The sequence below is a fragment of the Sus scrofa genome, chromosome 6 (assembly GCF_000003025.6).
Source record: "Sus scrofa isolate TJ Tabasco breed Duroc chromosome 6, Sscrofa11.1, whole genome shotgun sequence".
NCBI classification, from domain to species: domain Eukaryota; kingdom Metazoa; phylum Chordata; class Mammalia; order Artiodactyla; family Suidae; genus Sus; species Sus scrofa.
Window position 1 is genome coordinate 29360981 of NC_010448.4, and position 288358 is coordinate 29649338.

At 45.4% G+C, this 288358-nt stretch overlaps 2 protein-coding genes across 4 annotated transcripts; one reads left to right on the forward strand and one right to left on the reverse strand.

Annotated features, from left to right (window-relative positions):
* On the forward strand, positions 5832–56820 carry AMFR (autocrine motility factor receptor). The gene is given in 16 exon segments (XM_021097092.1): positions 5832–6264; positions 16408–16500; positions 21451–21615; positions 23192–23344; positions 26424–26464; positions 26623–26755; positions 28314–28447; positions 29697–29807; positions 38294–38484; positions 40557–40660; positions 46849–46983; positions 48585–48618; positions 48621–48667; positions 50082–50266; positions 51059–54953; positions 56024–56820. Coding segments are annotated over 15 exon segments (1941 nt in total). The 5' UTR covers positions 5832–5997; the 3' UTR covers positions 51207–54953; positions 56024–56820.
* On the reverse strand, positions 55594–231894 carry GNAO1 (G protein subunit alpha o1). Of its 3 annotated transcripts, XM_021097094.1 has the most exons (10): positions 230759–231894; positions 230480–230522; positions 147562–147703; positions 82261–82421; positions 76146–76274; positions 74269–74398; positions 70243–70396; positions 60889–68109; positions 57827–58042; positions 55594–56847 (listed from the first exon to the last, which is right to left on the reverse strand). In XM_021097094.1, exons 1-8 carry the CDS (start codon positions 230874–230876, stop codon positions 67922–67924), a joined length of 1065 nt encoding a protein of 354 aa, XP_020952753.1. In that variant the 5' UTR covers positions 230877–231894; the 3' UTR covers positions 55594–56847; positions 57827–58042; positions 60889–67921. The 3 variants fall into 3 exon arrangements, with proteins under 3 accessions (XP_020952753.1, XP_020952754.1, XP_020952756.1); XM_021097095.1 differs by lacking the exon at positions 70243–70396 and having other exon boundaries at positions 55688–56847; positions 60889–61042; positions 230759–231771; XM_021097097.1 differs by lacking the exons at positions 70243–70396; positions 230480–230522; positions 230759–231894 and adding an exon at positions 211641–213679 and having other exon boundaries at positions 55691–58042; positions 60889–61042.

Genomic DNA, 288358 nt, shown 5'->3' on the forward strand with positions numbered 1-288358 from the left:
GGTTCTATCAAACCTTCACATGGTTGCATATCTAATCATGACTATAAATGTGCCCTTGCTTAGTAGGAGGTGAGCACCAGTCTCCAGGACCAAAAATAACCAGGGATTTCCTTTGAAAAAACTACTGATTCTCTGGATAGTCCTCCTCCTTTAAGCTTAACAGTCTTGACCCTCTGGTTTATATTAGCATATTTCTAACTTACTGTAATTTTACTGGTGAGCTCACTGATGAATCCTGCAAGATTGGAGAAGGCAGAGGTAGAGATGGCTCAATCCAGTCCACCTTCCATGACTGATTCTGGCATCCAAGTGAAAATCTGCTGTGACCACTTTCGAATGTGTTAGCTCTCCATTTAGGGAGAACGAGGAGAGTTGTACTTTTTCTTGATGTGGTTTATAAAGTGCTGTCAGTAAGGAGTGTTAGAGTTGAAGAGTCATCTGATTTCAGGCCATTTGCGTCCTTTTGTAACTTAAGCTTTGACCTAGAAATTCTTCATGTTACTTCCCAGTATAGGTGCTTGACTCAGTCATCCATACCCTAGGGCTTAGGTGAGAAAAACAGTAAGTTAGCTGAGTTACTAACCTTGGAATATAATAAGTCTGGTTTTAAATGTAAAATCTATAACAAACACAAAATTTTAAAATTGTTCTTGAACTGGTTGTAGTTATATCCCAGTACTGTCTTGTTAGGTTTCCTGATGAAAATAGTACAACTAGGAAAATTCAAAATTGATATATTCCTACAGCGTTAGAAGAGGGTACAAAGGTACTGTTTAACACTTGATATGTTGATATATGTAGGTTCTTATCATACTTCTTCAAGAACTAACAGTCTTAAACTGCATTCCAATTCTGTACATAGTAAGTACTGCTTTTTAAATGAGCTGTTGATTAACTGACATATTTTTGAATGCTTTTGTGTTCCCAATTAGTTTATAAATGAAAGCCCTCTTTTGCATTGTACAGTTAAAATATCATGTTCTTTTCTCTGAGTAATCTAGTGCATATTCTGTATAAAACTGCTAAATGGTGTTGGAAAATACTCCAAACATATTTAAGGTTGACATCCTTCTGAAGAAAAGTGAAATTTGTTTTTTTTCTATGTGATGAAGACTATCACGATTTTTTTAAAAAGAATACTTAAAATAGCATGATAATTCTGTGTTTAAATTTGTACTTTTAACAGCAGATCTGGAAGTTTTTTTACTTTTTATTGTCTTAAAATTAGCATTATATGATTCATATTTTAAGGATTCTGTTAAATTAGCATTTTATTTGGATAAAACATAACCAAACTAGCCAGTCTATTTTCTTCCATGCTTAGTTAGAAGTGAGAGGTAGAGGAGTTCCCTTGTGGTGCAGCAGGTTAAGGATCTGGTGTGGTCACTATAGTGTCTTGGGTCGCTGCTGTGGCGTGAGTTTGACCCCTGGCCCGAGAACTTCCATATGCCCTGGGTGCAACCAATTAAAAAAAAAGAAAGAAAGAAAAAGAAGTGGTGGGAGGTAGAGGTCCTTCAAATTCAGCAGGTTAGCAAGCAATCAGCTTAGAATTCCCCTTCTTAGTAGGTGTGATTCTTATTCTCTCAGGTTTTTAATGACTTAGTCACTTGAGATGAAATACTTAAAAAGTAGCTTTTTCACTTTGGAGTTCCTCAAACTCGATGTTTTCACTAGTTCATAGTGTTGGGAACAGTATTGTGTCCATCACTAAGACCCTTACATAGAGTCTGCAATTTTGTATGTCACATTGCCAGAGAAGGCTTAGTGGGTTTTGACTCTAATACAAGTTGGCTTATATCAGCATGAGTTTTGATTTCCCATAATTTCACGTTTTAATCACTCATTATTTGGGTTAAACTGGACTCATTTCAAGTAATTTGCTTTTGTTAAATATGTAATGAGAAGCATAATAATTTGACTTGAGCCATAAAACTCATTTTAATATTAACTTGTATTTATCAAGCTTGTTTTTGTGAAAAAACTAAAACCTACGTCAGTCTAGATTAAGCCAGTTTAGATGTAATTTGTATTTTAGTGATGGATTGTATCCTAAGACTAGAGCTAAATGGGAAAATGTGTTATGTTCTGTTAAAGGAAAGATCAGTGCATTTAAAAACTTAAATTTCCATTATTGTGGTTTCATTTTGTAGTGTACAAGCATCATTTGTAGTTTGGCTTTGACAATTTTTCTGGCATTAAGTTTATAGAAAAATGTATAGAAGAAACTGTTTGAAGTTTTGGTTATATTTTTATATTTGTAAAGTAAAAGTTTGATTAAAATAGTCACTGTTCTTTTTAAATTTAATTTTATTGTCATTTCAATAAAAAAATTAAAACAATGTTTACGGTTGTGTGTGTGGCTACTAAATAACCTCAGTGGGCCATTAGAAATCCTGCACAGTTCTTTTCCAGTGTTATTGGCCAGGAGCCATTGCATTAGGTAAGGGACAGCTAGCACACTAATAACAAGGGCCTGAAGACCTGGAACAACTGTGTTGCCGTCCCCTCACATTCCTCTCTGTGTGTTGGCAGTGGTCTTAGGCAGATTCAGTTTCCTTCAATGTGAAAGGGTCATTGGATTTGCAACCTGAAGACTGGGATTTAGAAGTTATCGCACAATTTTGTTAACCGTGTTCCATCTTTGGGGACTCAGTTTCCAAAGAGACTTTAGTTTTTTTTGTTTGTTTTAATCAAACTTACCTGATCATTATGTTCTGTGACACCATTCTTGCTACTTATATAATATTTTGCAGTTTAATTTCATCATCATAATAGAGTTTACTCAAAGCATGGTAATATATATGTAATAAAACTGTAGCCTTGAGACTTTACGTCTGAACAAAAGTTGAACAAAACCTGCTAAAGTTACTGCAAAGTTTTTCTGAAAAATTTACTACTTGTATGTTTTATAACAAGTACCAAAGAGCTATGAAAAATTACGAAAGAAAAGCTAAAAATTGAAATGTTCCCCCATTAATTACTTTTTTCCCCTCGAACTTGATTTGGTTATTTTTTTACCTTCTGCTAGATTTAGTAATGAAATACATTTGTCTAGCTAATGAAAACACCAGAGTTCCATGGCAACACATTTAGGGCTACTGGATTAGATAATGAAGTTCAGTTCCTAGGCTGCTGAGAAACTTAAACAAGGACAAAACTACTTAGCCTTACATAGGGGTTTGTGAAAATCATGAATATAGAGAGTTTCAGATATTAAAAAAAATGAAAGTAGCAATGTAGCTAGATATGAATCTTCATAACTTAGATTTGTTTGAAGTGTTTATTTCCTTTTAACAAAGTGAAATCAGAACCCCCATCCCACATCAGTCTCAAGTTACTGGGATAGGGAGCCTACCCAAAGTCATTTATGAATGCAGAAGGCATAAATGGTAATCTGAAATGAAGGTTAGCTTCCATCATGGACTCCCTGAATACTTGTCCAAGCTGGACCAGCTTCTTAAAAGTCTGATTCCTTTGTTTCCCTATCACACTTGGGCCTTGGGACTCAATTGACATCAAGGGTCCCTACGCCTAGGGTCTAGCCTTCCTGGGCACACTAGTATTCATCCCTCTTAAGTTTTGTTTCCCTTCCTGCTCCTATCAAGATATAGGATGCAGTACAAAGAACTAGAAGCATTGGTTAACTTTAGAAGGTGGGTTCTGTCTTTGTGAGAAAAATCCTTTAGGGAACATGTGCAAACATGTAGCTACCTTCTTGGAGTGGGTGAGGACAAAATGTTGGTAGAAAAAACACTAATTGTCCTAGAAAAATACCTAGACACAAACCTTAAAAAGCCTTAAAAATGCAAATTAAAAATTACCTTATACAGTTAATGTCACCTATGCTTATATTGAATCTTCAGAAATTTCAGACTTCTAAAAGTTTAATACTAGATTCTATAATCCAAATCAAGTTGAAAGTTGCCATTGAACACAAAATAGGTTTTAACACTTAGAAAGTAGTGATTATCTCAAAATAGAAGAATATAGAACTTTGGATTCAACATGGTGAAATATTGTACCTTACTAAGGACAGATCTATTAACAATAGTCTCTGGTGACAGGACAAATTTGCAACTGTATTGTGGCTTGGAGTGAATTTGGATCATTGGATAATATGGTTTAAAATTAATGGGGAGGCTCAGATAAAGCAGAATTGTTAACATCTGTGGAAAATTACTATCCTTTCAAAACACAGCTTTTCTTTATTTACCAATTAAAAGTTTAGCATTTTGATAAAATGGCTACAGGTCAAGAACTGAAGGGAATTGAAAGTCTATAATCATACAGACTTTATATAAAAAACTGTGTGTGTGTGTGTGTGTAAACCCTCATCCTCCCTCCCTGCCAAGTGCCGAAGTTGTGTTTCATCACAGGCCTTTTAATTGGATGTTTCTACAAAGTGGGTAGTAATAACATGGAGCTGAGCCATCTTTTATTTTCTAATTCTCAGAATTTTAGAATTAGAATATTAGGCATGAAAGAGACCTTGAACATAATTTTGTCCTTTTCTTTTGAATGTTTGTAAGATTGAACACCTACTCTGCACCAGGTGCTATTACAGGCCTTGGGGATGCAATGAGGAATAAGACCCACAAGGTAACACTTTTTGGTGGTGGTGCCTTTTTTTTTTTTTTTTTTTTTTTTTTTGGTAACAGCCTTAATGAGCTGTAATTCACATTTCACCATACAAATATAGTTAAGTGATTTTTAGTATATTCAGAATTGTGCCACAGTCACAACTGTTGGACATTTTCATCACTTTAAAAAGAAAACCATGTTTAGCTTTTATGCCTCAGTTCCTTCATCTCCCCATCCCTAATTAATTTACTTTCTGTGTCTATGTGTGTTTTGGCCTATTCTGGACATTTCATATAAATGGAATCCACTATGTGGTCATTTGTGTGGCTGCTTTCACTTAGCATGTTTTCAAGGTTTATCTGTGTGGCAGCTGTACCAGCACTTCATTTTCATGGCTGAATAATATTATATGATAGGGATATCCTTTATTTATGCACTCATCACTTGCTGGACATTAAATGGGTTGTTTCTACTTTTGGGTATTAAGAATAATGTTGCTATTGCCATTTGTGTGCACGTTTTGTGCGGAGGAATGTTTTCATTTCTCTTGGGCATATACCTACCTAGGAATGGAGTTGCTAGGTCAAATGGTCACTCTTTTTAAACTTTTTGCGGAGCTGACAGACCACTTTCCAAAGTAGCTGCACCATCTTACATCCCTGCCTGGTGTATGAGAGCACATTTTTACATCCTGCTACCTCAGGTTCATTTTAGACTCTGCTAGAGGTTACTGGTAAACAGCAGAAACTTAGCTTTATTTGCGAGAAATTTAAGACAATTGATTTTCTTTCTATAGGGTCAGGGCTTCTATTCCCTAAGCACCATCATCTCTTTCAGCCACCTGGGAAGCTGCTAGACCCAGAGGTGGGGGCGGTCGAGAAACTAAGGGTCAAGTGGCCAGAGGCGAGTGGCCAGGGTCCCTGCGTCCAGCGGACCTGCGCCACGTGGCCAGGGCTAGACCTCCTGTCGGCGCCGTCAGGCCTGAGTGACGCTTGGGTTCGTCCGGGACCGGTGCCCTGTGCGTCCGCGAAAGAGGCCGAGCTGCGGTGTCGGAGGAGGCTAATGCTGGGTGCTGGGCCTCAGGGCCCGCGCCCAGGGCCTTCGCCAGCCAGGCGGCGGCGCGCCCGCTGGGGGCGGGGGAGTGAGGCCGCGCCCCCGCGACTGTCCCGCCCGCACCCGGCTGGGGGCGGCGGCCCGCCCCGAGCCAGCCGAGGCTCTTCCGCGCCGGCAGGGGCAGCAGCGGGAGCAGCGCGGGGCGGAGCGGCGCGAGCGGCCAGGAGCGGCCCGGCCCGGTCCGGCGCGGCGGCGGCAGCGGCAGCGATAGCGACGCCAGAGCCCGTGGGCACCGTTCGCGAGGCCGCCGGGGCCCGGCCGCACCGCGGGGAGGCCTGGGGGCTGGAGGCCGCCGCTGCCGCCATGCCGCTGCTGTTCCTCGAGCGCTTCCCGTGGCCCAGTCTCCGTACCTACACTGGCCTCAGCGGCCTGGCCCTGCTTGGCACCATCGTCAGCGCCTACCGCGCTCTCAGCCAGCCCGATGCCGGACCCGGGGCTGGGCCCGCGGAGGCGGAGCCGGTAACGGCCCCAGTGCAGCCAGACCCAGCCGCGCTCGTCCGGCCTAGCGTCGGAGGACCCCGGGCCCGCGACGTGGCCCAGTACCTGCTCTCGGACAGCCTTTTCGTGTGGGTGAGCGAGGCTGCCCCGCCCGCCGCGGAGGAGCGGGCCGGAGGGGGGCAGGGGCCGCCATGTCACCCATTATCTGTGGGGGGCGTGGCTGGTGCTAGCGTCCCCTCCCCCCGGACCCCAGAGTGCTAGGCCCGGGGGGGCGGGGCCCGCCGCCGACGAACTGAATGTGGGATTGCGGGGCTGGGGGCTTGGGAGGTGGCGGTACGGTCCTGAGTAGGGGCGGCCCCACGGGAGGGTCGACTTTGAACGCTGGGGAAGGCATTTGGGAACCGGGTTGGGGAGGCTCGGGGAGCGGGGCGCGAGGGGACGTGGACGGCCTGGGAGGGGGCGTAGGGGAGGGGGAGGTGCTGAGGGTGGGGAGTAGAAGTAGTGGCAGAGTTGGGGTTGCTGAGGGGCCGCGGGGAGGGAAACTAGCAGACCTCAAAAGCAGGTTCACCTGGGAGGCTGGATCCGAGTCTGTTACCCCTGCTGTTTTATTAAATTGTGGAGGAAAGGAAGTTGGAAGGCGTTTCCGACTCAGGCACAGAAATGTTGTTAGCGGGTTTTAAATTGAGAGAGGGCAGAAACAATTCAGATGTTGAGCATAGGAGAGTTGTAGGCATCTGGGTGTGTTTGGACGTTCTTGTTTGGGGAGAGGTCGTCTCCCACAACTTTTTTTTCTTTTTTTTGTTATTTAGTGTGTGATTGTCCTTTTTGAGTAGAACAAACACGCAAATACAAGCTGTGCTTCCTTTCCTGCTTCTTGTACCTGGTGATTCATGACACTTTCCTTTGATGTCTGAAGGCAGCGAAACATTTGGAGTCGAGAGGTAGCTCTTCGTTTTAACTGAGGATTTCTCCTTTTAGTGATGCACCTTAAAACAAGGTTTCTAGTTTTTCTGCCAGTGTAAGATAAGCAGCATTTAGGGCATAAATGGTTTCACTTACTAGAACAGATAATTTCAGGCGGGCGGATCAACAGTATTTTGGCTAAAGAACTCCTCTTCCACCTTGGCCTTGAGGGCCTCATAAAAACTCCACGGTGAACAGAAAAGTTCCAGGATTGAAATCTGTCGCTTGGATTTGCTGTGCTGCCTTAGGTCTTGAGTCTTGTCTCTTCTTGTAAATTCCCATTTGGGGTTGAGAGTCGGCTGTAAATGACTGAGATTAATATTCCAAATATACAGAATGATATACAACTCACTTTATTATAATTAATCCCACTGTGCTTCATCAGGAAGCAGTGGGATTTATGAACTCTGTGGGTGTGGATTAAGTTTCTTGGTCCTTCTGATGAAACGATAAGTAGAAGGCAGTGAAGGGTGAAGTTCCATTCCTCCACAGCTGGGTAAAGCTGAACCTTACAGTATGGAAGAAAGAACTCAACCCACATCTCTTGTTTAATTTCTACTAAATATAGATTAAAAAAAATTTTTTTTTTGCATTTCATTTGGCAGGTAAACAACTGAAAGTGATGTGAAGAGTGCTTTTGCTAAATGTTGAGATTATAATGTAGTCTCTTTTTTTTTAATTTTATGGCCACACCTGTGGGATATGGAAGTTCCCAGGCCAGAGATTGAATTAGCAGCAGCTGCAGCAATGTTGGATCTTTTAACCCACTGCACCTGGCTGGGGATCAAACCCGCACCTCTGCAGTGACCAGAGCTGCTGGAGTCAGATTCTTAACCCTCTCGGCCATGGTGGGAGTCCCATAATGTAGTCTTTGACAGTTGCATTTTTTTTTTTAAGTGTAAGCTATAAATAAGCCTCTGAGAAGGAACGATTATTTATATAACAACTACTAGTATTGTTTAATGACTTCCACCCCCTCCCAGGAGTTTCTTTTCATAAAACTCATGTTCAGATTCCAAGGTTAACACCTTTTCATAAAACATTACATAAAGCCTCTTGATTTTCTGTGAAAATTAGTACTTTTAAGAAACTTTCCTTTTCCTCCTACCTTGCCTCATGGGAGTTTGTAATTTCTTCCAATCTGTTGATGATTTTTTTCTTTCTCAGTTGATTTTGCTGTTTTTCTTCCATCTTTCCTCTGTGGTTTTCACATTTTGAGCCTGGCCTTCCTTGGTACTTCAGACTCTCCAAGTGTGCATTGTCAGTTCTCTTCATCACCCATTGCTTAGGCTTCTGCTTTAGTTGCCCACTAGAAGTCTCAATCTCCAAAGCTTTCCTCTGAGGACAGATAGCATTATTAAGTGACTGTATGGTGCAGTCTTTGTCAGAATGGATCCTTTTCGTACTCTGCCCAAGGAGACTCAGATTCAATTTTTTTAAAAACCAAGCAAGGCAAAACAAAAACTGATCTATCTGCCAGTTGGCAAAGCCTGCTAACTGTAATTTTGCACATTGGAATCTCTAAAACTTACCTTCGTAGAGCATAGTTTACATTTATGTGGATATTAATGTCACGCCTTCATTTTTATTAATGTTTTAGGTGATTTTAGGCACGTACTGGCTGAGAAACTGATTAGGGAGAGAATGGGGTGTGGGGCGAAGGTCAGATTATGTAAACCTTGCCTGCTCTGTGTTGGAGTGTGGATGTTATTTCACGGGCTGTAGGCTTTAAGTGGAGTGAAGAGGAGGAGGAGCTGTTATAATGGGATGATGGGTTTTTTTTCAGGGAACCACCTGTAGCAGCAGAGGGGGAGGATGGCATTGTGTAGAGGGGGAAGAGGCTGGGTGATGTAGGGACCTTCGACTCCTCCCCCCAAGGCGAGTTCTCCAGGTGCCTCTGGCGTGGGCATCGAGAACAGGTTAGAGAGAAGCTCCCAGGGTTTTTATACTAACAAATACCCAGATTTGACATGATCATTTGTTTCTTCATGTCTTTCTAGAACTTTCTAAAAAGTTTCATTCCAGATGAGGTTTAATTTTTTATTCATTTCTAGGCTTATTTTACATTGCTCAGATGTCATCTCCATTAAAGTACCTCTTGAGCCATTTTTGAATGGATCATTGTTTTGAATCATTCAGGTGTTTTTGGCTTTTCATCTTTATTCTTACTCATTAGTTTCATTACTTTTGCTTGTTTTTTTTAATGTTCTTTTTTTTTTTTTATGGACTTGCTTTTAAAATTGTGGGAGGAGGCCATGGCAAAATGAAGAAATAGAAATATGAAACAAGTCTTAAGGTTTTGATTTGATTATATGCAAATGAAATAGTTTAAATAGAAATGTCAAGGGAAAGCCACCAAAAGCCAAAAATGGATTAAAGTGAAGTAACCGTTGAAAGTAGGGATTGGCAAACTGCAGTGGCCAATAATGTTTTTACATTTTTTAAAGTTTTTTTGAAAGGAAGAGTATGTGACAGAGAGCATGTGGTCTGCTGAACCTAAAATACTTACCTTTTTTTTTTTTTTTTCCATCAGAGTCACATGGAAGTTGTCAGGCTAGGGGTCGAATCAGAGCTGCAGCTGCCAGCCTATACCACAGCCACAGCAATGTGGGATCTGAGCGGTATCTGCCACCTGCACCACAGTTCATGGCAACACTGGGTCCTTAGTCAACTGGGTGAGGCCAGGGATGGAACCCACACCCTCATGGATACTAGTTGGCTTCTTAACCCACTGAGCCACAATGGAAACTCCAAATATTTACTTTCTGGTAGTCCACTAGAAAAAAAGTTTGTCTTCTGCTTTAAAGAGCCCATCTTCACATAATTATATAATTTGAGAACTGCAAGTAATTAACTAGATTTGAGTCTTTATAAGATGAATATTCCAAAGAAGATTAAAGAAAAATGTTAGCTCCAGAGATGTTGGGGCAGCTGAAGAGAAAAGCTAAACTTGTAAATAATAGGTAGCTAAACAACTTAAAAATGTAGGAAAAATCTTCAAAGTGAGGGGAAAGGAGATTGCTGTTTGATTGCTTGCTAGATGTGTGCCTCGTGCTTTGTGTACATAGTCTCATTTATTTCCCTGATGTAGTGAAATGAGGAGCACAGTCATCAGTGTAGTGAGGAGGAGGGTGTATCTTTGTGTGGTTAGCATTGTATACTCATCACTGGGAGCCTGCAGAAGAGTAGCATTCCAGCTATCCTTTAAAGGGAGGCAGCTGATAAAAGGTGTGTGTGTTGGGGGGGGTGTAATTAGTGCTGGTGTTAAGTAGGACACTGAATAATATCCATATTGATCATATCCTTGGAAAAGGAACAGTTCCTGGTAGTTGAACCACATTTTGTCACAAGGTCATAAATAATGCCCCATTAGTGGCCAGCATTTTATTGGATCAGAAATACCTCCAGGGTCACACAGTGATAACTGTGGCTAGGCTAAGCCTTTTGTTATCGCCCTCTTCTCTTCCTTGCAGGCCAAGTTATGTCATAGCTTAGTTTCTGTTTTCTGGAGTAGAATAGGAGAACCATTCCAGGAGAGAAGGTTTCTTACGGGGCCTTTGAGTAACAGGATTTACTTTAAGCTTGATTAAGTAGGGTTCCTTGGGTCACTACTACGTGGCCTGTTCTGTTAAGGCTGCTCAGGGACAAGCAAAACTTGTTTTTATCTTATGTAGACAAGAGAAAATAAGGCATTTGGCGAAATATTTTTCTATGGTAGAAGTAGTGCATGTTCTCAGAGGCTAAGTTGTGACTCAGGCTACCCACTTTTGGTTTGTTACTCATCCATCTCCCATGTTATGATGAGAAATGTAGTGTGGAGCTTCAGAACTCGTCAGGTTAGTTTAAAAGATTCTAAACTTTACAAAAATTAATTGAAAAATCAATCATGCATGCTTATGTTATAAAAGTCAAAAGGTGCATAAGTGATAAACAATGACAAGTAATCTCCCTCTCGCTGCTACTACTTCTCGCCCCCTAAAGCGGCCGTTACCAGGTTCTCGTAGTCAGTGCTGGCATTAAGTAGAAGACTAAGACATCCCCAGATTGATCAAGTCCCTGACATAGTTCCTATCCTATACATATTATGCAAATGTATGTAGTGTGTATACATATTCTTTTTTGCACGGAAGGTTTTCGCACTGCCTTTTTTTTTTTTCTTCCCCCAGTGAACAAGTTATCTTGAAGGTTCTATATAACACTAGTAAATGTCAAACTGCTGAGTTAGTTTTTCTGGCTTCATTGTATTCCACTGAATGGCTGTTTTACAGTTTATTGAACTAGTCTCTAGGCTGGACATTTAATTGTTTTCCATTTTTCTGCTATTATAAACAGTGCTCTAGTGAACCCCTTATACTTAGATTTACTTACGTTTAAGTTTGGATTCTGCCCACAAGGAAATGCTAGTTGGCTGTGTTCAGCAGGTAAAATGAGGTTTATACTTTTACTGTGGTCTTCAAGGATAAAGTTCAGATTCGGCTTGCTGGAAGTGAGTCTCCTTTTGATTATTGGAGGTGAGGAGGTTCTGTCGATTTAAATATGAGTTGAAGTATTTCTGTAAGAATATCACTAGTGACTTAGTGGGATCTGATTTGGGACTTGCTTCTAAATGAGGAATGCCATGGAGTTCCCGCTGTGGCTCAACAGAAGCGATTCTGACTAGTATCCATGAGGGTGCACATTTGTTCCCCGGCCTCGCTCAGTGGGTTGGGCATCCGGCGTTGCCATGAGCTCTGGTGTAGGTCGCAGACATAGCTCAGATCCTGTGTTGCTACGGCTGTGGCTTAAGCTGGTAGCCGCAGCTCTCAGTAGCCTGGGAACTTCCCAATGCCGTGGGTGAGACCCTAAAGAGAAAAAGAAAGAAGGATGCCACAATTATGTTTCTTTCAGTATTTGCAGTTTTTCAAGCCTTTGTGGGTTTTAAAATTGAGAATTTACCATATCTTTATTGGAACTACAGTATATGTAAATTAAGACAGTTTTAGACTTACGTAAAATATGTAAAATTAAGACAGACTCAAATAGAATAGTTATCAATAATTATTGAGGTGTTTTTAAATACACTTTATTCATGATCCTAAAATGATTTTCGGTTGCTTCCAATCCTGAGCTTTCCCTTTCATAAAAAGTTCACAAAAGGTTCTTTTTACATAAAACCCCGCTGTAATATCAGTTTACTTTTTCGTGCAAAGAAGTAAAAAACTTAGCTGTGCTAATTTTTAAATCTTCCATTTAAATTAAAATAGAAAATGGGGAGTTCCCCTTGTGGCACAGCGGAAACCAATCCAACTAGTATCCATGAGGATGTGGGTTCCATCCCTGGCCTCGTTCAGTGGATTGGGAATCCAGCTGTGGTAGAGACTGCAGATGCAGCTCAGATCCCACGTTACTTTGGCTGTGGTGTAGGCTGGCAGTTGTAATTTCAGTTCAACCCCTAGCCTGGGAACTAGCATGTGCTGGAGTGTGGCCCTAAAAAGCAAAAAAAAGAAAAAAAGAAAGTGGTTATCTATGGGTGATGGGATTATGAAGGGGTTTTGCTTTTTTTTTTTTTTTTTTGGTAAATCAAAGGTACAAAATTTTTATACTTTTTTTTTTTTTTTTTTTTTTTTTTGGTCTTTCTGCTATTTCTTGGGCCGCTCCTGCAGCATATGGAGGTTCCCAGGCTAGGGGTTGAATCAGAGCTGTAGCTGCCGGCCTACGCCAGAGCCACAGCAACGCAGGATCCTTAGCCCACTGAGCAAGGCCAGGGATCGAACCCACAACCTCATGGTTCCTAGTCGGATTTGTTAACCATTGCGCCACGACAGGAACTTCTCTACCTTATTTTTGAACTTAAAAACATTAAAACAATTAACTGAGAAATTAATACTTTTGTAATCCAAGATATATGAGAATGCGGTTTAGATAAATGACTAAATGACCCTAAATTTGATTTCTCTTTTGTTGTACTCACAGCAGCTGGCGTGGTCTGTTAGATGCTTCCCATGTTCTGGGTCCTATAGATTCTAAAAGCTCTTTGAGTGTAGGGTGCAGATCGCACTCATTTCTCTTAACCTCCCACATGCCTTGAACAAATTGATACTAAATGCGTTGAATTGACTTATTTCATATGCCTATCTATACAAACAGGGAATCTTTTTTTTTTTTTTTTTTTTTCCTATTTTAGGCCCACACCTGTGGCATATGGAGGTTCCCAGGCTAGAGGTCCAGTTGGAGCTGTAGCCACCAGCCTATGCCACAGCCACTTCAGATCTGAGCTGCGTCTGCGACCTACACCACAGCTCACAGCAACGCCGGATCCTTAACCCACTGAGTGACACCAGGGATCGAACCCTCATCCTTAGGTCTCCTACTCGGGCTCATTAGCCACTGAGCCACGAAGGGAATTCCAAACAGGGAACATTTAAAAAAAATTGTGTTGTGGCGTTCCCATTGTGTCTCAGCAGGTTAAGAACTCTACTAGTATCTGTGAGGATAAGGGTTTGATCCCTGGCCTCACTCAGTGGGTTAAGGATCCAGTGTTGCTGTGAGTTGTGGCATAGGTTGCAGAGGAGGCTTGGATCTGGCATGGCTGTGGCTGTGGTATAGATTGGCAGCTGCAGTTCTGATTCAGCCCCTAGCCCAGGAACTTCCATACGCTGCAGGTGTGGCCATAAAAAGAAAAAAACAAAACAAAACTGTGTTGTAATTAGTCTGGGGATGTTTGGCTGATTTTAAAAATCCTGTTCAGCCGAGAGAAGTGGAATGAGGGATTGGGATTGTGGTTTTGTTTTATAACTTTTTTTCTTAACATGAGTGGGGTTCCTGTGGACTGGTTTAGAGTACAATGAAAATGAGCCTTTTAAACATCTGTTTCATCTTTAAAATTTAGTTTTCTGTACTGTTTATCGAAATGTTTTGAATAGGGCTGTCCCACAGGTAGTTATAGTTAGGGAAGTAGGATGTTTTAGGTAATTAACTTGGGTTTTTTCCTGGTTATTTGAAGGATTTAATCACCAGAAGAGTTTTGTTTTTCAGCAGAACTAATTTTTTTTTGAATTTTTTTTTTTTTTTTAAATAGGGCAGCACCTGCAGCATATGGAGGGTCTCAGGCTAGGGATCGAATTGTTGCTGCAGCTGTCCGTCTATGCCACAGCAACACCAGATCCGAGCTGGGGGCAATGCAGGATCCTTAACCTGCTGAGTGGGGCCAGATATCGAACCTGCATCCTCATGGATGCTAATCTGGTTTGTTACTGCTGAGCCACAATGGGAACTCCAGTAGAACTATTTACTGTTGTTTCATTTCTTTTAAAAATATATCACAGGAGTTCTCGTCAGTGGCTCAGTGGTTAAAAACCCAACTAGTATCCATGAGGACTTGGGTTTGATCCTGGCCTCGATCAGTGGGTTAAGGATCCCGTGTTGCCGTGAGCTGTGGTGTAGGCCACAGACACGGCTCGGATCTTGCATGGCTGTGGCTGAGGTATAGGTCAGCGGCTGTAGCTCTGATTCAGCGCCTAGCCTGAGAACCTCCATATGCTGTGGGTTCGACCCTGAAAAGACTACTACTACTAATAATAATTATTATTACTTCCTTGTTCCACTAACAAGATGGATATAACTAAACATAATTTAATCTTTTGTAATGAATCAGGGCTGCCATTCATTACCTGTAATACATCAGGGCTGCCAAAGGGCTGGATGGTGTGAAGTACTGAGGGGAACCTGAAGAGATCTTAGGGAGTTTGCTTCTTCTATTACTCTCTTCCATCATCTTCCTTTATTTACTTGTTTTAAAAATATCATTTGCTTCTTTTAAAAGTAGAAGGAAGAATGACCTGGGAAGAGGAATACAGCCTCCTTCCTGTAAACTTAGTGAATAAAAAAATTGAAGCCGCCTTTATGTTGTTGTTCATTTTTATTTGCTTTTAATAAAAGGCCTCTTTACCATCTTCATCAAGATCCTTTTGGCTTTTTTGGGTCGGGGTACTTTAAAAATCACTTGAGCATCAGTAATGTGATGTGCCACACTCATCTTTTGAGTCAGGGGCAGCCCATGTTTTCATTTTGTAAGCACTGGATTTGTTGTTTAGCTGCAAGGAGATTTTTTTTTTTTTTTTGGTCGCCTGGCCTATGGAAGTACCCTGGCCAGGGATCGAACCTGTGCCACAGCAGCAATCCCAGCCGCTGTAGTGACAATGCTGGATCAAAATTTGCTGCTCCATACAGGAACTCCTGAGATGCATTTCTTAATTACTAAGAAAAAGAAAGTTTCCCATTGCCTTGTGAAGAAGGCCCTGCTTTTGCATTGGCGTCTCATGGTTGCCTTTCAGTTCTCAGTCCCTCCTGTCAGTTTTCTTCCTCCTCCTCACTGCTTTCTTGAGTCCACTCCCCTCTAATACCTGAGAACCTTTTCTTTATGACGTTTATGGTTCAATACCAACTGTAGATATCTTTTGTCCCATTGCAGTACATTTGAAAAAAAAATATATTTTTTGGTTGTCAGTTCTTAATGGTTTTTTTTGTGACCATCCATCCTCCTCTCCACATCTCTTTTTTTTTTTTTTTTTTTTTCTTTTTTTTTTGAAAGGGCAAGGCCGGGCAGGATGTTTAGGTGCCGGACATTTACTGTTCATGATAACTTCATTTTCCAGAATAATTTTCTTCTAGACTATCAAAATCTTACTATAGGAAATGATGTACCTAGGTGCTACCTATGGTTTTTTTTTTTTTAAGGTGCATACAGTTTTATACATACAGTACAAAGTTTACACACAATTCAGTTGGACTGAAGGGAAGCTGGCCTGCTGGAGGGTACATGTTTGGACAAAGCTCTGAATTAACTGGTAGGCTGGTACCTCGCTTCCTCACTCCTCATCCTTATCTTACCACCAATAAAAGTGTCCTTTCATATATTTATCTTGTACTGGTAGAAAACTGGAATGGCTCAGTCATTAGAAACAGTGGCTGAGGAGTTCCCATCGTGGCGCAGTGGAAACAAATCCAACTAATATCCATGAGGATGCAGGTTCAATCCCTGGCCTCGATCAGTGGGTTAAGGATCTGGTGTTGCCGTGAGCTGTGGTGTAGGTGGCAGATGCGGCTCGGATCTGGCGTTGCTGTGCCCGTGACGTCGTAGGCCAGTGGCTACAGCTCCGATTTGACCCCTAGCCTGGGAACCTCCATATGCCATGAGTGCGGCCCCAAAAAGACAAAAAAAAAAAAAAAAGAAAGAAAGAAACAGTGGCTGAATTCCTAACATAAACTTTTTTTAGAGTTTCTTTTATTTTTCAACAGGAGGAAATAAACTTCCTTTCTTTGGTTTGTGTGCAGGTTCTGGTAAATACTGCTTGCTGCGTTTTGATGTTGGTGGCTAAGCTAATCCAGTGTATTGTGTTTGGCCCTCTTCGAGTGAGTGAAAGACAGGTAAGTCCAGACAGCAACGATGAATTCTTGCAAACAGATTTTTATTTGTACGAGTTTTGTTTGTTTGTTTTGGGCTATACCGGTGGCATATGGAAGTTCCCAGGCCAGGGATTGAAACTGCACCACAGTTGTAGCAATGCCAGATCCTTAACCTTCTATGCCACAAGGGAACTTCCTCTTGCAAACAGATTTTGTTTTTTAAAGTTTGGTATAATTTCACACTTAAAGAAAACTTGCGCAGGTACTGTGAGGAACTCTTGTATAGACTTTATTCAGATTCAGAGTTGTTAACACTTTTCTCCATTTGCTTTAACATTCACCTTTTACTTACATATACATGTTTTTTTCTGATCCATTTGAGAGTAAACTGTGACCATCATGCTCATTTACCCTCAAATAGTTCAGGATGTATTTTCTAAGAGCAAGGACATTTTCTTACATAACCATAGCACAATGATAAAAATCAGGAAATTCAGCATTGATAAAATACTTTATGTAATCTACAGTGTGTATTCAGTGAAGCTAAGTTGTCCCAATATTGTTCTTTGTAGCCATTTCCCTGTGATTTTATGAGGTAATTTTAAAAGACGCTCTGATTTGTTTTAGTTTGAATAATCATATATGGCATTCTTTAGAACGTGGGTTCATTTCCAAAGGAGTTTACTGAGAGATTTTAGTTTATCCCTTTGGAAAAGTGTATTAAGATTCATCATTCTACAAGCAGTGTTGAGATGAGATAGTCTGACATTTAAACATTCTCAGAATGTATATGTGAGGAAGACATGTTTGCTTGCTTTTTTTTTTTTTTTTTGTCTTTTTGCCATTTCTTGGGCCGCTCCTGTGGCATATGGAGGTCCCCAGACTAGGGGTCCAATTGGAGTATAGCCGCCTGCCTACGCCAGAGCCACAGCCACTCGGGATCCGAGCCGCGTCTGCAACCTACACCACAGCTCACGGCAACGCCGGATCCTTAACCCACTGAGCAAGGCCAGGGATCAAACCTGCAACCTCATGGTTCCTAGTTGGATTCGTTAACCACTGCGCCACGACGGGAACTCCAAGACATGCTTTCATTAAAGAATTATGCCACAAGCATACTGTGCAGATTGGCATTTCCCTGAGGATTTTAGTGGATAGAGTGTGGAATGGTGTTTCAAAGTAAGAATTCTGATTCAGCCTTTAAAACAATAACATACGAACAGAACTGTATTGTACTTTATTTATCTTATCCCAGTGATAAGACACAGGAACCTATTACATTAAAAGTACAACAGTGGCTTCACCCCTTGCCTATCTCAGATCTCTTGAAAATATAAGCTGAGAGTTTTAATCAAATCAGTTTAGAGTTGAAATGCAGTTACTATGTGGTTGCACCCTTGGATGCTGTTATGAGCAGAGCTGTCTTCCCAGAAATTTTTCATTAATGAGTATGGAGCACTTTCTCCAAAATATCAATTCCTGAGGTCGTATGGATGAGATCAGTAGAAAATAGAGGGTGGTTTTTTGTTTTTTGTTTTTGGTAAGTTACGGGTTTTTTGTGCTTCTTTTGTTTTCAAGGAAAACTTTTGACTTGTGGGTCAAGCCTGGCAAGACATCTAATTGCTGGTGGATTGATCTGGCCCCACTTGGCCTTATATACTACTTTCTTTTTCCTAAAATGTTATATTTCAGTTCTAAATTTACAGAAAATATAATCATGGAGTATTACAGAGGTTTTTAAAAATACCTGGAGGTAATCGTAATGGGTACATTTGTTATTCAACTCTACTTTCAGTTTTTTCAGTATATATCAGGTCTTTCATGTTGTTCCGTGATGATAATTTTTGACCAGTGTCACCCAGTAGCATTTATTAAGCACTGTTTTGAGTTAGAACTCTACAGAATTGACACGGGTTTGCTTAAAGTTCAAGAAATACAGTGATACTAGGGGCAAAGACATTGAGTATCTAAAATGGAACAATTATTAAACTGTTAAGGGGTGGTTTAGAACAAGGATTTTTTTTTTTTTTTTTAATGTGCTTAGTGCCCACTATGGCACTTGTCTAACCATTGTATGTATGTTAACTTAGTTCTCCCAGTGGTTATATAAGGTACATGATATTGTTACAAGACCCAACTTGGGAGTTCCCATTGTGACTTAATGGGTTATGAACCTGACTAATATCCATGAGGGTGTGTTTTTGATCCCTGGCCTCACTCAGTGGGTTAAAGATCAAGCGATTTGTGGCATAGGTTGAAAATGTGGCTCAGATCTTGCATTGCTGTGGTGTAGGCTGGCAGCTGTAGCTCAAAAAAAAAAAAAAGAAAAAAAAAAAGACCCATCTTGTAGATGGGGAAACCAAAGCACAGGGAACAGGGATGTTAAGTGACTTGTCCAAAGCCACACAGCAAATAGATGGTGGAGCGAAGGTTCAGAATCAGGGTACAAAATGTTCTAGGTTTACCTCAAGTTTTCTTGCCTGAGATCTGGAAACAGACATTCACCAAGGATTCCTGGTTTGTTCTATTCTCTGAACAAAGGATGTATAGTCAGAGTACAGTGTTTTAAAGTTCTCAAAATAATTCTTTAAGTAGTCATGTTATCAGTTTGTTCCACATGTAGGCTCAATTATTTCTGTTTTTATTCTGCATTTAGGTTCTTTTATTTCTGTTTTTATTCAATTTTGCTTTTCTTTCTGTTTTAAGTTTTCGAATTTGCGAAACATTTACATGGTTCAAAAGTATATATGAAAGTATACCTGGAGTTCCCATTGTAGTACAGTGGGTTAAGATCTGTCTGCAGCAGCTCTCATTGCTGCAGAGACAGTGGTCCCCAGCTTGGCACAGTTCATTAAAGGATCTGGTGTTCCCACAACTGTGGTTCGGATTCAGCCCCTGGTCTGGGAACTTCCATATGCCAAGGGTATGACCATTACAAAATAAAGTATACTTAGGAGCCATGTTTTCATCCTTATCCTCTGCACTCCCACAGATAGCTTGATTATAGTAATATTTTTTTTTTTTTGACTTTTTGCTATTTCTTTGGGCCGCTCCCGCGGCATATGGAGGTTCCCAGGCTAGGGGTCGAATCGGAGCTGCAGCCACTAGCCTACACCAGAGCCACAGCAACGCGGGATCCGAGCCGCATCTGCAACCTACACCACAGCTCACGGCAATGCCGGATCGTTAACCCACTGAGCAAGGGCAGGAACCGAACCCGCAACCTCATGGTTCCTAGTCGGATTCATTAACCACTGCGCCACGACGGGAACTCCTAATATTTTAATATCTATTGGCTTGATGCCCCTCATTGCCCTTTTTTTCTCCCAAGATAGTAAAGATTTTTAAAACTGGCAGGCTCAGTGGGTTAAGGATCCAGCATTGTCACTGCTGTGGTGCAGGTTGGATCCCAGGCCTTGGAACTTCCACATGTCGCAGTCATGGCCAAAAAAACAAGTAAACAAACAAACAAACAAAATAGGAAAAACCCCAAAACCTGGACATTCTCATTGTACAGTGAAGTAGATATGTGATAGTGTACAATTATATAGCTTCTTTGGAAATAAGGTGGGTGTTACGTATTAGAAATCACAACATTTGTAACCTTTGATTCTGTAATGCTGAGAAAAATAGAAACTCCCACAGAGAGATTCATTACAACATTTTCCAAATGGTGAAAAATTAAAAACGTTTCACTGTCCCCCTGTAAATACTAAAGTGGTCTCTTCAGTAAAGTTCTCACAATATAAGTGAAATAAAATTGTGCAAAAATCAATGTTGTACATTTAGGAAGAAAAATGCGTTAAAATGTTAAGGCATCATTTTTGTTTTATTTGTACTTTTTCATATGTTATTGATAATGGCTGGCAAATGAGCATATGTTATTTTTGAATCTTGAAGGATGTTAAAAAAAAAAAAAAAGAGTATCTAATCTTTTGTTTAAGAATCCTGAGAGCAGAAGTATTAAAAGTGATACTTGTAACTCTCACCATTCTTTTTTATTTTGTGTTGGAAGTATATATATTAATAATACGTAAGGTATTAAATTAACATCACTCCCACCCACCTTTTTTATTCCTTTTTGGCCACCCTGTGTCATGTGGAGTTCCTGGGCCAGGGATCATATCTGAAGTGCAGTTGTGACTTATACTGCAGCTGTTGCGACAGTGCTGGATCCTTTAACCCACTGTGTCAGGCTGGGGATCGAACCTGCTTCTTGAGGCTGAAGAGATGCCACTGATCCCGTTGTGCCACAGTGGAAATTCATATCATTCCTCCCCCCCTTTTTTTAGGGCCGCACATGGCATATGGAAGTTCCCAGGCTAGGGGATGAATCAGAGCTGCAGCTTGGGATCCTAACCTACTAAGCGAGGCCAGGGAATGAACCCTTCTCCTCTTGGATACTAGTTGGGTTAGTAACCTGCTGAGCTACAACAGGAATTCCCTATCACTACCCTCCCCCACGCTTTTTTTGTCTTTTTAGGGCTGTACCTGCAGCATATGGAGGTTCTCAGGTTAAGGATCTAATCCAAGCTGTCGCTGTTGGCCTACACCACAGCCACAGCAATGTGGGATATGAGCCGCATCTGCGACCTCCGCTACAGCTCCCGGCAATGCTGGATCCTTAACCCACTGAGCAAGGCCAGGGATTGAGCCTGCGTCCTCATGGATGCCAGTCAGATTCATTTCTCCTGAACCACTATGAGAACTCCCCTATCACTCCCTTTTTAGCGGCTAAAGTTTCATAACTGACTGAGGAATTCAACCCAAAGTCTATATATTACTCTCTAGGTTTTTTACCTTTATTCTTCAGAGGGCTCATTTTATTCTTTGCTTTCTATTTTCTTGTGGACAGTTGTTAGAAAGATGAGTATAGAATATTTTCTCCTTAAAAGCCAGTTTTTGTTATGTTCATCTCTTAAATGAGTTAGGTGTAATGGTACTCACCTTTATAAATATTTTTCTTTTTAGCACCTCAAAGACAAGTTTTGGAATTTTATTTTCTACAAGTTCATTTTCATTTTTGGTGTGCTGAATGTCCAGACAGTGGAAGAAGTGGTCATGTGGTGCCTCTGGTTTGCTGGACTGGTATTTCTGCATCTGATGGTTCAGCTCTGCAAGGACCGGTTTGAATATGTGAGTTTTATAGCCAAGCTCTTTGCCTGCTTAGTCACCCATTTGCCAGGTTTGTATTGTGTAAAATGAGTGAGTCGTGACATGGATGTGCAGGGTAGTTCTCCAGGGCAAGGCTCCTGGACGAGGTACCTACTCCCTGTTCTTAGGCAACTTTAGGCAGCAGCCAAGGAGTGCGGGATCAGTGGCCCCTAGGGAGGTGTCATTCCTCCCCGGAAGTCTTACATCGCCGCCCACCTGGGGCAGTTCACCTACACACACTGTTTTGATCACAGCACAGGGAAACCTTAATATGTAAACTGAAAAACTGCTCTCTTCCAAATGTTTTCTGTTCTGATCTCCTTCCACTTCCCCCCTTATTAGTCTGATTCTTGGAGTTTTTCTTTCTGACTAGTTAACATTATTTCTTTTCTTTTTTTGTCTTTTATCAGGGCCGCACTCTTGGCACATGGAGGTTCCCAGGCTACGCCACAGCCACAGCCACGTGGGATCCGAGCCACATCTGCAACATACATACACCACAGCTCACGGCAATGCCAGATTTTTAACCCACTGAGCGAGGCCAGGGATCGAACCATCCCTCCTCCTCATGGATGCTAGTCAGATTCATTAACCACTGAACCACGATGGGAACTCCAATTAATGTTATTTCCAGCCCTGGGCAAGGACTGCATTAGCCCCCATGGCTTCCTTGGTCCCTCAAGAAGAAGGTCCCTTTTCCACCTGGTACAAGATCTGCCTCAGCTTCAGATCAGAGTTATGCAGGTGAATCTTCATAAGATTAGTTAGTGCTTCCGAATTAAGCTCCTGGTTCCTGGGTAAATGGGCACCTGCAGTCCTCCAGGAGCTCAGTTAAACCCACTCCGCTACCCTGTTTGCCCCTTTTCTTACCCAGTCTTCCTGGACTAGGTGGTCCTTGTACCTCTGTGTGAGTTAACCTCAGTCTCAAAAGGCATAAAGCTGTTTCATCCCCCATCCTGGGTCATGAACTGGAGTTTCTAACCTCCCTAACTGGTGTGGTATCTACACCTTCCTGCTCAGGAGTCACAGCTCCTGGCCTTCTTTTCCATGCTGTTCCCTCTCCTTGCATACTATTAACATAGTATTATGATAGTAGTAAAACCACGCCTAGATTACATTTTAGTTGTCTTACCTGTGAACAGGCAAGGAAAGTCCTCCCAAGTGATTTAAGAGCAAGATTGAGAACGCAACAGAACATGGTGCTGTTCTGAGTCCTGTTGATGCTGGCAGGGAGAATTACCTACTTCTGGTAGATTTCTTTTAGAGGCTTATAATCCCTCTGGGAGGAAGATACTTGAGAATTTAAGATGAAAATATAATGTGTATTGTTTTGTAAATTAAATGATACAGACCTCAAAATATCAGCTTATATTCGTATTTGGGTTAGTTGGAGAATTTTGACCATCTGATAGAGGGATGTTTTCTATCCTTGCATTTGGCCATGCAGCTAAACGTGGACCTCCAAGCAAAGACACCAAGATTAACCTTGAGTTTCCCAGTCGGATTTAACACTCCCATCCAGAGGAATGAGCTTCCTTCTCCTGTTTTGTACTTTCAGCTTTCCTTTTCTCCTACCACACCGATGAGCAGCCATGGTCGAGTTCTGTCTCTGCTGATCGCTATGCTGCTTTCCTGCTGTGGGTTAGCAGTTGTCTGTTGTGTCACAGGCTACACCCACGGGATGCACACATTGGCTTTCATGGCTGCAGAGGTAAGTTGCATACACAGGCTTTTCTGATTATGTTCCTGTATATTTTAAAGGGAGCTAGAGGATTATTTTAACCCATGATGGATATCTGGTCTTTTATTTTATTATTTTATTTTATTTTTATTTTTTTGTCTTTTCTAGGGCTGCACCCATGGCATATGGAGGTTCCCAAGCTAGGGGTCTAATTGGAGCTGCAGCTGCCAGCCTATGCCACAGCCATAGCAACTTGGGGTCCATGCCACGTCTGCGACCTACACCACAGCTCACGGCAACGCCAGATCCTTAACCCACTGAGCGAGGCCAGGAATCAAACCAGAAACCTCATGGTTCCCAGTTGGATTCGTTAACCACCGAGCCATGATGGGAACTCCTGGTCTTTCATTTTAAAAAGCATTTTTTTTTTTAGTTCCTTCGTTTTGATTGGGTATTGATACTCAGTGTGCTTTTATGTATGTTATTTCATGTAGTCCTTGTACAACCTAACAAAAAGTACACTTGACTCTTGAACAGTGTGGGCTTGAACTGTGCAGGTCTACTTATATGTGGATATTTTTCAGTAGTAAATACTACAGTGCTACTCAGTCCCTGGTCAGATGAATCCACGAATGCAAAGAAATTGGATATGGAAGACTGACTATAAATTATATATGGATTAATGCCTGTATTGCCCAAAGGTCAAGTGTACTTATTTTTGCCAACATTTATATAGTGCCTGCTCTATGCTGGGGATTGTTCTAATGCTTTTCTTTTTCTGCTGTTTTTTTGGCTACACCCCCTGTGGCATGAGGAAGTTCCCAGGCCGGGGAACAAACGAGCCACAGCAGTGACAACACCAGATTCTTAGCCTGCTGAGGCACCAGGGAACTCCTGAGGATTGTTGTAAATACCTTTCCTATATAGCCTTATTTTATTATTCCTGTTTATGAATATGGGGAAACAGGCATGGAGGGTGAAGTGAATTGCTTAACGTTCCAAAGTGGCGAAAGTGGCACAATCCAAGTCCTGTGACTTCCAGATGGGAAGGATTTTCTCCTTAAGATATTATAAGCAATGATTGGTGATGGTTAACAAGGAAATACTCTATAACTGATTTTTTTTAGGTCATAAATTAAGATTTTACAGACTAATATAATGTAAACTATATTATTTTGAAAGAATAATCTGAGATATTCATGTATTGTTTTAAAATTTTTAAAACCTTTCTGAAAATGATTTCTGTTTAATAGAAATCATATTTTTTTGTATGTCCTTTATATTCAGTGACAATATTTGCTTTTTTCTACAGGCCAAAGACAGAATACATTTATCTTGCCCATAATTGCTATTAATAAAAAAATGAAGTAACAGCTATCTAATATCAATATCAGTAGGTAGCTCATATCAAAATGCTAGGTTTGAACTACTAATTGGGAATATATTAGAATAGGGTTAAAATTTATTTTGCTTAATAGCATTCACTATAGTAGCATAAGTAAAATTAGTAAAGAACATTTAAGTATTTAATGAAAACATTTGCAATCTTATTTGAATACTTATATGAAAAGCATATAAGTGTATTGCTTCTTGAAAGAATATATTTAAAATTTTATTTGACTTGTTAATTAGCTTGTTTTAGATATATTTTATTATAAATCATTTGAATGATACTATGTTTTCCTTTTTTGTTTTTCTAACTTTTTCATTGCTATTAGGCCAAACGTTGAAAAAGGTATACCTAAAAGTAAAGACATTTAAATAAGGTCTATTGGGTCATAGTACTTTTTTTTTTTTTTTGGTCTTTTTGCCTTTTCTTGAGCTGCTCCCTCGGCATATGGAGGTTCCCAGGCTAGGGGTCGAATCTGGGCTATAGCCACCGGCCTACGCCAGAGCCACAGCAACGCGGGATCCGAGCTGCCTCTGCGACCCACACCACAGCTCACAGCAACGCCAGATCCTTAACCCACTGAGCAAGGGCAGGGATCGAACCCGCAACCTCATGGTTCCTAGTCGGATTCGTTAACCACTGCGCCACGACAGGAACTCCCATAGTACATATTTTTATTTTAGTTCATTAATTTTTTAAGATGATTTATCATTTGACATTTTGAACTAAATCATATTTTTTTATTCATAGTGGTTCTCTTCTATGTAAAATATTTTCCATTTATTTTGGAAGTTCCCTGATCTTAAATATAAAGAATGTAACAATTTTATTCTGCTAGATTAGGAGGAAAATTTTCTTACTGTCAACTTTATAGTATAAAATACCGTGAGAGGCTTATTTTGGGACTGATTTCCTTCATTCTCTTTTGCTCTGCGCGAGTGAAGGGGGTACAGAAAGCATTATGAGAGAGGAGGTGTTCATATCCAGGATAGTAGTACCTAAACTGTACTTTGGGTATAGCCTGACCAAGTATTTAGACACCCTCTTAGGATAATCGGTTATGGTGACTTAATGCTGTATCAAACAGAATGGATTGTCAAAACTACTAGATTGAACTTCAGAATTGTGGAAGGCACCCCCAGAAGATGGACAGGTGTAATTGGTTGTCGCTTGTTAATAAGAAAATGCTCAATAAAAGTTGAATTTCTAGGTTATGAAAATATTCCCTGGAAACTAGAAGCACATAAAATAAAATGATTGGTAACTTGAACACCTTACTTCCCCCCCCCCTTTCAGTTTTAATGAGATATAATTGACATGAAGCATTGTGTAAATTTAAGGTGTCCAGCATAATGACTTGACTGACATTCATTGTGAAATGATTACCACAATAAGTATGATTTCATATTGATACCAAAAAAAAGTTTTTCCTGTGATGAAAGTTTTTAGGATCTCCTCTCTTGACAACTTTAAGATCTGCCATAAAGCACTGCTACCTGAGTCATAATGTTGTACATTCCGTCCCCACTACTAGTTTATCCTAGGATTGGAGGTATGTACCTTTTGACTGCCTTTCTCCAGTTCCCACAACCCCAGACAGTGAACAGCCTGCTTTTTCATTGAACTGAGAAATGTTTGTCTTTCATCATTTTGTAAAAATAAGTTTGGTCTGAGCAATCTTAAATTTTACTAAAAAAAAAAACTCTTTTTTTTTAATAGTCTCTTCTTGTGACAGTGAGGACTGCTCATGTGATTTTACGGTGAGTAGATATTCGAGAAAGAGGTGACTGAGGTTTACTCATACAGTTGATTTTAAATATAACATGTGTAAGATATATAATGTGACTATACTATATCATGTTTAAACCAAATTCAGTTGTAACAGTAAGTCATGAACATTCTTCTCTCTTCACCGCAGATATGTAATTCACCTTTGGGACCTCAACCACGAAGGGACATGGGAAGGAAAGGGAACATATGTCTATTACACAGATTTTGTCATGGAGCTCACTCTCTTATCCCTGGACCTCATGCACCATATTCATATGTTGGTAAGTTTTCCAGAAGGAGCTCTAATAGCTAAGTTTTTTTATAATTAGGAGCCCAGTTTGGTACATTAACAAGTGAAGCATTTATGGGTGACCCACCTAAAGATTATAAAAACAATCCTTCCTGGATTCATAAATTTGCCATCTTTATAATTAAACCAAAATCTTTATACTTAATTCCTCGTACTTCATTGTTTACATTTTACCTTGATGTGTAAGAAATCACCATGCCGAAAACCTGCTTCATTTGTTAGTACTTGAGTGATCTGAGAATGTGAGAATCAACATATTTGGTGGGCACTTCCTTTAAATCGCAAGCCTATCAAAGTAGCATTTAAAAATTATTGGGTTAAACACAGCACGTTTCTAAGTCTCCTTTTTAAAAGTAACTTTGAGGAGTTCCCGTCGTGGCGCAGTGGTTAACAAATCCGACTAGGAACCATGAGGTTGCGGGTTCGGTCCCTGCCCTTGCTCAGTGGGTTAACCATCCGGCATTGCCGTGGGGTGTGATGTAGGTCGCAGATGCGGCTCGGATCCCGCGTTGCTGTGGTGCTGTGGCTCTGGCGTACGCCAGTGGCTATAGCTCCGATTCGACCCCTAGCCTGGGAACCTCCATATGCCACTGGAGTGGCCCAAGAAGTAGCAAAAAGACAAAAAAAAAAAAAAAAAGTAATTTTGAAAACATGCTTTTAAAAAGAAGGCCCCCCCAAACAGATGTCAAAGATAACTGTTGATGTTTTTATTTACTGCTTCTTAAAATATTCAAATTCATACATTTATAAATTAAGGTCACGTAGTGGGCATATAGTTTAATTTTTTGTAGCTAATGTATTAAGTACATCTTTCTATGCTAGCAACAATCCTTCTAAATCATTTTGACACCTTTAAGATAAAAATTCCATGACATAGAGGTACAATGGTTTCATTAACCAACCCTCATAATGAAGTGTTTACATTGTATTCAGGTTGCTACTTCACATCTTTACATAATTTTTTGGGGTCGCATAATAGCTTTTTTAAAGTTTTATTGAAGTATGGCTGATTTACAAGGTTGTGATAATTTCTGCTGTAACAATAGTAGGTTTTTTAAGTACTTTTATCCTCTTGTTTACTTAAATATTATTTTCGCATGTAATTGATCTTCAAGGTGTTATATGGAAAATGTAATGAGGGATGTAATTATATTTTATAATAAATATAATTAATGACTATATCATATTACGTTATGTGAGTTTACAATATAACTAATCATCTACTGGGCACGTTGTCCATTTCTTGATTTTCTTTTTTAATACTTGCCTGGATGGAGATCATTTTGCATAAAGCTTTTACAATTTCTGATTAGTTCCTCGGGAAAGATTGCTGGTGATGGAATGACTAGGCCAGAGAGCATGTACATCATTTAGGGTCGTGAGATGAATATGTGCATTTGCTTCCTGAAAGATTGCTCCAGTTCACTTTGATCAACAATTGAGAACTTCCGTTGCATACCTTACCCTCAGCTCCAGCAAGTTCACATTTATTTTTATTGTGTGTTTTTTTCTCTTTCTCTCTTATTAAGTTATTTGGCAACATCTGGTTATCTATGGCCAGCTTGGTCATCTTTATGCAGCTGCGTTACCTATTTCATGAAGTACAGCGTCGAATCCGCCGGCATAAGAACTACTTGCGAGTAGTTGGGAACATGGAAGCCAGGTAAGTAAGCACAAGTTCATGTGCCCACATGGACCCATTATTGATCTTTCATCACAAATCCCAGGTTATTTGAGAACCTCTCGTAAACTGTTGATAAGGGTGAAGAGTATAGGCTCTGGAGTGAGACTGTCTAGCTGTGAATCCCCGCTTAGTTGCTGTGTGATTTGGGGCAATTAACTTACCTCTCTGTGCCTCAGTTGCTTAAGTCTAGGGATGATAGTAGAACCTACTTCCTGAAACTGTTGGGAGGATTCAATGAGATAATAAACATAAGGTACTTAGATTGGTACTGGGTACATAGGACATACTCGGTTAATATTAGGTTCTTTTATTAGGTCATTATTTTTATCATCGTTATTATAAAATGAAACTTACCTTGGGCTTCTGCCCTTTTTGTTCCTTACACATGGACACACACACACTCTCTCTCACACTCTTAACCTCGTTGTAGGAGGCCACTCACTTGCTGTCCTGAGGTTAAACCAAGCCTGAAGGTGTGAGATTAACAGATATCCTATTTGTGTCCAGGGAACAGTTTGTTTTCTGAGGGGATCTTAACTCCTCTGATTACCCAGAAATGTTTGTTTGTTTTTTTTTCTTTTATCTCTGTTTTATTTGTTTTGTTATTATTATTTTTTTAATAGTTATTTCTCCAATACATTTTCTACTGTACAGCATGGTGACCCAGTTACACATACATGTACACATTCTATTTTCACACATTATCATGCTCCATCAGAAGTGACCAGACATAGTTCCCAGCGCTACACAGCAGGATCTCATTGCTAATCCATTCCAAAGGCAATAGTTTGCATCTATTAACCCCAAGCTCCCCAACCACCCCACTCCCACCCCCTCCCCCTTGGCAACCAGAAATCTGTTCTCTAAGTCCATGATTTTTCTTTGCCATGGAAAGGTTCATTTGTGCCATGTATTAGATTCCAGATATAAGTGATACCATATGGTATTTGTCGTTCTCTTTCTGACTCACTTCAGAAATATTTGCTTAAATCATCGCTAATAGGAGCCATTGTTAAGACCAAGTCAGTTTCTGTATAAGGTTTCTTACTTGCTCTTTGGGCTCTGAAGAGAACGGAGGTGTAATGTTGGGTGGAGATTTTTTACTGAACATGGTTCCTCTGTGTTGTTGGAAAGGTCAAGTCTATGAAGTGGTGCTCGGTATTTGTGTGTGTAATTGACAAATATCCCTGCCAGGCATGTTTTTTTTTTTTTCTTTTTTTTTTTACAGGTTTGCAGTTGCAACTCCAGAGGAGCTGGCTGTCAATAACGATGACTGTGCCATTTGCTGGGACTCAATGCAGGCTGCAAGGAAACTGCCTTGTGGACATCTTTTCCACAAGTAGGAGCTTCATATAGGGCCACATGGGACTGGTGTTCTGTCCAGGGCACATGGGTGCTTTTTGCACCCGGGCTTAAGACCAGCCTTAGTCAAGGAGGTGGGGACATGCCCTCAGACTGGCCATGGTGCTGGCACTGAGTGGAATGGAGAGCTTGGGGGTGTCTTCCTTATTCCTCAGTCTCTTCCCTACATAGCAGGACTGTACCGCACTCACAGCTCACCATCTTAATTTCCAGGCGCGTCAGCTGTCTTCATGTCCTTCTCCATTTAAGCTCTGAGATACATAGGCGATACGCCTGTAAGACTTAAAGGGGTTGGGGAATCCTTGCTTTCAAATAGCTTATTCGCTAATTGGGATGAGAATATATAGTTTTGCATTTTACACATGCCCCAAAGCAGCATTAAAAACACATATCAGGGAAATGTGCTGAGATGGGGACCAGACCAGAAACTAGTATTGAACAGTCCAGAACTATGACTGTTATCAGAGGTTGTTACGAAGTGAGATCTTCTGGAAACCTTCACGACTGGACTAGATCTGTATGTGGTGCGGGGAGTCCCGTTGTCTCTGAGTTGTAGTCCTCAGTGTCTTACCTCATGCATTTTTAGAGCTCTCACAGGAACTGTGTCTCTTTAACCCCAGTCATTCTCTGTATAGATTGGAGATTTTGGGTGTTGATGAACCCTTCTGGCCTTTTGCATCTGTGGTCAATTTCACACGATGAGAAAGTTAAAATCTTTACAGCTTTAATCTTCCTTTCCTTATTTAATATGCTCAAATAAATTTTATTCTCCTTTTTAATATTAGAAGGGCTTTAGAACTGAAGTATCAGTAATTCAGTAAATTTATTATTCTAATGTGCTAGGTGCTGGGTAACCCGAACCAGGGAATAAAATCAAAATGACAGATACAGTCTTTGCTTTCACGAAGCTTTCAGCCTAATGAAAGAGACAGACATGAATTAGCCAGGCACGTTTATGAGAGTATGTGGATAAATTGAGATGAGTGCTCTAGAGAAAAGGAACATGGTCCTTCAGAGCTTGTAACAAAGGAATTGGACCCACACCTGGAGAAAGTGACTCTGGCTGATGAATAGGAGTTGAGTCAGCAAAAGAAGGGATCGGGTGGAAGAGTGAGACGGGGAATATTTTCGTAGCAGGAGGGCATGTGCTGTATTGAAGGAGTTAAAGAGAGCTTGAGGCTGGAACTCAGATGTCAGAGGGGGTGTGGTGTTTGCTGAGGCAGGAGAAGCAGGCAGGAGCGATCCTGCAGGGACGTGAGGGCCATTGAAGGTTTTAAAGTTGGGGTTCAGGGTCAGGTCTGCAGTTTGAAAAGATGAAGGGGGCAAGTTAGTAACAGCTGCAGGAGTTCAGATGTGCGCTAAAGGGGTGTGGACTGTTTGTAGAAGTGGAGCTGGAGAGGAGTGCACAGATTTCGTGAGAAGGGTTAGAAAGCGTGTGGGGCTCAGCTGGCCGTGGGAAAGCTGAGGCACAAAAGTCAGGGATTCTCCTCGTTGTGCGGCTGTGCGTCTAGGTGGATCGTGCTGCTGGTTGATGAGCTTGGAGGACCAGGAACCCACAATCTCATGGTTCCTAATCAGATTCGTTTCAGCTGTGCCACAATGGGAACTCCTCAAATGTAATTTTATTATGGTAAAAAATATATACATAAAATTTAGCACTAACCGTTTTTTAGTGTACAGTTCAGTGGCATTAAATGCATTGACATTGTTATGCAACCATCACCGCCATACATCTCCAGAACTTTTTCATCTTCCCAAACTGAAACTCTATACTCATTAAACAGTAACTTCCCATTTTCCCCTCTCTTCCAGCCCTTGGCAACTACATTCTGTTTTCTGTCTCTGAATTTGACTTCTGTAGTACAGGTATACATCATAACAGGATTTGTCCTTTTTATGTTTGGCTTATTTCACTTAGCAGTATCCCTTTGTGTGTATATATCACGTTTTGTTCATTCATCTGTCAGTGGACATTTGGGTGGTTTCTGCTTTCGGGCTATTGTGAATAATGCTGCTGCAAACATGGGTGTAAAAATATCTTTTCAAGACCCTACCTTGAATTCTTTTGGGTAATACACCTAGAGGTAGAATTTCTCAAATAATATAGTGATTCTGTGTTTAATTTTTTGAGGGACCACCACAGTGTGTTCCACGGTGAGCATACCATTTTACATTCCAACCAGCAGTGCACGAGGCTTTCTTTCAGTTTCTACACATCCTCATCAGTTCCTTGTAACTGCCAGTTTTTTAGATTTCTTTAATGACCAATGATGCTGGCCATTTTTTCACATGTTTGTTGGCCATTTATATGTCATCTTTGGAGAATATTCAAGTCCTTGGCACACTTTTAAATTGGATTGTAGGTCCTTCTGTTGAATTATGAGTTCTTTGGGTTTTCTAGATACTAAACCCTTATCAGATGTATGATTTGCAGAAATTTTCTCCCAGTCTGTACGTAGCTTGTTGTTTGATTTTCTTGGTAATATCCTCTGATCCACACATTTTTTTTTTTTTTTTCTTTTTGGCTGCCCCAAGGCATATGGAGTTCCTGGGCCAGGGGTCAGAGATCCCAGCTGCAGTTGCAACCTATGCCACAGCTGCAGCAATGCCAGATCCTTAACCCACTATGCCAGGTTGGGGATTGACTCTGTGTCCCACCACTCCAGAGATGCTGCTGATCCCTTTGTGTCACAGGGGGAACTCTATCCATGCATGTTTTTAATTTAAAAAAGTGACTTTATTGAAGTTTAGTTGATTTGTAATGTTAATTTCTGCTATATAGTAAAATGATTCAGTTATACATATATGCATTCTTTTTCATTATGGTTTATTGCAGAATATTGAATATAGTTCCCTGTGTTATATAGGAGGACCTTGTTGTTTAATTTTTAATTAAATCTCGTTTACTTTTTTTTTTGTCACATTTTTTAGTGTCACATCTGAGAATCCTTGCTAAATCTGAGGTCATGATGATTGATTTTTTTCCTGTGTTTTTTTCCTAGTGGTTTTATGGTCATTGATCCCTTTTGAGTTAATTTTTGTACATGAAGTGAAGCTAGAGATCCAACTTCCTTCTTTTGCTTGTGATTGTCCAGTTGTCCCAGGACCAGTTATTGAAGAATCTACTTTTTCCCTATTGGTCATGGCACCCTTGTCAAAATCATTTGGCCATGACATTTGGGTTTATTTTTGGATTTTTTTTTTTAAGTTCTATCCCATTGGTCTATATGCCTGTCTTTATGCCTGTACCATGTTGTTTTGATTACTATAGCTTTGTAGTAAGTTGAAATTGGGAAATGGTGAGTCTTTCAACATTTTCTTTCTTTCTTTCTTTTTTTCCTTTTTCTTTTTAGGGCCATGTCCGCAGCATATGGAGGTTCCCACACTAGTGGTCGAATCACAGTTAGAGTGCCACAGCTGTACTGATGCCAGATTTAAGTGAGCTGCCTGTGACCTACACCACAGCTCACAGCAACACTGGATCCCTAACCCAATGAGCCTGGCCAGGGACTGAACCTGCATCCTTCTGGATACTAGTTGGGTTTCATTACTGTTGAGCCACAACAGGAACTCCTCAACATTTTCTTTTTCAAAATTGCTTTAGTTATTTGAGGCTCTGTGCAATTCTATATAAATTTGATTTTTTTTTTTTTTTTTTTTTTTTTTTTTTGGTCTTTTTAGGTCCGTACCTGAGACATAAGGAGGTTTCCAGGCTAGGGGTTGAATTGGGGCTATAGCTGCCAGCCTATGCCACAGCCATAGCAACACCAGATCTGAGCTGCATCTGCCACCTACACCACATTTCACTGCAATGCCAGATCCTTAACCCACTGAGCTGGGCCAGGGATTGAACCCGCATCCTCATGGATGCTAGTTGAATTGGTTACTGCTGAGCCACGATGGGAACTACTCAACATTTTTTTTTTTTTTCAAAATTGTTTTGGTTATTTGAGGCTTCGTGAAATTCTATATAAATTTGAGGAGGCACTTTTCTGTTTCTGCAAAAAAGGCCATTGGGATTGAATAGGGATTGCTTTGAATCTGTAGATTACTTTAGTAGGAGGAGGATTACTGTCTTAACAATATTGTCTTCCAAGTCATGAACATGAGATGCCTTTCCTTTTATGTAGATCTTCTTAAATTTCTTTGAACAATCTTTTACAGTTTTTTATGTTGTCTTTCATCTCCTTGGTTAAATGTATTCCTTGGTATTTTATTGTTTTGGATACTGTTGTACACTTATGACATAATGGAAATTCCCAGGGTAGAGGTTGAATCAGAGCCACAACAGCCCCGGATCTGAGCTGCATCTGTGATCTATGCTGCAGATTGTGGCAACGCTGGTCCTTAACTCACTGAACAAGGCCAGGGATGGAACCTGCATCCTCATGGATGTTGTTGTTTTTGCTTTTTAGGGCTGCACTCACAGCATATGGAGGTTCCCAGGCTAGGAGTCGAATCGGAGCTACAGCTGCAAGCCTGCGCCACAGCCACTGCAACTCGGGATCCTACACCACACACCACAGCTCACGGCAGTGCCAGATCCCCCACCCACTGAGCAAGGCCAGGGATCGAACCCACATCCTTTTTCTTTTTTTTTTTTTTTTTTTTTTTTTGTCTTTTTGCTATTTCTTTGGGCCGCTCCCGCGGCATATGGAGGTTCCCAGGCTAGGGGTCGAATCAGAGCTGTAGCCACCAGCCTACGCCAGAGCCACAGCAACACGGGATCTGAGCCGAGTCTGCAACCTACACCACAGCTCACAGCAACGCCGGATCCTTAACCCACTGAGCAAGGGCAGGGACCGAACCCGCAACCTCATGGTTCCTAGTCGGATTCATTAACCACTGCGCCACGACGGGAACTCCCGAACCCACATCCTATGGATACTGGTTGGATTCGTTTTTGCTGTACCACAGTGGGAATTCTTATGTTGGGTTCTTTTTTTTTTTTTTGTCTTTTTGTCTTTTTGTCTTTTTGCCATTTCTTGGGCCGCTCCCATGGCATATGGAGTTTCCCAGGTTAGGGGTCTAATTGGAGCTGTAGCTGCCAGCCTGCGCCAGAGCCACAGCAACGCAGGATCCAAGCCATGTCTGCGACCTACACTACACCTCACAGCAATGCCAGATCTTAACCCACTGAGCAAGGGCAGGGATCGAACCTAGTCAGATTCGTTAACCACTGCAGCACGACAGGAACTCCTTATGTTGGGTTCTTAACCCACTGAGCCACAACGGGAACTCTGGAATTGTTTTCTTAATTACCTTTTTGGATTGTTTATTGCTAGTGTGTAGAAACATAACTGATTTTTACTGCCTTTTATTGCTCCCTTTTATTATGCAGCTATATTAAATTCATTCATTAGCTCTGCAATAGTTTTATGTATGTATATTCTTTAGAGTTGCTATGTAATATATGTCATTTGCAAATAGAGATAGTTTTATTCTCTTTTTTATTTCTTGCCTAATTTCTCTGTCTAGCACTGCCAGTAAAATGTTGAATAGCATTGGTAAAATGAGCCTCTTTGTCTTGTTCCTGATCTTAGAGGAAGAGCTTTCAGCCTTTTACAAACATTGAGTATGATGTTAACCTGTGAGTTTTTCTTAAGGGCCCTTTATCATCTTAATGAAAGTTCTTTTCTGTTTCTAATTTGCTGGATATTTTTTCCAGAAAAAAGAAATTTTATTAAATGGTTTCTCTGCATCTATTCAGATTATCATATGGCTTGTTTTCTTTGTTATATTAATGTGGTGTGTTACATTGATTCATTTTTTTTATGTTCAACCACATTTGGATTGCTAGGATTAAATCCCACTTACTCATAGAGTAATCTTATTGATGTGGTTTTGGATTCAGTTTCTTGGTATTTTGTCGAGGATTTTTGCATCTATATGCATAAAAAAGATTTGTCTGTAATTGTCCTTTTTTTGTGGTGCCATGTCTGAATTCGTTATCAGGGCAATGTTGACCTCCTCGTATGTGTTAGGACATTTTCCTTCTTATATTTGGGAAAAGTTTGACTAGAATTGAGGTTAATTCTTTAAAATTCACCAGTGAAGCCATCTGGTCCTGGGCTTTTCCTTTTGGGGAGTTTTTTTTTGTTTTTTGTCTTTTGACTGGTTTAAGCTGTTACATAGCTCTGTTGAGATTTTCTGTATTGTCTTGAGTTAATTTTGGTAATTTTTGTGTTGCTGTGAATTTGTCCATTTTATCTACATTATCTAATTTGTTGAAGTACATTATTTCTAGTATTCTGTTATAATCCTTTTAGTTTCCATAAGGTTAGTAGTAATAGTCACACTGTCATTTCTGCATCTTCTTTTTCTTAGTCTTGCTAGAATCTGTCAGTTTTGTTGATCTTTTCAGAGAACCAACTTTTAGTGTCATTAATTTGTTATATTGTTTTTCTACTCTCTGTTTCATTTATCTCTGCTGTGATCTTTATTATTTCTTTCCTTCTGCTGACTTTGGGTTTCATCTGCTCTTTTCCTCCTTCCATAAGTTATAAAATTAAGTTGTTGACTTGAAATCTTTTATCTTTTTAGGCATTTTCTAGCTATAAATTTGCTTCTCAGCATTGCTTTTGCTGTATCCCATAAGTTTTGGTATGTGGTGCTTTTGTTTTCTTTTGTCTCAGAGTGTTTTCTAATTGCTCAAGCGATTTTTTCTTGACCTAGTGGTTGTTTAAGAGTTAAAATTTTAAAACACTCGCCTGCCTGGGAGTGAGTGAGCAAACCATTGTTAAGATTTCTACTTGGTTTGCTTTACTTTATAGCTTTGGTTAGCGGATGGAGCTGGATTGTATGATGGTTATCTATGACAAATTCATATTTGTTGTAAAGCTAAATGTCTAGATTTCACTAGACTACAGCTAGGTAATTTATTGCTGTAGAAGATGTCTTTGCAAGATTTCGGAGTCCAATAAATATTTAATAACATTGAAGTGTTATACCTAGAGGGAGAAGAAGCACAGGCTGTTATTATTATTATATAGAAAAATATCTGAAGTTTGATTTCTTTACCTGTGAAAGTCTAGCCTTTTTAAAATGCAACTGTATCTAACTAGTTATACTCACCTTGCAGTTTTTAGGTTATTGTATTAAGTGTGGGGAACTTGTGCAGAATATGAAGTAAATTTAGATTTGCTTATGAAAAGCAAGCAGCTTTATGGAAGGCAAGGATATTACGGACTTTTGTAGTCCCATGTAATGCTGATTTTTACTAGAGGTGTGATTTAAGGGTGTTCATAAGGGGAAATGAACTTTTAAAAAATAGAAGTATTTGGCTAATGGTTACGTGATCACAAATAGGAATTATAGTTAATTTATTTCAAAATGTGGTAGAGCTGGGTGTACACATTCATTACTTGGGAACATTACTGTCATATACTCTTCTGGCAGAGAGATAATTAACTAGCAGCTTCATCTTGGCCTCTGGGAAATGTTTGGTACTTAAGTTCCATTAAATTGCTAGAGACTCTCCTGTGTCACCTTATAATGTGCACATGTTCCCAGACATTAAAAAAAAGAAAAAGAAATTCCCTCCTGGCTCAGTGGGTTAAGGATCCATTGTTGTCACTCCTGTGACTCAGGTTTGATCCCTGGTCTGCAAACTTCTACATGCCATGGGTGAGGCCAAAAAAAAAAAAAAAAAAAGAAGAAAGGACACAGAGGAAATGAGCACTTTTATTCAGTGTCTCCTTGAGCTCTTAGAAGAACCATAATCTGTTATGGGCTGGAAGGCACCTTGAAATCTTAGAAGGATAACATATTATTACAAGTTGGGAAGAAGACCTTGGAGATGACTTTATTCAATGTTCTCTCTCTCTCTCTCTTTTTTTTTTTTTTTTTTGTATGCTTGCTTTTAAAGGGCAGCACAGTATTTATTGAGAGACTGCCTTAATTAGGACATTGTCATTTCCTGAAAGAGGGTAAAGAAGCATCCAGCTTCATTAGGAAAACGGAATATAAATAAAAGAGGGTTGAAGAAGTTGAGATTGTGGATAAGCCAGGTGAAGAAGCAAGTCAGGCTCTGAGGGGATGTGATCACCTGATAAAAAAGTGATGCTACCAGTGGATGGGGAGGGAGGTCTTATCGAGTAAGGGTCCTTGAGAGGTGAGCTGGAAGGAAAGGAGCTGTAGTTGGAGAGTGAGACTTTGGAAAGAACGCCAAGGATGTGGATTTTAAGTTAGTCAAATAGAATTGGAAAGGAAGATGATGAGCCACGTCTTACTGAAGAAGGGTTGTGACCAGGAGCTTTATAGATGACCACACATGCCGACAAATTAATGTTAAAGCAGGATACGCCAGAAGTGTATTAGAGTGAAGTAGGGCAAAGAGGTAATGTCAGCAGTGTTCCTCAACATTTAAATCTCACCATGGTAAATAGAAAGTAAAACGGCAACCATTTTCAGTAACTTCTCACAGCATATGCTAAGGATATCTTATTTTGGATTTTTTGGTAGCTCCTGTCTTCGTTCCTGGCTAGAACAAGACACCTCCTGCCCAACATGCAGAATGTCTCTTAACATTGCTGACAACAGTCGTGTCAGGGAAGACCATCAAGGAGAGAACTTGGATGAGAATTTGGTTCCCGTAGCTGCAGCCGAAGGCAGACCTCGCCTCAACCAACACAATCACTTCTTCCACTTTGATGGTTAGTTGGTTTCAACTTCTAAAACCATGCCCAAGGGGTTTTCTTGAAGCCCTTAGGAGATGCTGTTTTAATTATAACTTTTTCTGTATGGGCCAGTTTAGTATTATATTCCAGTTTTAATTGAAAATGTTCAATTGATAGCCCTGAGGGGTTATTCTGTGCCAGGCATTTTGCTAGATTTACTGTGAATTTGGTGGTTGCGGGGGCGGGGTAGATGGTAGGGGAGGTGGAAGTAGTTAAAATTGAATCAACCAGGCCTGCAAGGAGCATGTTTAATCAGTTTAGTAGTTGCTAATAATTTATTGCTTTGGCATAATACTTGGGCTTATAATGAAAATTCATTAAGTAGCCTTTCCAGTGAGTACCAGAAGCAGAATTGGAGCCTGTTTCTTTGCCCATAAAATATGAATATTCCACCTTCCAGAATATTGAAAAGAGTTGTAATAAAACGGTACTTAAAATTAAGGACATGGACACCATATCAGAGGCTAGTTGATCATCCTTCTTTAATTCACATTTCGTTGGGCTGTTGTTGATTTTCATCAATTCCAATATCATTAAATTCTCTGAGTTCATATTTCTTATTATATGGTCCCTGGACTATTTGTTAGGAGGAGTGCTCTTCAGATCTCTGATTTGAGTTTCCAAGGGTGGAGCACAGAAGGAGTGATGACACACTGAAATCCCAGTAGAAAGGACCAGAAGAGGGGAGTCGGGTCTCTGAGAGGAGGGGGTGACGGCTGGCTGGGCTGGGCTGGGCTGCTGGACAGGCGCACAGGGGCTGCCTTGTGTCTGCTAATTAAGGGTCTACCATGTAAGACTTCTGAAATAGGTCTTGGATGTGGGTCCTGGCTATGTCATCTTATTCTATGAATTATTACTAAAATCTTAGTCAAAATAAAGGCACCTTTGTTTCTCCCTAGTTAAGTACGTGAAATAAGTATCCAGCTTTTTATCAGGCACAGTCTGTCAGGCAAGACCTTTGGGATGTGAACTTAATTTATGTTCTGGGCCTCAGTGCTTCGTTGTGAAGAAAAGGAAAATTCTCCTTAAATGTGTGATTGATGTGGAGTCGTTTTACTGCCGACACCTGGTGGCGGCGTATCTTAGGATCCCTTTTCCTTGGGAAATGGCAGAAGCAACAGATTTCTTGGTACCAGCAAGCCACAAGCCTGTGTTGTAGAACCTGCTGAAAAGTATTTTGCATTGGAGTTCCCGTTGTGATGCAGCGGAGATGAATCCGACTAGTATCCATGAGGATGTGGGTTCAATCCATGGCTCTGCTCACTGGGTTAAGGATTCGGCATTGCCATGAGCTGTGGTGTAGGTCCCAGATGAAGCTCGGATTCCAAGTTACTGTGGCTATGATGTGGGCTGGCAAGTGTAGCTCCGATTCAGCCCCTAGCCTGGGAGCTTCCATATGCTGTGAGTGTGGCCCTAAAAAGCAGGGGAAAAAAAAAAAAAAGAATTTTGCATCAGGAGTTCCCTGGTGGTGCAGTGTAGCCAAAAAAATTTTGAATCAGAAAACTAAAGTCTTTAAACTAGATTATTAAGTAGAAAATACTTAATGAAAATTATTGTGAAAATGATGTCTCAAAATGAGTAGTATTTGTAGTGTGAAAGAGGGGAGCAAAACCTCATCTACTGCAGCAGCTTCGGAGCCCTGAAAACACTCAGAGGGATTGAGTGTGTGTGGATCCAGGGCCACTGGAAAGCAGGAAAGCCCAGTGGTGCGGTGTTCTGGAACTGACTATCTGGCTTCCAGTTCTGGCCAGCGTGATTAAATGCTTTGATCTTGGCAAGTTGTCTAAATTCTGGGTGCCTTGGGGACTGACAAGAGCTTTAGAGTCAAAACTCTGAGAAGAGTAAAATGGGAAGAAGAAGAAGAATGAACCCATGTGTTTTAACTGGGATTAAAGGAGCTAATCCACATGGGATACTTGGTCAAAAGGCTTGGCGTAAAGTTAAGCCCTCAGTGACTCCTAACTGGTACCAGAGAGCGGCCGACTGCAGAGTATATAACATGGAGAAGGAGGTCTCTGAAACTCGTGCTGGATTCTCGTTTGTTCTAGGGTCCCGGATCGCAAGTTGGCTGCCGAGTTTTTCCGTTGAAGTGATGCACACCACCAACATTCTAGGCATTACGCAGGCCAGCAACTCCCAGCTGAACGCTATGGTAAGCTCCCTGTTTTGGGGGGTGATTGATGGTGGAGAGAGAAGGAAAAGCATGAGAGCCTGTGCAGTGTGTACACATGCAGTACCATCGACTAAGATGCCCCTGAAAACCTGCTGTTCTTCTGCAGCAGAGCGAGGCCAAAGGGGTCATACGTGTGTGTGTGTGTGTGTGTGTTTGTGTATACATGTACTTGCTTATTCCTCTCCAGTTAATCAACCACCTCTACTCTGCCACATATGTATATACATACACACACACGTATACCTATGTGTATTCACAAGGTATTGTGTATTGTGTATATTCACAAGTGCACACATGCGCACTCATCTTGAGATACTGACATGTGCTGTTGCCTCAAGGATATTGTCTAGATATTTTAGTATTCTTTGTTTTTTGTAAAGCTTTGTCATACGCTGTGTATTTTCATCCTGTAGTTTTGGGAAAAGATGGTTCACCACTGTTGATATGTAGTGTTCACTGTGATGGTGAATGCAGGAGTCTTAAAATGCAAACTTCATTAGTTTCCTACTTGCATAGGGCCTCTGCTTGACCTGGGTAAGCCTGGCCAGTGCTTCAGAAAGTCACTGGTTCATTGTTCATCCTCTGATTCATCTTAGTGTATTTATTCAACAAATGTGCACTGAAAGCCTGTTCCTGAGACAGGCACTATGCAGTGTCAACAAATTGCATAGCACCTGTAGTGTCAACGAGGTGGATGTGAGCCCTCCTCCAAAGACGTGTGACTGCTGCGCGCAGGGACTGATGAGGTCATCACAGGGCTCTGCAAGCAAGAAGGTAGGCGAGTCGGGGCTGAAGGCTCTTCTAGAGGAGACATTCAGAGGCATCTTGGGGGTAAGCAGGAGGCAGATCGGGGGAAAGAGGCGGTGGAAACAGTAGGTTCAAAGACCATGAAGTAAGAACTTTCTGCACACAGAGAGGTGATTGTGGTTGGAGCCTGTGAGTCGGAGCCAAGATTGTGACATAAATTGAGGTTGCTGAGAAAGTGGTGCAGGGATTTGTCCGCCACAATCCCATATAGATTCTGGAATGAAAGTAGGGCTTTTTTTCCTCCCCCAGGGGACTGACAGGACAGTTAACATAGAATAATTAGCTTCTGAGAGAATGAATTTTAGAGGGGCGAAAATGGAAGCAGCAAGCCCAATTAGGAGACTGTTGCTGTAGTTCAGGCAAAAAAAAGATGGTGGCTTGGACCATGATGTTGGTAATACAGTTGAGAAGAAGTGGCAGATTTAAGATGCTTGTTGGAGATGAGCTGGTAGGACTTGACAGTACTTTGATTTGGAGGCAGGGTCATGGGGTTAGGGGAGCGTTGGGGTTCAGTTAAGCAGCTGAGCAGACAGTGGTCCCATGTGTTGAGAGGGGCTGGACTTGGGGAGAGCAGGTGGAGGTCAGGGACTCGGCCTTCTGTTTGACTAGGGAAGTTAGGGTGTCTTTGAGATATTCATGCGGAGATGTCGTGTAGGCTGTTCTGGACCTCGGTAAAGAGATCAGCTGGAGAGAGGCATTTGGGAGTTTTAAGTCGGTAGGGGACTGGACCTCTTCTAGAGAGAGAAAGTAGCTCGCCAACAGAAGAGGGCTCAGGGCTGAGATCGGGCAGAGCAGGAGGGGCCATGGCAGCGATGGAGAAGGAAGGAAGCCAGGAGAAGGTGGTGAGTCAAGCATGTGGGAATTCTTAGAAGATGAGGTCAGGAAAGTGCCTGTTGTGTTCATCAGAGTGGAGGTGGTTGATGAGCTAGAGAGCAACAAGCAGTTGCCGTGGCTCGAGGGGTTAAATACTAGATTATTGGACTGGAAAGTGAGTGGGAGCTGGAGACACACAGTATCTGGCGGTGTGTTATAAGCGAGAACAGAGAAGTAGGGGTGGTTCCTTGATGAGGGTGTGCCATCGGGGAGTTTTTGTTAATATTTTTTAAAGATCTCTGAACAGGCCATCCAGCCACAAATTTCACAATCTATAGAGAGGATCCAGTGAGGTCATGTTCCTAACCTTTCCTGCGCCTGCCCAGATACCACTCTTTCCGGCAGTAACCACTTTGATTAGTTTCTTCTGTGTTGTGTTCTTCCAGAGTGTTTACATGCACATATAAGCAAATGCTAAGTACGTATTCTTTTTCTTTTCCCTATGGGTCTTCTTTTTTTCTTTTTTTCTTGTGATAAAATGCATGTACAGTTCAGTGGTATTAAGTACATTCATATTCTCTTGCAACTATCACCACCATCCACTTCCAGAGCTCTTTGCATCTTGCAAAACTGAAGCTTTATACCCAGTAAACAATAACTCCCCATTCTCTCCTCCCCAGCTGCTAGCAGCCACCATTCTCCTTTCTCTGTGAATTTGACTACTTTAAGTATCTCATATAAGCAGAATTATACCTGTTTATCTTTTTGTGACTGGTTTATTTTACTAAGCTTAAGTTCTCAAGGTTCAACTGTGTTACATCATGTGCCAGAATTCCCTTCCTTTTTAAGGCTGAATAATATCCCATTGTATAGCTAGACCACGTTTTGCTTATCCATTCACTTGTGGCTGGACACTTGGGTTGCTTCCATGTTTTAGTGATTGTGAATAATGGGGCTATGAACATGGGTGTACAAATATTTTTTGGAGGTCCTGCTTTCAGTTCTTGTGAGTGCCCGAGAGTCTTTTTAAAAAGATTCTAGGGAGTTCTCTTATGGCTCAGCAGGTTAAGGATCTGGTGTTGTCACTGCAGCAGCTTGGGTTGCTGCTGTGGTGTGGGTTCGATCCCTGGCCCAGGAACTTCTGCATGCCGAGGGTGCAGCCAAAAAAAAAAAAAAAAGATTCTAAAGCATGCTTGGTATGCAGATAGGACTGATCACTCTTGGGGGAAGGGGAAAGATTGACAGTACGGAACAGAACCAGCAGAAAAGTTAGCTGAAGGCAAAGACCTGGAGATGGAGAGTGGGGTTAGGAGAGTTGGGAGCTAGAGAGAGAGAGAGGCCTTCATCTTTGTTGGGAGTTGGGATGGACACAGCTACAGTCTTTTTGTTTTGAGATATGTTTAAAAAGAAGGCATGGCTGGAGCTCCCGCTGAGGCACAGTGGGGTAAGGATATGGCGTTGCCACAGCAGTGCTGTAGGTTGCAGCTGTGGGTCGGATCCTTTGCCTAGGAACTTTTATATGCCATAGGTGTAGCCCCAAACAGACACAAAAAGCGTGGCTCATTAACAGCCAAGAGGTAGAAGCAGCCTAAATGTCCAGGAGAGAGAATGGATTATGAAAACGGTCTCACCACACAATGGAATATTATTCAGCCAAAAAAGAAGAAAATCCGGTCATGCGCTGCAACATTGATGAATTTTGAGAACATTATGCCAAGTGAAATAAGCCAGCCACAAAAAGGCAGATACTACAAATTCCACTTACACGAGGTGTTTAAATACTCAGATGCTTGGAAAGCAGGATGGTGGTGGCTGCTGGGGGCGGTGGGTGGGGCACGAGCGGGGAGTTGGTGTTCAGTGGGTGCAGAGTTTCGGTTTGGCTGATGGAAGCTTTCACAGATCTTTTGCACAACCCTGTGCATGTCGTTCACACTGCTTCACACTTAAAGATGGTTAAGATAGACAGTTTTGTGTTACATGATTTTGACCATTAAAAAGGCAAAAAACCCGAAAACCAGACCTGGCTTCCTTCTGTCTTCTGCTTTCTTGGTGTAGCACAGGTTGTCAGCAGAGCGTGAGGGATGTCAGGAGGGCGGGTGGGCCGGGAAGACGGCCGCCTCTTGTGACCACTGACTGGGTCATGGCGGCCTCTGCAGGGTACGTTGGGGTCAAGCTGCTGCTGAAGCTCTTCAGGTGGATCCCCTTACCTGCCCCTTTAAAAAACTGGATTCATAAGCATATAAGCCTCCCAGGACTGAGAATTAGCTTCGTCGTCTTTTTTTTTTTTTAAAGAATTTTGTCATTTATTTATTTATTTATTTTTGTCTTTTTGCCATTTCTTGGGCCGCTCCTGTGGCATATGGTGGTTCACAGGCTAGGGGTCGAATCCGAGCCTCGTCTGTGACCTACACCACAGCTCATGGCAATGCCGGATCGTTAACCCACTGAGCAAGGGCAGGGACCGAACCTGCAACCTCATGGTTCCTAGTCAGATTCGTTAACCACTGCACCATGACGGGAACTCCCGAGAATTAGCTTCTTGGAGTTGTTGTGCTTAGAATCCTGAGGCAGGCCCTGGTGTTCTTCCCCCGTCTCATGGGGGATTGGAATAGCCTGTCTTTAGCACAGTTAATCGACTGGCACCATACATTTTTAAAATGAAGATCTCATATTTAACTTGCTGGATTTTCTGAGAGAAAGGCTTTGGCCAGCTAAGATAAATCGGGGACTTTATTTGGGAAGGGAAGGGTGGAACTGTTTAAGACTAGAGAAGGATGTTACCTGATTATGGAGGTTGTTTTGGACTCTTGCCCAGTCAGCTTTGACCTCACCTAACTTAAAAAATGATCAGCTCATGGAAGTTTTCATGGTGGCTCAGTGGGTTAAGGATCTGGCATTGTCACCCCTGTGGCTCTGGTTCCTCCTGTGGTGCAGGTTTGATTCTTGGCCTGGGAACTTCTGCAGGCCTGCACCATTCACATTCATAGAAACAGTGAGAGGATGCCAGGCCTGTGGAGCTGTGGGTCCTTCTGCCATGCATGCTTGGCCTGCCCTCCCCACCCCAGCAGCAGCTCTAAGCACACTCTGCGCAGGTCTCACCCAGTCTTCTTTCACAGCCTGACATTGAGACACATCCCTCTCTTCCTATGGTTATAACGACATGTTTCTTGGGACCTACTAGTCCAACAGTAGACTTTGTTGTGCCCCCAAAGCAATTATATTTTTCCTCCTCACTTTTTCTTTTGATCATTGGGACTTTCCCACAGACAAAACCCTGAAAATGAGCATTTGTAAAATAAATGTAATGTATGAAAAGTCTGGAGCTAAAACTCAGCTGAAAGTATGGGTGGTGGCGTGCCAAGATCTGTGCCTGCGCCCCCCTGTACACAGGCCCACCCTAGAGCCCTGGTGGCCTCCAAGATGTTTCTGAGTACACTTTGAAAACCACAGCTCCAGGGAATTCCTGCTGTGGCCCAGTGGGTTGATGATCCATCTTGTCTCTGCGGAGGCACTCCTGTTCAATCCCCGGCCCAGCACAGTGGGTTAAGGATCCGATGTTGCTGTAGCTGTGGCATAGATTGCAGCTCAGGCTGGGATTCCATCCCTGGCCCAGGAACTTCCATGAGCCACGGGGGTGGCCAAAGAAAGGGGAAAAAAAAAAAAAAAAAAGAAAGAAAACTACAACTCCAGAGCAGTATTAGAATTCATATTCTTTCTGATCCTTTTTTGAGGTTGAGGTATAATTTAATCCAATATGTTCACCTTTTTTAGTGTCCATCTCTGAAGTTTTGTCCAATGTGCATAGTTGTGTGACCACCACCAGGATGAAGATAGAGAGCAGTTCCCTTTCGCCTTTGCCAGATTCCATCACGCCCCTTTCTCATCACTTCCTCTCCCACCCCAGCCTCTAGCAACCACTTACCAGTTTTCTGTCCCTATAATTTTGCTTATTCTTGAATGTCATATAAATGGAATCGCATAGTACACAGCCTTTGGAGTTGAGCTTCTTTCACTTAACATAACGTGTTTGAATTTCATCCATCATGTAGTGTGTATCAGAAGTTTGTTCCTTCTAGGAATAATACCTTTAAGGAGAACGTGTCTTGAATGCCAGAGTTTTACTGAGCTTTAAAATGAACACTTTTTTATGATTTAAAAAAAAAAAATCATAGTTGATTTACAATGTTGGGCCAGTTTCCACTGTACAGCAAAGTGCACCGGTCGTGTGTATGTATGTGTGTGTGTGTGTGTGTGTGTGTGTGTGTGTGTGTGTGTATTAAAATGAATACTTTTAAAACTAATATTCTAGTTCAGCCTGTCTTGGGATCCAGTTGAATTTCTGTGCTTTTTTTAATTTGAAGTTGATACTGTCCCCAAATTTTCTGTTTGGCATCCTGGAAAAATAAAAGACTGCAGTCTGGCGGTGACCTGTGGCATAGACGGGCCCCTTACTTGTGTTTCCAAGGCAGGCCTGCCAGAGCCCATGACCTCAGCGACTAACTGTGGAGGGCAAACGTTTCTGTGGCCTCTGTGTTTGTATCCTGTAGGCTCATCAGATTCAAGAAATGTTCCCCCAGGTTCCCTACCACCTCGTACTGCAGGACCTCCAGCTGACACGCTCAGTCGAAATAACAACAGACAACATTTTAGAAGGACGGATTCAAGTACCTTTTCCCACGCAGGTAAATCTGTCTTCACAAAGACTTACTAAATCTTCTAGATTAACTTTTTAGTTACTTAACAGCTGAATATCATGTATGATTTGATGAAGGGTTTCTGTGAATTCCCAAACTTTCCAAATTATGACTGAGAACAGACCCATCCAGGAGGCTTGGATCATGACAAGGACAAGTGTGTTTGGCTAATGGTTTGTGCAGATGGACAACCCCTGCCAGCCTTTTCTTGCCAGTCCAGGAGGTCACAGTATCGGATCCTTTTGGACAAGGGCCAGCAGTCTTTTTCTGTAAAGGGCAGATGGAAATATGTAGGCTTTGTGAGCCATACATTATCTGTTGCAGAGCCTCAGTTTTGTCTTATAGCACTTAAGCAGCCATGGGAGTGTGTAAATGAATGTGTGTTGGTGATGTTCTAGGAAAGCTTTAATTACAAAAACAGGAGGAGTACTTGGCCCACAGGCCCTAGTTTGCCAGCCCCGGCTGTCGGGATAGTGCCCTCTGTCCTTTTGCATGTTGGTGTGGCTTTCTGCTGGGTATAATCCCAGCCTCTGTGTGAGGCTTGGACTTTTTTTTTCTAAAAAGATCCTGTTTCCTGGCCCATCATATAACCTCTTTGATGGGTACAGGAAGTATTAACATTTTAAAGACAAGCTTTCTGGTGGGACCAAGGAATGAAAATATTCATATATATATATATGATGAGGGAATTATATACCAAGCAGTTACTCAGCTTTGGTATGCAGAAACATGGAAGCATGTTAGTAAAATTTTAAAACTTGAGAATCTCTGAAGAGGGAATGAGCCTGGACTTGGGAGTCGGGGGCTGAGGTATGTTGGAGGTGGCTTGGCAGTCTTTACCTGTCTGACCTGGCTTTTGGCTCTGGGTTTTCCCCAGGAGCAGACCCTTAAGACAAGGATTCTAGCACTGGCAGTCACTTTGGGAGGTGTTCAGCAACACAGACAGCATGTGGGGCTGTGGGCTGGATAAAGGGTTTGTTACCCAGCAGGTTACCATCATGGGCTCTGTTGCTAGAGCTTGAGCCCCTTGGGGGCCTCTGGAGTCCAGCGTAGAATGCACTGTCCCTCCTGAGGGTGTATAAACACCCAGCTCCCATCAGTTGTTGGTTGAGGGCTGCCTCGAAGGGGGCAAAATTGCCTCGTGCAGCCGGAGTGTGTCCTCAGGTGGCAAAATACCAGCGCCAAGGGGGGAGACCTGCCGGGATGTGGGCAGGCCCCGAGGTGTCTGCCGTGTGGGCCAGGATCTCAGCCTGGCTGCACGTGAGAACAGTAGAACCTGTTCCATAGGATGTTTAGGAGGTGATGTCGGGCTTTCGGACACAGCCTTCTGTCCGTGTTATCTGCTGTTGTCATTTTGTTGTGGTGTGGTTACTATTAGTGAGAAGGAAATTATGTGTGGAGGTTGTTAATAACTCTCCAACTTAGGTCTCAAGCTCCTTTGTCTTTAATCTTAGTAGCATTCTTGTCTCTTCGATGCTGTGGGGTTGGTCGAGCTTAGACAGTAGCTCCCTTGTGCTTCAGGTTCCCCCACGCCTGTTCTTTGAGTTCAGAATGGCTCTGTACTGTGTGTGGTACCATTTCTCTTTCAGAGGTCAGAGAGCATCAGACCTGCATTGAACAGTCCGCAGAAAGGCCGAACGGCGACCAGGAGGAGGGGGAAGCTTCTGCCCAGGTAAGGCCTGTGTGGTAGAGAGAGCATGCGGGTTGGGGAGCAGTGGGCCACCTGGTGATGGTCTCATCGTGTGCTGATGTCTGTGCATCAGGCATCTTAGCATCTAAGCATCTAAGGTTAACAAACTTTGCTGTGCTGGGGCGTGGCCTGCAGCCCTCTCCCTGGGCACTGCTGCGGTGAGCTTGAGTGGTAGCGCTCAGAAGGGCAGGGTGAGGCTGGGCCCAGGACTCAGGGTGAGTGCTGCACCCCACAGGGCTCCACTCTGTAGAGCTGAAATCATCAGGGTTTTCTGTAGAGCTGAAATCATCAGGATTTCCTCCAGACCTCACTTGTCCAGCTCAGCATATGCAGGAACTTCCATGCACTTCACAAAAATGAGACCCTCTGCATGGGGAAGGGTAGTTACCTTGGGAACCAAATTTGCCAAGATATCCACTCTGGGTGACCTGGGGTTGCTGCCCCCATGCAAAATCAACTCCCCTCCTGGTTTCTAGGGCAGAGGTACCCCCAACCCCACAGCCTGGAGATTCCAGTTCATGTCTCTTTTCTGTAATTTCCATTTGCTTAATCAATTACCATTGTTTCTAGAAACTTTAAGAGACGGGAAAAAAAAAAAAAAATCCAAAAACCCAACAGTCCTATCTTTGTATTTCCTTGTTTGACGACTGGGGCTTCCCACACACGGGCTGGGGTCTGAGGATGGCGCTACCTTCTCTGCCAGAGTCAGTCAGAACTCTTTTGAAGAACTCTTAAATATCAGCCTCTCAGCCTCTTGCTCCTCAATTCTGCTGTTCCCTGGAGGTGGGCTGGGCTGACCCTGGCCAGCTTGGGTCTGGGTCTGGCACAGGAGCAGCACAGATGGCTGGGCACCTGCCTAAGCCTCTGGGGACTCCTGGGCCTTGCCTTAGCCTTCACAGCTACAGCCAAAACAGAGAGTCTTCTTATTGTATCCTGCCACACAAGTAACCACATGATCTTATATCTGTTTGTAAAAAGATAACCTAGAATTTACCCTTTCTATCTGCCTGTTTTCAGAGTTAACTAGGGGTATAAAATTTGTGTAGTAAGTGTGAGGACTTGTTAAAAATTTAGAGCAGTAAATAGCATTGAACAGAAAATTCCCAGAGTGCAAATTAGCAGTTAACTGTATTCTCCAAGAGTACAGTTTTGAGGTGCTTTGTTTTCCATAGTCGTAAGCATTTCCTTGTTCCCTGATGTTGAACGTGCAGTGAGAGTCAGGTCCTGCCCTCCCGGACCCCTCGTCTGCCCTTACCTATGTGCTCGTGGTTCCCTGCCTGGCAGCGTGCCTCCTTTTGGGTCCAGAAGAGCACCGTTGGCGGTGCTCTGGTCAGGTGGGGAATCCGATTAGCAAGGTAGCCTGTGCTCACGGCCACCCCTTGCTCCTCGTGTCCAGACGGAGCGTGTGCCGCTGGACCTCAGTCCTCGGCTGGAGGAGGCGTTGGACTTCAGCGAGCTGGAGGCGGAGCCCAGTGAGGGTGAGGACTTCGAGGCCCGCGGGAGCCGCTTCTCCAAGTCTGCCGACGAGAGGCAGCGCATGTTGGTGCAGCGTAAGGATGACCTCCTGCAGCAAGCTCGGAGGTGAGCACTTCTCCAGCTCCTGCTGTGTGAACCTCGGGTTAAAACCCAGGGCCCGAAGGCCCTTGTCACAGATGCCAACATGGACAAACTATCACATGTCGCCTAAAAATTCAGATTTCAAACCTCTGTTGAAAAACCAGAGGATCTGGTGGCACTGAGCCCAGTTGGTAGCCTCTAGCCACTGCTGCTGGTCGTCTCCTGTGGACGCCTCGGCCACACTCACTTAGATGGCACTTAACATGCCAGCATTTTCTAGACCCTTTATAGGACTTACTCTGATTCGCTGAACTTAAAAGGGAGCATGTTAATTACACCCATTGGACAGATTTAAAGCTGAGGAAACGGAGACTGAGAAGTTGACACAGGCCTGGCATCCAGCTCCTGAGGCCTCTGTCATGGCCACTCTGTGTGCCTCCAGCCTCGCAGTGCAGACCTGCGTCTGTGCACAGCCCCACTCCACCACCCCGGGCAGGTGCGGCCAGAGCAGGGAGTGTTTGTTCTTAAACTCTTGTTCCCGTGGGTGAGTTTGGTGCCCAGCACAGGCCTTGTGATGGGGGGCTTCATGCTGGGTGGCAAGTGGGGAGGGGGGAGCTGGACAGCTGCCTGTAGTTGGGGGGGCGGGGGTCCTTGTGCAGAGAACTTCTGCTCCTCCGTTCAGGGATAGTGTCCCCGGGTGGCACTGAGGGACAGCTTCATGCCAGGGCAATGATTAGAGACACGTGTATGTTTCCGCATGCGTGCTCCAGCGCTCCCCTTTCCCTCCTCCCTCACGCGATCCCTTTTTTTTGGTAGGCGTTTCTTGAACAGAAGTTCTGAGGATGACTCGGCCTCGGAGAGCCCCCTCCCCTCGGAAGGCGCGACCTCTGATCCTGTGACGCTGCGCCGAAGGATGCTGGCTGCCGCCGCGGAACGGAGACTCCAGAAGCAGCAGACGTCCTAGCACTTCCTCAGCTGCCTCCTCCTGAGCTGCGCGCCCACCCAAGAGGCCTGTCCCCAGTTCTGCCTGCTGTTCGAAGACGTGGGCTTGACTGCATTGCCGCTGTATAAAGCATGTGGTCTTAATAGTGTTTGGACAGCTGACAAATTTAATCCTTTTTTGTAATACTTTCTATGTGACGTTTCTCTTCCCTTTAGAAACACCGCACATTTTAACCCTAGGCGTGATCTCTTCTGCATTGACTGGACTTGCTAGGGGTGGGAGAGGATCGAGAGAAAGTGGGCAACCGGAGGCCCTGAAGCAGGCAGCTTCTATGACTGGTTTATGCAGAAATCACAACAAATGCTGGTGTCTTTAGCTCCAAATTTGGCAGAAAGTGTCTGTGTTTGGGGTGGTGGGAGGATCGGGGAGGCTGGCAGGGGGTGGGTGGGGGAAGGATCCATAAAAAGCAGCGTAGAGATGTAGAGCCTGGGCCCGACTTCACACCACTGTGTAATTTCTGTTGTCAGACTGCTGTTCTTAGTGAGGAGGCATTCGGAATGTCACAGAGGCCAGACCTACAGGCTCTTGGACTCCTGGACCGACGGGGCATCTTGGAAAAGCTGTGTTTAGTTTGATACCTGGAGCAGAAGAGGGGAAAGCCCAGGGACAGAGTGTGAGGGGGTGACCTGTTATGTGCAGTACATCCGGGACTGAATTTCTGAGCCCCTGATCCAAAGCTGGCTTCATTTCCGTTAATGCTGGTGCTCCCCAGCATAGAGTACACCCGGTGTGGCCTCTCCTCTCTGCACCTCATTGCCACCACCGCCCCCGCCCCCAACATGGGGAAGGTCAGCATTGAAAGGGTTACGCAGCAAGCTTTAGTTCATGGTTTTAATTCCTTGGTCACGTAAATCGGGCAATGCCAAAGGCTGTGTGTTTGAAAGTGTGGGCCTTATAAGAAGGGAGAGTAAATTTTAGGGGGCTTTATTGAAGAAATAAAAGATACCTTTTGAATCTTTCTTCCCTAGAGCCCTCATTTTCATAACTTTGTTCCTGTTGGTTTAATTCAACATACAAAGGTAAGATGATGAGTCCACCTGCCTTGGAGCAGAACCAGGTCTGAACTTTTTCAAATCCTTGACATATCCAACGTCAAGGATTTGAAACACGCAATCATAGGTTACATAGTTGAGTTTTATGTCCTATTGGATTAAGTTTTTTTTTTAATGTTTGAAAGCATAGTTTTATGGTAGTCTTTTTGGGAAGAATCCAGTATTATCTAAAATTATTTGCAAAGTTAAATGTATTTTACATAACAAAGTTTTTAGACTGTTGAGAAGTAATTGAAGATAGAGTGATGAGTAAATGTTTAGGATGAGGTAATTTATTTCAATAAATCTTTCAAAAGCCTTATCTTGAAATGCTGTTAGTAAATTTCTGTGATTTTTTTTTTTCTTTTTAAAATTTGTTTTGCTGAGAGCATAGCTATTTGTTTTTATTGTAAAACAATAATAATAATAAAAGGCAAACTCTCCTAGTGTGTTGTGTGTGGCTGGGAACTAAGGCAGTTTTTTTCCCAAGGTGTAGAAGTTAGATCCCATTTTGATTTTCTGTGTTCCATTTTGGTTAGAGGGTTTTTCCATCCTCATCCTTTGCATGTTTTCCACGTTTAAAGATGACATCGATGCCATGTGTTCTTATGTTGCAGACGTGTGAAAAGCGAAAATGTTTTGGAATCAATTTAGAAGGACCTGAGACATTGGAATATAGCAGTGTGACAGTGATTGAAGACATGCCTTTAAAATTGACCTACGTCCACCTTTAGCTCTGACAGCTGGATAGTACAGGATTCTGGGCACTCGATATATACTGTCTCTTGGCTGTTGACACTGGGGGCTTCTGGGACAGATGTCAAGGGCACGAGGCTAGATCAGAGTCCTGGCATTTTGAGGGCGGTCCTGCCCCATGGGCTGCTCACTGTGCTGTCTCCAGGAAGGCAGCCTGGAGCGAAAGCCAGGCTGCTGGTTCAGGCCTGTAGATGGAGGCATGCCGGGTATTGTGCATGGTCGTGGAGGTGCCCTTGCCCCCTTTGGGCTCTTTGGAAGTCATCTCTGTTACTCCCTCCATTTGCTTTTGCCCCTTGACCTCTTGGGTTCTCGGTTCTGACACATTCCCTAATTTTGAGGACTTTTATGTCGTGAAGAAACTGATGGTCCTTGTGGATGTTTTACTTGGATTGACATCAATCCTGGGTGCCCAGGTGGCCACTTGGACTGGCTTTCCCACTTGAGCTGTGTAGACGATGTGCTCTTTTATCTTTAGGCAGCAGACACAGACCTTCCCCACCACAGGAGAGGAAGCTGAGCTCTGCCGCAATGGGGCCTCACATGCAGAAGGAGCCACGGCCCCGCTGCCGAACTGGTCCAGGAACCTGTGCCTGCCTGGCTTCCAGCCCTGAAGGCTCTTGTCACCTGGAAGCCTCCATCTCATCACCCTTGCTTTTTGTTAAAAATGGTTCTGAACCTGACTGCATGTTAGTTGCTTATGGAGGTTCTAGAAACCATGATGCACAGGCTCTGCCCCTCCACATCTTGTCTAGTTGGTCATTCCCTGTATCCTTTCCCAACAGAATGCTTCTTGTTTTTTTTTTTTTTTGCTTTTTTAGGGCCACACTTGTGGCATATGGAAATTCCCAGGCTAGAGGTCGAATCGGAGCTGCAGCTGCTGGCCTACGCCATAGCCACAGCGACGTGGAATCCGAGCCAAGCCGTGTCTGCAACCTGGTATCTGAGGTCATGGCAACCCCGGATCCTTAACTCACTGAGCGAGGCCAGTGATCGAACCTGGGTCCTAATGGATAATAGTCGGGTTCATTTCCACTGAGCCATAGTGGGAACTACCTGATTCCCTTTTAAGGAAAAGACAAACTTCTGTTGTTTTTATTTATAAAATTCATGTGCAAGTTGGGAAAGAACACTTTTATTGTAGGACTTTCTTTTTTTTTTTTTTTTTTGTCTTTTTAGGGATGCAGCCTCACCATATGGAAGTTCCCAGGCTAGAGGTCGAATCAGAGCTGCACCTGCTAGCCTACACCACAGCCACTGCAACGCCAGATCTGAGCCGTGTCTGCGACCTACGTCAGGTGTAGCAACACCGGATCCTTAACCCACTGAGGCCAGGGATCGAGCCTGCATCCTCATGGACACTAGCCAGGTTCGTTTCTGCTGAGCCATGGCAGGAACTCCCATAGGGCACATTTTTAGAGAAATTCATGTGCATACATGTGCAAGTCGTGTTCTTCACCCTGCCTCTGCATCCCCCCTGCTCCCCCTCAGCCAGCATCATGATGTCAAGCTCTGGCTAGGAGGGCAGTTTTCCCGTCGGCAGAGATGGTTGTGAGCCTCCCTCTGCAGATAAGCTGGGGCAGGGGGAAGCTGGTAGGAAAAGCGCTGGGTGAGAGGCAGGCCCCGTTAGCTAGCTCAGCAGGCTTGTCACAGCTGAGGAGGGTGTGGATCTGTTCTTGGTAACAGCAGCGGGGACCAGCCTCTTGCTAGTCCATGGTCTCTGCAGCTGTATGAACTCCTACTTTCCATCCTCACTAGATTCGAAAGTCCACAGGAATTGCCCAGGAGAGGCCTCCTTGGGCTCTAAGTGTCTGCAGAGGATTCCGATTAACTGATCTCACTGAGCCCTGCCGTCTCCCAGGTGACAGGATGGAGCACCTGACTGCTTGGCTAAGCAATCCAGGGACATGATGCAAGGATTTGGGTGAGCTGTGTTCCCTCCAGGTCCCAGTCTCAAGTAATTTGCAGGTAGCTGCAGCCAACACCTGGCAACCCAGTGGAGAGGTAGTGAGACCCATCACTTGAGGGAATAGGGAACCAGACTTGGGGCACCAGGCTGGGCTGATCTCTGTTGCCCTATGTGTGTGTATGTGGCCTGCAGGGGACTTCTTGGCATCCAGGCCCAACGGGGGAAGCTTCTGAAGATGTCCAAGTGAGTGCCTGTGACCCCTGCGTGCAGAAGGCCAGGGCCATTCTGCTGTGGAGGATCCTGTATCAGCATGGGGCATGTGGGATTACTGGCCTCCCCCGCTTTCCAGTCCTCAATTCCACCCTGGAAAACAAACCAAGCCAGCTGACAGAAGATGCCAGAGCTGGGAGGAGGAGGGCATCTGTGGGCAGGTGCAGCCCATTCCTCTGCCCACCCTGTTCCCAGGTGGCTGCGCTCAGCAGGCTCCCCTTGCTGGCAGCATGGGGCGGGAATGACGCAGGCCAGGTCCTGGGGAGGGTTCCTTATCCAGCACCTAGAGCCCTGCCCACCAGCCTCCCAGTGTCTGTGCTGTGGCCCAGTCAGATCCCTCCTTCCCTTTCCTGTCAGAATGAAGCCCGAGCGTGAGACTCAGGAATACAGACAAACATTCTCTTTATTGAGCTACACATGAATTTTCCATTAGTCAGAGAAGTAGACTGGCAGTGTGTAAGATATCACAGAAACCTCACCGATTGGGAATAGAAAGGCTTAGAAAGACCCGTGGGCTTCTTTTTTTTTTTTTTTTTCCTTTTTTTTTTTCCAAGTTTTTTTATTTTTCTGCATTTTAAATTTTTTGTGTTTTGTCTTTTTGCCTCTTTATCTGAAATGGCTGTGACTGGTCTTCAGCAAATATTAAGTCTTAAAAGTGAAACCGTGAAGAGGTTTGGGGTTTGATACTAGTCAAAGTAGAAATGACAGTGGGCTGATCATGAGAACTGTGGCTTTCATGTAAACACTACATTCCATCTTTTTTTTTTTTTTTTTCCCATCTTGTGGTATTTAAAAATTTTTGTTTGTATCTGCAGCACAAACATCCCCACATGAGAAAGAGCGAACACAGGTCACTGAAACAAAGGAAAAGGTGGAGGGGTGCGCACACATCCATCTGAGAGACGGAGAAGCGAAATGTCAGCAGGGGGTAAACCACAACCCGGTTCCCAAAGACTGAAAGCTGACCTGGTATGTAATACATAGTTCTTATCAGGACAAAGAAAAACTAAAACAACTGGAAAAAAATGAGAAAGTAACTGTAGAAAGGGGTTGGGGGGAAACTGTTTTCTATAGGGCTCTATTTATATATATGTTCTGTATTCTTTTGGGGGCAGCTACTGGCCAGTGAGAGCTGTGCTTTTTCTATACAAACCTGGAGCGAGCGTGTGGTTGGAGGGGCTCAGGGCTGTGGGTCTGGGTTGGGGGAGGGCTGTGGGCGGTGAGGCCGCATCTGGAAAGTGGGGCCTGGGCCGCTGTGGGGACCAGCGCCCCCGTGCGGACAGGCGGCACCTCTGCAGGTGGGATGGGGAGGGCACGGATGCATGAGTGTACGTACGTTTCTTCAAAAAAGAAAAGAAAGATGGATGAGATGGTGAGTTTTCCTTTTTCCTTTTGTTTTTTGTTTTTTTTTTAAGCTACAAAGCACATGAGAAATGTTCTTCTTTTCCTTTCAAATTCTAAATGTAAAGACTCAACTAAAACCGGATTCTACAGCATTCTACAGAAATACACAGCCGTCAGTCACTCTGGGTCGTAGGTTAGACAGGGGCTTGATACAGAAAGGCTGTGTGTCTTACAAAGGCCAAAAGGTCATGCTACCAGGAGATCAACGTCAACAGCAGAGAGTCCGTGAAGCAGTCTGTAGAGAGAGAGATAAGGGGTCCGGTCTGACCATTTTCCTTGATTTAAACCACAAACCAACCAACCTGAACCCCTCCAACGTGTTGAGTAATGTTGGGTGGGGCAAGATGGGGGCAGCATCACAGTGGGAGTCGGGAACCCAGGGAGCCTAGTCCTGGCCCCGTGGGAGGCCTCACCCTCTAGGGCCCTGACCCAGCCAGGTCTGAAGATGAGCCCTCCCCTTGGCCACATGCCTCCTCTTCTTTCTCCTGCCCTTAGAGAGCTGGTGGCAACTCTGCAGGTGACCTTGAGCCATGGTTTGCACGGCCCCTTCCCTCAGCTGCTCATAGAAAGCAGACCTAGTCTCCCTTTTCTGATTCTTGCCTTGTAGACATGAAAAAAGAAAACTCAGGAGACAGTGGATGGGTCAGAGCAATGATTCTTCTAAATACTTGAAATTAACAACCACCACCATCTGAGAAAGATGTGTCCTTAATTTTTCTGTTATTGGGAGTATAGGGCAGGGTGATGCTTGAGGGTCTTGGCCATTTTCTACAGGGTTTTGGAATTTGCACAAGAGTAGGACACACCTGAGTGTGCAGGTGGAGGCAGAGGAGTGGGCTGGACTGGGGCCAGGCCTTTCCTTGCCTCCCCCCCCCCACAGAAATGGTCTTAGAGAGTGAAACCACGTGGCTGTTCTTAAAACAAGAGACTCCCAAAGGGGATGTTGTATGAGTATGTGTGTGAAAGCGTGCAAGCACACAAGTGGATGCTTTCGTACTGTCCCGGGAAAACCTTGATGATGAATGGAATGGTAGTCAGTTCTGTCTGAAGCTCCTTCTAGTACAAACTAAAAATGTAATATATATTTGTCTATAATATAAGGTTCGTTATGCCTTTTTAAAGTTTATTTGCCAACTTGCATTTGTTAGTAGGGTGTGTGTGTGTGTGTGTGTGTGTGTTTACGCAAGCTTTTCTGTGAGTGCTGGAATCATTACCAAATAGGTTGCTATACAGGACAAGAGGTCAGTACAAGCCGCAGCCCCGGAGGTTGTTGGCAATGATGATGTCGGTGACGGCGTCGAACACCACCTGGATGTTATTCGTGTCTGTGGCACAAGTCATGTGACAATAAATTTCTTTGTTGGGCGAGCGGTTTTTGCTTTCAAATTGTGTTTGGATGTAGGCGGCGGCATCTTCATAGGTGTTGGGGCCTGAAATGACACAGCAGAACAGGGGAGGCCCTGGTGAGGGCTGGGGTCGCCAGCCGTGGCCTCAACGGTGGAGGCGGCCGTGGGGCGCTTCTCCAAGGCGGAGTCCCGTCTTACATTAAAAACCACGTGCACTGAGCGTCCGCCGGGCTTCTGACTTGCCCAGGTGCGTCCCTCTACGTTCCCATGGACTCTCCCCGGGAGCCACAGCCCATCCCTTTCTAGATGAGCGCACCGAGGCGGGCCAGGTCGGCCGTCCACAGCACTCGGCCCTCGTCTAGACCGAGGCAGTGAAGTTTGATGGAAGAGTTCCTGGCAGGCTGGTGGCCCTGGGCACGCGGTGCATAGAGCCTGCACCCCTTCCTGGGTGCCCCCTTTTAATGAGAAGCCACCTGGCAGGGCTGGGACCGTCTCTAAGCAGTCGCCGTTCTTGGGTGGGAGGCCAGGGTCGGGCATTGGTAGCCTCAGGCGGGAGGTTTAAGGGGCCAACAGTGGGTATAATACCAGCTGGGGCCCCACTGCCCCCACAATTCCTGGGATGTTCCCTTGCTCCTGGCTGGGTGAGTTAAGGACAGTTTACCCAACGAGCTCTATCCTGTAGATTTGATTAATTACCATAAAACATGGACCAACATACAACTCTCTGAAAGCCCATCAAAGGAAGTCGCCCCATTTTCCTCAGAGCCACTAGGATCTGGCCTGCACGGAAGCGATAAATCTCACATTAAGGGTGTGGGGTGACCCCTCCTCCTGCCCACTGCCCCATTTTTCAGCTGCTGGGTGTGAGAGGCTGGGGCTGGGGCGACTGGAAGGCGTCTGCAGTCAGATCAGCAAGTAAGGGGTGTGGGGGGCGGGTGAGGGATGGGGGTCAGGGCGGAGACCAGCTCTGGACAGCCCACAGGGCAGAGCCTCCTCACCCCCACTGCCGGCCATCAAGACAGTGAAGCCATTAAGTTGGTGGCAGCTGGCAGACTAGACACAGCCCCAAAATGGACCCAATGAAGCAGCTTCCTGTCCAGAGGGCGCCCAGACAGGGCACCATGAAGGTGAAAAGTGCCTGAGAGTGACTGTGGACTGAGTCCACACCCTTACACAGCCTGTGGTCCCTTGAGCCCCCTGGACAGCCCGACCACCACCTGCACATCCCAGCTCTTGTTCTGTCCCCACAGGCTTTAGCCTTCACAGAACTGCCACACTGGCGACTACTTGTCATCCATCATGTTGTATGAACTCAAACTGGATCCCTCTGAAGCCCTGAAGAACTTAAATGTTTCCCAAATTCAGACCGACTTTCTCTGGATGCATCCAGTGCCCACACCGCATGGCAGTGAGACTGACTCCTCCTCTGGCCAGGTCCCTAGGGACCAAGGGCCAGGCCTGCCCCCCGGAGGGTGGCACTGGTTTGAGAGGGTCTGCTGGGCTTGGGACTGCTGAGCTCCAGCTGGTCACAACTTTCCAAAGACCCGAATTGGTCCCCAAAGATTTTTGCTGAGGCCAGAGAGGTGGCTGCCGAGAGGGGCTACAGCCCAGCGCCACCCACAGGCAAGGCCCTTCCCACCTGGCCCAGGCCCACCTGGACTCGCTCACCCTGCATACGGCACCCTCTCCATGGCCAGTCCCCCAGCCTTGGCTTCCATCCTCTGGGTGGTACAAACAACCGGGATGGCAGCGGTGATGCAGACCTGGCACCAGGCACTGTTCTCTCCATTCATCCCTTCAGCCCCAAGCAGTGGGCACTATTGTCTACCGTGGTGCGCAGATGAAAAACCAGGCACAGGCTAGGAACTTGCCCAAAGTTGCAGAGTCTGGCTCCAGAAGGGGCTTCAGCCTGCCTGCCTGCTGGGGCCTGCGCCCCTGACATCCGTCGGCCCTGAGAGCCTGCCCTCCTTTGAACCCTGGGCGAGGGCAGACTCCCCCACCCCCGGTGGGGAGGGTGGAAGGGCCAGCATCCACCTCTTCTGGAATCTGGCTGGGTTTGGGGACCCTGGGAGCCGAGCCTAAGCCTGATCTCTCACTGGGGCTGTCAGGGAGTGGGTTCCAGTGGTATCCACCTAGGACACACCCTCTCCTGCCACCTCAGGGGCTTCTCGAAGCTTCCCAGTCCCCAGAGGAACTAGGGCTGGGCTCTGGCCTCCTATTAGTCTCTAGCGGCAGCCAGAGCCAGGCTATCCTTCAGCAGCCAGCCTCCCCAAGCTACCACAGACAGCTTCACCCTGGGGCTGTGACACATTCTCCTGGAGCCAGATGGGAAGAAAACACCCCCAGAGAAGGTGGAAGAGCAGGCAGGATGGAGGAGGCCTGCAGAGAGTTGCAGTGGTTTGATCTGGGAAAAAGCCCAGGGGTGGAGGAAGAGGGGGAAGAAACAAGCATGATGCAGGGGGAAGGGGAGCACAGGCCCGACTGGCAGGGGTGGAACCATCTGCTGGGCACAGGTGGGGCCGCGGCGTGGAGGCGCAGCACGTCCCGCTACCAAAGCAGGGAGCAGAGCAAGCAGGCGGAGCCCACAGGCAGCCCAGGCCACACTCACTGGGCACATGTCCACCCTTTCTAGTCCTGCCAAAGGTGCTGTGTGGTTCAGAAGCGGGGCAGGGGCTGAGGGGGGCTGCTGGGGAGGCAGGAGACCAGGAATGCAAGGGGAAAGGGAAACTGGTCCTGTCCTGCCTCCTGATCCCACCCGAGTCATCTGGTTACAACACACACGGCTCAGGAGGGTTCATTTGCCACCAGGCCCAGGGCGACGCCCCGGGAAGGGCCAGACTGGGTCACGCTGTGGCCTCTTCCTCTGCCCCCTGCCTGTTCCCAGAGCCTGCAGGGGAGACACAGGTCCCGGGCAGGGCTGCAACACCCACCTGTGTACTCAGGAAAGCAGATGGTCAGAGGTGACTTCTTGATCTTCTCACCAAAGAGATCTTTCTTGTTGAGGAAGAGAATGATGGAGGTATCGATGAAGAACTTGTTGTTACAGATGGAGTCGAAGAGCATGAGAGACTCGTGCATGCGGTTCTGCAGCCCCAGGCGGGGAGGGAGAGAGCCAGACAGACAGTGAGAGGGACAGACAGGGAGACAGAGAAAGAGAAGATGACAGTTAGGCTGGAGAGGGAGGAATTGAGCTACTTGGCAGCTGAGGTGGGGCTCCTGGCCCCCATGGCCCCCGTCTCAGGGCCAAAGGCGAAGACTGAGGCTGAGGACAGGGGGATCAGGCTGTCAGAGTCCCCAGCCAAGGGAGGGTCTCCCCGAACATGTGTGCATGTGCACTGGGGTGCTGGCCGGGAGCCTGAGAGTTGGGCTTTGGCCCTTCCCGTCCAGACCTTTCCTCTTGGGCCCACCCTATGGGTGGGGGTGTCCTCTGGGAGTGGTGGTCTGAGGGGAGGTCACGCCAGGCTCCTGCCCCCATCCTCGGGGGCTGCACTGGGGGCTGCCTGCAGGAGTGCCTGGGGCACTGGCCATCCTCCCTCCGGCTGGGTCAGACTCAACCACGTCCGGCTGTGTGGGGACTTTTAAACCCTGCAGACATGGAGAACTGCTTTGCACACAGGAGTGCAAATGAGTGTATACGGATGGGCCCTCCAAGTCAAGCAGGATCCCAGAAGGATGGCCTTCTGCCCTGGGCAGGGATGGCTAATTCTACTGCAGGAAGCCAGGCACAGGAACGTGGGCAACCTGGTTCTCTGTGAACGAACCCTTTTCTGCACGGGAAGGTGGCTCCCTCGTGAAATGCCCCTCTGGGGGAAGGAGGAGCAGTTCATGTCTCCCAGAAACCCTGGCCTAGCCCTGGGAACTTGTTCACCCCAGGCCAAGCTCTGTGGGTAATTCCAGGCTACGTGCTCCCTCAGGGGTAAGAAGACTGAAGCACACGGCAGAAAAACACAGAGAAGTGGCACGGGCATCACTGGGTGTTACCCCCTAAGAGGAGCACGAGCCAGCGGTGGGGCTGAGTAAACCTCTGTCACTTGTCTCCCTCCACCTGAGCAGGAGCAGAAGGAAGGGGAAGTGACCACCACCAGTCACAGAGCCCCAGTGCCCGCTCTTCACCTGCCCCGTGTCGTTTAACCTTCCAAGTCCTTTATAACCCGTGAGGGGTGACAGGGCAGGCACTGGGAGGAGCAGAGACCTGTACCCGGCTCTGAGCCAGACCAGAGCTCCTGCAGCGCAATGGGCTTCTCCAGCCAGCGTGAGCAGCGCATGGGCTTTAAAGGAATAAATTATCAGGCCAGCTCCACAAGTGTTCAGTCTGCTCCTCCATGACTGCATTGTCATGCTGGTGACTGGGAAAGTGTATCAGTGCCAAACCTTTGTTCTTACAGCCAAGGCCACCTGGGGGAGGGGCAGCCTGGGTGCTCAGCTGCCCCTTAGGGGTCCCTAGACCACCACACGGTTCTACGCCCTCTGGGATCCATAGCAAACTGCATTGCCCTTTCACTCTGCTGCACCAACTCCTCTGAGCTTATTACCCTCCTAGCCTCAACCAGTCAGTTCCATTCTCAGTCCTCCCCCAATTCTGCTGGTTGGTCACTGCATGGTCACACTCAGGGAGGCGCAAGACACTTCTGCCTGGTGCCATCTCAGTGGAGCCAGTTCAGAAAAGGGCGGGTGGAGGTTTCCTGGGAACCTGGCTGAGAAGACCCAGGCTCCCAGGGCTACCTGGGAGCAGAGCAGAGCTGTCTGACAGCCAAGGATTCAGTAGGAAAAGCCTCACCGCCACACAGCATCTCCTCGTCCCATAGCTGCTCGACCAAGAGCTGGAAGCCCGCAGCCAGAGCCAAGACCCCAGCTTACTGCCCAACTCGCTCCACTTGATCCACAGACACTAGGGGACGCAGTGGAGACATATGCCCAGGGCACTCCCAGGACCAGAAGTGGCCACCAGGATGGCCTGAACTCAGAATGGAGACTGTGCCCATTAGGCATGTGCGGTGGGCTGGGCTGAGAGTCTGGAAGCCACCGAGCTTAGGTCTGAAGGGACAATCCATGCCAGCTGCCCTGGTTCCAGAATTCCACGCTTCCCACCAGTACCAGCCCTGCAGGGCTGTAGGAACCACTAGCCACAGGCTCCTGCTCTTCAAGAGCTCACAGTCTAATTGTGAGAGAAAACGCACACACAGGAAAAGGTCCTGGTCCGAGCGGCACAGAGCAGGGGAGGGGTTTGGGGTGAGGCAGAGCTGCACGCAGCCAGACCTGCTCCCTTGGGGAGGGTGCTGGAGTGAGCCTGGGGATGCAGGGAGGGCAGTGGGAGGGGAGGCGCCGGTGCAGAGACATGCCCCCGTGGCCCGCAGGCCTGAGTGCCATCCCTCCGAACCCACCAGAGCCCATCACCAAGAAGCCAAGAGCCCAGCTTGTCCTTACACGCTTCCCCAGTGAACACAGTTGCCAGAACACACTCAAAATGGGAGCAGTCACGTTTGAGAAAACAAAAGCCAGGGGTCAAAGCCAGCCGACAGCACCGACAGCCCACTGTCACCCTGGGCCCCAGCAGAGCACTGCCGGTGGCCTGGCTGCCGCCCCACCCCCCACCAAGCACGCTGGACGGGTCAGACCGGCCTCCGCCCTCTTGGCAATCCCAGTCATCCAGAATCCTTCTGTCCAGGTGGCCCGTGCCCCGTCCACCAGGCAGCCTGCAGTCTGGCCCCAGGATGTCTGTTATGCAGGGGCACTAACACAACACACCACACTCACACTAGAAAAAGCTGGCACTTTTTATTAATGGTAGGTGACTAATAAATACATTACGGCAGCCAATAAATTATTACAATGACTAGGGATTTATTAAACCAAGGAGTCAGTTGTCTTACAAAATTAGTTAATATGGGGTGGGTGGTGGTGGCGGCGGCGGCAGCGGGGTTGGGAGGTGGGACCACTGCATCTAGAGAGGAGGTTTGCTAAGGAGGGGAGCAGGCCGCCACAGCCAGTGGGAGGAGGCAGGGGGCACCAACGATGCAGGGGCCAAGGCAGAGACCAGGAGGGAAAGGGTCTGGCTGCTCAGGGAGGCAGCAGGAACGGGGGGTGAGGGTGCCCAGGGTGGCGAGGAAAGGATGGGCCATGCGAGAAGGGTTGCATCTCAGCTGCTGGCTCTGCTGAAAAGGGCTGTGGGCTCAGGCTGGTGGTCTGGGCACACTGGACCTCTTCTGCCCCACCAGCCCCACCCTCTTGACAGGGTCTTCGTCTGGTTGGGGTGGGGTCTGGGGCCCCCATGGGAAGGCCCCACTATGCTCCTGGGCAAGAGCGGTCAGGATTCGCCTTCCTGGGGCGGGGAGCGGGGTCCAGCAGCATGCACTGGACCATTCCTGGTCTGCTCTTGAGCCCTGCCTCACTCTCTAGGCTGCTGGGATCCTTCACTCTGCAGGCTTGTGGGTTGACATTGGGGGGCTGTCTGGGGGATGCTGGCCTTTGGCACCCTGGACCGAATCTTTCGAGGCCAAGGAGCCGGAGCCTTGAGCCTCAGTTCCTAAGAACTGCTAGATTGCGCCCAGAGGCTTCCAGAAGGCTCAGGGTAAAGCAGAGGCAGCCCGAAGAGGCCTTGTGCACCAGACTTCTCAAAAAGGGAGCCGGGCAGGCCACTACGTGATCTGGAGAGAAGAGACTTGAGGCCCGGGTTGCAGTGGGTTTACTCACCAAGAGGGCCAAAGAGTGTGCCAAGTCAGACCAAGGGAAGCCAGGGGAGGCAGGAAGAGTGCCTGCAAACTCGCCCACCAGGGCATAAACTGTCCATGCGTTGAGGGAGCAGTGGGGACTCAACCTGGCAGGAGGGAAAGGCTGGGGTGTGCTGCCCTGGGTCTTCTCTGTGAGCCCGCTTAAGGGGCTCTGGGGAGGGAGGGCATCTGTGGGGTCCTGGGCAGTCGTGGAGGGCAGGGTGGCTCCAGTCCCCATCAGTGGAGCTGGACTTGGGGGAGAGGCTGGGAAGCCAAGCTGCCTCCTGGCACCAGATATGCTGGTGGTTTTCCAGCTGAGCTTGGCCCACTGCCCCATGGTAGGGGCATGTGGCTAAGGGCCCTCAGGCTCTCAGGGGAGAGAAAGGGCCAGGGCACCAGGCACTTGGGCCCCATGGAAGGTGGCCATGGGACCAGAGGGTCAAAGCTATTGGCGAGAGGCCCTGAGCTATGCTGTGTGCTCAGGGTTGGGGCAGACCCTATGCCTTCCTCAGGCCAGAGGCCTCAGGCTCAACGGAGCCCTGCCTTAGGCTGCAGGCACTGTCCCCGCCCAGTCAGGGCAGAGTGCCAGGGGCCTCTATGGGTTCTTGGTGGGAAGGTCAAGACCTGGCTCTGGTGAGGGCGGGTTGGTGCAGCAGAGAACTTGCCCACAGGCATCGAGGCGGCAGGCGTAATTTTCAAGGGTTTGGCAAAGGTGCCCCTCCTAGAAATCAGTTTCCCCTTTGGCCTGATAAACTAGAGCCATTCAGAGGGTTGAAGCATGTCCCCTTTGGGGCACACACGTGGCGACTGTCGATAAGAGACCCAACCATGTCTGGTCACTCAAAACACCTCCCCTACACTCACCCCCACGACGGAGCCAAAACTCATCTGCCACCTCAGCTGTCTCTCCCCACGGTGGAGCCACCAGTGATGATGTGGATGGAGACGCAGTGGACAGGGAGGGAGGCTTACTCTGGATGGGAACTGGCTCCTTGGGGGCTTCTACCAGACAGCCGAGGACTCCCCTGGGTGGGCCAGGTCAGAGGGCAAGAACAGCATAAGAAGCTGAATATAGCAGAGCATCTAAGAGAGAAAAGGCCGCCCAGGGGCCAGAAGGGCAGGAGGCCCCAGGCACCCACTCCCCAGCCATGGAACGCTGCCGAGAGAGCAGGCCAGGACCCAGGGTCCTCGTGCCTGCAGGCTGCCTGGACAGCCGATGACTCCCACCTGCAGGGCGACGGCCCAAGAGGTGGGACTTGGCCAGCATCCCTTCTCTTGAGACTGGGGTCAGAGGACAAAGTTAAGGGCACACCTGACCACACCCAGGGTGGTGGTGCCAGGAATAACTGCTCTGCCTTCAGTGTTGGGCGATATGGCCTGACTGGCCCCAGCAGCCCACGCAGGACATTGAGGCAACTGGCTCCAGGGGCCTGTCCCTGCCATGACCCAGCCCCTGGTATGAGGCACAGCACACAACAAGGCAAACAAGATGAAAGTGGACTTGGGTTGGTGGGGTGGCTCCTGCCGCCTGGCTGCCTCATGACCTCCCACAAGGCCAAGAGCAGCAGCAAGAGAGCCAGACCAGGGGTCAGTCCCTGCAGGCATTTGGCACTAGGGAAGGTGCCACGGGTCTCCCGTACAGCCCCCCGGAGCTCTGGGTCTGCTAGCACGAGGCTGCTCCTGGCCACAGGGCAGTTAGGAGCTGTGCTGGGAGTCCAGGGGTCCTGCCTGGCCCAGGACTGAGGATAGCGCGAAGTGGAGGCTGGAGGAGCAGGGCCTTGAGGAGGGAGCCTGAGGCTCCCAAAGGGCAGCCCCTCTCCTCCCATGGCACCTCTGGCTCCCCGTGTGCCAGCCAGAGCCTGCCATCCCAAGCACACATGGTCTGCCTGGGGTGTTGGCTGGTGGCATCAGGTATAAGAGAGAGGAGTGCTCATTTCCTGAGGCCAGCCAGGGCCTGGGTCACCAGGAAGAGCTACCCCACCCTTTTCTGCTCAGGGATTTCTGCAGCAATGTCCTGCCAAGGGGCCCGAGGACTCTGTCCAGAAGAGGGGACTGGGTGTGTATTTGAGCCAGGCTGCGCCCCTCACAGCACATATTCCAGTTGGTGGGCCCGTCCAACTACCCTCCTCCGCCCTAGGGGTGCTGGCAGGACCCCAAGAGCTGCGGCAAACTCCCTGGTTACTTCACCAAGACAAAGAAGCTGGGACACTGGCTACAGGGCCTGTGTCCACACCTCCCCTGGGCTTCCCTGACTACAGAACAGTCCAAAGGCCCCCTGCTGCCCCTGCTGGTTTCCACTGCGTTCACTGTACATTCAGGAAGGAAAAGCATATCTGTTTACATTCCAGAGCAGCCGCCAGAGACCCGGGTGATGGGAGAAGTAGACAGGTCACCTTTGGGGCTGCAAAGACTGGGCACGAGGCCTCCATCCCAGTCAACAGAGGAGCCACTTCTGCTAGGTTTCTGCTCCCCCACAGCCTCCCGCCTCCTTTGCCACCTCTGTTCAGACACCAGGGACCTGATCCCTCCTACCACCTGCCACATGCTTTGGCGAGAAGTCTCAGAAGCATTTCCACACCTGTGAGGAGTCAGGGATGCGGGTTCCCCAGGAGGCACTGGGAAGGCCCAGGAGCTTGAAAGGGAGGAAGGCCCAGAGGAGGACGGGCTTGTGTCCAGGGGCTGAGACCCAAGGGGAGGAGGGAGGCACTTGCCAAGGCCTGAGCCCCAGACCCACACACAGTCGGTGACCTGGTCCCACCCTGGCTTTGGGTGACGGAGCTGACCCAAGAAAAGCTGAGCAGTCCCACTGCCCCAGCCCTGCAGCACCCTGCCCCAGGGCCACCCCCAACACCTGCACAACCTCAGAAGACAGGAAACACTGGGACTTCAAGCATGCGTCACCACATGAAGAGCGCGCACCCGTTCTGGGCTGGATGGCAGCCTTGGCCCCCACACCCCTCGTCCCCGGAAAACACCCAGCGGCGAAGCAGAGGCCAGCGAGCGGCCCAAAGGCAGTGAGCCCCCAATCTTGGCACGGCGCGGGCACTTGGCCCCCCGCCATCCCTGTTACCACGCGTTCTGGTGTCAGGGGCGGGGGCAGCTGTGGAGGGTGCCTCCTCCTCCCCCTCGGTGCCCGCTACCGGTGCTTCTGTCAAGTGCAGAGAATGGTCGGGAAGTGGCGGAGCTCTGGTTCCAGGGCAGGGGTGGGGCAGCGGGCCGGGCAGGGCAGCGGGCGGCTGGGCGGTGAGGCCAGGGCTCAGTAGAGGCCACAGCCCCGAAGGTTTTTGGCGATGATGACGTCCGTCACCGCGTCAAAGACAAACTGGATGTTGTTGGTGTCGGTGGCACAAGTGACGTGGGTGTAGACCTCCTTGTGGGCAGACTTGTTCCTGCTCTCGTACTGGGCCTGGATATACGCCACGGCCTCCGTGAAGGTGCTGGGGCCTGCGGGAGAGACCAAGTTTGGGAGCTGGTGAGGTGAGGCCCCCGCTGGGGGACTGGTCAGGCCACGGGCTGGGGAGCAGACACTGGGGGCCTCTCAGGGACAGCCTTTCGGGAGAAAACTAATGGGGTGCCAAACACTCGACAGCTCAGCTCCATCAGTCATGGGTCAGGAAATAGGTCAGTGGACCACATCCACTTTAAAAGCAATGAAGGGAACGAGAAAGCAAACCTCACCTCACTAGGCCTCAGCAGCGTCAGGACTCCTGTTTCCTTTTACAGTGCATCTAAGGGCTCCTGATACAAGTGTTCTCTCTTCCTGTGGGTCCTGCCCAAAGATGTCTGTGCCAGCCCCTGGCTGACGCATGCCCTGCAGGGCAGGCAGAGATGCCACCTCCCTTGGCCACTGCTGGGCAAGGTGTATGGAAACTGTGTGGCACCTGTGAGCCGCCCTGGCCTCCTCCCTCTCAACCCCCTGCCCTCCTCCTCCACCTCACCTCCAGCCCTCCTGTTCTCCTATTCACCACCCAGGGTTTAGGAACTGTCTGGCTGCTGACTTGCTGCCTTCCTTGCTGCCATATTGCTCTGTCCCGGGTAAGGCCAGGCAGAGGCAGTTTGGGAAGGAACAGAACGGGACTCCTGGCTGTGCCCTGAGGCTTCCCTGGGCTTCAGGAGTCTAGGCACGGGCCCAGGCCCAGCTGCCACAACACACTGAGGGAGGAAGAGGGGAGCTGAACTTCACAGCTATGGCACTAAGCTGGGGTGACTCCTGTGCAAACTGGAGGCCCAGGATGAGCATGGCTGCAGCTCCTCGACACAGGGGTGCAGGCCAGCAGGCCTGGCCTTGAGGGTCTACCAGGCCACAGCTCTTTCCTAAATGTGAGCTGGAGATGAGGGAGTGTGTCCTTGGGAGCACATCAGCCTTGGCAAACTGCCTCACGCTGCTTCTGCTGCCCCATGGGCTACACCCCAGGTCACCTACAGCAGGACCCACAGACCCACACTTTATGTACACCTAAAAGGAGGCTGACTGGTGAGTGTGGGGGAGGTTGAGCCCGGCCCACCTCTGGCTGCATGCTGCTTGGGGTCCTGGCCTCTGGGCAGTCATCCTCTTCTAGAGGAAGGGGGACACTCGTCTGGCTTCAAGTGTAGCCCCATGTCCACTCTGGGGGAACTGGGGCTCAGTCTGGAGTCACCCCCAGCAGGCCCACCTTGCTGGGACTCTGCCTTTGTGCTCTCTAGGCCGGGGGTGCTGCTTGGGCTGAGGAGGCCCACTTCTGCCTCCACTCACCTCTCTGACCAGGCGCTGGCCATCCTAAAGAGCCAGCAGGTACCTGGGCTATTCTAGCCACCCTGCTGCCTGCTGGGGGCCCTGGTCAGGCTGCCTCCATCACCCACCCACCGTCAGGTAAACCCGCGGCAATGTTAACAGAGGTGGCCTTCAGCATCCTCAGAACCCTCCGCAGACGGCCCTGGTCGCTCCTGCTTGTGAAGCTCTCTCACATCCAACAGGCCATTTGAATCCTATAACTACCCGTGTGGGAGGTGCTGTCATGATATTTTTGAGTTATAATCCCAGTTATAAGAGTAACAGCAAATGTTTAGTGAGCACTTACTAAGCACCAGCTGCCATGCTAAGCTCTCTAGGTTCTTGAGCTCACTTTGTCCTCCTGGCAGCTCTGGGAGGGAGGGCTGGATAATCACAGTGATTATCCTCATCTCACAGATGTGAAAACTGACGCTCCGAGAAGTTACATGACCTGCTGTGAGTGGCAGAGTGGGGACATGAGCCTGGGGATGCCTGACTCGAAGCCCCTGATCTTAACCCCCATTACCATCTTGGTGTTGCCACTTGACTGATAATCTCTATCTACAGGTGACCTAGGTCCAAGAGGTTGCAGAGATCAGGATCCCAGCCCTGCCTCCCCTGACTAGGAAGCCCCAGCTGGCTGCCCCGGGCCCGCACTACATACAGGACATGATGGGGAAGGGAGGGGCCCGCCTTTGGTTTTATGTTGGCTTCTCCATGAGAGAACCTGGTGCATCCGCAGGGTATGGTAAGGGGGACTGAGCTCCCTCAGGAACTGGTGTGGCCAGAGTGGCTGTGTGGCCCCTGAGGGGCGTGGCAGTCTCTACCTGTGTACTCAGGAAAGCAGATGGTTAGCGGGGACTTCTTGATCTTCTCTTCGAATATGTCCTTCTTGTTAAGAAACAGGATGATGGACGTGTCCGTGAACCATTTGTTGTTACAGATGCTGTCGAAAAGCTTCAGGGATTCATGCATGCGGTTCTGCAATAGAGTGGAGAGTCCAGTGAGGGCTGGTAGTACCTGGGGCCCTGACCCACCGCGGCCAGTAACACAGCAGGACAAGCAAAGGGAAGGTCCACTAATGCGGCTGAACGCACCACCAGGGATGGAGATGGGAGGACCCACAGGACGAGGATGTGGTCCCTGCTGCATTCCACACGCAGGCAGGTGGGGTGGAGCAGGGCGGCAGGGTGGGGAACGCTGCCCTTCCCCTGAAAAAGGCTGACCCGGGAAGGGGCAGCGAGGTCACTTGGAGGGACTCCAGCCCACGGAGAGGACATGCACCATGCACGCAGGGGAAGGGGCCGCACCACCATCCACATGTCCACATGGGACCGCGGGCATGCAGATTTTTCTACTGGGGTCTCATTTGGTTTCGCCAGCAGAGGTGGGAGGGTGCACGCATTCAGTTGGGAGACATTAACCGAGGACTAAGAGATCCTCGAATTAATCCAGAGTTGGAAGCAGACACCAGGAGGACAGCGTCGGGGGTGTGATCTTGCTGTGGCCTTGGTGTGATTGGGGACTGGGTGGGTTTAGCTGGGTTGTGATTGGGCCGGGGCGGTGGGGGGGCGTTCTGAGTGAGCTGATTATTGGGGCTGGTTTCTCAGCAGAGGGGCTGGATGAACCCCAAGATGAAAGCCAGCAAGAGAGATTAAAACAGAGAGGAAGATAAAAACCCAGCAGAAAACATGAAGGAAAGAGAGAGGGAAAAAAAAACCCAAATGGGTTCAACCAGTCTCGGGCCAGGAAGTCAAAGCCGGCCCCTCTGGAGGCCCCGTGTGGCCTCACAGAGGCAGTGGCCACCCTGGGGCTGTGGCCTGCGTGGCTGGAGCTGGAAGGGGATGGTGGGCAAGACCAGCCTAAGCCGAGCGGCTGGTGAGGAGTGTGGGACGTGGGAGTGGGGAGCAGGCATCACAGCAATGTCACCCGGCGGTGCCCTGGGAATCTGCTGCTTTCAACTCTTAGTTGACGGTTTTGACTGGAAGGAGGCGCTTCATACCTGCCCGGCTTGGAGGGTGTCTCAGAATCTGCTCATGGTTTTGGCCTTGATATGGCAAGTTAAGGCCCTGCAGGCGGTGATGACGGCAGTGGTGCTGAGAAGTTGTGGCAGGTGAGGCCCAGGGCTGCTGGGGTCCGGGCTGTGGCATGTAGGTGGCCAGCCAGTGGGAAGGCAGCCACTAGCCCCAAGTGCCTGGCCGAGCTCCAGGAGCCGCCTCGGGACACCTTTTTCTCAGGCAGCCCCAGTCCTCACCCCAGGCCAGGGAGGGTGCAGGGCTGACCAGAGAGGAAGGAGCTCTTGCCTCCTGGGGGCAGAGCGTCCGTGTCCCACAGCTTGTCCCTTAGCCACGCGCCTGGACACGGCCACCCCACAGCTGCCATCGACTGAGTGCGAAGTCCTGAGGGCAGGCCCTCTTACACCTCCAAGCCTAGAGGTCCTCACAGCCGCCAGAAACTTCTCCACCACCATCTCCATTTTACGAAGGAGCCAGTGGGGTGGCCGTCACACTCACATGGTGACAGGGGCAATGCTGGACCTAGGGCCATAGCCGCCTAGCCCCCTGGTCGCCCAACGCTGGTCCTGGGCACAAAGACTTTTGCTCAGCTCTACAGTAACACAGTAACGGCGCCATTCTTGTTGTCGCTGTGGCCATGAGGTGCCTTTGTGGGCTCTTTCAGTTGCGAAGCCAACTCCTGTGCCCTGGAGGGCCCGCTGCTCCTTCTTGGGCAGAAAGAGCCCGTTCCCGGCTGTAGCCCCACATGCCTTTGTTTCCCCAAGGTCCTTTGCTTCAGCCCTTGTGAAGGGCAGGGAAGTGAGGACGACGGAGGGAGGTGAGGGGAAGGGTGAGAGACAGACAGTAGAGGCAGAAAGATGAGGAAGAAGGCGCCCCAAGACGGGTCCTGCTCAGGAATGAGGGCTGGTGAGGAGTTTGCAGTGGCCTGGCAATGGGCAGATCAGGAAGGCCATCTGGGTGCAAGGCCTGGCACCTGCCTGTGTTCACTGGAGTCCCGATGGCCATGGAGCTTGGGGCTCCGTGGCTGCCAGACCTGACCAAATATCCCTTTGCTTTGCCTTATGTTTCAGAGGCGAGTGCAAGCCCCTCCCCAAGGCTGATGGGCCTGGGACTTGGGATTGAGCTGGGTGGGTCCTCAAGGAGAGGCCTGGGGCCCTCGACCCTCCAGTGTTTTGCTTTCTTCGAAACCCATGGCTGGATCAGCTTCACGCTCACTGCACCAGCTGCCCACTTCCAGGTGTTACAGGGAGAAAGATGAGCCAAGTGGAGCTCAGACCACGAACAGTAGTCACAGAGTCAACAACGGACAAGTGCAGGTGCCTTGTAGGGGCAGCAGGCTTGGGCTTTAGGGTGGTCAGTGGGTCTGGGTCTGGATCTTAGATGCCGGAGCCTGCTCAGGCCACTGAGAATGATGGCGTTACCAGAAAGAATTGCACAGCTAGGGCCCCAGAGACTCACCCTGGAACAAAGCTTGGGGGCTTTGTCGATGCCCAACGTGGGAGTGTACCTGGGACCGAAGGAGAAGGGCAAGGGGGACAAGCCAGCATGTGGTGCGAGTCCGGGTCACACACCCAGCCAGTGGCCCTGGTCCCAATCTGCCCACAGCCTCATGTCTGCATAAGTCTCTCAGGACGGCGGCTCATCCTCCCCACAGCACCACACCCCAAAGCCCAGCAGATCTTTGCACAGCCCCATGGGACCAGCAGGCAAAACTGACGCGGAGACACATCCAACGAGAAGACAGGCCTTGTTTAAGGCCTGAGGTGACTGGCCCATGACCAAGCCCTGAGTTCCAGTTCTAGAAGGCTTGAGGCCAGGGGTCTGTGCATGCTTCAGACAGAAGGAGCTAACCATTGCCAAGGGCATGCCCCCACAGCCCAGGAGCTCCATCCCGGCAGGTGCTTGTCTCCAGAGAACCCTCGGGTGCACCACGCAAACACCTGGCTTCTCCTGCAGGCTCTGTGGAAGGCCCGCTGCTCTGAGGAAGGCCCACTGCTCTGAGGCTACAGCCTGGATGTGGGCTGCTCAGTGGGCCCCCCAGCTCAGGATGATCCCCAGTAACAACACAACCACCAGCTCAGTGCTGCTGTGCCAGAAACGGTTCCAAGTACTTCTCACAGATTCTCACTCCATCGCCAACACCCCACCAGGCAGGTACCATTGTTACACCCCTCAGACAGATAACAGTAACTGAGACAGAGAGGGCTGGCCTGAATTTAGCAGCAAACCAGGCCCAGGCCCAGAGTGAGGCAGCACTCTATCCAGGTGAGGGCCCCCTCTGAAGCCAGACTGACAGTTTTCTGAAGCCCCAAGCAAAGACGCATTGACGGAAGGCGGGAACCTGGGCTGGTGTGCCCCAGATGAGGGGCTCATGCCCTGGCTGTCACCCATGTGCCACATCCCTCTGCCCTTCCCGCTACCAGCCCCGTCCACAGCTAAGCTCCTGGCAGCAGCCTGTCCACTGCTCAGGGAAGACCTTCGGGGCTAGGAGTAGCTATTTCTGTCTTACATCTTCTTGACTGCACCCTGATTTCTTTTAGAATTTGCTTAATTTGGTTCTGGCCTGACGGCCTCTGTGACTCTGCTGTGTTTACTGAAGAGGCACTTACTGCCCGGAGTCCTAGAGTCTGCAGAGATGTTTGTGATCAGTCCGCACAGCCTCTGAGCAGGGCTGCCCGTGGCTGCCTTTGCTGTATTACAAGGCATCACTAGGCATTTGCCTGGTAATGAAGTCAGAAAAGGGAACAGGTACCATCCGCCTAATGTTGCAACCCCTGGTCACCAGAGACGCCCACCCCAGAGCCTCCGTGGGCCACTGAGGCCAGTTAGGCCACTCACCGTGGTCTCGTCTTCATGGAGCACCTGGTCATAGCCGCTGAGCGCGACGCAGAAGATGATGGCCGTGACGTCCTCGAAGCAGTGGATCCACTTCTTGCGTTCAGATCGTTGACCCCCGACGTCGAACAGCCTGCAGGGGAGACAGGGAAGCTGGAAGTGGTGGGCGATGGGGCCTGGCAGGTATGGGGATGCTGGTCAAGCTAAGAGGCGGGAGGAGAAGGGGGACTGAACACCTGCGAGCCTCCCAAGGAGCCTCATTCCAGGGAGGTGCTGATGGATTGACCACTGCCATCCCCAGGATACTGGGCTGTGCCCCACACAGTCACTCAAAGACCTGCTCTTGCATCTTGAGACTTTAACTGAGGGGTGAGCTTGGCTGGCTCCTAAGAAGCACCTCTGCAAGGTCCCCCTCTCAGGGTAAGACACATATACTGTCCCGAGCTTTCTGAGTATGTCTCTTCATATTTGTGGTCTGGAAAAACTCCATACCAGCCTGGGAGGGAGGCAGGTAGGGACTGTCACCTGCTACTATGTGTAGGGACAGTGAGGCACCAAGGGTTGGTTAAGTGCTCAGGGTCCCAGCAGAAGTTGCTGTGGTAGAACTAGGGTGACACTCAGGTCTGTCTGCAGACAGAGCCTCTGCCCTGTGCCATCCCTCCCTCTCCCCCTCTCAGACACCCCCCTCCAGGTGGCATGAAGGCTGTAGGGGAGCACTGTGGGCAGGCTTTGGTTAAGCTCATACTAAGGCCCTGAGTGAAGGTCCACAGTCTCCTAGGCGCACAGCTGAGGGGTGGGCTGGGCCCTGACCCCCTGTGCACAGGGATGTGGGCCCGCCCGACAGAGGAGAGCAACCATGGGCACAGCCCAGAGTGTGCTCAGAGCAGGAAACAGATCGGGTATTCGTCTCATCACTGCCTTCCCTGGTTCCTGTTTCCCCATCCAAGATACGGGGCACTGGCTGACGCATCTGTGGTCCCTCCCAAGGGCTTACGGTAACTCACTCTGTGGGTTGGGCAGTGTAGAGCCTGGCTACCCCCCCCCCTGCCCATGCCCCGTGGGTGAGTGGGAGAGACTGGGGAGGGACACAAGAGGCACTTCACTCGGCCCCTCACTGGGATCCCCAGGTTTAGGGGGCGCCCAGAGGTTCCTGTGCCCGGCGAGGCTGCCTGCTGGGCCCAGGGGCGTGGAAACAGAACTTCAGTCCCCCGTTCTGCGGGGGCACGGGCAGGAGCTGGGCTACAGGATGGCAAGGGGTCCTGGAATCGGCCCTTCCAGGCAGAGCAGGGGGCCAGGAAATGGCCTTATACAGGTCTTCCTAGGTAGCTGCAGCCCTCCAGCAGGGCCTGTTCTGAGGGGCTCAGACCCCCGGGCCTGAGCTGTGTTCTGTGCCTGGGGATGGCCTTGCTTATCCCAGGCCTCGGCATCCCCACATGTCCCTGGGGACGGTTGGTCAGCAGATCTCTGAGCCCTTTCCAGCTCTGAGACAACATGGGTCCTCGGGGTCTCACACATGTTGCCTGGGTTCGCCCACCCTTATTCCTCGCTCCCTCACAAGGTGGGCTTCAAGGGGCCACCTGGGTGACCCACCCTTCTCCTCCTCAGAAGTCACCCAGGGAAAGGGATCCCTTTCTCTGTCCACTTAAAGCCTCCCTGTTCTTCAGAGCTCTGCTCCAGGACCCGTCTTCCAGGAAGCCTCCTTGCTTGTCCCAGCCCCTGAACTTGGTGGAAAAGAGGCACACAGACGAGTCCCTTGTCATGTCTAACTGCCCATCCCGACCTGAAAGCTCCCTGAGGCAGGGTAACACCTGGGTGCTCCAGACGAGCCGAGGCTGAGAGGCTGGCATCACCCAGGGCTCGGGAGCCTCCCTGGGCCTCACCTGAAGTGGAGGTTCTTGAATGTGAAGTGGGTTTCTACGATGCCGGTGGTTTTGACCCTGGTTCGGAGGATGTCCTGCTCGGTGGGCTGGTAGTCGGCGGCCCCGATCCGATCCAGGCTGTCCAGGTAGCTGGGGATGGCAACACATAGGGACCATGGACCCGGAGCTGTGCATGGCCCTCCCCCTCAGAGCCAGTCCCAGCCAGGGCACCTCAGGGGCCCGCTGTGGAATGATGGCACCACCAGCCAGGGCCGGGTGCTGGGCAGCGGCTGAGGAAGAGGAGCTGATGGCCCGGCCTCACATTCTCAGAGCCTCTGACTCAGACCAAGGGCTATGAGCACGACTGCAGACACACACAGACAGGGTCAAACTCTTCAGTGAGACTAAAGTGTGTATAATACTGTTTGTCACTTCTTCCTCTTAAAGAAATAATGGCCAGCAGTTCAGTTCTAGTCTTTTCACGTGTGACCACATTTCATCTTTAATTTCCTGAGTTAAATGTACTATTTCATAGATTAGAAAACTTAGGTTTTCTAATGAAGGTGAGTGCCTCGCCCAGCTGGGAGCTGGGGGCTGGGATTCCACCTCTCAACAGTCCCTCTGAGCCTCTGCCGGCCTTGGCCATGCTCCTTAATGTTGATCAAGGGGGCTGTGGCATCTTTCCATTTGCTGTTCCTGGAAAGGAGGCTGAGAGGTCACACAGCCAAGAAGGGGTGGGGCTTCTGGGACCCCCCAGCTTTGGCAGCCACCACTTGTTCTAGAGACAGACCAGGCCTCTGCACTTCACCTGCCCAGGCCAGGGATCAGGAATAGCTATAGGGGTCTGTATGGGTTAGATTTAAAGCCCAAACCATGTTGGGATCCAGGAAACCAGAAAGGAGCTGGCTCAGGCCAGCACAAAGACTTGGTGACCCACAGGGCCAGCCGGGCCAGACACCTCTGTGCAGGGAGAGCCACACACAGACCACAGGGAGCAGCCCGGAGGGTTTGAGGCATGGCACAATGTGGGGTCCTGGGCTGCACGCAGAGGGGCTGTGCTTTACTGGTACTGCCCTGGGACCTGTTGGGAAGCTGGCTCAGGGCTTGTGGACCATCGGGTGGGGGTAGGGGGGTTGTGGGCTGGGAAGGGCAGACATCTTCACCAAGGAGGGTGTCTACTGGTAAACCAATAATCTATGTCTGCTTCAGATCCTTGTGAGAACTTTCCCTAAGGGAATAAAACCGATGGTGGGTTCCTAGGCTCAGAGAAGGTAAGCTTGAATCTAGCTGGCTAGGACGGGGACACTGCTGGGACTCAAGACTGTACCCTTAAACCAGTCTCTAGGACTCCTTTTCCCTGTGGAAGGAGGGAGGCTGAGGCTGCAGAGCAGACCTGGAAGCTCTGGCCTCTGAAGAGCCTCCTTGCAGGCTGTGACCTCAGCCAGAGGAACCCCCTAAAACCTCTGTGCATGCCCATTCTCCACTCCCAATGCCTCTGCTTAGAGGCTATGCTGGTTTCAGGGCTTCCTCCTATTCTCTCCAGCTGGATCCGGGGGCTGGGAGCCTCCAGTCTTGGCCCCCATCCCAGGTGGGGAACCCTCCTTTAAATAGACAACATGGAGCTCCATCTCTGCTGCCTGAATCTCACGTGGGGAGACAACTGTGGGGGGGAGGGTGAGCAAAGTGGACTGTGCACCTACTCTGTGTTCTGGGTGCTAGGGGGCGCAGGCCCCACTTCCTCAGAGCCTGTATTCCTCAACCTGTGTATGTGTACATGAGATAATTAATGGATAAATAAGTTGTATAATATGTCACAAGAATCAGGCTATTGGTAAGGGTTGGGGGCTGAGGTAGGCAGCACCTGGAGCAGGAGCAGGGAGCGCTGAGACTGGAGGGGGAGATGGAGGTGAGGGGCACGGCACACAGCCCCGTGAGATCACTCTAGGGACCTGGGCTTTCATTCTGGAAGGCTCGGACCAGAAGAGCATTGGGATGATGGCTCTGCGGCTATAAGAAGAGCAGATGCAATGTGGTCGGTGCAATCATCCAACCATCTGGTGAGAGGTGATGGCAGTTGCGCCATGGTGGCAGCTGCGCAGGGAATGAGAAGGGGACTCAGGAGGAAGAGCCAGTTAGAGCTGCACTTGCTGGGGTGGAGGCGGAGTATGTGGTGGGGAGAAGGCAGGAGCCAGGATTTCGGTTGGCATGGATTAATTTAGGACGTCATGGAGATGTCCAAATGGACACTAAGTAGGCAGAACAGGAAGGAAGGCTGGGCTTAGCGATATTAATTTGAGGTTCTTTGGGAATACAAGGAATTTAAGGAGACAAGGCTGGAGACCACAGGGCCCTCTGCATGGACAGGAAGGGATTCAACGATTCCGGACAGGGGATGGGCAGGGAGTGGTGACAGTCTGAGAAAGAGTGGCTGCAAGCAAGGCTGAGGCCCAGGAGCACAGTGGCCAGAGCCTGTGGCCTGCGTGTCCCAGCTATGAGCAGCCTCGGTGGGTGCGGGAGCAGAGGCCTGAGCCAGTGGGTGGGCTCAAGAGACAAGGGGAGGGCAGGATGCCTGGCCAGCCAGCACTGACCTTTAGTGGGGTCCAGGGTCTGGGAAAAAATCCTACTGAATCACAGAACTACCTTTCACAGCCCCCGCTGGGATGTGCTCAGGTTTCTGGATTTCTCAGAACTATCACTCAGAGGGGAGAGGTGAGAGGCAGCTGTGGTCACAGGCTCCGGGCGCATGACACAAGGAGAGCTGGCCGGGAGGGGCAGCACAGTGTCTCCTGGCTCTGAGCCCTACAGCCTCAATGTGAGGTGAGAAGACTGGACAGGGAGCCAGGGAGCCTCCCACCACCTGCCACCCCAGGCAGCACTGTGGTGACTGGGGCCCTGTGAGTGACCCCCCCTGAAGCTGTGCCAGAAGACAGCCCTATAAGGCCTCCCTCTCCCTTCTGTTCCTTCAACTGCTTCACATTTTGGGCCCCAGCTTCTCGCAGAAGATGAGATTTAATGGCTAAAACAACAATAGCAGGGCAACCCTGGACCAGAAAGTGTTTAAGGTCCTTCTGATCCTGACTGCCTGTGGGTCCTGCCCTTGCTGAGCAGCCTGTCCCAGAGAAAGGAGGGGGGTGATTAAAAAATATGCACTCGAGTTGTTCATTTAAAGTGATAAAGGTAACCACTAGAAGACCTAAAAATAACCCGGTAACTAGCCAAAAACTGGGGGTGGAAGTAAGAGAGCAGGAAGGAAGGAAGGAAAGAAGGGAGGGCTGAATGCTCAGCTTTCACAGCTGGAGGTCATTAACTACTCTTTAGAGCTGGAGGACCAGGGTTTTCTGGACACCAGTGAGATGGCTAAATGGAGACAGTTAACAGGGGGAGGAGAACAGGGGGAGTTCACTATTAATTTTTAACCTTTCTGTACTGTTTAAATTTTTTTTTTTTTTGCAGTGGATTCATACTATAATTAGTTAAGTGGTAAAATTTAAGTGGGGGGGGGCGCAATTTGATGCAATGACAATAGTGGGGGCATGGGAAGGGCCTGGGCTCAGGCTGAGCAGGGGCAGGGAGAACTCTCCCCAGGCCTGGGGATAGGGGGGAGACCTGGGTTGAGGTCTGTGATTTGAGTGTCCAGAGGGAGGTGTGGACTTGAACCTTTGGGCTCACACTCCTGCCTACCAAGGTGTCCTGGGGGCTCAGCAGGGGCTGGGGCTGGGTCCCTATCATGTGGGACTCCCAGGATCTCTGCACCTGCCCTGCGGACAATCCAGGTGTGCAGAAATGGGAAGACAAGCCTGTTAGCTGTCGTCACAGTAGCAATGCCCCAGCGTCCACTGGTGAATGCCTTCTTGGCCCCAGCCTCTGCTACATGAGCCTGTGCAGATCAGTGTTTCCTTTTTTCTCTTCTCTCTCTCTCTTCCCCTCCCTTCCCCTTTTTTTTTTTTTTTTTTTTTGGTCATTTTAGGGCTGCACCTGCAGCATATGGAAGTTCTCAGTCTAGGAATCAAAGCTGCAGCTGCCGGCCTACACCACAGCCATAGCATTGGTAGATCCAAGCCCATCTGTGACCTATGCCACAGCTTGTACTAACACCTGATCTTTAACTCACTGAGTAAGGCCAGGGATCAAACCCACATTCTCATGGACACCACGTCAGGTTCTTAACCCTCAGAGCCACAGCAGAACCTCCAGACGAGCGTTTCTTACTCTCAAGCAGTACTGACATTTTGGGTCAGATACTTCTTTGCTATGGAGGACTCTACAATGTATTTGTAGGAAGTTATTTAGCAGCATCCCGGGCCTCTGCTTACTAGATGCCAGCAGCACCACCTAGTCAGGATGATCAAAACACATCTCCAAACACTGCCAATGTCCCCTGGGGGCAAAGTGGCCCTGGCTGAGAAGCCCCGCTGAGAAGGCTGAGCCGAGTGTTGGAGCATGTGAATACTAAGACACTGGGTTTCAGCCAGAGGCTCCTGCTGGAAACCTGAGCAGGAGACTATAAACGGGATGCATTTTCTGAAAGCCAAGGTGCACATCTAAGACAGAGGACATGGCCTCGACCACGGCAGACCACCCCCAGAGCCTGGAGCCTCTGACAAGGGCAGGTCAACTTCCAGACCCTGGAGTAACAACGCTTCAGTGGGGAGTCCTGTGGCCCCGCTGTCACTCCCTCTGCCTCTCCCTCTCCTCCCCCTCCAGCCCTCTCCAGCTTATACAGAACCTCTTTCTGCTGCTTCACTCCCTCTTCTTCCCTGCCCTGCCTTCTCCCATCCTCTCCTTCCCTTTATTTAGTTAGAACACAATATTAAAGGATATGTTTGTGCAAATGAATCAACCGATAAGGGATTAAGCTCCAAAATTTATAAACACCTCCTACAGCTCAATACCAAAAAAACACCCATACACACTCAAAAAATGGGCAGAAGATCTAAACAGACAATTCTCCAAAGAAGACATACAGATGGCCAAAAAACATATGAAAAGCTGTTCAACATCACTAATTATTAGAAATGCAAATCAAAACCACTATGAGGTACCACCTTACACCTGCCAGAATGGCCATCACCAAAAGTCTACAAACAATAAGTGCTGGAGAGGGTGTGGAGAAAAAGGAATCCTATTACACTGTTGGTGAGAATGTAAATTGGTATAACCACTGTGGAAAACAGTATGGATATTCCTCAGAAAACTAAAAATAGAACTACCATTTGACTCATCAATCCCACTCCTGGGCATCTATCCAGAGAAAACCCATGACTTGAAAAGATGTATGCACCCCAATGTTAACTGCAGCACTAATATGCAATAGTCAAGACATGGAAACAACCTAAATGTCCATTGACAGAGGAGTGGATAAAGATGTGGTACATATACACAATGGAATATTACTCAGCCATTAAAAGGAACGAAAAAACGGCATTTGCAGCAATACGGATGGACCCAGAAATTATCATGCTAAGTGAAGTCAGTCAGACGATGAGACACCAGCATCAAATGCTATCACTTACATGTGGAATCTGAAAAAAGGACAGACTGAATTTCTTTGCAGAACAGATGCTGACTCACAAGCATTGAAAAACTCATGGTCTCCGGAGGAGACCGTTTGGGGGTGGGGGGACGCACTGAGGGTTTGGGATGGAAATGCTGTAAAATTTGGTTGTGATGATTGTTGTATACCTATAAATGTAATAAAATTCATCAAGTGAGAGTTAAAAAAGTAAAGTATGATGATTATACTTACCAGATGGATGACATTTTCCTTATTTTTAAAGATAAGGCAACAGAAAGTTTATTATACTTTCAGGAAGAAGACATGTAAGTTATTTTTGGTCTATGTGGTTCTTGATTTGTACTTATGGAGTCTAAAGTACTCCAGGAAAAAAAAAGGTGCTGCCCTGAAAACCTTCCTTCTGGAGGGAGGGCCAGGCCCTCTCCAGAGCAAGCAGGTGGGGCCCCGGCCCTCTGGGAGCCCTGCTGTAGGCTGTCTTTCTCCTCCTCCTTCCTGACACCGAGACAGAACACAGCTCACAGTGGTTCACCTCAGCCCAGGCCGCTTCTGGCCACGCTGGCCCCACCTGCTTCCAAGCCTGCATCCCGCCCCTCGCAGCTTCCCGCCTGCCTGGATACTCACTATTTGGCCGAGTCATTGAGCTGGTACTCCCGGGACCTGTTGAAGCACTCCTGGATCCCTGAGTCGCCCCAGAGGCGCATCATGGCGGAGAGCAGCTCTGCAGAGAAGGGCTCCGTGTCTTCCATCCGACTCACCACGTCACACACCATCTTGGCATCAGCCTGGGAGGAAACATGGATGGTGGCTTTGAGGCTTGATGGGGACAATGCTCAGCCCTAGGCTTAGTCACGAGAAGGGTCACAAGGCCCTGGGGTCAAGGGTTTCAGGGGGTAGAGTGGGGGATGGGTGTGGCTCTCTGTCCTCCACCCTCCAGCCCCACCCAAGCAGCTCTGCTTTCAACTATTTGGAAAACTAGGGTTTTGCATAATGCTTTTTTGGGGAAGAATCAATGTTCTTGGCTAACACTGCAATTTTTTTGGGGTGGGGAGCGCTCACCCATGGCATATGGAAGTTCCAGGCTAGGGGCTGAGTTGGAGCTACAGCTGCCGGCCTACACCACACCTATAGGAACTTGGGATCCAAGCCTGGTCTGCGACCTACACCACAGCTCAGGGAAACACAGGAACCCACAGAGCGAGGCTAGGGATTGAACCCACGTCCTCATGGATACTAGTGGGTTTTTCCGCTAAGACACAACAGGAACTCCTGTAATTTTCTATACTACCTACTCAGGTGGAGCAAAGTCCCTAGAACTGGGCAACATCAGGGAGAAGGGTGTTTCAGTTGTTTGAGAATTCCAGTTAGCTGAGGGGCTCCCCAGGGAAGCTGTACCTCAGCAGTCTGGGAGTGAAGCAGTTGGATCTCCAATTAGTGTACATCATGAAAACGCCTCACATCAATATTAATTCTCCAGAGCTTAGGCCCAAGGTTAAAGCTTAACATTATTAATTTTTAGATACTTATTTACCCTCAACCTGTGGCCCACCTTTCCCTGGGTAAATGGAAAGGGTAAAAGGGGTGATTAATGAGCTGGGAGTTCGCCCTTTCCATGCCTCCTCTGCTTCCTCCTTGTCTGAGGGGGTGTAATTTGCTTAAGGCACACACCCGTAGGCCGACCCCACCTGAACTGCATAGAAAGTACCCTGTAACTAACAGTACCTTCCTCCTTCCCCTCATCCTGGAGCCCAGATGGGGCCACCCCTCCTCCCCAAGGACTACAATTGAATACATGTGCCACCAAGACCAGGGAGACTCGGAGGCCCCTGGAGAAGTCATTGGACCATCACCAGCACCTTGCACACATGTAGCACTTTGCAGCATACAAAGGACGTTCCTGTGTGCACACTATTTCCTCCAAACGTCACAACCACCCCATGAGGAGCAGTGGGAGACTGCACTCATGGGCCCGGGTCTGTGCCCTTTGCCCTGTGTGCCTGCAGTCTTTTCCCCTAGAGGCAGAATCCATCCCCTTTCCTGGACTGTGAGGGCAGTCACTCAATCCTCAGGAAGATGTGGGAGTGGCCATGTGCTGGCACCCAGTCCTCAAGAGACCTGGCATGTCTCCTCACCCTCTTGGGCCTCTACCATTGGTGTGAACATGCCCAGGGGCTCCCATTCATTCTGGGAAAAGGATAAGGGACGCATGGAGCAGAGCTGAGCCCACCCTGGTCCCTGACCCCAGCTGACCTCAGCCCCATGAAAAGAAATCATTGCTGTGAAGTGGCTAGTCAGGGGAGGCTGGTTAGATGGCACTGGTGTAGCTAACTAGTGTAGTGCTCTCTGTGTCACTAATTATCCCCATTTTACAGCTTGGGCAACTGAGGGCTGGAGAGAGGAAGGTACTCGACTAAGCTCATAGGTGGTAGGAGGTAGAGCTGGGACTCAAGATCAGGAGGCTCTGACTCCAAGGCCAGCCTGGGTCCCTGACTACAGCACCTCTGACAGCAAACAATGCCTGATGGAGGGGTCTGCACCAGGGGGACACTCATTCACCAGAGAGGTCTGCTCTCCCTCGGAGACCATCACAGCCTGGGCAAGTGGAAGCAGGTGCTACGAGGGACCCCCATCCGAACCCTGGGACCAACCTTCCAGGCTGCCTCCTGCTGAGGCACTAGCTTCCTGCCTCTGCAGAAGGAGCGTGCTGCTGCTGGCTTCCTGGTTTGGGGGTTAGTGCCCAGGACAGACAGGAGTTGGTGGGCAAAGACCCCGGCTTCCCTGCCCTCACAGGACAGCTCTGAGACGTGTCCGCAGTCTCTCAGAGGATCCTCAGGGGCTAAGCCCCAGCTGCCCGAGGCCAAACCCTCCCAAATAAATTCCTGTCTCATCCCACCCTTGTCTCAGGGTCAGCTTCTACAGGAACCCAAACCAGGATAGCCAGGTGCCTGTCTGCCGAGTCTTCACACGTTTCTCTGGGCGACAGGGCCTTGACCCTCTCCGGACCCCAAAGCACCTGATCTCTTTGGTCTGCAACATCCCAGTGGGCCTGAAGAACACCCCTGCCTCACGGCCACGGCCTGCCCAGGGAACTGTGCCGAGTGCAAGCTCCAGCTGCCGGGCATGGTAGCAATCCCAGCAACAGGGCAAGAGCTGTAGCTGGGAGCACAGAGCCAGGAGTGGGCAGGGGGATAGTCCCGCCGAGCCCTGGCCAGCTGCCAGCCCAGGTCAGGGGCCTGGGGAGGCAGATGCAGAAGCCAAGGAAAGGAAGGCGGTGAGGGGGCTGGTGGACAGGCACGTGACCCATATGAGGCCAGCTGTGGTCTTTCCTGGGGATTTTTCAGTGGGGGTGAGTGTAAGAGGATGTGCCCCGCCCACAGAGAAGCTCCTAAGGATAAAGCTGTCAGGAAGAAGTGGGGAAGTGCCAAGGTGTTCAGGCCCCTCACCCTGTGCGTGGCCCGGCCCCCTGATGAGACAGCACAGGGGGAGGAGATCCAAGGAGCTGGGTGAGTGTGGGTCAGAATAGGCTGCAAGGGGTCCACCTGGGCTGGGCAGTTTGTGCCAGCACTTGTGGGACCCCCCAGCAACCTTCCCTCTAGCTTCTGTTTAGGCTGGAGCCCATGCTGAGACTAAGGCTCTGGAGGGGGCTGGGAGTGGGATGCATCAAGCCCCCCATCTCCCCGACCTCCCATGCCCTCCAGAATCAGTGCACATTATTGCTAAATGGTTACTCCACTCTTAAGCCCTTTCAAACCCCCTGCCCTCCAGCTGAGCCAGAGAGACAGACTCCCCAGCCTGTGGCACATGGCTCAGGAAGTAAGTAGAAAGTACTGCAAATCTGCGGGTATCCTCTGGGGTGGGAGAGACACAAAGGAAGCAAGGTCAACACCTGGAAGACTTGTGGCTGCAAAAGATTCTGTACAAAGGTATGTGAGGCCAAAGCCTTCTGTGCACACTTTTTCAGAACTGAGATGTCCAGCTAAGTAGCCATTTGCATGTCAGAGACTGTCTATGGCAGAAGGTCGATGGGAAAGTCCTGGCAGCTGAGTCCCTTCTCCACTGTCTGGCCTAGGAAGGAAACCACAAGTGGCCATGATGCTAGCCCAGATCCAGCTCCCTGAGGACAGAGTCTCAGAGACCCCAGCCCTCGGACTGCCAAGTCACCCTTAGCGACAGTAGGAGACGCCCACTAGGGCAGCCTGGGTCCTGCCTCATCTTGGAGGTGAGCTTCCTCAGCACCGGAGCCTCCCCTGGGGGCAGCTTCCTGGAAAGCTGGCCATGGGGCCTGGGTGTTGGGTGCCCTAGGCAGGTGCTGACTCAGGGAGGCAGGGATGGGTGAGCAAGGGGGGTGCCCCCACTTGGGGCTAAAAACAGCCTGTGAGTCAGGGTCTACTTGCTGATGCAGCTCCAAGTGCCTGTGTGACCTCAGGAAATCTCCACACACCTTCCTATCTGTGGAAGGAGCATGATAAACCCGGCCAAAGTCCCCCACACTTCCTCCTTGGCACCCCCCTTCAAGGTTTCTGCCAGGTCTGTGAGGAGGCAGTCAGGGCGAGACTTCCTGCTGGGGAAGAGACACCCTCCAATCTGAACATCTAGAGTCCTTGAGTGCATAGTTTACACACCACCCTCCTCCCCCACCTCCATAAAGCCACTTTGTGCCCCTCTGTGTAGGTACCTGGAATCTTGGGACTCCTCCCCCAGTGGGAGGCAGTGCACAGTTTGGGGAAGGCTGGCCTACACGATGTCCTGGGAATTCTCCAGTGGACAGCCCAGGGGCCTGGAGCTGTGTTCCCAGCACCACCTCATCACCCAGGTGTGGCGGTGGCTGGTGGGGGGTGTGAGGCCCTGTGTTGTGCCCGCCCCCGTGGTTTCTCTTCAGTCTTCCCCAGCTGGGTGCAAGGCACTGCCACGGCCCAACTCCTCAGACTCAGAGGCTAGAAGTCATCCTGGATTTTTGCCACATCCCTCCCAATGTCCAATGCCCTGTGGCTTTTCCTCTCAAGTCTGTTTTCAGTCGGTCCACTTCTCCCCATGTCCTCTCACATGTCCCTGAGCCTGAGCCACACCGTCTTTCCCTGGCTGCCCCTACCTAGCCCCTTCTCAAAGGTTCCTTGCCTCCCTCTTGCTTCTCTTCAGTTAGTTTTACACACAGCAGCCTCCAGGAGACTGTAGAAAAAGGAGCCCCAGTTTTTAAACTGGGCACACTGATGATATCCAACCTAAAGACTGCATTTCCCTTTTTTTTTTTTTTTTTTTGTTTTTTTTGTCTTTTTGTCTTTTGAGGGCCACACCTGCAGCATATCGCAGTTCCCGGACTAGGGGTCTAATTGGAGCTGTAGCCGCCAGCCACAGCCACAGCAACGCGGGATCCGAGCCGAGTCTGCAACCTACACCACAGCTCAAGGCAATGCCGGATCCTTCACCCACTAAGCGAGGCCAGGGATTGAATCCGCAACCTCGTGGTTCCTAGTCAGATTCGTTAACCACTGAGCCATGACTGGAACTCCCAAGACTGCATTTCCTAATTTTGCTTGTGGCAAAGATATGACCAGTCCCACCAGTTGAAGGGTAAGCCAAAGTGCAGTGAGGTCCTTGGAAAAGTCTTTTTAAAGGGAGGATGCACCCTTTCCTCTCACTTCCTCCTTCCCGAAGCCTGTAATAGCTGGAGCTCTAGCAGCCAACTTGGATCACGAAGACAAGGTCTACCCCCCTAGGGAGCGTGGACCAGGGAGTTAAAAGCAGTCAGGTCCTTGCCAACTATGTGGCCACTCCATATCTTCTGGACTTTTCTTCCTTCTGCCCTTCCTTCCTTTCTCTCTTTCAAATTAAACTTTCATCTCATTTAAATACTGTTTTCTAGGCCTTTGATACTCAGTCAAAACTAAACCTAAAGGATACAATAACTCCCCTGCTTACACTCTTTCAATAGTTTCCCTTTAGGCCTAAACTCCAAACTCCCGACCTTGGCCTCCAGAGCCCCTGCTTACCTCTGTCCTAACCTCCTCCCACCTTTCTCTCCCCTTTCATGGGCACACAGCCTTTCCTTCTGTTCCCCCAAGTGAGCCAGGGTTACCTCACCTCAATGTGCTCCATCTGCCCAGACTCTCCTTCCTCAGCAATTTCCCGTCTCGAGTGTCAACCTCCTTGAAGCCCCCACATCACAGCTGGTGCTGCACATGCCTGTTCCTCAGGGCAGGGCATCTGGCACCCCGATCTCACACAATGCCTTGTACAGAGTTGGCACTTAGCCATACTTGTATGATGTCTGGGTTCTCGGCATTTCAGGCATGGCTTCAATTTCTCACTCCATGCTATCTCCCAACTCTTCTCATCTTGTCCATTTCAACAACATTTGTGTCTAGTTTAACCATGACAGCACCTCTGCAGGAAGCCATCCTGCTTCACAGATGGAGCAACTGAGGCTCAGAGGTAAGCAACCTTGCTCAAGGTCACATAGCTAGTTTATAGGAGTCTGGACCCAAAGTTAACCTCTATTCTGTTCCACCCAACAGCCCTGGACTTGCATCTCAGACACTAGTGTCCAGCCCAGCCCCCAGGGAATGTGATGGGAAACAGGTAAGAAGCAAGGTAGCCAGGGTCAGGAGTAGCAGGAAGGAGGGACCTTGCCAATATACTATGGAGGACTGTGGTGGGTGCCAGGCTGCACCAGCCCTGTGGGGATCAATTTTAACAAGCAATTAGTAGAGCCAGAGGAGGCCCTTGTCCCTTTGTCTTCCTGCCTTGGGGGCCAGGGGGATGGGGCTCACACTGGTCCTGACCTTCCTGTCAAAGTCCCCTCCTGGGCCAGTGTCAGCTGGCATTTTTAAGCCTCTTTCCCTCTGCAACAGCCCCCATGGCACTGCCACCTCTTGCTGGTGAGAGTACGCCCAGCTGTCCTGGCAACACAGGGTACAACAAAGCAGATGCACGTACTCAGGGCAGACCTGCCAGGTCTCTGTTACACTCAGTGGAGGATGCTGGGGCAAGCTTCTGTAGAAAACACACACTGTGCTCCAGCCCAGGCAGCGCTGCAGGAACAGTAATAACCTGCTCCAAGGTGGCAGCAAAAGGCCCATCCCCTCCACCTATGTGGCTTCCATTCCCTCCTTTTCCAGCACCAGAACCTTACTCCTCTGAAGGAAAGCACTCTTGCCTGACTCATTCTGAGCAATTCAGGTGAGGCTGACTGTCCCATGCTTCCAGTGATGGACACACAGTCTGGGCCTGGCCAATACATCCCACTGCCCTTAGTGAACAGTTTGAAGTGGACAAAGAATCCAAATTTGTCAAATTAGACTAACCCAAGCAGCCCTAGGACACGTGAAAAACTATTAGGAAAAACAGACTCTCAAAGGAAGGGCCCACCTGAATGTGGAGCCATCACTAAGGAAAGCAGAACTGAGAGAGGGAGGTACCCCGAGTCCTGATAACATGGCAACACCTGGATCCAGCCATGCCTGCAGTCACTCACTTCCAGTTACCTGAATCAATCAATCCTCTTTTCCTTAACCCAGTTGAGGACATGTTTTTGTTCATTTGGGTTTTTAAAAAATGTGCACCTCAGAGTCCTAACTATTACACCTCCTGGTGTGTGGAGGTCGACATCAGGCTAACCTCCTCCAGGCAGACCCCTTCCATGGCTGCAGTTACAGTTCCTCTGGCATCCTCCACTCTTCCTGTCTGGACCATGCCCTGGCACATGCACATGCCCAAGTGCTGCACCACGTTCCCTGTGCAGGGGTACCAGATGTGTTGTGGACACTGGCACTCCAGAAGATAGTCTTGCAAGGAGCTGAGGTAGGCTGTTCACTGACATTGTGCCTGGCAGAGCCTTGCACAATTGAGTAGGTGCAGAACATTTGCCATTGTGTGCCACTGTCACACACTGGCCTGCCTGGGCCCCAGACACTAAGAGCCTGTAGAATCCCAATGACTACCACTGCCACAGGCATCTCACAATATCTAAAACGCCGCTGAGGAGCATCATTTCCACTGAGAGTCACAGCTAGGGAGCCACCTGCCAGCCAAGGGTCTGGGAAGCCGGACCACCTGAGGGCTGAGGGAGTGCACCCCTCCTTCCCCCTCTGCCCCAGTGCTGTGAGGCCCAGGGGCAGGGGGGAAGGGAGGGGTGCGCCCAAGTGTGACAGAGGACGTGACTGCTGTGTTCCCTCAGATGCACACGCCTGGGGGGCATAGGACTGGCAGGTATAAAGCGCCCAGTATACCCACCCCTCGCCAGCCACCATTTTGCACCTGCTGGGGCTTCCCATGCTATAACATCCAGTCCCTGTGCCACCCAGACCTTCTCTGGTCTCTCCTGCCTTGGGCTCCAGGCAGCCTTCTGGGGGCTCAGCCATCACCCAGAACTGGGCTCCCCACTTGAGCAGGACCTTAATCTCTCTGAGGCTCAGCAGTCTCCCCTGAGAAATGGGGTGACAGTGTCATCATTTTCTTCTCAGGGCTGTCTGTGAGCTGAGAGCAGTAGCACAGGGATGGCTTCAGGGGTGGGCTGAGCTGCTGCCCCACCTCCCCAGCTGCCTGGGAACAAGCAAGAGGTAAGAAGGCCAACCCACTAGGCTTCAGGATGCTGGGGGTGGAGTCATGGGAAGGGGTGAGACATTTAAGGGCATGGCTGCGACCCTGCATTTCTTTTTTTTTTGTCTTTTGTCTTTTTAGGGTCGCACCCAGGGCATATAGAGATTCCCAGGCTAGGGGCCTAATTGGAGCTGTAGCCACCGGCCTACACCAGAGCTACAGCAACACAGGATCCAAGCTTTGTCTGCAACCTACACCACAGCTCACAGCAACACGAGATCCTTAACCCACTAAGCAAGGCCAGGGATTGAACCCACAACCTCATGGTTCCTAGTTGGATTCGTTTCTGCTGTGCCATGACAGGAACTCCTGACCTTGCATTTCTCAATGTGAACTGCAGGCCAAGATGCCATTCTTACGGGTTTTTTTTGGGGGGTGGGGGGGTGGCCGCACCCACAACATATGGAAGTGTCCGGGCCAAGGACTGAATCTGAGTCACAGCTGGGGACTATGTATGCAGCAACCCCAGATCTTTTAACCCAATGGGCTGGGCTAGTATTGAACTCACATCTCCATAGCTACTGGAGCCACTGTGGTTGGATTCTTAACCCACTGCACCACAGTGGGAACTCCCATTCTTACAGTTTTGGACCAGGAGCTTCCAGAGAGGCTGTGACACTCAGGTACATCGGCGAGATTCTTTTCACTATCTCAATGATTTTATTTATTTATTTTTTTATTTTTTAATTTTTTTTGCTATTTCTTGGGCCGCTCCTGCGGCATATGGAGGTTCCCAGGCTAGGGGTCGAATCGGAGCTGCAGCCACCGGCCTACACCAGAGCCACAGCAAGGCAGGATCCGAGCCGCGTCTGCAACCTACACCACAGCTCACGGCAATGCCGGATCCTTAACCCACTGAGCAAGGGCAGGGACCGAACCCGCAACCTCATGGATCCTAGTCGGATTTGTTAACCATGGCGCCATGACGGGAACTTCACTATCTCAATGATTTTAAATCAGCACTAACATTTCTTTTCAGCATAGCCAAAGTGTCAGCTTTCTGGTTAAATGATGATCTTAATTTTGACATATGAACATCCTGAAGCTGCTCTAGGTAGAGGGGAAAACACTTTTGGAAAACCCCATGACTCTGGAGAACTCCATATGGAAACCATATCCAGGAGCATCTGGAGAAGCGGGGTGGGCATGGAGAGGAAGGGGCATAGGGAGACGGGAGTACCTCCAGCATAGCGGTGGGGAGCTCAGTGCAGGGTACTCCCCAGAAGTGGGCTGCCCTTGGACCAATGTTGGGGAGCAGGGTATCCAGAGTGGTGAAGCAGCATGACCCAGGGGACAGTTAGGGGGTGGGGCCCTGTCTGTTGGCACCCAGGGGTGAGAGGCTCTACTTCCAGAAAGTTATTTCTAGTCAGCCGCTGCTCCTGGAAGCCGAAACCCATGCTCTGTGGAGGGGTGTGGGTTCCCCTGGCCCAGTCATAGCCCTGCCCGCCTGCCTGCCCCAGCTCCCACTTCCCAGGCCACAGACTGTCCCCTGAATCGGTTTCTCCTGCCCAGAGTCTCCTGCTCACTCTTCTCAGTAATATGGCTGGTACCTGCCTGTGCTGTGCCACACCCCAGGTGATGGTGGGGTGAGTGGGGACCAAGGGAAGCTGGCGCTGGCCGGGTTGAACCACTGGCAGGGAACACTGCACATTCCTGCTCACATGCCAGACACTGCAGGGACTCGCAAGAGCCCAGGTGAACTTATCATCTGAAACTGGGACGGCCAAGGGCACTTGGGTCTACAAAACTCTGCCCTTCTCTTCTGAGCGAAGGGACTTGGAGCTAAAGTGTGAGCAAGAGCCTCTTCCCTCTCAAGAGATGAGATGCCCAGGATACAGTGGGGAAGCAAATAGGAATCTTCAGTCAGGTGACCCAGGTTCAAATCCTGCAGCGTTTTAGCCATGTGACCTTGGACAGACAACTTAACCTCTCTAAGCCTCTGCTCTCTTATCAGTTCCCACCTCATGGGGTTGTTTGTGCAGATGAAAGAGGCTAAATCGATGTGACACAGCTTTACAACATAAAGAGCCCTGCAAATGCAAATGCTAGTTATTATAAGTAAAGATGAGGTCCCTGAGACACAAACAACAAGCTGACATAAAATAAGCCTGCTCTGTACAAGATTTCTCAGGCAAGCATGATAATCTTGATAACAATAATCATAGTAATTATAATAATAACCCCTTCCGTTTGAGGAGCTGCTTTGGATCTTTCAGAGTTCTCCTCCTTCTCTAATCTTGAAGTGTGAGTGCGTGCATGTACGTACACACTCTCCCTCTCTCTCTCCCTCCTTCTCTAGTCCTCTAGCTGCAGGGAAATCTACTGCCCTGCCCAGCTCTGTGCACTGCAGTAGCCCTGGATCCCACCAGGGGGCAGGAGTGCACAGGCCAACAGGAGAGGGAGGGTGAGCTGGTCACGCTGAGCAGAAGAGACCAGGCAGGGCAGAGCCAGGCCCATTGGGCACAGCTGCCTTTCATGGGCTGCCAGCTCTGTTCCTCAGGAGAAAGGGGCAGAGAGACCCCTGCAGCCTGAGGCCCAGCCTGGGTTCTGTGATTTCAGATTTCAGCAGATGGATAATGGCAGGGGGCACATTCAGGGCACTTCGTACCTGCAGACCCATGCTCCCCAGGCCTGTGCATCCGAGGAAATGCAGTGGTCACATTCTCATCTCTTTCTCTCTCTCTCATTCTCATCTCTCTCTCTCTCTCTCTCTCTCTCACACACACACACACACACACACACACGAACACAGAAGCACGCCCCTCCCTTCCTCCCTGTCTGGGGGGCAGAGGGGGAAAGAGGGGTGTACTTCCTCAGTCCTGCTTCCCTGGCCCTGGGCTGGCAGATGGCTCCCTAACTGGCACTCTCAGTGGGTGCACCCCCACCTCCATCCCCCATCAACCCTGGATATATCTTAAACATTTGTGAAGTTTTTTTTTGTAGTTTTTTTTTTTTTTTTTAAATAGGAAAATGTGGGGGCACTACAGGCACTTAGCATTTGGGGTAGGGGCATGTTAGGGCTCATTCTTCACTTGGACTTAGGAGTCTGAGCAAGGCCTGTGTCTACAGCACAGGGTCTGCGTGGGGGGTGATGCTGGGGGACCTCCTAGGTCTACCACTTGCCTTAATGAAGGAAACCTTGGCTCCCTAGAAAGATCGATCCTACAGCAAAACCAGGGATCTGGTGCTGTTTCCAAGCCTGCTTCCTTTCCCATGTGCCCGTCTCTTCTCCAGTCAGCCAGCCATCCACAAGTCCCAGCCCACCTGTCTAGGATACCTCCCTACCTGACATCTTGTGCTCACCCACCCATTGCATCATTACCATCAGCCACCCCTGTTCAGCCATTAACTTGCTCCCACACCCCTGCCCATCCCTTCACCTCCCTTCTATCCTTCCACATCGCCTGTTTATCCCTTCGTTCTGCTTTTTGTGCACCAACCCTTTCATTCCTCTCTGATCTCTGTAGCCACCCACCCATTCATTACCTATTTACTCACTGAGCCATGGTACAGCCACTACTGAGTGGGGTCTTGGCCTTAGGGGCTTTCATGTTTGGCAGAAAGAGAATATTTAGGCATGAGGAGAGATTGCCTGTGACTCTTCAGCCCTGAACACATCAGGGGAGACTGTCCCCACTGACATTCCCTCCCTCTGTCCCATGGTCCCATCTTTGCCAGGAGCCTGTGGCCTTGCAAAAGGAAGATTCTGTTAAGACCTTCCAGCTGGGTTCAGAGGATTCCTCTGGGAATTACTGCTCTAAGCCTTTCTGAGAACTTTCTCTGTTCTGGGCCCAGGCTGCCTCCTGAGAAGGTGGAGAAGGCTTGGGATTTTTTTTTTTTTTTTTTTTTTTAAAGAACCTCACCTTCTGAAGGATCACACCCTTTCAGCCTCAAAACCCCTGCATCTTCCAATTGTTTAGAAGCAGCTTTTCCTGCTGGCTTACAATAAATACATCTTCAGAAACCAGGAGTTGTGAGGGTGACTGTGGCCTGGGTTCCAGTGCTCTCTAGTTCTAGCATTCAACACCTAAAAGTTTCCACTCAGAAACCATGTGTCAGGCCCTGCAATTGGTGTGGTTTCCCACTCCTGGCCCTGGCCCAAGTGAAGTAGGAGGAGCCAGTGTGTACAGTGAACATTTGCTCACCGTAGGCTGGCTGAGCCCAGGGCTGGGCACCGGGGACAGGGCAGCCAGGACGACCTGGAAACTGCCCCTCGAGCCTGCTGTCCAGTGGGGGTGTCAGATACGTGAACCACGCTGCGGACTGAGTAAGGGCCGCACTTCAAGGAGAAACTGGTGTGTGGGCGGGGGATGCAAGAGGGATGTGTCTGGGAGATGGGCTGTCGTGGGTCAGCAGTGCCCACAAGGCTAGCACAATCCAGAGACTGCTCTTCCCTAAGGAGGGAATTAAAGGGGAAGCCAAGAGCCTTGCCGGGAAGCAGTCCTGGAGAAGAGCAGATGCCCCTCTAGCTATCAGCAGGGCCTTAGGAGGCCCACAGGGTCCACAGACATTAAATTAAGAACAGTTCCCAGCTTGCACAGACGGTCCAGGAGCTCTCACAGACTGAGTCCAGCACAAAATGTATAACACCCTGGGGGAGAGGGATGGAGCCTTGAAGGGCAGATTTGAACACCCCCTGAGTTGGGGGCCAGGGACATCCTCAGCACCCCACTGCCTCTGCCCTCCTCAGGATGTACAGCTTCTGGCTCTATCGTAGGTGATGCTGCTGTGTGTGTCTCCTAAAACCACCCTGGCAGGGGGTTCAGGGCCAGGGGCAGGTGAGGAGACCGGCAGATCCGGGGTGGCAGTCAGCCCATAGCTTCCATGCAGGGAAACACCGTGGTCCATGTGGAAGACAGTGAGCCGGCTGTGGAGGAGGCCCACCAGAGCACAGAGGGATGTCTGAAGTGGTGACTGGCAAAGACCAAGGCGCAGGTTGGTGGCTGTCCTGGGCCCTCAGTGGCAGTGGTGTGTTTATGTCATCATAGCTTCTGATCTTAGATCCCAAGGACAGAGTAGGGACACTTGCTTGTCCAAAACCCCAATCAGCACCCTCTCTGGGATAGCACGTGGTGGTGCCACTTTCTCTTGGTGCTCTTCTCCCCTTGGTGGGTCCAGACCTGCTAGCTGTACCTTCTGGGCATCTCTTTGAGCCAGGGACATGGTGGACAGCTGAACCACCAAGGAAGGCACTATTCAGTCCAAAACAAACTTTACAGTGAATGGGGCAGAAACTGCTAAACCCTCACCCTCTGGCTCCTTTCTCCTGAGCTCAATGTTCTAGATAGGAGAAAGGAACTAAAATTGGATAGGCTAAATTTCTAAGAAACAAACAAGGGCAGAGTGAAATTACCCACACAGAGCTCAGTCAAAGGGGAAGAAAAGTGATAATGGCCAACCTTGTCTCTTCAGAACACCAAGTGATGATGGTGAATACTTTAATTAGAGCCGCCTTGGTTGGGAGATATTAGCGACACAATTGTGAAAGAGAAAAGATGCAAGCTGGAACACCACACACACGGTGGGGGTGACGGGGAGGAAGGTTGGTCCTGGGGATGACAGGTTTGGCTTATGGTGCCTCTGCTGGGACTTATTTGCTGACACCCCTTCGTGTCTCCCTGTCCCCTCACTAGAGACATCAGTTCCCACACCACCCATTAAAGTGATCGGGTGATGTTTTTGTTTGAAAAGGTGTATGTCACCAAGTTCCAGGACCTCAGGGACACAGCCTGGGGCAGGGCACCAGGTGCCCATGCTCTGCCTGACTGACTCTGGGCAAGTCTCATGTTTTCGGGGTCTCTGTCCCCAAAGGCAAAAGGAAGAGGCTGGCTAGACCAGTTGTTGTCACAAGGTGGACTGCACAGCCCTGGGTGTCTCTGAGGGGCCCACCAGATCAAAACTGTTTTCCTAACTCTATGAAGATGTGACTGGCCTTCCTGACAGTGTTAATGCTTATATAGATGGTGCAAAAGCAACCAGAGACAGGAGTTCCCGTCATGGTGCAGTGGTTAACGAATCTGACTAGGAACAATGAGGTTGCGGGTTTGATCCCTGCCCTTGCTCAGTGGGTTAAGGATCCGGTGTTGCCATGAGCTGTGGTGCAGGTTGAACATGTGGCTCGGATTCCGTGTTGCTGTGGCCCTGGCGTAGGCCAGTGGCTATGGCTCCAATTCGACCCCTAGCCTGGGAACCTCCATATGCCACGGGAGCAGCCCAAGAAATGGCAAAAAGACAAAAAAAAATAATAATAATAATAAAATAAAAATAAAAATAAATAAATAAATAAAAGCAACCGGAGACAGAATTGCAGCCCCACAGCAGGAAGCAATGGCACCAAACTGTACTAGTTGCCATCCATTCTTTGCTGCCATGCAGTCACAGTAAAATCAATGCCAGTCCTACTTTAAAACATCCTTGGTGAGGTAGTAAAAATTATGAATTTAATAAGATCTCTGCTCTGCATGCACGTCCTTTTCATATTCTGTGTGATGAAACAGGAGGTGTGCTGCGAACTGCAGATGATGGTTGTTTGAAGAGAAGACACTGGTAAGACTGCACTGCCAATGGAAATGGTCTCTTTTTTTCATGAGACACTACTTTTCCTTGAAAAAGATTCTGCCTGACAGCCAGACAATGATAGTTCAGCCTTGAATTTGGAAGATATTTTCTAAAAATAAACTAAATAAGCCTATCACATCGAGGAAAATAACAAATTTGCTACCAAAATGAAAAAAATTCCAGCTTTCAAGTGAAAACCCAGAATTTTGGAAAAGCTGCATTCCACACCATAAGCTGGACAGCTTCTCCATACCTAATGACTTTTCTGATAAGACAGATGTTGATGTTAAAAACTTTGAATTTTTTATATTCCGCACTGAAATGTGTTAACATTTGCAAGATCTGCCTCTGAACCAATATTTTCCAAATGATCAAAAGGATGTAAAAAGTTATGCATAGTTGACTCATTCAAAATGCAAAGCAGACCAACGGATTTTTTTTTTTAAAGAACTTAACTGAGAAGAAGATAGATGTTTCCCATGTGACCCCTGACCCACATACTCACAGCCTCCCCCATCAAGGGCATCACTCACCAGAATGCTACATTTTTTGTTTTAACCAAGGATGAACCTACCTGGACACATTATAATCACCCAAAGTCTACAGTTAACCTTACGGTTTACTCTTGCTGCTGTACATCCCATGGGTTTGGACAAAAGTACAACGACATTTTTTAGTAACCATGGTACCACAAAGAATATTTTTACTGCTCTAAAAATCCTGTGCTCTGCCTATTCATCCCTCCCTCCCTTGACCCCTGGCAACCAGTGATTTGTTTTTACTGTCTCCGTAGTTTTGCCTTTTCCAGAATGTCAGAGAGTTGGAATCGTTCAGTGTGCAGACTTTTCAGACTGGCTTCTTTCACTGAAAGACAGACACTGGGGGTTCCTCCATGTCTGTACAAGGCATGATGGCTCACTTTTTTTTAGAGCTGAATAATATTTCACTGTCTGAGTATACCCTAGTTTATTTATCCATTCACCTACTGAAGGACATTTTGGTTGCCTCCAAGTTTTGGAAATTATCACTAAAGCTGTTATAAACATCTGTGTGCAGGTTTCTGTGTGGACATGTTTTCACATCTTTTGCATAAATGCAAAGGAGCATGTATGGCAGGAGTACAATTAAACTCCCCCAAAGTAACTGTACTGTTCTGCATCCTTCCAGCAATGTTTGAAAGCTGCTTATGTGTCATATCCTAACCAGCATCTGATGTTGTCCATCCCTGTTCCAGGTTTTGGCCATTCTCATTAGGTGTGTACTGTTGTTTTCTTGTTGCTCCAATTTGCATTTCCCTGATGACATATCAGGTGGAACATCTTTTCATATACTTATTTGGCAACTGTATATCTTTGGTGAGGTTTTTGGTCTACCTTAAAATCAGATTGCTTGCCTTCTTATTGTTGAATTTTAAGAGTTCTTTGGAGTTCTCATCATGGCTCAGTGGTTTATGAACACGACTAGTATCCAGAGGACGTGGGTTCGATCCCTGGCCTTGCTTGGTGGGTTAAGGATCCAGCGTTGCCGTGAGCTGTGGTGCAGGCCACAGATGTGGCTTATATCCTGTGTTGCTGTGGCTGTGGTGTAGGCCAGCAGCTATGGCTCCAATTCGAACCCTGGCCTATGAACCTCCATATGCTGTGAGTACAGTCTTAAAAAGACAAAAGACAAAAAAAAAAAAAATAGTTCTTTTTATATTTTGGTTGAAAGTGATGTGTTTTTTGTTTGTTTTTGCTTTTTATGGCCGCACCTATGGCATATGGAAGTTCCTAGGCTAGGGGTCGAATTGGAGCTACAGCTGCCGGCCTACACCACAGCCAAGCCACACCATATTGGAGCCACTCTGCGACCTACACCACAGCTCCCGGGAATGCCGAATCCTTAACCCACTGAGGGAGGCCAGGGATCGAACCTGCATCCTCATGGGTTCATTGCCACTGAGCCACAGTGGGAAATTCAGATTAAAGTTCTTTACTGAACATGTTCTTTACAAATATTTTGCCTCAGTCTGAGGCTTGTGGGTTTTTTTTAAAATAAATTTTACTAGAGTATAGGTGACTTACGTGTTAGTTTCAGGTGTACAGCAAAGTAAATCACGATCCTTGTCCTCTTATTCTCTTGACAGACAGTTTTTAATTTTCAGAAAGTCCAGTTTATCAATTCTTTCTTTCACAAATTGTGCCTTTGGTATTATATCTAAAGGGTCATTGTTATACCCAAGGCCATCTAGATTTCCTCCTGTGTTAACTTCCAGGAGTTTTATACTTTTACGTTTAGGTCTATGATCCATTTTGTTTGTTTGTTTGTTTTGGCAGCTCTCACGGCAGGCAGAAGTTCCTGGGCCAGGGATTAAACCTGTGCCACAGCAACAACAAGGCCAGGTCCTTAACTGCTAGGCCACAAGGGAACTCCCCATGATCCACTGTGAGTTAACTTTTGTGAAAAGTATGGTCTGTGTCCAGATCCATGTCTTTGCATGCAGACATCCAGTTGTTCCAGCTCCATTTTTTGAAGAGACCAATGTATTTTAATGTAACAGAATAGGAAATGGTCGATAGTTTCAGATCCGATCCTTTAAGAAACTACCACTTGTCCAGTATTGGTGAAGAAAGGCTAGTAAATATTCCTTCCTTTTCCAACTATGTGTTTGCGTGGGGCCAAATGTGATTCAGATTCTTCAACCAAACAACACATCACAACAAACTGAACACAGACGCACATTATGAGAATGGAGCTGTCTCTCATTAATTAAGCCAGACATTAAAGAGATGTGCAAAAATGTCAAACAATGACATTCTTCTTACTGAAATATTTTTAGAAAATACAATACTTTCCACAAAATGTTATTTATATTAATATGTAATAGTTTAGGACAGTTACTTTTAAATGAATAAATACTAAAAATTTTCCTTGTTTCAGTGGAGATGGAATTAAGATGGTGGAGTACAAAGACTGGAGCTCAGCTTTTTCCATAAAAGCAACAAAATTACAACCAGCTGCTAAGCAACCTTCAACAAAATGGACTGTCAACTACCAAAAAAGATATCCTACTCCAGAAGACAAAGAGGAGGCCACAGAGAGAAGGTAGGAGGAGCGATTATGCAATATAAGCAACCCCATACCCGCCAGGTGGGTAGCCTAGAAAGTAACTAGGCTCACCAACAGGAGAGGCTCACCAACAGGAGAGTTCTGAGCCCATCAGGTTCCCACGCCTGGGATCTGGCATTGGGAGGAGGAGCCCCCAGAGCATTTGGCATTGAGGGCCAGACGGTCTTGTGTGCAGGAGCTCCGTGGCACTGGCAGAAATGAAGACTCTGCTTTTGAAAGGTGCACACAGGCTTTCATGGGCACTGGGTCCCAGGACAAAGTAGATTCTCCACAGGAAGGAATCTGGGTTAGACCTGTCTGCAATTCTTGGAAGATCTCCTGGGAAAACAGAGGGTGACTATGGCTTGTTGTGGGGGAAGGACATTGAAGGCAAAGGTCCCTGGAATAATCATCAGCATGAACTCCTCTAGAGGGGGCCATTTTGGAAAAATATGGCCCCACCCATCAGGGCTGTGAAGCCCCAGGTAAGGAAAAAAAAAGCAGGCGGGAACACAGCCACTCCCATCAGCAAACACGCTGCCTAAAGATCCCCCAGGCACACAGCTGCCTCTAATCCCACCCAGAGACAAAGCCCCACCTACCAGAGGGATGAGAATCAGCTTCATCTACCAGTGGGCAGGCACCAGTCCCTCCCACCAGGAAGCCCCCGTGCTAACCCCCCGTGTACCTCAGTCACAAAGGGGGTGGACATCAGAAGCAAAGAGAGGCTACAACCCTACTTTCTGCAAAAAGAAGATCACATCAAAAATCTATACATAATGAAAAGGCAGAGAATTATGACTCAGGTAAGGGAACAAGAAAAAAACCCCATAAAAACAGCTAAAGTGATTAGAGATTACCAACCTCCATGAAAAAGACTTTAAACTAATGATAGTAAAGATGATTCAAAATCTTGGAAATAAACTGGAAGAAAAGATAATCTTCTCTAACATGGGAAAGGAACCACTCACTCAAATCCAGGAAGTGTAACGAGTACCATATAAAATAAACCCAAGGAGGAACACTCCAAGACACATATTAATCAAACTGACCAAAATTAAAGACAGAAAATACTGAAAGCAACTAGGGAAAAGAAACAAATAACATATAAGGGAACCCTGATAAGGGTATCAGCAGATTTTTCAGCAGAAACTCGGCAGGCCAGAAGGGAATGGCATGATATACTTAAAAGTGATGAAAGGAAAAAAACCTCCAACCAAGATTTCTCTAACCAGCAAGGCTCTCATTCAGATTTGAAAGAGAAATCATAAGCTTTACAGACAGGCAACAGCTAAGAGAATTCAGCAATACTAAACTGGCTTTACAAACAAATACTAAAGGAACTTCTCTAGGTGGAAGAGAAAAGGCCACAACTAGAATAAAAAACATCACAAATGATAAGGCTCACTGGTAAAGGCATATATATATATATATAGTAAGGGTAGGAAATCATCCACCCAAATGTGCTACCAAAATCAGAAATCATGAGAGGAGGGGAATTACAAATGCAGGATACTGGAGATGCACTTGCAATTAAGAGACCAACAACCTAAAACAATCTTACAAATATATAGACTTCTATATCAAAACATCATGGTCACTACAAACCAAAAATCTACAATAGATACACACACAAATAAGAAAAAGCAATCCAAACACAACACTAAAGACAGTCATCAAGCCACAAGAGAACAAAAGAAGGGAAGAAAAAAGACCAACAAAACTAAGTCCAAAACAGTTAATAAAATGGCAATGTGAACACACATATCAATAATTGCTTTCAATGTAAATGTACTAAATGACCCAAACAAAAGACATAGGCTGACTGAATGGATACAAAAACAAGACCCATATATATGCTGTCTTCAAGAGATCCACTTCAAAGGACACATACAAATTCAAAGTGAGAGGAAGAAAATATTCCATGCAAACGGAAATCAAAAGAAAGCTGGAGTAGCAATGCTCACATCAAACAAAATAGACCTTAAAATGAAGAATATTATGAGATGACAAAGGACATTACATAGTGATCAAAGGATCAATCCAAGAAAAACATGTAACAATTGTAAATATATATGTACCCAACATAGGATCACCTCAATATATAATAAGAAATTGACAACAAACTTAAAAGGAGAAATTGACAATAACACAATAATAGCAGGGAACTTTAACACCCTACTTACAGCTATGGACAGATCATCCAGACAGAAAATCAACAAGGAAACACAGTCCTTAAATGATACATTACACCAGAAGGACTTAATAAATATTTATAGAACATTCCATCCCAAAGCAGTGGAATACACATTCTTCTCAAATGAGCACGGGAACATTCTCTAGGATAGATCACATTCTGGGCCACAAATCAAGCTTCAATAAATTAAAAAAAATTGAAATCATACCAAGTATCTTTTCTGACCATAACACTATATGACTAGAAATCAACAACAAGGGAAAAAACTGCCCAAAACACAAACATGTGGAGACTAAACACCATGCTACTGAACAACCAATGGATCATTGAAGAAATCAAAGAGGAAATTTAAAAAATACCTAGAAGCAAAAGACAAAGACCCAACAATTCAAAACCTATGGGATGCAGCAAAAGCAGTTCTGAAGGAAGTTAATAGCAATACAAGCCTACCTCAGGAAACAAGTTCAAGTAAACAACCTAACTTTACACGTAAAGCAACTAGAAAAAGAACACACAAAACCTGAAGTTAGCAGAAGGAAAGAAATCATAAACATCGGAGCAGAAATAAATGAATTAGAAACAAAGAAAACCACAGAAAATATCAATGAAACCAAAAGCTGGTTCTTTGAAAAGAACAACAAAATTGATAAACCCTTAGGCAGACTCATTAAGAAAAAGAGAGGACTCCAATCAATAAAATTAGAAATGAAAAAGAAGTTATAATGGACATCACAGAAATACAAAGGATCATAAGAGACTACTACAAGCAATTATATGCCAATAAAATGGACAAGCTAGAAATAATGGACAAATTCTTAGAAAAGTACAATTTTTCAAGACTAAATCAAAACAAAATAGAAAAGATGAATGGACAAATCACAAGTACTGAAATCAAAACTGTGATTAAAAAAAAAAAAAAACTTCCAACAAACAAAAGTCCAGGAACAGATGGCTTTACAGGCAAATTCTATCGAAAATTTTGAGAAGAGCTAATACCTATCCTTTGGAAACTTTTCTAAAAAATTGCAGAGGAAGGGACACTCCCAAATTCATTCAATGAGGCCACCATCACCCTGATACCAAAACCAAAGATACCACACACAAACAAATTACAGGCAAACATCACTGATGAACACAGATGCAAAAATCCTCAACAAAATACTAGCACACTGAATCCAGCAATACATCAAAAGGATCATATACCATGATCAGGTGGGATTTATCCAAGGGATGCAAGGATATTTCAGTATCTAGCAATCAGTCAGTATGATACACCACATTAACAAACTGAAGAATAAAAACCATATGATCCTCTCAGTAGATGACAGAAAAAGCTTTTGACAAACGCAACACCTATTTCTGATAACCAACCCTCCAGGAAGTGGGCACCTACCTCAACGTAATAAAGACCACATATGACAAACCCATAGCTAACATGATTCTCAACAGGAAAAGCTGAAAGAATTCCTGCTAAGATCAGGAACCAAGATGAGGATATCCACTCTTGCCACTACTACTCAACATAGTTTTGGAAATCCTAGCCATGTCAATCAGAGAACAAAAAGAAATAAAAGGAATCCAAGTAGGAAAAAAAGAAGTAAAACTATCACTGTTTGCAGATGACATGATACAATACCTAGAAAATCCTAAAGACACAACCAAAAAACTGTTACAGCTCATTAATGAATTTGCAGGATACAAAATCATACACAGAAATCAACTGCATCTCTATACACTAACAATGAAAAGAACAGAAAGAGAAATTACAGAATCAATCCCATTTACAACAGAATCAAAAAGAATACAATACCTAAGAATAAACCTACCTAAAGAGACAAAAGACCTGTACTCTGAGAACTATAAGATGCTGATGAAAGCAATCAAAGATGACACAAATATATGGAATGATATAACATGTTCAGAATGACTATACTACCCAAAACAATCTACAGATTCAATGCAAATCAAATCCCTATCAAATTACCAAGGACATTTTTCACAGAACTAGAACAAAATATTTTAAAGTTTGTTTGGAAGCACAAAAGACCCAGAATAGTCAAAGGCATCCTGACAAAGAAAAATGGAACTGGAGGAATCAGGTTCCCTGACTTCAGACTATACCACAAAGTTACTGTCATCAAAACAGTATGGCAATGGCACAAAAACAGAAATATAGGTCAGTGGAACATGACAGAAAGCCCAGAATTAAACCCAGGCACTTACGTTCAACTAATCTATGAGAAAGGAGGCAAGAATGTATAATTGAGAAAAGAACAGTCCCTTCAATAAGTGATACTGGGAAAACTGGATAGCCACATGTAAAAGAATGAAATTAGAACCATCCCTAACATCATGCACAAAAATAAACTCAAAATGGGTTAAAGACCTAAATATAAAACCAGATACTATAAAATTCTCAGAGGAAAAACCTAGGCTGAACACTCTCTGACACATACCACAGCAATTACTTCTCAGATTCACCTCCTAGAGGAATGAGAATAAAAATAATACTAAACAAATGGGACCTAATTAACCTGTAGAAGGTTTTGCACAGCAAAGGAAACCCCAAGCAAAACAAAAAAACAACCCACAGAATCGGAGAAAATACTTGCAAATGAAGCAACTGACAAGGGATTAATCTCCAAAACATATAAACACCTCCTGCAGCTCAATATCAAGAAAACAACCCCATCAAAAAATGGGCAGAAGATCTAAACAGACAGTTCTCCAAAAAAGACATACAGATGGCCGAAAAACACATGAAAAAATGTTCAACATCACAAATTATTAGAGAAATGCAAATCAAAACTACTATGAGGTACTACCTTACACCAGCCAGAATGGCTGTCATCAATAAGTCTACAAACAATAAATGCTGGAGAGGGAGTGGAGGAAAGGGAACCCTTTTACATCATTGGTGGGAATGTAAATTGGTGTAACCACTGTGGAAAACAGTATGGATATTTCTCAGAAAACTAAAAGTGGAATTACCATTTGATCCAGCAATCCCACTCCTGGGTATCTCTCCAGAGAAAACCATGACTTGAAACGATGCATGTACCCCAATGTTCACTGCAGCACTAATACGCAATAGCCGAGACATGGAAGCAACTTAAATGTCCATCGACAGAGGAGTAGATAAAGAAGATGTGGTACATATACACAATGGAATATTACTCAGCCATTAAAAGGAATGAAATAATGGCATTTGCAGCAACATGGATGGGCCTAGAAATTATCGTGCTAAGTGAAGTTAGACAGTGAGACACCAAACGTCATATGCCATCAGTTATATGTGGAATCTTAAAAAAAGGATACAATAAAATTTTCCTTGTTTTTAATCTCTAATGCCATTAAAAATGATAGATATTTATTGGGCTCCTCAATAATTAAAAAATAATATGTAGTGTAGTGTAAAAGGGTTCTCAAATCAAAAAGTTTGAAACTAAACCAGGTCATTCTTTCCCAAATATTATCCCCTAAACATCTTCATAACTTCTGCCTGAGCTCTGTTCCATCTGATGCCTATCACTTACTACTTTTCTTAGCCACATCTCTGCACTTTATAAACTGTACATCTTCATGGTAAACCTGCATGAAGTGATTTAAATAGAAGACACCCATCAGGAAAACCACAAGGAAAGCTGAACATGAATGCGAAATTCTGGCAGGATCCTGTGGCCTCTCTGTTAACCATGGGGACAGTGCAGACAGAGGTGCTGAGGTGCTAGCACCAGCCTGAGACCTTCTTCTTGAGGTACTCAGGCTGAGGGAGACTTGGTGAACCCATGTTGGTCAACAAAACCCTGATCCCCCCATCTTGCCGCAGACTGGAGGGGCCCTCCAGATGGCACATGCAAGAGTCAGCTGATGAGGCCTCCCCCTGCTGAGGTATGCCTGACTCACAGCAGACCTTCTCATGGGCTGAGAGGTGGGGCTTTAAGCTACAGACAACACCTCTCAGGTAGAAAATAAAGAATTATGAGTTTTTGCCAAAGGCTAGTAGTGGTGGAAGGCTGTGGGGGCTGGGATTGAGGAGGGAACCTTGGGTCAGAGGCCGAGGTGGGCCGGGCCAACCTGCCCAGAGGACCAGCAAGCCTAGGGCTATGGTCTCCACAGTGTCTACTGAGAGCCTTGGAGCTGACAACACAGTCACATAAACACACCTGCTCAGAGTTCTGTTGGTCAAGGAGGAGAAGCCCTAGGAGATAACAACAGTAGCTAGTATTTAGTGAGAGCTTCACAGGGGCTTTATTTCACCTAAGCTCACAAGTTTATCACTTCTCCCTTTTTATAATTGGAGAAACCAAAGCTCAGATAGGTTACAGGACAGCCCAAGGTCACTCGGCTGGTAAGAGTCAGAGCTGGGATGTGAGCTCGAGCGTAATCGCTGCTGGATGACCATCCGGAGGCAGTGCTGGGCCTGAGTGTAGGGCCTGGGAAGGTGGCATGTGGGATGTTCTCTTGCTGCCATCACCTACTCTCCTTAGTATTGCTGCTAAGAGGATAGAGCACTCAGGGGGCCTGCCTGGTACCCACCCTGGGGACCAGTGTTAGCGTGTTGATACTGGCAGTGTTTACCTGAGGCAGGTGGGATGGTGACAGGTGTGAAAAACAAGGGTGACAATACTGTCGTTAACCAAAACATGGGCGAGGCAGAGTGGCGTCCGTGGCCATGCACCAGCTGGGCCAGGCAGAGGTCCCAGCAGGCCACCCTGGGTGGGGAGGGCACAGTGGGGTCAGGCTGGATGCCAGCTCCCTGACTCCCAGCACCTGGCCGCAAGAGGATGGTGCTTGGGTCTGAGCGAAGCCTTGGGGGCCTGTCTCTCATGCCATGTCAGCAGGGAAAGGGAAGGAGAGCTGTGTTCTGCAGGCCCAGGTGGGCGGGAGCTGCTGCAGCTTGGGGGCTGTCACCTCGGCAGCTTTCACTGAGGCCTGGGGTCAGGGTGCATGACCTCCCCTCCCCACAAAGCCCCCGCCATCCTCATCTCCCTGACACTGAAAGCAGGTGGCCATGGGCACCTTGGTCAGGACAAGGCCCCAACTGCACAGACCTGGGCATAGGAGGGCAGTCAAATGTCCACTGGACAGTGCCTGAGGCCTTAGCTCTGCCCATGCTGAGGAAGGGCTATACAGGGCTCGCTGAGGAGAGGGGAAGCTGTGGGACCCCCACCCAGATGGGGAGGGGTGGTGCCCTGCTCAGGCTAGTCTCTTTCTCTGAAATACAGTGCCACAAAGGAGGCCACCCAGTGCTACCTGGGCTCAGGCTCCTCTCCCCTCTGAAGCAACCTGGCTGTCCATTGTCCCTCTTCCTCCTGCTCCCCTATTCTTGGCCAGGGTAGAAGCCAGTCCATATAGCACCTTCGCTGGAGCCAGCAAGAGTTTTCCTTGGGCTGCATGGCTTGGTGAGAGGAAGGTGGGCTTCATTTCAGCACCCTCGTGGTCCCTGGGTTAGAGACCCTCCTTGTAGGCCACAACCTGCCATGTAACTGTGCTGGAGTCCATGGTGTGTGAACATGCAGGGTGCCATCCCAGCGCCAAGGCTCTTCAAGGGTAAGTGTGCCCCTCGAACGCAGAGGATGACAAAGTCCTGGGGCGGGGGGGGCATAAGATGGAAAATTCACAGCACCGTGAATCAGCATGTGGAGGAGAGCCACCATTCACCCAGCGCACCTGCTTAGACCATTAGAAGGGCAAAATATAACCTGCTGTTGCATCTGAACCATGAAACACTTGGGGTGTATTTGTTGTAGCAGCTAGGGGTACCCTGACTGATACACCTTGTTAGTGTTGTTCCTCTCCTGGTTTTTGTCCCATGTGTGACATCTGGCCTCTGTTTAGCCCTAGATGATGGATTATCTGGTACCAACCCCCTATTCTACTGCTTCAATAAGCAAGACACTGCCGTCTCCATAAGACTGTAAGCAGGTAAGGGCAGAGGCAAGTTTTCTGGAGTATCAAAGAATCTGTGTGTCTCCCCTCTGCCCTCCTGGACAAAGTAGAAAGTTGTTGTCTCCACCAGTGTTTCCCAAGCCTTAGTCACTTACGCACTGACCACTGGGGTAATTTTTGTCCCACAGAACATGGCATGGCACAGGGTAGGAGCTCAATACATGATAGTAAATTTTTGTTGTGTTTCTGTAACACCTACTGTAATTTACCTCTTTCTTTAGACTTTTATCCACTTAAACTTACTTTAAGAAAAAGTAAATTCAGTGTCACTAACCATAATATCTGCGAAAGGATATCTGATATGTTAGTTTTTATCTTTTTCTTTCTTTTTTTTTTTTTTTTTGTCTTTTTTGCCATTTCTTGGGCTGCTGCCGTGGCATATGGAGGTTCCCAGGCTAGGGGTCTAATAGGAGCTGTAGCCACCAGCCTACGCCAGAGCCACAGCAACGCGGGATCTGAGCCGCGTCTGCAACCTACACCACAGCTCACGGCAACGCCGGATCATTACCCACTGAGCAAGGGCAGGGATCGAACCCGCAACCTCATGGTTCCTAATTGGATTTGTTAACCACTGCGCCACAACGGGAACTCCTAGTTTTTATCTTTTTCTAAAATGCACTAAGGTGAGTTAATAGCTACTGAGATAAAAATCAACATGTGTATCCATCATGCTAGCTAAAATCTACCCACTCCCCGACGTGGGAAGTGCCAACCCATAGTGCCCAGCATAAAGCGGGCACACAGCCAGTACATCTTCAGGACGCGGGGCGGAAGGAGCAGCCCAGGGGCAGTGAGGCTGGCTCTGGGCCCTGGGCATGGGGGCTGAGCACAGCTCGCTTCACTTCCCATTCTGTTCGGCCCTTACCCTCCTCCCACCAGCAGGACCTCAGCTGCAGGTTCTGTGAAGCCCGGAGAACCACCCTGATTTACCAAGCATGTACTCTGTTCGCTGGCGGGCAGCACAGGACTGGGGGCAGGCCACATGCTCCAGCTTTCACGGACCAGAGACCCCCGGTTTCATTCTCTGTCCTTATCTCCTCCTTGGTTCCCTAGTTTTGGTTTCCAGAGGGAATGAGGTCACTGGTGGTTCCAGCTCCCAAGGAACATGTGGTATTCTTATGGGAAAGGAGGGGGCATCTGTGCCTTCCTTGCTCTGGGTAGGTGGGGTGGCAACTCCCCTCAACTCCCCACCCCAGCAGCCAACTTGAAGCCTCACCTTTTTAAAGAGAAAATCACCCCAAACTGCTCGGACACAGATACAGAGGAACCAAGGGCTCTGGCCTAGTAAAGGGCTTTGTTGTCATGGCATCTTCTGGTCTCCTAGCTGCCAACATCATCTTGGAAGGAAGTGGGAAGGCCAGTAGGAATGACCGAAGGAAGGAGGGAGAGACAGCCCTGCCTATCTCCCCAGCAGCCCTGCAGCTGAGGGGGTGCTCGCCCTCCAAGGAGGCCTGCTTGTGGGGAGGCTGCAACAGCCTAGTCCTGGGGGCCACTGAATCCAAACGTAGGACTGCTCCCTCTCAAGCTTCTGGCCCCACCTGGCCACCAAATGAACTTGAGCCAAACCTGAAAGGGAAAGTCCCTGTGCCCTGCATTCCACATCAGACTGACCTACTGAAAAGGTGGGGATGGGGGTCTGGTCCCCACTCCATTTCTGTTGACTCTTCACCCTCACCCCGCCCACACCCCCATCTCACTCCTTCTCGGGGATCTTCTCTCTCCACCTTCTCTCTGCATTCATGCTCTGGCCTCCCCAAACTAAGCCCTTCCTTTAATCCTGCTTCCCCTTCAGGCTACTGTCCTCCCTTACTTCTTTTGTCCTGGCACCTCCATTCCCCTTCTGCCAGGGCTCTCAGGGCCTCTCCCATTGCCGGCCTGCCCTCTGCTCACTTCTCTCTAGGCTCTGGACCCTGCGGATGCTGCTTCCTGGGTGGTGTGTTCCTCTCTCTCTCTCTCTCTCTATGGGCCCTTGTCCCTCCACCCGGCACTGAAGTCCTCAGGGCTGAGTCCTCAAGCTCCTTTTTCTAAAGCCAACTTCTCCCTGGGCTGGATGCCACCAGACCCTCCTCTGTGCATGTTCTCTGGGCAGTGACCCTGGGTTCACGCTCTTCCACTCAACTTAGCACAGTCCCAGTCAGTGCCCAGCTACCCCTGGCTCCAGGTTTCCCACCCCACAGTCTCCATCACAGCCTTCCTCCCTGTCTCAGGCTCATGAATTCCGCCACGCGAGCAAACGACCATTGATGTTTACTTAATTTGTAAAAATGACATTAAATAAACTCATTTATTTTAAATCAGCTTATCCTAAACAATAATATCCATTAAATCAGAGGTCTGTATGCTAATTTTTCTAATATACACTAAAATACATAAAACTACTCAAATGGAAGATGTTAGTCTGTAAGAACCTCTGGGTCAACTTGTATGAGCCCAGGGGTGCCTGCACTCTGGGGACACACTGCCTTTCCAAAGGCAGTTCTGTGTTTCTATCACACAAGCTGGACACCCAAGGCCAGCTCCATTCTCTTTACTTCTGTCTCTGTAGCCAGCTGATTCCCAAGAACTGTCATTTGCCCCCAGAAAGGTCTGAACTCCCCTCCAAGACCACCCCTGCCTCCTGTGGCCCCCAGGCTCATTCTCTCTAATTAATCTACTGCTGAGAGAGTGTTTAATCACCACAGCCAGGAAACCCTCAATGGCTCCCCACTGTGGGGGAACCAAGGCCAAGGGCCTGCCCACCACCTACTAGGACTCCTTCCACCTGTTAGCCCACATGCTTCACCAACCCTCTTGCCTCCCCGTGGAGGAACTGGATAATGACCTTTTCTGAGAGAATGAGACTGAGAACAGAGGGAGGGAGTGGGACAGAGACCCTGGTGGCTGGTCAGGGGCCAGGTGATGGGGAAGAGTCCAGTTGAGCAAGTGGGAAGTGACGTCAGTCCATATGGGATTTTGTGGGAACTCCAAGGATGTGGGCACACCATAACTGTTTGTGACTCAAGTTACAATGACTTATCAGCTCTGAGGACCGGTGTTCTCCATGCTATGTTCCCATCCAAGGGTTTCCGTCAAAACCCAAGGTCTGGGTCAATGTGCTCTCTGAACTGAATGGCTTAGATCATGGTGTGTGTGTATGTGTGTACATGCAGATCAATGTTAGAAGTCTGAGTTATCATCACAAGAACAGAAAATCTGCCGAGTTAATTGGGGTAGACAAAAGGGGGCCAGATATGCAGGAGCCCCTCAGGGCAGCTGGCTCTGCACACACCTAAGGCTACACTGTCCAGAGAGCAGGAGAACAGTACCATGTGCTCTGGGGGTATGGCCAGTCAGCCAACTACCTCCAACTCAGAGACCCATCCCCCTTCCCTCCAAGATGAAGGGGACTGGGGCTGCCTCTCCCAGGATTCTGGGAAGGAGAGAGCAGACCTGCTCCATTGGGTGGGCCCTAGAGGCCGGCAGGAAGAAGTTCCCTGGAAGGAGCAGTCCCCTCCCCAGGAGGGTGCCAGGGACTGTCACTTGAGAACCAGGCCTGTTTCCATGGAAGGAGAGACTGGGATGAGGGGATGTCTGCAGTCAACCCATGTCAGAGCTCTGCCTGGTCAGTGCCCCCAAGATGGCCCAGGCTAGACAAAAGCTCACCCTCCAAGGACATGGCCACTGCCTCAATGAGCTCTCCTCCCAGGAGCGGCTCCACTGATCCCCTAAAAGGCACAGCAGGCTCCCGAGGGCTGCAGCTCCCCCACAGCCCACAATCCTTTGCAGAGTTCTGGCCACATTGTGCCCAGAGGCCCCTGCTGCTCTTTTCACTCCCTTTGCCCAACCAGCGGTAGGCGGTGCCTTTGAAGTCAGGTCCTCTGTTCCAATAGGAAACGCTGCTCAGAACCAAAATTAGAGACTGCACAATCAGCTTCCAATTTAAAATGCCAGCCAGGCATTCCCCTCCCCCCCTTTTAAAATGTCATCTTAATTAGATGGAGCCTGGCTTAGTGTTTTCTGAATTTCAAGGTAATTTCTCTTGGACATTTCCCTCCTTTAAGTTATTTTTATCTTTGGCAGTAGGTGGGGGTAGCTGCCCAAGGCTAATCTGTGGGTCTGCAGACACCTTGATTCTCCAGCAGTTGGGGGTCAGCTGCCCCCTGGCTCTGGAGGCCGAGCACACCCTAACTGGAGGGATCTCCAGGAAGGTAGATTCTGAGGTTGGCTGGGGGTCTCTCCTCCAGTTAATTCAGCACCACACTGTCTGGGGCTCTTTCTGGGTAGGGAGGAAACAAGGAGCCTGGTGGCCTTGGCCTGTACCCAGCTTGTCATTCACTTCTGTGCCTGGCAAGGTTGAAGGAGGGTGTCCCAAATTGTGGGCCATTGGGACCTGCAGTAATAACCACCGAATCACTCAGGTTTTCCAACTCTTTTTCAAGGATTCTGATTAACTGAGGGTAAGAAAGTCTCAGTCTGGTGTCATTAAGTCTCTGACACTCTGGAACATTTGCTAATTATTTCTTTCAACAAAGAGGGAGGGCCTGCTTAGGACCATCACCTCTGGCCTCCAGGGGCATTTGAATATGCTGACCCAAAGCCACAACCCTGTCCTCAAGGAGGATGTCAGGGAAGACCTCATTCATATGTTGGAGCCCTAAACACCCAGTACCTCAGAAAGTGACTTTATTCGGAGATAGGTCGTTAAAGAAGTGGTAAATTGAAATGAGGTCATCAGAGCGGGCCTTAATCCATGATGACTGGTGTCCTTATAAGGAGCTTAGGACACACAGACAGAGGGAAGACCATGTGAGGATACAGGGAGAAGATGGACATCTACGGACAGAGGCCACAGAAGAAACCACCCCTGTGGATACCTTGATTGCAGACTTCTAGCCTCCAGAACTGTGAGAAAAATTCCTGTTGCTTAAGCCACCTAGTCTGTGGTACTTTGTTGTCACAGCCTTAGCAAACAAACACAGCCCCCAAGACAGGGCTCTCCTTGGGGCTGGGAGCCAGGTTCTTGGGCCACCATTCCAAACTCTTACTACAAGGCCATGCAGGCTTTGGGTCCTGCCTCCCCTGGAACCTCATCCCAAGGCTCCCATGCCTACATTTACCTAAATCTGCTGGCCACCATACCCCCTTCTCTAGACTTTGCAACACACCTGCCAGGTTCATTGCCACCTCAGGGCCTTCGCAGGGCTCTGACTGCTGCTTCAAGTCTTCGAGAAACTCTTATTTTCCAGTCTCAGTTTAAGTGTAACACCCCTCCCACCCCCGCACAAACCTTTCCCTGATGCCTCCCCACCCCCATCTAAAGCAGGTGCTTCCTGTTGTCCCACACCAGCATTTTTTTTAACAGAACTTTTTATAGTGTGTAATTAGATACATTTGTTTCCTCACTGAGGATTTATCTTCCTAGGGAGACCATGGGCTGCATATGGGCAGGGCCTGTGTCTGCCTTGTTGACTATTTGGTTCATTTACAAGGTGCTGCTTATGGGATGAAGAAATGAATGAATTCTAGGCCACAAACTGGGGTTAGAAAGCAGAGAAAGGACCGCCCAGTCTCAAGGTCTCTGCTCACCTCAACAGGAAACCCAGGAGAGCCAGGTTATAGGGAAGACCAGTTATGAGGGGAGCCGAAATGTCACAGTTGTGAACAGAACCTCCAGTCCTGGGTGCCTCCAGAGCGACCCTGGAGGGGAGTGTGCTGGCTCTGCTCCAGTGGAGGTAGACCATGTCCCTCCTGGGTGCCCACCTCTGCCAACTGAATTGACACAACCACATACGTGGGGGAGCATGTGCGGGATGGGCCAGCTCGCCAACCCTTGGCCAGGTGGAGATGGGTGGTCGGCGGAGCTCCGAAACTGAGTTGTGCTCGATATAGGGACATTCTTGGGGGAGGGGGAGTGAAGGGATTTGTTTTATTGTCTAAATTTCAAACCATCTAATATTCCCTCCAAGAAGTTGTCTGGCTGGGGATACTGCAAATGAAAACCAAAGAAAGAACACAAACTGCAGCAAAGTGGAGAATGCTAACATTACAAAAAGAGAGAGAAAACCAAAATGGAACCTGTAAATGGACTCTTGGGCCCATCTGTATAATTATGTCCACGTGGGCCCCTTCCCCACCACAAGGGATTGTGAGGAACCAGTCTTCTCTTGTAATACAGATGATGGACATGAAAGCCAGCTCCCCAAAGTTAAGGCATGAGGTTATGTTTGTTGTATATAATAAATCTCTGATTTTGAACAATAAAAAAATGCTCATTAATAGACAATCAGGATCTGCAATGGACCCAATGAATAAATGATAAATGACACCCCAAGAATACTGGCTTGATGGGATCTGCCTGCTGGGATGCCACAGGTCTTGGTCAGCCCTGGAGACAAGACTGGAATTTGGGGCAGGGATTTTAGCAAGACGTGACAGAACCCAGGTGTCCAGCGTAGTGGGCAAAGCCCCTGAACGTCAAGTGGGCCAGAGATGAGAGGCCCACTGAGGCCTGAGGCTGCAGGGTCTCTGCTCCCTCAGTGAGGGTGGCACCAAGTGTGGCTCTCACTACCTTCTAAAGCATGTTTCCAGGCCTCTCCCTGGACCCTGACCTCCTAAGTCAGGCTCTCTCTAGGATTCAGGATCTACCGCAGAGCAGGACACACAGCAGGTGCTCAGTAAACTGCTGAACAAAGAAACTTGGTAGGGAAGGAGCCAACAAGTACTGCACTGGGGTAACAAGACTTGGGGTGCAAGATGGGTGTTCTCCCATGTGGCCTTCCAGCTCTGTCGCCTATGATATGCAGGAACTGCACTGGGCAGAGCAGAGATGGGAAGCTGGCTTCAACTTGAAGGCCAGCTCTGACCAACCCAGGGGCCACTTTGGGAGGACTCGGAGGCCATGCTCAGCTCTGACATTGATGGGCCGGGCACAGGGGTGGTACTCAATGGCAGCACACAAGCTGTATCGGTGCCTCTCCTTGGATGTGATCAACTCTGAGGTGGTCAATACCATCACGCTGTGGGACCCTGCATAAACATGCAACTACTTAAAATGTCTGGCAGTCCTGAGACACTCTCCTGTCCCAGGAGGTGAAACCCCTACCCAAGACCTTGCCACCTAAGATGCCCACTTAAGCTTTGCCTCCTCTAGGCTGGTCTTCCCTACCTTTCCCATGTCAGGTTCCATGGAGAGAATGATGGCATGCAAAGCACCTTCTGTACATATAGGAGAGGCACACAGGAACCCATCTTGTGCTCCAGGACATGCTGATGGAGAGTCTGCTCTGGGAAGGCTCTGCATCGGCGTCCACATCCAGTCTCAGCTCCTACACTGGACTCTGAATTGTAACAGGAGCTGCCAAATGGGCTTCTGTGTAGGTCTTCTTTCTTTTTTCTTTCTTTTTATGGCTGCACCCGTGGCATATGGAAGTTCCAAGGCTAGGGACTGAATCTGAGCCTACACCACAGCACCAGGCCAAGGATCAAACCTACATTTCCATAGTGACCCGAGACACTGCATTTGGATTCTTAACTCACTGGTACCACAGTGGAAACTCCTATGCGTAGGTCTTGAAAACAAGACTGTGATCCCTCTGGGGGCAGTTTCAATGTCTAGAAATGGCAGAATTAGCACCTGAAGTCTGTTTACAACTCCTGTGGCCCGTCTCCACCAACCCCCACCTTGACTAGCCCTGGAGGTCCTGTTTCAGGCTGGGGGTGTTCCAGAGACACCTGGCCCTGTGTGAACTGAGGCTGGGAAGCATGATGGCATGCATCGGATTTGTGCTGGGAGCTTTGTCACAGCATTTCATCCTCCCAGAAAAATTTTAGGTGGAATTATTTATAGACAAAAAAAAAAAGTTTTTTTCCATGACTCATTCAATTAACTTTAAAGCAGTTGTTTTTTTTTAATAATTTGGGACATGCAAGAAAAGGAAAATGTCAGGGAAAGCCATAAATATAAAGCTGAGGACACAGACTGGGTGAAGAATCAATACACCGAGTGATGATATCAGTAAGGTGGGTAATGGAGCCCAACAGCAAGTGGCTGGCATGCTGGCTGCACTCAAGGTACTTTCTGAGTGCAGCTGGTGGGTGAACCCCAGCTCCCATCAGGGCAATGCCAACCATGGAAAGGAGTCTGACTTTTATTCCAAGTGTAGTGGGAAGCCGTGGCAGGGCTTAACGGAGAGGAGAGAAGTGATATTCTGGTTTTGAAAGCTCACTCTGACTACTGTGTGCAGCCATACTGGTTGTGGGGGAGCCGGAACAGTGGCCACAGAGAGAACATAAGGAGGCCACTGCAGTCAGCAGATAAGGGATGACAGAGGTTTGCAAAACTGAAGCTGGAAGGGCCCTTAGAAATGACGCCATCTACAGCCCCTCATCATTCAAGTTGGGAAACTGAGGCACGGAGAGGAGGAAGTTAGTCCAAGGTTACAGGGTTGCTGATGGCTCAGCTGGTGGCTCCTAGCAAGGAGGTAGGACCAAACTCAGGCTGGTTGGGAAGTGGGACTTCTGGGGGGATGGGCGGAAATCCTTTAGGGAGAGGCCACAGTGTGAACTGCCGAGTAGCCAGGGTCTGAGGGACTTTAGTCTGCCTGGTCTGGCACCAGTGTCACTGAGAATTGGATGTCACAGGTGGGAAGAGGGTGTCAGTGGGGCTAGAAGGAGCAGATTCTGAGCTGCAGATCGAGAACACCGCTCACATCAAAGGGAGATGGGACACAGGAGCCACTGTCTGGGTGAGGCTGGCAGGACCCTTGGGGGGTGGGGGCCCTTGACTTTTGGCTACACCCACGTTTCCAGATGGACACACTGCGAGAATAACTGGAATTTGGAACCAGGCCTACTTAGCCTGAGTGTCAGTATCTGCCTCTGTAAAATGGGGGTGATAACGGCATAGGATGCTGGCGGTTTCAATGTCAGTGCATTCAAGCGCTCAGCATGACACAGAGTAAGAATGCAGCATAACGGCCACTCACTGTGGTTTATGAATCACGAAGACCTAGAACTGCTGTGACTGAACCTCTCAATCAAGCAGAGTGGTGGGGCTGTGTCCCACTTGGAAGAAATGCACAGTAAAATGTAAAATAAGTACAAGTCAGGGGGTTGGTTAAAAATAACTCGCCAAAACAAAACGAGAAACCACAAACAAATATATGAAAAACCCCAATCTCCCTGTGCACATAGGCACACAACTAGTAATAATGAAAAAAAATTACCTACTTCTGTAATAAGTGCTTAGAGGGTCAACTGAAAAACAGTCCTACCTCCTCTACCACCTTCATCCCCTGGAAAAATAAGCAGAATAACGCAGAGGAAAATGAAGTCAAGAGGCAAATAAATGGTGCAAGATTCCAGAGCTGGAAGCTAGAGTTAGGGTGTTTTTAGGGCTTGCTCACCCTGAAACCTGTGCTCTTGGCTCTACCACACTCCTTCAAGAGCCTTGATCCTCAAAAGCACATCTGAGTCACCCCAGGGTAGTTAATGAAGTATGATATACTGTACAATGACATTCTCAGGGCATTAACTGCTGGGCTAAAAATGGCATAGATTCCGTTTTCTAGATCACTGTAGCCACCTGCTGCTGTCAGCCTTGTCCAAGCACCAACCATCGGGGTCAGCTGGCCTTTGTGCACACTGGCCACAGAGGCTCACATCAGAGCTCCCAGAGGGCTGAGGGGACAAGGGCCTGGTGCTGGGCTGAGAGATGTGGGCCTGCAACTGCTTGGCAGTGAGCAGGTGGTGAGAATTACCACCTCAGGGACCAGTGGCCACCAGAGTTAGGCTTTTGGAAACAAAGCTGCTGTTCCCTGAAACTCAGACAGGAGAGTGGGAGAAGGCAAACTTTCTAACTAGTAAAATGATGTTTAGGTAAAATTCCTCATGTTGGCAGTTCCCCTGGAAGCCCTAAGGGGGTCTGAGAAAGTTTAGGAACCTCTGTAGTACCACACATGCCATCGGCTCCACCAGGGGCCTCTTCAGGCCTATTTGTATAAATGTTTATAATTTTTTAAACTATTCTTTTTGCTTCTCAGGGATAAGCCAAATATAGAATCATCCCATTTTTATAGATGAGAAAAAGGAATTTTGGAGAGGGAAGCATGTCACCCAGCGAGGCATTTGGAGGTAGGCAACGCTAGATTTTGGTCCTAGCTCTCTGTCTGTGTGATCAAGACTTACCATCCAAATCTCTGAAATAGTCCCAACTTCTCAGGGTGCTGGGAGGATTAAAGGAAATGATATAAGACCTTTAGGATAGAGCTTGGCATGTGGTGAGCTGTCAGTAGATGCTAGCTGTCATGACGTCACATGGCTGGCCACAGGGTGAGCTGAGGCAAGAAGCCAGCTGGTTACCACCTTGACTTCAAGTAGCCACCCTTTCATGGCACCTGCTTACTTAAATCCTCTGCGCTGCTTAACCTCTATCTGGCTTTTCTTGTTTGTTTCTCACCTCTAAAGTCTTAAGTTCAGTGAGAATTACTCTTCTTGGAAGCCTCAGCTAGCAGCGTCCACGCCTGCCACATAGGTCTTCATTTATTTATTTATTTTTTGGCCATGCCCACAGCCTGCAGAAGTTCCCTGGGCCAGGGATCACATTTGAGCCAAAGCAGTGACAATGCTGAATCCTTAACAGCTAGGCCACCAGGGAACTCCCCACACAGGTCTTTAGTAACATTTTTAGTATTGTGGGAGACCCCTTTGAGAGGTAACAAAAGCTACAGGCTCTGGAGTACCCGTTGTGGCGCAGTGGTTAACGAATCCGACTAGGAACCACGAGGTTGCGGGTTTGGTCCCTGGCCTTGTTCAGTGGGTTAAAGGATCCAGTGTTGCCATGAGCTGTGGTGTAGGTTGCAGACGTGGGTGAGATCCCGTGTTGCTGTGGCTCTGGCGTAGGCTGGTGGCTACAGCTCCGATTCGACCCCTAGCCTGGGAACCTCCATATGCCGCGGGAACGGCCCTAGAAAAGGCAAAAAGACAAAAAAAAAAAAAAAGAAAAAAAAAAAAAAAAAAAAGCTACAGGCTCTCTCCTTAGAAAAGGCACACAGCCAAACACACACAAACTATACAAACACACACACACACACACACACATATATCCCAACTGCCTTTTATTTCTGGGGCTGCAAAATCCTGGTTAGGAACCTGGCCAACTATAAAACACAGGGATCCAAATGGTTTCTAAGCCACAAGATTTGTTCTGATTGTCTGACTGCCTGGGGAAACTGGGCTGATTTCTCCCAGCAGAGTAATAAGACAGGCAAAGTTGCTTGTGTGACTATTTTCATCCTGCTGAAGATGCTGTTTGCTCACTGTCTATATTGTGTGGAAGAGGCCAGTTTGTCAGCTCCCCATGCAAATTTAATACTGCTCTGAAATCTTGGCCCCCACATAAATATAAATGTGTTTCCAATTCCTAGGTTTCAGTCCCCAGAAGGAGTCTTTCAGAAATCATTTAGGGAGTTACTTGATATACTGAGTTGATGGCTTATTGGAAAAAGTGATTCAGAAACAAGAAAGAAAGAAGGAAAGGAAGGGCTGGGAGAGGCCAGGGAAGAAAGGAAAGGGAGACCAGGAGGGTGGGGGAGGGTGGAGCTGGGCCAGGCCAGCCGCACAGAGAATCCTGGGCATTGCAGCTCTGCCTGCCAGCCACATGCAGCAGTGCACCAGGAGCTTTCTGAAAAGGCTTTTATTTGATAAAATGAGACACAGCTGACTGGAGGAGGCAAGCCCAGACCCTTCTCCCCAGAGTGGGATTCATCTCTACCAACCCTTCAGTGAGGAGCTAGAAAAGGCTCTAGCTTCTCTCTACAGTGGATGGCCTCAGGAAGGCTGGCTGGGGGCCAGCATTGCAGACTTCACCTGGGCTCTGAGTCTTGCTGGGGCCACTGGCCTGCCTTTGGAGTCAGGCAGGCCTGGGTCTTGGTCCTGGCTCTGCCATCTATCTGCTGTGTGACTATGGGAAAGTCATTCAACCTTTCTGAGCCTCAATCGCCTATGTGTCTGGCTTTCATCATTTCTGGCCTCATGTGTATAATATGTGTAATACCCCTGGCCTTATGTATATAATATGTTTCTTTTACTTGACTCATATTTAAGAAAGGTTAAGTTCCTACACTGGCCTTGTGCTAATACCCGTGGTCAACCACAAACTACATACTTTTTGGATTCATATTAAACATGTTTATATTAAAATGAAGAATGAAAACCAAGAACATCATAAACAGCAGCATTTGGCACAGAGCCTGCCTGCGAGTGCTCCTTACATGGGGTAGCTGTTACTGCCCTGCTGTCGTCACTGACACTCAGAAGTACAAGTGGAGTGGGGGTGATGGTGGGGTTTATCCAGGAACCTGTTCAGGAACCCTTCCCTGACCTGGGGTGCCAATCCCTTCCTGTCAAAGCCTAGACCCCAACCTGGGTTATCCTTCACCTACTCCCCCTGTCCTTCCCATCCTACCTCATATCCGCACATTAAAAAAAAAAAAAAAAAATCATACTACACAAAGATAACTTTTTTTTTTTTTTTATCCATCTAGTTCTACATAAAGGAGGGAGTCCACCCTCCCTGGCCCAGTCCAGCTACACAATTTTTTCCCCCTGCCCCACTAATTTGGCAAAACCTGAATTTCTAAGGAGGGGAAAGAGTACTCCATCCAGCCCTGCCTGGTTATTTGTCAATTCTGCCTAGCTGACTAACCCAGAATTTCCTAATTACGACTCCACCAGGAAGCTGTAACAGTTCCATTAAAAAAAAAAAAAAAAAAAAAAAAAAAAGGAAAAAGAAAAGAAAAAGATCCCAAATTCAAGCTTTACAAAAAATTCTCACCTTGTAAAAATACACACACAAAATAAGCCAATCACACAAAGCAGGTGCACAGTGTGTGTGGCCTCAATAGAGTTGGAGGCTGTGTGTGCAGAGGAAACTGGCTTGAGTTGGATTCAGGGGTCCTAGGGCCAAGTCCAGAATCTGCACTCACCAGCACTACGATGCTGGGCAAGGCACTTGACCCTCTGAGCCCTGGCTGCTTCGGCCAATTGGGGGTCAAGGTGGCCAGCTCGTGAGGCTGCTGTGTGACTGAGGGCAGGGTGTGAGTGCCTTGTGAGGCATGGGGCACCTCGAAGACATCATAGGTGTGAGTGTTTTCTGGTGTGGGGGTCAGCTGGCCTAGACTGAGCAGAGAAGCAGGTGGAGTTTATCTGACCCCAACCCGGATATAGGGAATTCCACATCCTTTTCCCAAAGGGCCATTTTCTCAGCTGATGGCTAGTCCCCACTGGAAGATGCTTCTCCCTCCAGAGGTTATCTGTACTTTAACCAGGGTTCCTAGAGACCTAAAAGCCTTTAAACCCCAAAGGGCTCCATCCCTAATTGAGGCACTTTAGGCAAGAGGAAGGCACTTCTGAATGGGGCCTCATCTTCACCCTTGGTTAACATGCCTCTTGTAGGAAGAGCTCTGGAATAGCTGCAGCTTCCAAACAACAGGGATCCTCTCATTTTATTCCTAGGGAAGGAACCTGGGTGCCGGAACTAACTCAGACTCTGACCTGGAACCCTAGGCAGCTCCCATCACAAGCTCTGTTCAGTTTCCCAGAAGTATCTGAAAAAGCAAGGTGCTTTGGCTAGAGACAAAGGTCTGCTTTCCCACTCCCACCTGCCCTGGGCCCTGGCTATCAGCGCCCAGGAGGTTATCATCGCCAGCCAGTCCTGCAGGTTCTGGGTAGATGTAACCACCTGGGCAGGGGCATCTCAGGGGCTCCAGTCTTCTGACCTTTTGATCCTTGCCCTCAGCATTTGTGTGTTCCCTGGGTCAGGGCTGGAAGTAGTCAGAGCCTAGCCACACTGCTAAAGCTACTCCAAAGTGACCAGTGAGAGAGCTCCTTCTGTGTCCCCATTCGTGCAGGGGACCTTGAACTCAGTCTTGTCCAGGGCCACTATAACCAGACTCTGCATGGGAAACAAATGCTTCAGCCTTCAAAGCTGAAGGACTTTGTTTAGTTGAGCTCAATTCCGAAGACTGTCACCCTGGCAACGGGTCTTTAGGGATTTATATCTCATGCATCACAACAGGGGAAAAGCCATTCGGCAAGTTGGAGCGGTGGTAAAAACTCTGCAATACAAAACCAGTATGCCCCTCTCCTCAAGAGCGCAGCCACAAAACAGAATCAACAAAAAAATTTCCCACAAGCCCATTTGGCCTTGGCTGGCAATCAGCCAAACAGGAATTCAAACTTAATCAAACTTTCATGTCTCCCGTGTAAAGCTCGGGAAATCTGTAATTGGTTTTATAATTGAATTTTCTGATCACGTATCAAAAGAATGGGTCCTGCCAAAGGCCAAGGAATGGCTTGTCTGCAGTAAGGACAGCCAAGGTCCCTGATGGAGGCTTTGGCGGGTGGGGGGCAGGGGGCTAACTGCTGGTGGACTGAGAATAAAGCCTGTTATTTATGACTAGAGAAGCTGGTGACAGCCGAGCCCTGCCCTTACAAAGTGGTCTCCCTCAAACATTCACCCCAGGGCTCCAGGGTTCTGATTCAGAAAAGAAGCCTTTGGGAATGCAAGGTGGAAGATGGGGGAGGCAGAAGGCAGGGAGACCATCTTGGCAAGAAGCTAGTCCAATAGCCCTGCGGAAAGGTCAGGAGGCCTGATGGGGCCAAGGCAAGAGCCATTCTGGAACAGGAAGTGGGACACATGAGGGGAGGAGTCCAAGGTTTTCCACCTGAGTGACTAGGAGGAAGGTGGTGTTTTCAACACAGAGAAGGAAGGTAGAAGCAGCCTGCTCTGTGTGGCCTGGTTTGGTCTAGGCTGGGGCGATGGGGGGCCTTACAACAAGCGTGTTAACAAGTACAGCTCTGCTGTATAACACAGGGAACTACATCTAGTCACTTGTAATGGAACACGATGGAGGATGATGTGAGAAAAAGAATGTATATATATATATATATACATGTATGTATGACTGGGTCACTTTGCTGTACAGTAGAAATTGATAGAGCATTATAAATCAACTACAATAGAAAAAATAAAAAAACATTAAAAGAAAAAAAGTACAGCTCAACTTTCCTGTGCCCTCACTTGGTGCTTTACAATTATCGGCTCATTTAATCTTCACAACAGCCCAAGGAGATGATCCTTTATTGTACCCATTTTACAGAGCAGGAAAGCAAGGCTCAGAGAGCACAGGGGAAGATCTTCCTGCTCCTGAGTCCTGGGGCTAGACTTGGACTGATCCCACAGTCCCTACTTCAACCCTTAATGCCACACCATCTCTTTATCTGCAGATAAAAGTACCTCAGAGCTGAAAAGAAAAAATTAGACAATGGTTTCTAATACTCCAAAGAGAGGTATGAGCTAGAGATGGAAGCTTAAGGGTCAACAAATCAACATACATTAATTAATCCATTTAAAAATATTCGGGGAGTTCCCGTCCTGGCGTAGTGATTAACGAATCCGACTAGAAACCATGAAGTTGCGGATTCAATCCCTGCCCTTGTTCAGTGGGTTAACGATCCGGCGTTGCCGTGAGCTGTGGTGTAAGGTCGCAGACGCGGCTTGGATCCCGTGTTGCTGTGGCTCCGGCGTAGGCCTGCAGCTACAGCTCCGATTCGACCCCTAACCTGGGAACCTCCATATGCCACGGAAGTGGCCCAAGAAACGGCAAAAAGACAAAAAAAAAAAAAAAAAAAAAAAAATTCGGAGTTCCCGTCATGGCGCAGTGATTAACGAATCCGACTAGGAACCATGAGGTTGTGGGTTCGATCCCTGCCCTTGCTCAGTGGGTTAAGGATCTGGTGTTGCCGTGAGCTGTGGTGTAGGTTGCAGACGCGGCTCGGATCCCACGTTGCTGTGGCTCTGGCGTAGGCTGGCAGCTACAGCTCCAATTAGACCCCTAGCCTGGGGACCTCCATATGCCGCAGGAGCGGCCCAAGAAATGGTAAAAAGACAAAAAAAAAAAAAAAAAAAAAAAAAAAAGAAAAAAAAATCAAGGTAAAGGTAAGTCCCAGGCTAGAGAAAATATTCATAATACAGACGTCTGACAAAGAACTTGGATCCAGGATATATTTTTAAAAAACTCTTACAACTTATTAGTAAGAAGACCCCTTTAAAGGGGAAGAATAAAAGGTGTGAACAGATATTTTACAAAGGAAGATATACAAGTGGCCAAAATGGTGCCAAACACCATTAGTCATCAGGAAAACACAAATTAAAAGCACAACAAGATACTACTATGTATGACACTAGAGTAATCAAAATATAAAGGATTGACAATTCCAAGTGTTGGAATAACACAAATGCTCTCATACACTACTGGAGTTTTAAATCGTGCAACCATTTTGGAAATGAGTTTGGAAGTTTCTTTAAAGTTAACATACCCTTACCATACAACCTAGCATTTCTACTCCTAGATACTTATCAAGATAAGTGAAAATATATATCCACACAAGAACATATACATCAATGCTCTAGTGGTATTATTCATATTGGCCCCAGAAAGAAAATAACTCAAATATTCATCAACAGATCATGAAAATGATGGCCTAGACTTGGATTAAATTTGACGCTTGGTCACAATAAAGTCCCCAAGTGTTACAGAGAGAGACAGCAGCAAGAATCCACAGCCAGGCAGGGGATGGAGGAGGGGGCAAAATATGTAGGCATCTAGATCACGTCTGGTCCGATCGTGTTTCTGTTTTTAAGTGAAGGCTTCTGCTGCTCAAGTGAGACTAGCAGCCCTACGTTCTGCACGAAGCACTAAGCTGACCCCTGTCCCATGCACACAGGTGGCTCGGAGGGGATGATGGGGCCGGCCTCACGTGGCCTCCTAATTTAGTGCCAGCACCAGGGCTATAACTGGACTCCTGTCGCAGAGCCCAGCCTGGGGGTCAGGCACACCAAGGTCAGAGCCTGGCTCTTCTGCTAGTTGCTCAGGTGACTTAGCCTTTCTTTGCTCATCTGGAAAATGGCAATAATAACACCTACCACTGGACTGTTGGCACAGTGGAATGACACGATGCGGTGTTTCTAATAAGCTAACACTACTGAGCATGTGACGTGTGCCAGAGACTGCCGTCCATCATTTGACACCCTGACCACCCTATGCTCTATCTATGTTGTGGGAACATGTTGCTGGGTGTGGTGGGGGGAAGCAGGTACAGAGTGTCTCGCAGCTCGCAAGCACAGGAACCATGGTTCCTCAAGGCTCTAGCATCTGAGCCTTTTCATCCCGTGCCATGTTCTCAAACTCAGTCATTCATCTGCCATTTTTTCTCCCATATCAGTAGAGCCCTGACATTAGCCTCATCTTAAATGGTAATTTATGTGAAATTATGAATTTGAGGTGTTAAGTGATTTTTTTCTAATACACATTAGACATAAGAAAAGTAAAAATAAAAAGTTTGTGTATCTCATAACAACCATGTATATGTATCAGGCTAGAGAAATGATGATATAACACAGAAGCTCCTATAACACAGCAAGTGAAATCAAAGTTCTAGGGCTATCACGAATTTCACTGTTGGAAGGCAGTCCATTTTTACAAAGTTGGGATAAAGGAGCTTGAGGGAGGGGTGAGTGCTCTACCACAGCTGCTACAAGCAAGTGAATTCCAGGTCTGCTCCATCATGTCACAGAGGAGTGACACTCTTTCATTGCTCTGCTGGGTCCCCATGAGAAGCAGGAAAGAAACAGGGCCAGAAGAGCCATGAAAATGGACCTCTCGCCACTTTAGAGACAGGGCTTCGAGGAGCTGGAGATGATTTGGCTAAAATCATGTCTGTGCACTGTGCCAGACACTGGCTTCCTATGGACAAGAGCATTTTGACTTTTCTTCATGGGGTCACAGCTAAACATTTCCCAGACCTTCTTCTCCTTTTTTTTTTTTTTTTTTTTTTGGTCTTTTTAAGGCCACACCCACAGCACATATAGACGTTTCCAGGCTAGAGGATGAAATGGAGCTGCAGCTGCCAGCCTATGCCACAGCCGCACAGGATCCAAGCCTCGCCTGTGACCTACACCACAGCTCACGGCAACGTGGGATCCTTAACCCACTGAGCAAGGCCAGGGATTGAACCTGTGTCCTCATGAATGCTAGTCAGATTCATTTCTGCTGAGCCACGACGGGAACTCCAGATTCTCTAGTTTTTGAACAGCACTGGGCCTCTCCCAGAGCAGACATTTACCAAATAGGATAGCAGAGGCAAACTTGCCGTATGTGAGCCATGCATGTGCTGCACAGTCAGGCATCCCGGACAGCAAATCCTGGCTCCATTTTATGCACAGAGAACATATTTCGAGATGTTCTGGGGCAGCAGTGGGATAACACGTGCAAAGCAGTGTGTACTGAATGGATGTTCAGCATATGGTGATCTCCTTTCTACTCTGCCACACTCAGCTGAGGGCACAGCCCATCACACAGACTCAGAAGCCCCAAACCGAGGGATGGCTGCAGTCTGGGTTCAGTTCAGACTGCTGGCTGGACAAGAACCTGTGGCAACCTTGTCCATGGAGCAAGAAAGAGCCAGTTCCTATCAATCCCAGGGAGTGCAAGTCCCCAAGGGAGAGCTGGTGAGAAAGTAGGACCAGAAAAGGAGGAGGCCCAAGTGAAGCTGCAGGGGCACAAGTGGGCCAGACTTCAAGGGACATCAAAGGGAAGGGGAAATATCACCAACAGAAGGGGGAGAAAATATTTGCAAATCATATCTCTGATTTAGGACTGGTGTCCAGAATGTATAAAGAATTCTTATAAATCAACAGTAAAGGCAAAAATGGCCAATTAAAAAAGGGGCAAAGGTTTTGAAGAGATATTTCTCTAAAGGAGATCTACAAATAGCTAATAACACATGAAAAGATGCTCAACATCCTTAGTCATTAGGGAAACACAAACTCAAACCACACCAAGATACAACTTCATACCCACTAGGAGGCCATAATAAAAAAGATGGACAATAACAAATGTAAGCGAGAATGTAGAGAAATTAGAACACTCATACATCACTTATGGCAATGTGAAATGTTATAGCCACTTTGGAAAATAGTTGGACACTTCTTCAGAAAGTTAAAATAGACTTAGCATATGACTCATCAGTTCTACTCGCAGGTACACACCCAAGAGAAATGAAAGCATGAGTCCACAAAAAAACCTACGCATGAATGTTCACAGCAGCATTATTAGGATAGCCAAAATGTGGAAACAATCCAAGTGTCCATCAACAGTCCAACGGCAATATCTGACATAGCCACATTCCAATATAGTGGGGTATCATGTGGCTACAACATGGACGAACCTTGCAAATACCATGCTGGGTGAAGTAGGTTAGATACAAAAGGGTACATGTTGTATGACTGCATTCCTATTAAATGTCCAGAACAGACAAATCCACAGGGACCGAAAGCAGACTGGGGGTAGGGGGAATGGGGAGTGATTGCTGAAGGGTGTGGGGTTTCTTTATGGGGTGCCTTCCTCTGAGTCCTGCCTAAAGAGGGACCACATTCCAGGGGTCATGTGTGTGATCCCGCTCCCCCTCCCGCACAATGCTAGGCCAGGGGGTGTGGTTTACCTTCAGTAGTTGGGAAGACTCAGGCCTGCAAGATAAACAAGATGGCTCTACAATTCAGGGCCCAAACATTCTGGTTTTCCACAATCAATTTTTTTTTTTTTTTTTTTTTTTGTCTTTTTGTCTTTGTTGTTGTTGTTGTTGCTATCTCTTGGGCCGCTTCCGCGGCACATGGAGGTTCCCAGGCTAGGGGTTGAATCGGAGCTGTAGCCACCGGCCTACGCCAGAGCCACAGCAACATGGGATCCGAGCCGCGTCTGCAACCTACACCACAGCTCACGGCAACGCCGGATCCTTAACCCACTGAGCAAGGGCAGGGACCAAACCCGCAACCTCATGGTTCCTAGTAGGATTCGTTAACCACTGCGCCACGACGGGAACTCCCACAATCAATTTTTGATAGATCTCTGCTCTGATCTCACAGGGGGCCATACCAGCGGTAGAATGGGCAGTGGGCCAAGTTTTGAGATATCTGGGTCCAAGAATGGCTCTGCCACTGACTAGCTGCTTGCAGCCACTGACTCGCTGCAGTCATTTGGATTCTCCGAGCCTCAGTGTCCTCATGTGTAAACACCAGTTACACCTGCCCCACAGGTGAGAGGTCCAGCATTTAACAAAAATGGCGGAAGTGAAAGGGATTTACTTTTGTGCCAAACCCAGTGCTCAGAGCTGGCAAACAAAGCATTTCTGCCCTTATGGGGGCTCAACACAGAGCTGTGTAACTCCTAAAGACCTCATACACAGCAGGCAAGTTCATTACAAAGGGCCAAAATAGGGTAATGGATCGTAAAGGCTCAATCTTTTTTTTTTTTTGGTCTTTTTTCCTTTTTTCTAGGGCTGCTTCCCGCGGCATATGGAGCTTACCAGGCTAGGGGTCTGATCAGAGCTGCAGCCACCGGCCTACGCCAGAGCCACAGCAATGTGGGATCCAAGCCGCGTCTGCAACCTACACCAGAGCTCACGGCAACGCCAGATCCTTAACCCACTGAGCAAGGTCAGGGATTGAACCTGCAACCTCATGCTTCCTAGTCAGATTCATTAACCACTGCGCCATGATGGGAACTTCCAAGGCTCAATCTTCTTAATAACAGTATTATAGATTGAATGTGTGGGTCTGACAAAAATTTGTATGTTGAAGCCCTAACCCTCAGTGTGTCTATTTGGAGTAAGGAAGTGATTAAGTTTAAATGAGATCATAAGGGTGGGACCTTGATCTGATAGGATTAGCATCCTTATCAGAGACCTTAGAGAGTTGCCCTCTTCCTCCCTCTCTGCAGGCACAGGCAGGCCTGTCCCTAGGGAAGGCCACATGGAGTCTTAGTGAGAAGGTGGTCATATGCAAGCCAGGAAGAGAGCTCCCCATAGGAACTACATGGGCCAGAACCTGGTTGTGGACTTCCTGCCTCTAGCACTGTGAGAAAATAAACTCCTGTTGTTTAACTTATCCAGTCTATGTTTAGCTAAGGCAGTACGAGCCAACTAATACAAAGCTTACATGTGCTAGTGTGTTAGGCACTATTCAAGCCCTTTACATTGTCCCAAGCACAAGGTAGGTACCATTATTATCCCCATTTTACAGATTAAAAAAAAAAAAAGCAGTACAGAGCAGATCGGTAACTTGACAGAAAGCAGCAGGGGCTCTGCAAGGAGGCAGGCTGGTTGCAGAGTGTGTGAGCCTAAGCACTGCTCAGCACTGGAATAGGGAGACAAGTCTGAGAGCTCCTCATGTGCATGGCCTGTGAGGACCTTGCCCGCTGACAGCCTGGCACCTACCAGGTGCCCCATACACATTGGAGAGAATGTCCAGGCCCAGGACAACGATGGTCAGGGAGTTTCAGGGCCACCAGACCTTCTGGCCTCCACACAGAAACCACAGTCTCCATCCTCTCAACCCCAAATCCTGGAGGTGGTGTAGAAACCCCAACTCAGGACCTGTGGGTGCTAACAGGGAGTCCAGGTCACTGGGCTGCACTTCTCAAGGTCATTCTGGCTGGTTCTCTGGGTGATTCTCTGCTGCAACCACGGGAAGCCATCTCCCCACACTTCTGAGGATGCTGTGTCCCCTGGACCTTGGGATGGACATAGTCAGCTGGCCAAGAGATGCAGGGTTCTCAAAGGACCACATGGCCAGCTATGAGCAAAGCTGGATCTGAAATTCAGGATTCATACCATCAACAGGTTCTTCTCAGGGTAAGGCTTGGGGAAGAGGAAAGAATCTGGCTGGATGTCTAAGACCTTGACTCTGCCAAATCTGCAGGCCTCAAGGTGCAGAGGCGTCCACAGGGATGCTGGAATCCAATGGTAATGGAAGCCCTGCATCTTGCCCTTATGGTCTGGCAGGTACAGACACTGATGGAGTACTCATGAGACAAGGCCCTGAAGTGCTCCAAGGGCTGAGGGCATCAGGACAAAAGGCACAGCCTGGTCTGTGGGGCAGGAGATGTTTCCCAGAGATGTTGACAGTAGAGCCCAGGTCTGTGGGGAGGACAGGGATGGAGAATGCCTCCTGCAGAGGTCATGGCTCACATGAAAGCCCTGGGGCCACAAGGCTGCAGCACTGAAATAGTCAGAAGCAGACACAGAGGCAGGAGCAGAGACACACGGCTGGCAAGACTCTATCCTGAGGGCCACAGGGGCCACTGAGGGCCTCTCAGGAGGGGTAGACGTGCACCTGTAATAGCGCCCGTGGGCTGTTATGGGGGCCAGGAAAGGTGACTGTACGGGGCTTGCCTACTCAGCAGCCGCACCTCCCACTGCTCGGCACTCTCGATGCCCTGGTCCCTGTGCTCTGGATTAGGGGCACAGCTCAGTGAATGAAATGTGTGCAAGATGTCTGTGATGATGCCCAAAGGCGTCCCTGGCCTCATGCCCTCATATGCTATGCCATGTCATTCTCATCAAGGGACTAGCTCCCCAAATCCACCTTCCCCTCCCCACCACCCAGAGAGTCTTCCAGAGTGACCAGACAGAAACTGACAGCTTCACATGGCTGTTCGTGTTCATCTCCCACTGCAGCCCTGCACATGGCACGGTTACCCTTGACATAGATGCAGTGATGCTAACACTTGATGGTGTTTTTCTGCTTGATTTAGTGGCTTTACCCTATGGCTTGATGGCCTACATGTGCCAGTCTGCATCGGAACTCTGGCCAGGCTGGGACAGTGCCCACATCGACAGCCCAGGGCCCCAACCCTGAGCTGCGTGCCCATGGAAGGCTCACCCCTGCACAGTGAGAATCTGCTGGAAACCACATCAACTCCCTACCTGAGAGAAATCAGTCTTTAACGTGCCCTGCCCTTCAAACCCTGGGGATACCAGGGAAGAACCCTGTTCTTGGCAATCGCCTAAGCTTAACAACTGAGTTAGGCCAGGATAACTTAAAGAACTTTTCAGAAGTTATACACTAAATGGGGGGTGGGGTGGAGGAGAGGCTATCTGCTTCCTCTGCAGGACCCTGTAGAACAAGGGACTTGCCTGAGTTCACACAGTAAGCTGGGGACAGCACTCTGAAGAATCAGTGTCCTTCTGCCATGAGCTGAGGCCTGGCACGCCTCCAGTTGAAGATGGACCCTCATCTGACAAGGACCCAGCCCCTCCCTGAGTTCCTGGGGGCTCCAGATGGCCTGGGCTCTTGCCCCACCAGGGGCCAGGGAGTCACGTGAGGGAAGACTCTCCTCCCCATCTGGCTGGATAGCTGATAAGGGCTGGAGGGCTGTGTCTCCCTAGCTCCTCAACTCTTCCCTTGAGGAAAAAGCTTCCTCACAAGGGGCTAGACCTGATTCTCCTCTCCCCTACCAGCATTGAAATATCTATGACTTGGAGCCCAAAGATGTTCTTGGGGCTTGATTCCTGGCAGGCTCCCGATGGTGACATTTAGAGCGGTCTTTCCACCTGCTCATCCCTGTGGCTGGCAAGCCCCCAGGAGCCAGCAAAGGGAGCAGAATCAGCCTTGAAGTAGAGGATGAGGCCTTTATTGCTGCTAGCACCTGGGCCTCAGCTGCCAGTCAGCTGGCAACCACAGCCTGGCATTACAGCTGGGTGGGGCTGGCTCTTTCCTGGTTTCCCAGCACTCATCTTCCCTGCACACACTCAGGGCCTGGTTCCAGAATGGGGCTCCCAGTGATTTCCCAGGTGGGCAAGCTGAGGTGGAGGTCATGGGCCTGTATCATCATTAGACTGGTTAGAAGTCTTGGGTCAGACTGCCTAGGTTTGCAGCGGGTCCTGGTGGTGTGACCTTGGGCTTGTTACTGCCTCTCTTGGAACTTCAGTTTTGTCATCTGTAGAATGATGACAATAATGGAATCTGTGTCAATCAGGGTTCTATCAAGAAAAAGGGTGCCCTGAAACCCTCCTATACTGTTGGTGGGAATGTAAACTGGTATAACCCCTATGGAAAATAGTATGGAAGTTCCTCAGAAAACTCAATACAGAACTACCACATAATCCAACAGTCACACTCTTAGGAATATATTTGGACAAAACTATAATTCAAAAAGATACACGCTCCCCTATGTTCATAGCAGCACTATTCATAATAGCCAAGACATGGAAACAATCTAAATGCCTATCAACAGATGAATGGATTAAGAAGATGTGGTACATATACATAATGGAATAGTATTCAGCCATAAAAAAGAACAAGATAATTCCATTTGCAGCAACATGGATAGAACCAGAGACACTCATACTAAATGAAGTAAGTCAGAAGGAGAAAGGCAAATACCATATGATATCACTTATATCTGGAATCTAATATGTAGCATAAATGAACCTATCTACAGAAAAGTAACAAACTCATGGATGTGGAGAACAGACCTGTGATTGCCAAGAGGGAGGGGAAAGGACTGGGAGTCTGGGGTTAGTAGATGCAAACTACTGTATCTGGAATGGATATGCAATGAAATTCTGCCCAAGGAACTGTATCTTATCACTTGTGATGGAACATGATAGAGGATAATGTGAAAAGAAGAATGTATATATATAACTGGGTTACTTTGCTGTACAGCAGAAATTGATGGAACATTCTAAATCAACTACAATAAAAAGTAAATTTTTAAATAGAGGTAGAAATAAAACAGAAATAAAAAAACAGATGTGGCACATACATACAATGGAATACTATTCGGCCATAAAAAGGACAAAATAATGCCATCTCCAGCAACATGATGAACCTAGAGATTCACATACTAAGTGAAGTAGTAAGTCAGGAAGAGAAAGACAAATATCATAGGATATCGCATATGGGATCTAAAAATGACACAAATGGAAGTTCCCGTCATGGCTCAGCGGTTAATTAATCCGACTAGGAACCATGAGGTTGTGGGTTCGGTCCCTGGCCTTGCTCAGTGGGTTAAGAATCCGGCGTTGCCGTGAGCTGTAGTTGCAGATGTGGCTTGGATCCTGCGTTGCTGTGGCTCTGGCGTAGGCCGGCGGCTACAGCTCTGAATAGACCCCTAGCCTGGGAACCTCCATATGCCACGGGATCGGCCCTAGAAAAGGCAAAAAGACCAAAAAAAAGGACCAAAAAAAAAAAAAAAAAAAAAAAAAAAGGACACAATGAACCTGTCTACAAAACAGAAACAGACAACAGACTTATAGTTGCCAAAGGGGAAGGGGGAGGAGGAGGGACAGACTGGGAGTTCAGGGTTAGTAGATAGAAACTATTGCATTTACTATGGATAGGAAGTAAGTTCCTACTGCATAGCACATGGAGCTACATCCAGTCTCCTGGGATAGACCATGATGGAAAATAATATAAGAAAGGGAATGTGGAGCTCCTGTTGTGGTACAGTGGAAATGATTCTGACTAGGAACCATGAGGTTGCAGGTTCGATCCCTCGCCTTGCTCAGGGGGTTAAGGATCTGGTGTTGCCGTGAGCTGTGGTGTAGGCCAGCGGCTAAAACTTCGATTAGACCCCTAGCCTGGGAAACTCCATTTGCCATGGGTGTGGCCCAAAAAAGAAAAAAAAAGGGAATGTGTGTGTGTGTGAATCATCTTGCTATACAGCAGAAATTGGCATGACAGTGTAAATCAACTATACTTTAATAAAGAAAACAACATAATGAGATAACACCTCAAAAGAAAGAAAGAAAGAAAAGAAATAGGGGCCTCTGAAAGGGAAAAGAGAAGAGAGCAAATTAGCTAACATGTGGACAGTGCTCAGGACAGCAATGGGGCATGGGGGAATATCAGATCACACATAAGCACCCAGGACTGCACTCTTGGAGGCAAACAAGGGAGGGTGAAAGTCTCGGAGGGCTAACCCTGAACCAAATTCATATGCCACCAAAAAGAGAGAGTGGGGGGGGGAGAAAGAGCTTACTGGCCCAATGGTACTTCACCCTTAATCACAGGCTCCACCTATAGGAGCAAGAGAAGCAGAAGGCAGTGGCCCTGCCCTTTGACTATTCAGGGACATCAGATGCTAAGGGTGGGTTGGGGGTGGGAGGGTATGGGCCTAGGACTCTGGAGCAGGAAAGACACACCTTGAACAGTTACTGGAGAATGGGAGTGTGGTTCTCACTTCCTGTGGGGACAGGAGAGAGGAAAACAAGTGGAAAAATCCTCAGTCTAGAAACAGGAGACCTGGGTCTCATACCATCTCTACTGGACCTGAGGTATGACCTTGTGCAAGCCTCTTCTCGCTCGTCCTTCAATATCCTCTTTGGTAAAAGGAAGGACCTGGGCGAGAGCAGCAGGTCCCAGAGGATGGTTATGCAACTTAATAGGATCACTAGAAAAGCAAAGTGTGGGAACCACCATGGAAAACAGTATGGAGGTACCTCAGAAAACTAAATATAGAACTACCACATGATCCAGCAATCCCACTCGCAGGCATATATCAGGACAAAACTTTCCTTGAAAAAGACACAAGCACCCCTATGTTCACTGCAACACTATTCACAATAGCCAAGACATGGAAACAACCTAAATGTCCATCGACAGATGAATGGGTTCAGAAGATGTGGTATACAGACACAATGGAATACTACTCAGCCATAAAAAAGAACAAAATAATGCCATTTACAGTAACATGGATGGAACTAGAGACTCTCCTACCATGTGAAGTAAGTCAGAAAGAGAAAGACAAGGCATTCCCACTGCGCAGCGGAAACAAATCTGACTAGGAATCATGAGGTTGCAGGTTTGATCCCTGGCCTTGCTCAGTGGGTTAAGGATCCAGAGTTGCCGTGAGCTGTGGTGTAGGTTGCAGATTCCGCTTGGATCCAGCATTGCTGCGCCTCTGGTGTAGGCTAGCGGCTATAGCTCTGATTCGACCCCTAGCCTGGGAACCTCCATGTGCCGCAGGTATGGCCCTAAAGACAAAAAGACCAAAAAAAAAAAAAAAAAAAAAGACAGACAAATACCATATAATATTATTTATATCAGGAATCTAATATACAGCACAAATGAACCTTTTCACAGAAAAGAAACTCATGGACTTGGAGAACAGACTTTGTGGTTGCCAAGGGGGAGGGGAAGAGGTGCACTGGGAGTCGGGTTAACAGAAGTAAACTATGGAGTTTGGAATGGATAAGCAATGAAATCCTGCTGTATAGCACAGGGAACTATACCTAGTCACTTATGATGGAACACGATGGAGGAAAAGAATGTATATATATGTGTGTGTGACTGGGTCACTTGACAGAAATTGACAGAACACTGTACACCAACTAAAATGGAAAAAAATAAAAACCATTAAAAAAAAAAAAGAAAAATGTGGAAAACTCTGGATGAGACACACATCAACAGGCTTCCCTTCTGTAGGACTCTGAGTGCCTTGGATACTGTAATGCACACTGTGGGTCCCCAAGAGGAGACAGAGTCCACGTTACCAAACTTAACAAGAAAAGAGAGTGTTGTTCCCACCTAGAAGGACTAATGTCTGAGGAATCTGGAGTTAGAAGAATGTTAAAGATTCTTCCAGCACAAAACGGTATGTTCACAGCAAAGTGCTCATTAAAAGGCTGTGATTAAACTCCACAGGGCTGCTATAGACTATGAGGGACGTGGATGCACCAGGAAGGGGCTTCCAGGGACAAGGATGGCTGTGCAGGTCCAGCAGGAAGTGCTGGGCAAAGCGGGGACACCTGAGTGGCTGGTGGAATGGGGTCTGAGATGCTGATGCTGTGAGCCAGGGAGGACGCACTGGGCCTAGGCTGAGAAGTGGACCTGAAGCACACTGACACGACACAACATGTTCCAGTGGGGGGACTGCAATTCGCCTGCCCACCACGCCATCTCTGTGGAGCACTGCTGGCCACAGGCTCTTCCCCCAACATACACATCCCGGGTCCAGGCCATGAGCATCTACACTTCTGGATCTGACACTCGAGGCCTTCCACAAGCCAATCTCCCTCCCTTCCTCCTGTGCTGCTGGCTAGAATGGGTAACTGGGGCAGGATCTCCAGCCTGGAATGGAAGCAGATATCCTGAGCATGACAGAGCAACAGGACTGGTCAGTGTCACATCTGGGTTGCTCAGGCAGAAGAGAAACACATATTTTAGTTATGCCACTGTTATGGAGGGGTCTTTGTCACAGCAGGGAAGCCTGTGTCCTGACTGACCTACACTGATACTATTACCAAGTATTATTAGGAAACTGAGGTTCAGGGAACTGGAGGAACCTGCCCGAGGTCACAAAGCTAAAGGGTAGAATCCAGTTTCAACCCTGTACCTGCCTGACTCCTGAGTGGGTGCTCTTGGCCCCACCACACACACAGCTTCCCTTCGAGGATATGCACTGTGGTTCCACACAAGAAGATACAAGAGGCCGAGACCTTATCGCCAGGCTTCGTGCTACAGAGGAGAACTCCTGGATGTGGTCCCGGGCAGGGTGGTGTCTAGGAATCAAGGCACTTCACCACTCAGGTAGGTGCACATTGCAGACCCTGAGAACAGCTGTGGAGCCTCTGGTAGCACCCTGGCCTGTGAAGCTGGGCACAGAGAGACATCCTGGTCCGGGAGAGCTACTGCCTTCTCCTTGGCCAGTTGTCATCAGGGAAACCAGCTGGTCTCGGCACCATGCAGGGAAGTGCAGTGGGAAGGAGAAGGGAATGAAGACAGAGAGCTGGGCAAGAAGGGGGAGGGCGCCCACGGAGCTGGAAAAGCGGGACCTAATTTGGCAGTGAGCTATTTCAGGGCTGTGCCCTGGGGACTTTGGACCAGAGGTACTGGGGGAGGGGGAGTCTGGTTGTGCAAATGCTCCTCATCTATGGCCCCTCCAGAGCTAGCTGTCAGCTGTTCCTGGACTCTCTCGGGAGAGAGGAAGGAGAGAAGTTGCCTGCCAGCACTTGTGCTGAGCATCACGGGCTTGCTGTTTGAGTCAGAAGGGTCTGTACATGCAGAGGCAGTAACACGTTCATGCTGTGTCTGGGGGAGCATGCTGTGTTGCTGGGACTCCCTGTCTGTGGTATTTGTTGTCACAAGTATAGAGTCCTCCCTATTGTACAGATGAGGCAACTGAGGCCAGGGGTGGGGGTTGAGGGAGTAGAGGTCAGAATACCCAGAAAGGGCTGCGGTCAAGGGCTGGAGGAGAGGCTGTGGTTCTCTATATGAGGGAGCCTTGAAGAGGTTCTCTCTGAGGACTTCCAGGGCAGAGAGGCCAGGGGCTGCCATTGTGCTGGAGTCCTGTCTGCACCCAATAAGTGGGGACCTCTATCCGCCCTCGGAGGACAGACTACCTTTCCACCCTGAAAGCCTGCAGTAGTCTCTCGGCTCTTCTCTGGTTGCTCTTCTTTCCATTCTCTACACGACAGCCACAGCGGGCCTCTTCAGAGGCCAGCCATGTCCTGACCTTGCTTAACACCTTCCACAACTTCCTGTTGACCTAGGAGCAAAGCCAAAATTCCTTTCATGGCCTTGAGGCTCTCCTTACCTGGCGGGCCCCTGCCTCCCTCTTCAGCCTCATCTCTTGCCACTCTCCCCACTGGATCTTTGGGCTCACCCTAGCCTTCTTTGAGACCCTGACACTCAAGTGGGAGTCTCTACTTCAGAGACTTTGCACATGCTGTTCCACCCACCTGCAACATTCCACCCCCCTTTCTCCTGCTCTTGTTGCCTCACGCATGCCATTCCTTCTGCTCTTTGTCATCCTCAGCACAGGCCAGGCCAGGCCTGCTGTTGGGACACTCACAGCCTCTGCAGTTACTGAGATGTCCCTCCCCAGACTGGGCTCTGTGAAGGCACCAGTCCTTGTTTCTGTCCCCCCACCCCCCACCCCCCCGCCACATGCTCAGTGCCTGCCAAACCCCTAAGTACACAGAAAGCCACAACACATGATCAAATGATCAAGTGAGTGAACAAATGAAAAAGAGAGAGATGCTGTAGGTGCGCAGGAGAAGGAAAAGACACTTTCAGCCGCAGGGACTGGGGGGGGGGGTTATGGCGGGAATGATATTCACGGAGCTAGGGGCAGCCCCAATAAAAAAGAAGGCAGCTGTCATTTAAGGAGCACTCGCTCTGCAATAGGCACCCCACTGATGCTGGGATACCCCACGGGGTTACCCTTCCTACTCTTATGTTTCCCAGGGGACCTCTACCCAGTGCTGTCCACCTCTCTCTCTGATCCTGCTTCCTCTCTCCTTAGGCACCATCTCTTTTGGCTTCTGTCTCAGGCCCTACTGGGCTCTGATTAGGGAGCAGCCTCCTCAGCACCACTCCTGCGAAGCCAGCAAGAATGAGGGCTGGGCACACACCTGCCTCCTGGCCTGGAACCAGAGCCCATAGGTAACTCTGGGGAGGGGCTGAGGCCACCTCTTTGACTTGTGGCAGTTCAGAGGTCTCAGCACTAACTCTTCACCCCAGTTTGAAACAACTGTCACAGCCAGGCTTCTAGTCCTGGCTCTCCCTTCACCAAAAAGGCAGTGAAGTGTGGGGGTGCACTTACAAGGTGCCAGGCCCCATGCTTAGCCCTCAATACATAGTCATCTTTTAATCATAATAACCCTGTGAGTAGGTCATATTATTGTCATCTTCAGTTTTCAGAGGAGGAATCCGAGGTTGCATGAACCAAGTAACCAGCCTGAAGTCCAATGCTGGTGACAGGCAGGGCCAGCATTCAAGGTTGTGTCTCTGGACTTCAAAGTCTCACTCTAAGCCCTGCTGAGCTGCCTCCCTGGGGCACAGCCCTCAGCAGCTACACCTGCCCAGCTCTAAAACGAGGTCTTGACTGGTGTATTGCTAAGGTCTCTGCTGGTTCAGGTAGGCTGGGAAAGCCCCCAAGTCTTCCCAGGAGACACCCTGAAACCTATCCGCCCCCTTCCCTGCACCATCAGCCTCTGCCACAGCCCCAGTGCAAAGGTGAGACAGGAAGGGTAAATGGTGGGCTGGGGGCTGTGTACACGTGCCCCACACCTGGGATCCTGGCTGGCCCACTTAGGGAAAGGCTGCCAAGGGAACAGCAGCTCTAGCTCCAGCCAAACTTGGGTATCTCCTAATTCTGCTGTGCTAACTTCAGCCTGGCAGGCCATCCATGGACACAGTATGAGTCAGGCACGGTTGGCTGTGCTAAAGTCAATGAGAGATTCAGGATGGTTATGATGGTCTCCTCGGTTTCTTCTGCTTCCACCTTCATGAACTCCTGCTTTTTGCTCTGGGGAATTCATTCTGGTCCCAAGAACCCCTCAGGAAATCAGAGTACGGCATTCCCCTTGGTCACAGTGACTGGTCCAGAGATGGGCATGAGATCTAATTGGGACAAGGAGAAAAAGGGACTCCCAGGACCTAAGTGGCTGCTCAGCAAAGGGACTGCAGGGAGGCACCTTGCACTCTGTACGTCCCAGGATACTCTCAGATGAGGCAGGGTGGAAGGATGTGGTGACTTAACTGCTACAGCCATTTTCTTGCAAGGCAAGGAGAGATTCTGTGGAGTGTAAGGTGAAGACTGCAAAGGGGGACAGAGTGGAGAGAGAGGAGCCAGGACTGTATCAGAGCTGCTGAGTCAAGCCTCACCTGCAGCAGGACCTCAGGATGTCTTCATCCTTGGGTGAGGTCATTTTTTTTTTTCCCCACAAGCCAGTTTGATTTTATTTTTTATGTTTTGTGACCAAGGGTGTCCTAACTGATCCAGAGAGGGTCTTCAGCAGTGATGCAAGACCACTGTAGGTTGTGGCCACCAAATAAATAAGAAGGGGGGCGAGAGCTGATTCCAGCAGAAGATGGATGTGGGTGTGGTTGTGGGAAGGGCAGATGGGCTCTGGTTTTCCTAGGGGAGCCATCCCCAACCCCGGTGTGTGTGGTACTATACCACTCACCCCACAAGCACACAGAGCAGGGCCTCCAAGCTGGGGAGGGACACAGAAAGCACATCTTGGCCACCCCCACCGGGTCTGTGACTCATAGTCTCACCTACATGCCTCGGCACACCTGATCACTCTCCCATCCCTGATACCTTGATGACCCCAAGTCCACCTCTTGGTCCCCAGGCTCCTTGGCAGTACATTGGGTCCCCAGGAAAGGATGAGATGTAAGAGATGTCCTCAGGGAGAGACCTCAAGGTCAAAGGCAACAGTGCTCACCACAAAGCTTTAGTCTTTGTCCCCTTACAGGCCCGCATGACCAGCACTGCACTGTGAATGAATTATTTTTACAAATCCCGTAACTACGTTTTGGGTAGCACAGTTTTATTGCACTGCATTTGTGGTGGGTCCAAAGTATTAATCTGTTAAGTATACACATTTAAAATATGCCACAATTTTGTGATCTTATTTTAGGAATTCTTCATTTTTCAATATACCAGGAGCCTCAAAAAGGCGGGGGGCATTGGCTAGACAGGCTTCTCTTAGCTGTTTTCTACATCTTCTAAGGCTAGGAGATCTCCTTGGCAGCTCATCTGCCACTTTAAAGAAATCTTTCAGCCCAAAGGATATATACACAATCTTCCCTCACCAAAGAGGAAGCTCTGGTTTCCCCTGTGGGGCGGCCGGGGGAGAGAGATTGGGCAGGGAGAATGAGGGCTATAATGCTGGGGCCCTCCACATACCTAAGGGAAAAGGCCACTAGTGGGGACCGCCCTCATCCTGATGCTTGGGACTATTTACTTGCATAGTTGTAACATTTTTCCATTAGAGTCAGGTAATTCAGGGCTTACAGGGAAAGTAAGGGGAGTGTAGTACAGGGGATAGAGAGAGGGAGGGAAGGGAGCGGGAGGGAGGAAGGGGATACAAGTGTATCATGGCCTGTGGTTTTCATCACTTACTGTTGGTTGGAGTTTCTGGGTTTCCTTTTCCGTCTTTTAAAAATTTCACATCCCTTTCTACAGGCAGTGAATGTGTGGAGACTGGCAGAGGCCCAGGCTTGGACACCCACTCCACATGGCACACCACAGAAGGGAAGCCCAGAGGGCCCAGATAGAGGCCAGGAGCTGGCCGGGCCCTGGCAGTGACCAAGGAGCCCAGAAAAGCTGGGGCGCCGGGGTATGCAGGTAGTGGTTTGCCTGTGCTTTCCTCAGGGAGCCCTGCTTCAGGTTCACCTGCACAGACTTTCTTTCCAGAGACTCTGCCACAGCTTTTTTGCTGCTAGGGACTTACCTGCCACCAATTGTTTTCTTGTCTCTGGTGCCCTTCAGGGCAACATGCTAGCTTCTGAGACACAGACTGAAAGTTTGTGTTCCCTTGAAATTCATATGTAGAAACCTAATCCCCAATGTCATGACATCAGGAGGAGGAGCCTTGGGGTGCTGATTTATAAGAGCTTTATAAGAGAACCCAGAGATCAATCTTATCCTTTCCATCATGTGAGGACACAGCAAGATGGCTGTCCATGAACAAGGAAGTGGCCCTCACCAGACATCTGATAAGCTGGCACCTTGAACTTGGACTTCCTAGCCTCCAGCATGGTGAGAAATAAATTTCTGTTGTTTAAGCCACCCAGTCTTTGGTATTTTTGTTATATCAGCCAGAAAAGACTAAGACAGTGGGGAAACAAAAGCAAAAACTGCAAAAGAAACTAGGACCCACCTCTGCCTCAGCCTGGAAGAGCATCCATCTGCCAGAGTACCCACCAGTACTTCTGGCTTCTGGTCTGGACTGCCCACTGACACAGCACATCTGCATTCATAGTCTCACTAATTCCCATGACAGTCCTCAGGGAGTGGGCAGGTGAGGACTGGTGCTATTCCTTCTTGCCTCTGTGTCCTAACAGAGTGGCCAAAAAAAGCCACAGTTTTGCTTCCCTCAGTTCCCGTGCTGCTAGGCCAATGTGGAATAAGCTGCCCAGCTTCTTCCTACTGCCTCTGGACTCCTTGTGAGAAGGAGCCGTGAATTCCCAGTGAGCCACTGAGGTGCTGACCTGGGCCGTGATGCTGCACAGATGCAGAGAGGCCCTGGCACTGCCGACTCTTTGGACTCCCTGTCCTGGAAACAAGAGTTGTCCCTACTGTCAAGGACACTATCAGTTGAACAGTTTTTACTTGGAGCTAAATACCTCCTAACTTACAGATGGAAACTCAGAGGAGCTTTGTGAGCTTTGCGCAAGGGAAAGTGCTTACCATTTACAGCTAAAGTAATGACTACCCCCAAACTCAATGCATGGAACGCCTCCATAACCATAATGGCAGCCATCACCTGCTTCTTGAGGAACAAGGCCAGGAGCATGTCTGTGCTTGGGCTGAAGTCTGTGGATCAAAGGCCTCAAGGCAGGAAGGATCTAGGCTCTCTTCTACCTGAACTGTTTTTCCAACAATTTATTCAAAGGTAACATCTTCGGAATGTCCTGGAATAGCATATTAGGCCCAACCTCCTACTGGAGTGTCCTTCATCTCTGGGCCTGGACCACAATGCCCATGTCCACCGAGAGGAGCTAGAGGGCCAGTGTGACACCCCCACCCCCAACCCTGCCATCAACAAGGAAACACCCTAGTGTGTTCTCAGCACTTGACTCACTAAGGCAGGGAATGGCTCAGCATGTTAGCAAGAGTCAGAAAAACATTTAGTTAGCCGTTGGTAAACTCCAACACTCAGTGGAGAAGAACCGTCATCTTCTCATCAGCACCTCTTCATTAATGCCAGTCATGCAAGACGTCCAAGCCTGCTCCGGCTTTCCTGATTCTCTCAGATAGCCAGTGGACAGCAGGACGGAACCCAGGCAAAGGCAAGACTCCTCGCGCAAGTTTTCCAGGCCCCTGACATACATCTTTACTCGGCACAGGCCTGCCTCCCTCCTACCCTTTGTTGTAAGGCCTAATCAACCTTTAGAGTAGTTGTCATTTTGCTTCAAGGCAGGTGATGCTAATAACATCTAAGCTTTCCCAAGCACTTACTGTGTGCCAGACCCTGCTCTAAGAGCTCACACTTATTAGTCATTTAATCCTCAAAACGACCCAGTGAGGGTATGCTGTTATCACTGCACTTTCAGGAGATTAAAAAACCGTATCTACTGAAACACCTGCCGTCCTTGCCAGTGCCCAGGGAGAAGGGGGGGCAGGGACCAGGACTTGCCCACCACTGCAGGAACGCCTACACAGATGAATGAATGGGTGAGCGGAGGCGGCTGCTCCAGCTGTCCCTGCTCTGGATGGTGAGGAGTTGTAGAAGGCATGACAAGAAATGCTGCTGCCCAGAGGAAGCCTCTGCCTGGCCTTAGGTTTGGGCCTTATCTGTCACCCTCCCCAGCCCCCATCGGACCTGACAGTCACTGCTGAGATTTCTCCAGGCCCTAGGAACTCTGACCAGCAGACCAGAAAGCATCCTTGTTTTTGTCTGTTTCAGAATTTGTGCAAACCACAGGGTGAATGCACCACAATATTTCCCTGATTAAAAAGCAGATAATGTTCAGAGCTCCGCCAGGTGACTTAAATGTCAAGATTTATTTTACCAGAGAAGATCCAATGACATTTCTGGGATCTAAGTGTGAAATCTGATTCTGCTTCCCCAAAGAGGGCCATTAACTTGGGTGTGGGGGCCTTCTAATGAAGCCCCTTGGTGGAACCTTGGAGCGCTGGGCAGTAACTTCAGCACCAGCCCTGATCTTTAGTCCCGCCTGGGTCACTCTCCCTGGGCCACCCATTAAGTGCTGTGCTTGTCAGGCACGATCCTAAACCCTTCACATGTATGACCTCATGTAATCTTCCAGCAGATGAATAGAGATGGTATTAGGATTATGCCCATTTTACAGCCAGGGACATCGAGGGTTAAAGAAGTTAAATAATCTACCCAGGGCCATAGAGCAGGTGGTAGACCTGGGATTTGAATACAGTACCCAATACTTCTTGTGTCAGGCACTATACTAGATGGATTAGATCTATATTCTGTCCTCAGAGAGCTTATAATTTAGTGAGAGAAGCAGGCACAGTGAGAAAGTGAAAATGAGAGTATTTTCAACTGAAAAAACTCATACAATTTCAAGGCATTACTTCTTCCCTATTGTTCCATTACAGAGTACTTTACATATGCAAGTATAGGTGTATATGCATATAAATTATACACACACACACACACACACACACACACACGTGTGTGTGATAAAATTTATAACATGGGATTGTTCACTGACTTTCCCCATCCCCCTGCTGGTCCAAGTGAACCTCCTAATCCTGTAAATGTTCTTTTTCTCCCAGACTTTCTTTCAGTGTCTGAGATTAGGCCAGTTCTGCCAGACTAGTTTCTCTGCTTTTGTGATACAGATGCAGGTCCTGAGCTAAAGAGGGAGGAAGGAGGAGGGGCAGGGACTCCACTCAAAGGTTAAGACAATTAACACAATAATGAGCTGGGGGTGAGGAGGGAGGGAAGGTTGGAGGGAGACCCTTAGAGGGAGGGGGCGAAGGAAGGTGGCAGTGAAGACAAGCGAGAGGGGAAGAAGAAAAAAGAGAGAAACTGAGGACCAGCTGGAGAAAGGGAGAGAGGGAGAGGAGGGGCAGAGAGCAGGAGAGGGAACGAGAAGGCAGGAGAGAAAATGTGGGAGAGCGGCAAGGAGGAGAAAGGACAGGAGAGGAAAGGCCTGGCAGGCTGGGAGAAGACAGACCACCTCTGGGGAACCTGAGGGAAAAAGCAACTCAAGAGAGTGGGGCTGGGACAGACAGAGGGAGACAGAAAAGGACATAGGAGAAAACTGGTGGGAATTGCTCTTTGAGTCCCAGACCCAGAAGAAAGAATGGGAGTCTTCTGAAGATTCGTCTTGTCCCATGGTACTGTGCCTGTTTAAAGGCGACTCTGATCTGGACCTGAGTCACACGGATTATAGCTTCCTCAGGGTTATATATCTACACTATATATGCATATTATTTTGTGCTGAGTGACTTTGGGTAAGTCACTTCACCTCTCTGCCTCGTTTCTTTTTTTTTTTTTTTTTTTTTTCATTTATAAAATGAGACTAACAATAGCACCCACTGCACAGGTAGTTGTTAGGATTAAATGATTTAATTAGTGTAAATGGTTTAATACAAGCCCTGGAATCGAAAGTGACTATTATCATCACCCCTTGGAGCTTCGGTTCCCTGAGTCCATCAACTTGCTGATCCCACCTGGAGGCCCATCAGGTTGAAACCACCTTTAGCCCAGCCTAGATAGAACACCTCCTGATTTTCTGCCAGAGGTTTCACACCATTCCTGGACACTAGAGTCCCAGCTTCCTAATCCTTATCCTTTCGCCCCAGTTAATTAATCACTAGGCCCCTTTCCTTCATCATCACACATGGCTTTGCGGGGGTCCGTGCATGCAGCTGCCCAGACACCAAATCCACACTAGCCCACTCCCAGGAAACACCTTCTCCAGCTGCCCTGTCACTTTGGCCTAAGGTGAAATAGCACAGGGGGTGTCCCAGGGCCTGGAGGACTTTACCAGCGAGGTGCGTGTACTTGACAAGCTTGTGCTGCCCTGGTGACAGGTCAGGAGCCTGCCATGTTGCTACTTGTCAGAACAGGACTGGGCTCCAGCTCAGTGGTACTACCATGGAGTCCCTGCTCTGCTCTCGATCTCCCTTCCTACTGGATCCTTTCCCAACTTCCCACTATTTCTGGCTGTCTCTGCCAGGAATCCCACATAAGAGAAAGAGCCACAGAGGCCAAGGGGCCCCACAGTATAGTCCTTAATATATAATATATCATGTTACTAATAACTCCCGAGCAATCATCTCTCTATGCAGGATAATAAAACGGAAAAGAAAATCCCTCCATTTGAAAATGACTGTTTTCCAAAACTGAAGGAGAAAAGTATTCCAAAGTCACACTGACTATTGTGGGTTATCATCAGGGCAGGAGGTTTTGGGGAAGGAAGAGTTGGTTGGGAAGTGGGCATGGCAGTGCCCCACTCTTGAAAGATCTCAGGGGCCATGGTGTGTGTGCTTGTGTGTGTAGGGTGTATGCTATGGACACATGAGCCTTTTGCATTGTCTGCTGTCTGGTTAACTGAGATTCAGGCACCATACTCTTTCTTCGGCCAAAAGGGATACACAGAGACCAAAGGCCTATCGCCTGTCTTACGTCTGAAGATCAGACCTGGCATTTCTTGCTCTGGGTTTTAATGCTCAAGGTGATTTAAGTGGGTTAATACTTAGCACAGTGCCTGACAGCTAGTAGGTGTTCAATATAAGAAAGCTAGTTGTATTACCGCTGTGGTCATTATTATGAAAATGAAGGAGGCCCTGTAACTCCTCTGGCTACTCCTAACCAGCCTTGGCTGCTTCTGATGATCTGAGCTGCTATCTGCTGACTGGTTTCTCCAGCCTCCATGACTAGTGTGCTGGTTCGCGTATCCCTGGCACCCAGCACATGGCACCCTCAGTGGACATTTAGTGGAAATAAAACTGAAGGGCTCATGGTGCCCTTCATTCCAGGGGCCTTGGCTCTATAAGCAAAACCAAAGCCAGTGTCCAGGGAGAAGTGCTTCCTCTGCAGAACTGGCTACTGGACTCAGCCTTGCAGAGGAGCCGCGCCCGGCTCTCCCATTGCAGCCTGGCCTGGACACACTCTTAGTCACCCAATTCCCCTGCTCTGGAGAAGCCAATGCCTGAGCTGGAAGGACTCTGACCCATGGAATTAGGATTTTGTGCCTAAAATAGTGAATTTTACATCTATCTTTCACAGATGATTTATCAGACCCAGAGGGGTGAGGATAGTTTTCCTCAGTGAGGGAGTTGATTTTTAGCAAAGAAAGGATGTGTGTGTGTGTGTGTGTGTGTGTGTGTGTGTATACGACACACAACCAAACCACACAGTAATCAGAGGTTAATGCTCTCTTTCCAGGGGCTCCAATGAGGGACGTAGGCCTTGAAGGCCTCCACCTGCTCCCCTTCTCCAAGCTCTGGGTCACAGGGAGAGGAAGGGTGGGGTTCAGAATCCCACCAGGAGACAAAGAGTCACGTCTGGATAGAAATCTTTGAGGCTGTTTTCCCTCCCTGCACTCTTTCATTTAGCTTTGCTAGTGTAGTTGTGTAAGGTTCAGTCTCACAGTTTATGCAAATGTTTGCGAATAAGAGGCTTTTTATAACTTATTTCTTTCACTACTTATCAGCTACCTGGAAACAACTGAAAACCAGTCCCTGTTCTAGGATATCGACCTCCTACAGGAAGGAGAGCCCCCGAGACCCTGAGACTCACCTCTGGAGAGACAGAAAACACGTCCCTTGGCATAAAGGTGGGAAGAGAGTTGATTCAAACGGCTGCCCCCACCCGCCACAAGGTAAGGAAAGCTTTCCTAAGGAGGGGAGATGAGGCCAAGTGGGGCTTGTCTAAGAAGTATTTTTTCTGTTCAATCACTGTCCAAGGGCATGTTCAAAGTCCCAGAGAGTCCCAGTTTAGGGCAATCACCAATACTTCCTCATTTGAAAAATACACCCTGGAATTCTGTGGCTACTATCTCTGCTGGCGACTTTGCTGCAGAGGTTTGCCCATCACCGGAGCCCGTGTTTGATAGTATTTGCCAGGCTGGCTGGTACAAGGACTTAGGCTGGTGACCCAGCACAGTCTCGTTCTGTTCTAGCATCGGCAGCCCAGCCTTATGAGGAAGATACAGTGGGTAACGGCCAGGCCCTCTCCTGGCTAGGCCCATGTGTGCAGTGGCTTACCTTTCTCTCCTTGTCACCATATTCGATGCCCAAAGTGTCCATGGCCCGGACGATGGCTGCCAGGGACTGGATGGTGTTGCTGTAGACAACAGGCTTATACTGTTTCACGTCTTCTCCAGAGAAGCCATCTTCATGGATGATCCTAGAGAAAAACCACACATCGCACATTTGAGGAGGGTTGCTGTCCTGACCCCGGCACAAAGAGCACCAGGCATGTGAGGCACCCCCCTTTTCCCCCACCCTACCCCCACTCCCTGCCAACCTCCTGACTTAGCTTGCTGAGGGCTAGGTCCAATTTGGAAGAATTATTGAGCTGTTACAATAATACCACAAACTCTGAAAGAAAAATCTGCCTGAATGACTGAAAATTAAACTGAAAAACAGAATAGTGGAAAAAAGTAATGCAGTCTTTTTTTTTTTTTTTAATTTTTTTTTTGTCTTTTTGCTATTTCTTGGGCTGCTCCTGCGGCATATGGAGGTTCCCAGGCTAGGGGTCCAATCGGAGCTGTAGCCACCGGCCTACGCCAGAGCCACAGCAACGCGGGATCCGAGCCGTGTCTGCAACCTACACCACAGCTCACGGCAACGCCGGATCCTTAACCCACTGAGCAAGGGCAGGGATCGAACCCGCAACCTCATGGTTCCTAGTCGGATTCGTTAACCACTGCGCCACGACGGGAACTCCAGTAATGCAGTCTTTATTCATCCCCTAGGTACAGTGAAAGAAAGATCAGTCAAGGTGTTGATAGTACTTAAAAGCACTTAGAACACACACCAAGCACTCAATAAATGTTCGCTATTTGTCTACCTAAGCAAAGCTCAGGGTCTTAACTTAAATATCCACTCAGGAATATACCGCCGAAGACCCTTGGAAGAAGCTGGCAAATCACGATGCATTTTTCCTTCACAGAAAACTCACACTGCTTTTACTGACGGTAAGCGCACTTGAAATGAACTACCTTCATCTTTGACAAGAGAAAAGCCAACAGAAGGAATGTGCCCACTCTCCATGCCCTGCTGGGATTTGACCATTGTGTCACCCTTATTCTTATGGCTCTGAACACGATACGAAGCACATGAAGGTGACACTGCAGTTCTCAGAGACCACGTGACACTCCCTGTCCTCTGGTTCTCAGGTTCCTCTGGGGTCAAGGCTGAGGCTGGGCTTGCCCTAAGGACCTTGCTCCCTGCAGATGCTGGTTGCTCAAGGAATATTCACTGTCAATAAGGGCCAAGTGGGGGAGAGAGAACTAGAAAGGGGGTAAAACCAAGACTTTGCCAGAATCCTCTTACGGTGGAGGTAATTAAGAGAGGACAAACAGATTTCAAGACTAATATCCAACATGCATCATATCCCAGTAAACGGTGTAAACTCTCCTGTGGTCAGGCTTTCCGGCCCATGACCACTACCTGCCACATGCACATCTTCCTTTCCGTCTCCACAGCCCCTTTCAGGCCTTCCTCACAAGAGAAAACTGCTAACAAGTCTTTGTGTAAAGAATTTTACTGAGATGTAATTCACACACATGCAAGCCACCTACTGAAAGCACATGATTCAATATTTCTTAGTATAGTCACAAGGTTGGACAGGGATCACCACAGTCTAATTTTAGAACAGTTTCCTCCCCCAAGGAAATCCTGTACCCTTAGCAGTCACTGTCCACCCCCCACCAAACCCCAGCAATAAATGACCACTCATCTGATCTGCCTGTTGCTTTTATAAATTTGCCTGTTCTGGACATTTCGTACACACGGAATGGTACAAGATGTGTTTTTTTGTGACTAGTTTCATTCACTTGGCATGTTCATCCATGTCCACCTGTGCTGTAGCATGCATCAGTACTCTCTTTTTGTTGCCAAATTATATTCCACTTATGGATAGGCCATGTTTTACTTATCCACTCATCAACTGACAGACACTAATGATTCCTGTTATAAAATGTGACTTGGTGCTGGGTTGTGAGTCTTTATCCTAAGTTTCTCTAAGAAGTAGATCAAAATGACTATATTGCCTTTTCATTGACTTTGATTAGCTCTAAATCCATTTTCAAATACCCTTCTTGAGGGTGTGTACACCTGGTCTGGCTCGCTGGTGCAACAACCCAGAGAGATCTCAAAGGGCATTCTTAGCTCCCAAGTAAACAACTAGAAAGACGAACAAAGCACATGCAACAAGTGGTTTCAGACACTGGAGAATAGGCAGCACAGGATTGTGATCCCAGACAGAAGGGAAGCAGGCGTGGTGAGTCCTATGACTGCCTTGGCTTCTTGCCTGGCCCTGTTTCCCAAACCTTACTGTGGGGAGGGAGGACCCAAGCAGAGCACAGAGGTCTTACTGTACTGATGGGGTCAAGATAAAGGTTCAGGAAGGCTGAGGTGGCTGGGATTTGAGGGGCAGAATACCAGAGAGAAAAGTGCAGAGAAGGAGTGCTCCAGGTGTCAGAACAGGGGTCTCTTTGAGCCTCTGGCTGAACAGAGGGAGACTCTACAGGCTCGATAAGAAACAAGGATAAGGAGGCTTACAAGATGAACACCTCCATGCAAAGCTGGGAGACAAGTGAGTTCCAGTTCCAATAAGCCAGAACGGAGGGCTGAGCACCTAAGGCAGAGACCCCAGAAGGCTCATGCCATGGCAGCAGGGCCAAATGGTCCCTAGAGCAAAGGCTATTTTAAGACATTCCCTGACAAAACTTAAAAATTGGCTTCAAAAAACCCAAACAGACCCACAAGTAACTTAATTGCCTGATGGCAAGAAATCTAATACTCTTCAAATGAGGACAGCAAAATCCAGACCCTTAACAATATAAAATACCCAGCATCCAATGAAAAAATTTCCAGATATGCAAAGGAGGAAGAAAGTATGACCCATTAGCAGGAGAAAAATCAGTCAACAAAGCAGGCTCAGATGTGACAGAGATGATGGAATTAACAAATAAGACCTCAAAAACAGGAGTTCCCATTGTGGTGCAGTGGAAACAAATCTGACTAGTAACCACAAGGTTGTGGGTTTGATCCCTGCCTTTGCTCAGTGGGTTAAGGATCCGGAGTTGCCAAGAGCTGTGGTATAGGTTGTAGGCTCAGCGTGGATCTGGCATTGCTGTGGCTATGGCGTAGGCTAGTGGCTACAGCTCTGATTCAACCCCTAGCCTGGGAACCTCCATATGCCGTGGGTGTGGCCCTAAAAAGAAAAAAAAAAAAACCCTCAAAAACATCTATATAAAATAGTTTCAAGAAATCTAAGGAAAAGATGAATATAATGAGTAATGAAATGGAAGATTAAAAAAAGAACAAAATGGAGTATCTTAGAGATGAAAATACAGTATCTGAGATAAAAATTTCACTGGAGAGATTAACAGATTAGATGCACAAAAGATCAGTGAATTTGAAGACACAGCAATAGAATCTATCCAAACTGAAGCAAAGAGAGGAAAAAGGCTTAAAAATGTATTGTGATATTTATAACATATGTAGAAGCAAAATTTATGCAATAATATCACAAAGGATGGGAGGGGTAAAATGGAAATATACTCTTGAAAAATTTGAAGTAGCATAATATTACTTGAGAGTAAAGCATGATAAGTTAAGACACATACTGCAAACTCTAAACCTCCACTAAAAAGCCTTCAGGAACAGCCTCCCCTCAGAGGGTGGGACCTCTGGATGACTCAAGAGGTGCAGCCTGGATTTGTGGGTCTCATGATACAGTCTCACAGCCTGCAGTGCAATGAGTCTGACCAAGCTTTGTTTTGGACCAGCAGGCCTTGCCATTCTCCTGAGAATATGCTCTGGACCCTTGGCTGCCTACAGAATCTCCTCCACTAGGGGATGGGACTATCATTTTTCAGACCCATCAGATGGATCAATCTTTACACCACCTATCAAGATAGGATGGGTAGGTTTTTATTACACCCTTTCACAAGAGAGGTGATTGAGACTAAGTAACTGGCCTTTTGGCCATCAGGTGAGTGTCACACACAGGAACAGAACCCACGTCTCCCAGGGCAGAGTCCTTTTGGCCACACCTCAATCTTTGGGCTGGACTAGGCAGAATACTGCCCACAAGGTCTCATTGGTACCTGGCATGGCCCAAGATAAAGAAGCTTCATTTCTTTTGCCTCAAAATGATGCAATTTGGGCAAAAATTGCTCAAATTGGAGTTCCCGTTTCGGCTCAGCGGAAAGGAATCTGACTAGTACCCATGAGGATACAGGTTCGATCCCTGGCCTAACTCAGTGGGTTAAGGATCCAGTGTTGCTGTAAGCTGTAGTATAGGTCGCAGACGCAGCTAAGATCTGGCGTGGCTATGGCTGTGGTGTAGGCCAGTGGCTACAGTTTCAATTCGACCCCAAGCCTAGGAACCTCCATATGCCTTGGGTACAGCTTTAAAAAGACCAAAAAAAAAAAATTGCTCAAATTATGATTATTAGTTATGTAACTTGTTCAAATTGGCTTATATTAGCTTAACACTGGGCTTCTTGTTTCAGGGTGGAATTTTCTATCTTTCCTCCCCCCACTGACTACAAAGTAGTAAGTATTCAACCCTGGAAAAGTTGCCCCACGCAGAACAGCACCAGAAGGAAATAATATTCATAACTGCTCAGAGAAAACTGCTCAATTTTTTAATGTAAGTCCTTCAGTATTTCTCTTGTCTTTTCTAGTGCTGCACCCGTGGCATATGAAGGTTCCCAGGCTACAGGTCTAACTGGAGCTGTAGCCGCCGGCCTACGCTACGCCCACAGCAACTCGGGATCTGAGCCTCATCTACGACCTACACCACAGCTCACGGCAATGCCGGATTCTTAACCCACTGACCGAGGCCAGGAATCGAACCAGCAATGTCATGGTTCCTAGTCGGATTCGTTAACCATGTGCCACGACAGGAACTCCAGTCCTTCAGTATTTATTTCATGCCACATTTTTCTCCTTACCCCTTGCCCCAGCATTGTTTTGACTCATGTATCCTTAAAAGCATCATTGCAGGACCCTTTATTTTTTATTTCCCATTTCATTCCAGAGAAGGAAAGGAGCAGCGATTAGAGCTTAGGAGTCAAATAGGCGTAAGCGGCTATGTCATTAATGAGCTGTGTGTTCCTGGTAAAGGATTTAACATCCCAGGGCTTGGTTTCCTCAACTGCAAGGAGTAGCTGTGAGGGATATATATAAAGTGCCTATGATGTAGTCAAGTGTATAATAAATGGTAGCTGTCAGTAATAGTATCCGCATTCTAAAATCAAAGCCTCCCAAATAGAATTTCCTTCACTGGTGGTATAAAAGAAGTAACATCATGACAACAGCTAATGTTTGAGGGCTTACTTTCTGGGCTAAGTGCTTTTCAGGTGCCATCTCATCTAATCTTCAAAATAGTCCTAGGAGATAATAATTATCTCCTTTTTACAGATAAGGAAACTGAGGCCCAGAGAGGTTAACCCAGTTACCTGAGGTCACAAGGCTAGTTAAGTGTGAAGGTGGCATTCGAGGCCCTGCTTGTGACTACCAGGTGAATGCTGAGGGGCAGGGCTGCTTCTTCTCCCCAGGATTCCTATATGCAGGTTCCCAGAGAATCCAGAGATTTCACATACAAACTGAGCATCATAATACCTCCTACAATATGGGCCATAGGAGTATGGGGGAAGGAAACGAAGTGTCCAGCTAGTGATTGGAGAGGCAGCCCTCTCTCTGGTCTCTTGTGACAGACAGCCCAGGTCTGAGCCCTGGAGGAGACCAGGCTGAGATCCGGAAAGCAGAAGTGAGGCTGCCTGGGACACCTTAATAGTGGTCAGTGGCACCTGGCATCTCACTCTGCAGTAGCCCCAAACAAATGAGCTTCATCTACATAGTAAAGTGACAGAGTACAGAATCAGCTCCCAGAGGCATCATCTGAGCAACTGGATCCAGCTGCTCCTGAAGCTAATGCTATCCTATACTTTTGAGTGATATGAGTCAAATAACTCCATCTTATTTTTACATAAGCTAATTTGATTTGAGTTTCTGTCACTTACAAATGGAGTCATGATTAAAATATGTTTCATACTTTGGAAGACTATTTTGTTTATTAACTTTCTGTCTTTACCCCCAGCCTGTTGGCCCCTGGAGGTCAGGTGCCATATCTCGTCCATCTCAGTTCCCCCTTTGTATCAACTGGCACAGGGCTAGGTTCTCAATAGTAGGCAGAGCAAGTGGGACAGAACTACATGAGCCAGGGTTACACTGAGGCACAAGATCCACCCCTCTCCAAGAAGCTCGCTAAAGGAGGCAGACATGCGTGTGTCTGCGTGGGAACCTACCAGATTTCTTATGTCTTCAGAGCCAGGGTGGAAAAGGGAAGCCAAGCTAGATGCTGCATTGGTACCCACCCCAGACTCAGGGACTCAAAGGAGTGTTCCAAGCTACTACACCAGAAGACACCTGGGGAGTAAGCAAGGGCTGACTCTGCAGCCCTGAGAGTTTGACTTTGGATAGGAGCTACCAGCTGGATTCTGAAAGCCTGGCAACGCGACTGAGGGAGGAGATCCCAAGTGGAAATGGGGAGAGAAAGGGAGGGTGGCAGCCAAGCCCACCTGAGCAGGTCTGAGTTTCCGGGAGGAGGTGACCAAGGAGGGACCCCTGGCCTCCCCTACCCCAGCTCCTCTCTCTGCTGCAGGGGACCCTGCAGGCAGCAGGGTCTGCATTTGTGCTCTGCTTCCCCCTCTCAGTGCAGGACTGCATGCAGCGGCAGTGAGACTTCCCAGGCATGGTGGCCTTATATGGTCATAGAATCACAGGCTTAGGAGCTGGAAGGGACCTTGGAGGATCATCGGTCCAGCAGCCACCCTCCCTCTCTGAAGCACAGATGCTTCCGACACTGTGACAAATGCACTGACACACACAAGTTTACCTCACATTTCTGGAGGTTCACAAACTCAGGCTCTAAGCTGCTGGAACACATGATTTCTCACTCCATGTCCATGGTGGATTAGGTGCCCCTCCTCTGCTTCCTTTTTTATAAGCGCCCTTTCCCCTGCACTGAAAAAAGACTGCCTCTCTATCTTCCACCCTTTAGAGTTCAGATTAAGGGGGGGCTTTTGGAGCTGTGTGACTGGGCAATTTCCTTAAATGCTTGGTGTTTCAGTTTCCTCAACTTTCCATGGACACAGACCTGATAATTAACAGTAACTGTCCTCACTGAGTATGTACTGGGCACGTAAAGAAGAGAGCCCAGCACAGGAAACCCTCCATCAGTTTAGTTGTTATTATGACTGTTACTGTATTGGGTGAGTGGGGCAGGGGGAGAAGGTACAGGGTGCTGGTGTCCTGTGTCTGTCCTCTTGAGGACAAGAAGTGATTCGGGGCCATGGGGACACCACGGGAGGTCCTCTGCCTCCCTGGAGGAGGCAGTTGGCTCACAGCCACAACAAGGAAGATGGGGCAGGGAGAAGGGGCACTGTTCAGACTGGAGCAGAGAATGGCTCATGAACATCCTAATGAGCATCACAGGAACAGCAGTGGGTTAAAAGCTCTTAATGAGGTTATCAAATATGTTTCTGATCATATGCAGGCTGCCTGGGTTAGGGTCAGTGACAACAGTTTCCAATTGTCAGGGAGACCTGATCAGCAATGGGGCTCTGGCCCTGGAGCCACAGCCCTCGCCAGTGGAGAGCGGAAAAGGCCATCCTAGCTTCAGAGAACACATTCTAATCAAAGAGGGAACAGTGAGATCCCAGTGAGTTAGTTAATGACACACACACAGCAGTTAGAGGTCCCCGAGAACCTAACCTGGACAGGAATGTAAAATGAAAACACCAGTCAGAGTGCAATGTGTGCCTCACACAGCCATTTGTATAAAACTGCCTTTGTGTGTGATGGTGCTGGTAAGAGGAGGGAGTGTGGAAGGAAAAGGTGGGGGACAGAAAAGATGATACGGTAGGATGCTTAAGAAAATATCATCAAAGAGTTCCTGTCGTGGCTCAGTGGTTAACAAATCTGACTAGGAACTACGAGGTTGCAGGTTTGATCCCTGACCTTGTTCAGTGGGTTAGGGATCCGGCGCTGCCATGAGCTGTGGTGTAGGTCGCAGATGTGGCTCAGATCTCACGCTGCTGTGGCTGTGGCGTAGGCCACTAGGCAACAGCTCTGATTAGACCCTAGCCTGGGAACCTCCATATGCCGAGGGAAGTGGCCCTAGAAAAGACAGAAAGACAAAAAAGAAAAGAAAAGAAAATATCACCAAGATCACTTTTGGGTGGTAGCATTCAGTAAATTTTCACTTTCTTCTTAACATGTTTATTTTGTTTCGTTGAAAGAAATATGTATTTATAGTTTGAAAGAACAACAAATCATGTTCAATGGGAGACAGACACCAACATTTAACAGGGGGACCATTTTGACCAGGAGAAAAGAACTGAGTAACAAGTGGTAAAGTCATCAATCAACAGGAATTTCCTGGCACGTTTCACTTGGGTTCAGCCTGGTGTAAGATCCTAAGACTTCAAAGCCTGTGAGGCCTGGTCCCTGCCTTCCCAGGGCTCTCATTCCAGGTGATAAAGCTGGTGCTGAGCAACATGAGAGTTAACATTATAACATAGCATCTGCCAAGGGCCAGTGAAGGGTATGCATGTCAGACATGCTGGCTGCCACCCAACAGTCATTCCCTTCTCACCATGGCGAGTTTCCTTCCCTGTCTCCCTTGCTGCTAAGAGTGACCATGTGATCCAGTTCAAGCAAGAAATGGAGCTGGCTAGAAACGCCTCAGAAAAAGCACTTCTTGTTTCTTGTTCCAATGAGAGGTCTTTGAGAACGGCTTTCTTGTCTCCCTATTTCTCTTTTTCCCACCCCACCCCCCAACGCCCCAGTCCCTGGCTGTCCCTCCACCAGATGTTCCCTGGTGGTTGTGTGAGGAAGTAATTAGTGGAGACATGGCAGCTATGTTGTGACCATGAGGTTAATGCCACCACCCTGAGGATGGCAGATGAAAGAGGTATAGGGTGCTTCCTAGTGACACTGTGGAATAGCCACATCAACCCAGGACTGTCTGATGACAAAGGTCATCCTCCTACCATGATGCACCCTACTTGAGCAGGTATTTGTGACTTAAGAGAAGCAGACTCGACTATAGTCACATGGTTAGTTTGGGGCAGAGCAGGGACAAAATTCCAGAGGCCTTTCCATCATGTCATAGGCCTCTCATTTACCTTAGTGCACCCTGAGGTAGGGGAGGTGATGGGTGATACCAGGTTAGAAAAATATCAACTGCAGAACAGAAAGATCTCCCCCGCCCCCAATCTGCTTTAAAAGCTCTAGTTTCCAATAATTTGGAGGGTTCTTAGAATATTCTGTAAGCTTCTTCATTCAGTCCCTAATTCACTTTTCATATGGGGGTGCCGACCATGTACCAGGCACCGTATCAAAGGCTGGAGATAAAAGAGTGAACCCAGAAACACAAGCCCTGCCCTCGGGGAGCTTGAGTGTGGAAGGCAAACAGCGAAGAAGTACTTTTACAAATGGTTATTCAAATTACTTCTACCCAAGAAGAAAAATACAACCAGAAAGAGCTACAGGAGAAGGACCTTTGGCAGGGGTGCAGGATGGGTGCAGGGCCCACCTTTTGGGAAGCAGCATTCAAGGTGGAGCGGGAAAGGGCCAGGGAGACAGGGAGGGAGACGGGACTCCACACAGCAGACAGCACAGGCATTTCATGGGCTGACAGGTGGGACTGCAAGCCAGAACCCAGTCAAGAGGGCTGCTCTGGGCCTGGTGTTGGTGCAGGTGCAGGTTTGATGTTCTCGCCTAAGGGAGGATTCCGTTGAGTCTCATGGACAAGTACAAACAGCAAGTTAGTTCAGTTGGGTAAGCATCGCAAATACCAGCCAGGCTCCAGGTACTGGCAGGAACAGCAGACCAGCTTGGGGCAGGCACAGCTGCAGAGGGGTGGCACCCAAGGATAGTGGGGTGGGCAGATGGGCCCTGCTGGAACCCTCTCCCCTGCTCCCCTTTGCAGCCCCATTGACTCTGCTCTTCTATTGATTCTTATTTGGGGAAGTCTTTTGCCCAGCGGGGTCTGACCTGGGGGAGAGACCCTGGCTCCTGATTTGGTTGATGCCACCAACATTCAAGATGAAGCGGGGCAGTCAACGGTGGTCCAGAGAGCAGTGTGTGGGCAGGGGCAGGGGGTGGGTGGGAGGTGGGCATTTCCAGGACCTACAGCAGTCCAAATTGCCTAGAGGATACCACTCATTCATTCAATTCATTCTACAAATGTATGCCAAGCACCCATTAGGAGCTGGATACACCCTGACTCTCCTGCTCACTGAGGATGTGGACGACAGGCAAGTTCTCAACCTTCCTCAGTCTGCAGCACTGAAGAATGTGTGGGGAGGGCCTGGCCCACAGCTGGGCTAAATAACTGCCAGTTGCTAGTACTATTTAATTTTTTTTTTTTTTAGGGCTGCACCCTCGGCATATGGAGATCCCCAGGTTAGGGGTCAAATTGGAGCTACAGCTGCTAGCCTACACCAGAGCCACAGCAACATGAGATCTGAGTCATGTCTGTGACCTACGCCACAGCTCATGGCAACACCAGATCCCCAACCCACTGAGTGAGGCCAGGGATCAAACCTAAAACCTCATGGTTCCTAGTTGGACTCATTTCCGCTGCGCCATGACAGGAACTCCTGCTAGTGTTATTTAAAAGTCATAGACTAATCAATGCCAAAGCAGGGCTAGACTACTAGCCTTGCCTCCCAGGCCACAGGTCCCTGGCCTTCCCCACTGCAGCAGTGCCTTGACCTAAATGAATGAGGGGTTGGGAGCCAGAAGGCATCCATGTTTTGGTTCAGAGATCAATGGCTGGGCAGAGGCATAATGTGTGTGCTTTACTAGGTAATGATGCTAGGTGCTTGATTCTGATTTCCCAGAGTCCCAGGAGAGCAGAGGCACTGAGACCTAGAGGCCCCTATGGGAGGCCTGAAGCTCGGCTCTTCTCTAGGCATCAAGGCTGTTTCCTCGACTGGTAGAGCTGGAGTCACCCTCAAGGTTACTGCCCCCCTTTCTACCCCCCTCGATGGCTTCCTCCTCCTCTCACCCACACAGCTGACCACTACGTGCCAGGTGCTACTCAGACAGCAGCCAGGAGGCAGTGGGGAAAGGGATAGACATAGCCCTGATTTCAAAGAATGCACAGTTGAGTAGGAGAAGACAAAAAATAAAGATGTAAAACAAATATTATAGAATGATAAGCACAAAAAGGGGATGTTTAGTTAGGAGCCAGGAATGGAGATGACTTGTGAAAGCTGAGTCCTGAATGATGAGACAGAATGGCTCTTGTACATATGTGAGGAAGAGCATTTCAGGGACAGAGCACAGCTTGTACAAAGGACCTGGGGCACCTTGTACATTAGAAGGACAGTGAGGAGGCAGGTGGGCTGGGATGGGGTAGGTAACCAGGAGGGTCGGGGGATGAGGTCAGAGAAGGCAGTGGGGAACTGATCTTATAGGGCTAATGTTCCCCTTCTATTTTTTTCTTAACACACATTAAAGTGTATTAAAATAAAAAGTGTTCAGGAGCACCCACTGTGGTGCAACGGGATTGGCGGTGTGTTGGAAGCACTGGGACGCAGGTTTGATCCCCAGCCCAGCACAGTGGGTTAAGGATCTGGTGTTGCTGCAGCTGCCATTAAGGTTGTGACTGTGGCTCAGATCTGATCCCTGACCTGGGAACTCATATGCCATGGGGTGGCCAAAATTGAAAGAAAAAGGAAAAAAAAAAAAAGAATGGTGTTTATCTGTGTACCACTCTGAACCATCTTGACTTCCAGTTATGCTCTAAGCATGGATCACTTTTAAATAGCAGCTTTCCCTCCTCTTTCCCTGTGAAAGGCCTATTTTTAGAACACTTATAGATTCCAACTCAAAGAGCTAAGGAAAAAAAAAAAGGAAAAAAAAAAATCAACCATCATCCTTCTGTGCTGGAGGGAAGCACCATCCACATGTTAGTCTAAGTCTCAGTCCCTTCACCTGGGAGTCCATACCTGTATTGTTTTTCTTGAGATGGAATCACACCATGTGGCTCGAGCCACCTAGGAGTTGTCCCTGGCTGCTTGATGTCCGATTATCTGCATGGGCCCTGAGTCATTCAACCAAACCCCTACCAGTGAATGTCTGGGGGGCTTGTGGATGGGAACTCTTTCCAGCTTCAACCATGAGTCTACTCCTCCTAATGAAGGCAGAAAGCTACACAACCTGCACAGAACAAGCTAGAGGGTGGACTTAAGATGAACACGTGAGCACAATTGGGATGTTTCAGCTATTTCAAAAGACACAAAAGGCTTGACCTGAGACCTAACTGTTTAATTGTGGGCTAAAGTTGTATGGTGTGAGAAAAATTATTTTAAAAATAATTAAGATTCCTTAGTAATTAATACTATAATTAAAACTTGATACTCTAATATTAGAATAATATAGTATAGGTGGGTATTTTAAAGGAATGGTATCAGGCAGACCAATCCCCCAGGAGAATGACTGGTACAAAACAAGGGGTATGTCCTATGGACAGTGACTTGCAGAAATCTGTTATAAAGATGCCATTTTTAATGAGGGGTAACTCGGGCCAGAAGCAAAGATGTCAGCTGCCAATTGTCACCAGACGGAGCCAGGGGCAAGGCCAGGACTTGTTGTGATGCCAGTACACAGCCTCCACTGCCATTATCTGGAAAAAAGTGTGGACCGTGCCCTTCACTAAGACTCCCAGGGCTGGGCCGGGCACCTGCCAGCTCCCCTTCCACAGCGCTTGGTGCTGGGGGCACTGCCTTTTAGAGCTCTCTTCCTTTTTCTCTTCTCCATAGCATGGGTGGTCTGAACCCTGGGACCCTGGCCTTGGATTAGAGACATCACACCTCAGACTTGGAGGCAGAAGACCTATGTTCTTATGCAGTGTGGCCACTAGCAAGCATTGCAGCCCCAGGTGAAGTGGGCAGGAAAAAGCCCCAGAGAGTGGGGGCCTCAGGCCAGTACCACCAGTCCTGGCCCAGGGCTCCACCCTGGGCTTAGAGGAAATCCTTCCATGCACTCTGGCAGCCTCCTGTGAGGGTCTCCTTTGCCTCCTGACCCACCCTCAGCTTCCAGCCCTGGCTCTTCCCACACCAGCGTTTTTAGAAAACACTGGCATTTCCTGTAGCAGCTTATACCCCAGTTTTGCCACTCAGGAGACGTGGGGTCTGGAATGAGTCACTGGGACTTCAGTTTATTTCCTACGAGTGTTGCCCTAGCCTCTTGGACAGGTCAGTGCCAACTTTGGGCCTGGGTTGTGGCAACTCCTTGTGCTCATCCTGCTTTACCCAGGCTAACCCAGCTCCGCAGTCTTGTGGGGATATAACAGACCACAGGACATGGGGGCAAACAAGCAAAGGGGCTCTTGGTGGACAAAAGATGGAGGAGCTCTGAAACAGAAACCTCAATTCCACTCCAACGTTGCCTCCTCAGACCGCTCTGGCTAAGGGAGGCCCCATCTTTCCCTGTCTACCTTGCCTTATTTTCCTTCGTAACAGCAGGTACCATCACTTGATACATACCTTTATTTACTTGTACACTATCTGTTCCCCCACAGACCAGTGAGCTCTGGAGGGTGGAGGCCCTGTCTGCCTCAATGACCACAGTGCCCTAAGCAGTGCTGGGCACACGGTGAAGGAGCCATAAATGCTGGCTGAAGAGCTGCATAAAACAGGTGATTGCTCAAGACCTCATCAGCTGAAAAACGGCTGTTCTCCCCATGACTCCCTTCTGTGGTGAGAGCTGACCTGTGGACCAGGAAAACACACATCCCTCCCAGACCCAGGCCACTTTGCACCCCTGGCTGCTGCCCCCATCTCCACCTCGGGTGCTGAACAGCCTTCCTCCTAAGAGCTCAGAATCTTTTTCTTAGTGATTAATCAGAACCACTCCCTCCCCAGCAAGGGTGCCCCCCACCCACCCAGCCCCACTCCTGCCTTTTAACCCTAACCTCCCAGTTCTCATAGGTTTTCTAAGAGTGAGGACATACGGACAACCTTATGTTGCCCACTCCATGTCATTTCCAGGAAAATCTGAAGCTGTTTTCTGAAATCCAACTGTTAAATTCATTGGTTGTGCTGCAAAGACACCTCAGAGAGCTTTATGGCTCCCAAGCCCGTTTTACAATGCCCTATGTAAAGACGTGAGCTTTCGTTAAACACTGTTAAAGCCTATGAGTGAGGCAAATTGGTTCAATGTTGATTTTACTGCCTAAATCTAAGTATCATTTCTGGTTTCCCATCTGCCTGATTAGGGCAGCTGCTAGATTGCCCTTTCTTCCTCCACTGACATAATGAAATAAAGTATTCTTATTAGTGTGTTATGTTTACTATATGGACAGTATTACACATCAGGGGGCAGTTGGCACAGCCTTTTGATTTTATTTTGTAGAGAAAGCACAAGTGAGGCTGAGGCTTTGCTCCTCTGGTTCAATGCTTGGGAAAAAACCGTTTTTGCCTTCCTGTCTCCTGTATGTTTGTTCATTATTTATGACCCCACTCACTAGCATCTGGATGCATTCTCATGAACCCCAGGAAAGAGAAGAAAGACCACTAGAGCCTGCTGTTGCCAGCAACAGCTCACAGATCAGTCACCAACCTGAGCACCTAAAATATCTCTCCTTCTGACCCCTGGCCAACAAGTCCAAAGGCTCTGTCCAAAAAGCAGCCCAAGTGGGGCTCTGGCAGTCTGTGGGAGGGCTCCTATCTGGGTTCTTCCTGGCTCCCTCCCCACTCACTGTGGGATGTAGCAGTGACTCACTGCAGAATACGCCTATGAGTGATGATGGGCTTTGTAAACGGCGAATGAGGGCTGTAGTGCTCTCTGCTGTTTTTTGCTTGCCCAGTTTCTAGTCTCCCTTCCTTTGGAGAAGCATCCTTCCTCCCACTTTGGCAGATCTCCCCATCCCTAGCCTAAGTTCCAGGGCTGAGCCCCTGAGCCACACCTGGCCAGTCAATGTAGCACACACCTGGATCCAGCCCTGACTGAAGCTATTAGACCCCTAGGCTACTCAGTTCCAAGAGCCAATGTGTTTCCTTTTGCACTTTAGTCACTCTGAGGCAGGTTTCTGTTCTTGGCAACCAGGAGTTTGATGATTGCAGATATACTGCACAGCCCTTGGGAGTTTGTTTGGAAGGATGGCAGCAGGACACTGGACAAGCCACTCAGAGTTGCTGATGTGAAAGAGGGTGCAGTTACTACCTAACTTCTGAGGGCTCTAAGACTGCAGGAAAGCCTCTGCTCCAACCACATTTTGCCCTGGCCAGGTCAAGCCAGAGATCAGTTTCCCTTACATGCATAATGGACCAGCAGCTCCCAAAGTGCTGTCTGCCGCTCCCCAAGTCCAGAAAACATCAGGAACTCACTCCCTTTGCTTCTCTTTTGGATTACAGACCCAGGCAGCCTGGAAAAGACTTTTCACAGGCTCTTGGTTTTCCCCTTCCTGTTCTTTTTAAATAGGGACTTGTTTTCTTTTCCCTTCTTAGTATGTGATCAGGCAGGAAGGACACCAAAACACCATTCCCAACCTGCAGAGACAAAGGGGCATGAAAAGAAAGGGCACGGTCCTTTGGTTCAGGCTGCTTGGCACGCACACAGAGGACAGCTTTGAGATTTGCCACAGACCCTCCCAAGCACCGCCCCAAATTTTGGACCATGTTAGGTGTTTGTTCTGAAACAAAGGCACAAACAAAAATGCCCTTCTCAGCTCCCTACTGAGGAGAGTTCAAGGCAAAAGGTAGAGGTCACCAAGACAAGGGCTCCTTGGGGAAATCGTATTTCTCATGCTGTCCAGGGAAATGCTTATGGGAAAGTCTGCCAAAAGAAAGACTGAAACCACATTCCTCCCCAGAGTGACTCATGTCTCCCCTAAACCTAGTGGCAGTGGTCCGCTGCCGCACTAGCTTTTGCCGAAGAGGCCATGTCTGTACTCAGGCCCTCGAACCTCTCCAACTAGTTGTACCCTGTGAGCCATGTTCTGCTGGTTCCCACGTCACTGCTCTGCTGAGTCTTTGAAAGAAAGCGAGGGAGAATGCCAGGTGAAGGCATGTCTTGCCAAACTGAGAGAAATATAGTCACAGAAACATGAAGCAAAGCCCAGCCCAGCCAGCCTTCCTTCCCCGGCAGTGGACGTGGCCTAGAAAGGATGCCCGTCTCCAAGAGGTGGATTTAATAGCCCCGTCGTGGTCTCCTGGGTTTCCCACCCCAGACTTTCTCAGGCAGATGCAAGCTCCTCATTAATAACCACTATAGTATGGTCATAGCCCCCAAAACAGAGTCCACAAAAATCACTTTGCGGGCTTCCACATAAATTCTCCTCTCCAGGGATGCTGGGGTGGTGCAGTGTGTTCTGCTCTTGCAGCCAAAGGCATCCACTAGGTCTGCGGGTGGAGTGAGCCTGCTGAGAACCCAGCTGTGCTCTCTTGGCCTGTTTTTGCCGTGGCCAGGGTTGGCACATCATGGAACTGGGTCCCGGTTGATGGCTCTGCTGCTCATTTGTGAGGCTAACAGGAGGGTAAGTATTGCCTGGTACCTCATCATGATCTCCAAGCCCCTGCTGAGAAGGAGACCTGCTCCTGGTCCGGGGCTGGCAGCTGAAGGATTTTAAATTTGAATGAATCAAGCCTGAAACTGGCTCATATTGAAATCAAGCAGTCCTCGGAGGCACCTCTCAAGCTGGCATCCTGAGAATCTGTCCATTCTGTCAGGCTCCCATCATTAGGATTTCAGGTAAAGACAAAAGTAAAGTGCACCCTGCCTATTATCCAAGCTGCTCGAATGTACACTGCTCAGACACAGTGCGAGCATGGAGGGCGGGGTCCTAGGGAAGAATAAAGACAGCCAGCACCTGCTGACCCCCACAGGTTATGCTTCCCATTCTCCCAATGCCCCTGGGACCTCACCTCCCAGCCTCCAGCTCAGTCCCGCTATGTGAGTGTTAGTGTCCTAAAGACCAGGAAACTGGCTCACAGAGAGGTTAATGCACTTTCTCAAGGAGGGGCAACAAGAAAATGCCGGTATTCCCAAGAGCCCAAGCTTCTAAGTGCCCTATGGACAGCCTTCAGACCACAATTTCCAAGGAATACTGATGATCTCAAGCATATTCAAAGGAAGGAGACCAGGCTGATGAGGGGCAAGATTTCTGGCCAACTAGAAAGGAAGGGAAAGGCATTTCCACATTAGGAAGGGGTCTCAGCAAGCAGGAAGTTGCTATTACCACACTGGCCCCTTAACAGGTCACTCATTAACCTTTTCAGGGTCATAGCTTAATCCTTATCAAATAAACGCCCTGCCCCCTCTGCTGATCATTCAGACCACTGGGTCTGCTCCACTCACTGCTCTACACCTGATATTTCAATTCCTTAGGATGTCTCAGCTCTTTTACTGGACTGAAAGCCCCTCCAAGGCAGAATCCAACTCAGATTCCTCCGCCTGTCCTGGAACCAGACCCACGGTTGCTGAAGGAGTAAACAGGGAAACAATGATCGGGGTCTGTCCTGGAAGATCCCTGACACTGTGTGTCCCCACCAAATTCACTTTCCTTATTATCACCACAGACAACTGCTGAGACAGTTGTTCTAACACACTTCTGCATCCAGTGTGCTTTAAGCCCCAACATGCAGGCTGATCAGCATGGTCTGGATGCAGAGGTGGGTAGAGACCAGGAAGGATGATGGGGAGGGGCAGAGAATACACAGGGTTTTCCAGCATCAGCACTGAACATGTATACAGACAAAATGGGGCTCCCAAGAATGCACTTCAATCCAATAAACACTTCCCCAACATCTACTAAGTGCAAGGCACAGCCTTTGCCTTTTTGATGCCAATCATGCCCTCCAAGGAGGCAGCAATTCCACAGTGTGTGAGGCTGATGGTGTACTGGGTCCTACTTTGGTGTGATGGCCGCAGTGCCCAAGGTGGTGCTGCCTATGTCCTTGGAAGCCAGGCCGTTCCTCCCTCATGGGCTCTAGCATGGGCTCCAACTGGGGCTGGCGGACTCACACTGATCACAAAACATCCCTGGGGTGCTTCTGCTGGTCATGCAAGAATGTGTAAGCAAATATTCTGCTTCCCAGTGTGGGGTATATTGTTTCAAGCCTGTCACCATACTCTGAGGCTCAGATCACGGACCATCTGAAGCCAGGCATATGCCTGGCGGCAGTGCTTTCCTGGACCATGATGTCCACGCCACGAGGCGAAGCGCCCACAGGGCTCTGGAGACCAGGGGATGTGTGGAGCTCCCCTGTGCAACTTCGGACTCAACCTCCACCACATCCTGCGCCCATCCCTCATTTTTCCCCAAAGAGATGACTGAAACTTTCCCTCTGTCTTATCAGCACTCCTCAATCCTAGGTTGGGGAGGGGCTGCTCAGAGGCCATGAGCATGTCAGGGCCAAAGCATGGAGGGCAGTGAGCCTCTGACACCAGCCCAAGGTGAGCTGTGGGGACATGGTGCTGGGTTTTCCTAGACAGCAAGTCTGAGAACTTCAGGAATATCATCATTACCATCAGGTCCCCAAACAAAATAAAGGTGAGAGGGCTGAATGAGGCCATTCTCAGTCCAGCTCTGCTGCCTCCCGCTGCTATAGAGTTTGGGCAAGGGGATTTCTGGGCTGGCTGGTGTGCCATTACCCAGAAGAGTGACCACCCAACACTCCCTTTTGGGTTTTCCAAGCATTTTCATAGATTTTATTTGAATGATAATAATAGTTCCTACTGGATTAAGCACTAAGTTTGTGCTAGGCATCTATGTATTATTTAATCCTCACAACTAAATCTCAAGGAAAAGTAACACAGTTATCCACATTTTAGAGATAAGGAAACTGAGACTTAGGAGGTAAACCTACTGCTTAGCTAATGTCTCAGAGGTGGCAAACAGCCCAACTGGAGATTGAAGGAGGGCCCCCTTCATAAACTCCACCCCAATAGTCCTGGCAGTGGCCCCATTTTACAGTAATGGGAGAGGCATGAGAATCGGAGTGGCTGTCTGGCCTACTGGCCCAGAGCAGAGGCCTCAAACCGGCCATCTGTGGCCTGGATTTGGGCCAGAGAGAGATATGTTTTGCTTGGCTTGCAGTGGTTTTGTTTTTGGTTTAGCTTAGGTTTCTCTTTGTTTGTTTTTGTTTAATTGGAGCAAATGTTTATAAATCTGAAGAATTCTCAGAGAGAGATACTAATTTCTGGCTTCTCTTGGAAAAAAAAAAAAAAAAAAAAAAGACATGCTGATCTGCCTTCTCAGGTGGGACCTGAGCTTGGTTGCCTGCTGTGGGCAGGGCCAGTGCTCTCCAATGACCCACTGGCCCCACTAGTCTGCAGCCTTCTACTGCCTTCTGCAGCCCCACTACTGCTGGCTGGCCCTGTGGCCCTTTCAAAGAGCCAGTTGGTGGCATTAGCCACATTTCTGGTAGACTAAACATTTCCAGCATGTTGGTAGGAAGGAAAAATGCTACACTAATGGCAGACTGGTTTTGGTTATCCTAGTAAATATGGGTCCAATGAACCTGGGGCATTTAGTGGGAAACATGTTCGAACTTGTGAAAGGGGTCCAGCTTGCTTCCATCTTTTAACTGGAGGATACCACACACCCCATGGATCTGACAAGACACATGGCCAACCAGAAGGCTCTGCACAGCTGGAAGTTTGGCTACTGTCCATGTTTGCACTTAAGGACTGCTTGGTCAGACACATGGAACACTAATGACAATCACGTGGCCTCAGCTGCCGAGAAGCGGCCCAGAAGTGATGGGAAGCAAACCTCCTGAGCTAGCCAATGCAAAGGCACTTAGCCAACCAGGTTCCAGGAAAGGAACCTCTGCATGGACTGGCAAGAAGGAAGAAGTCCAATCTCTAAACCACTGCCTACTCAACATGTGCACTCAGATATGCACTAAACAACACAGACTAAATGAGTTCCTCCCTGAACTACTGATTTTCCCACCAAAACTCCTCTTCTGTCCGCCTTCCTGACCCAGCAAAAGGCAAATACAATTGCCTATCAAAGACTCTGAGCAGTAGTAAGTGTTAAAGAGGTGTCAAAGACATAGTAACACCAAACTCAAGAAGAACTGAAAGAAATGTAAAGAGAACTTTCCCATCATAGGATTCAATGTTGTGGAATGCTGAGTAATTGTCACTATTGCAAATCATCTAAGGGGTCATCGGCAGTGCCCAGCCCACAATGCAAGGGATCCTAGACCATATGATTCTGGAACCTAGTCCAGTGTCTAATCTGATTCAAGCAGACAAAAGAGTGGAGGGGGCTTTAGAGAGGAGGGGAATGTTAGGGTCCCAGGTACCACACAGCCTGCCCAGAGGAGAGAAAAGGTAGGGGGTTATCCCATCTTAGCAGATCCACTGAGAACAGAGAGAATGATGGGGATTCTGGGAACATAGCAATCTGAAAGAGATGATCATCTCTAATCTATCTGCCCACCCTTAGAGAACTGCTGAGGCCTTTGGGTAGATGAGGGTACATGTGGAAAATAAAACTGAAAAATTGGTGTGAGGTTCTCTTATTTTTACTTTAATTGATACTAGGAAGAGACTGGCTAAGAGAGACCTGTGTGTGGGAATCTGGGGAGGAAGGATGGGGAGTTCGAAATTGGCTTTGCCTGGTTGGTCCAGGTCCCCTGGACCCCAGGAGGACAAGAAGCAGCTAGACAAGTGGGCTGCATCCCCTGCCCCTGGAGGTGATGGAGAAGAGGGAGGCCAGGGAGAAAAGATTCCTCCCAGGTACCTCAGGAGCAGACTGGTGGCTCAACACCACTGGCGCAGAGGGTGAGGGCAGCTCCCCTCCACAGTGGAGAGCTGCCACTGACGACTCCACAACCAGAAGCACTGAAAAACTCACAAAATGATGCAAAGTCCCAGCAGAAAAAGATTAGAATAAACTGCCTAGTGAAGTGGAGCTGCTCCAGGAGACAAATGACAAGTCAAACGGTAAATCGCATGTGCCCTAAAGCAAATCAGGGCAGACATAAAAGACTTAATGCATATTAAAAAAAAAATGTCTTCCCAACTACGGTAAGTGAGACTTTGTTAAGATGTGAATTAATGGCCTGGAAGACCAAAAGGAAAAATCACCTCCAAGTACAGAGCAAAAGTATCAAGAGATAGAATTCATGAGGGAAAAGACAAAAGACTTGGAGGACAGACAGACCTGGGAGCTCTAACTTGAGAATATTGGGAGTTCGAGAATAAGAAAAAGGAACTGATGGAGGACACCTGGTAATTAAGTAACAAACAGAAGATAATTCCCCTGGGCAAATTAAAAAAAAAAAAAAAAGAAGAAGAAGAAAAAGACCTGAGTCTACAGATTGAAAGAGCTCACAAAGTTCCAGGAAGGATGGCAAGAAGAGACATAAACACAGGTTATCCTGGTGAAATTCCTCAACTTTAAAACCTTACAAGCTTCTACAAGGAAAGAATGTACTACCTAGAAAGAAAGAAAGACAGACAGACAGATGACAGATTTCTCATCTGAAACAATACAAGCTAAAAGAGAGTAGAACCCCATCTACAGACCACTCATGCAAAAGAGAGAGGGGAAAAAAAAAAAAACCCCGAAAACCAAAGCCCCTTAAATACTTGGAATTTTTCCCATCCTTTTTCAGGGGAAAAATATTTGTAGACATGCAGGAATTCAGTTTATCACCCACGCATCTCATCTATGGTAAATACTTAAAGCAACAAACAACAAATGCACCAGAGCAGAGACCTCAACATGAGGTGAGGAAAGCATGATACATATGAATGTCTGCACACATACCTGCTCCCTTCCCTTTCACCTAAATCTAAATGGAGAAAGGTAGACTCTCTGGGAATAGAATTGAGAAATAAAGGCTCTGAAAATAGAAGGGACATACTATCAGGGAAATTCCAATAATGGCCCAAAGCTAAAAATACTAAATTATCCTAACAAAATCAAGGAGTTGAAAAGGAGAGAAGGAAATGTCTTCTAAGGTCTCATATTGAGTGGGGGACAGGGAAATAATTTTAATGGTCTCATTCCCAGGGCTTTGGGACTGGTATTGTACATGGAATGGATGGTCAATGGGGACCTGCTGTATATAGCACAGGAAACTTTACTCAATATTCTGTGATAACCTATATGAGAAAAGGACCTAAAAAAGAATGGACATGTGTAGATGTATATAACTGAATCACTTTGTTGTGGAGCAGAAATTATCACAACATTGTAATTCAACTATACTTCAATAAAAATTTAACAAATGAAAAAAAAAGCAAAAACAATTAAAAAAATAAAGGTCTAATTCCACAGAAGTAGAAAGGAAACAGAGCAACTTGAAGGGAGAAATATTATTTTGTGTTATCTTGTTTTCAAATAATAGTAGAGCAATATGTGTTAGATTATGAATTGAGGGGAAAAGAATGTAACCTTAATAAGATGGAAAAATAGAGAACTTCCAAACTGACAGGGGAAAAAAAATGAAATGTGAAGAAACTACATCAAACTAGCACAAACAAAAGGAAAGAAAAATACGAAAACAGTGATAGAGGAAATTAAAAACATACCATAAAATGGAAGAAATAAAATCAAGTACATCAGGAGTTAATGAAGAAGATGTCACATTGGGTTGAAAAATTACAACAAAAATACCCAGGTACACAATGTTTTTAAAAATCTAATTAATAATACTCAATGGGGAAAAACTGAAAGCCTTCTCACTCAAATCTGGAACAAGACAGGGATGCCCACTCTGATCACTGCTATTCAACATAGTTTTGGAAGTCCTAGCCACAGCAATTAGACAAACAAAAGAAATAAAAGGCATCCATATAGGAAGAGAAGAGATCAAACTGTCACTGTATGCAGATGACATGATACTACACATAGAAAACCCTAAGGACTTCACCCAAAAACTACTTGAATTGATTAATAAATTCAGCAAAGTCGCAGGATATAAGATTAACATCCAGAAGTCAGTTGCATTTCTGTATACCAGCAATGAAACATTAGAAAAGGAATACAAAAATACGATACCTTTTAAAATTGCACCTCACAAAATCAAATACCTCGGAATACACCTGACCAAGGAGGTAAAGGACCTATATGCCGAGAACTATAAAACTTTAATCAAAGAAATCAAAGAAGATGTAAAGAAATGGAAAGATATAACATGTTCCTGGATTGGGAAAATCAATATTGTAAAAATGGCCATACTACCCAAAGCAATCTACAGATTCAATGCAATCCCTATCAAATGACCCAGGACATTTTTCACAGAACTAGAACAAACAATCCAAACATTTATATGGAACCACAAAAGACCCAGAATCGCCAAAGCAATCCTGAGAAACAAAAACCAAGCAGGAGGCATAACTCTCCCAGACTTCAGGCGATATTACAAAGCCACAGTCATCAAAACAGTATGGTACTGGTATCAAAACAGACAGACAGACCAATGGAACAGAATAGAGAACCCGGAAATAAACCCTGACACCTATGGTCAATTAATCTTTGACAAGGGAGGCAAGAACATAACATGGGAAAAAGAAAGTCTATTCAGCAAGCATTGCTGGAAAACCTGGACAGCAACATGCAAAGCAATGAAACTAGAACACACCCTCACACCATGCACCAAAATAAACTCAAAATGGATGAAAGACTTAAATATACGACAGGACACCATCAAACTCCCAGAAGAAAACACAGGCAAAACACTCTCTGACATCAACATCATGAATATTTTCTCAGGTCAGTCTCCCAAAGCAATAGAAACTAGAGCAAAAATAAACCCATGGGACCTCATCAAACTGAAAAGCTTTTGCACAGCAAAGGACACCCAAAAGAAAACAAAAAGACAACTTTCAGAATGGGAGAAAACAGTTTCAAATGATGCAACCGACAAGGGCTTAATCTCTAGAATATATAAGCAACTTATACAACCCAACAGCAAAAAAGCCAATCAATCAATGGAAAAATGGGCAAAAGACCTGAATAGACATTTCTCCAAAGAAGATATACAGATGGCCAACAAACACATGAGAAAATGCTCAACATCGCTGATCATAAGAGAAATGCAAATCAAAACTACCATGAGATACCACCTCACACCAGTCAGAATGGCCATCATTCATAAATCCACAAATAACAAGTGCTGGAGGGGCTGTGGAGGAAAGGGAGCCCTCCTGCACTATTGGTGGGAATGTAAACTGGTACAGCCACTATGGAGAACAGTTTGGAGATACCTTAGAAATCTATACATGGAACTTCCATATGACCCCGCAATCCCACTCTTGGGCATCTATCCAGACAAAACTCTACTTAAAAGAGACACGTGCACCCGCATGTTCATTGCAGCCCTATTCACAATAGCCAGGACATGGAAACAACCCAAATGTCCATCGACAGATGATTGGATTCGGAAGAGGTGGTATATATACACAATGGAATACTACTCAGCCATAAGAAAGGATGACATCATGCCATTTGCAGCAACATGGATGGAACTAGAGAATCTCATCCTGAGTGAAATGAGCCAGAAAGACAAAGACAAATATCACATGATATCACTTATAACTGGAATCTAATATCCAGCACAAATGAACATCTCCTGAGAAAAGAAAATCATGGACTTGGTGAAGAGACTTGTGGCTGCCTGATGGGAGGGGGAGGGAGTGGGAGGGATGGGGACCTTGGGGTTATCAGACACAATTTAGAATAGATTTACAAGGAGATCCTTCTGAGTAGCATTGAGAACTTTGTCTAGATACTCATGTTGCAACAGAACAAAGGGTGGGGAAAAAATGTAATTGTAATGTATACATGTAAGGATAACTTGATCCCCTTGCTGTATAGTGGGGAAAAAAAACTAATTAAAATAAAAGTATGTGGAAATGTTGAAAATAAATGTACAGACAAAAAGATACAGTCAAATGCAAATAGAAGGAAAGCAGGAGTATCGAAGTTAATTAGATAAAGGGGAATTTTAGTTGAGAAGTACTGCAAAGAATGAAGATATTTGCAATGATGAAAGGAAAACTTTACAGAAAAGTTACAACCATCAGAAGCCTGTATACATTAAACAACAGAGAAGTATATAAAGCATGTATTAGAAACGTAATAAATATGGATGTGAAATTTCAAAGATGTCTGTTTCAGAATGGACATATCTTATAGGCAAATATTAATTAAGCTAACAGAGAAAATGAGTAATGTAATTTGAATTTCTAGAAATACGCACGAACTTACACTCCTTGAACACAAAATAAACTATTTTTAGGGACCTGGATCATCTGCAAAAACTGATTACATGTTGGGTTGCAGAGCTAAAACCTTGACAAATTTTACAAAGGAAAGCACGATATCTAATCACAATCAATAAAATTAGAAATTTTAAAAAGTAAGAAGAAAAACATTGACTTAGAAACTAAGAAAGCCACTTCTAGTGAAGTCTAGGATTTAAAAGGAAATCAAAATGGGAGTGACAAACCATCCAGAAAGCAGTTAAGAAGAGCATTTCATACCAGTTCCCATGGGACAGAGCAAATGTCATGCTCAGAGGAAATTTGAAGCCTCTAAGTTTAAAGAAGGAATAGGAAAAATAAAGAAAATTGGCCCTCTTAAGAGATTAGAAAAAGAATGAACCAAAACAAAAGAAGTTATGATAAAAAATTAATAAAGTTAAAAGCTGGAATTGATAAGATTAAAACATAGAATAGTGGAGAGTAGAAATAAATATAAAAACTAAAAATATGTAAAATAAAACTTTAATGAGACTAAGAGGAAAAGAGCAAATATACAAAGATCAGAAACAAGAAAGACGACCCAACCATGCTGCAGAGGAGAAAAAAATCATAAAGAACACCACATACAAGCTCTATGCCACAAACCTGAAAATGCGATAGTTCCACAGTCAAATATAAATTACCAAAATTGACCCAAGAAATGGGGGAACATTTGAAAGAACAAATGACCATAGAAAAACTGGAAAGGTGATCAAAGGTCTACTATTGAAGATGGCACTATAGAGTTCTTATGGTGGCTCAGGGGAAACAAATCTGATTAGTAACCATGAGGATGCAGTTTCGATCCCTGGCCTTGCTCGGTGGGTTAAGGATCTGATTTTTAATCACACAATGTCATGCTACACAGCAGTGAGAGGAAACAAAGACATCCAACAGTGCAGATAAACCTGAATGTCGGAGTACATACTGAATGATTCCTTTTGAATAAGGTATAAAAACGAGCAAAACTGATCTATGCTGATCTTTCCCAGGTAAGAGTGATGACTCTCACCTGAGGACAAAGAGATCCATGCAGGCCATGTTGGGTGCTGTGTCCAGGTGCATCCACTTTGTGAAACTCCATCAAGCCGTACATTAGGATTTGTGGGCTTTCACTAAGTATGTGACACTTCAAAAATAGCAATTCTACTCCTGGGCATTTATCAAGACAAAACTTCCATTGAAAAAGATACATGTACCCCTGTGTTCATCACAGCACTATTCACAACAGCCAAGATATGGAAACAACTTAAATGTCCATTGACAGATGAATGGATTAAGATGTGGTACATATATACAACGGAATACTACTTAGCCATAAAAAAGATAAACTAATGACATTTGCAGTAACATTGAGGGAAGTAGAGATTCTCACACTAAGTGAAGTCAGGGGAAAAAAAGACAAATACCATATGGTATCACTTATTTGTGGAATCTAATATATGGCAGAGATGAGCCAATCTGCAAAACAGAAACAGATCACGGCCAAGGAGAGCAGACTTGTGGTTCCCAGGGTGAAGAGGGGCGGAGGGGAATGGACGCACTGTTTGGGGGTTTTAGAAGCAAACTGTTATATTTGGAATGGATAGGCAATGCAGCCTTACTGTACAGCACAGGGAACTCTGTGCTATTGGGTCACTTTGCTGTACAACAGAAATTGAAGAAACACTGTAAATCAACTGTAATTTTTTTAAAAAAGACCTTTTACTGAAGGCTATAAAATCAGATTGGAAAAAAGACAAATGTTCTTGAAAGGGAACACAATATTATTTTTTAAAAATCTCCCCCTTTGTATATTGGAATTTAATACACATTTTAGTTAGAATTTCAACAAGGTTGTTTTGTGTTTTCAATAGGAATCTCAACCCCAGGAAGACCTGACATTACCCTTCCTCTAACCCCACCCCCCACCCCCTAGGCTGGCGAGGAGGCAAAGGCTGGATGCTGGCTCCTTTATCCCACTCGGCCACTCGTGGATCCCTCAGCTCTGCTTCCACAAGGGAATATAAGCATATAGCCCATGAGGTCAGAGCCAGGCCTCTGAAACCTTCCATGTCTGTGCAGACTTCCTGCGGGGGTCGAACCCGAGAGGGACCCAGCTATTGTACTTTTAGCCTTGAAACCAGTGGGGTGGTCCAGGGAGAGTGCCTGCTCTCACTCCAAATAGATGAAAAGAGTGGTCAATATCTGCTCCACTGGGCTGGAAAGAAGCTTTTCATTTCTCAAATTCACCTCTGGCTTTCTTTAAAATCTTCTCAAACAAGTGAGCACTGCCTTAACAGTTATCTTATTTGACATTCACACATACCCTATTAAGGAGAAAGGATGTCTGTTCTCTTCTCCCCACCTTCTTCCAGGCAAAAAAAAAGCACTTTTGGAAAGGAAATATGACTTGCTCAAGGTCACCAGTGGGCAAGCAGCCATGCCAGGGCTCACCTTTGGCCTTCTGACTTCACATGCAGGCTTCCTCCCAGCTAATCTCTGTGATAAGGCAAGTCACATGCTGCTGCGGGTGAGATGCAGGAATGGTAGGGGTGATGGGTCCTGGCAGCAGACCCAGGGTCCTCAAGGGAGCCTTTTCCGGAGAGATGGCCAAGATCTGGGCCAGGCTAGAGGGGCCCTGAGCAGGGAGGGGACACTGATCCCTGCTCATACACTTGGCTCCAGAGATAGCTGTGGCTGCTATCTCGTCAGACACTCACAGGTCAGGCCAGAGCAACTTCCCAGCTGAACTCCTCGAATGAGCCAAGTGAGGCAAGCAGGTCGGCCCATCACCCAAAGACCCACTGCAGCCTCAGAGCCTGGCTCTACCACGGCACCTCCTCAGAGTGACTGGGACTTCACCTGCCACACAGCAAAGCAGTGGGGCGTTCCCTCCCCTGTGAAGTCAGGGCCCACCCAGCTGCCCCAGAGAAGGTACAGCAGGAAGGTGTGGAGGGCATCTGAGTCTGCCTGAGTATTTCTGATGAGCGTATGTGGATGAGCTGCTCCTGATCTGACAGCTCAGTGAGGCCACGGGTCCCCAGAGTGACTGGAATCAAAGTAACACTCCTGAGATGCTGGGGAAGACTTGGACCTCAGACACAGGAATGGAAGAGGTCAGCGGCCTCACTCCCTGAACACACAGAGGAACTGCTCCCTGCCAAACATTGTCCTCAGTGGTTTACAGGCTCCATCTCATTTCATCCTCACAACAACTCTTAGAGGAAGGTACTATTATTATCCCTATGTCACAGAGGAGGAAGTAGAGGCTAAGAGAGATGAACTTGTTACACAGGTAGTAGGCGGCAAAGACAGCTACCTACTACCTGTGTTTAACTCCAAAGCTTGTGCTCTTCCCAGCTCACCCTGACTCCCTCCCTGGCTGGCCCTGTTCTCCTTGTGCCTGGCAACTCCTGCAGGGCAAAACTCAGTGTCCCAGCCTTGGGGGCAAACTGAATTCTACCACAGGATCAGCTGACAGTGGTTTGCGAGTTTGCCAGGGGTGGGCGAGGCTGGGGAGTGTGAGGGAACATCCACGGGTAGACTCTTCTTAGGAAGAGACTGTTAGGAAAATCCTAGTGGTACTGGACCCCCTGGGGTTCTATATTACAATCCTTCTTCCTAGGACCCATCTCAGCTAAAGGGGAAAATATTTGCTGACTATTTTGTAAAAGTTCATTAGAAGCTGAGGCCCCATCTCATGTCCCTGAGGGGTGAGCCATCTGAGAGAGACGTTAACAGAGAGGAAAGCAGACAGGAGAGACACCAAGTGCTCAGGGTATCTCTGGAGCTCTTGCATCCTCACTTTTCAGTGACAGGTACTGCCAAGTATCTTTCTTATTTAAGCCAATATGGGCAGGATTTCTATTACTTGTAACTGAAAGGGTCTGATATACAATCTGATTGAAAGTGGGAACCACAAAATATCAAGTTTCTGGCTATGTTTTCCAAGGGAAGATGCTGTTCTGTGTAGTCAGCTTTCCACCCAAGAGCCATCAGCTAAACCTGGCCTCCACACAGGGCTTATTGAGTATGTTCCACCTTCTGCACAAGTAGAACTGCTCAGGGGAACAGCAGCAGCCTTTCCTGTTCTAACTGCCCAGACCTCCAAATTCTTCAAGGCTTCCTTCCTTGGGATGCTCTTGGATATAGGTGTGTGAAACCAGGATGCCCAGGGCCCCTAGTGATAAGTCAGCTAAGTGCTGAGGCTGGCGGAATGAAAAGACGGAAAGACCTGGGTCCCTGACGGCTTCACCAGGCACCCTCGGCACTGCTTAATCTCTAGACACCTTGATATGTGAGGGGATCATTTCCTGCATGGTTTAAGCCATTGCGAGTTGGGTTTTCTGTCACTTACAACCAAGAGCCTCCTAGCTGATAGGAAAGCTCACTTAAAGCTTATTTCCTCCTTGGAACTTTCCCAAGTCATGCCCTCCTCCCCTTCTCTGCCCTCCCAGTGCACATCACTGGGTTTTCGGTCAAGAGCGGCAAAGCAAAAGTTTTCTTTCTAGGAGCGGGTCTCTGAAGCACATTACTGAGGAGATGTGAAGGCCAGATGAGGGCTGACCAGGGAAGAGTGCTGTGGTAGTGTCTGCCAAAACTTGGGAGGAGGCTTATCCAGCTTCATATGTCCAAACAAAACTCTTGACTTTGCTGCCCAAACCTGTTCCTGTTGTGTTCTTCTAGGTCTCAGCAACATCTCCATTTATCAGTTCCTCAGTCCAAAAACCTTGGATTCATCCTCACCTCTTTCTCTCACACTCACACTCAGAATGAAAGAAAATTCTGTTGGCTCCACCTTCCAAACACCCACAGAACCTGACCACTCTGCTGCCTCCCTAAGTCACTACTGCCCTGGTTGAGGCCACGGCAGCCTTCTCCTCAAACAACTCCAACAGTCCCCTAACCATCTCCCTGCTTCCACTCTCCACAGTGAGATCAGTACTTTCCAAAGGCCATCACACTCAGAATCAAAGTCCAAACACAGCCAACCCTGGCCTCCTGCGCCCTATCCTAACCTACTTCCGCATCCTGTGCCCACTGCACTTCAGCCACCCAAGCCTCTATCTGCTCCTTAAAACATCAGAAATGCTCCCACCTCAGGGACTTTGCACTTGGCTTCTGCTGTTCCTTCTGCCAACAACACTCTCCCCTCACCCCCATACTTCAAATCTCTGCTTTAAAGTTCCCTTGGAGCTGATGCCTCTGATCACCCTTCCTCATGAAGCAGCTACTCCCTCTGTCCCTCTTACTCACCTTTACCTTTCTTCACAGCCTATCTCCGGACAGTTGTTTTCCTTTTTGTCTTTTTAGGGCCGCACCTACGGCATATGGAGGTTCCCAGGCTAGTGGATGAATCAGAGCTGCAGCTGCCAGCCTACACCACAGCCACAGCAATGTAAGATCTGAGCTGTGTCTGTGACCTACACCACAGCTCACGGCAATGCTGGATCCTTAGCCCACTGCTCGAGGCCAGAGATCAAACCCACATCCTCATGAATGCTAGTCGGGTTTGTTACCACTGAGCCACAATGGGAACTCCAACAGTTATTTTTTTTTATCTCCTTGGTGTCTGCTTCCCCATTCCTGAGAGCTGGGGCTCTGTCTTATTCAATGCTCAAGAACCAAAGCAGCTCTAGGCGCATAGCAAGCACCTAGTAAACACCCATTCAGTGCACAAACATTTTGCATGCTCCACCACTCTTGGCACAAGATTTTGTACACAGTAGATGCTCACAAAGCTTGTCTATTAGATTTCATGTTTACATCAGAACTTTGACTTCATTTCTGGCAGAAACAAAAGCTTCCTTTCTTGCTACTGACAAGGACCAGAAAGTAGCACAGAAAAATAGAAATAGCAGCTAAGGGCGGTGGAAGCTTTTATATTTTAAATTCTTTAACCACTGTTATGACAGTATAGTTAAAAGGCATTAAAATAGATATGTTATACTGTTAAAAACCATTTCAAAGAACTGTGCATGTTCTTCTTAGCAGTGTCGTTTCAAGTATAGCAGTTTGTGTTTTACTGAAGGCACCAACAAGTGAGACTGTGCAGATGTAATCTCCCTCAGAACAGCTCATCCCCAAAGACAACCACAGAAAGACTTCAAACCTTTACTTTCTGAGAGCCACAGTCTTCAGCTGGTGTCTATGAAAATGCACATTCAGGAGTTCCCGTTGTGGCACAGTGGTTAACGAATCCGACTAGGAACCATGAGGTTGCGGGTTCGATCCCTGCCCTTGCTCAGTGGGTTAACGATCCGGCGTTGCCGTGAGCTGTGGTGTAGGTTGCAAACGCGGCTCGGATCCCGCGTTGCTGTGGCTCTGGCGTAGGCCGGTGGCTACAGCTCCGATTCAACCCCTGGCCTGGGAACCTCCATATGCCGTGGGAGCGGCCCAAGAAATAGCAACAATAACAACAACAACAACAACAAGACAAAAGACAAAAAAAAAAAAAAAAAAAAGAAAGAAAATGCACATTCAGTATCACAACTGCTTGTCTTTACATGAGATTTAATTTCCAAGTCCAAATATCACTATATGAGGGTTATTTATCAAGAAGTGATAGAGGTTAAACAATTTTTTTTGCCTGAGAAAAAGCATTGAGTCTAACCCCATATCTTGGGCAGAAGGCTTGCAAATATTCATTCATCCAGCCAGTATTTATCAAGAATCAGCTACATTCCTGCTCAAGGAGCCCCTGATTCTGTAGGGAAACAAAAGGGTACCTATTTTTATAGGATTTCAGAGAAGAGGTGTGAGTTGGGTTTTGGAGAAGGACTGTTCAAGTCACCGTGGTCCAGTCATGTGTGCAGCATCTGTTATGTGCAAGGGGCTCTGCTAGGCCCTGCAAGGTCAGACATGGGGCTCTCCACCAGAAGCTAATAATCCAGTATGTGCTTTAAAGTCCCCTTGCAGGGGATGTCTCTGACCCCCTAATGGAATAGCTGCTCCCTCTCTCCCTGGAAAAGATCTGGAAAAAAACTAACCTTAATAAAAAGCAGCAAAATGTCAGATGCCTCAAGAGAAAAGAAAAACCACCCATGTTTTAAAGGGGCTCAGAGGAGGAGGAAGCACAGCTGACTGGAGATATCAGGTGCAGCTTCGAGAAAACCATGACACTTTTGTGGCCTAGAAGGAGAGGTGGGTGTGACAGGCAGAGATGTGGGACATGTGGGTGAGGTTATTCCAGGTAAAGGAAACCATGCACCCCAAGGCAAAGAGACAGCAGAGTGCAGGGTACAGGCAGTTCTATCCTGCTCAGGATAGCCAGCCCCAGCCTATGTACTCTGGGCAGTGCAATTGGCAGTGTGCGGGGTGTGTGGTGTGTGCGTGTGTGTGTGTGTGTGTGTGTGTGTGAGAGAGAGAGAGAGAGAGAGAGATGGTGACTGCAAGGGCAAAGACTGCTTCAGCAGGCATGTGGACACTGGATTAGACTAGGCAGAGAAGAGGAAAAATGGCCAGCTAAAGAGGCTGTTACTCTAGGAGTGAGCCACATAAGAGATTTAACTTAGCAAAAAGGGCATTTTATTAATACCTTCTATTGATGTCATATAATCTTCTTATGGACAAAATATTACATAATAAAAAGGCCTATTTAATGAATTCATTTAGTTAAGAAACATGAATTTACAGTTTTCCTCTTTGAAAAATTCTTTTTGAAGAGGCTAATGTCCAGGGAAGAGAGATCCCTATACTAGTGGGAAGGGCTGTGGGGAAGGAAAGGAGGGCAAGCAGGGGAGAAGGAGAGCAGACTGGCCACAGACACACTGTCATGTGGGAGAGGGCACAGGAGGGAGGACACAGAAGCCCAGAGAACAAGGTCCGAGGCAGGGTACTAAGGACAATCCTGCCAGCAGAAAAGCACGAACACACTGCTCCCTGTCCTTCCTGGCTCTCAGCTGGGAAACTTCTTAGAGCTGCTTTTTGCCAGAGACACTGAACTTGAGCATCCAGGAGTACTCTCTAGTCACAGCCATGGCAGCCCAGGGAGGCCTGCACCAGGGTCCTTTTTTATTTTTGTTTTGTTTTTATTTTTGGCCACACCTGCAACACGTGGGAGTTCCCAGGCTAGGGATAGAACCTGAGCTATAGCAGTGACAATGCTGGATCCTTAGCCTCCTGAGCCACACAGACACTTCTGCACCAGGATCCCTGCTTCTGTGTACACGGATCCAATGTCTCAGGTTGAGACCTGGTCACGTTACCCGTGAACACAGACACTCTACAGAAGAGGTTTTCTCACTGATGCCCTTTGCGATTGCAGCTGGCAGATTGAAGCAGGAGTTTTCCATAACATGACCTTTGAGGAAAGCTTACCAACTGTTTTAGGAGGATCTGCGACTTGTGAGCCCTGAGAAGGTGGACGTAAAGGAGAGTTTGGGTGATAGGGCCGATTCTTTTTTTTTTTTTTTTTTTTGTCTTTTTAGCTATTTCTTGGCCCGCTCCTGCGGCATATGGAGGTTCCCAAGCTAGGGGTCCAATCGGAGCTGTAGCCACCGGCCTACGCCAGAGCCACAGCAACACGGGATTAGGGCCGATTCTGACCTCACCTCACAGAGGGCACCTTGGGAGTCAGCCAGGCTTTCCCATCAGTCATGCAGATGGGTACATGTCCTGGGGTAGGAACCTGAGTGGCAGGTAGCCTATGAGGAAAGAAGGCTGACGCAGGGAGTTGGGAGACCTGACTTTTGTCCCTGACTACCTGCAGAGATCTCAGCTGGGAAGAGGCTGGGCAGTCCTTAGGAATGGGCTCTGAACTTGGAAAATCTGGATTTGAATCCTGCTGCCCCTTATTGAACACACCAAATCTAAATTACGTACCTCCCAGTCTCTCTCCCAAAATGCCTGCATTTCCCACAGTTTCTAATAAGATTTATTCATATGTTTAGTGTCCCTCTCCTCCATAAAACTTTATAAACTCCACAAGGGCACAGGCTGTGTCTGCACTGCTCATCATTTTATGCCTCAGGCAGTGCCTGGCACACAGAAGTATCCACTATTTGCTAAGTGAACAGATGAACCTGGTGAGCAAGTGACTGGACCTGTAAGCCTCGCTGGGCATTTTTCGGTGCAAACAAAGCAATCAGCACGGTCGGTATATGGTTGAGGTTAGTACCTAATGGATATAGCTGCACATTAGCACTTTAAAAAATGAGGACTGTAGACTAGATTTTCAGAAGTCAGAGCAGAAAGCGGCTGATGATCTTACCAGCCCAACCATTTCAAGAACGGGAAACCCAGCACAAAGAGAAGAGGGGGTCCTGGTGATCTTCTAGGACCTCCCTCCCCCTACTGCCCAGCCCCAGCCTCTGGACTTGGTATTGGGAGTGTCTCACTGCTTTGTTTTTTGTTCTCAGTGGGCCCTGTTTTGACAGAGAAAGTACACCATATCAGTTCCCAAATCTTAGTTATTCCTCCGAGGCCAGTTCAAAGACTGTCTCCTCCAGAGAGCCTTGTGGGGGCCTCCAGCATTCAGGAATTGCTCCCTCTTATTCAGGTGCCCCAGCCCTCCAACTGGTCATTGATGAGTACACAGATTCACCTTCCTAAGGACGCCCAGCGGCTCCTTTTGGGTCAGGAACATATCCACGTCAACTTCTTCCATACTTTCCCAATTCCTCGGCCAATGCCTGCTGTTTGTGAGTTAACGAGTGAGTCAGTGAGCAGGATTTTCTGGCTGCTCTAGGGCACATGCACCCTTTTAACTGGCCAGGGCCATGAATTCTTCTGTAAAAGACCTGAGCACTGCCCCAGTCAAGCTGAATTAAATGGAAAATCAAGGCTGTGATTCCAAGACAAATCCACACAAACTGAATTTAACAATTGCTCAGAACAGAAGAGCAGCCCTCACCGATTTCTGCGAATGGATAAATGATCCTGATTATCAGATCAAAAGCAACCGCCAACTGCAAGCCACCTCTCTCACAGTACAACTATGGTAGATGAGGCAGCTTTTTTGGGGTGGGCGGAGGGCTACACTCGCAGCACATGGAAGTTCCCACGCCAGGGACTGAAATCTGCGCCACAGCAGCAACCCAAGCCACTGCAGTGACAATGCCGGATCTTAACCTGCTGTGCCACAAGGGAAGTCCAAGGCAGCTTTTGAAATAAACCAAAAGAGTTTCCTCATTTATAAAATAAATGTTGTTTGAGGCCATCTTCCTGGTTCTTCCTGTCCTTCCTGGCTTAGGACAATCTTAGTTGTCCTAAGACTCCAGCATAGTCTGATCCTGAAGGTACTATTTTACTCAAATGTAAAACATTTTAGTAGAAAATGTTTTGAAAATTAGTGCCAGAAAACACTAAGGGATCTTTATTCCTAATCTGGCTTACTTTCAGAGCTCTCCAGGCAGGACTGAGGATGGTGAGGATGAGTGGGATCTGGGCCATGACTTCTGGCAAGAAAAAGTGATGGCTCACAGCATGAGGGCCCGGCCCCTTTTCCTGGCAGCACAGTGCATGCCCAGTCTAGCCATGGTGGCCAGCAGCCCTTCGCACCCCCGGCACCCGTCTAGGCTCTAGCCTTCCACAGGGAACTCCTGGGATATAAGGGAAAGCTTCCTTGGCTAGGATCTGAGTGATCAAAGAGCTGGCGTGTGGGGGGTGGGGGCCAGGGCAGGGCAAGTCCATGGAGGTCAAATAACCGTGGAGAATCTGGCACAGCAGTAGAAGCCCCTGGACCTACAGCTGGTCTTCCCAACTTAGGGGCCCCAAAATAGGCTATGAAGCCTGTTCCACCACACAGCACTTCTCAAGCAATGAAGGATTCAATTTTTTCTTCTTCTTGCTAAGCAGAGTCAGATACATAACTGCTAATCAGAGCTCCTCATCAGCCTGAGGTAACCAGGGTAACTGCCCTGGTTGGATGTAATTCCAGCCAAGAGCAAATACACTGTGGTCTCATTAGCTTACAGGGCCTGATTGCAGATAGGATCCTGCTAGAATTTTTTTTTTTTGCTAAAGATTGTCTACAGACCTGCACTGTTACCTTCAAGAACCCCAGAATGGGGCCCTCTTGCATATAACCTTAAGACATGGGTTAAGGGAGGAGGGGAGAGAGGCCCAGAAATGAGCTGCCTTAACTAAAGTCCCAGAGTGAATTCATGGGGATGGTCATACAGACAGTGTTTCTGGGACTCTCATTTGGGGACATATAATCAAGTGGATGGTAACTCCACTGGGACAGGGACCTCTGCCATCACCTCTAGCATAGCACTGTGAGTGGCTGAGAGCAGGGGTCTGGTACTGGACTACAATTCCGCCTTCACTGTGTGCTCGCTGTGTGACCACGGATGCAGTACGTAAACTCTGTGCCTGGTTTTCCTTATGTGCTAAGGTAAGAATAAGCACCTTTGGGTAACACTGCCTCAATTTCCTTATAGTCCCCACTGCAAAATGGGGACTATATCCGTATAATAGAGCTACACCTCATGGAGTGACTGTGGAAAAGAAAAAAAAAAAAGAGTTAATATAGGTAAAAACGCCAAGGACTCTGCCTGGCACTTATTAAGTACTCAAAAGAAACCATGAGGCCTTTAGTCATTGTCCTTCTTCTCTCCTGCCCCCACGGCCCTTCCCATACCTAATTGACCAGTAATCTATTTTAGGTCTCTATGAAATTCATTATTCTGGACTGTTACATGAATAGAATCATATAGTATATGATCTTTTATAACTGGCTTTTTTCATTCAGCATAATGTTTTCAAGGTTAGTCCACAATGTAGCATGTGTAAGTACTGCATTCCTTTTTATTGCTGAATAATAATCTGTTGGATGGATATACTACATTTTGTTTATCTATTTGTCTATTTGGGTTGTTTTCCAACCATGAAGTCATAAAGTCAGACGGTAGAGACATAAGGTGACTCTATTTAATCGTTGCAGGAACTGCCAGATTGTTTTCCAAAGCAGCTGCATTGCTTTACACTCCTACCAGGAGTGAATGAGGGTTCTGATTTCTCCACATCCTTAGCCAACATAGTTGTTAGCTGACTTCTGGATTCTAGCCATCCTAGTGGGTGTTAAGCAGTATGTTGAGGGTTTGATTTGCATTTCCCTGAAGGCTAAGGTTGAGCATCTTTTCATGTACTTATTGGCTACTTGGAATATCATCTTTGGAGAAGTGTCTATCCAGATCCTTTGCCCATTTTTTACTTGGGTTATTTATCTTTTTATGATTGAGTTTTAAGTGTTCTTTATATATTCTGAATACAAATCCCTTATCAGATATATGAGTTGCAAAATTGCTCTCCCACTCTATAGTTGCACTTTAAAAATTTATTTTAATTTTTTACTTTTTAGGGCCACACTCACGGCATATGGAGAGTCCCAGGCTAGGGGTCTAACTGGAGCTACAGCTGCCAGCTTACGCCACAGCCACAGCAATGCCAGATCCCAGCCACGTCTGCGACCTATACCACAGCTCATGGCAACACCAGACACTTAACCCACTGAGCGAGGCCAGGGATCAAACCTGCAACCTTATGGCTCCTAGCTGGATTCATTTCTGCTGCACCAAGACAGGAACTCCGTCTTTGCATTTTCTTAATGATGTCTTTTGAAGCATAAAAATTTTTAATTTTTATGAAGTCCAAGTTATTTTTCTTTTATTGCTTGTGTTTTCGTTTTCATATCTAAGAACTTTACCAAATTTGTGAAGGTTTATCCCTACATTTTACAGTTTTTACTTTTACATTGGATTCATTTTGAGATAATTTTTATATGTGGTATGAGGTAAAGATCTCACTTTATTCTTTTTACTTTATTTTTATTTATTTATTTATTTTGTCTTTTTAGGGCTGCACCTACAGCATGTGGAGGTTCCCAGGCTAGGGGTCTAATCGGAGCTGTAGCTGCTGGCCTACGCTACAGCCACAGCCACGCCAGATCCAAGCCGCATCTGCGACCTACACCACAGCTCGTGGCAATGCCAGATCCTCAATTCACTGATCGAGGCCAGGGATTGAACCCCAAACCTCATTGTTCCTAGTCGGATTCCTTAACCACTGAGCCATGACCAGAACTCCTCACTTTATTCTTTCACTTGTGGCTATCCAGTTGTCCCAGCACCATTTGTTGAAAAGACTATTTTTTCCTCAATCAATGGTTTTGGTACCTTTGTAAAAATTAGCTGACCATATATACATGTGACCATATATACATGTGACCATATATACATGTGTTTATTTCTGGACTCTCTATTCCCTTGATCTATATATCTATCCTATGCCCGTACCACACTGTCTTGATTATCACTGCTTTGTAGTAAGTTTTGAAATTGGGAGGTCTAAGTCATACTTTATTTTTCTTTAAGATTGCTTTGGCTATTTTAGATCCCTTGAATTTTTACATGATCTTAGAAACAGCATGTCCATTTCTACAAAGAGGGCATCTGAGATTCCAAAAGGTCCTGCATTCAACCTATAGAACATTTTAGAGAGAGTTCTCAACAAATACTAACTTTTCCCCCATCTTTTCCTTCCTCCTCTTATTACTACCATGACTACTTTCACTTTTTAGCACTATGAGAAGTAAATAAGATAACCCATGTGAAGCACCAGCATGTAGAAAGAACTCAACACATGTTTGCAATTAGTGGTGTTGGCAGCCCCAGAGGCTGTCCTAGGCTAATAGGAGAGTGAGATGAGTGACCTCCACAGCACCCCCTAACTCTGGTGGTGACTACCCTGGAATGCAGGCCATTGTCAGGAATAGTACAGGAATTCCCAAGTCCAGGACTTTCCTTTTTCCCAAGTGTGGTTTCCTACTGAGGCTCAAGGTCGAAGTCTCTGCCAGCGGACAATATGACCTCTACACATGTTCGGCTACCACAGGCTTGTAATCGGGAGCTCCTGTGAGTGATATAATCCACACACACTCAGTAAAAATGCCTTCTCAGTTGCCTTGGCAAGAAGGGACACTGGACTGCACAGTAAGGAAAGGAGCAGGTCTTACTTGGCATTTCTCAAACTTTAGTCCCTCAAGGATCACCTTCATGATTTTTGGCCATAGCCATGTACCACCCTACTTGATTAGCTTAGTAGTTTGATTCTATATACAGGAAACAAATATATCTCATTATTTTAAAAAGCGATTTTATATTACTGCCTTAAATGAAAACCAGAATCACATGCTTAAATGGGAAACAACCACGAAAACAAATACAACAGAAACAGAAATGTATAATAAGACTGTATAATAAAACACTATTTGTTAAAAAAGGTAAAGTAGCAAGACTTAGAGGGATTTAAGGAGATCCTTGTGCCCAAACTCTCTCAACTTGATCAGAAGGACTGAAAAGAACAGAAAAGGGGCTCGCTTCCCCCCACTTAGTGATGGGACAGTGTGCTATGTACAGTCACCTTTGCTCTGCAGTGCTGCACACAACAGGCAGAGGAAGGGGCTTGAGAAGTGATGCTTCAACCCCCAGCTCTGCTTCCCAATCATACTGGCATTCTGTGACGGTGGGAATCACAACACAGGCTCCAGGCATCGTCACCTACCCAAAGTGCTTTGAACCCACCATGAGAAATTCTACAAGAGCAGCATCAGAGCACTGCAGGGTCACAGAAGAGTTCTGCATGGCTTTTATAGGGATGCAGCAGCAGACTGCTTGGTTCTCGAGAACCAACCCTGCTCCATGAAGCCACCAAGCACACAGAGCGTGGAGACTGTGGAGCCCTAGAGAGAGCTGGATGGTATCAATGCCATCTCCTGGAAGGAGCACTCTTCCTCTGGAGGCACCGTGGCCTTGGCTGTTACTTGCCTTCTCCCTTTACAAAAGAGTGGCCTTCCTGAGCTGAGACAAATCAAACCAGAACCCATAGAGAACTTGTCCTATTACAATTTCCAAACACCCCTCCCACACCTGGGCTCTGGAGGATGACCCCACTTTGGGAAAATACTCTGGCCTGTTTCAGAGCTCACATCTTTGTCACCCTTAGCACCTGGCCATGGGAAGCCCTGAGCCTGGAGAGAGAGAGGGGGAATCACAATCTAAGACCAACCAATTAAACCAAGATCAAGTTATGGAGTTCCATTTAGGACCTCGTGCAGGTAGTCCATGGAGGAATGGGCAAGAGAATACAAAAATGGAAAAATAAGATTCTGATATGAGATTCAGACAAAAGTGCAGGACAACAGAAGAAATGTCATCAAACTGACATGCTCAAATAAATAGAGGACCCGCCACTCAATAGAAGCATTAAGCAGGGCCATGATGGATTGATGGGACAAAATACAGCCATTTTAGGCAAGTGGTTGAAACCCAATACCAGCCCAGGGAGTGAAGTTACTGGTGTTCACATTTGTATACACCTGGAGGTGAAGCCACAGAGGAGGCACCCAATGACAGTTTGCTAAACTGAATTTTGATTTTTGGGGGCAGGGGGTGCTGGAGCACAACACTCCCATAACTAGCAGGGCAAGCAGGGTCCAAGGAACAGTGTCCACAAGAGAAAGTATCACTAAACTTGCCTCTTGCTACTCTTGGGCCCTGCACTGACTGAGTTGAAACCAATGAGAGAGCACTTCCCCAGGGGCTCCTAAGGAGGCTTTTAGATGCACTTGAAGGAGTTCCCATCTCTTTCTCAGACATCAGGGGCTGGCTGAGCACCTGTCCTGAACCTGGAGGGTGTTATATGAAGCCTGGTGGGCTTTCCAGACCACCCTCCTACTCACCCTTCTACGGTCCCACGGGACAATGGCAAGTTCTTCTGATTTAGAAGCTTGACCTAGGAGTACCTCTGTGGAGTCAGAACTCCTTTTTTGAAGGACTCAAGGATGGTTACTGAGACCCCCTCACCTCCCAAAGGCATTGCCACAGCCTCCGCCAAGTCACCTACCCTAAGATGCTGTATGCTATCTGCTTCTATTTTTTTCATGAATAAATGGCAATTCTATTCATCCACTTTAAGAAAGAGACCTAGGGCTGAAGGCTCCAGTGACAATTAACAATGACATTTATAAGGGTCCAGCAACTGGATTACATGCAGTAGTTTCCACATTAGCTAGTCTGCTCTAACTATGGAAATTCTTAACTTTTTTCCTAGAATAATCAGTTAGCAATTATTTCTAGAACTCTTCACTAAAACAATTCTTCATTAAAACCTGAAGAATAGAGTTCCCGTCGTGGCGCAGTGGTTAACGAATCCGACTAGGAACCATGAGGTTGCGGGTTAGATCCCTGCCATTGCTCAATGGGTCAAGGTTCTGGCGTTGCCATGAGCTGTGGTGTAGGTCGCAGACGTGGCTCGGATCCTGCGTTGCTGTGGCTCTGGCATAGGCTGGCAGCTACAGCTCCGATTCGACCCCTAGCCTGGGAACCTCCATATGCCGCAGGAGCGGCCCAAGAAATGGCAAAAAGACAAAAAACAAAACAAAACAAAATCAAAAAAACCCCTGAAGAATATGATTCCTCAGCACCTCTGGATGTAGGCTCCAAAAGGGGACAGATATTCTTATCTGGTGGTGCCTTTCCAGTCCCTATGGGCTCAGCAGCTGGGGACAACATGTCTAAGATGTCCCTGGGACCTTCTCTGTCCATGGAGGGTTTTTTCACCTGCAGCGTTGCTACACTGGGGAGGGGAACACTGATCTGGCTCTTTAAAAAAGTATCAAATCACCTGAGAGTTCTATTAAAATATAGTCCCTTTTTTCTTTGCTGATAAAACCTACTCAGTGCTTCTGAGTGGCATCAAGGCAACTTCCCACAGTCTCCATGGTGCCCAAGCTGGTGGTGCATCTTACAGAGTTGGCCTTCACCTTGGCAATGGTGTAGGGACTGTGCATACACATAATTACAACTGAGAGAGGAAAGGGCCTCAGTGGAGTGTTTGTGATGGGTCTGTGCAAAAACTTTCAGAGGTGTCCAAGATGTGAGTCTGTGATACAATGGTAAAGTGTATTTTCTATTGTCTCTGCCTCTGATGGCAAGAAGAGGGAAACAAAAGGAAAGATCTTCCAAGGATCCACAGAGCATACAAAGTGATATGCAATTATATTTGCTGATATGGGTATATTGACTATAAGGAGAGGTAACAAAATTATGTGTTCAATTTAATTCTAATTTTTGTTTTAAAAACACGTACTCGTGCATTGAAAAAAGTCTGGAATTATACACACCAAAATGCCAACTGTGGCTTCCTTGAGTAGTAGGAATACAGGTTATATTTATTTGCTTCCTTTTAAAGTCTGTATATTCTAATTTATCTATGATACACAAGTATTAATTGTGTAGCCAAAATTTTATTAAGAATAAATATATGTGCGGAAGGGCATGCTATACCAAAGGGGCTGAGTCTACTGCTGTCTGTTTTGTACCCTCTGGGGTGGAAACATACCAGGAGTGGAAGCTGAGTTGGGGGAAACAATGGCTCCCTGAGCCTTCTCCCAAAAAACTTTTCAACAAATTTTTATAGCATTTAACATTACTGACTTTAAAAAAGAAGTCAATAAGATGGGAGGGAAGATTCAGAGACTGTGACACTGTTACATTTTTGCCTCCACTCTCCAATCTGGTCTCAGCTCCAAGATGTGAGAACCCAGCTGTGCCTCTGCATGCATGCATGGGAAAGGGCGTCCATGTGCCTATGGCCAAGATGCACCTTCTTTAAAGAAAGGCTGAACCTTTCTAGATTAAGAGGAAAGAGAAGGAGCTATAAACCTATACCTAAGCCTGTTATCTCAAATGCCAGGCCCTGATGACCCCTCAGAAGTTGTCACAGACCAGGGAAACCTGACCTTCAGAACCCACCTTCAAACAACCTCATCATGTGGCGGGCATCAGGAGAACCCAGCAGATCTCTGGAAAAAGTGATCCTACTTAAGGGAGTATGAGCACGTAGGTACCTAGGATGGGGATCCATGATGGAGAATCTGTCACATGAGCCTCAGTCCATGTACATCCTTTACCTTCACTTCTTTAAAATATGGTAAAATGTATGAAATAATGCTTCTGGCCCAAAGCTTTGAGAAAGATGGAGAAAGGTCAGGAATAGCCAGTTACGAATTACACAGATGAGACTGTACAAGTGTACCCCAGGTACCTAGATACTGAACTGACTTTTTTATCCACTGCCAGCTGTCCTTATTTAGCAGCTGCTAAATAAACAAAAAAAGAATTCACATTTTAATTAGATGACTTTGTGCTCCATAACTTGTCCATTTTTTTTTCCTGGAGCCAGAGTGTTTGTTATTTCTTTGCAATTTCAGAAGTTATGAAATGATTCATGGTTTTGCTGGAGCTGAAGTCAACCGAAACCATTCATAATTGTGAACAATCTCTGTTATTGTTAGAGGGAAATGCCAAGGCATCTGTGCTTCCCAAAAACACATAGGGGAGAATTCCAGTTTGGAATGGAACGTCTGTGTTTTTCCCCCTGGAGTTAAATTTACACAGATGGATTTCCAGGGAGATTGTTGGCGTTCTTTTGGTTGGAAGAGTGGGGTGGCCACCAGAATGTATGATTTCTCCTTTCTCCCTCCCCTGTCAGACACTCTGCACACTGATAGGTTCCCCCTAAATACCTAACTCCCCTCCAGGAGGGTCGAATTCATGAAAGAAAGTAGGGCCACATCTGCTTATCTATCTCAACATGCAGCTCTATGTCCTGCACACATTAAGTGTTTAATAAATGTCTGCTGTATGACTGCACAAACCCCATTAGGCTAATGTCATTCTTTAATTCTTTGATTCTTCATATTTATTTGCAATGGGTGATAACATCTACAGCTATGAGAGAGGTCAGTCTAAACACAGAGAGAGAGAAGAAAATGACGATGGTAGCAAATATTCTGAGTGCCTATTATGTGCAAGCAACATGCTAATCAGCACTTTATGTACAGCATTCCACTTAATCCTCACAACAACTTTATAAATCAGGTTCTATTATCACTCCCATCTTTTAGACGAAGTAACTGAGGCTCAGATATATTAAATAAATTTCTCCAAGATCACCCAGCACCCAGACACTCAAATATCGGTCACCACAAACCCACACACTCCACCAACACTGCCACTGGCTAAAGCACTTCTGCCTGCCTTTTCCATAATGTGTTTAGAATCTGAAAATATTTAATGGTGGTTAAACTTGGTTCTCTATTGATGAAAAACAGAATGTCATTCAATGGCATAAGGTGTGTGATGATCTCAGAGGCTCACCCAGTTTGAGAACAAAGCTGCTGGTGTGACTACAATACCATGAGACCAACTTACTCTGGTGAGTCATGGGCCAGCTTAGAAAGGTCCCTTCAGGAGAGAAGTAACACAGTATAGTGAAACAGAGCACTGGACTGGGAGTCAGGAGGTTTGTCTGCAGGATAATGGAAGACTTGTACTTAATTTCTCTACCTTGGCCAATTAAAGTGACTGGGCAGGCCCGAACCAATGCAGTTCAGAACTATTTACAAGTCACGGATGGAATTCCCTTTGTGGCTTAGTATCCATGAAGATGTGGGTTCGATCCCTGGACTCACTGAATGGGTTAAGGATCGGGCATTGCTATAAGCTGTGGTGTATAGGTCACACAAAAAAAAGAAGTCACGGTTGGGAATCCCTAAGGTCCCTAAGAAGGGCACCTCCACTCTCCCTTCCATTCTTCTAGTCTCCATCTGACAGTGAACTGCATGGTCTTAAAGTGAATGGGTGTGTGTGTGTGTGTGTGTGTGTGTGTGCACCCATTGTAGTAGAATAGAAAAGATAAAATTTAAGATAGGTTCCTTTTCTCCAACATGATCTATTTTGCAAGTGTACCTAAGGTTAGGTTCTCCAATTTAAACCACAATGAGCATTGTCCTTATCATGTTTCTTCTCCTTATTGGAGATCAATGCTGCTTTGCCAGCAAAGCAACTTCAGGAAAGATCTCAGAAGCAGTGATGGGAGAACACCATTTCCTCTTTACCTAAGAAGTAGAGTCAGGAATGCCTCCCTGGATTCAAGACCCAGGATGATAAAGTCTTACCTTAAGATTGATGCGTAGCTTCCCAGCATCAAAAAATGCTGACTTAAGAGTCATCATCTCAGGTAAAAGCAAGGGAGTCTCAATCCCCTTTTGTGATGATTTCAAGTGAGAGAGACTCACCCAAGTCATGCACATAAAGTGCCAGTCCATTTCCCTTCCTATTTTACACATGGCCATAAGATCCACACAGGTCAAATGATGAAAATAAACATCTTACCTTCTGCCAGAATCAAGCATATTCACCTTAGTCCAACAGGCAAGCGGATAGCCACAAGGCAGGGGTTACTCTTTCCAAGCCCCAGAACAGAGCTGGGTGATAGGGGCAGAGGGTAAAGGACACCGAGGCTGCAAGCTACACAGTAAGACAACTAGGAAGGCCAGAAGAGGACTAAGCATACTCCACCTCTCCATCTAAATCCTATATTTTACATCTCCAACCAAATCCCATGGAAGGTTCTCTCTTAGCAAGCATTCCACAATAAACACCACCTTTATAGACAAGTTTTAGGCTGGCGTGAGCTCTGAAGGAGCCAAGGGGAGATGGTGGATGGGCAGAGGCTGCGAGAGTAGAGAGTGCTCACCTTGCTACCCTCCAGATGCACTAGTCCTCTCCCCATCCTACGGTCTCTGCAGGGATCACCCTCTTCACCTGTAAACGGCCAGGCTGCATGCTCTTCTAAGCTCTGTCTTCTCTAGGATTCTACATCTCTATTAAGTCTCTAGATGATCTAGATGGACTGAGTCTTTATTAACATCCTGAAGCCCCCTGCACTCAGAATCCCGCCCCCCGCCAGAATTTGGGGGAGCCAAATGCTAGAAGAAGTAATGCACCTCAATCGGCCCTCAATAGGACATGACCTTGATACCCTTCTCCCCATTGCCCTGAGAGCTGTGGCTAAGCATCTCTGCCCAGCCCAAGAATGGGTGTCATTTGTGGAACTCGAGCTCTGGCCCCACGTTTAAAAATCTCTGCTGAGTTGGGAGATAACATCTTCGGGGCAAGCAGGGGGCTGAACATTAACTAGCCAGTGATGGCCACGTGCTTGCCACCCCAAGTGAACCAGGTCTCTGACCAGCAGGATGACCATGGAGAGAGGCAGACTGGTTTCCTCAATTCTTAGGGCTAGAATGTGCACTCCTAGAGAATCTTTGAGTTGGAAAGGGCCCCCTGCCCATCCACTGTGGTCAACAGAACAGGAGAGTTGTGGGAGCGTAGGCGAGAGTATGGGTCCTATTTGGAACCACCTGCTCTCAAAAACTCCTATCCTCTCACAGAAGGATATGAAATGCAAACTAGTCAGGACTGGAGAAAATGGAAGCTGCAGAACGAGGATGCTGAGTCAGCTTTGAAATAGTTCACAGCCTCAGCCAGGCTTTTGCCTTTGGTAAGATCTCCCCAAACTGGCTATCAGAACCCCATGGAAGAGCCTGAGGAACTTCAGGCCTGGCTGAATCACAGCTCACCTCTCTTCCCAGCTACACTTCCTGAAAGACAGCACTCAGCTGCCAGCCTCGACCATCTCTGTCCACCCCTCTCCAGAGATCTGTGTCCCTCCCCAGCCATAAGTATTCCCATCCTAGGGGCATTCTGGGCCAGAGGGCCAAGGCCAGGAACTTGGCTAGTCACACAAGTTTTGCTTTGGTGGTCCCCAGACTGGATGCTACCGAGTTCTCCAGCCACAGGGGGTAAGACAGGTAGACTCTCCTTGGGACTGCTCACTTCTAGCCAGAGACCAGGAAGAATGGGTCACTCATGGTCCTTAAAAGAACCTAACTCTGGATAAACCTCGGCTCCCTCAGGAATAGAGACAATGTGGCTGCAGCTGTCTAGATGGGATGGAGTGGAGTCAACCTCCCAGCTTACGCGACAGGCAGAACTTGGGTTACTGAAGGCAAAGGCCAGGGGCAAATCAATATCACGCTTCCCAGGAGAGTGGGGTCAGCACAGCATCTGTGCTGCTGATTTTGGTCCAGTGCCTTAGGTTTTGTTTTCTCAAGAGAGGGTAAAGTCAACACTAGCAGGCCAAGGATCTTCATGCCACTTTGTGGTGCCAACTTGCAGATGAGGGAACATGGAGCCTTTGGAGGCAGAGTGTCAAGATGGCCAAGGGACTGTCAGTCCCCCTTGGAAAGCTGGAGACAATTACCATTCCAAAGCAGCTCCCTAGCAGCAAATGTCTGGTGGCACTCCCCAGGTAAGCGGTTCTCCTGCTGGCAATTCTCTGGCTGGGACAGATACAGACCTCATGTAGTAACCAGGAATAGAAACCACAAGGCTTGGAACCTCAAGGCCTGGAATATTCAGATGACACTGTCACCTTCCAGGAAACCACCTCACGCTCTACTTCTGAGTTCCACGCAGTGACTTGCATTCTTTCAGTTGCTGGTGCTTTATGTGCAGGGAGGACAAGGCAGAGGGAACAACAACCTTGCCCTGCAGAAAGCAGCTCACTTTTACCCTGGTGCCCACTCTATTGAAATCTGACTCTCAGAAATGTGCTTTGTTCTCCAAATAAGGAAGACCAACCATTCATCTTCTCAGTCTTTCAACCAGTCTTTACTTAACCATCAATTGTGTGCCAGTCCCTGTTCTAGACACTGGGTACAGGAGTGGACAAAACAGAGTTGTTGCCTACACTGAGCTCTCATTCCAGTGATGATGATATTAATGGGTGAGCTCTCGGTAAACACTGGCTTTGCACCCGACCACATTCCAAATGCTCAATGTGGATCTTGTGTCATTCTCAAAACAACCTTAGGCTCATTTTACCTACTCTGAGCACCCCTTAATAGGGGAGGAAACAGACCGATGAAGTGATGTTCTCTCATGACAGCAGGATTCAAACCCACTTAAATGCAATGATACTCTGCATCCTGAGCTATGTGAGCATCACTGGTGCCACTTCCTAACGTCAAACTGTTTTTTGGCCTGTCTTAGCCATTTGCGTAGAGGATACATTTTCCTCAACGAAATGGAAAGGGTCTGTAGGCTTTCTTAGGATAATAAAAACAGAATCACAAGGATATAAAAAAGGGGATATTTTTGTGAGGCTATCTTTCTTCTGTCCTTCTAGTTAGAAAGAGCAAAAGAGGCTCCACCCCCACTCCTTTTGAGGAGGACTTTATGACATATTTTTAAAAATATACTTTACTATTAAACTTTTTAAAAAGCAGGAGTGCATAAAATAAAAAGTAAAAGTTGGGTACTACATTATGTGAATGATCTAGTTAGTCTGTGGTTGGAGGAATACCGGCTCTGTGAGCAGTTTTTCATACAAAGAGAGTTCTGGGGTCAAACAAGTGTGAGAAACTCTGAATTATAGAAAAAGAGCTGCTGGGATTTTTTTTTTTTAAACTACGGAACTTCTCAGAGCATTTAATATGCTAAAGACCACTGTGTCTCTCCAAGACAGGGACACAGGACACCGGAGGCAGCATTTTCTATCCTGACTTGACTGTACAACTCCTTGGGGTCATAGAACAAGTATTCAAAGTTCATGAAACCAGAATTCCAAGGAATATGAACCTGGGAAACATCTGACTCACTGGAACCCTTTTCTCTACCAGAAGTACCATTTTCTCACTGGCACATTTCTGAAAATGCCGGAATTTCTCCAGCAACTACCTCAGACTTATGAGGCTTCAGAGGGTCAGTCATGTTAGAGTAGGCACCAGGAGGTCCTTGTCAGGATTTGGGGGATCTTTTTTTTTTGGTAGGGGAGCCTGTAACAGGGAAGGAGCATCAAAAGATCAGCAGTAGTAAAGTAAGACTTTTTTTTTTAAAGGAAGCCTGGGTTCTGCCACTGTCTTGCTGTGTGTCCTTAGGTAGGTCCTTTACTCTCTGGGCAGTGGACCCCACGCAGCCTTTGGCAATAGATGGGAATGGACCAGATGGTCTGGGGGCCCCTCTAGCTCCTGCATTTTATTTCTCACTCTAATCTGCCATGCAAATGTGGAACGTGCAGCAGGCAGCCCTGGTGATTACACTGTAACTGAGACACACTTGTGTCCCTAGACCAGGCGCCACCTTGCCAGGGGCCCTGTTCTGCAGAATGGGAAGGGTACCAAGCCTCAAAGGAGCAGAAGCCTCTGGGGAAAAATAGGCTGGGCCACCAGGGGATCGAAAACATGACCTCAGATGCCAGAGCCTGGTATCAAGCCTAATGATTTCAGTGAGAATCACAGATGAGCCCCTTGAAGCAGCTCTGAGCACAGTCTGTGTTCAGGTTTGTCTGCGTAGCTGAAAGGCAGGGGGTGTTCACTCTCTTCCTTGATCCAGTCCCTTCCTACTGTTCCCTCAAATCCTACACTCCAATCCCCACTCCTGTCACTGCCTCTCTGTCCCAGCTCCCCCTGCTCCCTATCAGACCATAAGCACTTCCAGGTGCTCCACGTCCCACACAGGCCCCTAAGTCCCACACACTTACTTCTCATCCATTCCATACCTTTCCAGCACCCTCACATTGCACCCAGTTCTCCCTAGTCCCCATGATCCCCCATCCTTCCGTTCATTCATTCAGCAAATATTTATTCGGCACACGGAACATGCCAGGTACTCCTCCAGGTCCTGGGGATACAGTGGTGCACAAAACAGACCTGGACCGGCTTTCAGGGAATGTATATTCTAGAAAGGGAAAATAGAAAATGAACAAATAAACGTGAGAGGTAGTCATTACTAAAGAATTAAGCAGAATAAGGGAACAGCAAGTGATGAGGAATGCTATTTTAAAAGGCACGTATCATGGAAGGACTTTTAGAGGAGGTAACATTTGGGTAGAAACCTGAATGAAGGGTAAGAGTGAGTCTGCTCTGAGGACACTTCCAAATGGCTCTGAAAGCCAGCCACCCTGGGTTTCAGAGTCTCGGGACTTGGCCATGCAGAGGGCTGGGATGGGTCTGAACGGGGACCAGCCAAGCCCATCACAGAGTGAGTAAACCAGACTGCCAAGGTCACGGCAGCATCCTCTTTATGGACTTGAACATTTTCAATCTCCTCACCTCTTGCTGTGTCTTTGGGACCTGGCTTTGTGATGTATCTGTGGGGTGGAGGTTAACCAGACAGGAAAAGTAAGCAAAGTGTCAGCTATTTCCCAGCAGAGATAGACATCCAGGGCCCCAACTCCACAGGCCTGGACTGTGAGGTTGCAGACTGGCAGATTACAGGGAGGGCGGGTCTCCCCTTCCATCTCTGGGCCTCAGTTTGCCATGTGTGCCAGTTCTAAACCACTGTATGACTCTGGACTTGCACAGACTGTGTGTTTCCAGAGAGAGGCAAAGACACAGAGGGTGAAGAAAACTTATCTAAGAGTCAGTGGAAAGTCTTCACTCCCACATTAGAAAGGATAATCAGAAACGCAGTCACTGAAGCATTAACCCCAAAAGAGGTCCTTCTCAGAGGCCCTGGGCTCTCCAACATCAAAGCCCTGTGGGCCAAGCCTCAGCAGTCCATTTCGCATACCACACTGGACCTCTGGTTTACACAAAACAAACCATAAAGGTTATTCCAACAGCTTCAGGGATATTTTATACTCTCCCCACCCACTCTCTGATTGGGGATGAAGGGCAGAGCTATAAAATCTGCTTGAGAGGCAACCCCTTATCAGGGGGCTGGGCAAGGCACTGTTTGCTGAAGGCCCCGTTTGCCCAGGTGCAGCCACCATCCAGGTTTGAAACAACAGATGGCTTGGGCTTGGAAGCGAACATCCCGTTTCCTCTGGACAAGCCATGTTTACACAGGGACAAGTGGCCTGAGATCCTGCTGAGGGGCGTGGAAGAGACCAGGCCCCACACCAGGCTCCACTGGGGCCCTTGCACACTGGGCTGAATGACTCCTGGGTGTACAAAACTCACACTCACATGGGGAACATACCACCCACGAGCTAAATGTAGAGCAGCAGTTTTAACTGGAGGGTTTTTTTTTTTTAATTATGTAATATAAGCTGCTAAATAATAAAAACATTTTTATATTAAAAAGCAGAGTTTATTTTATAATATAAAGGAAATGCAAAAACTCACATTAGTTTTTAAAATTAAAAAAACCTAAATGTCAAAGAATCTCTGAGCTTGAGGTGGGCTGCTTCAGGTTATGCCCTTTGACCTTTCTGGGCATACCCTCACCAGCCTCTTCCATAACGGGTGAAATTAGTAGGAAAGCTTAAGAAGCTTTAGGGGTATAAACACTTGGGCTTCTTTTTATTCTACAGATACTTGCTGGGTGTCTGCCCTGTGCGAGCCATGGTTTTAGACACTTCAGAGTTACATGCACTTGAGTTTCTGGGCCTCAAGTCTGTTTTTGGTTTTGGGGTTTTTTAAAATCTGTAAAATGGTGATTACGAAATTTACCTCACTGGGTTATTGTGAAGATTAAATTCTTTGAATTTATCTACCTATCTACCATTTGTAACTTCGGTCCCTCAACCATGGGTAAAGACAATAGTAATGTCTTCCAACAAAGCATACATTCTACAGAACAATTCCACTTCCACCCTCTAAATCCTCCTTTCAAGCATTAAAGTCATTTTTCATTTCTCCTCCATCACGAAAGTTCATTAGGTTACAAAGTGAAGGTTAATTCATTCAACCAACAAATATTTATTGAGTCCCTACTGTGGGCCAGGCACACCACAGAGAACAACAGACAACCCTTGCTTCCCAGGAGCACATGTGGGGAAGATAGAGAGCAAACAACTAAAAATATAAACACACCATGAAGCAGTAAGTACTTTTAGGAAATACAAAGCTGGGAGTGGGACTGGGCTGAGAGGATGATTTACACAGGCTGGGGTGGTGTGAAAAGACTTAAGAAAGTGATGCTTGAATAAGGTGAGGTGAAGTGAGGCAGAGTCATGTGCACAGCATGCAGGTGCATGAGCAGACCCAGGACTCGGCACCAGGTTTCTGACCCCTCTGTGTTCTTCCTGTTGCACCAGCTCTAGGCCAGCAGGAGGGAGGGAGGACACTGCTGTGATCCAAGGGAGGCTTGGGAGAAAACATTATCATTTCCAGTTAGAATAATTTTCAACTTTTATATTGTTCTATTTGCCCTTCTGCATTTTGATATACGTAATATTAAAATATATGTACTGGGAGTTCCCCGGTAGCCTAGCAGTTAAGGATCTAGCAATGTCATTGCTGTGGCCTGGGTCACTGCTGTGGTGCTGGTTTGATCCCTGGCCCAGGAACTTCCACATGCCGTGGGCGCAGCCAAAAATAAAAGAATGAAACAAATAATGGAGACACAGACTCAAGTATGTTTTACTGAAGAGGTGCAAAATCCAAAAGGTCTGCAGCGCCCTGCTGCTCCCTAGGTGAGTCCACCTATACTCGTCCAGCCTGGAGGAATTCTCCTCTCTGGCTGCACTTGGAATGCAAGAACCTGCCCTACTGCTGAGGCAGGCTGGCCTCCCTCCCTGGCTCTGAAAAGTACCATCAGCTCCTGAACAGTGCTGGTCATGCTAACTTTGTGGTGAGACCTTCCTGTTAATCCTGCTATGCCACTTCGGGTAACCCAGCCCAGCACGACCCTCTCAGACAGGGGAGGCGGGCTGTGTGTCCCCTCAGCCTCCTGACCATGGATTCGCTCAGCTATAGCCACACCTGGCAAGGTTGAAGTGAAACTGTTTCATTAGTTTTTATCACCAGAAAGAAAAGCCAAAAGGCTGCTGATGGAGACAAAAAAATGCCCCCATGCTTTATTTTGTTTGCAAAATAATAACAGCAATACAGCCAGGGAACGGGAGGGACACTTTCCATATTTACTGAGTCAGAAGGGTCACAGTGCTCACTGCTCAAGAACAGCGGTGCCTCCAGTGGCTGGTGCTGGTCAGCAAGGCAGCAACTGAGGGTGCAAGTCAACCCCTCTCAAGCCCCCAAGGCAGGCTCAGGCCTGGGGGTCAGGACAGGAGGCAGGCGGCTTACTCCCTGATGTGTGAGGACCAAGCCAAGAACCAGCCTGCAGAGGCCACCGTAGCTGTGTTCCTCCCAAGCAAGGGACACCGCGATGTCTCCCAGGCCAGCAGTAACGTGTGTGTAAAGCAGGCAGGTGGTGAGACATGAAGGAATGGAGGAGCCTGAGGGTGGCAGCCCGAGAATAAACTCTTGTCTAAGCAATCATGTCTTTCTTTCCTTTCTTTCATTTTTTTTAAAAACCTTGTACAGGCCAATAAAACAAAATGATTCAAACAAGAAAAGGGATTACTGTAAATCAAAGTAAGCGCCAAGCCCAGGCCAGGCACAGAGCAGGAACACACATTAGTGTCCCTTACCACCGACCACCGACCACACTTCCATTCCTCCATGGGTTATCTGGTGCCCCTGACATTGTAACATTTGACATTTCTTGCCCAGAAAAGGACAGTTCTGACTTTGCTCAACTCTCCTCACAAAGCTCTAATTCCGATGAGATAGCATAAATGCTGCATTCTGCTCTATAGAGATATAACGGTTTTCCCTGTGGCTGCTTCGTGTCAGGGGCAGCCTGGCACAACTGAGGGCCTAGAGATACTGGGCATCACTCTGTCCTGCCTCAGCTGGCTCTTGTGAAGATAGGGGACACTACCAGTTGCCCAGAAAGATCTCATTGGCTGCCAAGCTGCACTCAGCCAAAGCAGAGCCAGGGAGCTCTCAGGACAACAGTGCATCTCTGTCTTGACATCAGATGTGAAGGTTTTCAAACAGGCTCCCTGCAAGGGTCCCGAAACCCAGAGTTGTCATTTGGAACCCTGGTGATGTCTATCCCTGGGTTACAGATTGAGCAACTGAGTCCCAAGCAGCCAAATCGTCCCACAACACTGTGAGTGTAAATGGGCAGACTAAATCTAAGTCCCCTGACTATGCCATGCAGCATTATGTCAAAGCAGAGGGGCGCTGATGCGGGCATGGGTGGGTCAGGCATCTTCTTGCTGTCCTACTGGGGTGCTGCCTCTGGAAATCTACAGAAGCTTGAGGAACAAACCACACAGAGGCCTTGCCAAAAGTCACCTCCGGGAAGAAAAAATGGAGGCTCTCACTCATCTATGTGAGTTCTTCTCGCCAAGGCTGGGCCTGGGCCAGGGCCAGAGCCAACACCTCTATCCCCTAAAACTGGCCTCCAGCTTAGCTGAGGCCACAGGGTCTAGAAACCTGGGCAGAAGTGGAAATGGCCTAGTGCAGAGGAAGATGCACTGGTCAGGGCAGCACAGGCTACTTTCTGGGGCTCTGCCAGTACCTGAGGCATCACTGGAGCTAGGGCCCTACCCCACTGAGTCTCGGATTCCCAGCTGTGAAACGAGGGCCTGGGAAGGGTGACCTCTAACCGTCCTCCATCTCTGACATTCTCTGAGTCTAATGGTATTTATACAATTCCGTCATTCTGGTCCTCAGTCATATATCCAACAAACATTCCCTGAGCATCTTTTCTGGGCCAGGCACTATGTTAGGTTCTATGGGGGATGCAAGATGAATAAAATGCAGTCCTTTCCTCATGGGGTTTTGGATCTATCCCTTATTAAGTTATTTAACATCTCAAAGTCTTGGAATTCTCAACCACAGAACAGGTTTGGTAACAATTCCCACAGCTAACACCAAGTAAGCATTTACAAATGCGCCAGGACCGATCCTCACAACCCAAAGACAGGTACCATCATCTTCCTCACTTAACAAAACCAAGAAGTCAAGCACTTTTCCCTAGGTAACAATGATAAGCAGAATAATGGTCTTCACAAAAATGTCCACACCCCAACACCTGGAACGTTGGCAAAGGGGCTTTGCAGATGTCACTAAGGTCATGGGACACTGAACAGAGGAGATTATCCTGGATTATCCAGATAGAAACAATCTAATCATATGAGTCCTTAAAAGCAGAGGCCCTTCCGCAGTAGGGTCAAAGAGAGATGCAATGATGGAAGAGGGATCAGAGAGACAGATGAATAAAGACTCCACTCACAGTCACTGGCACTGGCACTGAAGACGGAAGAAAGGGGCCATGAGCCAAGGAATGCAGCAGCCTCTAGAAGTTGGGGACAGTCCTCAGTTTACAACCAGAAAGATGAGTGGGACTCTTAGGGCTACAAGGAACTCAGAGTTCTACCAGCAATCAAAATTCTAAGAAACAGCTTCTCCCCACAGACTCTAGAAAGGAACAGACTGCCAATACCTTGATTTTAGTCTAGTGAGACTTGTACCAGACTTCTAACCTAAAGAACGTTAAAAAAAAAAAAAAAAGTATTGTTTTCAGCTAGGAAGCTTGTGGTGATATGGAACAGCAGCAAGAGGTAACTAATACAGGTGGTACATGCCCAGGAGGTGCTGGAGCCAGTGCTAGGGCCCGCATTCTACATAGGACCTTTGTGCATAAAATGGACACTCAACCATGCTGAGGTGCTCATCTCATGAAGCGTGCATGAGATGACGGCAAGTCATCACGCCTGGTACACAGCAAGCACCTCCAAAATGGCACTACTATTGTTTCTCTCATCTGTCATTACGATCTAGTAGCAAAGCTATGTCACACTGTTTCCCCATGTACCAAATGAGGGGACTGGACTACATGCTTTCCTGGGACTTGTCTCTCCTCAGTTATTCTGGGCTCACTCCATGTGAGCAATGTCTGCATTGCTACCTGGGACGGAAGCACAGGCTGCATGCTCCAGGGAGAGCCTCAAGCCTTTGGTAGGGCTGAGAGCTGATAGAAATCCCTGCACCTGGTGAGCACACGTGAGGGGATAAGATCTCACAGGCGCAATGGCTTTTATGCTTTTTTTTTTTGAAGGCCACTGATCCAGGGAACCTTTGGGCTCCAGAGCTTGGAACGGCGGGCCATTCTAATTTTAGATTGGCATATCACCTTGGCTATAGAGGGGCAAACCCCAGACCCAATTAAGGGTTTATTTTAAGGATACTTTTAGATGGGCAGCCCACGATATCCTGCACTAACAACCCTAGTGTTCTTCAATTTCCAGGGAGCGAGGGGGTCCTCTACCAACCACACGGTCTGTGCAGAAATAATGGAAAAGGACTGCAAAGCTCGTTGCAAATCGAGGAGGCTGCCTCACTTGCCCTCCAGAGCTGTGAACAAGTTGCTGCTCCCTCCCACTGACAGGCTCTGCTCTTAATAAGGCTCCCATAAAGATCTCTCCTTCGAGATAATCATAGACTCTCAGGGGCATGCCACTCTTAACTGTCAGCATCATTTAGGAAGACCTTATAAAGGCTTTCTAAACCTCCTGTTCATCTCAAAGTTGAGATCTCTCTAAAAGACTGTTTGATCCCATTACAAAACTTCCGTGCTTGACTCCAAGCCTTCTTCCAAAGTTTCTCCCACACCCCACTTGGCCTCCTGCCCCCCGCCCCCAGAAGCAGAAGCTTGGATCTGACAGCTACATTCTGAGCACCACTGCTGGCTCTGGTGCTGGTCACCCTTCTCTGTCTTGGTTTCTCCCCTGATCCTGCTGGGATGAAAAATTAAAGAGCATAAGACACTGGCATATGTACAACTTTGCCAAAATGATTATGATGACCACAAAGTCACAGCCTCTGTTCACTGTAACAAGCTGCCTTTTGAGAATGAACAACTGTTCTCAAAGCACAAGGCTATAATCTCATTATCTGGTCCAGAGTTTCTTAATCTGCCATCTAAGTGCCAGATCTAAGTGCCAGATCTCTGGGAGACTATTAACCCTATACATAAACGCTGTTTTTACAAATACAGAAAAATGCAGAAGCATTTTTCTCAGGAGACTCTTCATGGTTTCCATCAGTTTCTCAAAGGAGTCTGTGACCCAAAAGACATTAAGAACCTCTGTTTGAGGACTTAACCTCCTCTAGGAACCTCTGATGAACACTTAAAGGAGAAAGTTCAAGTATCATTCTGTCCTGGAAGCCTCAAATTTGTCATGGAACCTCGCCACAGTAGGCTCAGTGATTTTTAAAAGAAATGATTTTGAAAGCCTCCTCCGAGGTGTCTTCATGGGGGAAGTACATGAAGGAAGGTGGGGGGGAGACTTCTGCAGGCAGGTGGGTACAATGGCAGACTCACAGGCTAGGAGGCCTGAATCCTGGGCCCAGGTCTGCCTTCAACTTCAGTTTCTTTACCTGCAAAGAGAGGCCAAAGCCATCTGTCCTGCACGGCTATCTAAGGAGCTACGGAGAGCTTTGTCATCTTTTGCCTTTCTTTAAAGAAGCAAGGAATGGCTGCAACTGAGCATATTCCCTCAAAGTAGTATCTTTTCACATTTTAAAAAAGGTACGAGCATGAATGAAAAGATAACAGAAGGAGCAGTGGGTCAGTCTGCTCAATATGCAAAGGAAACACCAGTGCCTAGGGTTCAGAGAAGGCTTCTGTGAAGGGACACTATACTGAGGCCCTGATGGTGAGTAGATTTGGCCAGGCAAAGAGCAAGGTAGTAAGAGGCAGGAAGGGCGGGCCAGGGCCACATCATGCAGAATCTAGAGCCTGTCCTGGGGAATCAGGCCACAGGGAGTCAGCAAGTCGCGGCTGAACTGTCATGAGAGGAAAACAAATGCCATTCTCAAGCTGACCTGTGGAGCCAGTTATCACAGAAGTTAGTGTGGTTGGGCCCCAAGTTCACCATCGGGTCTCATCATCTCACTTTGGGTAGAGTTTTATGCTAGGACCGACCTTCCTTCCTTCCTTTTCTTTTCTTTCTTTCTACAGCCACCCCTGCAGCAATATGGAGGTTCCCAGGCTAGGGGTCAGATCAGAGCTACAGCTGCTGGCCTATCCCACAGCCACAGCAATGTAGGATCTGAGCCACATCTGCAACCTACACTGTAGCTTGCAGCAACATTGAATCCTTAACCCACTGAGCAAGGCCAGGGATCAAAACTGTGTCCTCATGGACACCATGTTGGGTTCTTAACCTGCTGAGCCACAGTGGGAACTCCTATACTGTGACCTTTCTTGTCAAATTTATTGCAGTAGAACATTAATGCTCTGCTCTTGTTTTCTCCACTGATTTTGGTACTTCATTTCCTACCCTCTCCCTACAACTCACACCCCTGGAAGAACCCAAAGGGCTGGCGAGGATCCATCCCCACCTACCAGGAAAGACATTAGAGGCCCGCATATAAATCACCTTCTTGCTCAAGAAAGTGTGAGTCAGCCAGGCATCTAGCCTCAGGGGAGAATAGCTCTACTCGGTCCAGCAGGGCATCTTCCAGCTCCAGCAAAAGGCAGGGAGGAAATGAAGAGGTGGGACATCTGAGATGATTTCCTAGCCCACCTGGGGACAGGTGCAGCTTCAAAATAGTTTTCTGCAATTCCCAGAATATCAGAAATATACACTTGGCCATTTGGATCAAATCACAAGGCATAACAGATCCGATTTCAGATTACAAGTTGTTTGGCATCTTCCTTGCCTCCACCTGAGTGAGTACCTCTTCCCTCCACGGAATATACATGGCTCATTTGCTGTCCCTTATCAGACTTCATCAGGTAACTTACACGTTTTATCTCTCCTACTTGATTTTTAAGCTACTCAGGAATAAGATCTTGGGGTTGTCATTCACACGTAACACAATGGGAATGGTAGCCCTGGCATAGTGCAACCTAGGGTCCTAGGAAAGCTTTTGAGATCACCTCTTGGCTACACCCCAAGACAGTGAACCTGGACAACTGACTTAACCTTCCTTTAGTTTTCTCATCTATAAAAAGGGAGTCATAATATCTAACTCCTGGTGTAATATCTGATGACTAAATAATTTTAGTGCATATAAAATACCTGGCACTTGGCAGACCTTCAGTGAATCCAGGCTTCTTACTCCTCTGCATTCTCCTAGAGTTCCTGGCCCAGGGGCTTCACAAATACTCATTTAAAAAACTGGAAGAAGACTCAACCCTTGATTCTAAGGATAGGGGGTCTCTTGCCTCTTAGGCAGCACTTAAGTCACTATGTCAGCTGTGTATGAATTTTTTAGAATCCAGGCTCATGACAGAAAGCTGCAGAGGCTCAGCGTGTATAACCAGCAGCCAGAACTGAACATGCATACTACCTCACTGCAAAGCATTTAGCTAAATCTGGTGTCCTGTTAAAAATGACTATGCAGCAATCACCTTGAATTGAACAAGAATCCCCAGTCTGTCACTTTTTTGCTGAATTGTACATAAGAGAGCTCACAACTGATGCTGCAGCAAAATTCCGGAAGGCACAAGGACATATCTTAGGGGACCTTTATTTATTAGGTAAACTTGAAAGGATTCAGGATGGAAAACTTACCAAATATAACAAATAATCAATCTCAAGACCCTAGTCATGTAAGACATAGCTAGTATATGAAGTAGGTCATTTAAATGAGACCTGGGTTTGGGGGTGTTTTTGCTTTTTGTTTCTTGTTTTTCCCAGCTTCTGTCTAATAAAGATGTCCTCTCAAGGCTTAGCAGTGAGCCTTGCCCATGGTAATATTATCTGCATACTGAGCCCTGAGCCTGCATACTGAGTGCTTCACCTGGATTTACTCATCTAATACTTAGTTCAACCATGTATGACAAAGGCTGTCATTATTCTCATTTTACAGCTGAGGAAACTGAGGTGCCAGGAGGGTAAACAGCTTGGCCGAGTCATACAGCTAGTCAGTGACAGGGCCAGGCAGGCTAGTCTGCCTCCAGTGCCTGCAAATTGAACCACTGGGCTTTACTGCCCACCTCAAAACCTGGGGAATGAACCTGGGCTTAAGGATTCATTTTGTTCATAGTTTCTGTAAGACTTTCACATCCATGATCTCATTTGCTACTCCTGGCAACTATAAGGCTGATAACATAGGTCTCATCACCATTTCACACAGGGTAACATCTGCTCCCTGCTCCAAGGCTCAGAGATGGTCAGGGCTTGCTGATTCCTTGCCTGGCAAGTAGCGGAGATAGGACTTGAATGCCCGCACTTCACAATGGCAGGCAGGCTTTGTGCCAAAGAGTGGGCTGTGGCCGTGAACTCACACCCTAGCAGTTTGGGGCACGTAAAGTGGGTGCTGGGGCATCTCTTCCCAGTTCTGCACCTCCAGCTGCAAATATGGGGGATGAGGGAGGTTTACAGATGGCTGATGCCAGCAGCTGAGTAGGGAAGACTAGGCTGTATGGGCATGCCCCTCTCTTTTGAGGGCTCAAACACCTCCCTGTAGGGCTCCTCTCCCTGATCCTGCAGAATCAGACAGGCCAGAGGCTGATAGGCTCAGAGGAGCATCGCTTAATTTCCTGGACTTTCTTTTGCTTAACAACATACTATTATTAGCTTTTAAAAAACTGAGACATAATTTAACATATAGTAAGACATATAAATCTTAGGTGTACAGCTCAATAGATATTTATAGACGTACAACCACTGCATAGATCAAGATATTATTTCTTTTAACGTTTTGGTCCCTCATGTAGGAAGGAAGGGCTTAGCAACGTAGCTCTGCCACAAACTCTTCTGCTGCTTGGATCTGGCCCTGGCACCTGCAGGAAGGAGTTGAAAACTCCAAGATCTGTAGGGAAAGAGAGCAGAGGCACAGGCGGAGGCTGTGGAGGAGATGAGGCAACCAGAGATGGAAGTCTCCTCCACAGGAGCACGGAAGCAAAGCCCTTCCCTCTTTCTGCATATGGTAAGCACTCAATAAAGAGCTGCTGTTTCAGAGGATGAGCAATTCTTAGTCCCCTGGGGACCCACATACACAAATGATACAAATCACATATGTATACTGGAGTTTCATATAAAAGTCTTGTGAAAACTTCTTTGATGCCCAAAAGTCAATTTATGAGAAAACCCACAACAGTGTAAATGGGCCCCAAATATTCACTGCGCATCATGGACCTTTTTGGCTTGTAGGGTAGAAGAGAGTATGAATTGGGATTCCCTCCACAGGAGGGTTACAGCCGAGATGAGGGAACAAGTCCTACATGTACCAAATGGTTGCCGAGGGGAGAGCAGTAACAACCATCATTATTATGTACCTAGTGGTGGGCTAGATGCTTTCTACTGTTTTGAATACTCCTCAAAGCTATTTGCTGGAGGGAAGCATGGCCAGGATTCCAATCAGGCAGGGTTGGCCCGAGCTGCCTTCTGCAAACAGCCTGGCACAGCACTCTGCTAGGCTCCTGGGGAGCAGGACTGTTCTGGTAACAGCACACGCGTGTGCACTTGTGTGTGCACTTGTGTATATATGAGGCCCAGATAAAGAAAGGGGTAACTTCTCTGTGACCGTGACAGCAGATTAAAAACCTCTAATGGTGTGATGCAGATGTCATAGACAAAACAATTGGGAGAACGGAGATCCCAGTGTGGGGAACATCCAAAGGAATGGCCCTTGGAGGCCAGACCTGCATACGCAGAGGACACAGGAAGTCTGCCTGGGCCTCCAGTGCAGAGGGTCAGAGACCTGAGGGAGGTGTTTGTTCCACAGAGTAGGGGGGCAGCTTGGGATCTGTGGCAGGCTAGACTATGACGATCTCCAAGCTAAGGAGAGTTTCAGACCCAGTGCAGACAGTGGAAGGAAACCATTTGAGGTGGCCGAGCAGGGTGGTGAAGGGCACAAACAGCATTTCTGAGGAGACCCTACGCACCAGACCCAGAGGAAGACTGAGCCAGAGATGGCAGTGAGGGGCCCAGGCAACAGGACAGACAGAACTGCAGGCAAGTACAGGAAGATGACTGGAAATTAGGGGGCAGCTCGTGGACCTGGGCAGATGCTGCCGCGACTCTCCACCCCCACCCCAGATGACCAGAACCGCTGGTCAGAACCCACACCCACATACCGAGGGTGGGCCAGGCGGCATTTTATTTTTTTGCCACCTGCATGATTTTTATTGTCTTTTAAAATAATGTTCTGCTTTCTAAATTCATCCTTAGCTATAATTATCTATAAAACCATGGTTTTGATGTAATAGGGAGCTTTTGTCCTAAAACACATGGAAATAAACATATTAACATGTGTGTCCACTTGTAGACCACTAAACTTTCAGGCGACACTTGGAGAAACTTGTCCTGTGGCTCTAACTCCCAGGGATCTGCACTTCGACCCCAAGTCTGCTTGCTGAGTATGTCCAGGACTGAGGGTACAACGGGTCAGCGACTGGGTCTGCAGGCCAGCCTCCTTGTCCTGGCTCAAGCCTCTGTGCTCACAATCTGGGAAAAGCAGTGTGAGAGAGCAGGTAGCAATGAGCCTCCTCCTTTAGGAGACCAGTGGGATGGGGTGGCCCACACTTTCTGGGTGCTTGTCTCCTAAAGACTGGCAAGAAATGACTGGGCCTTCCTAGACCATGCAGCAGGCCTTTCAGGGGAATAACAGTCCTCATGCCTACAAGACGAGGGTTCACACAGGTCCATGACGGAGCTTTCTCTTTTGACCTCTCCACCTTGAGACCACATTCCAAATAACCACTGTTCCCACGAGAGCACCCATCTTCCCAGTTCACCTGTGGCTCCAGCTACACAGACCTCCTTGTGGTTCCTCACACATGCCAGGCACACTTAGCGCCTTCGCACTTTCTACTCCCTCTGGCTACAGCACTCTTCTCCTATTGTACACAACTGGGTCCCTCACCTCCAACAGTCTTTGCTCCAATTTCATCTTCTCTGCGTGGCCTTCCCTGACCACTCTGAAAAGCTGCAGTATCCCACCACATTCCCCATCCCCCTTCCTTAGAAGCAAGAGCTCAATACCTGTGGAGCGAAAAAAATGAGTAATCAATAATGTTGGTGGAAACTTTTTAACCAAGGGTTTCAAAAACCTAAGTGCAAGGACTCTAAAGATCTGAAAATAGTCAAATCCACATGTCCTCTTCCTTAGAAGCATTGCTAGTGCAGGTCTTGACCAAAAAGTAACAAGTGGGTCTGGCCTGGCAAAGTGTAGTGACCTCAAGTTCTTCCACAGGTGAGCAGATGTCCACAGGGCCCACCACTGGGCAGGGTTCCTGGGGATATCCCTGCAGGTCTTGCAGGCTTGCCATGTGTGGTGACAAGGCCATTTTACAGAAAGGGCCAAGAAGAGCACTTGTGCTATAGGGATTCTTCATACCAGCCTCCTTTCTGCTAAAGTCAGGCCAACATCTTTTATAACAAATGACTGTATATCACTCTTATCTGGAAGCCACTTGTCCAGCAATTTCTGGGAATCAAAACCTTGCCAGGAGCCATAAAGGACAAAGGAGAACTCTGAGCACAACAACAGCAACCCTGTCACTGTCACTTACATTTGTAGGACATTTCATGGTTGCCTATTCATTTTCACACACTTAATCCCATGTCCTATGTAGGCAGAAATGTAGAAAAGTCCAGGCACTAAAGCATAAGCACTCTACAAGAGTTCCTCAGGTCCTCACTTACATCCTATTTATTCTTGCCCTACCCACTATTATTGTGCAAACCCAGTCATTTTGTTTTCCAGGCCATGCACAGATTCAGAGAAGACGACAAGGGGAATAATGTTTGAGGTAGGAACACCGAAAGAACAAGAGGTGAGGGATGACAGCAAGTGAAGAGACAGGAAAATTATATAAAGCATATCAAAGCAGAATTAATTGCATTCCAAGACCATGGTGGGGAGGGACAGGGAGGAAACGGTCTGCACATCAATTGCCCTTAGGGGCACTGCTGATTTTTAAAACCAAAGCAATAATAAAAAATGATGACTTAGAGCCACCAGGACAAAGGTTAAATATTGTGTTCGGCATTCAATTACTTTTGGTAACACCATAAGACTACTTTCTTTTGTAAATGTCCCTCCTAGTTTCTAAAACTCTCCCTGAATTGATAAACAGAGTTTGAAAAGAGCATTTAAATTTTTAAAAAAGTAAAACCCACTCTCACAAGTAGCACTGTGACAGGACTTCCTGGCTTTTCTCAATTGCTAAAGACCTTCCTCCCATCCATCGCCAAGTAGCCTAAGTCTGCACACTCACATTTCAGATCCAGGCTGAAATCCAGCTTGTCCCTTCCTTTTCAAGGACTCCTCATTGTTTAGCTCTGGAGTTGCATAGTTTACAGTCACCCTGTGAAGGGCTGTGTGTTCCAGAGTAGGAAGCTGTCACACTAAATAGAGCACTGCTGGGCTGCAGTCAAACACAGCATTGCACAACTCCTTTGCACTGCCGGCAACAGCGAACCTCCTTCTGGCATGCAGGCAGCTCCTGACAATTGGTGAGATTGGGGGAAGGGGTGCCAGGAATGACTGCAACCATAAATCCTCCCTAGTCCACTGTATAACAAAGCAGGGTCATAAAACCACAACAACGATGTTTTTAAGTCAGGACTGAAATGAGAGGCCCGGGGAACACCTAATTTGGTTTTTAGAACCCAGTAAGTTGTGAATTCATTTTCTCATTTGGTTGAGAATGAATTATGTGTGTGTGGCAGGGTGGGCAGGGGTAGAAACTGATCTCAGGACTTTGGGTAGGAACATAACCCAAGAGCTGACAATAAGCAGGCCTTCCTGAGTCCAAAGATGCTAGGACAGCTTTATGGAGGCAGTCCAGATATGCAAGGGCTGGGGCCCTGGAAGGCAGCGCAGTGGGGGTAGCAGGCTGAGAGAGTTCTAAAGCTGACTGTGTGCTGACTGGTATATGCATGGCAGAGCAACAGGACTCCTCCAACTCTGGAATGTCCCCTTAGTGATGCACCAAGGTGTGACCCTGAACAAGTCTTTCACATAATGTCAGTCTCACTTTCTTCATCTCTAAAGTGGGGATAACCAATAACTTACCACCAGTTAAGTTGATCATATATACTAAACACCTTAAATAAAGTGTTTAATAAATGTTATTTCCTTTTCCCCAACTGGCTTCCCTCAACCCTTCCTGAAGATTCTCCCTTAAGAAGTTATGGAGAAATGCGAGGACACTCATTCCAGCTCTGGTACTTGCTAGTTATGGGAACCTGGACAGGACATTCCCTTCTCCAGGCCTCACGATTCTCAATCAACTATTTGGATTTATATAAAAATCAAGTAAGGTTGATGAATACAAAATTAACATACAAAACAACTGTATTTTCATATACTAGCAACAGATACAAAATGCAGTTCAAAAAAAGCAGCAATTATAAGACCACTGTAAATATCCAGTATCTTATAAATTTAACAAAAAGTATATAAGCCCTCTATGGGAAACATTATAAACATTTTTAGAGGAAATTATGATAATCTAAATTAGTGGTAAAACATAACATGCTCATGGATCATGAGGACTCAAGCTCTAAAGACATCAGTTCTACCCAGATTAGTGGATTCAAAGAAACACTAACCAATATTCCAAAAGTTGTGCGTGTATGTAACAGAAATTGATTTTAACATTTACATGCAAAGGACTCAGAATAACCAAAACACTCATGAAGATGCTGAAGGTGCAGGGATTTACTTAACCACACATCCAGATGTGTTATAAAGCTAGTAATCAAGACAGTGTGGCAATGACCTAGGAGTAGTCTGGTGGAATGGAACAGAGAGCCAAAAAACAAGACTCTGTGTATAAAAACATCTGACTTCCGACAGAGGTGGCTCTTTAGAACAGTGACTGAAAAAAGCTCTTTTTTTTTTTTTTCCCCAACCAGTGGTGCTGGGATAAATGGTTATCCATTTAGGGAAGAAAATGAAACTGGACACCTATCTTACACCACATACAAGAATCAATTACGAGTGAATTAAACACCTCAATACAAAAGGGAAACGTTTCAAAGCTTTTTGAAGAAGAAAAAAAACTTGTGCCATCTCAAAACAAACACAGATCTCTTAAATAGGACACAAAAAAATACTAATCAAAAACAGGAAGATTGAAAAAGCTAACATTAAAAACTTTTAAAAATCACAGTACATAATTAACAAAGTAAAGGACAGAGAAGGTAATATTTATAATGACTAAAACTGGAAAAGGTGGAGTTCCCATCATGTCTCAGTGGTTAACAAATCCAACTAGTATCCATGAGGACATGGGTTCGATCTCGGGCCTTGCTCAGTGGGTTAAGGACCTGGAGTTGCCCTGAGCTGTGGTGTATGTCACAGACATGGCTTGGATCCAGCATTGCTGTGGCTGTGGCATAGGCCGGGAGCCGTAGCTCCAATTCAACCCCTAGCAAGGGAACCTCCATATGCTGAGGGTACGGCCCTAAAAAAAAAAAGACCAAAAAAAAAAAAAAAAAAACAACAACAACAACAACAACAAAAATGGAAAAGGACTAGTATCCAGAACATACAAAGAACTCCTATGAATTAATGAGAAAGTTACAAACTAATTTTTTTAAAAATTAAAAAGAAGAGGTCCTTCACAAAAGAGGAAATCCAATGTCCAATGAATATATGAATAGCTGTTCAATCTTAGTGGTAGGATAAAGCCATGAGATACTACTTACCTACCTATCAATTTGGCAAAAATTTAAAAGTCTGATAATACCAAATATTGGCAAGGATTTAAAAGACTAGAATTCTCTCTGCCAGTGCAAGTGTAAAATGGAATAACCACTCTGGAAAATATAATGTGGCATTATCTACATATAGTTGAAGATTCCTAGCAATTCCACTCCAAAGAACAATTACAAATGTACATGTCTCAGGATATAAATCTCCATGGGTATTCACAGCTGCATCCTTCATAATTGCCTCAAACTCAGATAACCCAGGGCATATCAACAGCAGGATAGATAAATAAATTGCTGGGTAGTCATAGATGGTATGTAATGGTATATGCTATACAGTAATGAAGTGAATAATATAAGGCAAATTCATGAGTATACACAAATATTGGTGAATACTGCATAGAAAAATTATAAATATTCAGAAGAGAATGCTATAAAATATTATACCGCAATAAAAACGAATGAAACCTAGCTATATACAACTCAAATATTACAAACAGAATGTTGAAAGATACAACTTAATACATAACAGTATGAGTCAAATTATGTCAAAACCAGATCAGAATAAGCTGTATGACAAGAAGATGCATGTATAGGTGATGAACTCTACAGACGAGCAAGGAAACACCATAAAAGTCAAGACAGTGCGGAGTGAGGGAGAGAGCTAAGATCAAGGAGGTGTACTTGGGAGCCTTATTTTTGTAAGTGCTTGCTTTTTAAAACACTTGTTAAACACATGAGATTAATGCATATTTTGCATGTATACTGATCTATGTTGCGTGAGAAGTGTCTTTTTGTTAAAAAGAAAATGTTTGAGTGTCACCTCCTCCAGAAGTCTTCCCGTATCCCAAACCAAGCTGGGCGCTCGCTCAGCACTCTCCACCTCTCGGCCGGCTGTAATGCCTATCAACTTGAAGGCATCTCTGCCTTCGAGGGCAGTGATGGAGCCTGTCTTGGCTCATACTATATCCTGCATCTATACAGTGGTATAGATGTAAGTGGTATATAGCAAGCGGTGAGTGCTCAATAAATATTTGCTGACTTGATCAACGACTGCAGTGAAGGATCTGAGTTGGTGAAAAGTAATCCGCTCTGGACCAATCAACTTGACAACCAGTGAGAACTGGTTGTACCGAATGATGTGATGAAAGGAGAGACACACCTGGAGTCAGAAAAACTAAGATCAGGTGCCATCATGAACTAGCCACACTGCCTTGAATAAATTACATTTTTTCTGTGATAGTAAAAATAATAGAAAGAGCGACCATTTAGGGCATTTCAACATTGTACTAAACACTTTTAGCTGTGTTACTGCATTTAATCCTCACAGCGTACCCGCAATGCGTTTACTTTTTAATCTCTTTTTTAGGGCCATACCCAAGGCATGTGGAGATTCCCAGGCTAAGGGTCAAATGGGAGCTGTAGCCACTGGCCTATACCACAGCCACAGCAATGCCAGATCTGTGCTGCATCTGCGACCAAACCACAGCTCACTGCAATGCTGGATCCTTAACCACTAAGTGAGGCCAGGGATCGAAACCGTGTCCTCATGGATACTAGTCAGATTCATTTCCGCTAAGCCACAACGGGAACTCCTTAATTCTCTTTTTAATGACTAGGAAACTGAGGTTCAGAAAGATGAAATAATTTTCCCCAAAACATATGACAGCAAACTAATGGCAAAGCCAAGATCTCCAAAATGCATGCTTCCCTGATAGTGCTACACTAACTTTCACTTCAGTTTCTTCATCTACAAAATGGGGATATAGGAATGTCTGTGCAGCCTGAAAAGACCACTGGAAGTTAAGGCTCAAAGGTGGCAATGAATGTAGAAGCATCCTGGTAAACATTACAGCACCATTCAAAGGTAAGAGAAATAATATGTAATAAGCATCTAGCATGGGCCCACACAAAAAAAGCAGATGGTTTCTACCCACATTAAGCTTCCAAGCCAGCTATAAAGGAAAACAATGTCAACAGGAAAATTAGGAACACACATCAATAAACTGATTTGAGGAAGTCTTCAGGAATGGCACATAATGCAGTCTCAATTGTAAGACCAGCAGTAGATGTACTGCTTGGGCTGTGCAAGGCTGGCGCTCTGTCGTCTGTCAGGAACACAGCAGCCAGAGGATTTTTATTAAGGCTAACTGCAATTCTTTTTTTTTTTTTTTTTTTTTTTTTTTTTTTTTTGCTATTTCTTGGCGCTCCGGCATATGAGGTTCCAGGCTAGGGTCGAATCGAGCTTAGCGCAGCCTACGCCAGAGCACAGCAACGCGATCCAAGCCGCGTCTGCAACTACACAGCTCACGCAACGCGGATCGTTAACCCACTGAGCAAGGCAGGACCGAACCGCAACTCATGGTTCCAGTCGATTCGTTATCCACTGCGCCACGGGAATCCTGCAATTCTTTTTTAATGAAAAAAGTTGTATTTTACAAGTCAGATTTACTGAAGTATAATTTACTTAAATTCACTTTTTTGGGGTATAGAGTTTGATGAGTCTTGATAAACATACACAGTTGTGTAAACACCATGACAATAAAAAGAATATTTCTATCACCTCTCAAAGTTCCCTTGTTCCCCTTGTAGTCAATCTCTCTCTTCTACCACCCCTAGAAACCACTGATGTGATTTCTGTCTCTACGGTTTTGCTTTTTCCAGAATGCAGAGGAATCTTTAATACATAAGTTAGGTCAAGTTGTCCCATGTTTTAAGCCCCCATGGCATTCAGAATGAAACTCAAATGCCTCTCCATGGCCACTAGGCCCTGTGTGGTGGCTCCTCACTGTCTCTTTAATGTCATTTGCATCACTTTTCCTTCCCTATGGTCCAGCCTCATTGGCTGCCTTTTTGCTCACTTCTGCCTCGGGACTTTTGCATCTGCTCTTCCCTCTTCCTCAGCTCTTTTCCGACCAGCTTTCTTTCCCTTATCTTCTCCAGCCACTTCCCACTATTTAAGCCCAGTTTCCTCATTTAGGACACCTCACTACATGAAATGACCTTGCTTATTCACTTACCTGTTTACTGTCTATCTTCCTTCTCTAAAGCTAGGTCCTAGAGGGCAAGGAGATTGTTGGTCTTATTAAGAACTCTGTTCCTAGGAACTTAGAAAACGCCAAAACATGGTGTGTCTTCCACTGGTATTCCTAGAATGAATACGCACATGCCAAAGTAGAGACTACTGAGGTCCACGTGGACGAAACTCTAAGGAGAGGATTCAAAGAAGAAACAGGCCTTATATTGTTTGCACATGGAGGAAAAAGGGGTAGGAGGGCCACCCCAACTCAGAACCAGGCCCTCCCTACTGCCATTCTACCATCCCTTCCCCAAAGTTCCCAGTGATGTGGCCAGAGAGTATCTGGGAGACAAAGCCCTGGCCCTCTGGTACCCTCAGGCTTGGTCCTCTCCTGAGCCCTGGGTCCCTCCAACCTTTCTTTGCCCTCCTGGCTGGAGCTCTCCCATGTAGCCAACTCAGGCTCATGGGCCTTCTCTATTCTATCCATGTGGATTCAGAGAGAGGGGAACCCCAGGGTTGTTCTGCCTCTTACTCTGGAACCATCTATGGCACATCTCCCATGGAAGAGCAGCAGAGGATCCTGGTCTTGTAAACCTTGACAGTATTAGAGACAAACTGCTGCCTCACAGGCCACTGCACTCTCAGTGGAGTGTAATGTGGACAAAACATGCACTGGTGTCCACAATTTCCTGAGCTGATGTCCCAATTTTCTTTCTCAATTAGCACTAGAGTTCTGAAAGCTTAATTTTGTTATAATTTATTAACTCAGTTGGGGGTGGCCAAGGGAGAAGGCAGGGAATTCCTTTGCCACAAGAACATCTGTTTTGCTGGACAGCAAAATTTAAATTATGACTTCAAGACTTGACCAGAAGCTTATAGATCATTCAGTCCAGTTTCCTAATTTTACATGTGAAGATACTAAATGCTAGAGAAGTTAAGGAAATTGCCTGGGCCACCAAGCTAAATAGGGGCTGAGCAAGGGTAGAACTCAGGTTTCTTTAATCCCAGTCTGGCCTCATCTCCACCCTACAATGTTTTTGAGTTTGGTTCTGATCCCCCTTCCCCTTCACTGAAACTGCTCTCTCAAAGGCCAGGAATAACCTCAATCACCAAATAAAATGGTCTTTTCTCAGGCCTTAGTGAACTGGGCAACGCCAGCCAGAATTCCCTGAAGCACACTCCCTCCCTGGGGTTGCACATGTGGCAGGGGTCTCCTCTTGCTCCTCTGACCTCCAGCCCCTTTTCCCAGTTGGAGCTACTTGTGGGTCTACCCAAGGCAGGTTTCCCTGCTTCACCCCCACCAAGGGGCTCCTTCCCTGAGCTCCCCCTTCTCCTCTCCATCTGCATACTCACCCCAGCTGCCTGGCATCCACAGACTCTCATGGTCCTATCAAGCAAGGGAGACAAGCCTTATTCTCCTTCCAGCCCTGGCCTCTCTCAAGGCCAGAATGACTTTCCAATGAAAACTGCTAAACACAACACAAAAGTTATCCTGCAAATATCCGAAATTCCTACCTGTGCTCTGACTTGCCCTCTTCCCTCTGCCACCTCCCTCCCTGCTCTTATGCTTCCTAACTTGATGGCAGAACAACTAACCTCCACCATCCAGGTTCAAAGATTGGAGGACCCTTCTGATTTACTCTTTCCTCCTCATGTTCAACTAGACACCAGGTCTCATCTACTCTGCCTCCAAAATCTCACCCCCATCCAATTCCTCATTGCTTTTCCTACCAACTCTCTAGTGCAGACTACAAAAACCTCTCTACACTCTTAAGCCTCTTCTCTGGTGTTCCTCTTCAAGCTCTCCTGACCTGGTACCTTACTACCCTGCCATGCAAGGAGGACGTAGTGCACCTGCCATGTATTCAAAGCAAATCCCCAGTAGCCAAATGCCCAGGGAAGCCTACAATCCAGCTCCACTCTTCCCTTCCAATCGCCCCTTCTCATAATCCCACAAACCCCAACTCTCTAGCACATACTGCTACCCTCTGCCCATCCCCTGCATGTTTGAGTCCTGCTTTTGTGTTTCAGCTCCTACTGTTTTGTCTCCCCAGAAGCCCTTACCCATTTTATCAAGATGATTCTGGTTATCAAGGAGAGAATTCTAGCTCAAATTAGTTTATTAAAAGGAGAGATTTTTTGGTTCATATAACTGTCAGGTGCACAGAGCCAGCTTCAGAGATTCTAATAATTATCATCAAAGGTTTTTCTGGCTTCCCACCTCTCTCCTCTCTTCCCCCCACTCCCCTAACTCTCGAAGTCTCTCCCACAGTAGGCACGCTTCCTCCCAACAGAAAGTGATGGAGATGTGAAAACATGGCCACACACAGCTTCAGGCTTTCATCAGTCCAACCCAGTGACCTTTCTGAGATCCGAGATGAAGAGTTCCTTTCTCATAGTGACTCTAAAATCCCAGAGGACTCTGCCCAACCTGAACTGAGTCACATCCCATCCCCTAGGCCAATCACTGTGGCCAGAAGAATAGGACTTTGTTAACTGGCAAGGCCTGGGTCACATGCCCACTTCTATTTTCAAGTGGCAGAGGGGCAGTGGTAGGCAGCCCCACCATAACAGCCCAGAATGAGGGAAGCTGAGTGCAGTAAGACAACCCAGTTCCGCTGAACTCTCGTTTCTCCACCTACTGCCTACAGGCTTAACCCTGAGCCCTTGTCTAAATCAAATCCTTCTGTTGCCCCTTCTGATTTGAATCCTCCAACTGATGCAACTCCCTGAGGGCAAGAGTTGGATCCCCAGGTGATCAGTATAAGGCCTCACCCAAAGGTGTGACTCCAGAAACATTTTCAGTCTGCAATTACTATGTCCAATTATTAATGAAGTTATTGCCTGATCCCCAGAGACTGACTTGATCACCACTGCATCTCTGAGCACCTTGAATAGCGCCTAATACATAACAGGTGCTAGATAAATATTGAGTAAATGAATAAATGAGTGGTTTGAATAGAAGAAAGGTTACCAATCTTCAGTGCCTGATAAATGAGCACAGCTGCGTCTCACCTCACAAAGAAAAATAGATAAGGCAGCAACTCCTTCAATCCCTGTCCCTACCATCCCACCCCAAATTTCTGCACACACACCCATGCTTATGACCTTCCTGTCAGTCTCAGGGGAGGAGATGCCTGCCCATGCTCTGCACTCCATCTCTGCCCATCCTCTCGGGGCTCTGCTCCTTCCACTGCTTCCTCTTTTTGTAGAGGAAGAATGTCTCCTCTCCATCTGGGCTCTTTCTCTACAGCTTCTCAATGGATCCAAGTCCCTCCATAGCAGCCAAATGCACAGTAAATAGAACCCTCTCTGAACCCCGCACTCCTCCTCCTTTCCTCCCTCCCTCCTTCCCCTTCATTCTATAGCTCGGACTTCTTTTCCAGGAGACTCCATTCATGGCCTCAATTTCTTTAGTCCCACTTGCTTAACTCCATAGCAATTTCGCTTTTATTCTGCCACTCTACTGAAAACGGCTCTTACCAAGCTTGCCAACAACTTTCCAGACCCTGTGGACACCTGCCAGTCTTCATTTTATTTTGACTGTTGCCATATCTGACTCAACCTTGCCTTCTTGAAATTCTTTCCTTCCTGGGCTTCCACAAAACTGCTCTACCTTGGTTTTCTTTTCCACCTCTTAGCTCACTCCTCCTTGGTTTCCCTCACAGGCTCCTCTCCCTAGATAATTTTCAGTTCCTAGAGCTGAGTGAGTGTGTTTGTGGTGGGGGATGCATCCTCTGCCTTCTCCCCCCTTCTCACTCAGCCTGGTGAGATTCCCAGCTTCCATGGCTCTCACTGTCCACAAGCACCACAGAATTCCACACTGACCCTTCTCCTCAGGTGCATCTTGTCTCCTCCTCCACATACCCAACTGCCTGCCAGGGATCCCCACTTGGATGGTCCACACAAAATCATCAACATGATCAAATGAAGTCAGCGTTTTTCTCCCCAAGCCTTCCCTCTTCCTCCTGTACTTCTCCATCTCAGGGAATGGCACTACCATCCCACCAGTCACCTGAACCAAGAATCCTGGACTCACTTCTGTCTACATCCTTTAAAATTCAGCTCCTCCTCAATGCCATTCCAAGTGACCATTAAATAAATTCCATTATTCCACGCCCAAAGAGCTCTTCAATCTGTCTCCTTTTCCCACCTCCCACAACCACTGCTTTTAGTTTGTTTAGTTCTTAATCTTTTCCCATCTGGATCACAGAATAACTTTCCTTCTGGTCTTGTAACCTCAGGATTTGACTCCTTCCAGTCCACCTAGATGATCTTTCTAAAGTGCAAAGTAAACCTGCCACTCGTTTCTTAAAACCCTCTGGTTCTTGAAAGTCTTCACTACAAAGAAAAAAAAAAAAAAAGCTATAACCATGCATGGTGACAGATATCAACTAGACTTACTGGGATGATCATTTTGCAATACCTACAAATACCAAATCATTTCATTGTACACCTGAAACTAATATAATGTTGTATCAATTATATTTCAATTAAAAAACCCCTTTGGTGGCACCTCATTATATTCAGAATAAAATCCAAAGTCCTTGGCAGGATATACAAGGACCTTCATGACTGGATCTGTCTCACCTTCCATTTCTTGATACTCCTTTTACATACTGTGCTGTAATCAAACCAAATTATTTGACATTCCCAGCATGTTCCATTAGTGACATAACCTCAGTGTATTTTTACATGTTGGTCCCTCTGCCTGGCACTCCTTTTCTCCACCGAAACTACATGTTTTTAAAACTCAGTTCAAATCATTTTCCCTTGGCCAACCTCCCTGAACTTCCTGCCCTAGAGAAAGTGCCCTCTGTTCTCCCACAGCCTCATGGCACTTCCCACTCTGAGTTTAAGTGTCTTTTATATCTATCTTCCTTTAGGTTGAGCTCCTCAAGGGCAGCTCCTCTTCTTCCTTCATGACACCATGTATAGCTCTAGCTCATACTAGGTGCTCAGTAAACTCTTATGGGTGGAGAGATGGATTGATGGATGGGTGGAGAGTGGTTGAATGGATGGATATTCTACTATCCTGCCTTTCTCAAGTCTCCTCCAACCACATCCTTCCACCAAAGTCTGAGTGTTAAGTGGTAGCTCTTCTCTGTTGCCACCTACCAATGGCCCATACTTCTGAGGCATGAATGGAAAATGATTTCAGGGGCTGTCTAGATGTAAGGTAGGGAACACTGTGGTGTCAGAAACAACATGATACACAACGGTGACCTCCATCTCCACAAGGAACCCAGCACCAACCAAGCACTAGTTATTTTCTTAGTCACTGACCTCAACTAAGACTTGGGCCAATCCTTTTTGCTAATGGGTACCGGCTCTCTACCACCCACACTGATGGTGGTCTAGTAAGAACTGTGTGGTATTAGAATGGAAAGGACATGGGTTTTGGAATTAGAAAAATCATGGTCTGAATACATCGATGTCACTTACTAAGCTGTGTGTCCTTGAGTAAGTCACCTAACTTCTCTGAGCCTCACTTCCTCATTTGTAAGATCAAACTGAGGACTGTATTTCCTCATAGGTTGATGTGAAAAAAAAATAAGGATAGTGTATGGGATTGAAAATGATGAATGCTGTCTATGGTCATCAAAGGCTTTCAATATCATTAGTTTGTCTTATGTAGAAATGAGTTCGCATTCTTTGTGCACCTCAGTTCTTTCCTATCTTCAACTAACTTTTATTAAGCACTTTCTATGTGCTAGACATTGGGCTTGGGGCTATTTGATGAGCAAAAATAAATTAGGGAGCCTTGGTAGGGAGGGGGCACCCAGACTAGCAAGGGACACAGATACATAAACACCTAATTAATTTACAATGCGTAATATCAATGTTCTAAGACTTTGGAGGCAGGTGACCCATGGTTGATTTTACAGCAATGGGAAGTTGTTCCCATAAGTAACAATTTTCCACAGAAAATCTGTTGGCTAAGTCATTAGCAGGGAAGCCAGGGTAAATCCTTGGCCACGGAGTCCTGTTCTTATATATATTATCCCCCTTTTCTCCATTCTTGGTTGAGAAATCAAGTGAGCAGGGGGACAAATTCAGTGTATTGACTATAAGCCTTGCAGGATTTTATTTTACTTTAATTTTTTGGTGCTATGAAAAGCACAATATTTTTCCTCTTTTCTGTAAAGAAAATTAGAACTAAAGATGGCTCAGCAGATAAAAGCTGTGGGCGGTAAATACTCCCACTAATCCCCCCATGCATTTCAGGCTTCTAGGTTTCTCTTTGCATCTTACTGAGCTAGAAATCTGAAAGAGGCCTGAGGAATTCTATGGTGAAAGCCCATATTCTAAAAGATGAATAGACTGAGGCTTAGAGGGGCTAAATCACTTGCCCAAAGTCAAATTAGGAAAAAGACAAAATTAAAACACAGTTCTCCTGTTTCTCACTAGTCTGCAAATCTCCCTACTCCCTAGATCTTACGTACCCAAACCCAGGGCACATTCCTTCCAGGCTATCCAGCCTCCCGGGTGGAAGCAAGAGTTGTCTCCATTTCTAAGCATCCTTGAAGCCACAGACAAACCACTTCTTCCTCTAACATGTCACTGGGTCTTTCCTCCCAGAAACATCCTGTTTCTCAGTAACAGGATACTTTCAGATCCTCCTCTTTGGTCTGAGATGCATGTCTGCATGAAAAGTTTGGCTAGAGGTGGTTTTCTCTAAATGCCTCTCAGGACTACGACTTTTCTGGCTGACAAACCTTTGTGGTTGAGGTTGCTATTCTGCAATTATCTTGGTCTTAGAAGAGCTTTCATGAGTACCCCTTATCCCCTCAGGGTAGAACCAGAATTGATGCTTCTATGTTTAGAATCTCGCATCAAAGACCTCAAGACTCTGAGCATAAACATGATTCCCAATTTCATAGACCACTTAGAATAGGAAAGTAGGTCGGGGTAGCTGTGGTCCAACTACTCCACAAAACAGAGCCCCCAGGGAGGCGGAGCCACCTGTCTCAACTCCTGGTCCAGTGCTGTTTCCCACTCTCTGTAACATCACTTCAGTCTCTTGGGCTGAAGCAGCTGCGCCATCAAAAATGTCACATCAGTTATGACAACACTGTTATATAACTGATGCTGCAGAGCAGGCAAGGGGAAGAAGCCCTGAGCATTAACCATAGCGTCCCACTTCTGGCTCTCAGAGAAGTTAAGGCCCACATTCTTGAGAACTCCATTAGGGAAGGGAACAACGACTAATCAATCAAAATAATCAAAACTGGAGCTGACATTTGTAAAATGAGTTCTAAAAAACTGCTATAATGGTATTTTATATATTACATTAGTTAAGGCTCACAACCCTATTAGGTTTTTTTTTTTTAATTTTTTTAAATTTTTTTGTCTTTTTAGGGCTACACCCATGGCATATGTAAGTTCCCAGGCTAGGGGTTGAACCTGAGCTGTAGCTGCTGGCCTATGCCACAACCAGAGCAACATGGGATCCAAGCCAAGTCTGTGACATACACCACAGCTCGGCGCAACACTGGACCCTTAACCCACTGAGCGAGGCTAGGGATCAAACCCGTGTCCTCATGGATACTAGTCAGGTTCATTACTACTGAGCCACAATGGGAACTCCCCTATTAAGTATTTTTATTATCAGTTCCATTTTACAGGCAAAAAAACCTAAGGCACACAAAGTTAAGTAACTTGTTTAGGGTCACACATCTAGATAGCGGTAGAGCCAAGATTTGAAGCCAAGTAGCCTGGTTATAGAGTCCAGGCTCCTAACTGCCTCTCAGTTTTAAAGAAGCAGACTAAAGGGCTTCTCTTAAGTGGAAACTACCTCTCTTTGAACCAGTAACAGACCACCGTTCCTTCCTCTCCTTCTGGCTCCTATGCTTATGACTGACTTGTCAGAAGTTTCCTTTTCTAACCAGTATTGTGCATGAATGAGAGACACAGAATAAAATTAGAATGTGATACCAGTTTTGAACACATTCTTAGAATGGAGTTTGTGTGAGCACCTTCCAGCTTTTTATGATGATACAATCAATAAAGTGAGGAGTAGTGCCTTTCTCATATTAGGTTAAAGAAATTTAAAGAAATTTTAAGAAATCCATGTAGTGTATGTATACACATACACATTTTTAATTTTTTTTTCAAAGTCAAAAGTTATTCTTTGCTAATGTCAAATTTGGGGATAATCCTTTCCAAAATGTTTTTGTTCAGTTTGAAATCATCTCATCACCAGCTTGTCTACTGTCTTTCAGATCAAAATGTGCTCTTATAACAATGGTGTGTCTAGCTTCGTAAGAAATGAGATACTGAAAACACCCTGGGGAATAGGGAACCAAGTGCCTGCATCCAGATGGACCAAGCACATGTCAGGAATATAGGACCTTATTCTATTCATATTAAGTCTCCAGCATTAACAGAACTAGAGTATTGTGAGCAGCTGAAAAATATAAGTGATGTGGGCCTATCTTTAGCAGGTGTGGCAAGCTAAGAAGCACAATATAATTGGGGGAGTTCAAGTGCTAAAAAAAAATGAGACAGTACTCTGACTCTGGGCACTGTAAACATAATCTAGCCCCACAGAGAGATGAGAAATTCTGGATCCCTTTCAAGTCTTCTCAATCCAACATGAAGCTTCACCCATTTAATCTCACTGGCAACAACCCTTTCAACAAGCACACGGGTTCTATTTCAGAATCCAACAGGTGACTGAGGTTCAAGAATTCCATAGCCAATTCCTAAGGAGATCAGGTGGACTGTTTGCTACTCTTCTGGCAGGAAGGTCTGCTGGTATTTACAGTTCAGTGAACAGTAAGGAGGGAGAAAGCACCATCCATCAGCAAAGGAGAACTCATCTGCTACTTGATCTGACAGTCTGTTTGCGCTCACACTGTCTCCAGAGAGCAAGGTGCATCCATTTGAATAAACATGGAGACAGGAGGAAGGGGAGGGGGAACAAAGCAGCCAAAGAGATGATTGCAGAAATAACAAGTCCACAGGTCTAGAAGAGTAGCTCTCAGTGGAGTGCTGCCTCAACAGGGGACCCTTTGGGGATGTGCAGGAAATGCCCCTTTAGATGACTGTGCTTTTATGGAGTAATTGTTGCCAGTTGCTATTCACCTCCAAGCCTGCCTGCCACTTAGCAGGTGCATTGAATGAACACAGGCTTGCCCTGAACCTAAGCCAAACAAGACACCCTAATTACAAAGTCAGGGTCAGCTGGTAGGAGGAAACCACCCGCTTTTGGCAGCAGATTGCCTTCCCTGTCTAGTAGGGCCTGTCCTTGGAATCACTGGAAAGGCTGGGATGTTTCTAGAAGCAATGATGTCTTCACCAGGCAAATCCTTAAATTTTGTTTTACTAATGGCACTGAGCAGCAACTTGGAAAGGAACACACACCAAAGCACTCCATTTTACTGTGTCCATTTATATAAAGTCTTCCAGCTATCAAGCCAAGCCTCATTGCCACTTTCGGGTTCTCTAGCTCCTTGAAAACTCACTTAATGCTCCAGAGACAATGGACAGCCTGAATGTGACATCACAGAAAACTCAACACCTCAAGTGAGGACAAACTTGGTGCCCGCAGCAACTTCATGGTTGATTTTACATTTTCATAAGGTTGAGGTTCCAAGTAATTGTCACTATTTGCTTAGAATGTAAAGTCTCTTAAAGTGATGTGTTGATTCCATATATGCCTTAAGAGATTTCTTTGGGAGGGTTTTAGTGATTAAATAAAATTAACACTTGCTGTTAAATTTCTGATTAGTCTGAATAAGAGAGTTCCCTGATTGCAAAAATGATGAGGCTGTATCACAGATAAGGTCACAACCTCCCAACAAGCAAAATTATTTTAAATACCACACATAAAAAAGTCACTGATTACTCATGGTGTGGGTAAAATTATATTTGTGCTGTCTCAATGATCACTGTTTATTTCTCCTTATGGAAAGGTTCTGGATTGTCTGACACAGAACTCTCAAACACTAGTTCACAATCACATACATGAAGAAAAAAAAAAAAAACCTAGCAAGCTAGGTTCAAATGAAAGTTTTTATTAAGTAATAAGAATCAGGCTTTTAAAACGACAACCTAATCTGTGACATTTCTTAGTGGATGCAAGCTTCCCACTGCAATGTATATCAAACAAAAGAATTTCAAAGGTCAGTCTCCCTGCAATGTTTCTAGGCTGCTATGGGTGTTGATATTTTGTTTTAATGTTAAAACAAATTAATTACTAAGTATTATAGCTCCTTGCTTTTCTGGAAATGCTGATTTAAAAGGGACTGGAGATGTCTCAGTATCAATATTCTTCCTCCCAAGGCAACAGGCTGAGCTATTAAACCCCAGTTCTCATTAGGAAATTCCAGTCCTCACAGGGCATCACACACAGAGAACACCCTAATTTCATCTGCCCAGGTGATATAAAACAACATCCTGTTAAATCAACAGTATGGTCTGATAGGTTGGTCACCAATTATATGGCCCCAGCAAGTGCAAAACTACATTCTGTAAATGCCACCTAGATTTTCAGGGCCAGCCCCACCCACAGTACACTTTTCCTGACTCAAGTGACTCTCAGCCAAATGGCGATCTGGAAAATCACCTCTGCAAGGGAGAACTCAAAAGAATTTGTCACTAGGATACAATGATACCAATCCCACATTTTGTGGTTAATATAAGAAGTCTTGCATCCAACTTGGCACAAGGCCCTGATCTGATTTATTTCATGCCAAACTGGAGGGCTCACACAAAAAGCTGCCACTCATGAATGCTTCAGGAGGACAGGGTGGCAGGGTCCCTTGTGGCAAAATTTACATGGGCCAGAAATCTTCTGACTGACCTTTTCACAAACTTAGCCATTTCCTAAAGAGAATTGGTGTATCTTTAAAAACATAATAACAGTTTTACCTACAAAATCTCAATTTTGCCTGATATTTTTCTCCAAATAAGGCATCCTGTGGGGTCAGTAGAGGGGGAAGTTCAGGGCAAAGAGAAAAGTCTGAAACATCTAATGCTTGCGTTTTTTCCCTCCCTCCTCAGTGTAACCAAATGAGACGCATAAGACTTTTCCGGGGAAGTCTAAATACAGCCTTCTTTTAAGATTTCCTGCCCCAGTACATAATTAGGAATTTTCATTCTAAAATGGCACACCTACCTAACTCCTTGGAGAGCTTAGCTCTCCTTTGAATAAAATAGCCAAGGTACCCTTTGGGGGATTCAGTATATATTTTTAAACTTCTTATTAAATCAACCTAATTTATGAGGCTTGTTCAGGAAAAGCAGGTAAGGAGTTGCTTCGGCAGATGCAAAGTTAATTTCCAGACTTTAGCACACCCCCTCTTTCCCTCCCCGCCTCCGTCACCCGAGCACTTCCGAATGCCTCCGGCACCCTTCGAAAAGGTTCGGCTCTCTCCGCCAGGGCCGCGGCTCGGCTCCGAACAGTGCCGAGTCCCTCCGAGTCCCGCGCCCGGCCTGCGCCGAGCCGAGCCGAGCGTCAGCGAGCTGAGCCCCAACGACTTTTTCAACCTCGGCTGGGCGCTGTCCACCACTCGCAACGCCTGAAACCTCACCCAGCGCCGGTGGCTTGGGCTTCCACCAGGCTCCAAGCCGGCCACTGTAGATTACAGAGTTCTGAAGTTTTGAAACGACCCCCTTTGGGGGAGAAGGGGTGGCGCTGCTTGCATTTACAGGGCTTCAGGCAGATACAACATGCACCTTGTGGCAAAGAGCAATTCCCCAGGCCCCACCTCCCCATCCATTTAGGATGCACAAGCTCCAGAGAAGCCCCAGGCCAAATTACCGTTGGCTCAGAGGGGTGCGGCAAGCCGAGGGGCCTATGCAAAGAAAGCCCCAGGGAGCTCTCGAACAAAAATAAGAACATGTCAAGCAGACGGGAGAAATTGTCTCCGAGTCTCTACTCCCTACCATCATGGCGCCGCCTAGAACCCGCTTGTCATGCCTGTTACACATGCAAGATTTTTTTGCATCTTGGTTTTGAAACCGCAACATGCTCCGTTCCCACCCACCTTTCCTTGAAAGGGTTTTTATTTTCCATTGTTTTCCTACGGGTTGCAATTACTTCGGCTATTCTGTCAAATTGAAAAAATAATCATTTTTGTTTACTGCACAGCAACCCCTAATTAGGGGCCGTGTGTGCACGAAGGTGTCACAGCAAAGCGACATGGAATCCTCGCTAAACGGTCCTAACGAACTCCTCCGTGACAAGCCAACGGAAGCAGCAGAGCTAGAAGGCCCAAGGGCACGCACCTTTTTCCTAAGGCCTCCCCCTCCCCAAGCAAAGCTGCCTGTGGGCTCACCAGCAACTGCTAATCAGGAGTGGATGGGGCAAGAAGCTTGAGAGTAGGAAGGAGGGGCGAGGCTCCTTATTGAGAAAGTGTGGCAGAGAAGGAATATCCCATTTTGTTAATTTTCAACCATCACTCAAATCCACCCCCACCTAATTAGGAGGGGAAACTGATATCTAAGGCAGAGGGGGTGGCAGGCAAGTGGGGCAAGTGGGGCCTGAAATCCGCATTGTGGGTAGATTATATGGAACATAGCCTATGCAGAGTGTAAATAAATACACTGATAAAGGCCACAGAATGAACAAAAACTGCCAGTGTCAGGAGAGCAAACGCTGGGAGGGTGGGGGGGGGGAAGTGGCGAAGCAGCAAGCGACAGGCATTCAACCTCACAACCAGAGTCCTCCTTCCAATTCTACCTTGGATACAGCTGTGCCAGTTACAACCATTTGGAAACCCACCCCCTCCCCTACCAAAAGCCCCTTCCCCTAACCTTCCTCCTATTTGGGAGGCAGGGGGTTTCCCAGAAACCACAGCCTCTAATTCAGCACCAGATCATTGAACAGCAGACACCTGATCCTCCACCCCAGCCTAGGGCTGGGTCCCCTCCATGTTTTAGCCAAGTTCAAAAAATCACTGCCCAGGAGAAGGGCAGGGGGGTAGGATTATGAATGTGAAATGGGGAGTGGAGGAAGGAGAAGAGAGAAATAGAGACAGAATGAAACAGAGACAGAAATGGAAGCAGGAATACACAAGAAACATCCCACAATCAACAGTAATGATCATAATCAAGCCAATAGTGTGATGTTCTGATCAATATGGCGGACACTGTCATTCATACAACTACAGGCGCTCCCCTTCCCTACCCCCCTCGCAGAAAAAAAAAAACAAAAAAACAAAAAAACAAAAAACACCCATCCTGAGAATTGGGGTGGGGGACCCAGAATCAACGTAGGGCCTGGGGGAGGGAAATCAAATCCAGGTGTGTGTGTGTGTGCACGAATTAAAAACCGGGCCAGAGAGCAAAGTGAAGTGAGCAAGGTAATACACATGATAAAAAATTATGCTTAATAAAAGTAAAAATCCCAATGCCACAGGGACTTACTTCATCTGCTTCACAATGGTGCTTTTTCCTGATTCTCCAGCCCCTGTTGGGACAGACAGGGGGGTGGAAAACTGGTGAGTGTCAGCTTAGGGGAGGGGGGGTTAGTGTGTGGGGGGGGGCAAGGCATGCGAGGGAGTGGGTGATGCTGGGCACATGCTGGTGCCCACTCGGGGACCAGGTCTCCCCCGGAGCAAGTGAGGGGATGGGGTGTGGGTACCGGTGGAGCGGGATGCAGAGTGGCCGGGGCGGGGGGATGGGGGTGGCAGCCCAGGTCCTTACCTAGTAGGAGTAATTTCACGTCTTTGGCGGCGCTGATGCCATCCTCTTTGAGGTTTTTCTCAATCGCTTTGCTCCGCTCGAGGGCAGCTCGCTCCTCTGCGCTCAGAGTACATCCCATGGTGGCCCCTTCCCTGCCACAGCCCGCACGACTTGGCTGGCACAGCTCCCCGGCTCGGCGCGCCCCCCACCCCCCCCAGAGAGCAGAGCCTGGGTTCAAAGGGGGAAAAATCACGATAGCCTCCCTTTCGCTGAAAACAAAAATGTCAGGAAACCAGAACCCCCAAAAAGACAGCGGCTAACAAGATTCAGCCACGGAGACTCGCGGCAGCTGGCGGGGCTCAGGGGGTGTCGAGGCGAGGGTGGCGGGGGTCTGGGGCTCCGAAGCCGAGGGAGGAAGCGCCCGTGGTCCGAGGAGGCGAGGGCTGCAGGCACTGAGGCTTGTGCACGACCCAAAATAAATAAAATAATAGTCGAGGCAGTAACCGCAGCCGGAGCCGGCAGAGGGTGGGGTGGGGGGCAGGGTGGGTCCTTCTGCCGCTGCTGCCGGAGGAGGAGGCGGCGCGGGGTGTGGAGGGAGTGAGTTAGGGGGTGCTGCTAGTGCATGTGCATCGCGGGTCCTCAGCCGTCCGTGCGTCCGCGGCGCCTTCGCCGACCCCCGCGCGCTGGGCAGGGCTGGGCAAGGGGCCGGGCCGGGCCAGGGGGCAGGTCTTTAGCTGGAGGCGGCGTCGCTGCCTCCCAGGGCTCGCATCTCTCTGTGGAGCCTACCGGAGAGAGAGCGAGAGCGCGAGAGAGCCGCGGGCAGCCGTGAGCTTGAGGGGGAGAGGGAAAGGGAAAGGGAGTGGGAGAGAGAGAGAGAGAGAAAAAGAGAGAGAAGCTGGGAGGGAGGGGAGAAAAAAATGAAGGGAGAGCGAGCGAGCGCGCGCGCCACAGCCCGGGCGGGGGAGGGGACGAGCGCAGAGCGCGAGTGCGCCAGCGGCTCTGCGCACCCCGCACCGCCAGCCGCCTGCTGACGTCAGCAGGGCCGCGCGCCGGGCCCCCGGGATGGGGAGGGGTGGGGGGCAGGGGAGGTGCGCTCGCCCGGCCCGCGTCGACTGGCGGCGGCGCGCGCGCCCGCACAGCGCGTCCTCCCCTCCCCCACCCCTTCCCCGCACGGCCGCGGCTCCCGGAGGTGGGCGCGTGGGGAGCCTGACGGGGGCGGGGTCTGGGGCCGGGCGCGCGCTGGGGCGCTCCTCCTCGCCTCCGCCTCCGCCTCCGCCCCGCACGCGGGCGGCTCGGGCCTCCTGGTCATTGAGAGCGCCGTGCTGGAGTGCCCCCGCCGCGGTCAGGTGGGTCTCCCAGCTAGCGGCACGCGCTGTCTCCCTTGCTCTCTCGCTTCCTCTCCATCTTGCCTTCATGGTTGCTCTCCTGCTGCTGCGCCCATAGCAGCCGAGGTCAAGTGGCCTGAGGTAACGCGAGGAGACGGTCGTTCTGAGGAAACCTGCGTTCCCAGTCATTCCCCCTTGGGACATGGAGGCAGATTCTGATTTTTCTCTTCCTGGGTCCCACAGGCATTTATTGAGCACCTAGTATGTGAGAGAGGAGGCTGTGAGGAGAAGAACGCAGCAGGATGAGACAAATCCAGGGCCTGTCCACACAGGGCCTCTGCCTGCCTTTGCTCCAGGATCCCGGGCCTTGGGTATTAGCGCAGGGGACAGTTACCACGCTGGGAAGCTTTTGGATGGGACAGGTTTCCATCTGGTGAGCTTCTAGCACATGCTTACTTCCTCAAACAGAACTTAAATGCTTTTGCTCATTTGGGCAGGTTTAGTTTGGTTGAGGTCTTTGCCTTGAATTCTCTTCCCCAAACACAAATATATTAAATGAATTTTGAATAGAGAAGAGAGTTTCTTCCTTTCTTCATCTTTTAATATACCCCTCTCCCATCCCTTTTCCAAGTAAAGACTCAGAAACCTGGGTCAGCTACTCAGCATACAGCTCCTCAAGTACTGAGGAAACACGTATACTTCTGCCAAAGATCAGGCATGTTCTGGGTGGTCTCTGAGATTTTGAAAAAAGTTCTCACTGCACACAATGGTTTTACAGTCACTTCCACCAGACAGCCCCAGGGGTCCTCCTAGAGAAAGGCGCCAATAGGAAAGGTTGCATAGGAATGAGAAGGGCAAGCAGCCAGCAGAAAACGTTTTTTCTAACAGTTGGGCATTTTTGTGGTTCTGAAAGTAAACTTGCTTGTTTCGTTTCAACAATAGAAAAAGCACCCTTGGTTTTGGAAATGTTCCACAGCATGAAAATACATCTGCAATGGGGGGAAAGGCAATTAAGGCCCACCCAGAATAAAACATTTTTTCCCCAGAATTTTTTTAATTTGTCATTTCCCAGTATGGGTTTGCCTCATCCACGAAGAGCTATGTCAAAAGTTGTATGTAATATAATTTGAATATTTAAACTTAAATCACATTTTACATATTCTAGGAAACTGACAAAGGACTCATAAAGAATTGTGCTTGGGTTATGGGATAGAAATCCTGTGAAATTGGATCGTTATGATCATTATACAACTACAGATGTGATAAATTCATCTGAGTAATAAAAAAATTAAAAAATTAAAAAAAATTAGTTTATAAAGTAAATAACTTCTTGCCCCAGTGTCCTGTGTTTTGTGTGTGAGTTGAGGAGGGGAGCTTAGGGGATCAATCTGGTTTGCTTAAAATCTGGGTGTCACTAAAAATCAGTCTCTCAGATCCAAAATATAGCTTAGGTAACCAACATTCTATAGAATTTGTTATTTCTTTTAAAGGTTACTAGGATGATTATGCAGACCTATCAGATATAGGGGAAAAAATTCAGCCACCTCACCCAGATTCTGCAATCCCTACAAGGCTGCATCTGAAAGACTGAAGAGGTAAGGCCATAACCATTACTTTGCAAATGGTGGGTCATAGTTTACATTTTAATGCTCTTTCATATCAAGTAATTTTTAATTTAAGATCTTAGACTCCTGGGGCATTGTGGTTTATATGGTTGAGTCAAACTACTTGATTTTAATTTTTATTCCTTCTTCATCATACCTAGTACAATGGAGGCACAACCTGTGTTTTGTTTTTCTTTATTCACTCAGTACTTACTAAGCACCTGTCTCCTATGTACAGGGTAATGCTTTAGGCACTGTAGGAGTTATATTTCAGGTTCCTCTGCCCTGTTTTTTTTTCTGGGCCACTTTGCATCTTTATAGCTGGGCTTCATAAAAGGCTAATGATAATCTGATTCACCTATATAAGTGCCTTACAGCTTACAGAGCGCTTTTAGGAAAATTTTCCCTTGTGCTCCTCTCACATAAACCTCATTTGGACACTGTGGTGTTGGGAGCATCATAGCTAAGTGGAAGGAGCCTGGACCCAGATCCCTGGGTATACATTTTCACAGCTGAGAAAACAACCTCTGAGGAGCTGAGTAACTTGTTCAGGGTCATGCAGTCATTAAGTACTCATTCAGGGCTCCATTTATAGGTTTCTGGGTGATTTGAGAGATAACATGTTAGAAAGTTGTAAGCTTATAATACAGATAGCTTACAACTCCAGGACCCAATCATATTCTGGTTCCTCTCCCCGACCCCCCCAAAAAAGAAGTGAGAATGACAAATCTCAGTTCTCTGTGAGTTATTAGTAATTAGATAATATCACAAGTATCTCATTTGTTCACAATTAATTCCTATGGGAATGGGGATATTACAGTCCTAATGTCAGGAGTGATCAGGGACAGATTCCATTTGGTTTTATTTTATGTGATCCTCAGAATTATATTTCTCTGATTATTGCTGCTTGTTGGCTAAAGAATGAGAACATTTACCTTACCCTAGGTCAGCTATACCCCTTGCCACACACTGTTCAGCATATTTTTAATTTTAAAAGTAGGTAATCATAATATTTTATATATTCTCTAAAATGAACAAAAACAAAAGCTTACATTGAGTTGTTTTTGTACTATGTGTGGCTCCTAATTCTGGAGAACAGTAATTTATGATATAAGCAAGATTCCCCAGCTCTGACTTAAAGAATGTGGGCTCTGATTTGATGAACTGAATTTCCTTATTAGTTCCCTTTTGTGGTTACTTTAATTAAATATACATGTATTGACAGTCTACTGTGTTTAATGTATTGATTTATACTCAAAGGAATATTTAAATATGAGCTTGTCTTTTTTTTTTTTTTTTTTTTTTTTTTTTTTTTTTTTTTGTCTTTTGTCTTTATAGGGCCACATTCACGACATTTGGAGGTTCCCAGGCTAGGGGTTGAACCAGGGCTGTTGCTGCCAGCCTACACCACAGCCACAACAACGCCAGATCCAAGCCGCATCTGCGACCTCCACCACAGCTCACGGCAATGCCAGATCCTTAACCCACTGAGCAAGGCTAGGGATCGAACCCACAACCTTATGGTTCATAGTCGGATTCATTTTCGCTGCACCACGATGGGAACTCCGAGCTTGTCTTCTTGAGATCTTGAAATCCTTGGAATATTTTCTCAAAACCATTCACATCAAAATCAGCTCGGGTGCATTTTCAAAATTCAGTTGCCTATCTTACTTTTACCAAGTCAAACTATTCTATAGTCTGCATTTATAACCACTTCCTAGGTGACTTTTCTGTACATAAAGTGCTAGATCATATACAGAATCTGTGCCAATTAATTCTACTAGTAGCTTAAAGTCCAAATATCTCACGTGTTTCTGAATTCAACTTTTCTTTATGTTTATTAGTTTTTTGTATTTGTCAAAGGAGAAACTTATGAAAATTACTATCCCTTACAAACACTACTCTTCATGGGAAGAAAATGTGTGGTTAAAGAGCTAAATGAAACCAAACTAAATGTCAAATGTATTAGGCATTTTAAGGAGAATGGTGGCTGACTAGAGATTTTTTTTTATTTTTAAAAAATTTTGTTAAAGTGTTGTTGATTTCCAGTGTTGTGTCAATTGATTTTTTAAAGTTTCTACACTAAGGGTTCTTATTATAACATTGATAGCTCAGACTCTAACTTAGGGGTGAATATAATTTAGAAGACTGAATAGGGGCTAAGAGATAACTTAAGAGTTTTCTGATCATTATCTGGCATCAATGAGGGAAGATGCTGATCCAATCTTTTTTTATGTCTCCAGAAAATAGCCCACATTAGCCCATATTCAGTGCTTCTCTGATTGATGTTAATATTATTTTGTGCACATATCTCAGACCTGCCAGAGCAGTGGTTATCAAATGTTATTATGCATGAGAATTACCTGGGATGCTTTTTAAAATGCAGATTCCTAGGTGAATCTCTAGAATTTCTGAATCAGTAACTGAGGTAGAGCCTGGAAACTCTCCCTCAAAAATGGACATTTTTGGAATCATACCTTCTCTCTCAAGTGATCACTGTAGGGAATGCATTACTGGACAGTAAATTCCTTTGAGGTGAGGGAGTTATCACTTTGTATATATCCCCAAAGGTCAAGCATGGCCCATCATACACAGATCAACAGTTTTAATACTTATTAACTAAATTCTCTTTCTATAGGCGAGGGCTAATTCAGGTCATATATCAAAATTCTTCCCAGTTCTGAGACTTTTGTGATTTTTCTAATATGCATTTTGTGACTTGATTCTAGAAAACTTTTAAGATTGGATGAGTTCAAAGAGGTAATAACTTATTTTCAAGTAAAGTTCTGAAAAATGAAGTGATACTGATTTTAAACAAACAAATGGGAGATTTATGGTATTTAGGAACTTATGAGAAGATCATATGCCAAATGTTTCTGAAGTGTTTTTGATGGGATTAGAAAACTCTTTGCTAAATTTTGTCTCTCATTTGTTATTTCGTAGACTTCACAAAAATTAATTTATTTATCATTGTTAGGAATAAAAGATGTTAGGAAGAAATAAAGGTTTTGTGTACTTTTAAACAAAAGGACTTCCACGAAGGCTTGTAGATAATTGAGTTGTGCTCTCAAGTTATTGAAGTCCATTATGTTGTCACTGTTGAGAATATTATTTGTTGAGTGTATTTTGATGGTGCAAGAATCCCAAAGAGGATATGCTTTGTGATTTTTCTCAGTTTAGTAAGAGAATCCTATAGGGATGCATTTGGCTTGAATTGAGTGGAAAGTTGGAGGTGGCTAGGATTAGTGCTTTCACATTGATAAGATTGACCAAGAGCTGAAATTGAAGTTGGAAGCTTGTCTTAAAATAAAGACACTGCCTAATAACCATGGTCCCTGTTTGAATTTTCTTGGAAAATCTTTTATCAGAAACCAAGATTCTTATTTTATAATAGAAAATAGAGTTTTCAACCTACCTGAGCTAGAGTTGACAGATGAGATTAGCAGGTACATGTTTGTAAAATACTTATATAATACTTATTAAGTCTCGAGAAGACAAGAAATATCCTGATACAGAGGCTTCTTGCATCATATTTTCTATCTCCATGGAGCCTTTTATACATGCAGCTCCAACACATTTTAGACATTATCTCATTAGTCTTCTGTAAGCATCGGGTCCAAAGTCTTATAACTACATTTCTCTTTAAAGATAGAAATGTTTTTCTTTGTTTCTGTCAGTTGTATTTGTAAAAGCAAAAAGTAGGTGAATTTTATCTAAATCCAGTTAAAGCCAATTTGGATTGGCTGTAATAAGTGTGACTAGGGGAGGATGAGGCTACCAATTAATTCAAACTCATTAGAAGTAGGTTGAGAGTATTTAGCTAGACTAGACTGATTTAATTTTGTGACCTGTCTGCTTCCTCTCAAATACATATGGTTTTGGGTGTTCCCAGAGTCTGCCAAGTACCAGGAACGTAGTGTTCCAGTGGGGAAACGTGGTTCTTCAGTTGAGCTGACATTTGGACGAGTTTTCTGTTCCCCAAAGACCTGTAAAACCCTGACCTCTGTGGCAGAGGAAAAAAGAATTTTTGTGAAATTCCTACATGTGTAATGAAACACATCCATAAAATTGAAGAAGGGTAATTCAGAGGGATATGTATTTTCAATATATCAAACAGACACCTACCCCATAGGACTTTTAACTAGAATCATTCAGAGCTTGAAGCAGAAAGAAAAGAACTGAACTGATTTTCCTCTCAAGACAGCAGTTGGCTCTCTTTCTCCTTGGCCACTGTGGCTTTTGAGGAAGGCTAAGAGAAAAGAAAAAGGAGGGAGGACTCTGAATTAGTTACATCAAATACAAATTTAAAACAGCACTGTTCCTAATGACCAAAGGGAGGACATGTATAGATCGTAATAAAAAACACTGAATGTGATGGCTTAAAATGATCAAAATTAAAGAGGTGGATGCCAAAAGTTAAAAAAGTTAATGGTGGGAAAAGTTAATTTTCATGAATTGAGAGGTGAGATGAATGTGGTGGGGAAAGAAAAAGGGTAAATTTGAGAATTGTTCAATTTAATCATCCTTTCTTTGATTTTACCACATGTGCTTTTGTTTTAGGAAAGAAGTGACACCAGTCATTCTTTCCTTCTTTTTTGCCTCTCTTTTCCTCTCTGATACTTTGCTTTATCCCCCCCATAATATTTTTCCAGTGAGAAAATAGTGATAAGGATGAAATTTTCCCTGTTGTTGCCTTCATTTATTTAATACATTTTTATTGTGTTTGCTATGTGCAGCACCCTGCTCTGAGGAACTTACTAGGAATACACTAGGAATACACTGTTGAATATAACACGGTCCTCTGCTATCATAGTGCATATAAGTTTCTGATCTTTGAATTATAATGCTCTCATACATTATTTGGTTTGATCCTTTTAACAACCCTTTAGGATAGCCAAAATTTCTATTTACATTTAACGCATAATGAAATTAAGTTTGGGAAAGTTCAAGTGATTTACCCAAGATCATGCAGCTGGTATAACAGTATAATCAGGATGATCACCTTAATTTTCTTAATTTCAAGATGGTTTTCCTTCTGCTATGTTATGCCACTTCCCTAAAATCCAAGGTTCAAAGAGTATATCTAAGTTGCTCTTTTAAATAGCACCTAGACCAATTATATTATTAATATTTTAGTGAGTTTTCACTCCACTTGATGTTCCTTCTCCTCTTTTTCAGATATTATTGATCATCATAAATTAATTTTATCTAAGTAATTCATGATCCCATGATATTAATTCCAATAAATTATTCCTAGTTCTTTGTACTGAGTAATTATCAGAATATTCTCCATGTTTTGCAACTTCTCTCCCTCATAAAGATAACAGCCAGAAATGGGAAGTAGATGATATACAACTATTAAAGGAGAATATTGGAAAGCTTTGGTCCCAATAGGTTTGAGAAATATTCAAAACTTAAAAAAAGTAACATCAAGAAGGGCAGCAGAGTGAAAACAGCACTGGGCTGGGAATCGAGAGATGGAACTTTTAGTCTTGTTTTGGGAAGTTTTATTCTTAGTTTTGGAAATTCTATTCTCTTTCTAGGCTTCAGTTTCCTCAATTAAGGAGTTGAATTTTAGCCATCTTCTATATTCTACATCCATAATTCTAAATCTCAGTTAAGTGGACAGAGATCCTGGGGAGTAACATTTAGGAAACTATTGAAGGTAGAGCAATAGGCCCCTCCACAGAGCAAAGCAAGAAAATGTTAAATCTATTCAGATCTTGAATCTGAGTCCATTTGTTCCACTATTGAAATGATTCTCTTTTCTTTTTTCTTCCCTTCAGATCAAGAATGGACCTTTCGTATTTCTTATGGCATTTACTTTAGAAATATAACACCTGCATAAGCAAAACAAGCCAATATTATGAAAGGACTGTAGCTTGACTTTGATTTTTCAATGTTGAAGTGAGACTACTCCTAGATATACTGGAATTTTTTTTTAAAGCCCATATGAAAGGTTTTCTCCGAATTGCCTTATATTCTTTTTAGCACAGCAGACACATAATGGGCTCATAATCACCACCCAATTGATTTTGAGAGTATTTCTTTGTGGGCGAATAGGATGAGTATGGAATATCCCATATGGCTGAGGCAGGAGAGCCAAGGGAGTCACATAGATCCAGGAGTGAGACAGCCAGTGGTAAGTAACGAAAGGGCAGATGAACTTGACAAAGGGTCGGCCTTCTCACAACAGCCTCTGCTAAGTCTATTCAGTCCTGCCTTTCTTGTGATTTTCTCAGGTATTGGCTTTGATAGTCCTCCCAATTGTTCACTCACTTCTCATACCCCTAGAGTGTAATCTGTCAGATTAGTAATCCCTCAGTTAGTGATTACTAGCTGCTTCTTGCCTGCTTGCTGAAAGGGTTTCGTTAAGGGAATAGAGGAATTCACATATGCTTCTACTTAGAGATGCTTTCAATCTCTAAGTATGAAAGAAAGGATTTATAGGTTCATCCAATAGTGAGCTAAAAATTACTTATTTTTTCACTGAAAAAGTGATCCGCTATTTTAAAGAAAAGTAGAATCAAACAGAGGACACCCAGGTTCTCTACCATAAACTGTGACATTTCAGAATTTCTTAGGAGTGAAGACAACTTGCTGTTGGCTCTGGAATCCAGTTGCTCCTTGCTCACCTCAGGGAGCTATTCTCTTTAGGAACCATCCTTTTTCACAGCTGGCTGCCATCAATATAACTACTGAGAAGAACCATTATCATCTCTGTGATAACATCCTGAGGTTTATATCTGAAAGAATTCAAATAGGGGATGAGAAGTTGGGTCAGATAGGTCTTTTCTAGTCCTTTCAGCAGGGCCACTTAGCTCCCTGGGCAGACTAACCCTTGTAACAGGTCCTGGGCTGATACAGGCCATGAACAAGGAAATCCAAGAGCCCCTAGTTGTGCTGCTTGATGGCTGATCATTGAATTAGTCTTCCTTGAGCTAATTCTCACCCTAAGGAATAGACTTTCACCTTGGTCTTTGTGACTGGTCCTAGTAATAGGCCTTTTTTTAGGTTCTTGTATCTGAATCTGACCCTGCTTTAGGATTTCTTTTTTCTTTCTTTTTTTTTTTTTTTTGGCTTTTTTTGGCTTTTTTGCTATTTCTTTGGGCCGCTCCCGCAGCATATGGAGGTTCCCAGGCTAGGGGTCTAATCAGAGCTGTAGCCACTGGCCTACGCCAGAGCCACAGCAACACGGGATCCGAGCCGCGTCTGCAACCTACACCACAGCTCACGGCAACGCTGGATCCTTAACCCACTGAGCAAGGGCAGGGACTGAACCCGCAACCTCATGGTTCCTAGTCGGATTCGTTAACCACTGCGCCACGACGGGAACTCCCAGGATTTCTACTTTGATCTCCTCAACCTTTTGGAAACTAGAATCCAAACCCTAAATCTAAGTCTGCATGACTGAATCCTTACTATAAACTGCTGCATCTGGAATTCGAGTTGTGGCTCAGTGGTTACGAACCCGACTAGAAGCCATGAGGATGCAGTTCGATCCCTGGCCCCTCTCAGTAGGTTGAGGATCCAGCATTGTCATGAGCTATGGTGTAGGTCACAGAGGCAGTTCAGATCCCGTGTTGTTGTGGATGTGGCATAGGCCAGCAGCTGGAGCTCCTACTCGACCTCTAGCCTGGGAACTTCCACATGCTTAAGGTGCAGCCATTGGAAAAAAAAAAAAAAAAAAGCAAATAAACTGCTACATCTCTGGTGCTTATCATCTGTTTGTTTGAAACTTTACTTATTACCAATGCCTGACTCCTAGGAAATTGCTTACTTTTGGATTTTCCACCTGTTGACATTATAGGACCTTTCTCTCACTCCCATCATGGTCTGCATGAACCTTCTACTTACTGTCAGATTCCCTTGACATCATGACTTGCCTGCATATTTGGATTTTTCCCTTTTGTTGCCATTGAGTAAACCTGATATCTTGCCTACTTCTACTGCAATTGCTTATACTGCATGAAATTCACCAAGAATACTTATTAAAAGTGTGGGTTCTGGAGTTCCCGTCGTGGCGCAGGGAGTTCCCGTCGTGGCGCAGTGGTTAACGAATCCGACTAGGAACCATGAGGTTGCGGGTTCGGTCCCTGCCCTTGCTCAGTGGGTTAAAGATCCAGCGTTGCCGTGAGCTGTGGTGTAGGTTGCAGACGTGGCTCGGATCCCGTGTTGCTGTGGCTCTGGCATAGGCCGGTGGCTATAGCTCCAATTCGACCCCTAGCCTGGGAACCTCCATATGCCGCTGGAGTGGCCCAAGAAATAGCAAAAAGACAAAAAAAATAAATAAATAAAATAAATAAATAAATAAATAAAAATGTGGGTTCTGGGGCTCCACTCTTCGAGATTGTGATTCAGGAACTCTGAAACAGGGCTTAGACATTTGCATTTAAGCATATACCCTTAAATAATTGTGAGGTAGATAGTACAAAAACCACAGTTTGAGAAACCTGTTCTTATCTTTGGCCATTGATTCTTCCTTAGGCCCATCCTATTACCAACCAAACTTGATTTTGACAGATCATGAGAAAACTTTTCCATGAGAAACTTCTGAATATAATAATCATTATTACAATTTAGATTATTTTTGTTTCTGTTTTTCTTCTCATTAGAAACTTTACAGAGGTTCTAGTACCCAGCTCACTGAACTCTAAGTCATTTAAGCATACCACAATTTAAAGAGTCCAGATTTTGCTCATGCCTTGGACTCTGATTTCTTGTGGTGAAGATAACAGGGTGTTTTTTTTGTTTTGTTTTGTTTTTTTTTTTTGTCTTTTGTCTTTTTGTCTTTTGTTGTTGTTGCTATTTCTTGGGCCGCTCCCGCGGCATATGGAGGTTCCCAGGCTAGGGGTTGAATCGGAGCTGTAGCCACCGGCCTATGCCAGAGGCACAGCAACTCGGGATCCGAGCCGTGTCTGCGACCTACACCACAGCTCACGGCAACGCCGGATCGTTAACCCTCTGAGCAAGGGCAGGGACCGAACCCGCAACCTCATGGTTCCTAGTCGGATTCGTTAACCACTGCGCCACGACGGGAACTCCGTTAACAGGGTGTTTTAGAAATGCATGAATCAGTGTCTCCATAGTGGTTTCCATTTATTTTAGGGCAATAGAGGAAAGTGTCTTCTTCCTTTTGGGTTTGGATTCATCCATAAGTAGTGCCGCATCAGTGTGCCTATGTATGCTGTTATAAGATAGCATAAACTCATGTGTAGATGGTATAAAGAGAATGGAGCTGGAGATAGGAGGAGTTTAGGTACAGAAGAACTCTATTGTAAAACATTGGCTTATGTGAGACCCACCTTGGCTCAGATGCAGTACTCCTCAGATTCAGGTTAAACACTTTTGGAAAGAAGGCCTCATAGGGCACTTTGTGTGCCTCCGATTCCATTATTCCAAGTGTGTGATAAAGTATTCCCAGTGACTTAGGAAAAATTCTAAGCAGTTTGCAACCCCTGGAGGCCATTGAGAAACCCAGGGAGAAATTTATGTTTTTGGTCAAATGTATTAACAAGTACTGCCTGTTTACTATCTCACCTGAGACAATTAGAAAACAAAACAAAACAAAACACAATACATGAGAAATGTGTTTTAAGACCTTGGGCATCAGTCAATAAAGGACATTGATTCCTGAGAGACAGGAAACAAATGTAACCCTCCGATGGGCAGAGTTCATTGCCTTGAGGGAGTTCCAGGTTGTGGTACAGGGAGGGGAAACTTAGGTGGAGCTCAGCAGACTCCCTGGGTTGAGGAGATGGAACTGAGAATCCAAGGGAACCAAAGAAACTAGAGTTCTCATCAGTATTAGAGAGAAGAAAGCTGCACAGAGAGAGAACTCTGGATATCTTGACAAGTCTTCATAAGTATTAACATTGCTTATTGGTGTATTAGTGTGAGGAAACTGCCCAAGATGGGAAAAAAACATCAGAGAGAGTTAGAGGGAACAATGTCAGCTCTCACAGTCCAGTAATAGTGCCTATTCTTGTTAGCCACCAGGCCAGAACATCTATAATTCATGGAGTATTTAGAAAGAGTATTTAGAAGGATCTTGCCTTAGTAGTGGGGAATAATCAGTTCCAGACTAAATGTTACATTGATTCTACCTAACAGTCAATATCCAAAAAGATCAAATGGTTTCTGAGGAAGTTAACTGTGTCATGGAATAAAACTCCATGGGAGTTTTGTGGCTGGGATCCCTGGCTCAGGAACTCCATATGCTGCAGGGTGGCCAAATGAAGAAAAAAAAAGAAGAGGGTAGAAAAGAGATGTTTAGTGAAAATAGTGACCAAAAGAGAACTGTAGGGTTATATCAATATCAGAGAAAATATACTTTAAGACAAAAAGTTTTACTAGAGACAAAGAAAGATACTTTGTGATGCTAAAGGGAAGATATCAGAAAGATATAACAATTTATAACATCTGGGTAATAACAATTATAAACATATATACACCTAACAACAGAGCCTCAAAATACATGAAACAAAAACTGACAGAATTGAAGGGAGAAATAGACAGTTCAACAATAATAATTATAGGCTTCATTATCCTAGTCCTAGTAATGGATAATAACTAGGCCAAAGCTCAACAAGGAAATGGAAAATTTGAACAATATATAACTCAATCAGGCCTAACAAATATCTATAGAATACTCCACCCCCAAACAGCAAAATAGACATTCTAAGCCCACATGGAATTCTTCAGGCTAAACCTAAGCTAGGCCACAAGCAAGCCTCAATAAACTTAAACGTCTTGAAATTAACAAAGAGCATCTCCAACCACAGTGGAATTAAATTAAAAATCAATACCAGAAGGAAATTTGGGGGATTCACAAATGTGTGGACAATAAATAGCACATTCTCAAATAATGATGGGCTAAAGAGGAAATGGCAAGGAAAATTAGAAAATATTATGAAATAATGAATGTGAAAACACAACATGCAACATTTAAGGGATTCAGCTAAAGCAGTACTTAGAGGGAAACTTATGCCTATAAATACCAACTTTAAAAAAGAGTAAAGTATAGGGAGTTCTGTTGTGGCTCAGCAGGTTAAGAACCCAACATAGTGTCGGTGAGGATGCGGGTTCAATCCCTGGCCTCGCTCAGTGGGTTAAGGATCCAGTGTTATTGCAAGCTGTGGTATAGGTTGCAGATGTAACTTGGATCTGATGTTGCTGTGGCTGTGGTATAGGCCTGCAGCTGCAGCTCTGATTCAACCCTTGGCCCGAGAATTTCCATATGTGGAAGGTGCAACTGTAACAAAAATAGAAGAAAGTCTAAACGCAATATTCTAACCTTCCATAATAAGAGAGGATAAAAGTAAAATATAGTAGAAAAAGGAAATAATAAGGAAAAATGTGAAAATAAATGAAATATAGAAAAACAATAGAGAAATCAATAAAGCCAAAATTTCATTCTCTGAAAAGATCAATAAGATACAAACTTTTAGTTAGACTAAGGAAAGAAAGACTCAAATTACTAAAATCAGAAATGAGAGAATGTTACCTGTAAACTTAGAGAAATTTTAAAAAGATCACAAAGAAGTACTATGAATAATTGTATGCCAACTAATTAGATAATTTAGATAAAGTGGAGAGCCTGAAACTTGATTCAAGTAAAAAAAAAAAAAAAAAAAAGAAAAATCTGAATTGACTTATACCAAGTAAAGAGATTAGACTAATAATATAAAATTACCTATAAATCTTAGGCCCAAATGGCCATGTTGTTGAATTCTAACATTTAGAATTTAAAGAATCAATTCTAATCTTTTTTTTTTTTTTTTTTGCTTTTTAGGGCTGTACCTGCGGCATATGGAGGTTCCCACGCTAGGGGTCAAATCAGAGCTACAGCTGCTGGCTTACACCACAACCACAGCAGTGCGGGATCTGAGCCACATCTGCCACCTACACCACAGGTAGCAGCAATGCCAGATCCTTAACCCACTGAATGAGGCCAGGAATCCAACCCGCAACCTCATGGTTCCTAGTGGGATTCGTTTCCATTGTGCCACAATCAGACCTCCTCAGTTCTAATCTTTTACAAACTCTTTCAAAATATAGAACTCAATTTCTAACACCAGTATTACTCTGATACCAAAACCAGATAAAGATATTACCAGAAAATAAAATTTCAAACCAATATCCCCTGTGAATATAAATATAAAAAAAAATACTAGCAAACTGAATCCAGTTATGGACAAAAGGGATACAGCATGAGAAAATGGGAGTTATCCCAACAATATATCCAAGATTGGTTTAATATCTGATAATCAGTGTAATATACCGTTTTAATAGAATAAAGCACAAAACACACAATCATCTCAGTTGATGCAGAAAAAGCATTTGACAAAATCCAGCATTCTCTCATGATAAAAGCAGTCAACTAAATCGGAATAGAAGAGAACTTCCTCAGTCTGATAAAGTGCATCTATGAAAACCCCATAGATAACATATTTAATGCTGAAAACATTATGCTTTCCTCCTAAGATCAAAAACAAAGTAAGGATATCAGCTCTCACTACCTCTATTCATCATTTTCCTGGAAATACAGGCCAGGAAAATTAGTCAAGAAAAAGAAATAAAAGCCATCCAGATTGGAAAGAAAGAAGTAAAATTATGTCTATTTATAGGTAACAAGGGAGTTCCCTGATGGTTTTGTGATTAGGATTTGGCACTTTCACCACCATGGCCTGGGTTCATTCCCTGGTATGGTACCTGAGATCCCACATCAGGCCACAACACACGCAGCCAAACAAACAAAACCGTGGCATTTGTAGGTAACAAAATCTAGTAAGGCTTCAGGATATAAGGTCAATATGCAAGTCAATTGTACTTCAATACACTAGCAATAAACATGAGAATGAAACTGAGGAAACAAATTTGCAATAACATCAAAATAATAAAATACTTCATAAAATTTTTTAAAAGAAGGGTAGTTTTCAAAGTTTTGTTGCAAAATTAAGAGGAAGTTTGCACCATGGCACAATGGGTCAAGAATCTGACTGCTGCGGCTCTGGTTGCTGTGGAGGCGAGGGGTCCATTCCAGCTCAGCACAGTGGGTTAAAAGGATCTGGTATTGCCAAGGCTGCAACATAGGTCACAACTGTGACTTGAATTCAATTCCTGATCTAGGAACTTCCGAATGCTGTGGATGCAGCCATAACAAACAAACAAACACAGGGAGGTCCCCTCGTGGCTCAGTGGAAATGAATCTGACTAGTATCCATGAGGATGCAGGTTTGATCCCTGGCCTCACTCAGTGCGTTAAGGATCTGGCTTTGCTGTGGTATAGGTCACAGATGCAGCTCAGATCTGGCGTTGCAGTGGTGATGGCATAGGCCAGCAGCTACAGCTCCAAATCAACCCCTAGCCTGGGAACCTCCATATGCCGCGGGTGTGGTGCCAAAAAGACAAGAAAATACAAACGTATATATATATATATATTTAGCATATATATATATGTTAAACAAGATCCAAGTAAATGGGAAGACATGCCATTTCATGGGTTGGAAGATTTATTTGATCTACGGGTTCAATATAATCCCTATAAGAATTTCATTTGGATTTTTTGAAAAAATTGCCAAGCTGATCTTAAAATTCATGTGGAAATGCAAGGGACCCAGAAAAACTAAAACAATTATGAAAAAGAATAACAAAGTTGGAGAGCTATACTACTTGATTTTAAAACTTCTTAGAAAGTTATGGTAGTGAAGATAGTATAATATTGGCACAAGGACACACAAATAGAGACATATGGATTAATAAAATAGGGTTAAGAGTCCAGAAATAAACCCTTACATTTATGGTCAATTGATTTTTTTTTTGTCTTTTTTTTTGCCATTTCTTGTGGCATATGGAGGTTCCCAGGCTAGGGGTCCAATCAGAGCTCTAGCCGCTGGCCTACGCCAGAGCCACAGCAATGTGGGATCCGAGCTGCGTCCGCAACCTACACCACAGCTCACGGCAACACCGTATCCTTAACCCACTGAGCAAGGGCAGGGATCGAACTCGCAACCTCACGGTTCCTAGTCGGATTCGTTAACCACTGCGCCATGACGGGAACTCCAATTTTTGACAAGGATGCCGAGTAATCTAACAGAGAAAGAACACTCTAGATACATTCAAGAGAATAAAATTGGATCTCTACCCGACACCATACACAAGAAATTATGTCAAAATTGGTCCTAGACCTAAATGTCAGAGCTAAAATGATAAAAATCTTAGAAGAAACAGTAGACGTAAACTTCATGATATTGAGGCAATGGTTTCTTAAATATACCACCGAAGTACAAGCAGCAAAAGGAAAATAGGTAAATTGACTCTTCCATGATTCAAAGGAGACCACCAAGAAAGTGCAAGGCAACAAACAGATGGGAGAAAATTTTGCAAATCACAAATTTGTTAAGGAACAAATCTAGAATATATAAAGAACTCATACAAGTCAATAATAAAAAGACAAATAAGCTGATTTTAAAATGAACAAAGGGTCTGAGTGGAATTTCCCCCAAGAAGATATGCAAATGGTCAATAAAAGCATATGAAAAGATGCTCAACATTACTGGCCACCAGAGAAATGCAAATCAGACCCACAATGAACTACCACTTTGCATTTACTAGGATGGATATAATAGAAAAGGACATTATTCATAGTAGCCAAAAAGTAGAAACATTTCATATTACTGGCTTTGCAGATAAAGAAAGGGGGCCATGGGGAACATGTTTGATTTGCATTTCCCTAGGAAGATTAAGGTTTTGTGTGTATATAAGCTTTCATTTATCTTATATACCTAGGAATAGAATTGTTGGATTATAAAGTATATTTAATTTTTGAGGACTACCAAACTGTTTTCCAAAATGCCTGCATCACTTTACATTTCCACCAACAATGTACGAGGGTTCCAATTTTTACACATCCTCAATAGCACTTTACTATCTATCTTTTCTAATGGATAAGCAATGAGATCCTGCTCAGGAACTGCATATGCTGCAGGTCAGACAAAAGATAAAAATTAATAAAAATAAATAAAAACTATACCAAGGCTCATCATAATCAAACTACTCAAAATCAGTGATAAAGATAAAATCTTAAAAGCAATCAGGGAATAAGGATGCATTATGTACACAGGAACAAAGATAAGGATGAGTGATTTCTATTTGGAAATGATAAAAATGATAAGATAGTAAATTTTAAAAGTGCCAAAATAAAAAAGAACAAAATAATGCCATTTGCAGCAACACGGATGGAACTAGAGACTCTCATACTAAGTGAAGTAAGTCAGAAAGAGAAACACAAATACTATATGATATCACTTATATCTGGAACTTAATATATAGCACAAATGAACCTTTCCACAGAAAATCGTGGACATGGAGAACAGACTTGTGGTTGCCATGGGGGAGGGGGAGGGAATGGAATAGACTGGGAATTTGGGATTAACAGATGCAAACTATTGCCTTTGGAATGGATAAGCAATGAGATCCTGCTGTATAGAACTGGGAACTATATCTAGTCACTTATGATGGAGCATGATAATGTGAGAAAAAACAATGCATACGTGTATGTGTGACTGGGTCACCTTGCCGTACAATAGAAAATTGACAGAACACTGTAAACCAGCTATAACAGAAAAAATTAAAATCATTACAAAATAAAATAAAAGTGCTCAAATAAAAATACTGCCAACATATAACTCTGTATCCAAAAAAAATATAAAATAGAGGCAAAGTAATCACTTTTTCAGAAATATAAAAGCTGGAAGTGTTTATCACCAGTAGACCCACATGACTAGGACAAAGTCTAAAGTAAATCATTCAACAAGAAGGGAAATGGCCTATGTGGAAATATGGATCTGCACAAAGAATTAAAGCACACCAGAGATAGTAACTATATGGGTAAATATATAAGTTTTTTTCTTCTGCGTCTACAACCTACACCACAGCTCAGGCAACACCAGATCTTTAACCCACTGTGTGGGCCAGGGATTGAACCTGCATCCTCATGGATACTAGTTGGGTTCCTTTCTGCTGAGCCATGACAGAAACTCCTGCAATGGTATCAAATTAGAAATTAGCAATAGAAAGCTGTCTAGAAAATCCTCATATTTATGAAAACTAAGCAACACAATTCTAAATCACTGTGGGTCGGAAGAAATCAAAAGGGAATTTAGAAAATATTTTGAACTGAATGAAACAAAACATAACATGCGGGATATTGCTAGACTAGTACTTAGAGGGAGATCTATAGTACTAAATACCTAAGTCAGAAAAGAAGAAAAGTTTCAAGCCAGTGATCTAACCTTCCATCTTAAGAAACTAGAAGAGTAAATTAAACCCAAAGTATGCAGAAGAAAGGAAACAGTAAAGATTAGAACAAAGATCAATGAAATATAAAACAGAAAAATGGAGAAAAAATAAGTGAAACCGAAAGTTGATTGTTTGGGAAGATCAAGAAAATTGATAAATCTCTAGCCAGACAGGTAAGGAAAAAAAGACTATAGGGCACACATTACTAATGTCAAGAATGAGAGAAGTGGCATCAGTACAGATTTTGCTGGTATTAATAAAGATGAGGTAATATTATGAACAACTTAGTACCAATAAATTTAACAACTTAGATGAAAGAGACAAATTCATTTTGAAAGACACAAACTATCAAGGTTTACTCAAGAAGAAATAGATGACCCGAATAACCCTATAACTGTTAAAGAAATTGAATTTGTAGTTAAAAATCTTCCATGAACAAAAAATTCACTTGGGAATTCTATAAACTTACAAGGAAGAAAAAAGTACCAGTTCTCACAAACACTTCCCGACAATTGAAGAAAAGGGCATACTTTCCAACTCATTCCATAAGGCCAACTAATACACTGATACCAGAACCAGACAGACATTACAATAAAAGAAAATTTTAGACCAATATCCCTCATGAATATAAGTGCAAATAGTCTAAGGAAAAAAGAACTCATAATTCTTTCCTAGAAGCAAAACCCCAGTGCTTCTCTTAGTTGGGATTTTTGGTGGAAAGCCACATGCATTTATATTTCTAATAAAGTATGTACTACAGATGTACAGTTTGGTATTTGGTATTCCTAAGAAAGCGATTCATTGTGAGGAAGCACTAGAACAGAAATAGCTTTGCCTTCCACAGTGGTTGCACCAATTTACAATCCCACCAACAGTGTACTCTAGTGTTCCTTTTTCTCCACACTCTCTCCCGCACTTATTGTTTATAGACTTTTTGATGATGGCCATTCTGGCTGGTGTAAGGTGGTACCTCAGAGTGGTTTTGATTTGCATCTCTCTAATACTGAGCGATGTTGAACATCTTTAAGCAATCCCACTCCTGGGCATCTACCCAGAGAAAACCATGACTTGCAAAGACACATGTACTCCGATATTCATTGCAGCACTATTTACAATAGCCAAGACATGGAAACAACCTAAATGTCCATCGACAGAAGAGTGGATCCAAAAGATGTGGTGCATATACACAATGGAATATGATTCAGCCATTAAAAGGAACAAAATACCAGCATTTTTTGCAATATGGATGGACCTAGAAACTATCATGCTAAGTGAAGTCAGCCATACAATGAGAAACCAACATCCAATGCTTTCACTGACATGTGGAATCTGAAAAAAGGACAGACTGAACTTTGCAGAACAGATGCTGACTCACAGACGTGGAAAAACTTATGGTCTCCAGAGGAGACAGTTTGGGGGGTGGGGGGATGTGCTTGGGCTGTGGGATGGAAATCCTGTGAAATCAGATTGTTATGATCATTATACAACTACAGATGTGATAAATTCATTTGAGTAAATAAATAAATAAATAAATAAAAATAAAAAAGACAAAACAAAACAAAAGTGGTTTGGGAAAAAAAAAAAAAGAAAGAAAGAAAGAAAGAAATAGCTTTGCCTTCCAGGGGGACTTTATAGTTGCCTTCACTATGTAAAAGTAGGAGATTGGCCATCTCTATTATAGATCATTTAGTTTATTTGACACTCAGGATAGGGTTTAACTTTAAGGTGAGCTCTTTCTTCATTTCTTTTGGCAATAACTTTTACATTTTAAAAACCCTGTAGTTTCAGAGTTGTAAATTTTCTTCTATGACTTATTTTAGAATTTTTTTTCTAATTAAAAAACCTTAATTGAGGTATGATTTCTTTTGGGGGGTTGCAGAGTGTCTGTATCTTTATACTTTTATTAAAATATAGTTGATTTACAGTGTTTCTTCAATTTCTGTTGTACAGTGATATTTTAAATTTATGATAGACATTTCACCCACCCTTGTCTCATTTCTCCTGAAATTTGTCAGTTTGCGCTAATGAAGGTAAAATAAATATACTGTATCTATATTTTGAAAGTTCAATTTTTCAAGGCTTCACTTCATTCAATACTTTATTACGTATACTTTTTTCATGATAATCGTAACAGATGGCAATCTTAACTCATAAAGTTATGAACCAAATGTTTTATTCATATATTGTTTTAGTAGAAGTATTTTGGTTAACTTTTTCATTTATGCCTATTATAAAGCTTCAATTATCTGGGTTACTTAAAGGGTATATCTAGTACTATCCTTTGTCCACAGAGGGATGTTGGTTTTATTTTGTTATTTTTTACTCCTCACATTAGTTTTAACTCTTCTTCCTAACGACATAATGTGCTTTTAAAAAGTAAAGATTCTAGCAACATTACTAAGTTCTTGCTGATATTGTTTTATTATTATAATCACTATTTTCAATATTGAAACTCTAAACACTAAATTAACACACAAGATTGTATGGGCTGTATGAAAAAATACATTGTAACTTAGTTGTGAATACAACATTAGTGTAAATGCTAACACCATTGGTACATAATTATTTGGATTAAATTATGTTATAATAAAACTATGTATCACTTGAGAATGAATCAAAAAACTATTTGGTGAGACACTGAAGATTTTATCGTGATAATTGAGTACTTTGATTATGTGCGGAGATGATAAACAAATTAAGAATATAATTAAAGGAAGTACTGCCTTGGCTAGATGATTCTCCGAAGGTTATATTCAAATCATTACCCTTCATTTCCAGGTTGCTAAAATAATTAAGTTAAATATGTGACCCTAAAACTGTTTTAGAAAACCACTACCATAACAATAACAACAACCATCATGTTAAATGATAATAGCTATTATTATTACTATTAGTATCACCATTTGGTGAGCACTTGCTTTGAGCCATTCCCTGGGTCAATCAGGCAAAATATATTATTTCATTTAATTCTCACCACAATCCTCTAATGTAAGACTTACTGTCCTCATTATATATACAAGGGATAGTCCCTCAGTATTCTTTTGTAGAACCATAGCTCCTTCATTGTAAATTCATACAGTTTAGGTAGATTTGCTTTAGCCCCAGGTTCAAGAAGGAGCAGCCAAGCTTAAGCCTGGCAAGTTTGAAAATCTCATCCTAGTGGCCACAGTGTTTGCCTTAAAGGGGCAAATGATGCAAGCTTGAGTCAGTGAAGACTTCCTCAAGACTATTTCTGAAACTATTATTTTCAATAACAGTATGGCCTATCTCAGACAAGGTTGCTGCAACACACATGGACATTCAGGATGTGAAATTCAACTACTTGTACTTCGTGTGTCTCAAAGTTAGGATGGAAGGTTGGAAACATTTATGGGCCCACCTGAGCCCTGCTCCTGTAATTCATGTGGGCTGAATAAAGTGGACTGTTACAGTGCTACCTACTTTTGCCTGTACTAAGTCCAAATATCATTGAACTCATGGTTTTGATGTGCTGGCTTTTTTTTTTTTTTATTAAGTACGTAATCATTAAGAAAAGTTTATCTATGCACTACCTAAAATAATTTCATGTCTTGCCACGGTCTACATACCGAATTTTGGGAAATTCTGGGCTGGAGATGTCATGCTGTCCTGTGTTGTTTAGAATGATACTTTTTTTTTTTTTTTTTTTGTCTTTTGTCGTTTGTTGTTTGTTGTTGTTGTTGTTGCTATTTCTTGGGCCGCTCCTACGGCATATGGAGGTTCCCAGGCCAGGGGTTGAATCGGAGCTGTAGCACTGGCCTACGCCAGAGCCACAGCAACGCGGGATCCGAGCCGCGTCTGCAACCTACACCACAGCTCACGGCAACGCCGGATCATTAACCCACTGAGCAAGGGCAGGGACCAAACCCGCAACCTCATGGTTCCTAGTCGGATTCGTTAACCACTGTGCCACGACGGGAACTCCTAGAATGATACTTTTGTTTACGCATTTGTGTTAAAAGTTATACCTCCTATCCGAAAAAGTAAGCCACTATGAGTAATTGCGGGGGGAATTACTAAAGGAAGAAACATTTTAGATTGTATTTTAACTCATAGTTTGTGCCAATACGGATGTGAAACAGTTATGAAGTGGTTCTTTTTTGCGTATTTGATAAAGTTTTTCTCTTGTAATCCATACCACTTCTCTGGAGCCTCACCTGTAGCTCTGGGCAAAAAGAGGCTGTAGTCTAACGGCTCTTGAGTTAGAATATCTTTCACTTTCCTGTTTATTTATTTATTTGCATTTTAGGGTCACCCCCATAGCATATGGAGGTTCCCAGTTAGGGGTCAAATTGGAGCTGTAGCCATTGGCCTACACTGAAGCCACAGCAACGTCAGATATGAGCCGTGTCTGCAACCTACACCACAGCTCACAGCTTACCACAGCTCACAGCAATGCTGGATCCTTAACCCACGGAGCGAGGCCAGTGATCGAACCTGCATTCTCATGGATGCTACTCAGACTTGTTTCCGCTAAGCCACAACAGGAACTCCTTACTTTCCTATTTAAATAAGACCTTTCACTTTAGTTTTCTTCTGTTAATTCTATTAAGCTTGTGAGGTTGGGCCCATATCTGTTTGGTTTACTACCATATCTGTAGCACCATGCCAGTGCTCAGCACAGAGTAGGGACTCAATGAGTATTTGTTGAATGGGCTAATGAATGAATGATTGAATGGATGAGCATATTCATACACTGGCTTATCAAGTGAGCAAGTCAGGTGTTATTATTAATGATGGTGGAACCGAGGCTAGGAAAAGTTATGAGATATCTTTAATGTCATATAGTCAATGACAGAATTGGGATTTGTGTTTTTTACTCTTTGGGTAGGTACCTGAACTTCGTTTGTTAAATGGATGAGTTAATGAAACAATATGTATTGTACTCTTAAACACACTCATACTTTATTGGTTATAAAAGAAGCACATTAAAGAGAAACAAACTACTTTTGTGGCTTAAGGTTCTTAGCAACCAAGTGAGGAGGGGGCAGGAATGAGGGGATAGAATGGGCAGATTTAAAATAACTTGAATATTTTAGAAGTAACTGAACATATTGTCTATTAATTAGAGTAATGATGGAATGACAGTGAATGCCTTAAAGTAACTCACACACCAGTTTTTGTCTTTGTCATAAAAGTGTAATTAATAAGAAAATTGTTTCATGCTGGAAAATGCTTCTTGTGAGATCTATGTTTTGGTATACAATGCACCAAAACATTCGTTTCTATTTACCTTGAAAAAAAAAAAAAAAAACAAAACCCTTCAGAGATAGCATGTGGAGAGCAGCCATCTGTTCAGGATTACATTTCTGAATTGCTGTTTCTCTGAACTCACTGGACTCAGTATTTGGTAATTTTAAAAATAAGGACTGTTTTCCCCCCTTTTCAAGTTTATTTAGCAACATTATCACAAGGACATACTTTTATTCTAGTGTGTATTTGTAACTGTTAATTGGCTATTGAGTAACAAATTAAAATGGGAACCCTGGAGTCTCTGAATTCGGTAGCTGTTTTTTTACTCTGTCATCAGACTTTGGAACAAGTCATTATATATGTCTTGCCTTTCCTCAAAATAAGTAGCTTTGAATATTTATGAAATTAGGGGCAACTCAGATGCTTTTTAGCTGGTTAGAACTCTGGTAGAGCTGGGCCAAGGTATAAGAGAAGGTAAAAAAAAAAGTACCTATGGCAGTGACCTTAGTTCTTATACCCACTGCTTCAATTTGGACCCCTAAAACTCTGTTACTGCACAAGTTGAGAGAGAATCAACTATCACCGGGTAAGCATCTCTCCTAGATGAAGTGATATTACCTAAACACTGATGTAGACTTTGAAAAGACTGTTTCCATGTGATGTGATTTTCATAATCTTATGTAAACGTCATCAGCTATAGAGGGTAATAGGGCAGGTTTTATTACCCCAATTTTACTGGTGACAAAATAGAGGCTCAGATTGGCTAGATGATTTGGTCAAAGTCACACAATTATTGGGTGGTTGAGCCAGGACTTGAATTCATACGTTCTAACCCTTCTTTACATTATGCAAAATCTTTGATTTATCTGGGTGAAGATATATATGATATATATTTTCCCCATATAAATATTTTTTAACATATGATATATATTAAAGATATATAAGAGGTTAAAGGGAATATTTCATTTATAGTTGATGAAACTGCTTTGACCCCCTTGCAAGGTTTGTTTGTCTTTATGTAAGGTTTGTCTTTATGTAAGGGCAGTTTTACAGTACAAATAGAAGTGATTATGAACCAGCTTTAGCTGGTTTCCTGCTACCTTATTTGATGAAGTTTCTCTACTAAACCTTCAAGGTCACAGTCACATAAAGAAAGCAGACTAACATCTGGATTTCAAAGAAAATTAATCACTTCTTAAAGGTGTCCAATTACTTTGCTAGAAGGTATCATTATCAAAAAATTAAAATAGAAATACCACTGCCCCCTTCCTAAGATTTGATTGGGTTCTATTCTGTAGTTTGGTTTTTGTGACCTTGGACACATCTTTTTAACCTCTCTTAACTCATCTAAAGCATATCTCAGAGAGGTTTGTTTTACATTTAGAAATATTTTGACATTTTTGTAATATGTGGTGCAGTGGATGGGAATGCTATTCCTAAGAAAGCTAGGAGGTGAATGAAATATTATTATTGTTTTTCAACTTTCTCCTCTGAAGAGTCAAGGAACATTTTATTCTTGGGTCATTTTCTTATACACCAAACATTTATTGAATACCATGTACCAGACCACAACTAGCACCCTCCTCTTTTCTCCTGGTGTTGTACCATCAGATAATGCTTCTGAGAACATAGCAAAAGACTTTTATTTCCTTTGTAAAATGTAAGGGCACAGTGGCCACTTACAAGGACTTCCATCCAGCTATGAGCAAGAGTGGAATTTTCTGTCCCTTTATATATGATGAATACTTTACCATATATTGTCTTACTGCTATGAAATGTTTCACAAGCATTTACTATTAGAAAGTAAGCTCCTTGAAGGAGGAAACCATGTCTTTTTTCTCCTTCATTTCTCTACTCAGGGCAAAAGAGTAGTGAGGAATTCTCTGCCAGGGAGTCCATGGATAGATAGGCTTCATATGACTTATTTGCTCCTGAAATTGTAAGAAAAATTATTTTTGCATGTGCAGTTTTCTATGAAGAGGGTCCAACATTTTCATTATGTTCTCAAGGGGGTCAGTGGCTCAATGGCAATCACTCTAATGGGCTTTAGATGAATACTTGAATAGTAATAGAAGGCAGATGTGACCTTGATGTATGAGAGATTATAGTCATGATCAGAATGTTTGGGGATGGCTTTCAGTTCCCCAACACTGGAAAGTTAAGTTATGGGTCATTTAGCTTTGTTAAGTTAACAGCTAGAAGACCCATAGGTGCTAATATGGTTGGGATGTTGATCTATTCTTCCTGCCCTATGATTCTATGAGAGCATCAATTTCACTAAAGAATACTCATTTTTCACACCTTCCCCTGACCCCCATTTCCATTTTTGTGTGACCCATTTTTTGGACTGTTTGTACACCTAAAGAATCTCCTTAACAGATAAGCAGAGACATGCAAATCAAGCTATGAGAACGATGACCCTAAAAATGTCTGTGAAATACCAAATAACAGTCAAGGAACTTGGCATGAACTCTAGAAAATAAAGGTTGGAATAATTTTTGAGTTAAGGATAGAAGATCAGAAGATAGCTGACAAGCAGGTCAACATAGTTGCTAATAGATTAAACAGAATAGGATTTAATTGAGTACTAAATTGGGCTAGTTACCTATAAATTGAGGCCTCCGAGCAATTTTAGTTTGTGCTGCAATTTTGCTACTTTCATTCAAAGAAATTAGGACAATGCAACTCCGAGATGAGTTTCAGAATTGCAAAGTGGTAAAAACACATTTATTTTTAAGTATGTAATTTACAAATTTGTGCATGAATATATTAGCATGTATAAGACATGTTCATACTTTGATGAAGATATGGATCAATCCACACAAATATATTCATTCACACATATGCCAGATATAAGGAGGATTAAATATGGTTTCTAATAGGAAATTTTCACATGCATGGAAATAAGAGTATTTCAAAGCAAATACCCAATAGATGAGAGAGAATATTTTAGGTAATATACTGATTGCCTCTTTCAAGGGTTAATGTCACAAAACTTCACAGAACATATAAAGAACTGAGCACAGGCAGAACCTAACCTGATCATCTCATACCAGGAGATAGTCTAGGTGAGAGAAGTCCTAAAGATATCCATTATAGTGTACAGGCTACTGGCCATCTTACATGCTCCAATTTTCCTTGGAAAAGTGTGTTTGTTAAACCCGTGGTCATCAACAGTTCCAGTTGCAGTCTGTTTGTTAAACCCGTGGTCATCAACAGTTCCAGTTGCACAGGGCCCTTTAATCAAATGTTTCCTCAAAATGCTTTCTTATGATCTTCTGAGCTGACTTTTTTATTACTCTTTAGCATTCTGCAATGTCTCACTTAGCATTCTTTAGCTTGTGCATTTTTGATGATTTGGGTATTATTGTTTTTACATATTTTGTAAATTCCTTTGAGGAATTCAGGGGTACATGGGGAGAAAGAGGTGGTGGTGAGCTTCTTCCCTTTATTTAATCCATCCATGCCCTGATCTCTCAGAGACCAGTATAAAGCTGTACCTATTAAAGCTAGCTGATTTGCCAAATGTTTTTGTTCCGAAGGGACATCACCTATTTTTAGCAGCAAAGAAGTGTTAGGAAGGGGAGGAAGGCATACCTCAGAAGGACAGATCTGAAATGAAGCCCAGAATACTGAAGAGAGTGGAGTGGAAAAGCAAAAGAGCGCCTAGTGAAAGGTCACTGAAGCAGGGAGTGCAGAGCTAATGTTCTTGATGGTTGCAGGAAAGCCTCAATTAAGAGTTCTGTTAATAGAGAATTTAGGAAATGTTATTAAAAAGTTCTATTAGCCAATCTAATAAAGGAAATCAGGACATGGCAAGCTGAGCTGTTTGTTTAATTTGTCCAATAATATGCATTTTTTTTAGATTGACACATTATCAACACTTTTATTGAGCAACTATGCATATACAAAACATTCTGTTAGGAAATGTGTGTGGAGTGGGAGGATAGTGTTTAAAAAATATAAGATGAGGAGTTCCTGATGTGGTGCAGTGGGTTAAGCATCTGACTGCAGTGGCTTGGGTTGCTGTGATGGCATAGGTTTGATCTCTGGCCTGGCACAGTGGGTTAACTATCAGGCGTTGCCACAGCTTCAGCATAGATCGACAGCTGCAGCTCGGATTCAGTCCCTGGCTGGGAACTTCCATAGGCCATGGATGTGGCCATAAAGAAATACAAGATGAGTACATGTTCTCCAAAAATGAAAATGATAGCCCTAATGGCCTGAACCGAGCCAGAACACAGATTGGGACTCGAACCCAGCAAAAACCCAGATTGGAACTTGAACCCACATGCTGGGACTTGAACCCAGTCAAAACTCAGATTGGGACTTGAACCCACATGCCAGGACTCGAACCCAACCTAAAGCCAGATTGAGACTTAAACCCATGGTTTTAAATTAGAATTACTCACCCTGTGTCTGGACTCACTAAGGTTCAGGTTCTTTATGCCTCCATGCAGAAGGAATTCAGCGAGACAAGGTGATAGGCAAGAAACAAACTTATTAGGATAGGACGCTTGTGAGAGATACAAGCGGGCAGGCAAGGAAGCTTCTGCCAAAATGATCCAGTGGGCCAGTTTTAACATCCAAGGGGAGAGGGGGTTAGAAAGGCCTGCCTCTTCCTTTCCTTTGGGAGTAGTAGCTCCTCCTTAAAGTGTATTCAAATCAGCTGAACAGCTGTCCTCAAACTCTTGCCCTTGGTCTGAATCTGAATGCAGGCCTCATCCCATCCCTCACCAAATGACCTGAGGCAATTCTCGCACCTCTGCTAGTCAAGCAAGCCTGCCTAGTTTTGATGGCTTTCTCGAACTTAACAGTGGTCTCCCAACATCCCCCAGGTTTCCCTCCTTATCTCTGATCCCCTACTGGGACTTCTACAACCCCCTGTGCCTACTTTACCACTATCAAAAATATATAGAAGCTATGTGTTAAGAACTCTGTTGGATGCTTTCTGTATATTATCCTGTTTAATCTTTCAAACAACTATTAGGAATTGCAATTTTCCTGTTTTAGAGATGAACATTCTGGAACTCAGAGACTTTAAGTTCTTTCCTCCCTCCTCTCTCTTCTTTCCTCTTTCCTTCTCTCTTTCAAAAAAGGCTTGTGGTGCTTTTGTCCAAGGTTTCATTTTTTTCTGAAGGTAACAGAATCATAGTTATGTATTAAGTGTGATAGTAGATGCATAAACCCCGTAATATAGGAGCTTAGAGGATGAAGCAGGCCATTGTGCTTGGTGATATCAGAGAAAGATTCCTGGAAGAGGTAATATTTCAGTTGAGTCTTAAAGAATGAGAAGGGGTCTGTCTAGCAGACAAGGAAGGTAAGGCAATAGTAACAGCGTGGTGGCCACTACTGGCTGCCCACTCAGTACTCATTACCTTCTTTATTTCTGGAAGTGCTGAGATTTTGCTTGGTTGTCCCCTTCCATACTTGACCCAAAGGAGAATGACCCTATTTCTGCCTTCTGGAGGAAGTACTGATTAGTTTAGAACAATTATGTAAATCCACTTTTCTTGTTTGATTAGCATAGGGGTGGGCATATGAACTGGTTCTGGCTGATGAGCTATAAAAGGAAACTTGTTGGGGGTGGGGAGGAGGCTTTAGGAAATGCTTCTTACCCTTAAGAGGGAAACACTGGGAGAGATAGCCCTTTTTTTTTTTCCCTCTAGATATCTCTATGCTTAAAAGGGATGCTTAGAACTGCTACAGCCAGCTTGTGACTATGCAGGGAGCCAGTCTGAGGGCAATCAGAATTTCTGAGGATGGCAAAGCAAAGAGGTAATAAGAAGAACCAGCATCTTTAATAACATTGTTGAGTTCTGAACAACTATTCCTGCTTTTCAACTTTCTGCTTTTCAACTTCCTATTATATGATATTATAATTGTTTTTGTTCTATCAGCCAATTTGAATTAGAGTCTTCTGCAGCGGCATTCTCACTGATAACAGAGCAGATGCAAAGGCATGAAGCTCAGAAAGGTCACAGGCCACCTAGAAATTGCCAGTGGTTCTTTATAACTGAAATGCAGAACACTGTGGAGTTGGGAGTGATGGCTAGATGGCTAAAGACAAGGTGAAAAAGTAGCCAAAGGTCAGATCATAAAGAGGCCTTATATATTAGGATCAGAAATTTGGATTTTATTTTGTAAATAGTAGGGGGCCATTGAAGAGTTTTAAGTAAAATAATTAAATTTGCAGTTTAGAAGCATTCCTCTGACTATAGTGTGGAAGATTGAAGGGGTAAGATAGCAGTTGGTGTGATACCGAGGTCATTCAGTTCAGGAACAAATGGATTCACATGTAGGCTGATCCCTCTCCATTCTTATCCCATTTTAGCTTGGAAAGACAGACGTTAAGAAAATATATGCAAAGTGGAAGATTAGAGAGGCATATAGTAAACACTTGAAGATTTTTATTGAAGAAGCGTATGTTGGGGGTTATGGAGAGTTTCAAAGAGCAGACTGGAAAACTTGGGGATTAAGCGGAGGACAAAATAACAAAGAGCAAGGACAAGTCAAGCTGGAATGGAGAGTTTAGTGGGGCAGGGGATGATAAGGCTGGAATGGTTACTTGCAACCAAAATGGCTGAGAAAAGAAATGAAACTATACCCTAATTCCTTCACTTAGCAGTTATGGAACACTTGGCTTCATAAACTTATGTTTCCTAATAGGTTGAACTGGGATTACAAATATGAACTTTATTAACATCACAGATATAATATCCACATCATGGATATTAAGTACCCTGTGTTATGTGATGTAAAAGACGTTTCCCCTTTGTGGTATTCTTTCAAAAAAACTCATAACCCAAGTCTTATCAAGAGAAAAACATCAGACACCCAATTTTAGGAATGTCCTGCAAAATACCCGACCAGTACTTCTCAAAACTATCAAGGTCATGAAAAATAAAGACTGAGAAACTATCACAGACCAGAGGAGGCATGACAACTAAATGGAATGTAGTATCTTGGACTAGATTCTAGAAAAAAAAATACATTAATGAAAGAACTGGTGAAATCTGAATAAAATTTCAAGTTTAGTTACTGCTAATTTACCTGTATTGGTTTCTTAATTTTGTCAAACTAACCACAATAATGTAAATAATAATAGGGGCCACTGAAACTGGATGAGGTGAATACTATCACTGCTATCTTTGCAACTTATGGATAAATCTAAAATTATTCCAAAATAAAAAGTTTATTTAAAAACAATATATCCTTTACTGAGTTGTTGAGGATTGAATGAAAGGGTAGACATAGCAGCTGGTACAGTGTTTGACACATAATAGGGCCTCAAATATTTCTTTGAACTGGTGATTCTCAAGTTTAGGGTGTATAAAAATCACCTAGAGGTATTTTGTCAGAAAAGTGAACAAATCCTAGGACCTCAGTTTCAGAGATTCTGATTTAGTAGCTCTAAAGTAAGGCCCAGGAATAAGAATTTGTGAGAGGTGCCCTCTAGAAAATTATTGCCTTAGACTATGGGGATTCTAGGATAAGAGTTGTACATTCCCCCAGAAGGAAAATAATGGATGTAGAATGCCTGCCCTACTTACCACAGATGGGTTAAAGGGGAAGAAAAGGCAGACAATGTAGAAGCAAATACTTCGAAAACTCTAAGTTACAATTTAAATCATTACAGATTAATTTGGGATGATTAGGTAGCTGTTTGATAATAATAGCAGTGTGGTTGAAATCTAATTTTTATTCATTTGAGCCACCTAAAAATGTCCAGCTGCTTTTCCTGCTGAAGCACAAAGATGACCCGTAGGACAAAGGCACAGTTCAACCCCTTCAATTACAGATGAGCTGAAGCTGAGAGAAGAGACGTGACTGGTTCAAGGTCACAAAGCTAGTTACTGAGAAAATAGATTAAAATCCACTCTTTTTTCAGCTCTATTGGGGTATAATTGACAAATAAAAATGCACATTTAGGTGGAGAACATGGTGTTTTTGTTTGTTTGTTTGTTTGTTTGTTTGTTTTGTCTCACGTCTTTTTAGGCTGCACTCTTGGCATATGGAGGTTCCCAGGCTAAGGGTTGAATTAGAGCTGCAGCCAGCAGCCTATACCACAGCCACAGCAACACCAGATCTGAGCTGCGTTTGTGACCTACACCACAGCTCATGGCAACACCAGATCCTTAACCCACTGGGCAAGACCAGGGATCAAACCCCCATCCTCATGGATACATGGATACTAGTCAGGTTCATTAACCACTGAGCCACAATGGGAACTCCGGTGTTTTGATATACATTGCGAAATGATCACTACAATCGAGCTAATTAACAAATCTGTCACCCTATATAGTTACCATCTTTTTGATGTGTGATGAGAACACTTAAGATTTACCCTCTTAGTAAAGTCCAAATATACAATACAGTATTATCAACTATAGTCACCATGCTGTACATTAGATCTCCAGAACTTACTGTTTGCATAATTGAAACTTTGTACCCTTTGACCAATGTCACCCCAGTGGCCCCTCTGCCCTAGCCCTAGGCAACTACTATTCTATTCTTTGTTTCTATGACTGCTAAAGCATCTAAAGATGCAACATATAAGTGAGATTATGCGGTATTTTTCTCCCTGTGTCTGGTTTATTTCGCTTAGCATAATGCCCTCTAGGGTCATCCATGTTGTCGCAAATGGTAGGATTTCCTTCTTTTTAAAAGGCTGAATAACATTCTACTATTATTATATACAGCTTTCAAGTTTTCTTTATCCATTCATCAGTTGATGAATACTTCGGTTGTTTCAAATCTTGGCTGTTGTGAGTAATGTTGCAATGAACGCAGGAGTTCAGATATCTCTTCGAGATAGTGATTTCCTTTCCTTGGAATGTATACTCAGAAGTGGGATTGCTGAATCAGATGGTAGTTTGGTTTTTTTTGTTTGTTTGTTTTTTTGTTTGTTTTGCTTTTTAGGGCCACACTTGCAGTATATGGGAGTTCCCAGCCTAGGGGTTGAATTGCCACAGCAATGCCAGATCCGAGCCGCATCTGTGACCTACACCACACCACAGCATCACTGGATCCTTAGCCCACTGAGTGAGGCCAGGGATCGAACCCACATTCTCATGGATACTAGTCAGGTTCGTTACCACTGAGTCACAACAGGAACTCCCCAGATAGTATTTTATTCTTAGTTTTTTTGGGGGACTTCTATACTATTTTCCATAATGGCTGTACCAGTTTACGTTCCGACCAGTACAGTGCACAAGGGTGGGAGCCACTCTTGCACATTCTATTCCAGTGTTCTTTCTGCTACCAGATGATTATTGGATGCCTCTCTCAGAGTCTCAGACCTTTCACATGGCCCAGTGTATTCCAGAATAACTCAGTTTTCACTTGAGCTAGATAGAGTAAAAAGGGATTATCTGACTAGGAAAATGGCCCTTTGTGAAATTTTCAGTCATGCTAAGCTTCCACATCCTCAGCCATGGCAGCAATGTGTCATCAACCTGAAAAAGCTCATGAGGGCTTCAGAATGCTGATTGATAAGCCAGGCATCCCTCTCTGCCCTGGCTTAGCCTGACCACACTACCGTAAGAAACAGTGCTATTATTCCAACTATACAATTAATCCAAGGCAGTATGGTAACTGGTACACAAGGCTACTTCTAGGAGGAATAGAAACCAAGGCATATCACTGTCTGTTTTTCCCATCTCTCTCACTTGATATAAATGAAATCAGATTTAAATTAAGGAGATCTTCTCAGCACATTTGGCCTTGTCCCACTGCTCACATTGCAGCTTTCTAGGCTATGCTCTGCCCAACCAACTTTCCTAAGACCTGAGAGTCTCCATCATCTCTTGGGGTTTTGATTCCAAGAGAGCAAGGCAGAAAGAAGGTTTTCACTGAATCTCCACTTTCTTGCTTTTTTTTTCCCCTTAAAAATATCCTCCCCCAGCCCAGGAAGGGCTTTTCCTTCTATTCCATGTGCTGGAAAATGCCCTTACATCATAAATTACATCCTTCCTACTCTGTGACTTATTTATTATAAGATCCTTTACGCCAAATATTCCAAGTTTTTGACCTATAAATTCTTTTTTCCTGCAACAAATCCTCTCTCTTACAAATGAAATAAAGCTGGAGCTTTAACAGTTGCTTTCCCTGAAATAATTTGTATTTAAGAACCTGTTATAAAAGTCAGAAGTTAAAAACTGAGGAAGAGGGGCAGGGAGTGGGGTCCTAGACTGAAGACAGGGAGATTAATTTAAAATGTGCATATGATACAGATGGCCAGCAAACACATGAAAAAATGCTCAACATTGCTGTTTATAAGAGAAATGCAAATCAAAACTACCATGAGATACCACCTCACACCAGTCAGAATGGCCATCATTAATAAGTTCACAAATAACAAGTGCTGGAGGGGTTTTGGAGAAAAAGGAACCCTCCTGCACTGTTGGTGGGAATGTAAACTGGTACAGCCACTATGGAGAACAGTTTGGAGATACCTTAGAAATCTATACATGGAACTTCCATATGACCCCGCAATCCCACTCTTGGGCATCTATCCGGACAAAACTCTACTTAAAAGAGACACATGCACCCGCATGTTCATTGCAGCCCTATTCACAATAGCCAGGACATGGAAACAACCCAAATGTCCATCGACAGATGATTGGATTCGGAAGAGGTGGTATATATACACAATGGAATACTACTCAGCCATAAAAAAGAATGACATCATGCCATTTGCAGCAACATGGATGGAACTAGAGACTCTCATCCTGAGTGAAATGAGTCAGAAAGACAAAGACAAATACCATAGGATATTGCTTATGTCTGGAATCTAATATCCAGCACAAATGAACATCTCCACAGAAAAGAAAATCATGGACTTGGAGAATAGACTTGTGGCTGCCCAATGGGAAAAGGAGGGAGTGGGAGGGATCGGGAGCTTGGGGTTATCAGATACAACTTAGAATAGATTTAAAAGGAGATCCTGCTGAGTAGCGTTGAGAACTATGTCTAGATACTCATATTGCAACAGAACAAAGGGTGGGAAAAGAAAATGTGTACATGTAAGAGTAACTTGATCTCCATGCTGTACAGCGGGAAAAAAATAAAAAATAAAATAAAATAAAATTTGCATATGAATAGTGAGGTCCCCCAGCTTCCCTCTATCCATTTATCTTTTCTCAGGAGGCTGCAGAAGGATGTAAATACCACAGTAAGGGATTAAACCAAAAAAGAGAAGGTATGGGATTCAGGAAGGAGAAGGAATATATAGGGAATTCTCAGGATGGTCCTGATGGAAAACCCAGGATGACTGCCATGCATTAGGCCTGGAGAGCAACCCCTCCAGATTGACAGGGAGTGTGGGATAGCTCCAGGGGAAAGAGATCATCTGCTTGCTTTCCTATGGAAAGTTGAATTGAATTGCTCTGAAAGGGCATGGGAAGATCTAGCCACCAGAACAATGCAACAACACCAAAAAAATCTCAATAAATTCTATGGAAGAACCATTATTGACTCTAGGAAAAAAATTCAAGAAAAGGAGAGGTAATCATAGTCAACTGCTTAACTCAGTAGTGAACATTATTTAAATGTCCAATTAATGTAAACTGATGATTGCTTTGATTTAAAAAGAAAACATGGGATGTATTTATGATGGGAAAACAGGGAAAGGAAGATGGATGGAAGTGAGATACATTCTCACCAAAATAGTGGGTTAGTGTCCACAATTAGTGAATCAAGATATAGCAGTTTAAATATATTATTTAAAAATATGAAAATAACCACAAAGTGAAACCACTAAAATATTTTTTAAAATATTTGCCTCCGAGGAGCAGAATGTAACCCCCAATTTTTTGGTGTTTTCTTTTGAATAACACTCTCTTTACAACACAAATAAAAACTAAACTCCCCCTAATAAATCAGTAAGTTTAGAAGCGAATTGTATTGTGAACTGAAAGGTTTAAACCAGTAAAAAACAAAAGTGAACAGAGGAGCACACTTCAAACCATACCTGAACCAACAGATATTTTCCTTGATTCAGGACTTCTCACATTTGCTTCCTGTCTAGTCTTGGAAGAACTTCAGCGAGATTTATTTTTATATGTGCTACAGCCACACCCTCAGTTAAAGGACATATCAGTTGTTTTAGGGCTGAAAAGCAACCACTCATAGACATTGATTATAAGCTTGTGATGATACCATCCCTTTTGTACTTTAAAGTTTTAGGAAGTTTTCCTGTTTCCAACGTAATTTTACTGTTTCAAATCTGTGACTCTTTATAGAAGTTTGCATTATGATTCTTTTTATTTCAAAAGATTCATGACAAAATCTAATGAATATTTGTAATTCTAGCAACTCGTAATTGATAAAATAGCAATATATTTTATTTATTTGTATTTACTTGTATTGCACGATAAACACAATTGTATCTTAGATACAATACTTAATTGCAATAATTGTTAAGCTTAAGGAAACTATATGTTTGTGACTAAATACAGGCAGCAATTCCATCTCGATGCTTTCTTTTATATATGTTGCCCAGATTTTTTTGCTTTTCATGTATGCAGTGAGAACAGTTCTCATAACCAAGTACACAGTGCAGTGAAATATCCCACTATGACCACATTTAATGTATTTATTTGATGCACTTAACTTTTGTCTCAGAACATGCTGAGATTCCCAGGTCAGGGATTAAACCTGTGCCATAGTAGTGATAATGCCATATCCTTAACCACTAGGTCACCGGAGAACTCTAATAATTACTTTAAATATAAGTAGACTAAATCCTGCAGTCAACATATAGAGTGGTTGAATGGATAAAAAAAGAAATCCCAATTATATGCTGCCTACAAGAGACTCACTTTAGCTTTAAAGAAATGCACAGGCTGAAAGTGAAGGATGAAAAAAGATATTCCATGCCAATGGAAAGCAAAATAAAGCAGAGGTAGCTATACATATATCAGAGAAGATAGACTTTATGTCAAAAACCATAGCAAAAGACAAAGAAGGTTCTTATGTAATGATAAAGGGATCATTTCAAGAAGAGGATATAACATTTGTAAATATTAATTGTAAATATTTATGTACTCAACACTAGAATACCTAAATACATAAAGCAAATATTAACATATCTGAAGGGAGGGAGTTCCTGTTGTGGCGCAGTAGTTAACAAATCCGACTAGGAACCATGAGGTTGCGGGTTCGGTCCCTGCCCTTGCTCAGTGGGTTAACGATCCAGCGTTGCCGTGAGCTGTGGTGTAGGTTGCAGACGCGGCTCGGATCCCGTGTTGCTGTGGCTCTGGTGTAGACTGGCAGCTACAGCTCTGATTAGACCCCTAGCCTGGGAACCTCCATATGCCACGGGAGCAGCCCAAAGAAATAGCAAAAAAAAGACAAAAAAAAAAAAAACATATCTGAAGGGAGAGATAGACAACAATACTGTAATAGTAGAGGACTTCAGTACTTCTCATTCAACAATGAATAGATCACCCAGACAAAAAAACCAACAAGGAAACATTGGACTTAAACTATAAATTAAGCCAGATGTAACATAAAAAATGCTGAATATTTCATTCAAAGTTCTTCCCAAGCACACGTGGAACATTTTCCAGGAGAGATCATATGGTAGGCCACAAAACAAGTCAGTAAATTTAAGAAGATTGAGATCATATTAAGCATCTTTTTTTTTTTTTATCACAATGGTAAGGAACTAGAAATGAATTACAAGAAGAAAATTGGAAAATTTACAACTATGTGGAGATTAAACACATGCTCCTAGACCATTAGTGGGTCAAAGAAGAAATCAAAACAGAAATTTTAAAAACTTGAGACAAATGAAAATGAAAATATAACATACCAGGCTCAGTGGGTTAACGATCCGGCATTGCCGTGAGCTGTGGTGTAGGTTGCAGACGCGGCTCGGATCCCGCGTTGCTGTGGCTCTGGCGTAGGCCAGTGGCTACAGCTCCAATTCGACCCCTAGCCTGGGAACCTCCATATGCCGCGGGAGTGGCCCAAGGAAATAGCAAAAAGACAAAAAAAGAAAAGAAAAGAAAAGAAAATATAACATACCAAAACTTATGAGGTGCAGCAAAAGCCATTCTGAAAGGTAATTTTATAGCAATAAATTCCTACATTAATGAAAAATGAAAGATCTCCAATAAAGAACCCAACTTGACACCTCAATGAATCAGAAGAAGAAAAAATTAAGCCCAAAGTTAGTAGAAGGAAGGAAGTAATAAAAGAGGAAATAAATGAAATAGAGACTAAAAAGACAATAGAAATGATCAATGAAACTAAGATCTGGGGCTTTTTTTTGGTCTTTTTAGGGCCACACCAGCTGCATATGGAGGTTCTTAGGCTAGGGGTTGAATTGGAGCTATAGCTGCCAGCCTGTGCCAGAGCCACAGCAATGTGGGATCTGAGCCGCGTCTGTGACCTATACCACAGCTTATGGCAATGCCAGATCCTTAACCCACTGAGTGAAGCCAGAGATTGAACACACATCCTCATGGACGCTAGTTGGGTTTGTTAACTGCTGAGCTGCAACAGGAACTCCTCTGATCTAGGTTTTTTTTTTTTTTTTTTAATAAACAAAATTGACAAACCCTTAATTAGACTAAGAACAAAAGAAAGAAGACTCAAATAAGTAAAATTAAAAAGTGAAAGAGGAGACATTACAGTTGGTAACACAGAAATACTAAAGATAAGAAACTACTATGAACACCAAATAAGATAACCTAGAAGAAAATGATAAATTTCTGGGAACATACAGCCTACAAAGACTGAATCATGATGGAATAGAAAATCTGAACAGACGAGTTACTAGTAAGGAGACTTAATCAGTAATCAAAACTCCCCAGCAAAGATAAGTCCAGGACAAAATGGCTTCACTGGTGAATTTTACCAAATATTTAAAGAAGAATTAATTCCAATCCTTCTCAATAACTTTTCAAAGTGTTCCTAAAAATAGAAAGGAAAGGAACATTTCCAAGCTCATTTTATGAGGCCAGCATTACCCTAGTACCAAAGTCAGAGAAGGACACTGTAAGAAAACTGCAGACCAATAGCCTTGATTAACACAGATGCGAAAATCCTCAACAAAATATTAGGAAACCCAATTCAAAAGTACATCAAAAAGCTCATACACCAAGATCAAATGATATTTATCCCAGGAATGTAAGGATGGTTCAACATATGTAATTCAGTAAATTAGATTCATCACATTAACAGAAAGAAGGATAAAAATCATATTTCATTTCAATAGAGAAAAGCATTTGACAAAATTCGACATCCTTTTATGATAAAAAAAATTTTGGAGTTCCCGTCGTGGTGCAGCGGAAATGAATCTGATTAGAAACCAACCATTAGGTTGCAGGTTTGATCCCTGGCCTCGCTCAGTGGATTAAGGGTCTGGCATTGCTGTGAGCTGTGGTGTAGGTCAAAGATGCAGCTTGGATCTGGTGTTGCTGTGGCTCTGGTGTGGGCTACCAGCTGTAGCTCCAATTGGACCCCTAGCCTGGAACCTCCAGTGTGGCCCTAAAAATGACCAAAAAAAGCTCCTCCCAAAATTTCAATAACATAGTACAGAACACACTTCATCATAATCAAGTTAGTATATGACAAGCCCAAGCTAACATATACTCAATGGAAAAGCCGAAAGCTTTTCCTTTAAGATCAGGAACAAGACTAAGCATGCCAACTCTTACCACTTTTATTAGATATAGTACTGGAAGTCCTAGCTGGAGAAATTAGGCAATAAAAAGAAATAAAATGTATCCAAATTGGAAAAGAAGAAGTAAAATCATCTCTGTTTGCTGATGGCATGGTAGTACATTAGAAAATTCTAAAGATTTCACCCCAAAAATAATTGGAACTAACAAATGAACTCAGTCATGTTGTAGGATATAAAATCAACATACGAAAATCAGTTTTGGGTCTATACAGTTAACAGTAGATTATGTGAAAGAAAAATAAGGTAGAGAAAGACAAATACTACATGGTATCACTTATATGTGGAATTTTTTTAAAAAGTCAAAAACTCATAGAAACAAAGAAAATAGTGGTTCCCAAGGCTGGGAGTTAGGACAATAGGGGGAGACTTGTAAAAGAGTATTAATTTTCAGTTATAAGATTAATAGTGTCTTAGGACCTAATGTATAACATGGTGACTACAGTTGATAACTTTTAGTATATAATAAGCTTTAGTATATAATTGAAATTTGCTAAGAAAGTAGAACTTAAGTGTTATCAACAAAAAAGAAAAAGAATAAATATGTTAAGGTGATGGATGTGCTGATTAAGTAGTAGGAATCCTTTCACAATGTATACATATATCATCATCACATTGTACACTTTAAATATATTACGGTTTTATTTGTCAGTTATGTTTCGGTAAAGGTAAATCATGTCAGGAATTATTACATGGAAAAAAAGAAGATGTGAGAGAAAGAGAAAACATGGATCAAAGGAGACTAAGCCTTGTATTAATGCCTTTAGATGAGACAATTCTCGGATGTCCCAGTGAAGCTGAACGCCTGTGCCTAAAGCAATGACTTTAATAACACATCCCCTCCTGGCTATCTCCTCCTCTGTCTCATTCTCCCTTCTCCTTCACTCCTACTCCCCAGAATCGCTACTCAATAAATGTCCTGTACTCAATCCTGGCCTAAGGTTTTGCTGAGGGGAACCCAACCTAAGACATGGCTCTCCTGCAGTTTTATACTGTTTATAGGAAGGTATGGTTTTATCACTAATTTGCCTGCATGCATCCAGAGACAATGTGTGATAGATATTCTTTTGCATGTTTTTGAATTCTATTTAGATGGTACTAGGCGTTTCCTTTGTGGCTCAGGGGTTAACGAACCCGACTAGCATCCATGAGGATGTGGGTTCAATCCCTCTCCTCTCAGTGGGTTAAGGATCTGGCATTGCCATGAGCTGTGGTGTAGGTTGCAGATGCAGTTTGCATTTGGTGTTGCTGTGGCTGTGGAATAGGCAGGTGGCTACAGTTCCATTTGGACCCCTAGCCTGGGAACCTTCATATGCTGCTGGTGCAGCCCTAAAAAGACAATAATGATACAACAACAACAACAACAACAAAAAGATAATGGAAGAAAAACTCAAAAGGGAAATAAACATTTTCCTAAAAGGAAAATTCCCGTTTTCTGATCTTCTCCATTCTTTCTCAAAACAATAAAACGAACAATCCCCCCATAATCAAACAACGTATGTCCACAAAAATATCTTAAACATATAGCATATAACATTACAAAATGATGGAAATTGTAGTCTACATGTGCAGTAATATCTGGGCAAGCTTTCATTATTGCACTAATGTGAAGTGAAGCCTATTTCAAAGAGGATGAAAAAAAGAAGTATTTTAGTATGTGAAAGGCTACATTATGTTACATGGTATCTATCATAGTATTTCCACATCTAAATTTAATGAGAAGTAACTCTGAAACTGTACACTGTCATCACTAGGAGTTCATCATGTGAAAGAAAGAAGATGTTCAAAGGAAAACCTTCAGGCTCATACCAGATGTTCCCAGCTGCGTAAATGCTTAACTTAGCTACTAGTCCTTATAAATTAAGCAACTCATTGAAAATTCAGTCTCCGGCCAGAGGCTACACCTAGGCTCAGAGGTTGAAATGAGAATCTCCTGCTGATCAAACTATGACACAAAGTAATATGACTGGTTTCTCACTTAATCCTCAATGAGTCTTTCCTTTCTCCCTGCAGTGGTATGGCCTTTAAAATCTAAGTCCTGCATGTACCCTGCAAACCATTCTTTCTTACGGCAGATGGGAGTAAGAAATCTATCTATTTCAGTCAATAACATTATATTTAGAACATTAAGTAATGAGTGACCTAGTAAAGTCAGCAGAGGACAGCCAGATTACTTGGAATAATAATTGACAGGTAAGGAATGACAGACATGTATTGGATGATAGGAGCCGCACAAAATTTTGAAGAAGAAGACTTTATTTTCAGACGCTGCAGTAACACTGTTGATGATATTAAAGCAATAAGGAGTTGATATTAACAGATGGATAAAAATCATTTTATATTAGCAATTAGAAGCAATATTTGTATGACAGTGGTTCAATTCCGTTCCATAGAGAAGAAACTGCTGTTAGCACTTAATTGTGCTGTGTTTTCAAAAGGTTTTAATAAATATGTAAGTACATGTGTACCTTGTATTTTTTATACAAAGAAGTTGTGCAACTTACATCATAAACATCTTTCCACATCAAGTTATATGATCTTTTAAATTCTTTTTAACTATTGCAGAATATTGTAGGAAATACTTTATTCAACTGAACTCCTAATGATGGACATTTAGAGTGTTTACAGTCTTCAATCTTTCACTAAGCCTGCTGCAACAAATAATATTCATATGGCATTTTATACGTGTGTGAGTAAATATATGCATTTTTTTCTAGGATAAATTCCTAGAAAGTAGAATTGCTGGATTAAAAGTTACGTATCTTTGAAACTTTGATAAATATAGCCAAATTTCTATCCAAAGAATAAATTCCTTGAAGTAGAACTTGCTGGATGAAGTTGTATACACCTCCCACCTTTTAGGAATATACCAATTTATATTCCTGGGCAATGTGACAAACTGGATAATCTGAAAACTTCTCAAAAAAGGCAGGTGGAATATTAAACAATATGTAACAAGTGAGCTAGGCTTGCAAAAAAAGTAAGGCAATCCCCAGGGACCAAAAATGAATAAGAAGCTGAAGATCGAGGGAGGAAGCGGTCATTGAAGCCACAGATGTCTAGGGGCATTTGCTGTTCCAGCTAGCCCGGATGCTGTGTTTGATGACCACCTGAAGATAAGACCTCGGTCACAGCACAGTGGAGAGCCGAGGTGAAACCAGGACCCTCATATGAAACTGGAATCCTCAAGCACTACATCTGCCATAAAAAGATGGTCTAGAAAAAAATAGCCTGCAAAAAGGGTATAAAGCAAGTTCTCTGGGTTAGCCTGGTAATACAGTTGGGAAAAAAGTTTCTCCTGAGGATTTATAACCACAGGCCTGCCCTCAAGTGGATTAGGGGTTCTAATATTTACTATCTTGGGCACCTTGGGTGCCTAACAGAAATATAATGCAAATCTTCTCTAAGGAATTATGTCTTCAACCCAGGCTTCATAAGATTCCTATAGGTAAAAGGTTTGATTGAACATGAACTCACAATCCAAAATTGTTATCATACAGGGAGAAACAAATTTCCATGCGTAAATATAAGCAGAGGAAATAGCAGTTATTAGCAGAATTTTCAGATAATTGAGTAATCAGATAGTGAATATAAAATGTTTTATATTTTTAAAGGGTTTAAGGAAATAGTATTAGAAGTAAGATGTAACTCCAAACACACGCAAGATCTGATAGATTTAAAAAACAAAGTAGAACTTCTAAAAAAATATAATTAAGTTTTAGAATGCAATAGAAGGGCTAAATTAGAAGATTAGACTCAGTTGTGAAAAGAATTAGCAAACTGGAAAGATCTGAAGGAGGTTCCCAAAGTGTAGAACAAAGTTATAAAGGATGAAAAATATGAAAGATGTTGAACATGTAAACGTGAAAAGGACAAACATACATTGTATCAGTGTTCTAGATGGAAAAGAGAATGGAGAGAAATAGGAAATGTTTGATGAGGTAAGATTTTTAGAGGACAGATAAAAGACATGACTTGTCAGATTCAGGAAGCACAATAAATTCCAAATTTTCCCATTGCATTTTAACACAAATAACCTATTTTTATGAAATGTAACTATATTTTCCAAAACAAGAAATTATATTGTTTTATGTTTTGCAAATATCTTTACTGTCTGGCTCAAAAAGACAACTGGATTCTTATATCTGCTTCTGTATTCAGTCTGTTCCGTATTATGTACCCTCTGGAGAATTCTTAAGTTGTGAGAGTATGAGAAGGAAAAAGAAAAATCATGACTTATTATTACTACAAATGAGTTCTGGCTTTGTGGAGCTTTTGTGGACCCTCAAGGGTCTGCCGAGCAAACTTTGAGAACCCTAATTTATGGTAAGTTTCCTATTATGAATCATGGTTGGTGGACTAGTGTTACAAGAAATATTCTACATATGCACACTCCATGTATGCTCTATGTGAATCATGACGTTGGATTTGAAACAAAACTCAAAGGCTTAATTTCATCTCTATTCCATGATTCAGAGGGTATTTCTGGGTCCTACAGTGCCATCTTTGTGAACATCAAGTACGTTATGTACAGAAATCTTAGTTTATACCAGATAGTTTCGATGAGATAGTAGGTGAACTACTTGCTACTGTAGTATGACTGAGGGGTGTATGTCAAAGATAAATATGATTCTCTTCTACATGATTGCAAAACTGCCCCAGAAGCTGAGGGCAAAAATCATCTACTAAGAGACCAACATATTGGTTTTTCATAGTCATAAGGAAACTGATACAAGAATTGATGGAGAAACACTGACTCTGGAGACCAATGGAAGAGAATTAGATATTTTTTAATTGCCTGGGAAAAGACCCATTTACATAGCTTGAGTTAAATTTGCTGTCAAATTTTCTTAATTTGCTTCTGATAGTTCTCATTCCCTATTTTATATCATTAAAGAGATGGTTGTCATCTGAATCTGTTAAGGGATCAGATTCTTGTGCTCTGTTGATTTCACCCACTTTGAACAAATATGATCCACATGTTCCTCCTGTCTTGTTTATTTCATTGTATAAAATCTAAGATGCAAGACATTATCTCAATAGTGCCCAGGAGAAGGATAGTTATGATAACCCATTATATCAGACATCTCAATTTCAATTAAAAAGACTAATATTCTCTCTAAATATTTGGGTAAGTCCATGAGGCTTAATCACAATTCATTTCTGTTGAAACATAGATAGAGGAAGATTAGCTGGCCAATTTTTAACATGAGACAAAATGATGTGACTTGCAAAATGATAGAAAGGATTAAAATTTGTTTATTCTCCACCTCATTACGTAAAAGATATGAACTAAAAGAATGATTTGTTCCAGTAAATTTTCATTTATTATGCAAACATGTATTGAATAACTCCCCAGGTACTGGGCACTTTGCTAGGCCCTGAGTTATAAAGATAAATCAGAAACAATTCTTGCCTTCATAGCCTAGTCAAGGAATACCTATAAATAAAAATTTATTTACCTATAAATAAAAATTGATTTAAAGTGTGATAGATTTATAATAAAGATATATTTATGGCCCAAAGAGAGTGAAACATTCTACTTATGTAATCAGAAAAGGCTTTATCTTTGAGCTGGTCTTGAAGAAAAAGTTGGAGTTTTCTGGGATGTCAAGGAGGGTCAGAGTATTTTAGACAGAAAGAACTACATGCGCAAAGCCCTTGCACTTCCTGGCATGTCTAGAGTAACAGGTAAAGATGGAGAGCAGTTGGAGATGATGTTAGATAGTGGGTAGAAATCAGTTTGCTGAAGGTCTTTGGTTTTCTGAATATGCCCTAGCACATCAGAGGATCCACACAAGTACCTGAGGTGTTGGTGGGAAAGTGATCTGGGCTAACAGGTAGGGAGTTGCTCCTACTCCTGCTTTAAATGGAACCCTTCAACCTTACACACATGCAAATATTAAGTTGGACTTCATTTTACTCAGTAATTGTTTATCAAGCACATACTAGGTAACAGGCATTGTGCTGACATACACAATTCATAAACTCCCAGTATAGAAAATATTCTTTTAAAAAAGTTAGATATCCACAACTGTAATTGATGGGGAACCACTGTAGAGTGTCAAGCCAGAGAGTAACATGATCAGATTTGTTTCTTGGAAATATCTCTCTGGTTGTAGTTTGGACAAAATGTTAGACAACAGAGAGGCTGGATGGCAAATGAAAGTATAAAATCAACAGAACTTGAGGTATATTGAATGTGGAGATGAAGATGATGGCATAGTAGTGTTAAGTCTCAGGGATCTGACTTAGATGAATGTATCTATCATAAGGAATCAAGGAGAAAGAGAAGGGGCCTGAGGTAGAACCCCTGGGGCTCTCAATTTTTAGGAATATAGTGGAAGAGGAAGAGCTGGTGAAAGAGACCAAGAAGGGAGAGAGACAGACAGAGAAAATGACAGAGAGAAAACAGGAAAAATTGTTACCAGGGAAACCTTGGGGGCAGAATTTCAAGAAGCAAGAGATCAGTAGTGTCCAATGCTTTCAGGAAAACCTTGTAAGACAGACCGAAAAGTCTTCACTTGATTTGGCAAATCAGTAGGATCATTTTCAGTGTAAGCCAGATTGCAATGCACCGAGAAGTGAGGAAGTGGAGACAGTAAGACTAGATAATGTTCATGAGAATGGCTGTAAAGGCAGACGGGAAGAGAGCATGGTTGCTAGAGAAAATGCTGTGGTGGGAGGCATGAGTTTATCAATATGCACAGGAGAGAAATCCAGAAGGATGGAAAACTGAAGATAATGCTGTGTGTTTTTGTGTGTGTAATTGCTGAGAGAGGTCCCTGAGAGGTGGGAGGGAACTAGTCTCCAGCATCGGTCTTTGTTGAGAGGCTCTAAATATATGAGAATTTAATTGGAATGTATTCTGCACATATGTGTACATATATATATATCTGTGTATCCACATATTTGGGGTGTTTTATGGGGCAGGGTTTTTTTTTGGCTTTAAAATTAAAAAAATATTATAGCTGATTTACGATGTTGTGCCAATATCTGCTGTATGGCAAAATGACCCAGTCGTACCAATATACATTCTTTTTCTCATATCATCCCCTATTATGTTCTGTCCCAAGAGATTGGACACTGTTCCCTGTGGGGCAAGTATTTTTTTTTTTTTTGTCTTTTGTCTTTGTTGTTGTTGTTGTTGCTATTTCTTGGGCCGCTCCCGCGGCATATGGAGGTTCCCAGGCTAGGGGTTGAATCGGAGCTGTAGCCACCGGCCTACGCCAGAGCCACAGCAACGCGGGATCCGAGCCGTGTCTGCAACCTACACCACAGCTCACGGCAACGCCGGATCGTTAACCCACTGAGCAAGGGCAGGGACCGAACCCGCAACCTCATGGTTCCTAGTCGGATTCGTTAACCACTGCGCCACGACGGGAACTCCTGGGGCAAGTATTTTGATAAAACTTTGAAAATAAATTTGTTTCATTAGGGTACTGGAGGATTTGGGGTATCAAGGAATTGTGGAGTTCAAATCATGTCTTTTCAAGTATTGAATTTCTCTATTTAGGACATTCCCATTTCTGAACAACAGGGCCACCTTTGTTTAAGCCTGGCTGATACCTTAATAATCTGTTCTGGCATGTTCAAAATGCATACATTTTTATCATTGGAGAGTCCTTAAGAAACTCTTCATTCTTTCTTTTCCATCTCTTTATCCTTATTGGCTCTGAGTTTTCCTTGAGTCACTCAAACCTGTTTCCCCCCCTCCCTCTAAAGGTACCTTACAGCATTCAGCAGTGGTTTTTCATTTGCCACCTATAGATCATCAACTTTTTAGATTAATGTTATTTTCTATTCCACAGCTGGATTCTATCAGAGATGCTGGTGACCCTTTGAGACAAACCAGACGTGTGAAGTTATTTGCCTTTAGGAGTAACTTAAAAATAAGAAATGGCATTATTATATTCTCTAAATAGTTGCTGTTTTATGCCTTTAAAATATCATAGCTGTCAATTGCTATCCTCCTACCTGTAAGGGCTGGTGGCAAGGGCAACGTATGGGAAGATCTGATTGACACATCACTCTACATGGGTTTTTTACTCTAAAAATCTATATTTGTTCTTGAATTTGCTACTAATGTCCAGTGTGGGAAGGGAGAAATGTATTAAAACCCGCTATGTGTCGCGTTCTCTCATTCTGGAGAAAGGAGAGTCAGACAGCTTCTGCAGGTGATTCATAGGTGAACACCACCTATTTCTCAAATAAGAGCGAGTTCAACCTAGTATCATAAAATGTTCCTGATAATTGGGCTTGTTAAAGCATGAATTGGCCCTTGGGGAGAATTTCACTTGGCACAGGCTTCTCCTGGCAACAGTATTTATTAGTGAGTATGAGAGTCAGGCTAGGTCTCCCAGACAGGAACAAGCCTGGTTCTTATGGTGTTTTATAGGTTTTGACATTGATTTTGGTGCAAAGACATATAAATCTCTGACTGTTATCATCTCTCCACCTTGAATTTACCAAAGATACATGTTCCTTTTTTATTCGGCACACCAGCTCTCTCTACCCCTGGGAACTCCTCCTGAACATGTGCTATAACAATTTCTAGGCTGTTTCACTGATTTTCTGTTTTAAGCCAACAGCTCCTGACTTATCTTCCACTGCTGGGCCACCTTTCTCGTCACTTGCCATGGTTTTTTATTTTTCCCCAAACATATAGAATATATTTTCTCTAAACAGTACCCAAATGCTAGGTTGTCAAAAGGAAGTTGACAAAAGTATTCTGTGCTACTACCTACTGTGAAAGGAGCTAATCAAAGCAGCTTTTTAATTGCTATAGTAATGATTTAGATGTGCAAAAAATACTAAAGTTAAATTTGCATGACTAATTAATTAAGCAAAGCTCACAGTTGACAAACATAATTAGCACATCCAAAATTGAAACCACATCCTGGTCCTCTTAACTTGGAGCCAAAAAAGACGTGAAGCACTCAAAACCCCCTTCTTTCCACTATCTCTAGATCTGGTTGCCAATTCTCATATTTAGGTTTGTTATGCATGCAGCATAGTTAATTGCAAAACACTCCTGAGGATCTTTTTTAAAAAACAGAATTCTCATGAGTTTGGCATATTTGTTCAATCTTTTGGCAGCTACATTTTATCTGAGTGGAAATCTTCTCAAATTGGGGAAAAGATATTTCTGTCTCTACTTATTATCTCTATTAGCTATGTTTCATCTATTCATCTATCTTTCTACAAATTGTTATTAGATCAGCTTTTATGCTACATCAATATTTTATGGTGGGAGTTCCCACTATGGCACAGTGGGTTAAGAACCCGACTGCAGTGGCTTGGGTCATTGCAGAGGTGCGGGTTTGATCCTGACCCGGTGCAGTGGGTTAAGGATCTGGTGTTGTTTCAGCTTCGGTGTAGATTGCAGCTGCAGCTCAGATTCAGTCCCTGGTCAGGGAACTTCCATATGCTGCAGCTGTGGCCATTAAAAAAAAAAAATCTTTTTTAAAATATATATTTTATGTGGGGAAGTGTTTTTATCTAGAGATGCTAAAAACTGTATAATGTCAGGTCACATTACCATAAAGCTCTATCAGATACATGTAGCTTTCTGTGAAAAATTCTTCAAGTACCGAAGAAAACCAACGTCTCCCAGAGTCCTTTCCGAGCCAGTCCCATGTTGGGTTTGAGGAAGTAGGGAAAATATCCTTTCTTCAACTCCCTCATGCTTATCCTGTGGGTAACACACTTTGTCACATGGCTACCAAAGGAGAATTACTATGTTCAGAGTAACGTGGGGAAAAGTCACTTCCTCTGTAGCCTAGATGTGTTTCCTCTTTCTAAAAAGCAATGACATTAATTCGACTAGAGACCAGTACCTGGGTCAGGCACCATATCCCGTTCTCCATGGTGAACCCTCAACTGTACCTACAAAGCAAATTCTCTTTCTTAAGAAAAAGCCATCACAGCACAACAGTGGCAAACCTCCAATCATGCAAATCAACTCTTGAAGGTCCCACCCTCAAGCACAACACACTTTGCGCTTTCACGACCTGTACTGACCAAGTGTCTGTTATGTGCCAGACACAATCTTGGACATAGGCCATGGCATGTCTGATAGAAGACTGGACTTCTGCCGCTTACATGTGTGAGTCCACCTGCAGGTGTACACACAGATCTTCATGTGTAGAGTTTCATTTCCTTTTGTTAATTTTTTTAATTTTTAATTTTTTTATTTAATGGTTTTTATTTTTTTCCATTGTAGCTGGTTTACAGTGTTCTGTCAGTTTCCTACTGTACAACAAGGTGACCCAATCACACATACACATATACATTCCTTTTTCTCACATTATCATGCTCCATCATAAGTGACTAGATAGGAGTTCCCGTCGTGGCGCAGTGGTTAACGAATCCAACTAGGAACCATGAGGTTGTGGGTTCGGTCCCTGCCCTTGCTCAGTGGGTTAACGATCCGGCGTTGCCGTGAGCTGTGGTGTAGGTTGCAGACGCGGCTCGGATCCCACGTTGCTGTGGCTCTGGTGTAGGCCGGTGGCTACAGCTCTGATTAGACCCCTAGCCTGGGAACCTCCATATGCCGCGGGAGCGGCCCAAGAAATAGCAAAAAAAAAAAGTGACTAGATATAGTTCCCAGTGCTCTACAGCAGGGTCTCATTGCTTATCCATTCCAAAGGCAATAGCTTGCATCTGTTAACCCCAAATTCCCAATCCATCCCACTCCCTCCCGCTCGGCAACCACAAGTCTGTTCTCCATGTCCTTGATTTTCTTTTCTGTGGAAAGGTTCATTTGTGCCATGTATTAGATTCCAGATATAAGTGGTATCATTTCCTTTTAATGGGAGATATTCTGGTTCTATGTAGCTAGTAAGAAGTATGCATCTTTAACGCACAGATAGCAAGAAGCACTGTACAATTATGACTATGAGAACTCTAAAAAATTCAGAGAAGTATTGAAAACAGTCCTATGAGATACCAATGTAGCTTTCAAGCAGAATTTCCAAATGACAGTCATTATATTTGTTTCAGATTTATTTTAATCAAAGGAAGAATGCCTTATTGATATCTTTGATATCTTCCTTTCTCATTTTTATTTCTCTCTTTCTGTTCCTTCCCAGAGGCACCACTATTACGATTCTGCTGGATAGCCATTCCCTATGTTGTTTATATTTTTACTAGATATAGAATATGCCTAAAATACATGTAGTATTAGTCTTATACATTTGGTAAATTCTACGTAAATGCTGTCATGCTACATGCATTGTTCTATGATTGTTTTTGAGCTTCATCCATTTTGGTGCATATACATCTAGTTTAACTGCTGCATATTATTTCATTGTGTAAGCATGCCTCCATTTGCCTTTTTCCACCTATGACTATTTAGAGCATTTCCATTTTTTTTCTATTAAAGATAATACTGAAGAGAACATCCTTGAAAAATACTCACATGCACACTTATGAGAGAATTTTCCTCAAGTATACATCTAGAAATTGAATTATTGGAATGAATATTATGCACATTTGCAAACATTAGATATTATTCTCCAAATGGTAGAGCATTTTACCAGCAATGTATGAATACTCCATATCCTTGTCAGTATTTACCATTGTCAGACCTTTACATTTTTTTTTCAGACCTTTACATTTTTAATCAGTCTGGTGAGTTTCCCTGATTACATGTGAGGTTTAGCACCTTTTCCCATGTACCTACTGAGCATTTGTACTGAAAGTATAGAATACACACCAAATTTTAAAGATTTAATATGAAAGAAGAATGTAAAATGTCTCAGTAATTTTTTACATTGATTAGATGTTGAAATGGTAATAATTTGGATATCCTAAGTTAAACAAAATATAGTGTTAAAATTAATTTCTCCTATTAATTTTTACTTTTTAAAATGTGCCTACTAGAAAATTTAAAAATGCATATGTAGCTTTCAGTACATTTCTATTGGATAGCACTGATCTAGAAACTCCAGTATATATCCAATACTCATGATGAAAGTAGACTTCTTTGTTTTATTTGTAATCTCAGTGGAAATCCTTCTTTCTGATGTTTGTTCTTGCTATTTTGTAGCTCTCTATTGACTTAAGGAGATTCTCTTCTACTCTTACTCTGATGAGTGTAATTATAATGAATGAAGAATTATATTGTTAAATTATATTGTTAATTATATAAATTATATTGTTTTGACTGCATCTATTAGGATAATCACATAGATTCTTCCTTTAATCTTTTAGTATGGTCATCTACATTGGTTAATTTCTTTTTTTTCTCTTAAGTGTAAAAACCACCAGAGGTAAACCTCCCTGGCCACTTTATACTCTTTTATACCCTGTTGGATTTCATTTGCTTAACTTTTGTTTTCACTTGGGAATTTTCCATGTGTGATTGCTCTATGATATTGATATGATACCAAGTTCACACTACAACTGCTGCTGGTAATAGCATTTACTGAGCACTTACCAGTGCCAGGGGCTTTACATTCATTCCCTCATTGACTCCCCACAACCAATTTATAAAGTAGATTCCATTATTAGCCCCATTTAATAGAAGAGGAAGCTAAAAGCAGAGAAGATAGGTACCTTGACTAATGGCGGCTCTCCATTTTGTGCAGAATGGTAGATTAGATATTCCAAGAAGCTCTCCTAATACAAATATCTAAAATGCTGAATAAAACATTCTTAAAACTCTTAAGATGAATTGTGAGCCTGGAAAGAAAGTAAGAAAAACCTTATATCCCTTGTTGTTTTTTATCCTTTGAGCTTAGACCCTTACCAGGGAGCAGGAGAGAAAGCTAAGGTTTCAGGCAAAATGGGAAGTTGAATTAAAGACCTTCAGAATAAGTCTGGGACATGAAAGGTGACTCATTCAGTATTAAATTAGAAAAAAATTTACTCACATTCTCAAGGTAGGCAGAAAGGAAATTTGCCTGTTTCAGCCTTGGCTCTTGGTGAATGTGCTGGGGGAGTAGAGGTGAGAAGGTTTGTGCTTGGTGTTGCTCATCCATCCTACGAGTTTTTTTTTTTTTTTTTTAATTTAATTTTTTTTTTTTTTGTCTTTTTGCTATTTCTTGGGCCGCTCCCGCGGCATATGGAGGTTCCCAGGCTAGGGGTCCAATCGGCGCTGTAGCTACTGGCCTACGCCAGAGCCACAGCAACGTGGGATCCGAGCCGCGTCTGCAACCTACACCACAACTCACGGCAACGCCGGATCCTCAACCCACTGAGCAAGGGCAGGGACCGAACCCGCAACCTCATGGTTCCTAGTCGGATTCGTTAACCACTGCGCCACGACGGGAACTCCTAATTTAATTTTTATTTTAAATTGGATTATAGTTGATTTACAATGCTGTATTAGTTTCAGGTGTACAGCAAAGTGATTCAGTTATATATATATGTATATGTATGTATATGTATGTGTATATATAAATATAAATATATATCTCTTACTATTCTTTTTCAGATTCTTTTCCCATGTAGGTTATTACAGAGTATTGAGTATAGCACAGAGTTCCCTGTCCTATACAGTAGGTCCTTGTTGTTATCTATTTTATAAATAGTAGTGTGTATATGCTAATCCCAAACTCCTAGTTTGTCCCTCCCCTCCACCTTTCCCCTTTGATAACCATAAATTTGCCTTTGAAGTCTGTGAGTCTGTTTCTGTTTTGTAAATGAGTTCCTCTGCATCATTTTTTTAAAGATTCCACACATAAGCAATATTGTGTATTTGTCTTTCTCTGTCTGACTTAACTTAGTATGATAATCCCTAGTGTTGAAAGAGCATTTTCAGAGAACAAATACTTTCAGTCTAAATCTTTTATAATTCCCATTGTAATTTCCTCTTTAACCTTTGATTGTTTAAAAGTAAAACTTTCATTTCTAAATATTGAGTTTTATTTTTACTCTCTTCTTCTTGATCCTAATTTAATTGCATCGTGGTCAGAGGTATGAAAAGTGTATGCTATTGATTTTTTTGAATTTTGTTGAAACTTCCTTGGTGACGTAATGATTTTTTTTTTGTAAATATGCCACGTATACGTGCAAAATACATCTTCTCTGTTTTGGGGTGTTTAGTGTTCCCTTAATGTGCCTGTCAAATATATCATGTTTGTTGATTGTATTGTCTGATTATTCACCTAATTTATTTATCAATGTCTAAGGGAGTTGTGTTAAAAATCTCTTACTATAAAGGTGGATTTTTCCAATTTTCTTTCTAATTCTATAGGTTTTTCATTTATACACGCTGGATTGTATTGATAGATAATATACAAGTTTACAGTAGTTATATTTCAAAAACATTTTAAAGTGAATAATTTTTTTGTTTCTAGCCTTAATTTCCATTTTATCTGCTGTCAATATTGCTCACTAGATATTGGTTAGTGTTTGCCTAGTCTGTCTTTTCTCATCTCTTTAATTTTAGCCTTTCAGTATTTGCTTTAGGTCTGTCTCTTAGGAGTAGCCCGTTGCTGATGTTTGCTTCTTTATCCACAGTTACAGCAACTTTCTTGATTAGCTGAGTTTAATCTGTTTCCATTGATTGTGATTATGACATAGTTGGACCTATTTCTACCATCCTGCTTTCACCTACTTACCAAGCTTTTCACCTACTTTTAAAAATCCTTTCTTGCTCTGTTTTTGATTTATACACTTTTATTATTTTTTCCTCTACCTCCACTTCAGCAGTTGGAAAATTTTAGATTCTAGTTTTTTTAAAAAAATAATTTCTTCACATTTTTAAAATTAAGCTTTCTATCACTCCAGTTTCTCTGTTTTCCTTCTGAACAAGAGAAGGAATTTATCAGACTTTACCCACGGAATCCTTCCTTCGATCTGCCATTTCATTGCCATGGAGAATTTTGCTTTTACCAGTATTTAAAGGCTCAAAATTAGTTGTTGTTGTTATGATTATTATCATTAGCAACCAATACCTAAATAGATTTACCAATTCATTTTGTTAATTTCTTTGCTAATTATGCTCTTTATAGCTCACTCCTTCCTTCTGGATTCATTTTTCTTTTTGCTGAAGTATATTCTTTCATGACCTACTTCAGATGGAACAGCACTGGTTTACTCCATATGCACTTCTCATTATTTTCCCTGATCATTTGAAGGTGAATTCCTCACTGTCCACTGGCATCAATTCACCGATGAGAAGCTTGCTTTCAGTTTAATGACTGCTTCTTTGTAGGTAATCTGTCTTCTCTCCTGGTAGCATTTAGGATTTTCTCTTTATCCCTGCTGTTCTGAATTTTCACTATGGTATACTTAGATGTGGATTTATTTTTGTTTTTCTGTGTCAGCAATTGATATAAACATTCACTCTGTGGACTCAGGTCTTTATTCCTCAGCCTGAAAACTTCCTAGCCATTCTCAGCTGTTATTTCTAACAATGACACCTCTCTGCCGCTTCCTTTATTCTCTGCTTCTGGAGTTAGAAGAAGTATACATTGGAGCTTTTCCTACTCTTTCATGTTTTCTAGCCTTTTATCTCTTTATAATAATTATTATTTTTATTTTGACGAGATCACACATTTATGTGTGCAAGTACTTGTAACTTCCTTTCACCAAACAATTTGAGAATGTGTTGCTGACCTGATGTCGTGTTACTCTTGTGTATTTTAGTGTATATTTCCTACCCATAAGGATTTTCTCCTATGTAAGTGTGATATAATCATCAAAGTAAGGAACACTGACATATTACTACCGTCTAGTTCTCAGACCTCATTCCACTTTCTCTCAGTGTCCCAATCATATTCTTTATAGGAAATGATTCGAGTTCAGAAACATGTTGCATTTAGTTGTCATGTCTCTTTGGTTTCCTTAATTTTCAAACTGTTCTTTAGTCTTTCCTGGACTTCAATAATCTTGATTCTTTGAAGGTTTAGAGACCAGTTGTTTTTCAGAATGTCCCTCAGTTTGGGTTTGTCTGATGCTTCCTCATGATTAGGAGTAAGGTATGCATTTTGGCAGGACTATCATAGAATTGATGCTGTGTTCCTCATGTTAGTGTCTTATTAGTGGTAGTAGTAGCTTTGATCACATAGCCAAGATGGTATCTACCAAGTTTCTGTACTTTAAAGTTACTGTTTTTTCCCTTTGTAATTAATAAGTATCTCTGGGGAAGAAACTCTGGCTATGTAAATATTCTGTTTCTCATCATACTTTCGTCCAATAATTTTAACATTTATCAATAATTCTTGCTGTAACAATTAGTGTGCTAATATTTGTCTACTAGATATTTTCTTATTTTTCTTTATTTCTTTTGTATTTACTAATTAGAATTCTGTAAGGAAGAGCTGGAACTTCTCCCTGTTTATTATTTATTTTTATTTTTGCTTTTTAAATAAATTTAAAAACTGTATTATGGTAAAGTATATATTACACAAAATTTACCATTTTAACAATATTTAAGTATTCAATTATGTGGCATAAAGTACATTCACTTTGCTGTGCAAGCATCCCCACCTTCATCTCCAGAAATTTTTTTGTCTCCCCCAACTGGAAGCTCCATGCCCATTGACAACTAACTCCCCATTCCCACCTCCACCATTCTACTTTCTAAGCCTAAGGAATTTGATTATTCCAGAAATGTCATAAAAGAAATAATATTTGTCTTTCTGTGACCAGCTTATCCCCTTTTTAGTTTTGCTCAATTATTTATTTAGATTAAAATGGATTCATGGATATTTAGTGTATAGTCTCTGAATTTTAATCCATTACTATTACTATCTTTTTGTTGCTCCTTTTGTTCCAGCCTTGACCATCAGGAATTCCTTGAAGTTGACTTCCGTATCACTTTTTTTGGAGCACTTCTCTACTTCCCTCTCACCCCAAGGTGTTCCAGGCTCATCTGTTTTTCCCATCCCGGCTCTAGAACCAACCACTTCCTTGGGGAGCCCTGGTGCCTTTCCTTGGACAATGCTCTTTGGAAACTTAAATCTGGGTGCTAGGTGTTCTTATTGTTAATGGGTATTACTTTTTGCAGGCTTTCTAAAGTGGACAGAACTAGGAAATACAGTATGCAGACAAACATACAACATATATACATATATTTATTTATTTACATATGTATTTATCTGTATACATGTATTATAATTCATGAATTTATACTGACACCTCCAATTCCAATTAAACACCACAGGATTTGTTCTAGCCTTTCTCTTAGCCTGAGTTATAGCTTCTTTCTCTGACAGTAGGAAACCTGGCTGTCATTATCCACAAAAATATATAGTACTGTGAAACTGCACTATGGTTCTAACAGTCAGAGGTTTTTTTTTTTTTTTTTTTTTTAAGGTATATTCAGAGAAATGTTGCTTCTTCCATTATTATTATTACCCTATTCCTGCCCTCTTTTTTTCTTCCCTATTCCCACCAACAACCAGAAAGTTACTGGTTAATCCTTTGTGTATTCCTTTTATACAAATGAGGAGATATGTTTTCTTGCATTTCCTTTTTTTAATGAAGTATAGCATTCTGTAGTTACTCTTTTTGAACTCTGCCACCTTTT

Excerpts from the sequence above, each read along its gene's own strand:
- GNAO1 (XM_021097094.1), bottom strand. The coding sequence starts at position 230,876 with ATGGGATGTACTCTGAGCGCAGAGGAGCGAGCTGCCCTCGAGCGGAGC. Across the intron at positions 82,422-147,561 it reads ATGGTGACAAGGAGAGAAAG|GCTGATGCCAAGATGGTGTG; the intron begins GTAAGCCACTGC and ends GTTTCCTCCCAG. Across the intron at positions 70,397-74,268 it reads TCCATGAAGACGAGACCACG|AACCGCATGCATGAATCCCT; the intron begins GTGAGTGGCCTA and ends ACTCTATTGCAG.